Source organism: Haliotis cracherodii, unplaced genomic scaffold (genome assembly GCF_022045235.1).
Source record: "Haliotis cracherodii isolate W230 unplaced genomic scaffold, xgHalCrac1.p SCAF_14, whole genome shotgun sequence".
In the NCBI taxonomy this organism is placed as follows: Eukaryota; Metazoa; Mollusca; class Gastropoda; order Lepetellida; family Haliotidae; genus Haliotis; species Haliotis cracherodii.
The window spans coordinates 89,355-377,712 of record NW_027266269.1 but is presented as its reverse complement, the minus strand read 5'-3'; the positions used below and the strand labels follow the sequence as shown (position 1 = coordinate 377,712).

The window sequence follows — 288,358 nt, the reverse complement described above, 5'->3', positions numbered from 1 at the left end:
CGTTTCCGGGGCAGAATTCAAAAAACATTCAGTGTATTTGATCGAAACTTGGCAAAGCTATCAGGCACATACTGAAGTGATGCCTTTTGATATTTTGGGATTTTTCTAATTTTTATTTTTTTAAATTTTTATGGAATGAAGTTGGACATAGATTCAATTGGGGATGAGGTTCGTTTCTGGGGCAGAATTCGAAAACCATTCAATGTATTTGATCGAAACTTGGCATTCATATGGATGCGACCATGGTGGATCTTTTGTGGATAAACAATGTATGCTTCTTAAAGAACTTTAAACTGTTGACTCATTACATACAGAATTGCACATTTACTAGTGGTTACTTTACAGACAGCTGCCGGGGGGTTATGTCATCTTTCTGATGACTCTTGTTCTCTAATGTGCCTTTTCCTGCAGAAGTCTAAATAACTCTTATACATATAGTTGTATATCATTGTCATATGTTTGTCAATGTTATACTGAATGAAGCAATTTACAATTGTTTTTGAAATAGTCGCAACTGATATTGAAGGTCAAATTAGCTTTCAATGTCTTTCAGTAAAAATGTTCACAGTAACTGAGGAACAGCTCTCTGTAGTGTGATGAAATCTGGTACATGTCACCCTCAGAGTGAGGCATATTGTGTTTCAAAACTTAAATGAAGCTGGTATGCTCGTAACAAGTACTTGTACCTTTACAAATAATCATATTATCATCTCACTAGGACCAAAGGCCAAAGTGAGCACACAGTCGATGAGTTTATACTTTCACTCAGAACAATCTGGAAGTCTGAACATGAAATTTAAGGGTATCATCATACATGTATTAGAACTGATGTTTGTTCATTAAACAGCTTAACATCTAAAAAGATTGAAAAAATTGTCTTCTCCAAAAGTACATGCCCATAGATCTCAACTTTAAGGGGATATTTACAACTAAAATGACACAGAATGTTACTACAGCTATCTGATATGCCCAGGCTAACATCATTTACCAGGATTAAGACATCTCGAAAAATTGCATCCGGATACCTGCCGGATACCTGCCGGATTCCTTCAGCAATGTTCAATTTTCATGGTTAGTTTCCAATATATATTTAGGTGTTTCACACTTAATTGAACAAAATGCACCCCCAAATTGTGACATGTTTTTGGAAACTCAGAATGAGGTATCCGGTGCCGGATCCTTGGTATCCGGTGCCGGATCCTTGGACACCCAGATTGAGGTATCCGGTGAGATATCCGGTGCCGGATACCCGGATTCCAGGTGGCATACTTTCAGGTGAGGTGTCCATGCCGGATACCACGGATCTGGTATCCGGCCTGGTATCTGCCACCGGATACCCGGACGCGTTTTGGGTAAGTGTCCGGTGGTATCCGGCAGGTATCCGGATACCGGAAACTGCATTTTTTTTGCTGTGATCTACATTTCACATGTCATATGTCACACGCAACATTGCAAATATCAAGCACCACAGGCCGCATTTCACATGTCATCTGATACATGCAACATTTCAAATGTCAAGCATCACAGGCCGCATTTCACATGTCATATGTTACACGCAACATTTCAAATGTCAAGCATCACATTCCGCATTTCACATGTCATATGTCACACAAACCTTTTCAAATGTCAAGCACCACAGGCCGCATTTCACATGTCATATGTCACAAGCAACATTTCAAATGTCAAGCAACACAGGCTGGATTTCACATGTCATATGTCACAAGCAACATTTCAAATGTCAAGCACCAGAGGCCGCATTTAATATGTCAAATGTTACATGCAACACTTCAAATGTCAAGCACCACAGGCCGCATTTCACATGCCATATGTCACATAAACCATTTCAAATGTCAAGCACCAGAGGCCGCATTTCACATGTCATATGTCACATGCAACATTTCAAATGTCAAGCACTACTGGCTGCATTTCACATGTCATATGTCACATGCAACATTTCAAATGTCAAGAACCAGAGGCCGCATTTCACATGTCATATGTCACATGCAACATTTCAAATGTCAAGCAACACAGGCTATATTTCACATGTCATATGTTACATGCAACATTTCAAATGTCAAGCACCACAGGCCGCATTTCACATGTCATATGTCACATGCAACATTTCAAATGTCAAGCAACACAGGCCGCATTTCACATGTCATATGTCACATGCAACATTTCAAATGTCAAGAACCACAGGCCGCATTTCACATGTCATATCTTACATGCAACATTTCAAATGTCAAGCACCACAGGCCACATTTCACATGTCATATGTCACATGCAACATTTCAAATGTCAAGAACCACAGGCCGCATTTCACATGTCATATCTTACATGCAACATTTCAAATGTCAAGCACCACAGGCCGCATTTCACATGTCATATGTCACAAGCAACATTTCAAATGTCAAGCACCACATGCCGCATTTCACATGTCATATGTCACAAGCAACATTTCAAATGTCAAGCACTACAGGCTGCATTTCACATGTCATATGTCAGAAGCAACATTTCAAATGTCAAGCACCACAGGCCGCATTTCACATGTCATATGTCACATGCAACATTTCAAATGTCAAGCACCACAGGCCGCAATTCACATGTCACATGTCACATGCAACATTTCAAATGTCAAGCACCACAGGCCGCATTTCACATGTCATACGTCATAAGCAACATTTCAAATGTCAAGCACCACATGTCGCATTTCACATGTCATTTGTCACAAGCAACATTTCAAATGTCAAGCAACACAGGCCGCATTTCACATGTCATATGTCACATGCAACATTTCAAATGTCAAGAACCACAGGCCGCATTTCACATGTCATTTGTCACAAGCAACACTTCAAATGTCAAGCAACACAGGCCGCATTTCACATGTCATATGTTACATGCAACATTTCAAATGTTAAGCACTACAGGCTGCATTTCACATGTCATATGTCACATGCAACATTTCAAATGTCAAGAACCACAGGCCGCATTTCACATGTCATATGTTACATGCAACACCTCAAATGTCAAGCATGACAGGCCGCATTTCACATGTCATATGTCACATGCAACATTTCAAATGTCAAGCATCACAGGCCACATTTCACATGTCATATGTCACATAAACCTTTTCAAATGTCAAGCACCACAGGCCGCATTTCACATGTCATATGTCACATGCAACATTTCAAATGTCAAGCACCACATGCCGCATTTCACATGTCATATGTCATAAGCAACATTTCAAATGTCAAGCACCACAGGCTGCATTTCACATGTCATATGTCACAAGCAACATTTCAAATGTCAAGCACCACAGGCCGCATTTCACATGTCATATGTTACATGCAACATTTCAAATGTCAAGCACCACAGGCCGCAATTCACATGTCACATGTCACATTCAACATTTCAAATGTCAAGCACCACAGGCCGCATTTCACATGTCATACGTCAGAAGCAACATTTCAAATGTCAAGCACCACATGCCGCATTTCACATGTCATATGTCACATGCAACATTTCAAATGTCAAGAACCAGAGGCCGCATTTCACATGTCATTTGTCACAAGCAACACTTCAAATGTCAAGCAACACAGGCCGCATTTCACATGTCATATGTTACATGCAACATTTCAAATGTTAAGCATCACAGGCCGCATTTCACATGTCATATGTCACATGCAACACTTCAAATGTCAAGCAACACAGGCTATATTTCACATGTCATATGTTACATGCAACATTTCAAATGTCAAGCACCACAGGCCTCATTTCACATGTCATATGTCACATGCAACATTTCAAATGTCAAGCACCACAGGCCGCATTTCATATGTCATATGTCACATGCAACATTTCAAATGTCAAGCATCACAGGCCACATTTCACATGTCAAATGTCACATAAACCTTTTCAAATGTCAAGCACCACAGGCCGCATTTCACATGTCATATGTTACATAAACCATTTCAAATGTCAAGTACCACAGGCCGCATTTCACATGTCATATGTTACATGCAACATTTCAAATGTCAATCATCACAGGCTACATTTCACATGTCATATGTCACATGCAACATTTCAAATATCAAGCACCACAGGCCGCATTTCACATGTCATATGTTACATGCAACATTTCATATGTCAAGCATCACAGGCCGCATTTCACATGTCATATGTTACACGCAGCATTTCAAATGTCAAGCATCACATGCCGCATTTCACATGTCATATGTCACACAAACCTTTTCAAATGTCAAGCACCACAGGCTGCATTTCACATGTCATATGTCAGAAGCAACATTTCAAATGTCAAGCACCACAGGCCGGATTTCACATGTCATATGTCACAAGCAACACTTCAAATGTCAAGCACCATAGGCCGCATTTAATATGTCAAATGTTACATGCAACACTTCAAATGTCAAGCACCACAGGCCGCATTTCACATGCCATATGTCACATAAACCATTTCAAATGTCAAGCACCAGAGGCCGCATTTCACATGTCATATGTCACATGCAACATTTCAAATGTCAAGCACTACTGGCTGCATTTCACATGTCATATGTCACATGCAACACTTCAAATGTCAAGCAACACAGGCCGCATTTCACATGTCATATGTTACATGCAACATTTCAAATGTCAAGCACCACAGGCCGCATTTCACATGTCATATGTCACATGCAACATTTCAAATGTCAAGCAACACAGGCCGCATTTCACATGTCATATGTCACATGCAACATTTCAAATGTCAAGAACCACAGGCCGCATTTCACATGTCATATGTTACATGCAACATTTCAAATGTCAAGCATGACAGGCCACATTTCACATGTCATATGTCACAAGCAACATTTCAAATGTCAAGCATCACAGGCCACATTTCACGTGTCATATGTCACATAAACCTTTTCAAATGTCAAGCACCACAGGCCGCATTTCACATGTCATATGTCACAAGCAACATTTCAAATGTCAAGCACCACATGCCGCATTTCACATGTCATATGTCACAAGCAACATTTCAAATGTCAAGCACCACAGGCCGCATTTCACAGTCATACGTCAGAAGCAACATTTCAAATGTCAAGCACCACATGCCGCATTTCACATGTCATATGTCACATGCAACATTTCAAATGTCAAGAACCACAGGCCGCATTTCACATGTCATATGTTACAAGCAACACTTCAAATGTCAAGCAACACAGGCTGCATTTCACATGTCATATGTTACATGCAACATTTCAAATGTTAAGCATCACAGGCCGCATTTCGCATATCATATGTCACATGCAACATTTCAAATGTCAAGCACCACAGCCCGCATTTCACATGTCATATGTCACAAGCAACATTTCAAATGTCAAGAACCACAGTCCGCATTTCACATGTCATATGTTACATAAACCATTTCAAATGTCAAGTACCACAGCCCGCATTTCACATGTCATATGTTACATACAACATTTCAAATGTCAAGCATCACAGGCTACATTTCACATGTCATATGTCACATGCAACATTTCAAATGTCAAGCACCACAGGCAGCATTTCACATGTCATATGTCAAAAGCAACACTTCAAATGTCAAGCACCACAGGCTGCATTTAACATGTCAAATGTTACATGCAACACTTCAAATGTCAAGCACCACAGGCCGCATTTCACATGCCATATGTCACATAAACCATTTCAAATGTCAAGCACCACAGGCCGCATTTCACATGTCATATGTCACATGCAACATTTCAAATGTCAAGCACTACTGGCTGCATTTTACATGTCATATGTCACATGCAACATTTCAAATGTCAAGAACCACAGTCCGCATTTCACATGTCATATGTCACATGCAACACTTCAAATGTCAAGCAACACAGGCTATATTTCACATGTCATATGTTACATGCAACATTTCAAATGTCAAGCACCACAGGCCGCATTTCATATGTCATATGTCACATGCAACATTTCAAATGTCAAGTATCACAGGCCACATTTCACATGTCATATGTCACATAAACCTTTTCAAATGTCAAGCACCACAGGCCGCATTTCACATGTCATATGTCAAAAGTAACATTTCAAATGTCAAGCACCACATGCCGAATTTCACATGTCATATGTCACAAGCAACATTTCAAATGTCAAGCACCACAGGCTGCATTTCACATGTCATATGTCACAAGCAACATTTCAAATGTCAAGCAACACAGGCTGCATTTCACATGTCATATGTTACACGCAACATTTCAAATGTCAAGCACCACAGCCGCATTTCACATGTCATATGTCAAATAAACCTTTTCAAATGTCAAGCACCACAGGCCGCATTTCACATGTCATATGTCACATGCAACATTTCAAATGTCAAGCACCACAGGCCACATTTTACATGTCATATGTCACAAGCAACACTTCAAATGTCAAGCACCACAGGCCGCATTTAACATGTCAAATGTTACATGCAACACTTCAAATGTCAAGCACCACTGGCCGCATTTCACATGCCATATGTCACATAAACCATTTCAAATGTCAAGCACCACAGGCTGCATTTCACATGTCATATGTCACATGCAACATTTCAAATGTCAAGCACTACTGGCTGTATTTCACATGTCATATGTCACATGCAACATTTCAAATGTCAAGAACCACAGGCCGCATTTCACATGTCATATGTCACATGCAACACTTCAAATGTCAAGCAACACAGGCTATATTTCACATGTCATATGTCACATGCAACATTTCAAATGTCAAGCATCACAGGCCGCATTTCACATGTCATATGTCACATGCAACATTTCAAATGTCAAGCATCACAGGCCGCATTTCACATGTCATATGTTACATGCAACATTTCAAATGTCAAGCATCACAGGCCGCAATTCACATGTCATATGTTACATGCAACATTTCAAATGTCAAGCATCACAGGCCCCAGTTCACATGTCATATGTCACATGCAACATTTCAAATGTGAAGCATCACAGGCCACATTTCACATGTCATATGTTACATGCAACATTTCAAATGTCAAGCATCACAGGCCGCATTTCACATGTCATATGTCACATGCAACATTTCAAATGTCAAGCATCACAGGCCACATTTCACATGTCATATGTCACATAAACCTTTTCAAATGTCAAGCACCACAGGCCGCATTTCACATGTCATATGTCAAAAGTAACATTTCAAATGTCAAGCACCACATGCCGCATTTCACATGTCATATGTCACAAGCAACATTTCAAATGTCAAGCACCACAGGCTGCATTTCACATGTCATATGTCACAAGCAACATTTCAAATGTCAAGCAACACAGGCCGCATTTCACATGTCATATGTTACAAGCAACATTTCAAATGTCAAGCACCACAGGCTGCATTTCACATGTCATATGTCAAATAAACCTTTTCAAATGTCAAGCACCACAGGCCGCATTTCACATGTCATATGTCACAAGCAACATTTCAAATGTCAAGCACCACAGGCCACATTTTACATGTCATATGTCACAAGCAACACTTCAAATGTCAAGCACCACAGGCCGCATTTAACATGTCAAATGTTACATGCAACACTTCAAATGTCAAGCACCACTGGCCGCATTTCACATGCCATATGTCACATAAACCATTTCAAATGTCAAGCACCACAGGCTGCATTTCACATGTCGTATGTCACATGCAACATTTCAAATGTCAAGCACTACTGGCTGCATTTCACATGTCATATGTCACATGCAACATTTCAAATGTCAAGAACCACAGGCTGCATTTCACATGTCATATGTCACATGCAACACTTCAAATGTCAAGCAACACAGGCTATATTTCACATGTCATATGTCACATGCAACATTTCAAATGTCAAGGATCACAGGCCACATTTCACATGTCATATGTCACATGCAACATTTCAAATGTCAAGCACCACAGTCCGCATTTCACATGTCATATGTTACATGCAACATTTCAAATGTCAAGCACCACAGGCAGCATTTCACATGTCATATGTTACATGCAACATTTCAAATGTCAAGCACCACAGGCCGCTTTCACATGTCATATGTTACATGCAACATTTCAAATGTCAAGCATTACAGGCCGCATTTCACATGTCATATGTTACATGCAACATTTCAAATGTCAAGCACCACAGGCCGCATTTCACATGTCATATGTTACAAGCAACATTTCAAATGTCAAGCACCACAGGCTGGATTTCACATGTCATATGTTACATGCAACATTTCAAATGTCAAGCATCACAGGCCGCATTTCACATGTCATATGTCACATGCAACATTTCAAATGTCAAGCACCACAGACTACATTTCACATACCACATGACAAATGTCACATTTGACATTTTACCTTTCACATGTGGCATGCAACAGTTCACATTCTACATGTACATACCACATTCCACATTTTAAATACTATATAGCACATGCCATATTTCACACATCACATATCACATGCCACATCTTAAATACCAGATACCACATGCCACATCTCAAATACCAGATACCACATGCCGTATTTCACATATCACATAATACATGCCACATTTCACATATCACATATCACATGCCACACCTCAAATACCAGATACCACATGCTGTATTTCACATATCACATATCACATGTCACATCTCAAATACCAGATACCACATGCCATATTTCACATATCACATATCACATGCTACATTTCACATATCACATATCACATGCCACATCTCAAATACCAGATACCACATGTCATATTTCTTATATCACATAATACATGCCACATTTCACATATCACATATCACATGCCACATCTCAAATACCAGATACCACATACCGTATTTCACATATCACATATAACAAGCCACATCTCAAATACCAGATATCACATGCCGTATGTCACATATCACACATCACATATCACCTGCCACATTTCACATACCACATATCACATATCACATGCCGTATTTCACATATCAAATATCACATGCCATATGTGCCAATTTACACATCACATATCATATGACACATGGCACATATCACATATGACGCATGTCATACCACATGCTGCATGACATAGATCACATGCCACATACAATCACACAACACAGAGGTCACATTGAGGCTGTCAACGTGTCAGTCTGGATCGTGTGATAAAACTCGCTGACCTTGGTCCTTACGTATCATCGTTTCCCAATGTCATGGATTGATGTGCATGGTGTAATCACAGGATTGCCTGGTTCAGACTCGACTATGTGCAGATCACTGTCATGTAGGTGCAATATTGACGAGTGTGACGTTAAACAGTCAACACATGATATACTTCATTTTATATTTTAACCCTGCACTACCATTGCCCCGTAATGACGAATCTGAGTGGTAACTTTATCTTTAAATACAAACACGGACATGTCGATCGCATGGGTTTATTCAAATGCAGTTGATTTTTCGACAAAAGCGTGTAGTAAGATTTCCTTGTAAATAAGGAATAAAAAAGTGAATCCCACTAATTCGTTCACAAGTTTCATAAATAAGCTCGGGCAACGAACAAACTATGCTGTCTGTTTTCTTCCACCCAAGGGCAATCCGGGATTTCAAGTAAGTAGCATTACATGCAGCTGTGTCATATTTACATTGTGTGGCATGAAAATGTGTGTTATCTTTGCCAACAACATGAATTTAATAAAACATGTTTATTGTATATATTCATGATCACATCTATTTCCTCAGAACAAGTATGACCGAGTCAATTATGCTGTTCTTGATGTCGACTCTTGTTTCCGCACAAGGTGAGAATGACGGAGGACAGTTCACCTAAATAAACCTGCAGTAGGCCTCAATGTAATGCTAGTAGGATGTATCAGGTAAGTGAGTGAGTGAGTTGGGTGTAACGCCGTTTTTAACAGTATTCCAGTTATATCACGGCGTGTTAGTTTAATGTGGGAGGAAAACCCGAAGTGATGCAGGTCTCAGACGTTTACCACTTCGGTGAAACCAACGAGCACGGGGATGGTGCTGACAAACCTAGAACCGGGATTCGAACCCACAATTATAGGTCTCTGACGTGCCCAAGCGACGCAACGCTGCACAGGGAATCGCAGCGCCTTAGTCGACTGGGCCACCTGTGTCCCCTCAGTAGGATGGACCAACCATGGATAGTGACAGAGCCAGTCGTTTCCGTTTTAGTTTTTCTGAGTGTCTTTATTAAAACAAGACAAGTTTGACGTTTGTTGTTTTTCAGATTAATTTTCATGTCGACAGGCAGACTTATCTTATTCATTATGTAATATACTTGAATGCACCGTGCATACTAACTCAAGTGTTTAAATTCAATTCCCAGCGATGAATACAAGATCCGTATCTCCAGCCCCACCATGCAAGGACATCAAACGTTGTTCACAGTGTGACAGCACGACGGGATACTGCCTCCAGTGTACCATTGGGTATTATGGTACGAGATGCAGTTCTGTTTGCAGTAATAATTGTTTGAAAAGGAAATGCGTACTTTCAAGCAATGGCAATGGCAACTGCACTGACGGTTGCGTATCGGGATATCAGGGTACAGCCTGCAACATACCATGTGACAACCCAGGAGGTGGCTGTACAGCATGTCCAGGTGGGTGTGGTGGAGGATATTGTCAGCTGGGCTCCTCCTGTGTGTCTGGATGTGTAGACTCCTACTATGGGACTGGCTGTAAGACGTGTTCAAGTAGGTGCAAGTCCTGCAACAGGACGGCAGGAGAATGTACTGAGTGTCACGCTCCATATGTTGGTCCGAAGTGTGAATGTCCACCCTGCAATGGAACTGATGAAGATTGTGAAATGGTCGGCTGTAAACACGCATCGTGTGAGTATGTCTGTAACCAATACTGTGAGCTTAGCTTTGATATAAATGTATGTAAATGTCCATAATAACCCTTCACATATAACCTACCCTTGAACAGTGTTCATTTCATCCAATATGTTCCTGGGGGCACGGGTGGCGAAAGTCGTCTAAGGCGACGCGGTGCACTGTGCAGGGTTGCGTCGCTTGGGTATTCCAGAAAACTATGATTGTGGGTTCGAATCCCGGTTCGCCCCGATTATGTTTCAAGGTTTGTCAGCACCATCCCCGTGTTCGTTGGTTTCACCGAACTGGCAAACATCTGAAACCTTCATCACTTCGGGCTTTCCTCCCGCATTAAGTTGACACACTGTGTTATAACTGAAATACAGTTAAAAGTGGCGTAAAACCCAACTCTCTCACTCACACTCCAAGATGTTCCTCCTTATGCATCTCTAAACATGTGAGACACGTGATTTCCCAGGATTGTATGAATGGTCGTATACCTGGATGTTCCTCCTTATGTATCTCTAAACATGTAAGACACGTGGCTTCCCGGGATTGTATTCATGGTTGTATACCTGGATGTTCCTCCTTATGTATCTCTAAACATGTAAAACACGTGGCTACCCGGGATTGTATGCATTGTTGTATACCTGGATGTTCCTCCTTATGTATCTCTAAACATGTAAAACACGTGGCTACCCGGGATTGTATGCATGGTTGTATACCTGGATGTTCCTCCTTATGTATCTCTAAACATGTAAGACACGTGGCTACCCGGGATGGTATGCATTGTTGTATACCTGGATGTTCCTCATTATGTATCTGTAAACATGTAAGACACGAGGCTACCCGGGACTGTATGCATGGTTGTATACCTGGATGTTCCTCCTTATGTATCTCTAAACATGTAAGACACGAGGCTACCCGGGATTGTATGCATGGTTGTATACCTGGATGTTCCTCCTTATGTATCTGTAAACATGTAAGACACGTGGCTACCCGGGATTGTATGCATTGTTGTATACCTGGATGTTCCTCCTTATGTATCTCTAAACATGTAAGACACGTGGCTCCCCGGGACTGTATGCATGGTCGTATACCTGGATGTTCCTCCTTATGTATCTCTAAACATGTAAAACACGTGGCTACCCGGGATTGTATGCATTGTTGTATACCTGGATGTTCCTCCTTATGTATCTGTAAACATGTAAGACACGTGGCTACCCGGGACTGTATGCATGGTTGTATACCTGGATGTTCCTCCTTATGTATCTCTAAACATGTAAGACACGTGGCTACCCGGGATTGTATGCATTGTTGTATACCTGGATGTTCCTCCTTATGTATCTCTAAACATGTAAGACACGTGGCTCCCCGGGACTGTATGCATGGTTGCATACCTGGATGTTCCTCCTTATGTATCTCTAAACATGTAAGACACGAGGCTACCCGGGATTGTATGCATGGTTGTATACCTGGATGTTCCTCCTTATGTATCTGTAAACATGTAAGACACGTGGCTACCCGGGATTGTATGCATTGTTGTATACCTGGATGTTCCTCCTTATGTATCTCTAAACATGTAAGACACGTGGCTCCCCGGGACTGTATGCATGGTCGTATACCTGGATGTTCCTCCTTATGTATCTCTAAACATGTAAAACACGTGGCTACCCGGGATTGTATGCATTGTTGTATACCTGGATGTTCCTCCTTATGTATCTGTAAACATGTAAGACACGTGGCTACCCGGGACTGTATGCATGGTTGTATACCTGGATGTTCCTCCTTATGTATCTCTAAACATGTAAGACACGTGGCTACCCGGGATTGTATGCATTGTTGTATACCTGGATGTTCCTCCTTATGTATCTCTAAACATGTAAGACACGTGGCTCCCCGGGACTGTATGCATGGTTGTATACCTGGATGTTCCTCCTTATGTATCTCTAAACATGTAAGACATGTGGCTACCCGGGATTGTATGCATGGTTGTATACCTGGATGTTCCTCCTTATGTATCTCTAAACATGTAAGACACGTGGCTACCCGGGATTGTATGCATGGTTGTATACCTGGATGTTCCTCCTTATGTATCTCTAAACATGTAAGACACGTGGCTACCCGGGATTTTATGCATGGTTGTATACCTGGATGTTCCTCCTTATGTATCTCTAAACATGTAAGACACGTGGCTACCCGGGACTGTATGCATGGTTGTATACCTGGATGTTCCTCCTTATGTATCTCTAAACATGTAAGACACGTGATTTCCCGGGATTGTATGCATGGTTGTATATGTGGATGTTCCTCCTTATGTATCTCTAAACATGTAAGACACGTGGCTACCTGGGATTGTATGCACGGTTGTATACCTGGATGTTCCTCCTTATGTATCTCTAAACATGTAAGACACGTGGCTACCTGGGACTGTATGCATGGTCGCATACCTGGATGTTCCTCCTTATATATCTCTAAACATGTAAGACACGTGGGTACCCGGGATTGTATGCATGGTCGTATACCTGGATGTTCCTCCTTATGTATCTGTAAACATGTAAGACACGTGGCTCCCCGGGACTGTGTGCATGGTCGCATACCTGGATGTTCCTCCTTATGTATCTCTAAACATGTAAGTCACGTGGCTACCCGGTATTTTATGCATGGTTGTATACCTGGATGTTCCTCCTTATTTATCTCTAAACATGTAAGACACGTGGCTACCCAGGGTTGTATGCATGGTTGTAAACCTGATGTTAGGACAAAACTACAAACATACAAGTGTAGTATGTATGGATGTTCTTGTTTGTCTGATCAGATGACAAGGACGTGTACCACGACACTACGTAGGTGTACATTCCCCTTATACAGACACCTGCTGGATAGATGACTGTATAAATGAATTTGTTCAAAAGGCTAAATCCTCAGTTTCTAATGTCACACTTGTAAAACTGCTTAACCCAATTACTTCCTCAATACAGTACATCAACATTCATGTGTCCCCAGCAACGTATGCTGGAAGTAAAGACGCCTGGATGGATAGGGTGGGCAGGGTCAGAAGCCAGTCTTTCATGGTACATAGAAAAGTGCACATAATACATCACTGGGTTGCTTAGCCCAGACTCGATTGCGTACAGGCCGTCGTTTAACAACGGGAGCATTGCTTAGTGCGACGTTAAACAAACACACCACACAGACACATTATCAACATGCATGCCACGCACATGTGTAATGTACCTTACTATTATAAAATGTACACTTGTTCCTGAAGCTTTATGACCATGCTCGTTCCAAACATGAACCTGATGTATTCGCTATTTATTTGCTCATGGACATGGAACAAGAGTTACACAAATGACTAGTTCATTAAACATGTTTAAATATTTAGTCGCTCGTCTCTTTGTCAGATGGAAATGACGATCAGAAGACAGGCAGTGTGCTGACTTGGCTGTTGGCATCACTGCTACTCCCTGTGTCGGGCATCTTGCTGACTTTCTGTCTCTGTTACTGCATGCGTTTCCCCAAACAAAGGTGGGTGTGTTGGCATCACTGCTACTTCCTGTGTCGGGCATCTTGCTGACACTCTGTCTCTGTTACTGCAAGCGTTTCCCTAAACAGAGATGGGTGTGTTGCCATCACTGCTACTCCCTGTGTCGGGCATCTTGCTGACACTCTGCCTCTGCTACTGCAAGCGTTTCCCCAAACAAAGGTAGGTGTGTTGCCGTGTTATGGTAACCTTCACTGTTCTATTGTTTGTAGTATGTTGTATGTACAATCATACATACCATTGATACCACAATGAATGTTTCTATGTGATGAAATGATTTCCACACATAGCAACATACACACATAAAAAATATACGCACACAGACAAATTTGCAGACACAACAGTATACCTAAGAATTGAACGTCAGTTTGGATAGGTTCATTGAAGTGTGAACGATTAAAAGCGCTGGTAAAACTGTGTGAACCCCGAGCCTGCGAGTGTAACCAGCACTTTTTTAATCTTTCACACTTCAATGAGGTGAGGTGAAATGGGGTTTAATGTCGCGTCCAAGATGATTGCACTTATATAGCGACGTGCATGCACGTGTATGTATGTGTGTGGCTGCTTGTACTAGTCCAGACTGATGCCGATTTATAGTGCTAGCTCACTGATATACCATGCTGCAGTTTAACATGGATAACCCGCTCAGACACAGTATACTGACTCCTAGCCCACCAGTCCTTGTTTCTGCCCCTTATCGCCGAGCGCCAGACATGGTAACAACAAGTACCATATGTTAACGTCTTTTGGTATGACGCAGATCGTGTGGACTTTTGAGATCATGTGACTACCTCTTCAGCCAATCATCATGAATGAAACAATGTAAACTTTAAAGTATGACATTATACACAAATATACTCATTAACACAAACACACATATCGACATATAGACAACACAAACAAACGCACTTATTAACACAAACACACACACACACGCAACATACTCCCCCAACACACACACACACACACACACACACACACACACACACACACACACACACACACACACACACACACACACACACACACACACACACACACACACACACACACACACACACACTAACATACACAATACAAACACATATGCAAATGCAAACACATACAACATATACCAAACACAAAAACACACATACACGCACACAACAAGATACATCCCAACACACCCCAACGCAAACAAATATACACACACACACACACGACAACAACATACACCCTCATTAACACTCGCAAACATAACCACACGCGCACATACACACACATCGACAACACACACACCCACGCACTGATTAACACAAACACACACGCACGCAACGCACCCCCCACAAAGACACTACCCGACACACTCGCAAACACAACCACACGCACACATACACAAACAACAACACCACACACACACGCTAACAACAAGCACACTCAAACACACTCGCAAACTCAACCACACGCACTCATACACAAACAACAACACCATACACACACGCTAACAACAAGCACACTCGCAAACACACTCGCAAACTCAACCACACGCACACATACACTCACATTAATGACATACTGTGTCAGTACAATCAAGAAGGCGTGAGTATTCAGACCAAGCATTCAACTTGTAGGTCCCAGGAATACATCACACCTACCCAGGACATGCATGTGTCACCAGAGGCCATTGGTGCTCCAGTATATGATGTCGTTGATGAAGCAAAGATGTATGATGCACTCACTGATGAGGGACGGCAGGCCTCAGGAGCCGGCTATGTGGAGCTCAGGTCAGATATAGCCATACTGTCTGAGTTTTGTGTAAAAGCATATCCTTACTGATATTAACTATCTTTCATCGTATCCCAATTGCGTAGATAGATGCTTATGATATCAAACACTGGTTTGTCTGGTAGAGACTCGAATTTTACACACCATCATCATGTAGCTGGAATATTGCTGAGTGCAGCGTTAAACAAACAAACAAACAAATAAACATTCATATTTTTAGTATTCACCTTAAGATAATTTATCTAAATAGTTCATCCATCAGTGTACTTACTAGAACAACAATAGTTACAATTGTTAGGAAATCATGTCATTATTTTCAAGAATACATGGGTAGTCAGACCAAGCATTGAACTTGCAGGTCCCAGGAGTACATCACGCCTACCCAGGACATACATGTGTCACAAGATGCCATTGGTGCTCTGGAATATGATGTGGTTGATGAAGCAAAGATGTATGATGCACTCACTGATGAGGGACGGCAGGCCTCTGGAGCCGGCTATGTGGAGCTGAGGTCAGATGCACGTGTCTAGGATATGATGTGGTTGATGAAACAAAGATGCACTTTGAACTCACTGGGGAGGGACAACTGTCCTGGTCAGTACATCATTCAAACATATCATGTGACCTGGTACTTGCAGAGGCAGTTGAACTGGGAACCACATCAATGAATTGTGAGCGTGAAAGTGTGACGACGAGTGTTTAGGTGCATAACGTAATATTAATGTATCAGATGTATCAGCCGAGCTGGGACAAATTAATCAAATAGCATCGGGATCATTCGTAAGTGTCTGTAGACTAAAGTCACGAGATACCATGCCTACCCGGAACCTTCGTAAGTGTCCGTCACCTATTCGACCCTTTTCGTTCAGTTCCGTAACGTCATAGGAATGACTAGGTAAATTTGCACTAAATTAAACATTGTGGACGTAGCTCAGTCGGTTAGCTGTCAGGCTAATAATCCGAAGGTCGCAGGTTCGCGTCCGACGGATTCTCACTAAAACTGGTTGCTTGTCTTGAGACATGTGACCTACGGCAGCGATCGTCCTCACGAGAAGTTGTAGTACTGTATTCTAAAGGTGATCCGTTAATTGTCAAGCACTCCACACAGCCATGTGGTGTATATCAGAAGCAGGGTTATCAGATTCCGTTATTCTGAAAAAAATAGCTTCTGTGCTAGAATCAAATATTAATACCAAGCCGTGAAAAGTGTAATGTGTAATCGTGTACTGACTTTGTATATAAGATTTGATTTCTATACATGTTTTGGCAATGACAATATCATGTCAATGTTGTCATAAATCACTCTGCTTCTCCTGGGGTTTAGATTGCCTCACATGGTAACTGACCCTGTTTCTGTGCATAAAAAGGACAGCTTTCTTGCAATTAATTGACAGTTTAAGATTTGCAGGTTTTATTACGTTCTATTTTATTTCTAGATTGCTTTATCATCAGTTTCCCTCCTTGGTGGTGGTGCTCTTTTTTTAATCTAAATGATTCAAAATATTATCGACTTTCCACATTTAGATTTGGTCATAGATAAATGACGACTCAATCTCGTCCCATTTGTTCATTGTTTTAAGTTTGTTGAACATATTACAGGAAATGGTATTATTTATCAACTCCAATGTCTTTAACAAAATCAAACACAAATACTAGAAAGCTGCTCTGTTTCGTATATAAGCATTCAACATCGAGCAAGGAGTCGGGTGTTACAAACACATTATCTTTACCATATTGTGTTACGGTATTTTAGGTATTCTTTGTAATTAAATCATGTTCTTATCTTACTATGTTAGATAAGTGTGCAGGGTAACTAACTCTAGCGCAAACCAAGGCGACATGCATTTACTTACTAAATACTTTGCTATGTTTGAGATTTGTACAGTTTATCATATTTAATAAGTAGGGAAATGCAGAGACCAGTCTTTATTTATTTCATGTGATTTTGCCACAGCCTGTATATATTGCAATGTTATTGAACTGCTACCAGATGCTATCTGAAAATTGCATTCATTATTTCATTGTATATTTTATTGTATTGCGTCCCCAAACACACTTAATGATACGATTAATTGAATAATTAGCTTTGCAGTGTAAATAACCTAGATTTAGTTCCTTTTTTTGACACAGATTATTCGTTACAATTAATTGCCCGTCATTCTACACACTTGATGTATCCAATTATCAAAGCACTTTCCTCTGAAGTATATATTCTGTCCTTGAATTCAGTATTCATACCGTTACTGATTTTCATAGAAAACTCATTACAGGTATTTTTATCGGATCCATTTTGTTGTTGTGAATAGCATGTTTTAATGACTTAGTTCTACAGCTTTCAAGACTTCATATCATATGCATTTTATATACATATATAAAGTATGTGGAATACATTATCTCATTTTAACCGTGAACTGTTTGTATTTGTTGTATTGTTGGTGTAGCTTGTGTTTAAAACAGAATGGAGAATCAGCATGTTTACCGACTTCTCCTGTTGAGATTTGATGATGAAACATAGCTACTCAACCTCGTCCCTTTTGTATGTAAAAAAAAAAAAAGAAAAAAAGAAAATGTTATTAACTGAACCAGAACATGCAAATAAAACCCATTTTTCCTGATAAACAACAATAGTAATAAGTAGAGCGTATTTATTTATTTTATGTGATTTTGTTACAAACTGTATATACTGTGATGTTATTGAACTGTCACCAGATGCTATTTTGGAAATTGTGTTAAATATTTCATAATACGTTCTTCTAATGCCTCCGACAGCATATTAAATTATACTTGTAATTGGATAGTAAGCTATGAGGAGTAAATAACCTTGATTTAGTTCCTTTGTGATACATGAGGTTTTTTTACAATTACTTGTACATCACTCTACCCATTTGATGTATCCCAGATAAATGCCTTATGTTTCTAGGTTTGTCAGCACCGTACACGTGCCCGTGGATTTCACGTAGAAGACCTGCATCACTTCGGGCTTTCCTCCCACATTAAGCTGACACGTCGTGATATAACGGGAATATTGTTAAACACGGCGTTAAACCCAACTCACTCACTCACTGTACTTAATTTATACTATAGTTTATACTTACTTTGTTAAATGCTGTATATGCTACAACGTTTTTTTATTTGTTACCACTGTACATATGTATTTATCCTTTCACTATGTGTGCTACTCATGCTTACCAACTTAGAACTAGTGACACTTTTAATTGTATAGTTAGCTATGCAGTGTAAACCACCTTTATGTGATGACTTTGTGACATGAAGGAGTATTACATTTCTAACATCATGTATAATCGTGTATTCAATCTGAACCTTACATTTGATTTATTTATAGTTTGAAAGAGTTTTACCAAAAAAATGCTATAACAAGTCTTTTGATTTGAATTGAGTGGTTGAATTTCTTAGACCTACTGTTTTGAAGACTCACAAGCATGTATATTTCTTTCCTTGTTCATAATATGTTGAATACTGTCATTTGCACATGTGAAACTGTTTCTGTTTGTTGTGTTGATGGTGTATCCCAGAAGCAAATATATCAGAACACTTCCTTCTGAGAAGTACTGTCTGTGCTTGAATCAAGTAGTCCTAATTTGAATGATTGGCACAAAAAATGCCATAACAAAACTCTTTTTTGGATACATTTGATGTGAATTGCATGGTTTAATGTTTTAGACCTACTGTTTTGAAGACTCACTGGCATATAATTTTAGTTCCCTGTTCAAAATGTATTGGATACTGTCATTTGAAAATGTGAAACTGTTTGCATTTGTATTTAAGGTGTAGCCGGTGAAAGGAGTGTCAACATATTTCCCGACTTTCACTGTTTATAGTTGACCATGGAACATAAACACTCAACATGGAATTGTATTAGTGATTAACCTCAATAACAGTATCTGAGCCAGCACATACACATTTCTTAAATCCATTCTTCTAGATCTATGAGGAGTCAGCATCGAGCAAGGATCGGTTGTTTTCTAACATTAACTTTACCTTACTGTGTTACAATTTTGCATTTATATTTGTAATAAATTCAATACTTCCTCTAGGGTGTGAGATAACTGTTGAGGGTAACTAACCCTGATTGTGTGCATAACAAGGTAACAGAGCCAACGCTAAACAGTTTGCCATATGCCACATACTTTCACAGCAGATGTTGTAAAGTCCATATTTCATTACAGTTTTGCCACATGCTGTATGTTATGGATTACAATATGCCAGAGCAGGGACCAGAATGTTATCATCTTGTTTATGTCTTGGTTACAACAGTTTGTGTATACTTTACAATCAGCAATAAATAATTGGAAACTTGAATACATTTCCTCTTGCGCTTCACGTCATCATAGTTGGATCTACGTCTATGCCGTCCACTCGTCACTCGGGGCGGTCAAGTAGCCGAGTGCTTAAAGCGTTTTCTCGTCGCGCAGAAGACACGGGTTCGATTCCCAAACATGGGTACAATGTGTGAAGCGGTGAGAGGTGTTAGATGACCAGAGTCGCATTGCTCTTTGAACAAGTTTGATCTTCTTGTTAAATGTATCCGCATACCCAAGAGGGTACTGTTTTGTTCCTAGTAAATCGTTCATGTTAAACATAGAGTATTATGTTTAGTTCCCTGGTTAAATAAAAGGTAAGTGATTTGTTTTAATGTCATGTTTGACCAACTCTGCATTATGATATACCCAGGGCGCACACGGCAGCAATAACATGATAATGTTTGTATAGTTAGTTTGCTAAGACCTTTTTTCTGTAGCATATAAAAAACAATATCTAATTAGCAATGTTGATGGCAATGTCGATGAGTTATAATGAGGGTTATGTTAATTACGACTAACGCGTCAGTCCTTAGCATTGTGTCTCAATGGTCTAGCACTACAGTCTTCTTCAGGTATCACAGACAAACACGCCATCCATACCCCGAGACGTAGCGTACAATACGCCATCACTAGAGTTGGATACTGGCTTCTGTAAATATTACAGACAAACACACCATCCATATCCCGAGACGTAGCGTACAATACACCATCACTAGAGTAGGATACTGGCTTCTGCAGGTATCATAGACATACACGCCATCCATACCCTGAGACGCAGTTTACAATACACCATAAAGCAGAGTAGGATACCGGCTCCTGTAGATATCACAGACAAAAAAAAACACGCCATCCATACCCTGATACGTAGTTTACAATACATCATGAAACAGAGTAGGACTTTGGCTTATGTAAACGGCTTGGATATCAGTGCGAGGTGAGGAGAAGAATAGTGAAAGGGTTCTACAAAGAGTGGTCATTAACTCAATGGGCAAGCTTGTTCAAACAAGCATCATATAATCGTTAAGAGTGACTTAAAGGCCCTTAACTAATATGGAAATAGTAGATATGCTGAATCACATGGACGTGTGTGCCCCTGCTGATTATTTTGATTCATACCGTTAGATGTAATCTTCAACCACCATAGATCCTATGTGGGGAATTCAACAAATCCTACTTTCCTGGGTAAAACGACAAATGTGATTTCATCTATATTTTCAGTGTTACCATACAGCCATGCACAGTCAACCTGAAGAACAGCATTGACTAGTGGGTCGTGGTAGAACTATATCCTGGTGAGCTCATGGACGTGTATTTCCACTGGGAATTTCCGCTTGTATTAACATATACCTTTAAGGTTCGCCTGGTGAAAGAATTGCAATTGCTTACATGAATATAATTTTTAATTGGAGGTCTGGACGAGCTGAAACGAAGGCAAGTGTTTTGTGTTTCCTCATTCGGCCGACCCTGAAATGTCAATAGACTCATGACTACGTCGTCTTACAGGGAGCAAGACATGGACTCCTGGAGATATCATAGACAAACACGCCATGCATACACCGAGATGTAGTGTACAATACACCATGATACAGGAACCAGGACATAGACTCCAGGAGATATCACAGACAAACACGCCATGCATACAACGAGACGTAGTGTACAATACACCATGATACAGGAAGCAGGACATGGACTCCAGGAGATATCACAGACAAACACGCCATGCATACAACGAGACGTAGTGTACAATACACCATGATACAGGAAGCAGGACATGGACTCCAGGAGATATCACAGACAAACACGCCATGCATACAACGAGACGTAGTGTACAATACACCATGATACAGGGAGCAGGACATGGACTCCAGGAGATATCACAGACAAACACGCCATGCATACACCGAGACGTAGTGTACAATACACCATGATACAGGGAGCAGGACATGGACTCCAGGAGATATCACAGACAAACACTATATGCATACACCGAGACGTAGTGTACAATACACTATGATACAGGGAGGAGGACATGGACTCCAGGAGATATCACAGACAAACACTATATGCATACACCAAGACGTAGTGTACAATACACCATGATACAGGGAGGAGGACATGGACTCCAGGAGATATCACAGACAAACACTATATGCATACACCAAGACGTAGTGTACAATACACCATGATACAGGGAGGAGGACATTGACTCCAGGAGATATCACAGACAAACACGTCACGCATAAACCGAGATGTAGTGTACAATACACCATGATACAGGGAGCAGGACATGGACCCCAGGAGATTTCACAGACAAACACGTCATGCATACACCAAGACGTAGTGTCCAATACACCATGAAACAGAGTAGGATATACTACATCATCTTACAGGGAGCAGGACATGGACTCCTGAAAATATCACGGACAAACACGCCATCCATACCCCGAGTCGAAGGTAACAATACATGAATGAGTTGTACACAAGCCAGGGTCACAGTCGATGGGATGTTTGTGGTTTCAGAAGGAAAACATTTCCTTGTGATCAGTCTCAATGCGTTATACAATGATTATGTTCAGTTTAACGAGCTGAAAAAAATATGTTTCGCTTTCGAAATGAGCCATAATATGTTTGTCATATCGGTTGGTAAGATGAAATGGCAAATCATGTTGTTGATAACAGCCTTTTTTTATCGTGATATAATAGATACGTGTTCTATTCCTGTAATTCATTTTATAGTTATCAACAACAATAGTTACTAAAATAAGTTTCTTTTGTTTTATTTTTTTTTTAAATAACGACTTATAACCGGCTATTTTGCAACAAGAACAACCCACACAGTATTTTGATGTAAGCAGCCACTACGCGTACAGTGCCGACAAACAGTAAACATAACAAGGCTTAAATTTGTGTGTGTGTGTGTGTGTGTGGCTGCTTGTACTAGTCCAGCCTACTGCTGGTTTGAAAGAGCTTGTCCATTGGCGCAGTTCAACATGAATATACTACCTGGACACACCGTACTAACTCTGAGATGACTAGACTTTGTTTTATCACTTTAATGTCCAGCGTCAGGTATAGTATATGTGATGATATGTATGTATGTTTGCATCAGTTGTAAGCTAAAATCTATAACACGTGGGAGTCTATGTTTACTTTAATTATTGCATGTCCCATACAGCCAACGTTGTATTTGTGTCTACATTCAAATGATACTACATAATGACACATCGATTTTAATTTCCGTGTTTTCTGCGTGAAACTATTCGTATTTACTATGGCACAACGGGTCCAAATGCAAGGACAATTTTTGCCTGACCAATACAGTACACTGTCGATCCGTCAAGCAGGGCTGTGCTTCTAAAACACTGTTACCTGGAGAGAAACTGTGCTATGTCATATACTGACACCGAACTATAAGTGCATAGTAACCTCACCAAAATGCTTGACTGTAAACGAACTCGTATTTTGCAAGGGCGAACATTTACAAAAGAGAACTGTTGAACATTATGTTACATTACAAACACAATGTTACACGGGATTTGTGTGGCTACATATATGTTCACGACCAACGATTGGCTTTGAATCTACGTTTAAAACCTCTGGTCCATAAAAGGTAATCTCCTCTCATTGACCAAGCAAGTGGTTTGAAACACAATGTCGCCTGTTGTGGAAAAAATAATTTCCTCCACAAACCCATATAGCTTGTGTGTTTTCAATGAAGGAAGTTATAACATCCTCACTTCCAAGCTTCACAGACGCAAGACACAACCAGACGTTGTACACTGAGATCCTGGGGAGGTGGAGCTCGGCCACTAACATCAAGTATACTGCTATACTCATTGCACCAACGTGTGTTTCTAACCAAGTGATCATTTTGTGTTGTTTTTGTTATAAAAATAATGGTAATGGAACAAGCTTAGATATATATCAACATTCTGTGATTTGTGGCAGAACTGTCACACGCACGTCTCACCAAACATCTATATGTATCTTATATTTATTGTATACGTTTTGTTTTAGGTGATATGGCACCGATGACAATTCTGAGCGTAGCGTGCATAATGGTGTACACCCGTGGTGAAGACATTATGCATATTTCCAATATGATAGATTATATTATTTCAAGTTTCTCGATTTCTGACATGTAATTCATTTATATCTGTAACATGCGCTGTTCTATAGATAACATCACTCCTCCTTGTATCATGATCGGCTGTCGTAATAAAACTGAGGAAGTCATATCGCCAATCGCAAGGGCCAGTTTTAATTATTTAACATATTAAATCCACACATTGTATGCTTATAGTTTGGGCTTTTTGCAGAAAAACGTTTTAGTAATATACATTTTTACCATCATTTTCAGCTGCCAAATGTAAAGGTCACCAACACTGTTCAGACTGTGACAGCACCACAGGGCATTGCATCTCTAAGTGTGATCCTGGATATTATGATCAGAAGTGTAGTTCTATTTGCAACGAAAATTGTCGAAACGAGAAATGCACACTTTCAATAAATGGCACTGATAATTGCACTGAGGGTTGTGTCCCGAGATACCAAGGCCCGGGGTGTAGCAGCCCATGTTACAACCCAGGAGGTGTTTGTACAGAATGTCCAGGTGGTTGTGATGGAGGATATTGTCAGCTGGGGTCCTCCTGTATGTCTGGATGTGTGGACTCCTACTATGGGTCTGGCTGCAAGACATGTCACAGAGGGTGTAAGACATGCAACAGAATAACAGGAACATGCACGGAGTGTCATCCTTCACTTCCTGGTCCGAACTGTGAACAGGAGACGAACACTACCAGAGGTTGTGAAGGTGGTTGTGTACCTGGACATATAGACAGAGACTGCAAACATTGTTCTGACAAATGTCTCAATAAGACCTGGCACCCTAAGAACGAACCCTTTGATAAACGATGTAATCCAGGATTCTATGGTGAACACTGCAACAGGACATGTGGTGTGTGTATTGATGGAGACTGTGATCAGATGACAGGGATGTGCTTCAGAGGTTGTAACAGGACCAAACTTGGATGTGAACCTTCCTGTAGAGCCAACTGTACTTTAGCTGAATGTGACATTGACACATGGTTACAAGGTGAATATATTCTCTTTATATTAATATATATAGAGGGGAGATCCCGCATAACCAATGGATTATCCACATGCCAAACTTAGTTGTAGGCGCAAGGCTTCTGCTGTCCATTCCCTGTTCTGTGTTGATATATGCACGGACTGGAATCACCCATCTATGTTGTACTTGAACAGGTTAGACTTGAACGTATGAACCACTGATAACGTCTCCCCCCTAACGTAACACTTTCAGCAGCTGTAGTTGATGTTTTGTGTGTATGTATGTAGATGAAGAGAAGAGTGGTGAGTGGGATCTCCATCAGTCCATCAACATGGGGCTGTTGACAGTGTTGTGTCTCTTTATGTTCTGCATCCTGATCAAAGTTTGCGTCTGCTATTGCCGAATTATGACCTCACAGCGGTAAAGTTTCATTCATTCATTCATTCATTCATTCATTCATTCATTCATTCATTCATTCATTCAACTTGACTAAGTGTAATCATTCAATAATATAGGAAGTTATTTAAACTGTTCATCCATATAAGTGTACATAGTATCAACTTGTCATTAGACAACAATATATGTGGCGTTTGGGGTAATTTGTAGAGAGAGTCCAGGCGAGGAGGCAGTTGAATACTGAGATGAACCGACCAGAGAGAGGCTAGCATCGATGTTTATAAGATCACAGCATACATACTGTGACGTAGACGAGAGTGACATGGGGCCAGTGATCGTCTTCCTGTAGATGTTGACAGGGACACAGAGTAGAGACTGTGGTGTAGAGAATGACATGGAGCCAGTGATTGTCTTCCTGTAGATGTTGACAGGGACACAGAGTATACACTGTGGCGTAGAGAGTGACATGTGGCAGTGATCGTCTTCCTGTAGATGTTGACAGGGACACAGAGTAGACACTGTTGCGAAAAGAATGACATGGATCCAGTGATGGTCTTCCTGTAGATCTTTACAGGGACACAGCTTAGACATTGTGATGTAGACAAGAGTGACATGGGGCCAGTGATCGTCTTCCTGTAGACGTTGACAGGGACACAGAGCAGACACTGTAGTTTAGACGAGAGTGACATGGGGCCAGTGATCGTCTTTCTGTAAATGTTGATAGGGACACAGAGTAGACACTGTGATGTAGACGAAAGTGACATGGGAGCAATGATAGCCTTCATGTCAACGTGAGGTGTGGTGAGATGGAAACGGGTTTGACAACGCGTTCAAGGTTATTGCAGTTATTTCGCGATGGGAAAGCAAATTTGTGAGTGTCCTTGCTTGACGATGTTTGTAATAGACCATACCGAAGTAGTCTTTGTCGTAGCCCCTGCATGCCCAGCGTTGGCAAAGGAAACTGCAAGTGCCATCTTTTCCAACGTATTTTGGTATGACGTCGGCGGTCAATCTCCGGGCAGACGCTATAACCACCAGACCATAAGAACGGCTCTCCCTGTACAGGTGGATGAGGACACAGAACAAGGACTATAGTGTAGACTACAGTGTACACAAGACACGTTACATGGAGCCACGTGACAGTCTTCCTGTAGAAGGACACAGCAGAAGCAATATGGGGACGACACTGACATGGGGCCAGTGACAGTCTTCCAGTAGAAGTTAATAAGGACACAGCAGAAGCAATACGGGGACGACACGTGACATGGGGCCAGTGACAGTCTTCCAGTAGAAGTTAATAAGGACACAGCAGAAGCAGTATGGGGAAGACACGTGACATGGAGCCAGTGACAGTTCTCTAGCACATGCGCCTCGAATTTGGGAGAATGATATTTGTCACTGCCAGTCTTACTTCAGATATTTTAAACGGTTTTGTCCCCTTTAATATCACTATCAACTCAACCGTCATTATATCATATTATTTTCTTTTCATGACTCTACTTTTGCTTCTAGAAATAAAACACAATTCACAAAACAGTCTTGTTTTCGTTTCCATGACAACAGAAATGCATGTCAACACATATCACATGAATCTGTCGCCGACAAATGTTTTCACCGTCTCTGTCAATCTATGAACTCATTACAGTTGAATAGCATTGCTCTCCTTTCACTGCAATTATTAGGAATGAAAAACCGTGACAGAAACTACGGTGCCGAGTGTTTCGGTTGTCCGGGTCATATTTGAGAGTACGTTTGGTAATGTTATAAATAGAGTGAACAAATCTATGACTGTTGTCACTGCAACAATCAGGGATAACAACCAATGATAGACAATACATTTGCTGCACGTTGAGTTGACAGTTTACAAGGTTGCATTATAAATAGATGTGCAGTGTCATATGTATATGTAAAGTAAAGTTTTCTGTCTATCATAAAACAAACGCCAGATATAAATACAACACATGCATATAACAGTCTGGACACAAAAACTAAATAGTCATCAACCAATTCTCAAATGTAATATTGTGTTTGATGGGTGCAATCGGAATATTTATATAGCATGTCATGTTTGCATATAAAGGTACACTGTTTGGAATGTGTTGAATGTCCATCTTGTATGTTAAGCTCTCAGACACCAATCTATATGTAGTGAGAGACATGAGGCATGATATATTATGTAGTTGTGCATCGGGAATAGTGTTACATACACCAATCTGTATGTAGTGAGAGACATGAGGCATGCTATATTATGTAGTTGTGCATTCGGGATTAATGTTACATACACTAATCTATATGTAGTGAGAGACATGAGCCATGGTATATTATGTAGCTATGCAACGGGAATAATGTTACATACACTAATCTATATGTAGTGAGAGACATGAGGCATGATATATTATGTAGTTGTGCATTTGGGAATAATGTTACATACACTAATCTATATGTAGTGAGAGACATGAGGCATGATATATTATGTAGTTGTGCATTCGGGAATAATGTTACATACACTAATCTATATGTAGTGAGAGACATGAGCCATGGTATATTATGTAGCTATGCAACGGGAATAATGTTACATACACTAATCTATATGTAGTGAGAGACATGAGCCATGGTATATTATGTAGCTATGCAACGGGAATAATGTTACATACACTAATCTATATGTAGTGAGAGACATGAGCCATGGTATATTATGTAGCTATGCATCGGGAATAGTGTTACATACACTAATCTATATGTAGTGAGAGACATTAGCCATGGTATATTATGTAGCTATGCATCGGGAATAGTGTTACATACACTAATCTATATGTAGTGCGAGACATGTTACATACAGTCCTGGTTACATCAGCCAGTTTGTGAGTGTAACTGTTCTACAAATGCTTCTGCATAATGCATAGCAGCTTAATTATAAAGCACAGACAGGACACAACCGTATGTACTAACAGCTGAGGAGTAGTTATAAACTATTTTCAGAAACATTTTTATTCACTGTGAGAGGTAGTCGTGCAGAAAACCGTCTCTCTCCAAAAGAGAATTGTCACTTTATTAATTAAATATAATAAGTAGTGAGTTAAAGTTTAACGTCACATCGTCAAAAATCCAGCCATATCGTGACAATATAAAGTTGAACATTGACAACAAATATATTTAAACTGTATAACAACCTGTCGCTGAAAGACAGTAAACTACAGCACTATCACATATTTTAGTTATATTTGGGGACCTGTAAAATAATAAACTATCATTCAACAGCACAATGTAAAAACGGGCTATAAGACCGTCAGGAACAACAGTTAGGCCACCTTACCAGGGACTTGGTGACTTACGACACTTCTTCTGCCTTCACGGTTCCCCAGCAGGGTTTTCACCATCCCTTCAGCTGCTGGCGATTATGCGCATTTTTAGCGAACAATTAAAATTTACAAATATAGTGCAATGAAAAACTATGGTACGAATACCCTGCTTTGCGGGTCTTACCCCCTCAGGGGCACAACAATTTAACAGCACAACCCCTGTCAAGGGAAAGGCTATAAACAATCTCAGTTAATAATTTTGTACTATCAATTTATCAAAAAAACTATAAACATCAACATCTATCAGTACATTCTATCTATTTAAAATATAAACGATAAACAAATGAGAACTCATATTGTTAAAAATATTCTTTAGCGTAGAAAAAATCAACAAGGGCAAGCAGACCTGCCTGACCGTAAATATTATGAGTAAAACTCTCGATGAGTCGCTATGTCAGTGCGTCTGTATCAAGGAAGTAACATTTGATGCAATTGTGCGTTTTATCAGTTTGAGTTGTGATTGACTGCTACTTAGTTCATGACATTTATCAACAGGCAGGAATAAATAGTGTATTTTGTAATATGTGATTGCTTAGATGAATGTTAAGACATACTTTCCTTCATTACGTTTTGTCTAATTAACATAAGATGCCATCACACACACCAATGTATGCTGACGTGTGAAACAAAACAGGAACTTGAAATTTCACAACTCGGTAGCCCGCGTCTTTCCCGGGAGAAGGTAGACGACATTGCAGGTGATGCGGGTTGTATTCGTTTCCATAGCAACTATAGCGTCATTAGCAACACACTCGCTCTACAGTCGTCAACATCTATCACTCATCTTGTAATCCTCTGCCATGGATACTTTCTCCAATGTATTGGAGGTGGTAGTTGTGTTATTTATGCAACAAACACATGCATGATGTAGAAACTTAGTCATTCATGTCGTTTTATCTGCGTGATATGGGAGCAAAGCCTTTAGTTAGTGTATGTGTTTGTTGTTTAACGCATTTAGTAGTATTTCAATACTCAAGTTTAAACATACGATTATGGGTTAAGATACTCCTTACAATCAGTTCCAACTCTCTGACTATTGTTGTAACATTGTTTTACACACACAGGAACATATAATGTAGCTACGGTTGTGTTTAGTGGCTTGATCTTGTGGTCAGGCATTCACACACAGAAGTGTTCCGTCACAGCAGGAATCTGATGTCACTAGATTTGTGAGTCACCAAGTTTCTTCTTCCCAACCCGACGACAGATCACACATACTACGTGAAAGAGGACATCCTTACCATATGCAAATAGGGGTTTTAGCGTGTATTTGAACTGATCATGAGCACGTGAACTGATTTCGTTTGATATATTCTGTCCCGGATCTTTTCCGAAGGTCTAAATGACCAGGAAAAAGACACGACATGACAGTATATGTTGCTGATTCATCTCAGAGGTGTAAATATCAATCATGACGCCAGAGATTATCCAGTTTTGATAATCTGCCGATACATATTCCATTGGGTGTAAAAGACAAAATGGTAATGACTCTCACTTGAGTGGATCACAGAAAATCAGGAATGGCACCATGTTGCTTGTTGCATGTATATTTGAAGAAAACGCACTGAACAAGTTTGACTCAAATAAAACGTTTAACAACTTAGAATTAAATGTTTAACTAAACTGAACATAAGGAATAACTTTTTTTAATATGAGGAAAACACATGTCACATGCCACATGCCACTAGAAGCATGAGACATATCGCGTTCCACATATCAAGCAGCAATGTCAGATATCACACAACACTTATATGCCACATGATATATCACACATATAACAGCTATGCCAGAACACATTGCACAGATAACAGTTTAAAATACCATATTTCAAATAACAGATATCACAGTTGACATATTACACATCACATGCCACCTTTCATATGCCACAATTTCATATATTACATAGCACCTGCCACAATTTCATATATCACATATCATATGCCACATTTTTACATACCACATAGCACATGCCACATGGCAAATATCACATTTTACATTTGACATGCCACATTTCACATTTCACATGCCACATATCACATGCAACATTTCACATGTACATATCACTTTCCACATTTCAAATACCAGATACCACATGCCATATTTCACACATCACATATCATATTCCACATTTCAAATACCAGATATTATGTGCCATGTTTTACACATCACATATCACATTCCATAATTCAAATACCAGATATCACATGCCATTTTTCACACATCACATATCATATACCACATTTCAAATACCAGATATTGCATGCCATATTTTACACATCACATGTCACATTCCATATTTCAAATACCAGATATCACATGTCATGTTTTACACATCACGTATCACATTCCATATTTCAAATACCAGATATCACATGTCAAATTTTACACATCACATATCACATTCCACATTTAAATTCCAGATATCACGTGCCATGTTTTACACATCACATATCACATGCCACATTTCAAATACCAGATATCACATGCCATTTTTCACACATCACATATCATATACCACATTTCAAATACCAGATATCACGTGCCATGTGTTACACATCACATATCACATTCCACATTTCAAATACCATAATTCACATGCCATATTTCGCACATCACATATCACATTCCACATTTCAAATACAATAGTTCACATGCCACATTTCACATATCACATATCACATGTCACGTTTCAAATACCAGATATCACATTCAAGCATCTCATCCGCATGACACAGGACAAACATCACAAACCACATGGTGCATATCACACACCTCATATCACAAATCACATGACACATGTACACACCACATATCAAATAGAACACATCTCATCATGAATGACGCATTATTCATATCACATGAGAAATAAGAAATTTCTCATATCACACATATCAAATGGCATATGTCTCATACCAAGTGAGAATATCCCACCTAACATGACACTTGCCATACATATCCTATACCGCATATTATATACCACATGTCAATTGCCACATACCATGTCAGATAATACTTGGGGCACGTCAACGGACGCATGTTATATGCCACGTGACACATACCACATGAAACAAGACACATGATACAAACGACATGCACGATATCACGTTCCACATATCACGTAATAATGTCAGATGTGACACGACACATGACACCTACTAAATAGCACATGTCACACGGCACTTAAATATCGCACACAAAAACAGATTTGTCATAACTCATGACACAGATAACATTTCAAATACCATATTTCATATACCAGATATCACATACCAAATTTTAAATACCAGATATAACATGCCGCATATCACATACCACATATCACATGCCACATTTCATATATCACATGGCAAATTTCAAATACCAAATATAGCATGCCACAATTTAAACATCACATACCATATGACACATGGCACATATCACATTTCACGCATCTCATACCACATGCCGCATGACATAGATCACATGCCCCATATACAATCACACAACACAGATGTCACATTGAGGCTGTCAACATGTCAGTCTGGATCGTGTGATTAAACTCGCTGACCTGGTTCCTTACATATCATCGTTTCCCAACTTCATGGATTGATGTGCATGATGTAATCATAGGATTGCCTGGTGCAGACTTTGTACAGATCAACGTCTTGTATGTGCAATATTGACTCGTGTGACGTTTAACAGACAACAAGTAATATGCTTCATTTCATATTTTAACCAGGCACTGACATTGTTCCTTAATGACGAATCTGTGTGGTTAGTATACCTTTAAATACAAACACGGACCTGTCAATCGCATGGGTTTATATAAATACAGTTGATTTTTTGAACAAAAGCGTACAGTATGATGTCCTTGTAAATAGGGAATGAAAAAGTGAATCCAACTAATTCGATGAAATTTCAAGTTTCACAAATAAGCAACAAACACACTACCCTGTCTGTTTTCTCCCATCCAAGTGCTATCCGGAATCAAGTGAGTAGCAATGCATGCAGCTGTGTCTTATTTAAATTTTGTGGCATAAAAAATGTTTGTTATCTTAGCTAGCAGCATGAATGTAATGAAACATGTTTATTGTATATATGCATGATCACATCTATTTCTTCAGAACAAGTATGACCGAGTTAATTATGCTGTTCTTGATGTCGACTCTTGTTTCTTGCCAAGGTGAGAATGACGGAGGACAGTTCACCTGAATAAACCTGCAGTAGGCCTCAATGTAATGTTAGTAGGATGTATCAGGTGAGTGAGTGAAGGGTGTAACGCCGCTTTTAACATTATTCCAGTTATATCACGGCGTGTCAGTTTAATGTGGGAGGAAAGCCCGAAGTTATGCAGGTCTCAGACGTTTACCACTTTGGTGAAACCCATGAGCACGGGTATGGTGCTGACATAATCGGGGCGAACTTGGATTCGAACACACAATCATGGGTTTCTGGTGTGCCCAAGCGACGCAACGCTGCACAGTGAATCGCAGCGCCTTAGACGACTGGGCCACCCGTGCCCCCTCAGTAGGATGGATCAACTATGGACAGTGACAGAGCCAGTCGTTTCCGCTTTACTTTTTCTGAGTGTCTCTATTAAAACAAAACAAGTTGATGTTTTTCAGATTAATTTTCATGTCGACAGGTAGACTTATCTTATTCATTATGTAATATACTTGAATGTATCGTGCATACTAACTCAAGTGTTTAAATTCAATTCCCAGCGATGAATACAAGTTCTGTTTCTCCTGCCCCACCATGCAAGGACAACCAACGTTGTTCACAGTGTGACAGCACGACGGGATATTGCCTCGAGTGTACCATTGGGTATTTTGATGCGAGATGCGGTTCTGTTTGCAATAAGTATTGTTTGAAAAGGAAATGCGAACTTTCAAGCAATGGCAATGGCAACTGCACTGACGGTTGCGTATCTGGATACCAAGGTACAGCCTGCGAAATGCCATGCTACAACCCAGGAGGTACCTGTACAGCATGTCCAGGTGGTTGTGATGGAGGATATTGTCAGCTGGGCTCCTCCTGTGTGTCTGGATGTGTAGACTCCTACTATGGGACTGACTGTAAGACTTGTTCAAGTAGGTGCAAGTCCTGCAACAGGACGGCAGGGGAATGTGCTGAGTGTCACGCTCCATACGTTGGTCCGAAGTGTGAATGTCCACCCTGCAATGGAACTGATGAAGATTGCAGCTGTAAACACGCATCATGTGAGTATGTCTGTGGTCAACAATGTAAGCATAGCCTTGATACAAATGTAGGTAAATGTCCATAATAAACCTTCACATATGAATTACCCTTGAACAGTGTTCATTTCATCCAATACGTTCCTGGGGGCACGGGTGGCCAAGTTTTCTAAGGCGTCGCGATGCACTGTGCAGAGTTGCGTCCCTTGGGTATGCCAGAAACCTATGATTGTGGGTTCGAATTCCGGTTCACCTCGATTATGTTTCAAGGTTTGTCAGCACCATCCCCGTGCTCGTTGGTTTCACCAAAGTGGTAAACGTCTGAGATCTGCATCACTTCGGGCTTTCCTCCCACATTAAGCTGACACGCCGTGATATAACTGAACTACTGTTAAAAAGTGGTGTTAAACCCAACTCACTCACTCACACTCCAAGTTGTCCCTCCTTATGTATCTCTAAACATGTAAGACATGTGGCTACCCGGGATTGTATGCATGGTTGTATACCGGGATGTTCCTCCTTATGTATCTCTAAACATGTAAGGCACGTGGCTACCCGGGATTGTATGCGTGGTCGTATATCTGGATGATCCTCCTTATGTATCTCTAAACATGTAAGACACGTGGCTACCCGGGGTTGTATGCATGGTTGTTTACCTGGATGTTCCTCCTTATGTATCTCTAAACATGTAAGACACGTGGCTACCCGGGATTGTATGCATGGTTGTATACCTGGATGTTCCTCCTTATGTATCTCTAAACATGTAAGACACGTGGCTACCCGGGATTGTATGCATGGTCGTATACCTGGATGTTCCTCCTTATGTATCTCTAAACATGTAAGACACGTGGCTACCCGGGATTGTATGCATGGTTGTATACCTGGATGATCCTCCTTATGTATCTCTAAACATGTAAGACACGTGACTACCTGGGATTGTATGCATGGTTGTATACCTGGATGTCCCTCCTTATGTATCTCTAAACATGTAAGACACGTGGCTTCCCGAGACTGTATGCATGGTCGTATACCTGGATGCTCGACAAAACTACACCCATACATGTGTAGTATGTCTGGATGTTCTTGTTTTTCTGATCAGATGACAAGGACGTGTACCACGACACTACGAAGGTGTACATTCCCCTTATGCAGACACCTGCTGGATAGATGAATGTATAAATGAATTTGTTCAAAATGCTAAATCCTCAGTTTCTAATGTCACACTTGTAAAACTGCTCAACTCAGTTACTTCCTCAATACAGTACATCACTATGCATGTGCTCCCAGCAACTTATGCTGGAAGTAAGGACACCTAAATGGATCAGGATGTCAGGCTCGAAAGCAAGTATGTCATGGTACACAGAGAGTTGCACATCACAAATCACTGGACTCGATTGCGTGCAGGCCGTCGTTTTACAACGGGAGCATTCATATCGCTTAGTGCGATGTTAAAAAATACACCACACAGGCACCTTATCTACACGTGTGACACGCACATGTGTAATGTACCTTAATATTTTAAAATGTAAACTTGTTCCTTGCGCTGTATGACCATGCTCTTCATCAAGGCGAACGTAATATATTCGCTATTTGTTTGCTCAAGGACATGGAACAAGAGCTGATCTAGTGTGCATGACACTAATGACTAGTTCATTAAACATTTTAAAATATTTAGTCGCTCGTCTTTTTGCCAGATGGGAATGACGATCAGAAGACAGGCAGTGTGCTGACTTGGCTGTTGGCATCAATGCTACTTTTTGTGTCGGGCATCTTGCTGACACTCTGTCTCTGTTACTGCAAGCGTTTCCCCAAACAAAGGTGAGTTCGTCGCAGTGTTATGGTAACAGTCACTACACGACCCCTGTAGTGTGTTGTATGTTTATTTTACTTGACTCATGCTTCAAACCATACTTACTATTCACACCACTATGACTTATTTTGGGTTTTTGTCAGGATATGCTAGTAATTCATACACGTCAAATCTTCATTTCCCCACTGATCAAATCAACGTAATTTAGTTAAACTGTTCAATGGAGGAAATTGTTATCACACCTAAGAGAAGACAGTTAACTCCCTGACTGGGTTATTATTGCGCAATATTCACTTATGGTTAATGTGTGTTTGTTTGTTTGTTGTTTAATGCCGAAGTCAGAAATATTCCAGCTATATGACGGCGGTCTATAAATAACCGAGTTTGGACCAGAAAATCCGGTGATTGACATCATGAGCATGGGTCCACGCAATTGGGATACGATGACATGCATCAACCAAGTCAGAGAGCCTGACCACCCGATCCCGTTAGTCGCGTCTTACGACAGGCATAGTCAAGCATGGGTAGCTGGAAGATCTATTGAATTGATAATGATTATGTACATTTTAATAAGCATCAAGTTCGTTAGTGTCAGTAGTTTCTGATATGATTACGAGAAGAGATTAGGAACCAACATGCATCATAATATACCACAAGGTGGGGGAAAGGTCGATCCTTTTCTGAGAGAAGCAGGATCGGTTGGTAGCTTCAATGATTCCCAACACTTTAATCACTGATGTTCTTGAATGTGTAAAGCAACACTGGAATATCTGTCTAACGTATATGATTGCAGATTTAGTGTACGTTTCGACGCATTCTAACAGATCAGAAATGTAAGATTATGCTTCTGGTGACGATTGGTTGGTTTGGTTGTTGTTTCATATTCCAGTTATATGACAGCGGTCTGTAAAAAACTTAGTCTGGACCAGAGAATCCAGTGATTAATATCATGAGCATCGATCCAAGCAATTGGGATACGATGACATGCATCAGAGAGCATGACCACCCGATCCCATTAGTCGCCTCTTACGACAAGCATAGTCGCCTTTTATTGCAAAATGGGTTGCTAAAAACCTATTTTACCCGGGTCTTCGCGGGTTTCTGGTGACGAAACGATAATAGCTCATGTACGCATGTGAAAATGTAGTTTATGCACAAATATCCTAAATATATGCATATCTCCATGTTGCAGGGAACAGGAGGAGCACCAGGATCAGATGCAGCAAGAGGAGTTGGTGTATCTGCAGTACTTACCTACAGTACAGGGAGATACACTTAATACTAACCGTCATTCGAATCATGCCTATTATGACGTTATCGATGGCGAGAAGGGTCCCGCCATTGTGTTCCTGTGACCGCTGATTATATGTAACCTATTTTATGTCGTATGTGTTCCTGTGACCGCTGATTATATGTAACCTATTTTATGTCGTATGTGTTCCTGTGACCGCTGGTTATATGTAACATATTTTATGTTGTATGTGTTCCTGTGACCGCTGATTACATGTAACCTATTTTATGTTGTATGTGTTCCTGTGACCGCTGATTACATGTAACCTATTTTATGTCGTATGTGTTCCTGTGACCGCTGATTATATGTAACCTATTTTATGTCGTATGTGTTCCTGTGACCGCTGATTATATGTAACCTATTTTATGTCGTATGTGTTCCTGTGACCGCTGGTTATATGTAACATATTTTATGTTGTATGTGTTCCTGTGACCGCTGATTACATGTAACCTATTTTATGTTGTATGTGTTCCTGTGACCGCTGATTGTATGTAACCTATTTTATGTTGTATGTGTTCCTGTGACCGCTGGTTATATGTAACATATTTTATGTTGTATGTGTTCCTGTGACCGCTGATTGTATGTAACCTATTTTATGTTGTATGTGTTCCTGTGACCGCTGATTACATGTAACCTATTTTATGTTGTATGTGTTCCTGTGACCGCTGATTACATGTAACCTATTTTATGTCGTATGTGTTCCTGTGACCGCTGATTATATGTAACCTATTTTATGTCGTATGTGTTCCTGTGACCGCTGATTATATGTAACCTATTTTATGTCGTATGTGTTCCTGTGACCGCTGGTTATATGTAACATATTTTATGTTGTATGTGTTCCTGTGACCGCTGATTACATGTAACCTATTTTATGTTGTATGTGTTCCTGTGACCGCTGATTACATGTAACCTATTTTATGTCGTATGTGTTCCTGTGACCGCTGATTATATGTAACCTATTTTATGTCGTATGTGTTCCTGTGACCGCTGATTATATGTAACCTATTTTATGTCGTATGTGTTCCTGTGACCGCTGGTTATATGTAACATATTTTATGTTGTATGTGTTCCTGTGACCGCTGATTACATGTAACCTATTTTATGTTGTATGTGTTCCTGTGACCGCTGATTACATGTAACCTATTTAATGTTGTATGACTTATCTATACACAACTGTTCACTGTCTATTGAGCTATCAATTCTACTTTTTTCAAGCGCCAGGCCCGCTAGTTGTTGATGTCGTTGTTTTGCCAGCACACCCCCGTCGGTTTTATCAGTGGTGATCCTCTGTTTGTTATTCCGCCCTCATTAAGCTGACCCTGTTCCCAAAGTACATAGCACTATACAACAACAGCAACGTTAAAAACATGTGACGTATATATGGTGACAATGATGATGATGTCATGAACGTTGATGCCTCTACCCTACACAGTATACATCGTTACTACCAGTTGACAATACATGGGTCTATCAGCAATGAAACCAAAGTTGTTGTTATCATTTAACGTGTATAGAATACACGAAAGACGAGAAGCATCATGGCTGAAGCACCTTGATGAAAAGGGACTTGTGTCGCTTTGACTCAGTGGGGTATGTGTTTGTACTAATGTGCCTTAAATTTGCAAGTAGTGTACACTAATTCTTAATTTTCTTAAAAGGTTGAAAAAGATCGGGTGTGATATATTTGTACATTATAGTAATAAACTTTCGACACTGCACACATGCTGATGTTTGTTATCATTTCTCTATAAACTTTGATGAAAAACATGTGTGTATCCATTAAACCAACACAACTTATGTAATTGCTGTGTGGTACGTCTATTTACTTGCTTTGAAGGGTGATGTGACAAAGTAACTTAAGAATAGATACACTCCAATGTATTCTAGCCCTATACGGGTAGGAAGTTCATTCTGGAAACAAAAGTGAGAACCATTGGCACAGTCTTCAACGATGTTCCTGATAGTGTAATACATTGCACATGGTGTACAGACATTGACACAACAGTGTCTGGATGCCGGTCTGCTCTCGTGTATGTTCATGTATAATGTGATAATGAAGGTTGATGCGAGTCTGCAACAGAATATCCAGTGGTTGACATCATGAACATCGGTATATCGGTAACGATGACATGCATCCACCAAGTCACGGAGCATGATAATTAGATCCCGTTAGTCACCTCCTCCGATAAGCATGGGTTCCTGAGACACATTCGAACACTTATGTTCACGATTGGCTTTAACGATGAGCAATTAGATTGAGTTTATTTCTTTGCTAGTTGATTAACCCAGCACTAAGCAATATACCTGCTATATGGCGACGGTCTGTAAATAATCGAGCCTGGAGCAGACAATCCAGTAATTGACAACATGAGAATCGCTCTACGCAATTGGGATACGATGACATGCGCGCCTGACCACCGATCCCGTTTCGACTTCGTACGACAAGCATGGGTTGCTGAAGACCTATTCCTACCCGGATCATCACGGGTGCAACCAAATTTGCCTCACTTGTCTTTCATTATAGAAATGTATATCCTATATTTCCATCGTCCATCAAGGCAAAAAACTTAACAATATCAAATGCGTTAACGTGCACAAGGGAGGCTCAACGAACATATTTGTAGATTTGAAACCATAACACAATAGGTTGTATTTCCGGGTAGAACAATGCCTGTTTCGTTCTACTGTGAGTTTAATTTAATCATTTGTTGAAGGAACACAACACACAGTTCATCCGGTACAAACGCACAATAGTGTCATTAATCATCAACCCAACAACACCATACATTTAAATGGCCCGGGTTATAATTTATCGAACCAAGCGTCTAGTTTTCATAACCCCTTAATATTTCACCTGGTAAAACAGTGGACACGTAAATCCTAACCCGCTCACTCAGAAACATATATATTTAGTCACAAGAATGCCTCTGTTAATAACAAGTGATGTCACTAGAACTGTTCCTGTCCGAGTTGCATTGTTGCCGAAGGTTGGCGTCACCGACCACGGCGAGTTTAAAACAATAGAATAATGGAAAGCTCGTATCTCAACGTGGCGAGACTTAACAGATAAACTCTGCTTGACCTTCCGCCTTGTGTACAATAGATACAGGCAGTGACACAGCAGGTCACCTGGAGCTGTCCTAACAAGCGGAATGTTGACAACGAAGCTGCATACGGAGATCGCCTGCAACACGTGGTACTTGCGTTATTGTCGTTGTGGTAAATGCATACAACAGCTACTGCTTCAGACATACCCTAATAACACACGCGCATACTATACCTGGTCCCATAGAGTGAGTGTGTGAGTATGGTTTTACGCCGCTTTTAGCAACATTCCAGCAATATCACGGCGGGGGACACCAGAAATGGGCTTCACACATTGTACCCATGTCGGAAATCGAACCCGGGTCTTCGGCGTGACGAGCGAACGCTTTAACCACAAGGCTACCCGACCTCTCCTTGAGTACATGGATTAAGAACAAGTTTATAAAGAGATCTTAAAGCAACTGTTGTTTTATTGTTTCGCAGGGATGAATTAAAGTTGATCAGCAATATTCTTTTTGTCTGGATCCCTATCATAAAATTAATGTCACGTGACAGTTAATACAATACAAATATTATGAAGTTATCACATATAAATTGGAAAAAAATACATTATTTAATAAGAATGCTTGAAAATAACCCATGCTTGTCTAAAAGCCGAATAAAATGTGGTACCTTTACAAAACGTCCCCATACCCCTTATTATACTGTGTCAAGAGTGGCCCTGTCGTCAAAGGCGCCACAATTCGCTGTGTGGGGTTGCCTCCCTTGGGAACACCAGGAACCTACTATTGTGGATACCAAATCCCGATGTGCAACGTGGATGATTCTAGGTTTCCCAGCACCAAACGTGTGCTCGTTGGCTTTATCGCAGTGATCTAACTTGAATGCCCTTCAAAGTTGCGTTAAACCCACCAACCTTATTCATCACATCGCATATGCACAGAGTCATTCGTGATCGTTGATCTTCCTCCATATTTCCCACGCATGAGTTCAGTTTTGATATACAGTAAGCGACGTGCACCGAATCCAACAACTAGCATTAGCTGGTGTCCATGACATGTCCCAGACAACCGGGATATGTATTCTTTAGCATATAGCAAGAACAACAACCAGAAGTACACAAAGGCACACATCGGAGATATTGGTCCTTCCAACACATTTCCCTGAAATATATTATCAACACTGACTGACTGAGTATGGTTTTACGCCGCTTTTAGCAATATTCTAGCAATATCATGGCGGGGAACACCAGAAATGGGCTTCACACAGTGTACCCATGTCGGGAATCGATCCCGGGTCTTCGGCGCGACGAGCGAACGCTTAAACCACAAGGCTACCAGGCCGCTCGTATATTATCAACAAATACACATATAGACATATATAGATAATAACGGGATCGGGTGGTCGCATCTGATCCTGGTGCTCACACACACATATATATTTAGAATTTTTGGTTCGTATGCTACATTTTCTCATGCGTACATTACCTATTATCGTTTCGCCACCAGAGACTCGTGAAGATTCGGGGTAAAATATGTCTTCAGCAACCCATGCTTGCCGCAAAACGAGACTATGCTTGTTGCAACAGGAGACTAACGGGATCGAGTGGTCAGGCTCGTTGGTTGGGTACATGTGATCGATCCCAATTGCGTGGATCGATGCTCACTGTCTGGTCCGGACTCGATTACCCACTGACCGCCGTCATATAGCTGGAATACTTCTGAGTGTGGACGAGAAAGTAGACACAATACATAACAACTTCTTTCTTTACTTTAAGGCGATATGGTTAACATTATAAACCAACTTTCTTCCCTCGCGTTTGAAAATAATAAAGCGGTTACTAAGCATGATGACATATGGACCCGGCATGCTACATTCTCGTCTATTCAAAAAGTGTCACTCAGGCCTTTAACCCTTTAGACATCTGACCCAAATGAAACTCCCGGTGTAAACACGCCGGCTGTACTAAACAATTACTAACTAAACAAAACGACACTGTTAAGAGACCGCCTCCATGGTCTAGTGGTAGAGCGTCTGCCCAGAGAGTGGAAGGTCCGGGGTACGATCCCCAGCCGCGTCATACCAAAAGACGTTAACAGATGGTACTTGTTGTTACCCTGTCTGGCGTTCGGCATTAAGGGGCACAAAAAAAGAACTGGTCGGCTCGGAGTCAGTATACTGTGTCTGATTGGGATATTTATGTTAAACTGCGGCATGGTATCTCAGTGAGCAAGCACTACAAATCAGCATCAGTCCGGACTACTACAAACCGCCACACAAACACACAAACGCACATGCACGTTGCTTTATAAGTGCAATAATCTTGGACGCGACGTTAAACCCCATTCCACCTTACCTCACCTCACTGTTAAGAAGAAAGGGAAATCACCGTCCCAATACGTCTGAATATATTCAGACTAAAAGTACATCTGAGCAGATAATTCGAACCACCAGCATATGTTGCGAAAAAGGTTTCAACGAAACCTAAAGCTAAGGCAGTTATTCTGGGACCGACAGTGAGGCTACTGTGACGTGCATGCCAGATTTTACATAATGCTGGGCACGCTGCAACATGGCCCTAGGCCCCACTGCATAGAGCTGAGAGGTGAATGAATGGGCGGGACACCATGGCTAATTGAGCAAAAATAATAACCACGGAAACTATGGATAGGCGAAGTTCCATGATCAGGTATGAACGACCATTACTATCCAAAACCTTACAAAACCTTAATATCTTACAATGATAATCACAATCCTGAACACCAGTAGTGAGTGTGAGTATTCCAGTTATATCACGGCGTGTCAGCTTAATTTGGGAGGAAAGCCCCAAGTGATGCAGCTCTCAGACGTTTACCACTTCGGTGAAACCCACAAACACGGGTATGGCGCTGACAAACCTAGAAACACAATCGGGCGAACCGGGATTCGAACCTACAATCATAGGTTTCTGGCGTGCCCAATGGACGCAACTCTGCAAAGGGAATCGCGGTGCCTTAGACGACTGGGCCACCCGAACCCCCACAAACCACAGATGTATACATGTACCCACTATGCTATATTGCTATCTGGGGCAAGTGGTTTCAAAGAACGCACTCAGTCATGTCACCTGACGTGACATTATAAGTAGACTGTCGTACACGGTTGTATCGCTGGCCAGACCAAGTCGCTCCTCAGGAAGGAGTAGAATCGCCCAGAGGGGTGAAAGGTAGTCAGACATTGACGATTGTGTTAAAAGAAAGCAACACTTTAATCCTACAGATGTGTTTATCAATATCCATTATATATATTATTAGCGTGGAATATCCATACTGATATGTGTGACAGTAACTGATATTGTTCCCTGTTCCCTGATTGAAGCTAGCCGGGCCCCCTACATACAGTAGATATCTGTGTTAATATTCTGTGGAAGGGTAACTCGGTAGCTCAAAACACGAATGTGTGGGGAGTCCCCTTGAGAAGGCTGCAGTTAGATAAGAGTGGGACAAACACACGACAGCGTGGACAGTATCTGGGTGCTGAGGTGCGCTTTGCGGGGTGGAGGTAAGGATGTGTGGTGAGAGGGGTGCGGGGTTGAGTTAGGTCAGTGCCGTTTGAGGAAGTATGAAAATGTGGAAGTGCAGGGTGAGGCAGGCAGGTGCGGGGTTAAGGTTGGAAGTGCGGGGTTGAAGTTGGAAGGTGCTGTTTGACTAGGTATGCGCATGTGGAAGTTCAAGGTTAAGGGAAGGGGTGCGGGGTTGAGGCAGGGGGAAAGGGTTTGAGGCAGGGGGTGCAAAGTTGGGGTAGGTGGTGCGGGTTAGGGGTGGGGAGGTGCATGGTTGAGGCAGGGGTGCGGGGTAGAGGTGGGGTAGCGGGGTTGAGGTGGGGGTGCGAGGTTGAAGTAGGGGGTGCGGGGTTGAGGTGGGGGTGCAGGGTAGAGGTGGGGGTGCGGGGTTGAAGTAGGGGTGCGGGATTGAGTTGGGGAGGTGCTGGATTGAGGTAGGGGTGCGGGATTGAGGTGGGCAGATGCTGGGTTGAGGGAGGGGGTGCGGAGTTGAGATGGGAAGGTGCGGGGTTGAGGCAGGGGGGTGAGGGGTTGAGGTGGGGAGGTGCAGGGTTGAGATGGGCAGGTGCGGGGTTGAGGCAGGGGTGCGGGGTTGAGGTAGGGGTGCGGGGTTGAGGTAGGTGGTGTGGTGTTGAGGTGGGGAGGTGCAGGGTTGAGGCAGGGGGTGAAGGGTTGAGGTGGGGGTTGCGGGGTTGAGGTAGGGGGTGCGGGGATGAGGTAGGGAGGTGCGGGGTTGAGGCTGGGGGTTCGGGGTTGAGGTTGGGTTGGCAGGGTAGAGGTGGGGAGGTGCAGGGTTGAGATGGGCAGGTGCGGGGTTGAGGCAGGGGTGCGGGGTTGAGGTAGGTGGTGTGGTGTTGAGGTGGGGAGGTGCAGGGTTGAGGCAGGGGGTGAAGGGTTGAGGTGGGGGTTGCGGGGTTGAGGTAGGGGCTGCGGTGATGAGGTAGGGAGGTGCGGGATGCGGGGTTGAGGTAGGGGTTGGGCAAGCGTGGAGTAGGGAGAAAGCAGGGTGAAAGCAGGGTAGGGAAGAAAAGAGAAGTTTGGGATTGAAGCACTTATCACAAAGGCCTTTCTTCTTTTTTCGACATGGGGGCAATGTGTGAAGCCCATTTCTTCACTTCCGTGTTGATTATGCTGGAAGTGTGATAAAAGCAGCATCAAGCTTAACACTCACTCATTTTACAACCAAGCCAATGGAGCCAATGTGTTCACGGGTATATTGCTTTTGTGTGCTGTTTGAGCATCTGTGACGTTATCCTATAGTTTGAACGTGGCATGATATTTTTACAAATGAAATAAATGTTTGTTATCAATAATTCACTATCATGAACGAATATCGAAAAGACGGACGTATTAGTTTTATTTGACACTCAAGTTAATGTTTTGTCGGAAAACACATGATTTGCCAAAGTCTACAACGACACACAATAGTATGGTGCGATATATATTTATATTGTATATATATTGTTATATATTGTTGTATTTCATTTATTAACAATGTTTGTAACGTTGTAATATTTTTACAATTGAGATTCGGTAGATAGATAGATAGATAGATAGATAGATAGATAGATAGATAGATAGATAGCATGTTGCCGGAATATAGGCGAGTGTGTGTTAACAAACACACAAAGCATAAAAAACTTGTTTGAGCGTTCGGGCTAGTCTTGTCACGCATACGGGTTACACTGATGCGATGGGCAGGTTGAAATAGGTTGTACTTAAAACAGCAGAGTGTCTGACCTGGATCCGGCATGTTGCCGTGGAAGAAGCACTACATTCGTTGTTATATCAGTAAGGAAACTACACATCGTATCATACATAGCGCGAACATTTACAGTTGCCTGTTTGAACATGTAGATGCAGTGTCAATGTGAGAGCATTCAACTTGATATTCCTAGCGAGAGTGGAGGCTTTGTATGGGACGGCAACTCGTTGTTGGTGTGATGTGGACTACAGCATTGTTATACCTGCAGAGGAACGATATCAAGGTCGCGGTGCCCTGTGACGGAGAATGTGTTACTGCCCCTATTGCTCACAATCATACTGGCACAGTGCGAGACACCTCACTGAATATGACAACGCCGTGCAGAGTTGCGTCGCTTTGGCACGCCAGAAACCTATGATCGAGAGTTCGAATCACCTTCCTAGTTTTGTGAGCACCATACCCGTGCGCGTGGGTTTCACCGAAGTGAACCTTGAGACACCTTCACTTCTGTAGCCTGAACCATGTACATGTCATGTGTATACTATTACGTTTTGATTCGGGGGCACGGGTGGCCCAGTCGTTTAAGGCGCCGAGATTCGCGGTGCAGAGTTGCGTCCATTGGGAACGCCAGAAACCTATGATTGTTGGTTCGAATCCCGGTTCACCCCGATTATGTTTCTAGGTTTGTCAGTACCATACCCGTGCTCGTGGGTTTCACTGAAGTGGTAAACGTCTGAGACCTGCATCACTTCGGGCTTTCCTCCCACATTAAGCTGACACGCCGTGATATAACTGGAATACTGTTAAAAGCGGCGTTAAACCAAACTCACACACACACGTTTTGATTCGATGCGTGAGTTCCGGGATAAGATAAATTCTCAGCAGCCCCAAAAAGGGAACTGCTTGTCGTAAGAGGCGACTAATGGGGCTGGGTGATCAGGCTCGCTGAATTGGAATGCGAATGCGTAGATCGATGCTCATGATGTCAATCACTGGGTTTTCTGTCCAGACTTGATTATTTGCATGCCACAATCATTTGTTGCTGAGTGAGGTTTTAAAGGACTAAAGTATAAAGACAGCTTTGATCTAGTGATCGTTAAACAGGCTGGGGAAGGACGGCTTATCAACGCTCAACCAAGAGAGGAAAGGTCGTGTCGACATGGATGCACCATGCGTTATCGGTGGCCAGGCAATTCAAGGTTCACGTAATAGCTTTTGATAAGGGAATACCGCTGCGTTTGACTGGTGTTGTGATAAATGAGCTATAATGAGCCAAGCGACTTGGCAATGTAAGGATGTCCTTTGTTCAGGATAATTTGTGAGTATATCTAAACAGGCGCATCTACACATGTTAGCAGCACTGATACTAACTAGCAGTTCTAATATTAAACTGACCTCATTGAAATACTCAGAGGTTATCAAATCTAGACACTGTCAGGTATAAAATACCACGACATCGGTCTACATAGATTAACAGACAGCTTCTGCATGCCCAGCTAGACGCACCCATATGTACTGAAGTTAGGGAATTCTACCAGAGTTATCTTGGGTTAAGATTAATTATATGTGAGGCATCACAGCGCGGATGTGTGTTAGTGTGTGTGTGTTAGTGTTAGTGTTAGTGTGTGTGTGTGTTAGTGTGTGTGTGTTAGTGTTAGTGTTAGTGTTAGTGTTAGTGTTAGTGTGTGTGTGTGTGTGTGTGTGTGTGTGTGTGTGTGTGTGTGTGTGTGTGTGTGTGTGTGTGTGTGTGTGTGTGTGTGTGTGTGTGATACCGTATTCGACGTAATAAGCGTCCCGCTCTAATAAGCGCCCACGGCGATATTTTCTAATATATGGGCTAGCGAAGAATCCCAATTAGCACACCTTCCGGTTGATCAATGTACACAGGACTTATTTATTCGTGTATAATACGTATGTTATATGCATTCATAATGATGGGAAATTAAATTCTGGAAAAAAATATATCTGTCGTATATAAACATTTCAGGCTGTCAGCATAAACCACGAAATTTACGATCTTTTAACTCTGTTGTTTTTCACCAATATAATATTCTAATAAGAGCCCCCTATTTCTAACTTTGAGAGCGCCCTGGACGCTTATTGTCTCGAATACGGTATATAATTGAACATGGGAGTTTTATATCACGAATGTTATTTTCACTGATCCTGCACATGGCAAGGGGCTGTGGAAAAAAAAAAAAACAACATGTATTCTCTGTGAGAGTAGTATTCCAATGATGTTGCCGAACAAGTGAGATGCATGACATTTAACACATTACTACATGTATCTATTTTCCATAATTTCTGCATTTGTCTTGATGACCACCTAGTTAACCAATGTCTGTCATCCGTGTCAAATGACATGGAGCAAACATTTGGTAAACGTTTAAGCACAATATGTGTTTCAAACAAAAAACGTATGAAACAGCATAAATGCTCACAACTAAAATCAGCTTGATGTATACCGGTGTTTGTATCACAAAACCATATATTTCCTTTGCAGAGGCTCCAACTCCTCGTCCACCAGAGCCATGCAGCTACTCTACCCCATTCTGATGATAGTCAGTGAGTAATGAGAACACGTTTTTTTTCGGCTGTCACATATTTGAACATATCTCCCAACTCAATACATTCTTTTCACACGGTAGAGTACAGTACTTGAAATTCTACTGTTCTTTGTCATTACCCTGTACCAAAACATTGATCAGTTGAGGTGAAATAATACTGTCCGGTTTCCTTCCTTTCGTTATCCTCACTGCGTATTTTTCAACCTTTCAGTATTGGAAACACATGGCCAGACTCAGTGTGAATGGGGGAAGTATGGTGAAAACTGCAGCAAAAATTGTTCTTCGACTTGTATCCCTGACCCAGTGCGAAACCTCAAACACTGCCACAAGGAGACAGGGAAGTGCTCTGAGGGGTGTGTGCCGGGGTGGTTTGAGGATCTCTGTGATCAACACTGCAGCAAGAACTGCTTGAGAAACACCTGTAATCGCCAAAATGGCATCTGCACCTTTGGTTGTGATGGAGACTACACAGGGGACTTTTGCAACAGTATTAGAGGTTTGAAAACAAGTTTTTTCAAATGTGTGATAGATGGTGCTCATCTGCACTAACAACAGTCTGCTGTGGGATATAGTTCTCACATATAAAACGGTTTAATGATATTGTCTTGCTTCCAAATCAGGCAATTTTATACTCAACAAAAACAGGTAAGGACCACTAATATTTTCTCTCACACAAAAACAGGGTTAGTTATGTAATGATAGCCCAACAAGATATACATAGTTTGATGGTTTGGCCCTTCAAAAAGCTTATGAAACGTCACGTGATGCACGTGCATTATGTGAGAGGGCATGCCCAGCATGATATTCATGGTGTACTTTTGTGTGGACGTTTCTGCCTTTAACGGGTGTGGTGTAACAACGGTGTTAGAATGAGTGAGTGAGTATGGTTTTACGCCGCTTTTAGCAATATTCCAGCAATATCACGGCGGGGGACACCAGAAATGGGCTTCACACCTTGTATCCATGTCGGGAAGCGAACCCGGGTCTTCGGCGTGACGAGCGGACGCTTTAACCACTAGGCTACCCGACCGCCCCTGGCGTTAGACTTCTCTGAAGTTTACGCAACTGATAGAAGCAAAATGCCAGGTCGGCACATCTCTCTATTACAGAAGCAGGTAGAGCAAGTTAATTCAAATTAGTGATAGTTGATGCTGATCTGCTGTGGGAGATATATCTAAAATGGTTTTGTATTGTTTTGCTATTGTAATGCTCAACAAAATCAGTTAGGGACCACTAATATTTTCTGACACAAAAAACAGTGTTAGTTAAATGGCGATATCCATAGTTTGGGCCCTTCAGATGAATGGCAACGAATTCCTCAAGCTGCTTTCAGTAACCTCTTTCAAATCTTCACTTGTGTCAGGCCGTGATTAGAGCTTGTGGAGGCTACATTCGATACTGACATTGCTGTGAACATTCATGACATCGGAATCGAGGTTTTACATTGATAGTCTGTTTATGATGTGATTCTGACTGACTGTGGGTGGTTCACCAAATGGAGACTGACTTTTAGACTGTTTTATGCTGCCAAGGGTGGTAACTCGGCGTGATTGAACTTGCTCTGAATCAATAAAACACTTTGTTATTCATTGTTTGGTCTTTCTGAAGGTATGGTAGTTATATTTCGGTTTTAAGGATGTTTCTTAACTTTTTAGTGAATATGCAAACCTACTGATTGCTTAGCTCTTAAACCCATAAGGATTTGAAAAAAAAAGATCTTCAGCAACCTGTGTTGTTCAAGACAACAAACCGCTTGCAAACTTGGTTGATGCATGTTATCGTAACCCAAGTGCGTGGATCATCGTCAAACACTGGTGTGTCTGGTCCAGACTCGATTATATACAGAACACTGTCATGTACCTGGAATATTGCTGATTGTGGCTAAAGTTTGGATTATATCTCAAGAGTAAACAAAAGATAAACAAAAGGAGTGTGGATTTTAGCCTTACTCGTGTACGGGTTTTCTGGTACATTTGCCACTGGTGGGGCAGGATACGCCCACCTTTTTGCGGCCACCTGGCTTCATCAGTATTTGATAGTGATGCATAAACACATGCTCCTGATATAGTAAGAACTGTACAACCGACTCTGCTTGTAGCAGATATTTCTACTGAATATGGAAAGGGTCTTGTCGTTTCCATTTCAATCAGGCAAATATAACAGGGCTGTACACTCATAAACACTGTTATGCAATGTTTTACTGTATTTTATCTGTGTCTGCAGTTGGATATAAATATGATGTGATATAAGATACAAGTATATTCATGTACTGATTTTCTAAAACAATCAAGCTAGAACATGAGTGTATCAAGATGGACTAGTCATACTTTACTGTAGTAGTGTTTGGAATACATGACGACGTTGTCTGTATTTATGTCTGTACAGAGACGACGGCGTCACCTCCCGGGGAATCCAGTACATGTAAGTACAAATACAACCTAAGACTCATATATGTTAAGAAAATGTGCAAATATTAATGCTTTATATTACGTGACGGTATTTTGTCACAGACACATCGTCGACAACACCGAGTGAATCCAACGCAGAGAAAACACCGGACCCGGCTGCGATACTTGTCCCTGTGTTCGTCATCCTGGTTGTCATCGCTGTGGTGGTGTTCATACTGTAAGTGTGTACCTAACCCTCGCTGTGGTGGTGATCATACTGTAAGTGTGTACCTAACCTTCGCTGTGGTGGTGTTCATACTGTAAGTGTGTACCTAACCCAAGGAGATGGAGTCCAGATTATTGCTAAATGTGTGTATTACAAATTAAAACAGTATTGTGAACTTATTGGTGAAGTCTGAATCTGTACAACATGGGCTGGTGGCGGAGCATCCTTCCAGACAGCAGAAGGAACGGGCTTTGATCCCCGGTCGCGTAATACCAAAATATGTTGAGGTTCTTGTTATACCCTGCCAGGCGCTTGACATTAAGGGGCTAAACAAGGACTTGATGGCTCGGAGTGTGTCTGGGTTGGGCATTCATGTTAAACTGCGGCATGTTGTCTTCGTAGTCTAGCACTATTAAATCGGCATGCACACGTGCATGCACGTCGCTATATAAGTGCAGTAATATTGAACGTGATGTTAAACTCCATTTCACCTCACCTCAGCAAACTCAATACTATTTTGTTTGCATTGTGAGATAAAGTGTTAGGTTAGTTTTAAGGAGGTTAGGAGGACTGATATATTGGGCTGCAACATGACAGCGTTTACATATTACAGTTCATATATTTCTCAATAACTGACCATATTTTCAGATTTCTTTACAAACAAAAACGGAAAAGAGGAGAAACCACAGGGATTTTCGATGCAGTGACAGGGATACTTCCATGCTGGAGAACAACTGCCAGGTAATACAGAAATATAACCTGAGGCAGGACGTCTTCTTCATCACCATCACTTACGTCTATGTGCAGTAAATTATATATCTAAATACAACGAAGTACACATATGAAGTGGCAATCCCCTGATTTCTAAAACTATCAATTCGGACATGCTGATTTATACATTTGTCATAATCTCGATTTTGTTTATTTCAGGTACAGAGCTGGTGAAGATGGTGAGTATACATCTCGTAACTCATTAATTCTACTTAAGGTGACACTGTATTATCATTGGGTTTGTATAAACGAGATATTTTTTGACATACATTAAAAATAATTGTGATAGAAGAAACTAAATCATAATTATGTTTGTTGGGCTGATTTATCTTCATCTCAGACAGGGAATATAAATATTCAGCATTTCCAGATAAATTGTCTGCTACCACAAGCATTGATTGAAAGAAACAGCAGATTGTAAATCCTGAGAAACATCAACTGTTTCCTAGTTATGGGCTTACGACACTATAGACTTGGAAAGAGACATTGTCGTGTGTCTTATGTGTGTATTGGTATGTGATCTACGCAGCTTAGTTACATCAATAACATTAGCAATACAAGCTCGGTATATTGAACATGGTGTTTAGCGTGTTTGTATTGGTTCTATTACTTGTTGTACTTTAGATATCGAAATGGAGATTACACAATCCAGAGGGGGATAAACATGCTTCATCTAACCATCACATCTAATATGTTTCAGAACCTTTCATGGCAGAGGAAGGTGAAGCCAGTAAGTATGGGATACATATAAAATAAAGTATGTATCTATGAATGAATGTTGTCATGTGAGCTAATACAAAGTGAATGTCAATTGTTTAATTTGTTTTCCGTGTAAACTTTACATTATCTCATGGTAAATATAATGCTGGTTAAAGGTCTTGTGTATTAATAATTAATATGTTCACTGGTGATGTAATTACCCTAACCTTTTGAGTGGAATATGTGCAGAACACATGTTTCAGAATATATGACTGTAAGCCGAATACCCTGAACAACAATAACAACGATATGTTAACAAATTAATATTATCTTCGCATATAAGTCTTTGCAACATATGCATTTCAGTTGTGGAAGCATATTCATATACTTTTATTTCCTGACCAGCTTTGGAGAGAGGTGCTGATTCACCCTGCAGTTTTGTGCTCTTGCCGTCTGGTAAGAACTGAATACCTTTATCAACATTAGTAATGAGAAGTATTGGTCTGGTATGTCCTTCATGCATGATTACATGCACGCGTACGTACCACAAAGGTAACCTGAGGTCTTTTGTTTAGATAATAATAAATATACTATTTGATGCAGAGATGACACTCTTATACTATAACTAAACAATTTATCTTTATCAAACTATGAAATTAGAGTCAAACGAGTTGAACTGGTGATGCTGAATTTCACACTTCGTTTTGATTTGTTTACAACTATTTATGAACGTTTACAGGTTCACTGGAACAGAAGATTAAGGATGTCCAAAGTGTGTTTGTTAAAACTGAGAGCTTTAAGAAGGCTAAAGAAAAGTTGGAGACGTTTGGCCATGTTACGATAAGCGGTGTTCCAGGAGAAGGTAAAACATCCATGGCCCTGATGCTGGGAGCTGAATACAGGAAGCAGGGGTATGAGCTGGTGCTGGTTGAAGATGCTTATAAAGTCCAGTTGTCTGATTATCTAGAAAAAGGCAAAGACGTGTGTGTCATATTTGATGACATGTGTAAGACAGTCAGATCATATATGGATCTGACCGGTCTTGAGCGCTTTTTGTACGACCTCCACGTGCACCTGGAACAGTGCGAGTCCAGATCAGAAAGAAGATACCAGCGTCTGCAGCAAGAACAAAGAGAGGAACAAAGAAAGCTGAATCAACCAAACATCTGTGTTATATTCACTGCAGAAACTAACACTCTTGAGAGTGCAATGTCAACTCTAGGAGGTCAACATATTTTCAAAAGTTCATCAGATGTCAAACTGACTTATACCATGGAGGAGAAGAAAGCATTGTGGCAGACATACAAACTTCGCTATAAGTGTAAAATGGATGTGAAGAATGTTTTTGCTTATGAGGAAACGACTGTCGGTTTTCCTCTAGAATGCAAACTTTTCTCCAGTTGTTGTGGCTTTCAAATGCACCATGAGAGTTTTTTCGAGAAACCTATGTTTTACATCACAAATCAACTTCGAAAGATTATTAGCTCATTGGATGACAAGTCAGCTGCCCTCATTCTGATCGTACTGTGTGAAGGTCAGATAAACATCAATCAACTGGAAACTGAAGATATCCGCCCAGCGAATCAACTGGATACGGAATGTGCCTGCCCAATCAGTCAACTCAAGACAAAAGGTGCCAGTACAGACAATCAACTTGAATCTGAAGATGCCCGCCAAGACCTAGAGGCTCACCTCTTGGCAGTTACAACTCTTGTGAAGACATCAACCAGACAGGGTGTCGCTACAGCTGTCCGGAGCTTCTCTCGAACATTTTTGACAGAAGGAAACACAACAGCATATTCCCATTCAATCATGTATGATGTCTGTGCTTTGGTCTTATTCAATATTAAACCAGTGTTTGTTATTAAACATTGCGGTATAAAGTTCCTCCTTGAGCACGTACAGGATCAGCAAGACGATGGTATTCCTGTTAATGAACACCAGCTCATGATTCCTTTCTCAGAGGCCTACAGTGGAATAATTGCTGACAGAATGGCAGATGCTATTGTCAGTGGTGCTTTCAGTATGTACATCTGGCATCACATATGGAAACGAAGTGAAATATCTGACACATTAAATCATATGTTCACAGATCCAACTTCCTTGTCTGATGATATCAAGCATAACATTCTCCAGTATGCCTGTTTCATTGGGAACAAGAATATCCTTGAGCGACTTCTTCCTCACTGTGACATCAATAGGCCTGGGTTGAACGGCTGGACACCAGTGATGTATGCAGTTGTCTCTGGACAGGAGGAATGTTTTGACATCCTTTTGAAAAACAAAGCAGACATCACTTTATGTGACATCAACAACTACAATTTACTGCATTTGGCATGCCAACATGGACATAAGTCCACCGTAAAACATGTAAAAAAAGCGCTCAAGAAACATCTTTCTCCGGATTTGTATCTGAATCAGTATATTAATGGACGAGGAGTAAATGGCTGGTCACCAGTTTTGTGTGTAGTGGCATTTGGGAAGGAGGATATCTTAGATTATCTTACCAAAAAAGGGAAGCCATTTGAAAGGATAAAACAAAACAAAATTGATTTCAAATTATCAGATGCCCACAAAAACACTGTGCTTCATCTTGCATGTTGGTATGGAAACAAGACCATGGTAGAATGTCTGCTCCCCCACACAGATATCAATACACGAGGCAACAATGGACAGACACCGGTTATGTGTGCACTATTGTCTGGGAGGAAGGACATTTTCGACCTTCTCATGTCAAAAAAGGCTGATATCACATTGACCGATGATGACAACAACAGTCTCCTTCATGTGGCTTCTCGCGTTAGTGATGCATCTCTGTTACTACAACTAGTGCCAAAGTTTGAATGTAATAGTCGGGGAAAACATGGCTGGACACCATTGATGAAGGCAGCTGTACATGGACATATGGATGTATTTCCGCTTTTCCTACACACAGTGGACTTCACGCTGAAAGATGACAACAACAACAACCTCCTCCATCTTGCATGTCATGGAGGAAATCTCTCCATTGTGGAACTGTTACTGCCAAAGTTCGACATCAACATTCGGGGAAACTACGGGTGGACGTCAGTGATGTTTGCAGTTGACAAAGGAATGGAGAGCGTCTTCAAGTTACTTGTGTCAAAGGGGGCTGATATTAGATTAAGGGATGACAAGAACAATTCTGTATTACATTTAGCATGTTTTGGTGGAAATATTTTCATTGTGAAAGATTTGTTGGCACGCCGAGGCACTGATATCAACTGTATGGGAAGCCACGGGAGAACAGCAATAATGATCACAGCCTTGATTGCAGAACCAGCCCTGTTTAAACTACTTTTGTCAAAGAAGGCCAATATCAGACTGACTGATGATGATAATAACACTGTCTTACACCATGCCTGTCAGGGTGGGAACTATTCCATTGTGAACATTCTGATATCAAAGATTGACATCAATACTTCTGGAAAACACGGCTGGACACCAGTCATGTTTGCGGCATGGGCGGGAAGGAAGGTCGTGTTCGATTTGCTTGTGAAGCAGAATGCTGACCTCACTTTGACTGATGACTACAATGACAATGTTCTACATTCAGCATGTCAGGGTGGGAGCACAGCTATTGTCGAATGTCTTGTGAAACTCCGTGACGTAAATCGTCGGGGAAAGAACAACTCGCCAAAATCAATGCATGCAGCGAGATCAGTGTTCAGTGGACAAAACGATCCTCTGGATGGTAATGCACCGAAGGATGTCATACAATCATCGACTTCATTGGAGAATGATAATGCTACCTTTGTAGTCGGTCAAAGTGGGAAGGGAGCCATTGTGAAACAAGAGAGTGGCTACTTTGACATCGACGTCAGAGGCAGGGATGATCAGACTCCACTAATGAGGGCAGTGTGTGGTGGCCATATGGACGTGTATATTTTCTTGGTGTCCTGTGGTGCCGACCAAACTCTGGTGGACAAGAATAGACAGACTCTTCTACATCTTGCTACTAAGCATGGTCAGCTTGATATGGTGAAATGCATCATAGACTCGGTTGATATCAACGCCATAAACAATGTTGGTTTGACACCTGTCATGACATCAGTGTTGCATGAGAGAGTTGATGTTTTTGAATTTCTCAGAAAACAAGGAGCAGATTTGAGAGTAGCGAACAATGCAGGGGAGGATGTGGCGACTCTTGCGCATAAAATAGGATGCAGCAAAATCATAGAACATTTACCACCATCCAAACCTATGAAACGATCATCTGGACAGAGGCTTTCAGGTTTTTTTAAATCCAAGAAGAATCGCACAACTGAATGAGCTCAAACGTCACTGTTGAGAGAACCTGTGCAATCTGAAAACATACAACAACTGTCGTCCTGACTTGTACCCCAGAGATGAGTCTGGATACACAGCATTACATTTGGCTCATAATGTATGCATTGTCTGCTCCCATCAATGGCCGAGATCAGACGCTGGTGAATGATGTTGCGTTTAGAATAGTTTTATTGTTTTTATACCATTGGTACTGATATACCATATACTCTCTCAGACCACCTGCCTATCCGTCTATGTATTACAAATGATTGACCCAAATTGTGTATATAAGCTCAATTGGAAGAAATCATGTGTTACTGATTTTATGAGGTATCACTATGAAACTGAAAACTACTTTTGTAAAGATGTATGCAATTTATCCTAAATCGCATCCTCTCGTGAATATATTGAAAAATATTTGATGGATGTGTGTGTGTGTGTGTATGTGTGTGTGTGTGTGTGTGTGTGTGTGTGTGTGTGTGTGTGTGTGTACAGGACATCCATTTATCTTTAGTGTATGAATCTTATATTTTGCAGATAGGATTCAATGTTTCACTTGTACAGCATAACTACTGTCACTGTTACTTACACATAACACTGAATCTGTTGAACATATGTTGTATTTGTTTTAGATGAGTTCAAATATAATATGATACAATTGACATAGTTTTTCAAGGACATTGTGACACATGTGTTTCTAATCTATCACTCCCAAAGGACACGACTTAGCATGTCTTATCCCCCAGGAGTGCCAGTAAGTGTGCAGTACTACGCACTCTGAAAAGGGACAACAACTAATGATGCCCCTGTTTAACATTAATAAGCAGGTCTTACACTGTGTAAAATAACAAAGCACGTGGTTATGTCCTACAGGGCCTAGGTATATATTGTTTCACAAATACAATATGTAAAACTCCCCAAACCCCTGGGTTTATTCAATGATATTGCGTGTGGAGATGACAGTTCACTGATGGGAGATTATGCACACTCGATGACTCTGGCACCCCTGTTGATAGGATGACGTCATATGGCATTGTTTTCCCGGTGTATATTCGAACAAAATTCCATACATCGTCGGGTGAATGTAAACTTTGTGGTACAGGGCCCCGTTCCAAAAAATAACCGTATCGCAACGACAGCCGTAAGCCTGTGTATTGGGTTAATACGCATCAACTCTTACTGTATTTGAAATATTATTCTGTTTAACATTTTGATTTTGCTATAAGATCGCGACAGTAAAAACATTTTAAAAAAAAGTCTTTAATGGCAAATAATAAATAAAACTCTGAACTTACGTCATGTAATATCGATTTGCACAAACTCTTGAATAGTTCTAGTGACAGACTCGCTCTCCTTCGTCAGACATCAGAAATATTCAATATGTTTTGTTCTATAAACTTGGTATAATATGGAAGGTCGTTTAGTATTCTGTATGTCTTGGTTAAATTCACGCCACCCGTTTGAACGACTAATAGTTTCATTTTAACAAATTATCATCTCGCTCAAACGACGTCTGTAATAGCTTAAACAACATCGTATCAAGTTTGGCCAACCTACTATGAAATGTGGTGAAGGATTAGTAATGAACGATGAGTAATCAAACCTGGACATTCTGCAAAACGAACCAACGATTTCATGTTTAAGTTACCCTATCATCTCAAAACGACCTCTATGCCAGATCTAGAAATATTATCCATATCAACAGCGTATCCACTCATGCAGTTGAAGTAGTTTGGTGATATTCCTTCTTTCACCTGATGAAGGGAAAATAGCATGCCTCGACTCGTTGGTTTCCGTCCCGCGAAATAGATGATTACATCTGTAAAACATGATACTCAGTCGTATCTAAGTCAATTGAAGGAGACAGTGAGGGGGCTTCAATGAAATTAATCAGAAGCTAGTATTTTGATGTAAGTTAAGGTAAATCTCGTTACACCCAACTTTCCTCTGACCAAAACAACACATCTGATATGTAAAAATAACTAATTAAGTGACCACGTTTTTTTAACCATTGTATCTCCATGCATCTCTGATGCCAACGGGAATCTGATGTGTTCCTACTCCCCTTACTGAACACACGTGTTTTATGTAATGCTATGTTATTGTAGTTAACTTGCGTAAGGTAACTGGTTGGTTGACAAAACTTAATTATAATGAGCTTATGTTCGTGTACCATTTCAAAGCAACAGTTCTGCCGTACGCTAAGGGCCGAAGGCAATCTGACAATCTAGTGTTCCTAGATACGCCATTCACATGTGACTTTATACAATAACATCGACATGTATTGTTACTGGTGTACCCATCCGTCCAATAACCTTAAATGTAAAGAGTGTGTGCACCTGTCAGGAGTAGTACTTCCGGAGTTTCTTCGGGCTTTTAATGTTTGTCAGGCGAGGGAGATAACTCCAGTTTGTTTTATGTCATACGCCATGTGCTCCGAGAAAAAAAACTAAAGATCACACAGTTCAGGTTGAGGCATGTTTATTTCCACGTGTGCAATACCCCGCGCCGACGCTCGACACAAAGAGCGTCACAGTATGTACTTACACCGACGCTATGTTCCTATATGTGTAACAAAACCTACTTGTGTCTGGAGGAAACACCATCCATGTTTACCTGGATACGACATCCCAAAGGAAATGAATCTAGATGCAGCTTCCATGTGCACAAGAAACCGTATTATGAATCTACAGACAACAACAAGCATGTGTACCTCGGTACATCTCGATGTACCTTTATACAATAACTTCCATATTCATCTAGATACAAGAACATGTATGTGCACATAGGCACAGCGACATGAATATTGATGTGAATATAGACACAACGACATCCATGTATACCAAGATTCAACGACATTCATGTGTACCTAGATACGACATCCCGATATACAATACATCCATATGAATCTAGATATAACATGCATGCGTACCTCGGTACAACAGCATTGATTTGAAGCATCAGTGTAAGTTATGGACATTTCACGAGTTTCATAAAAAAAGGTCCAGCAATATTAATTTGTACCTAAATACAACAACATCCACGTGTACCTAGATACAACAACGTTCATGTGTACCTAGATACAACAACATTCATGTGTACCTAGAATCAACAACGTTCATGTGTACCTAGATACAACAACATTCATGTGTACCTAGATACAACAACATTCATGTGTACCTAGATACAACAACAGTCATGTGTACCTAGATACAACAACATTCATGTGTACCTAGATACAACAACAGTCATGTGTACCTAGATACAACAACATTCATGTGTACCTAGATACAACAACATTCATGTGTACCTAGATGCAACAACATTCATGTGTACCTAGATATGACAACATTCATGTGTACCTAGACACGACAACAGTCATGTGTACCTAGATACATCAACATTCATGTGTACCTAGATACAACAACAATCATGTGTACCTAGATACAACAACATTCATGTGTACCTAGATACAACAACGTTCATGTGTACCTAGATACAACAACATTCATGTGTACCTAGATAGAACAACATTCATGTGTACCTAGATACAACAACAGTCATGTGTACCTAGATACAACAACATTCATGTGTACCTAGATACAACAACAGTCATGTGTACCTAGATACAACAACAGTCATGTGTACCTAGATACAACAACAGTCATGTGTACCTAGATACAACAACAGTCATGTGTACCTAGATACAACAACAGTCATGTGTACCTAGATACAACAACATTCATGTGTACCTAGATACAACAACAGTCATGTGTACCTAGATACAACAACATTCATGTGTACCTAGATATGACAACATTCATGTGTACCTAGACACGACAACAGTCATGTGTACCTAGATACATCAACATTCATGTGTACCTAGATACAACAACATTCATGTGTACCTAGATACAACAACATGCATGTGTAACTAGATACAACAACATTCATGTATACCTAGATACGACAACATTCATGTGTACCTAGATACAACGTCCCGATGTACTTTTCTACAACTTCCCTATGAGCCTGGACACAGCAATCATGTGTACACGAACCTTATGGATCGACATGCAATTGCAGCAATGTATAACTAGGTACAACATAAATATCGAGAGTAAAATGGAGGTCTTTGAAAAAAAGACTGACATTTTGACAGAGGGATGAGGCCAGTTATAGGCATTTTTTCCGCCAGTTAGCCTAGCTCAGAATTGCGCACCTTTTCGCTAACATCTTCCTTGTAGCAGCAACGAACAAGTGTTGTGTGACATAACGTGAGCGCATCCCGACTGGCGAGGTCCTGAACAACCTGAGTATGGTCACCCTCTGTTTCTAAATTAATGATTGAAGCAGATCCCCACAACTCATTACTGCATCGACCTGCTGGCGTGAGAGGCCCATACGTTTACAGGCCGACATTACAACCCCCAAAGCTGGATCAAACAGTATTTTACAGTATCGACAATTGTGAACGTCAGAAGTGACGGAAGTCTTACATAATTACCACGAGGCACGGGGGTGGTGCTAACAATCCTAGAAACATCATCCGGGAGAATCTGCTTTTCAAACCTAAGATTACAGGTTTCTGGCATACCTGAGGCACGCAATTCTGCTTTAGACGCCTTGGTAACCCGTGACCCTTCTTGTGACCCTGAGCACAGAGAAACTATCAAATGTTAATGTATATTGATATCCTCGGACACGTTTACATATATTTTTAGAAGTCAAATATTTGTTTTATTAATCAAATTGTCAAAACTATTCAAGTATTAGCTGAAAAACGTCACCTGAATATTCAGAATATATCTCTTACTTTGTTCATTTTGAAACAAATATGACTGTTTCTCCTCTACGTTCATACCTGTGAAGATCCGAGGTAGAATAGGTCTTCAGCAACCCATGCCATGCCATAAAAGACGACTATGCTTGTCGTAAGAGGCGACTAACGGGATCAGGTGGTCAGGCTCGCTGACTTGGTTGAAGCATGTCATCGTTTCCCAATTCCGTGGATCGATGCTCATAATGTCAATCACTGGATTGTCTGGCCCAGAATCGATTATTTACAGACCACCGTCATATAGCTGGACTATTGCTGAGTGCGGCGTTAAACAACAAACCGAACAAAAACCTTTATAATCATAACTGGTGTTGTCTTAACGTCCTCGATGTTTGCATTAAAATATAACAATCACACTTCTGAAATAGCTGTTTTGTGCAAAGTTATTTTGAAGCAGCTCATTAACTTCAGACTGGACACCTTTATTTTTTAATTATAATGTGAATCACCAATGGATGTTAATATTATATGTGTCAGTCTTCATTTTCGTCTTCCTTGTAACAAAAGGGGATGAGAGTGGGGTGGATGTAGGGGGGTTGGGTCTAGGGGGGGGATGGTGCGTGTGGGGGTAGGCAATACTATCAACAGGAAGCGGAATGTGAGTATGAAAGAAGACTGCTGGTCGTGTGACAACACATGGATCACAACCCCCTGTGACACATGTATGATACAGATGGTTCATGGTTTACACACAAATCATCGGAAAACATCAAGTCCTAACGTAGCGTAAGTATCTGCTGCTGATAATAATATTGATCATATAAATATGTTGAAGTTATTTAGGTTTTAAAATGGTCTGGATTCCACAATGAACTGTGTGCAATCCCTCTTTTTAGCATTATCAGCAGTGTGGGGAGTATAGCATGCACGCCTTTCTGACGGCCAAAGTCCACAACTCTTTGATTTCTGAATTCCTACTGGATCCCTCCAGGCGTTGCATCAGACAATTGTTGTTTCATTGTGTATAGTAATGAGTAATGTTTGTCACTTAAGTCCATAGAGGAAGCAAAAGTAATGCAAGTCCCCGTGGTTTTAGGAAGGTGATGTACCTTCAGTTGCTGGCGATCTACAACCCTTTCTTATCATTGTGAAATATAGTGATACATTTGTATATGCTAGTTTTAATTAACAATTTGTGATATGCTTGTTATTTAACTGGCCCATGTTGATAGGCTTTTATAGTTTAAATGCATTTGTTATTTATAACATTGATAGTTATGAAATGGCTGAAATACTGCCTCACATTATCACTTAATATTGTTTCACTTTCATATCTGTTTCAGTCAGCACAATGGTTTCCTTGGTGATGATATGGATAGCATACTTGGTAGTTGCCACTGGAGGTAAATCAAAGAGCTCTCGATAGGGATAAGTTTTATTCCACACTGACAGGACGCAGGCTCATAAAACATGATTTTCGGGAGTAGTTGCAAATATGTCTAACAGATCATATTCTAATGTCGCCGCATGACAAATGCATATTGACAATGTTTCTTGTAGGAGTACAATCATCAGTGTTTGACATGATTTATGGTTTATGTTGAGTGGGGTGTACATACAAAGTCAGTTCTATATATGTAGTTCGTACTCGCAGTTAGGACCAACTAACAGGAAATGAAACTCATCTCCTCTCACATTTAAATTACATTGCTCTCATATTCTCAATTATCTAGCTATATTTATATGTCTTCCTACTTCAATTTTTAGTCTATGAGTGCTACGTCAATACGTTAGAATACCGTTTAGATATTGTATTGATGAATATGGTGTTGTGAGGTGAAAGGGGGTTGTCATTGTATTGTAAATATTGCTGATCTAGTGAGTATACTGGACGTATGATTAATAGATATTACATGCATAATTTCATACTTTATCCCATCTGCATCAAGGTCCTATGTTAATCTTACATACAGGGCGGTCGGGTGGCCTAGTGGTTAAAGCGTTCGCACGTCACGCCGAAGACCCGGGTTCGAATCCCGACATGTGAACAATGTGTGAAGCCCATTTCTGGTGTCCCCCGCCGTGATATTGCTGGAATATTGCTAAAAAGCGGCGTAAAACCAAACTCACTCGCTCAATCACTTACATACAACCATCACATTTATCATTTATTTGTTTAGGTCATATCAACTGTCTTGTGTATCAAAGCCAAATAAGTCAGTACAACGTTGTTTAGGTAGTATAAGTGTTCGCTATTTTTTAGCGTCTCATCCTTTTGTATTTAGCTGTTCAGGTTTAATCAGTTATATTCCATATACATGCAGGTGCTTAACGTTCTGTTGATCTTTCCTTGGAAGAACCCCCAGAATATACATGCAGGTGCTTAACGTTCTATTGATCTTTCCTTGGAAGAACCCCCAGAATATACATGTAGGTGCTTAACGTTCTCTTGATGTTTCCTTGGAAGAACCCCCAGAATATACATGTAGGTGCATAACGCTCGGTTGATCTTTCATAGGAAGAACCCCCAGAATATACATGTAGGTACTTAACGTTCTGTTGATGTTTCCTTGGAAGAACCCCCAGAATATACATGTAGGTGCATAACGTTCGGTTGATCTTTCATAGGAAGAACCCCCAGAATATACATGTAGGTGCTTAACGTTCTGTTGATCTTTCCTTGGAAGAACCCCCAGAATATACATGTAGGTGCTTAACATTCTGTTGATGTTTCCTTGGAAGAACCCCCAGAATATACATGTAGGTGCATAACGTTCTGTTGATCTTTCATAGGAAGAACCCCCAGAATATACATGTAGGTGCTTAACGTTCTGTTGATGTTTCCTTGGAAGAATCCCCAGAATATACATGTAGGTGCATAACGTTCTGTTGATCTTTCATAGGAAGAACCCCCCGAATATACATGTAGGTGCATAACGTTCTGTTGATCTTTCATAGGAAGAACCCCCAGAATATACATGTAGGTGCTTAACGTTCTGTTGATCTTTCATAGAGAGAATCCCCAGAATATACATGTAGGTGCATAACGTTCTGTTGATCTTTCCTTGGAAGAACCCCCAGAATATACATGTAGGTGCTTAACGTTCTCTTGATGTTTCATAGGAAGAATCCCCAGAATATACTTGTAGGTGCTTAACGTTCTGTTGATCTTTCCTTGGAAGAACCCCCAGAATATACATGTAGGTGCTCAGGAATACATAATCATGTCACTTAGGTATCTCCTAGTTTTGCTAAACAGGGAACTTATTTTCCAATGCGTGAAACCATCAAATAACGACTGTGATATAACTTTCAGCCAGTTCGTGCAAGGAAACCTATCACTGTCCAGACTGTAACAGAGAGTCCGGGGATTGCCTCACTGACTGTTACACTGGGTATTACGGACGTAAATGCAAGTCTACCTGCAGCAAGAACTGTAGGAAAAACACATGTGTGATCTCAAGCATTGGTAGTGCTAACTGCACTGACGGGTGTGTGCAAGGATACCACGGCATTGGCTGCAACATACCATGTGACAGTCCAGGAGGTAACTGTACTGCATGTCCAGGTGGTTGTGATGGAGGATATTGTCAGCTGGGCTCCTCCTGTGTGTCTGGATGTGTAGACTCCTACTACGGGTCTGACTGTGGTGAGAAATCGGATATTTTCGTACGTCTGGCTGTAATATCATGACTTTCCTAAGGGATGCTTTAGGCGTTTAGGTATATATCCAAACATGGCCATTTTGTTAACATTAACATAGCTTGACGCGATGATATGTATTTAACATCATGAGAGAAGGTGTCCCTTTAAAGAAACCTATTCAAAGGACATCACCAGTGAAGAACATATTGACAACAATGGTCAATGTCATCAGTCACGAACGTGTATTCATATTACTTTATACCTCATCCATAGTATAATTATATTGACATGTTTAGCACATGCGTCTTATCCCTGCAGTAAAAGTAATAATATACAAGTTCAGAATATCACATGATCAGTTATCAGTGGCTGGCTGTTCTTCACGCACTTGATGTAAGGAAATGAATCAAACTTTCACATCAACATTGTTCTTTGTCAGGTGGTAAAGTGGGACTATATGTAAGGCTTGCCACAGCAGCTTTCGGTTTCATGACAGTCATCTTCCTGGTTGTGTGCTGCAAGTACCGTCACCGCTTGAGAAAGGACAGGTGAGTGAGTGAGTGCATGAGTGTGTGAGTGAGTGAGTGAGTAGGTGGGTGGGTGCATGCATGCTTGCGTGACCGGACGGTCAATATGTTTTCTACCCTTCTGTGTACACAATATGTTTTCTACCCTTCTGTGTACATAACCTGTTTATATATATATATATATATATATATATATATATATATATATATATACTTGTCATCTGTACTCTGTAGTTGAACCTACACCGAAACGCCGCTCCTAATTGTAATAAAGAAGTTGTTCATCCATATATCTTTACTTAGCATTCCAACTTCTAAATATCCGTGGTTACTGTGACATGGGGTGCCTGACAAGCATGTTTGATGGACGCTAAAAAGTCCTTGGCTGTATTTTCCTAATTAAAAATATGAGCCTAAATATTACAACAACAAAAACCCAGCAACAATGTATGTTTTGTGGCAGAAAATTCCCGAAAAAAATCAAGTCGTTTTACAGCTAATAACCCCTACAATTAAATCAGTCATGTATCAAATATAGTTCACCATTATTAGTATTATTATCTAAACATGTATAACTTTGCAAATATGGACGCATGGCTGATATGAGTAAAGGTGGGCCTACTGTTAATGTCATCAAAGTACATTGTTTTTACTTTTACAGTGTTACCAAGACAGAGGATGTTGTGTGCGACACTGTTGACGAGAAGGGCGATGCCTCTGTTGTGGAGCTGGAATGGTATTCTGAGATACCACTGAAAGACATGGCCAAGCATTGTGGGTCATCTAATGGAAGAGGAAGTACAGCTGGTGGTGGAGCGGATGATGTTTATGACGTTGCAGATGAAGGCAATCGGGAATTTGCTGGTGTCGTTGGCAATATTTACTCAAAATTGTCACATGCTTAGTATCTATTTTGCTTTGCAAAGGTCTTTCGGTAACTAATGACACTGTCTATTCAGTATGACAATTCTTTCATTGATCTTTCCCCTCGGTGATAAAGTGGATAGAGTATCTGCCCCGATTGTGGAATGTTGGTGGTTCGACACAAGCATTCAGCATTACGAGGAAAAGTACTGGGATTCAGTATATTGTCTCTGAGGCTGCAATGCCAGTGCTTAACTGCGGCATGGCATCTTAATGAATTCGCGCTATAAAACTGGAATAGCTCGGGACATATGCGTGCACATCGCGATATAAGTGCAAATATCTTGAAAGTAAAACCATTTTTTACCTCAGCTTAGTTTGAAAAGATATTGCCTATTGTAGAATATAGTATGATGTGTGTAATTATTATTTACATAACTATAAATATGGAACCATATCCAGCCTTTTGTTTGTTCGTGTGTTTCGATATGGAATGATGTTATTTACATGAACAGTGAAGTTGTGTTCAATAAAGTTACCTTCCACTACGTCGTTCTGTATTCAGAATTGGTCACAGTGATGCCTTGCATGCCAACAAGATGGAGATGAGATGTTCACGCTCTGTGATTAATTGTTGATTGTCATTTTGAATCAAAGGCCACGGCCGTTGCTCGTGATTTCAATAAACGGTGTGACGGTTCAGTGAGTGAGTGAGTGAGTTAGTTGGGTTTAACGCCGCTTTTAACAGTATTCCAGTTATAACACGGCGTTCAGCTTAATGTGGGAGGAAAGCCCGAAGTGATGAGGGTCTCAGACGTTTACCAGTTCGGTGAAACCCACGAGCACGGGTATGGTGCTGGCAAACATAGACTCATAATCGGGGGAAACCGGGATTCGAACCAACAATCATAGGTTTCTGCGTGCCCTGACGGTTTAGTACCAGAGTCGCTGGAATAGCTGCAACGTTAAACAGTCCCTCAAGTTAATATGGGGTGTACAATTGGAGCGGCCAGCCAGTCTTCTAGAAACTGATGCTTCCCCAAATATCTCGAATGATCAAGTCTGTGATGTTTGCAGACAGCAGCTAGTGGTGCACAACTCTAAACGCTCTCTGCCACCGACAGCACTCGACATTTGACTTCAATTATTTGCTGCCAATGAAATACTCATGGTTTAACTAGATGCATTGGCTACAGTAATCGAAATAAAGAGATAACTATACAACAGTTAGCATGTTACTATTTGCTTGTACATTATTAATAACTGTTGTCCTTGAAAAACATTCCTTGGAACAATGTTGGAGACGTAATTCTTCTCGTGTAGGTGATCACAGCCCTAAGAGTAGCTATGGTAGTTAGTATCAAATGAGCACTCCCCGCATATCACCTTGTACGTTTCTACCTCATTAGGTCCTTGTAAACATCTAAACCCGACATCACCTTGTATGTTTCTACCTCATTCGGTCCTTGTAAACATCTAAACCCGACATCACCTTGTACGTTCCTACCTCATTAGGTCCTTGTAAACATCTAAACCCGACATCACCTTGTACGTTCCTACCTCATTAGGTCCTTGTTAGCATCTAAACCCGACATCACCTTGTACGTTCCAACCTCATTAGGTCCTTGTAAACATCTAAACCCGACATCACCTTGTACGTTCCTACCTCATTAGGTCCTTGTTAGCATCTAAACCCGACATCACCTTGTACGTTCCTACCTCATTAGATCCTTGTAAACATCTAAACCCGACATCACCTTGTACGTTCCTACCTCATTAGGTCCTTGTAAACATCTAAACCCGACATCACCTTGTACGTTCCTACCTCATTAGGTCCTTGTAAACATCTAAACCCGACATCACCTTGTACGTTCCTACCTCATTAGGTCCTTGTAAACATCTAAACCCGACATCACCTTGTACGTTCCTACCTCATTAGGTCCTTGTAAACATCTAAACCCGACATCACCTTGTACGTTCCTACCTCATTAGGTCCTTGTTAGCATCTAAACCCGACATCACCTTGTACGTTCCTACCTCATTAGGTCCTTGTAAACATCTAAACCCGACATCACCTTGTACGTTCCTACCTCATTAGGTCCTTGTTAGCATCTAAACCCGACATCACCTTGTACGTTCCTACCTCATTAGATCCTTGTAAACATCTTAACCCGACATCACCTTGTACGTTCCTACCTCATTAGGTCCTTGTAAACATCTAAACCCGACATCACCTTGTATGTTCCTACCTCATTAGGTCCTTGTAAACATCTAAACCCGACATCACCTTGTACGTTCCTACCTCATTCAGTCCTTGTAAACATCTAAACCCGACATCACCTTGTACGTTTCTACCTCATTCAGTCCTTGTAAACATCTAAACCCGACATCACCTTGTACGTTCCTACTTCATTCAGTCCTTGTAAACATCTAAACCCGACATCACCTTGTATGTTTCTTCCTTATTAGGTTTTTGTTAGCATCTAAACCCGACATCACCTTGTACGTTCCTACCTCATTAGGTACTTGTAAACATCTAAACCTGACATCACTTTGTACGTTTCTACCTCATTAGGTCCTTGTAAACATCTAAACCCGACATCACCTTGTACGTTCCTACTTCATTCAGTCCTTGTAAACATCTAAACCCGACATCACCTTGTACGTTTCTACCTCATTAGGTCCTTGTTAGCATCTAAACCCGACATCACCTTGTACGTTTCTTCCTCATTAGGTTTTTGTTAGCATCTAAACAGACACCACCTTGTACGTTTCTACCTCATTCAGTCCTTGTTAGCATCTAAACCCGACATCACCTTGTACGTTTCTTCCTCATTAGGTTTTTGTTAGCATCTAAAGTCGACATCACCTTATACGTTTCTACCTCATTCGGTCCTTGTTAGCATCTAAACCCGACATCACCTTGTACGTTTCTACCTCATTCAGTCCTTGTAAACATCTAAACCTGACATCACCTTGTACGTTTCTACCTCATTAAGTCCTTGTAAACATCTAAACCCGACATCACCTTGTACGTTTCTACCTCATTCAGTCCTTGTAAACATCTAAACCCGACATCACCTTGTACGTTTCTACCTCACTCGGTCCTTGTTAGCATCTAAACCCGACATCACCTTGTACGTTTCTACCTCATTCAGTCCTTGTAAACATCTAAACCCGACATCACCTTGTACGTTCCTACCTCATTCAGTCCTTGTTAGCATCTAAACCCGACATCACCTTGTACCTTTCTACCTCATTCGGTCCTTGTTAGCATCTAAACCCGACATCACCTTGCACGTTTCTACCTCATTCAGTCCTTGTAAACATCTAAACCCGACATCACCTTGTACGTTTCTACCTCATTCAGTCCTTGTAAACATCTAAACCCGACATCACCTTGTACGTTTCTACCTCATTCAGTCCTTGTTAGCATCTAAACCCGACATCACCTTGTACGTTTCTACCTCATTCAGTCCTTGTAAGCATCTAAACCCGACATCACCTTGTACGTTTCTACCTCATTCAGTCCTTGTTAGCATCTAAACCCGACATCGCCTTGTACGTTTCTACCTCATTCAGTCCTTGTTAGCATCTAAACCCGACATCACCTTGTGCGTTTCTACCTCATTCAGTCCTTGTTAGCATCTAAACCCGACATCACCTTGTACGTTTCTACGTCATTCAGTCCTTGTTAGCATCTAAACCCGACATCACCTTGTACGTTTCTACATGTACCTCATTCAGTCCTTGTAAACATCTAAACCCGACATCACCTTGTACGTTTCTACCTCATTCAGTTCTTGTAAACATCTAAACCCGACATCACCTTGTACGTTTCTACCTCATTCGGTCCTTGTTAGCATCTAAACCCGACATCACCTTGTACGTTTCTACCTCATTCAGTCCTTGTGAACATTAGGTCTTCCGGGATCGGGTGGTCAGGCTCGCTGACTTGGTTGATGCATGTAATTGCGCAGATTGATGTAAACAACAAACAATCAAACAAACATTATGTTCCTGTAAACCGATATCTCCTCGTACGTTTCTACCCAATTAAGTACTTGTTTACATCAAAGACCAACATAAACTTTCACGTTCGTCCTATATTAGTTCATTATTTACATCTAACACCAACATCCCCTTCAAAGTTCGACCCACATTAGTTCCCTCTTAACGTCAAAGGCTGGCATCACCTCCCACATTCGTCTCTCGTTTGTTCCTAGTTAACATCAAAGACGGACATCACCTCCCACGTTCGTCCCTCATTTGTTCCTTGTTAACGTCAAAGACGGACATCACCTCCCACGGTCGTCCCTTATTTGTTCCTTGTTAACATCAAAGACGGACATCACCTCCCACGTTCGTCCCTCATTTGTTCCTTGTTAACGTCAAAGACGGACATCACCTCCCACGTTTGTCCCTTATTTGTTCCGTGTTAATGTCAAAGACGGACATCACCTCCCACGTTCGTCCCTCATTTGTTCCTTGTTAACGTCAAAGACGGACATCACCTCCCACGTTCGTCCCTCATTTGTTCCTTGTTAACGTCAAAGACGGGCATCACCTCCCTGGTTTGTCCCTTATTTGTTCCTTGTTAATGTTAAAGACGGACATCACCTCCCACGTTTGTCCCGCATTTGTTCCTTGTTAACGTCAAAGACCGACATCACATGGGGCATCCCGCCAGGTTGTTGTAAACACAACTAAATTCGACATCACCTTGGGATTACACCCCCTCATCGCATTAGTTCCTTGTTAACATCTAAGACCGGCATCACCATCACCATGGCCATTCCTCCCCCATTAGTTCCCTGTTAACATCTAAGACCGTCATCACCATCACCATGGGCTTTCCTCCACCATTAGTTCCCTGTTAACATCTAAGACCGGCGTCACCATCAACATGGACTTTCCTCCCCCATTAGTTCCTTGTTAACATCTAAGACCGGCATCACCATCACCATGGGCTTTCCTCCCCCATTAGTTCCCTGTTAACATCTAAGACCGGCATCACCATCAACATGGACTTTCCTCCCCCATTAGTTCCTTGTTAACATCTAAGACCGGCATCACCATCACCATGGGCTTTCCTCCCCCATTAGTTCCTTGTTAACATCTAAGACCGGCATCACCATCACCATGGGCTTTCCTCCCCCATTAGTGCCTTGTTAACATCTAAGACCGGCATCACCATCACCATGGGCTTTCCTCCCCCATTAGTGCCTTGTTAACATCTAAGACCGGCATCACCATCACCATGGGCTTTCCTCCCCCATTAGTTCCCTGTTAACATCTAAGACTGGCATCACCATCACCATCACCATGGGCTTTCCTCCCCCGTTAGTTCCCTGTTAACATCTAAGACAGGCATCACCATCACCATGGGCTTTCCTCCCCAATTAGTTCCTTGTTAGCCTTGAAGGCCGGCATCACCAACACCATGGGCATCCCTCCCCCATTAGTTCCTTGTTAACATCTAAGACCGGCATCACCATGGGCTTTCCTCCTTCATTAGTTCCCTGTTAACATCTAAGACCGGCATCACCATCACCATGGACTTTCCTCCTCCATTAGTTAATTGTTAACATCTAAGACCGGCATCACCATCACCATGGACTTTCCTCCTCCATTAGTTAATTGTTAACATCTAAGACCGGCATCACCATGGGCTTTCCTCCCCCATTAGTTTCTTGTTAACATCTAAGACCAGCATCACCATCACCATGGGCTTTCATCCCCCATTAGTTCACTGTTAACATCTAAGACCGGCATCACCATCACCATGGGCTTTCCTCCCCCATTAGTTCCCTGTTAACATCTAAGACCGGCGTCCCTATCACCAGGGGCTTTCCTCCCCCATTAGTTCCCTGTTTACATCTAAGACCGGCATCACCATCACCAAGGCTTTCCTCCCCCATTAGTTCCCTGTTAACATCTAAGACCGGCATCACCATCACCATGGGCTTTCCTCCCCCATTAGTTCCCTGTTAACATCTAAGACCAGCATCACCATCACCATTACCTTCCTCCCCCCATAGTGCCTTGCTAACATCTAAGACCGGCATCACCATCACCATGGGCTTTCCTCCACCATTAGTGCCCTGTTAACATCTAAGACCGGCGTCACCATCACCATGGGCTTTCCTCCCCCATTAGTTCCTTGTAACATCGAAGACCGGCATCACCATCACCAAGGGCTTTCCTCCACCATTAGTTCCTTGTTAACATCAAAGACGGGCATCACCATCACCATGGGCTTTCATCCCCCATTAGTTCCCTGTTAACATCTAAGACCGGCATCACCATCACCATGAGCTTTCCTCCCCCATTAGTTCCCTGTTAACATCTGAGACCGGCATCACCATCACCAGGGCTTTCCTCCCCCATTAGTTCCTTGTTAACATCTAAGACCGGCATCACCATCACCAGGGCTTTCCTCCCCCATTAGTTCCCTGTTAACATCTAAGACCGGCATCACCATCACCATGGGCTTTCCTCCCCTAGTAGTTCCTTGTAAATACTGATACACGACTCAAAGCAGTGTAACACAACTCACTTACTAGATCAGTCATCATCAGGGAGAATGAGAGAGCATCCTGAAAGTCCAATGATCACGATAGTTTCAGAAAGTACACACAAGTGCAAGTGGCATGTGGAAGATCGCCAACATGTTTCCACATCACACATCGAGGCATTCTATTTCTTAACTGCATCGACATGGTGACATTAGAGAATCACATGTTTACAGCCTCCCTGGTCTAGTGGTAGACCGTCCGCCCGGAGAGCGGAATGTTCGGGGTTTGATCCCCGGCCGCGTCATACCAAAAGACGTTAAAATATGGTACTTGTTGTTACTCTGTCTGGCGTTCGGCATTAAGGGGCTACAACAGGGACTGGTCGGCTCGGAGTCAATATACTGTGTCTGAGTGGGGTATTCATGTTAAACTGCAGCATGGTATCTCAGAGAGTTAGCACTATAAATCGGCATCAGTCCGGACTAGTACAAGCAGCCACACAAACAAATACGCGTACATGCGCGTCGCTATATAAGTGTAATAATCTTGGAATTTCACCTCACCTCACCTCACATGTTTACAGACCGACACTGCAACGCCAAAGTCAGGTACGCCAGTGAGTGGCGTTATGGTTCAATGTCGGAATAAACAATATTTCAGTGAAAACCTGGTTTGTGTGAATTAATGCAGGTCCTGATGGGTTTTTAACTAGCACTGACATTGTGCTGACAACCATTGAACCACAATTCGGAAAAACTGGGATTCGATCACACGAAAATAGTTTTCTGGCATGCTTCCCTTCTTGTAATCATGAATGTATGAACTTTCGATATGATGTATTATACAGAAGGATTTGAACCAGGCCCAAACACTGAAAACATTCGCGCGAATGATATTCTTTTAGACATCCGCATGTGGCGCGCATACAGCATGGATGTGCCAAGGCGTGCGGCGGTCACCCGTCACTTTTCAGTCATACTTTCATGGAGGGCAAGCACGCTGTCGTTGGTTACCCCGAGCTTTGTCGACTTTGATGGAGCAAATAAAGTTTGCTTTGATTGTCGAATGAGGAAGAAAACGTAGTCAAATAAAGACATATTGTTGTAAATAGTGATTTTAGAAATTGTTTCTGAAATCGTGGGTTAATATAAATATGGTTTAAATTTTAATTTCAATTAATAAACAAGCATGATTTTGTTGTTGTTGATGTTTTAAGACTTGCATTGTGTAACATGCATACTGAAACATTTTGGCACCACTTTAGCAATGTTAGAGAGTTGTTGAACTTTAAACATTATTCAAACGAAAGTAAAAACAACATGAACATAATCAAATTCAGAATATATACAGTTAATTTCAAAGGAACTTTCTTAATTCACATAAGTATTTGCATTAAAATTTTACTTGAAAACATGAACATAGAATTTGCTGAAACGATGAGTGTAATAAACAGTTGACTGACATAATGTTCAACCTAATAATTATTACGTCGTTGGTTGGTAATATTTCCTTCTACTCCTGTAACACTGTTGATTTTCATCTTCCTGATGAGGCAGAAAGTGAGATAATCAACAGATAGCCAGACGTGATTATGACCATAAAACTTTAACGCCAGAGAATAACTAGTCTCAATTTATCAACGAAACATATTCTAGCGAGGTTAAAATGCAAGATTGCATGAAAAGTATCAGACCGGATCACTATGTAGGACCCCGACCTTCTGTAAGTATTGGCTGGAATTGAACATGTTGATGATAGTGTACTTTGTGTGGTTTCATTTCAATAGATTGAGCCTTCATAGATTGAGGGCTAAACTGTATGGGCGTTGACACTTGCTACAAACGGTAAGGCTGTATATTATGTATATTATGTAAAGTTTGCATTTTAAAGTACACACTGTTGATAAAATGATATAAGAGTATTAATACCGAGCAAGATTCAATACAATGTGACAATTTCAATCTCCATCTTTTTTTTGGTACTTTCAACTTCCTGGGGAGTATGCACATGTATGCCACTCCTGATCCGTGTAACACTCTGTATTCTTAATAAATATTGCACATTCATGTTCTGAGTCGTCTTTGCATCCAACAATTGTTGTTTTCTTGTGTATGGTATGCCATTTGTAACTTTCTTATCAGTTTCAGTAAACGGTATGGCCACCTCTGTGAAGATATGGGTGACATTCTTGGTAATTGCTACTGAAGGTAAAGCAATGTGATGTTATAATTTCTGATCTAGAGTTTACAGATGGTTAAATGATTTGTATTTACATCGTGGCATTTTTGCACCGTAGTATCAGTGAAGACAGGTTTCTACTTCCTCATTATGTCAGTGCGATGCATCTCTAGCTGGGGAAGTGTCATGCTACCTGCTCTACAAATCAACACTGCAACAATAATATGAGTAAAAATAGGGCAATTATCACAACATGTCATAGGTAGAAGAAGGCTTTATTTTATGTCAACGTGATACACATCACTACATAGCTGCTTATCTTTTAAAAACTTTCTTCACACATTTTCAGTCATGTTCATCTTCATGGGAAGTGCCATCAGCATGTACATGTAGGTGGTCATAGATAAACAGTTCTGAACACATTTACCACAGTTGTGCATGTTCTATTCTTGTTAAATAACACACTTTTTTCTATTCTCAACACAATTAAATAATACCTGTACTATAACTTGCAGCCATTCCATGCAATGACACCTATCACTGTTCAGACTGCGACGGAGTGTCTGGGGATTGCTTCTCTGAGTGTGACACGGGGTATTACGGACGAAAATGCAACTCTACCTGCAGCAAGAACTGTATGAATAACACATGTGTGATCTCAAGCTATGGTAGTGATAAGTGCAATGACGGGTGTGTCCAAGGATACCAAGGCATCGGCTGCAACATACCATGTGACAGTCCAGGAGGTAACTGTACAGCATGTCCAGGTGGTTGTGATGGAGGATATTGTCAGCTGGGCTCCTTCTGTGTGTCTGGATGTGTAAAATCCTACTACGGGACTGGCTGTAATGAGAAGTCAGGTAGGCATGATCTGTCTGGTTGTGATATCAAAACTTTGCTGTAGTGTGTGTATCGATGTGTATTGGATTATACTCGATTCCGATTATATCATAAGCATGTATTTATGAAGAAGTATCAAATAATTATGGCATGAGGTGTTCGCTCTGTGGTGAGCGTGTCCTGATCCGACACCTCCATTGGTTCATTTTGTTGGACCGACCACAGCCACTACAACTAACAGTACATCACTGACCCATGTCCTTTTTTGTCCCTGCCCTGTAAGTCCACCTGTGTCGAAGTCGTTCTTGCCTGCAGCATTTTACCACTACGGATAACATTGTGGTTAAATATATTGGTAGACTGCTGGCTAAGTAAAGGAGTGGACACACTGGGGCACTGTAAATAGTCAAGCTTCATAACTTTGGTAAATGATAACAGGAATGGGGTTATTGCCTTGAACAAACTATTTTTTATGGATATGTCGTTGATTACTGGTTATGCATGTGTCATTTGTTGACAACATATCATATTATAGCATACATTACAATATGGGTGAACAACTGCCGATTGATTTTACTTTTAGCTCATATATTTTTTATATCTACCACTACCTACACGACTGCCTTCCACTACCTGTCTTCCTCTCCTTATCTCTTGCACCTCCTGCTGTCCTTTACATCTCCTGCTCCCTGTGTCATAGACAGATCACTTCCCCATGTCATAGACAGATCACTACCCCATGTCATAGACAGATCACTACCCCATGTCATAGACGGATCACTTCCCCATGTCATAGACGGATCACTACCCCATGTCTTAAACACACGACTACACCCATGTCTTCCACTACCTGTCTTCCTCTCCTTATCTCTTGCACCTCCTACTGTCCTTTACATCTCCTGCTTTCCGTGTCGTAGACAGATCACTTCCCCATGTCATAAAAAGATCACTACCCCAGGTCTTAAAACCAACACACACCATCTGCTACACCTACCGCTCTCACCTTTCTATGCTCATCGTTCATACCTGCACCTACCCGTCAGCACTTACCACTACACTCCTTCCAACCAGACCCTGACCCTCCTACACCTACCCGTCAGCACTTACCACTACACTCCTTCCAACCAGACCCTGACCCTCCTACACCTACCCGTCAGCACTTACCACTACACTCCTTCCAACCAGACCCTGACCCTCCTACACCTTCCCGTCAGCACTTACCACTACACTCCTTCCAACCAGACCCTGACCCTCCTACACCTTCCCGTCAGCACTTACCACTACACTACTTCCAACCAGACCCTGACCCTCCTACACCTACCCGTCAGCACTTACCACTACACTCCTTCCAACCAGACCCTGACCCTCCTACACCTTCCCGTCAGCACTTACCACTACACTCCTTTCAACCAGACCCTGACTCTCCTACACCTACCCGTCAGTACTTACCACTACACTCCTTCCAACCAGACCCTGACCCTCCTACACCTTCCCGTCAGCACTTACCACTACACTACTTCCAACCAGACCCTGACCCTCCTACACCTACCCGTCAGCACTTACCACTACACTCCTTCCAACCAGACCCTGACCCTCCTACACCTTCCCGTCAGCACTTACCACTACACTCCTTCCAACCAGACCCTGACTTTCCTACACCTACCCGTCAGCACTTACCACTACACTCCTTCCAACCAGACCCTGACCCTCCTACACCTACCCGTCAGCACTTACCACTACACTCCTTCCAACCAGACCCCGACCCTCCTACACCTACCCGTCAGCACTTACCACTACACTCCTTCCAACCAGACCCTGACCCTCCTACACCTTCCCGTCAGCACTTACCACTACACTCCTTCCAACCAGACCCTGACCCTCCTACACCTTCCCGTCAGCACTTACCACTACACTACTTCCAACCAGACCCTGACCCTCCTACACCTTCCCGTCAGCACTTACCACTACACTCCTTCCAACCAGACCCTGACCCTCCTGCACCTTCCCGTCAGCACTTACCACTACACTCCTTCCAACCAGACCCTGACCCTCCTACACCTTCCCGTCAGCACTTACCACTACACTACTTCCAACCAGACCCTGACCCTCCTACACCTTCCCGTCAGCACTTACCACTACACTCCTTCCAACCAGACCCTGACCCTCCTGCACCTTCCCGTCAGCACTTACCACTACACTCCTTCCAACCAGACCCCGACCCTCCTACACCTACCCGTCAGCACTTACCACTACACTCCTTCCAACCAGACCCTGACCCTCCTACACCTTCCCGTCAGCACTTACCACTACACTACTTCCAACCAGACCCTGACCCTCCTACACCTACCCGTCAGCACTTACCACTACACTCCTTCCAACCAGACCCCGACCCTCCTACACCTACCCGTCAGCACTTACCACTACACTCCTTCCAACCAGACCCTGACCCTCCTACACCTACCCGTCAGCACTTACCACTACACTCCTTCCAACCAGACCCCGACCCTCCTACACCTACCCGTCAGCACTTACCACTACACTCCTTCCAACCAGACCCTGACCCTCCTACACCTTCCCTTCAGCACTTACCACTACACTCCTTCCAACCAGACCCTGACCCTCCTACACCTTCCCGTCAGCACTTACCACTACACTACTTCCAACCAGACCCTGACCCTCCTACACCTTCCCGTCAGCACTTACCACTACACTCCTTCCAACCAGACCCCGACCCTCCTGCACCTTCCCGTCAGCACTTACCACTACACTCCTTCCAACCAGACCCCGACCCTCCTACACCTACCCGTCAGCACTTACCACTACACTCCTTCCAACCAGACCCTGACCCTTCTACACCTTCCCGTCAGCACTTACCACTACACTCCTTCCAACCAGACCCTGACTTTCCTACACCTACCCGTCAGCACTTACCACTACACTCCTTCCAACCAGACCCTGACCCTCCTACACCTACCCGTCAGCACTTACCACTACACTACTTCCAACCAGACCCTGACCCTCCTACACCTACCCGTCAGCACTTACCACTACACTACTTCCAACCAGACCCTGACCCTCCTACACCTACCCGTCAGCACTTACCACTACACTCCTTCCAACCAGACCCCGACCCTCCTACACCTACCCGTCAGCACTTACCACTACACTCCTTCCAACCAGACCCTGACCCTTCTACACCTTCCCGTCAGCACTTACCACTACACTCCTTCCAACCAGACCCTGACTTTCCTACACCTACCCGTCAGCACTTACCACTACACTCCTTCCAACCAGACCCTGACCCTCCTACACCTACCCGTCAGCACTTACCACTACACTACTTCCAACCAGACCCTGACCCTCCTACACCTACCCGTCAGCACTTACCACTACACTACTTCCAACCAGACCCCGACCCTCCTACACCTACCCGTCAGCACTTACCACTACACTCCTTCCAACCAGACCCCGACCCTCCTACACCTACCCGTCAGCACTTACCACTACACTCCTTCCAACCAGACCCTGACCCTCCTATACCTACCCGTCAGCACTTACCACTACACTCCTTCCAACCAGACCCTGACCCTCCTACACCTACCCGTCAGCACTTACCACTACACTCCTTCCAACCAGACCCTGACCCTCCTACACCTTCCCGTCAGCACTTACCACTACACTCCTTCCAACCAGACCCTGACCCTCCTACACCTACCCGTCAGCACTTACCACTACACTACTTCCAACCAGACCCTGACCCTCCTACACCTTCCCGTCAGCACTTACCACTACACTCCTTCCAACCAGACCCTGACCCTCCTGCACCTTCCCGTCAGCACTTACCACTACACTCCTTCCAACCAGACCCCGACCCTCCTACACCTACCCGTCAGCACTTACCACTACACTCCTTCCAACCAGACCCTGACCCTTCTACACCTTCCCGTCAGCACTTACCACTACACTCCTTCCAACCAGACCCTGACTTTCCTACACCTACCCGTCAGCACTTACCACTACACTCCTTCCAACCAGACCCTGACCCTCCTACACCTACCCGTCAGCACTTACCACTACACTACTTCCAACCAGACCCTGACCCTCCTACACCTACCCGTCAGCACTTACCACTACACTACTTCCAACCAGACCCTGACCCTCCTACACCTACCCGTCAGCACTTACCACTACACTCCTTCCAACCAGACCCCGACCCTCCTACACCTACCCGTCAGCACTTACCACTACACTCCTTCCAACCAGACCCTGACCCTCCTACACCTACCCGTCAGCACTTACCACTACACTACTTCCAACCAGACCTTGTCTCTCCTACACCTTCCACTGAGCCCTGCCCCTGTCCTCACCTCTGTCAAAAACACACCTGGCCAAGACCTTTATTCCTACTGCGTTTGCATATGGAAACTATTCATGCACTAGTCACACACTTACGTATATACATAAGGGATAAGGGACAAAGGAGAGATTTAGTGCTGTCTAGATTTGAGATATACATTTGGCAAGAGAAGGCTATATCCGTGTATTTTTGGATAAGGGAGCGAGAAGAAAGCTAGTGCTGTCTAGATGTGAGATATATGTCGGGTAAGATAAGGCTATATCCCTGTAGTTGTGGGATAAGGGACTATGGAGAAAGCTAGTATTGTCTAGATGTGAGATATATGTCGGGTAAGATAAGGCTATATCCCTGTAGTTGTGGGATAAGGGACCAAGGAGAAAGCTAGTATTGTCTAGATGTGAGATATATGTCGGGCAAGAGAAGGCTATATCCCTGTAGTTGTGGGATAAGGGACTAAGGAGAAAACTAGTGTTGTGTGGATGTGAGATATATGTCGGGCAAGAGAAGGCTATGTCCCTGTAGTTGTGGGATAAGGGACCAAGGAGAAAGCTAGTATTGTCTAGATGTGAGATATATGTCGGGCAAGAGAAGGCTATATCCCTGTAGTTGTGGGATAAGGGACTAAGGAGAAAACTAGTATTGTCCAAATGTGAGATATATATCAGGTAAGATAAGGTTATATATTAATATGGCTGTCTTGTTTGACGAGATGTCACATGTGGACGACCAGCCTGACTGTTGCCCTGCTGTAGATAACGTCTCCAAAGTGATGCGCGTTGATAATGTAGACGGCGATTCTCAGCCAGTGGTGGCATTGTGTAAATATTGTGTACGGTTAAAGAAGAGCACCTTATGAGCACCTGATAGTTAGACATCATTCTGTGATGTTCACACTAAATAACACGTATGCGAGTATAATGCTCCCAACAAACAAATTATGAAAAGTGGCTGAGCATGCACATGTAAATTGTGTATCACGACCATGAATATGTATTGAAAGGTGCATTATTTGCATTTCAGAATAAATATCTTAGTTTTATTGAACTTTATATGAAGCACTGTTGCTTTCTTACAAATACATCTTGACAACTGTTCATCGTGTGTCTGGAGCACTGCAATGCCTAATCGTAGATCAAAAGCCACCTTCGTAGAGATGATTCAGGCGTGTCGAAGAAATATATGAGCTCATAACGACAGCTTTCTTATCGCTGTGATAACAAACTACTGTCAGCTGACCCATGCACCCATAGTTGGTAGCACTGCGAGATATGTTTAAAAGGAAACAGATCAATATGCCGCCTTACACTCACAGCTCATAATTCTTTTTAAAACTATTAGGCAAATTTTTTTTCTGAAATATGCCTTACAACAAGTTGGCAATTTATTTTATATCTAGCAATATAACACATACACCCCACCTACTCCACCCACACCCTCCCCTAAAGACCCGTGAAGATTCCGGGGTAGAATAGGTCTTCAGCAACCCATGCTTGTCGTAAAAGGCGACGAACAGGATCGGGATCGGGTCAGGCTCGCTGACTTGGTTGATGCATGACATCGATCCCAATTGTGTGGATCGATGCTCATGATATTAATATCATTTGATTTTCGGTCCAGACTCGATTATTTACAGACCGCCGTCTTATAGCTGGAATATTGCTGAGTGCGGCGTTAAACAACAAACCAACCAACCAACCAACCCTCCCCCAAAATAATGAATGGCAGGCCGCAAAGACAGGTAGTGGTGACATTGGACGGCGTGTAGAGCAGTACAGTTATGACGACGACAGAGCCAGCAGAATTGTACGGCAAGATTCCCAGTATAACTTCATATCAACAGCGTGAATGATGTAACAGGTACCCACTAACAACGGCTATGCCATGTGATAATTATACTGCCCATATTTGACCCAGCGAGTGAGGAGTATCTACGCTGCTTCGACCACTATTTAGAACAAATATGGGGGGTTTAACACATTCAAATGTTGCGAATAGTATTTGATGTGACGCGCAATCCTCTGCGAAACAGACAATCTGCACAACCAGCATGTATGTAAGTGTTATACAATGTAAAATGTAAAGCACGTCTACACATGGGCACAGTGCTACTTGTGGTCAGATAGTCTACGACTTTCACGGCAACAGCCCCAAAGATTTAACAAATAATACGTCTGTTACCTTTAATCAGCTTAAACAGAACCGCCTTATTACGGCTCGGATACAGTTGGGTAAAGGTCACTGAAAATGTATGCTACTCGAGTGAACAATATTCAGTAATAAGCACCAACCTTGCAGGTGTGGGCTTATTAAAACAGAACAAAAAAATGTAATAAACTATTTAATTCTACATAGTTCACACACATGAAAGCCACAAAATCGTTTACACTTTCATAAGAAATTATCGTTATGCTATTCCGACTATAACATAAGTATATTTATGAATAGCTCATGAAATGGTGATGATACCCGAGCGTGTCCGGCCGGCGGGGGCACCAGTCATACAGGTGGGCGTATCCGGCCGACGGGGGCACCCGTCATACAGGTGGGCGTGTCCGGCCGGCGGGGGCACCCGTCATACAGGTGAGCGTGTCCGGCCGGCGGGGGCACCCGTCATACAGGTGAGCGTGTCCGGCCGGCGGGGTGATATCAACAGTCGTGGAAGCATACAATGTGAGACTTATATTAGATGTACCTAATACTGAGTGGCAGACAAGGGGGTAGTTCTGTGTACCATTGCAAGCCATTGTGCAAAGGTATCTCTGCTGATGTTAGCTTGTTTTGATTTATGTACTGAAACTTCTAAACAATCCATGATGTTTCATCTATCACCCAGAGATAGTTTTGATTTCAGAATAATGTTTGATAAGCTTCATTGTATGATATTATTATAGTGTATATATTATATTACTTTTTATATGTTTGCAATATCTAAACGTGTAATGTTACATTGTAATGTGTATGCTGTAATATATGTAATATAAGCCATCGCTTGATTAACTATTCACTGCATGTACTGTAACCAGACAGGTGCCATCCTGCTAACATATGTGAAGTTATGTATAACATGTCAACAACGTGTAGCCTGATCAATACCATTGTAATATATTATTTGTGCCTTTGGCAATAAAATTCATGTATTCAAAATAGCTTGTTTCGAGATGTTTTATACATGAGGCGGGCACAAGAGAGATAGCTGGATCTGAGCGTGGAGGCAGACTTCCTCGTGAGAGGGAAAGGGGAAATACATTTCACAACAAAACATGACCATAAATAACTATCACATTGAAACTATGTCAAGGGAGCACACATAGTGTGATTGCAATCACAATATTTCTATAGGAGACAACAATATAAATCAGCGTATGTGGTGCCGACTAACTACATTATCTGAATATACGTTTCAGTTACTCGGTTGAAATATTAGATTTGTAATCAAGGATTTGCTGAGGATTAATTTTAGCTGACATTTCTATTGACATTTTTGCAGTTACACAACTTTGGAGAGTGGGTGATTGTTTGATCAAGTCAGGGAGGATTTATCCAACACTTAGCACTAAAAACACAGGTTTAAAACATCACCCATCTTCACCTGAGCCAAGTTTCTCTGCTTTGAGCAATCCCCAGCATCGAGTGAGTGAGTGAGTATGGTTTTACGCCGGTTTTCAGCAATTATAGCTGCAGGGGATACCAGAAATGGCTTTCACACATTGTACCCATTTCGGGATTCGAGCCCGGGTCTTCGGCGTTGCGATCGAACGCCTTAACCACTAGACTAACCGACCGCCCCTGCAGTAACATGATATATTGTGGGCAGTTTACTTTAAAAATCCACTTATCATTTTCGTTCTATTACAATGTGTTTAATATCATAATGCGTGTACAGTTATCTGTTCGAGGATGTATTTCATATACTTTTTAGGCTTGTTTACATTAAATATGACACGCACCATCATATTAATGAGTATCATAAGGCATAGCTTATGAATTTGTTCAAATATCATATTTAGAGGCTTGCATTTTCCTTAAGATTAGCTTTACTATCAAGGATGAAGAAAGTTAGAACGAAACTAATGGTGTTAAATTATCCACACCTACCTTGCATAAATGAGGAGTGATTGTTCTTACCTTAAGATGAATCAGGAAATTGCGACTAGATGTGTTGAATATGACGATTTCTAGCATATGTTTTCTTTTTCTTTTGAAATCTCCACTCTCTCAAACGAAATCATTCGTTGTGGTTCAAATATAGTCAAAAGGCAAGTGTGGTATATTTTGAATGAACAAAGATTAAGACAAAAATGACACAACCAGTATGACAGTATTTCAACATATGACATCAGTGGCTGGTAATACTTAAACAATTCAAACAGCATTATTGCTATCTCTTCACAAAACGTGGTGGTCGGGTAGCCTAGTGGTTAAAGCATTCGCTCGTCACGCAAAAGATCCGGGTTCGATTATCGACATGGGTACAATGTGTGGAGCCCATTTCAGATGTCGCCCACCGTGATATTGCTGGAATATCGCTTAAAGCGGCGTAGCACCATACGCAAACACTCACTCGTCACAAAACAAATGCCATTCACTTGGGTCAGGAAATTACTAAGAAACAAACGTATAAGGAAGTGAATGTCTTATTTTCAGATTTCCAACATTACATTTTGAAATCGCCAAGTGAACATGTCAAAGTTATTTGAGCAAGTCATGAAGTTCAATAATTGTCTTCTTTTAATCACGATACACGTCCTTTTACCACATTTTACTTTTTTGAGTAATTTTTAGTGCTGTTTCCCACCAGTTTAAGTATTGTTGTAGTGTTGTTGTATATTCCCCCGACATGACACGGGTGTTGAGACTCTATGTTTGTATATGTTACTGTGAAAGTTTTGGGAGGACAAAAGAAGTGAAACTATTTAATTAATATCAATGTTTCCCTGTGGTAATGTACTACAGGAACATGAAAGCTGATCACTTGGGACCTCCATACACAACTTTACCCTGTACCGCGATACGATGGTATACTTCTCCCATATCAACCTGAGCGCTAGGCCCGGCCTTTACTCGGTGGTACTAAAATAAATGAACTTTTATCTGTAAGATATGCATATTTAGATAAAATAAATGACATCTGATATAGAGAACACGAATAATTATAAATGTTATGGGGAAAATTTGGTTCCTTTTAGCGAACATAACAAGTACCGCAATACCCCGAGGTTGCAGGCTACAACGCACATGGCTATGGACATGGTGTATACAAGGTCAACTAGGTTACTATATTAATTATCTCCTATGAACCTTGGTTGTATTTACAAAAATATGTTTGCTATATTTGAACCCTGAATACGCTACTGAAATATTTTTGCCCCGAGAAAACATTTCCTTCTGTATCAAAATCATATTGATCCAATATCATCTTCCCTATATTATAATGCAGCTATGTTCGTCATCAAAATGTTTAAGTTTTAGTTTCAGACTGGTTATGAGTGTGTTCATTTATCTAATCGGATTTTACAAGATGGCCATCATCCTAACAACAGTAAGTATACACATTGCTCTGTATATTTTTAGCGGTGATTTGGGATACCTGCGCTTTCGGTTTAAATAGATAATTTGAAGGAAAAGAAATATATAATAAAAATCATGTACACTCGTTATTTATGTGTCTTGTCTGATAACTCTCTTAAAGAATCAATCGATCAATCGTAGCCATGCAAATCCTAAGATCATATCAGCATTCATGGATGTATCACATCAGTCAAAATCATAATTTTGGTGTAGGGCTTGTTTGTTTTAATATATTGTTTCAGGCGACTGACCTCTTTTCACTTGCATAAAGTGTATATGTACCATGAAACTGTTGTTTATTCTATTATTCAGAACACTATGGGCTTGTTGACGATGCTCTGCGTTGGCTGCTTGACCATTTATTCTGCTTGTAATGTTGTTAAAGGTATGTATTATGCTGTCAGATGGACTTTCAATTTCGAGTCATGTTACATTATTTGCTGCTTAGAATGTTAATTCCAGGTTACATAGGGATATGAGTGGGGTGGGCCTGTGCTGTCAGGTTTTCAAAGGTTTTAATTTCGTAGAATTGCATTCCTCATTGGCGCCAGAACTGCGATTCCATGATTGGAATGACTGGTCCGCTCTGATAGTGGTCTTTGGCTCATCAACATCACGCCATTGCTCGATGTAGCTCTACAGCAGGTGCTTGCTATAAAGGACATTGTAAACGTGACTTGTCCTAGGACTCAGTGTAGTCTCAGTGTAACGTCTTTCAAATATAGGTTTGGTTCACATGTGAAATGCTTACTGCTATTGCTTTTGCATGTGACATATGTCCCAAGTATTAGTAAATTGTATCAATATTTCAGCAACCCAGTGCCAGGGCAACCAACACTGTTCAGGCTGTGACAGCACAACAGGACACTGCATCACTGATTGTGACCCTGGATACTATGATAAAAAATGCATGTCTGTGTGCAGCGATAACTGCAGAAATAACAAGTGTATAATGTCCAACACTGGCAATGATTATTGCACTGAGGGATGCATCCCAGGGTATCAAGGTCTGGAGTGTGGCAAACTATGTTACAACCCTGGAGATAACTGTACTGCATGTCCAGGTGGTTGTGATGGAGGATATTGTCAGTTGGATTCCTCCTGTGTGTCTGGATGTGTAGACTCCTTCTACGGGACTGATTGTCAGAACTGTTCAAGTGGATGTACGACTTGCAACAGGACGACAGGAACATGTGATGAAAAACCGGGTAGATATGAACTTATGCATGGTTGTAATAAGGTGTGCACGTGTCAGTCAGATTATGCGCTTAATAAGATAGCTTCATATGGTGTTGGGCCTTAAAATATTATATGAAAAGCTGCCTCACAAAGGAAGTATTGTCATAGTACTTAACTTAGAAATACGAGTGACAGAAATTACGTCCATAATCTGCTAACTGTTCTTTAATATGTTCATCTAACACCACAACGACCACCCCCGACCCCCTCCCAATATGCAATATGTTTCGGTAGCCACAACTGCTAGCTCTCATGCCAGGCACTTCACCAATTCTTGACAACTATTTGTCCTCCTTCAATATGCTTCTTTCACATCTGGGGCCATGGGTGGCCTAGTCGCCTAGTCGCCTAGTCGCCAAAGGCGCGGCGATTTACTTTGCAGAGTAGCGTCCCTTGGGCAAGCCAGAAACCTATGATTGTGGGTTCGAATTCCCGTTCGCCCTGATGTAATTAGGTTTATCAGCACCATACCCGTGCTCGCGGGTTTCAACGAAGTGGTAAACGTCTGAGAACTGCATCACTTTCCTCCCACATTAAGCCGACACGCTGCGGTATAACTGGAATACTGTGAAAAGCAGCGCTAAACCCAACTCACTTACTCACACTTCTACATCAACTACTTCCACTTTCTCTGATGCCGACGGCTTCAAGAAATTATTCCTTACCTCTACCAGTGTTTCGGTTTGTCTGTTCATGTATTAGATCTCCCACGACCCAATGTGTTAGATATCTTACTATATCTTAGATCTACTATCTACTATCGGGTAGTGGGGTAGTCTACTGGTCAAAAGGTTCACTCGTCACGCCGAAGACCCAGTTTAGATACCCCACATGGCTACATGAAGTCCATGTCTGGTGTTCCCCACATTGATATTGCTGAAATTGCTCCCTCATTCTCTCATTTACTCTCTCTTAGATCTACCCTTGATCCAAGTTCTGTGACCTACAACTCCCCCTATCTCGTAGAACTACTACTCCCTTCTTAGATCTACCACTCTCCCTATATGTAAGACCTACTAACCGCCCACCCTGTACCTTAGATCCGCAACTCCCTAATTTCACAAACCAGAAACTATCCCATCGCTTAGTCCTGCCACTCCCTCTTACTCATGCAACTACATCGGGTCACCAGCTTACAGTTCCCCTATTTCTTAGATATACGACTCCCCCATCTGACTATCATGTCACAATCCCATTGCTAAGACCTACCATTGTCAGTATCTCATAGACCTACAATTACCCTATCTCTTAGATCTACCACTCGCCTAATATCTTAGCCCTTCCACTTTCCCATCTCTCTGGCCGACCCCTCCCCTTTCTCTTAGACCCACCTCTACCCCTATGTCATAGACATACAACTCCTCAATTACTTAGATATGCAACTCATCTATTTCTCAAACATGGAATTATACTAAGTCTCAAATTTATTGCTCCCCCAATATCTTGAGCATGCCACTTATCCCTCAGTTGTCTAAACCTACCTCTTGACCTATCTCTTAAACCTACAATCCTGCACATATCCTATACCTACCACTCCAAAGCAACCATTCCCCTATTTCTTAGAACCACCCCCCAGGTTACATACATGTGGGATTGGCCCATGCTGTCAAATTGTTCAAGGGTTGTTCCTAAAATTGCATTCCTCACTTACGCCAGAACTGCTAATTGATGATTTGAATGATTGGTCCTCCCTGATAGTGATCACTGGCTCATCAACATCAATGTAACTCTGCAGCAGCAGTTTGGTATGGAGAACATTGTAAACGTGACTTGTCCTTGGACTCAGTGTATTCCCCGGGTAACCTCTTTCATACATGTTCGCTATACATATGGAATACTAACTGCAAAAAGTGGCACCTGTTCCAAGTAATAATAAATTGCATCTATATTTCAGCAACTAAATGCCACGACAACCAACACTGTTCAGACTGTAACAGTACAACGGGACACTGCATCACAGACTGTGAGCCTGGATACTACGATAAGAAATGCATGTCTGTGTGCAGCAATAACTGCAGAAATAACAAGTGTATAATGTCCAACACTGGCAATGATTATTGCACTGAGGGATGTGTCCTAGGGTATCAAGGTCCGGGGTGTGGCAAGCCATGTTACAGTCTAGGAGGTACCTGTACATCATGTCAAGGTGGTTGTGATGAAGGATATTGTCAGCTAGGCTCCTCCTGTGTGTCTGGATGTGTAGACTCCTTCTACGGGGCTGATTGTAAGAACTGTTCACGTGGATGTACGACCTGCAACAGGACGACAGGAACATGTGATAAAAAAACGGGTAGGTATAATTTAATGCCTGGTTGTAATAAGGTGTGAACGTGTCAGTCAGATTATGCGCTCAACAAGATAGCTTTATGTGGTTGGTGTGCATTACTAGTTATGCGAGAAGGTGCCTCACAAAGGAAATATTTTCATAGTACTTAACATCAGAAGTTAAAGTGACAAAAATTACGTCCATAATCATAAAGACAGAAATCTGCTAACCCCTCCTTGAATATGTTCATTTTACACCAACCACGACCACAAGTTTCAAAACTCCTACCAATCACTACTCCTTCAAAATCTGATACTTTGACCACTCTGTATCCATATAAGATCTCCCACGACCCAATGTGCTAGATTTCCTACTATCTGTTAGATCTATTTGCTGATGTCGGGGCAGTGGGGCCTACTAGCAAAACATTTGCTGTTCATGCGGAAGACCAGGTTTCGATTCCCCACATAGGTACACTACTGCCTAGAAGTTCATTCCCCTTACACGCATGGGCAACGCGTTACGCAACCAGTGTGCATCGGGTTGGTCACGCGTGTGATACCCGTGTGCAACGCGTTGCACACGGGTGTGCACCCCGTCCGCCACTCGTGTGCAACGCGTGACACACTCATTAGAGGGGGAACAAACTTTTGACCAAAGGAGGACCCGTCTTAAGCTGAACCTGGAGGTGGTAACAAGGAGAGAAAATTTTGTTATCCTGACGAAAAAATGATAATTCACATGTATTTCCTAATGTCTCCTTTCTTTATGTGATTTTGTGGGAATAACATGAATACTGTTGTGATCAAATAGATGTGTGTTGTTTTGTACGACCATTGCTTCTAAATCCGATGGTGTTAAGAGAATACATGGTCCTGGAACATGTTATTGCAATTGAAATGCTTTTATTGTGATTTGACATTAACCGTCTGTAGTACGACTTTCAGTGATAATATGTATGAGGTTTGGCGGCGCATTGTTTTTATTGGACCCTAATTACTTTATGATGACTTGGACTCTTTATCACAGCTCCATAGCCGTGAGGCTGGAAAAGAGCAGCATGTAATTAATGAGGGTGGGTTATATCATTGAAGATACACTTGAGGGAGAGAATACTAATCACCGTACTACAGGAAGAGACCTGTAGACGTAAGCGCTGGGTTGTGTTTTAGCTGGCCGTTCGATAATGGCCGCCAGGAGAAGTGAGCTTTGACTGCGTCATCTAAAATAAATAATAAGATACAGCAGTGTTATTTTCACGGTCTGTTGAATAAACCCCCAGTGCAACGGTCAATGTATCTTCTACTTGATCCTTGATACATCATTTTGGCATTCACAATATATAGTATTTCAACGTACAAAAGAGCGCTGATCTAAAGCAATTCCGCGGGAGTAGTTGTTACCTGTGCATTACTGTATTTTCTCAGTGAGTACCCGGATGATATAGCAGAAATCTAGACTTGTTCGCGACCTGTGCTCGCCATTCGTAAGCGCATTTTTATTGAAAGTAGAAGGACATATGGTCACACTGATCAACAAAAATGAAATACAGTTTTTGAAATGTAGGTATATTTGTGGGGAGCATCGGTAATGGTGATGCAGTTTTGATAAGTCACTTGCTTGGTAATTGTGCGATCTTCGTGTACACTATTTTGACTTGCAACACAAAGTAAATATTTCATCTGCACATTGCTTATTTTACCGTGTGTATATGTTTACATTCAAAATGTAAACAGATTTCACTAAGGAAATGTATTAAACGCCTAAATATTCAGTTTATTTTACAAATTAACTGAAAAATATGTCCATCTTTATTAATATGATATCGAATTCCAAATATTTGTTTATGTTTAATATCATCACCAAGTACAGTTCTGTATTGTTTGGCTTCTTTTCTTAGCATAATTAATATATTGTGATGTGTTTAAGCTCTTTTGGTCGTCTTTATCATTTTTAGTCAGTCGGTTAAATAAATGAATGGATTATTCAGCCAATTTGTAAAATGACTGAAATATTTAGATATTTAATAAATTGCCTGAGTGAATCATGTTTTACACATTGACTGTAACATATACACGCTTACAAAAGAAAATACTTGTGAAAACAACGTCTATCGCGCATTGAAAAACTTCCCAACCAAACGGAAAGGAACAAGAATGATTCTGTTCAAAGCTGCAGCGAATGAATGAAAACAAAATGCAAATATCATTATTACAACCTACCAAAGTTATAATGTATCCGGGAATATCAACATAAAGGAACAATATCCATTGCGTCTGCAGCTGTACAAAAATACTTATTCGATGTCAAATGTCTATGTGAGAATCAAATACTTTAATAATAATTATTTGGAAACAATATTTGGAATATATATGAAATATATTAAAATATTTAAATATATCGTTTTTAAACGTTATTTAAATGTATCGAATATTATAACCCGTGTCTGTTTCTTAACTGATCACTTAGTTTGTTTCAATTGTTTCACATAGGTGCCAAGTTAGCTGAGACAGCCCACGTGACAACTATTTTTATAATGTCCACGGTTCTTAAAAACATACATTGAGTTAGATAACAATGAACAACCAGTCAGTGTATTATCGGTTACCCTTTGAACAAAGTATGTTGTTTTTACATCTGTACTTCACGCCATGATATGAGTGTATTCCCTAGGTTTAGTAACCCTACCTTCACATGTAAACACTTACTTTTGACATATCCACTGTGCAAGATAACAGTAATTAATCAATCAACGTATTTCCTGTTGATCCTTTGATGTCTGGGAATGATCAGTTGATTTACAAAAAAAGTAAATCAACTGATCATACATCTCTTGCTGGGCTGCCACGTGCATAATTCACATTCCACCTCACTTCAAACCTGGATTTAGATTAAATAATTACCCCAGGTACAAGAAAGACCAAATTTGAACCTTTATCCGGTAATCTGAGTGGTGCTACAACTGAGTATACATAATATAAATTCATTAACTGAGCAGCATGTGAATTACGACAAATACAGAAGTGTAGGGTTATACCAGAAAATGTGGATGACAACAAGGGAGTAGTAATTGTATCATCCACGCAATCCGAAATCCGCAAATGCTTTCACTCAGGGATACTTTTTTTATTATCAAACTGTAACAATCAGGGGTATTTCCAAATAACGACATCCGATGAGCTTTCGCCGTTATTTGTCTGTTTGTTAAGGCTGAAGAAATTAATTACCATGCGCCCTTTGTTGAAATCTTCATAGATCACGGGTAACCAATCAGTTTTCAAAAATGCGTTAGTTTATTTAGCTGTCCTTGCAGACTGGTAGCCCAGTCTCTTGTCACGCTCGGTTGCGTTAACGAGCAAATTGACTCACGGCAGCTAGTAAGCCCAAGCGGAAATCCAAAGGTCGTATTACCTGAAGAATCAACCTTCATTTGCGAAATATCTACTGCTCTTAAAATCAATATTTCTCCCAATACTAAAATTCAGAACTTTCTAACCAAGGATTACCAGTTGAAACTGGTCGATGGCTGAACATTCCCAGGGAAGACAGCCAGTGTCCACTCTGTGATTCTATCGCTGTGGGAGATGAATTGCATTATTCATTCCGATGTGAAGCTTTACACCAACGGCGATGTGAACTCTTAAATAAGCAATATCTTAAGTTTCCAAACATTTAAGAAAATTATGACCACTAACAGTGTAAGAAATCTAAAAGGCCTATCTAAATTCCTTAACAATGTGTACAATACAATTGGTAAATTGTATTAGTATCCACGTATCCTATTTTTATTATTTTTGTTAAATTGTACATAATAAAAATTGTAGATAATTGTATGTCATGTTATTCTAAGAATACATGAGTTTGAGTTTGAGTTCGACACCCGAGAAGAAGCCAGAGATTAGTGCTCCTTTTTGAATAGTTTACAATCATGTGTTTTAGGGTTAGCTGTGTTGGCTTAAACGTATTTTTATTTCAAAAGAAATCTGGATCGGTAAACAAGCAAAACTTGCTTATGTAATACCTCTCCAGGTAACAACTTAACAACAGCTGGATATATATATATATAAGAGAGTGATGAACATAAACATACAAAATGCACAAATGAAATACACGAAGCCAGTACACTGAAGCAAGTGGTGTCTGTGAAATAAGGTAATGCAGTTTTCCTTTACTACGTGCATAAAATTAAGCTACTCAAACCTTTTGCTTTTGACAATGATGTCATGAACTGATTTAAGAAGAGTCATGTTTGTAGAACTGCTTAACTACTGCCATGTAATATCATGTTTAGACCATACCCATGTGTGTAGAAATACACAGTGTTTCTGATATTATCGTATTTTTTAACAGTTATAGAAAAAGTGAATTGCATCTTCAAGGTGATATCCACAAGTGCAGTCTGGTATGTCTGATACATGTCGTCTAAACTTATCAGCGTTTAAGTCACTGCAGCCGAGCCTAAGGCGACAGTGGACAATTTGGCATGATCTATGAAAATATTTGAAGTCAAAATTATTAATAATTGCATCAGAACGATTAATTAAGGATTTGATTTCTTTTAATGAGCGAGCATTAGTTACTTCATCGGATAGAGGGTTCCGCAGGTTGATCATATCCAGAAGAAATGATAATAAGCATAGGTCTGTGTTCTACATTTGATTGTTTGTATGTTGAATCTTTTTCTAAGGTTATATTTGCTGTTATCAGAGAATTGAATATACACTTTTCAAATATTTTGGCTAAGCAACTTGTGAGTGCTACAGGTCTATGATTCGGGCATTCATGTTCATCGCTGACACTGACACCGCATCAGCCCGGCAGTGGACTTGACACAGTTATTTGCGCACTGATTATATAACTCCTACAGACAGGTGGGGTGGTTGTTCAAAGCGAAACGGACGACCCCGTCTGTTATCTAATAAATGCTGTGCGGCGCCTTTGATCTTGCCTCCAACCATACACCTTATAGTAGTAAACGACGATCAGGATGGCCTGGAAATAAACACAATTCTGTCTGCCCAGTGTATCCACAATTAACTAGAATGCTTCATATCTACAAATATATATATAGAAAATTGCATCAGTGTGGTTTATCATGTACAATGCTTTCTTACGCTTGGTGAGGCAGACTGAAATTGAACATTAGGATAACGTCAGCAGGGATAAAAGAGGTCATACCAAAGAACTTTATTTATTAGTGGAAAAGTCAGACATTCCGATCAACCACTACAAGCCCCGGCCGGATCTCAAGGTTGACCAGATCAACACCCCAAAGGAATATCTCTACGCCAAACAAGGAGTCCCTTTCGTCATGGTGCACAAGAAGGGGGGACAGGACATCGAGTAAGACATCACAAACTACACAGACTTGTACCACTTCTTCCAGAGTAGTGGCGTACCGACCTCAAACCACTTCGTCGCCATTACCGCCGCCCTCCTTGCCAAGAGTCTCTACCAGAATCCCGACCCCAAGGATGAGAAGCTGACCAAGAGACTACTACAAGGACTAAACTTAATTTTTTTTAATTTTTTTTTTTTTTTTTTTTTTTTTTTTGGGGGGGGGGGGGTGTTTGCACTTCTTTATTTAATCATTACGCTTTTTTACCCTAATAGTATAAGTGCTTCCCCGTGTGCGAGATAGGCTAAAGTCGGAAAGCGCACGTTAAATCTCCGAGGTACCTATCTACCAGAACTTTATTTGCTGTTCTGGTCATACATAAATATATGTAAGTTACGTACATGGGGAGGCTAGATTATTTACAGCTTACAGCAATATAGTGCAAATATTATGTTCAATAAAAGAAAACGTTGATAGATCTATAACACACTTTTTGTACTTTTAAACAAACTGTGGACTTTTAAGACATTTTCGCTTATTGTAATAACATCTAGCTAACCAATCATGTCTATCTATGAAATCTACAAGCATAGTTGCTGTCAAACCTAAAAAACATATACAGGGAGGTAAGTTTTGACTTGCCAAGCACCTTAAGGTGAGTTTACTTTTAAACTGTCAAAAGCTATTGTCCCTTCAATACTAGTATAAGTCTGGAAGCTGTCTCTCGGACTGTTATGAGTTATGATGTATTTTATGATATAACTGGGGAATGTTCAAATTAGTTACTGTCATTTAATCCAACGTTCTAACTGTCAACTGTCTCAACAGGATCATAGGTTTGGTTATATATCTCCTCCCTGTCTCTATGTCTTAAGTTGGTAATCGGTAACTGCGGTCCAAATGTATCAACTTATTCATCTATTGTTGCAAACTTGACTGATTTAAACATATCTTATTGATCATGAACTACTCAGTCAGTCAAACACCTGTATCAGAAATGTAAAACCAGCCATGTTTCATGTAGTCCCAATATCACTGAAAAATGCCGATGTAACGTGACATATAAATTTACTCACAGACAATACATTTTTCGTGAGAGTGAAGCACAATTTTATTAAAGTTTTATTAACAATTTCATAAACTATAATAATATTAATATTAAAATTCATCATCACTTGCCAAGTTTATGAAAATGTCCCCATTTGGGAGATGTCACATATAAACAAGGATTCGAACTAAATTTGATCGTCTTTGACACTGAGGTTTATCCCCACTTTGCCAGCAAACTGCAGAAGATTAACAGTGAGTGAGTGAGCATCGTTTCTATGTTTATACAAGAAAAGATGTCATGCCAAAAACGCTCACAGTAGTTAGTGAGTAAACTCACGACCTGTCATGACCTGGTTGAGTGACTTCCTCCAATCAACATGAAAGGATTACCCACAGAGAAAGAAAGGATTAAAGTCACCCATAAATCTTCTCCTAACGTAGTACTCCAACTTCTAAATGCCTCTCAAAGAAGGATTAAAATCCTAAAGATATCCTATCTACGTGGTATAGGTACTCACAACCTCTAATAATAAACTGTTACGTTTGGTATCCCCAGCAATACTCACCATGGTCATTGGGCAAATGTAAAAATCACAAACCCTAACGAGATTCTGTCAACATGGTCACACCCGGTGATTGTGAAGATCTCAAATTCTATCAACTGTCAGACAGCATGGCTGTTCATATTCATTTACAACATCCTCTTATAATTAGTATAAAAGTGTCCCACACAAAACCTTCTTTTATTTATTCTTTCAAAATACAACACAGAAAGTGGGGTGTGGGGAAATGGGACATATTCCTACGTGAAATAATGAGACATTAGTAGTGGTGACGGCTATATCATAATTGTACTGTCTAAAGCATAAATTTGGTGAACGAAAAACGTTATATTTGCAATCAAATGGAATGACTCGTGTGGGCAAATGAATATGTTCGCAATCCACAAACAATCATTTTATTAATGGCGAACATTTACCAACCCGCGACAATCGTGTCAACACGGGGGTTCCCCTAGCAATAAACTCGCATCTAAATTCACTACTGTTCTACTGTCGGCTAGCCACAATGGCTAGACTGGACCCTAGTGGAATGGTTCATGCCATAAAAGTCTAGCAACCGAACACTAATTAAGATGGGCCGACCTTGTATTTACGGTCTGGTGAGCACAGCTCAATGGCCGCTCATTAACTCAAATTTCACATCTCACTGTTTTGTTTTATCTCACTATTCATTTGATAAATTTGTCAACTTCAACTGGAACCCGGTCCCGTGTTACACGCGTGGCACACGCGTGTGCAACGGGTTGCACACGCGACGCACACCCGTTGCACACCCGTGTCCAACGGGTGCTCACCCCGTGTGCAACCCGTTGAGCACCCGTGTCACATGCGTGTTACACGCGTTCTCAACGCGTGTTAGGGGAATGAACTTTTAGGCAGTAGTGTAAGCATGTCATCGTATCCCGAATGCGTAGATGTTCATGGTATCAATCACTAGATTGTCTGGTCCAGACTCGACTATTTGACATACAGCTTCCCACTCACAGCAAAAAAAGTGTAGGTTTCCGTCTTCCGGAAACCTTCTGGAAACCTTCCGGATACCTTCCCATTTTGGATCCGGCCCGGATACCTTCCGGAAACCTTCCGGAAACCTTCAAAAAAAAATGTCAAAATTTGGGGGGTGCATTTTGTTCACTTAAGTGTGAAACACATAAAAAAAATTAACTTGAAAATACCAAGCAATTTGAAGGTTGTTGAAGGCATCTGGAAGGTTTCTGTAACAGTACAACGGCTAACCCTAACCCTGACCTTACACATCCAAGTCTTAGACCTAACAGCTCCATGTCTTAGATATAACTGCTCCATGTCTTAGACCTAACAGCTCCATGTCTCAGAAATAACTGCTTCATGTCTTAGACCTAACTGCTTCATGTCTTACACCTAACTGCTCCATATCTTAGACATAACTGCACCATGTCTTAGACATAACTGCTCCATGTCTTAGACCTAAGAGCTCCATGTCTTAGAGCTAACTGCTCAATGTCTTAGACCTAACAGCTCCATGTATTAGACATAACTGTTCCATGGCTTAGACCTAACAGCTCTATGTCTTAGACCTAACAGATCCATGTCTTAGACATAACTGTTCAATCTCTTACACCTAACAGCTTCATGTCTTAGACACAAACTGCTCCATGTCTTAGACCTAACAGCTCCATGTCTTAGAGCTAACTGCTCCATGTCTTAGACCTTACAGCTCCATGTCTTAGAGCTTACTGCTCCATGTATTAAACCTAAAAGCTTCTTGTCTTAGATCTAACAGCACCATGTCTTAGACCTAACAGATGCATGTATTAGACCTAACAGCTCCATGTCTTAGACATAACTCTTCCATGTCGTAGACCTAACTGCTCCATGTCTTAGAAATAACAGCTCCATGTCTTAGACCTAACTGCTCCATGTCTTAGACCTAACAACTCCCTGTCTTAGAGATAACTGTTCCATGTCTTAGACCTAATGTTCAGCTCCATGTATTAGACATAACTGCTCCATGCCTTAGACATAGATGCTTTATGTCTTAGACCTAAAAGCTCCATGTCTTAGACATAACTTCTCTATGTCTTAGACCTAACAGCTCCATGTCTTAAACATTACTGCTCCATGTCTTAGACCTAACAGCTCCATGTCTTAGACATAACAGATTCATGTCTTAGACATAACTCTTCCATGTCTTAGACCTAACTGCTCCATGTCTTAGAAATAACAGCTCCATGTCTTAGACCTAACAGCTCAATGTCTTAGACATAACTCTTCCATGTCTTAGACCTAACTGTTCCATGTCTTAGAAATAACAGCTCCATGTCTTAGACCTAACAGCTCCATGTCTTAGACATAACTGCTCCATGTCTTAGACCTAACAGCTCCATGTCTAAGACATAACTGCTCCATGTATTAGATATAACTGTTCCATGTCTTAGACCTAACTGTTCCATGTCTTAGACATAACTGGTCCATGTCTTAGACCTAACAGATCCATGTCTAAGAGCTAAGAGCTCAATGTCTTAGACCTAAAAGCTCCATATTTTGGACCTTACTGCCCCATATCTTAGACCTAACAGCTTCATTGCTTAGACCTAATAGATCCATGTCTTAGACCTAACTGATCCATGCCCTAGACATAACAGCTTCATGTCTTAGACATACATACTCCATGTCTTAGACCTAATGGCTTCATGCTTTAGACCTAACAGATGCAAATCTTAGACCTAACTGCTCCATGTCTTAGATCTTATTGCGCCATGTCTTAGACCTAACACCTCCATGTCTTATACCTTACACATCCATGTCTTAGACCTAACAGCTCCATGTCTAAGACATAACTGTTCCATGTCTTAGACGTAACCGCTCCATCTCTTAAAAATAACAGCTCCATGTCTTAGACCTTACAGCTTCATGTCTTAGACCTAACAGATCCATGTATTAGACCTAACAGCTCCATGTCTTAGACATAACTCTTCCATGTCTTAGACCTAACTGCTCCATGTCTTAGAAATAACAGATGCATGTCTTAAACCTAACAGCTCCATCTCTTAGACATAACTGTTCCATGTCTTAGACCTAACCGCTCCATGTCTTAGACCTAACTGCTCTTTGTCTTAGACCTAACACCTCTATGTATTAGACATAACTGCTCCATACCTTAGACATAACAGATTGATGTCTTAGACCTAACAGCTCCATGTCTTAGACATAACTTTTCCATGCCTGAGACCTAACAGTTTTATGTCTTAGATCTAACAGCTACATGTATTAGACATGCCTGCTCCATGCCTTAGACATAACTGCTTCATGTCTTATACCTAACAGCTTCATGTCTTAGACACAAACTGCTCCATGTCTTAGACCTAACAGCTCCATGTCTTAGAGCTAACTGCTCCATGTCTTAGAGCCAAGAGCTCCATGTCTTAGACCTAACAGCTCCATGCCTTAGACACAACTGCTTCATGTCTTAGACCTAACAGCTCCATGTATTAGACCTAACAGCTCCATGTCTTAGACATAACTGTTCTATGTCTTACACCTAACTGCTCCATGTCTTACACCTAACAGCTATATGTCTTAGACATAACAGCTCCAGGTCTTAGACCTAACTGCTCCATCTCTTAGACCTAACAGTTCCATGTCTTAGAGCTCACTGCTCCATGTCTTAGACCTTAAAACTCTATGTCTTAGACCTAACTGCTCCATCTCTTAGAACTAACTGCTTCATGTCTTAGAAATAACTGCTCCATGTCTTAGACCTAACAGTTCCCTGTCTTAGACATAACTGTTCCATGTCTTAGACCTAACCGCTCTATGTCTTAGACCTAACGGGCGGTCGGGTAGCCTAGTGGTTAAAGCGTTCGCTCGTCACGCCAAAGACCCGGGTTCGATTCCCGACATGGGTACAATGTGTGAAGTCCATTTCTGGTGTCCCCGCCGTGACATTGCTGGAATATTCCTAAAAGCGGCGTAAAACCATACTCACTCACTCACTTAGACCTAACTGTTCCATGTCTTCGACCTAACAACTCCATGTCTTAGAGCTAACTGCTCCATGTCTTAGACATAGCCTTTCAATCTCTTAGACCTAACAGCTTCATGTCTTAGACACAAACTGCTCCATGTCTTAGACCTAACAGCTCCATGTCTTAGAGCTAACTGCTCCATGTCTTACACCTTACAGCTCCATGTCTTAGAGCTTACTGCTTCATGTATTAAACCTAAAAGCTTCTTGTCTTAGATCTAACAGCACCATGTCTTAGACATAACTGTTCAATCTCTTAGACCTAAAAGCTCCATGTGTTACACATAACTGATCCATGTCTTAGACCTAACAACTCCATGTCTTAGACCTAACTGATACATGTCTTAGACCTAACAGATCAATGTCTTAGACCTAACAGTTCCATGTCTTAGACCTAACAGGACCATGTCTTAGACATAACAGCTCCATGTCTTAGACCTAACAGCTCCATGTCTTCGAGATAACAGCTCAATGTCTTAGAGCTTACTGCTCCATGTCTTAGACCTAACAGCTCCGTGTATTAGAGCTAACAACTCAATGTCTTAGACATAACTTTTCCATGTCTTAGACCTTACAGCTCCATGTCTTAGACCTAACTGCTTAATGTCTTAGACCTAACAGCTCCATGTCTCAAAAGTAACTGGTCCATGTCTTAGACCTAACAGCTCCATGTCCTAGACCTAACTTTAACATGTCTATGACATAACAACTTCATGTCTTAGATCTAACTGTTCCATGCCTTAGACCTAACAGCTCCATGTCTTAGACATAACAGCTCCATGTCTTAGACCTAACAGCTCCATCTCTCAGAAATAAATGCTCCACGTCTTAGACCTCACTGTTCCATGTCTTAGACATAACTGCTCCATGTCTTTACATAACTGTTCCATGTCTTAGACCTAATAGCTCCATGTCTTAGACATAACTGCTTCATGTCTTAGACCTAACAGCTCCATGTCTCAGAGCTTACTGCTCCGTGTCTTAGACCTAACAGCTCCATGTTTTAAAGCTAACAGCTCCATGTCTTAGACCTAACAGCTCCATGTTTCAAAAGTAACTGGTCCATGACTTAGACCTAACAGCTCCATGTCTTAGAGCTTACTGCTCCATGTCTTAGAACTAACAGCTCCATGTATAAGACATAACTGTTCCATGTCTTAGACCTTACATATCCATGTTTTAGACCTAACAGCTTTATGTCTTAGAACTAACTTTTCCATGTCTTAGACATAACAGCTCCATGTCTTAGACATTACTGTTCCATGTCTTATACCTAACAGCTCCATGTCTTAGACCTTGCAGTTCCATGTCTTAGAGCTCACTGCTCCATGTCTTCGACCTAACAACTCCATGTCTTAGAGATAACTGCTCCATGTCTTAGACCTAACAGCTCCATGTCTAAGAGGTAACAGCTCAATGTCTGAGACATAACTTTTCCATGTCTTTGACCTAACCGATCCATGTCGTAGACCTAACAGATCAGTGTCTTGGACCTAACAGCTCAATGTCTTAGACCTAACTGCTCCATGTCTTAGACCTAAGAACTCCATGTCCTAGACCTAACTTTACCATGTCTAAGACATAACCACTTCATGTCTTAGATCTAACTGTTCCATGCCTTAGACCTAACAGCTCCATGTCTTAGACATAACAGCTCCATGTCTTAGACCTAACAGCTCCATGTCTCAGAAATAAATGCTCCACGTCTTAGACCTGACTGTTCCATGTCTTAGACATAACTACTCCATGTCTTTACATAACTGTTCCATGTCTTAGACCTAATAGCTCCATGTCTTAGACATAATTGCTTCATGTCTTAGACCTAACAGCTCCATGTCTCAGAGCTTACTGCTCCGTGTCTTAGACCTAACAGCTCCATGTTTTAAAGCTAACAGCTCCATGTCTTAGAGCTAACAGCTCCATGTCTTAGACCTAACCGCTCTATGTCTTAGACCTAACGGGCGGTCGGGTAGCCTAGTGGTTAAAGCGTTCGCTCGTCACGCCAAAGACCCGGGTTCGATTCCCGACATGGGTACAAAGTGTGAAGCCCATTTCTGGTGCCCCGCCATGATATTGCTGGAATATTGGTAAAAGCGGCGTAAAACCATGCTCACTCACTCACTTAGACCTAACTGTTCCATGTCTTCGACCTAACAACTCCATGTCTTAGAGCTAACTGCTCCATATCTTAGACCTAACAGCTCATTGTATTAGACATAACTGTTCCATGTCTTAGACATTACACATCCAAGTCTTAGACCTAACAGCTCCATGTCTTAGACTAAACTTTTCCATGTCTTAGACCTAATAGCTCAATGTCTTAGACCTAAATTTACCACGTCTAAGATGCAACAACTTCATGTCTTATATCTAACTGTTCCATGTCTTATACGTAACAGCTTTGTGTCTTAGAACTAACTGCTCTATGTCTTAGACCTAACAGCTCCATGTCTCAGAAATAACTGCTTCATGTCTTAGACCTAACTGCTTCATGTCTTAGACCTAACTGCTCCATGTCTTAGACATAACTGCTCCATGTCTTAGATGTAACTCCTCCAGGTCTTAGACCTAAGAGCTCCATGTCTTAGAGCTAACTGCTCAATGTCTTAGACCTAACAGATCCATGTATTAGACATAACTGTTCCATGGCTTAGACCTAACAGCTCCATGTCTTAGACACAAACTGCTCCATGTCTAAGACCTAACAGCTCCATGTCTTAGAGCTAACTGCTCCATGTCTTAGACCTTACAACTCCATGTCTTAGAGCTTACTGCTCCATGTCAATGAGCTAACAGCTCAATGTCTTAGACATAACTTTTCCATGTCTTAAACATAACTGCTCCATGTCTTAGACCTAACAGACCCATGTCTTACACCTAAAAGATCAATGTCTTAGACCTAACAGCTCAATGTCTTAGACCTAACTGCTCCATGTCTTAGACCTAACAACTCCATGTCTTAGACATAACTGTTCCATGTCTTAGACCTAACAGCTCCATGTCTTAGATATAACTGCACCATGTCTTATACCTAACAGCTCCATATTTTGGATCTTACTGCTCCATGTCTTAGACCTAACAGCTTCATGTCTGAGACAAAATAGCTGCATGTCTTAGACCTAAATGTTCCATGTCTTAGACCTAATAGATCCATGTCTTAGACCTAACTGATCCGTGCCCTAGACATAACAGCTTCATGTCTTAGACATAAATACTCCATGTCTTAGACATAACTGCTCCATGTCTTAAACCTAATAGATTTATGTCGTAGACCTAACTGCTCCATATTTTGGACCTTACTGCTCCATGTCTTAGACCTAACAGCTCCATGTCTTAGAGCTAACTGTTCCATGTCTTAGACATAACTTTTCCATGTCTTAGACCTAACAGCTTCATGTGTTTGAGATAATAGCTCCATGTCTTAGAGCTATCTGCTTCATGTCTTAGACCTAACAGTTCCATGTCTTAGACATAACTGCTCCATGTCTTAGACATAACGGCTTCATACCTTAGACCTAACTGCTCCATATCATAGACCTAACTTCTCAATGTCTTAGACCTAACTGCGTCATGTCTTAGACCTAACAGCTCCATGTCTTAGACCTTACACTTCAATGTCTTAGACCTAACTGCTTCATGTCTTAGACCTAACAGCGCCATGTCTTAGAGCTTACAGCTCCATATCTTAGACCTAACTGTTCCGTGTCTTAGACCTAACAGCTTCATGTCTTAGACCTAACAACTCCATGTCTTAGACCTAACATCTCAATGTCTCAGACATAACTGCTCCATGTCTTAGACCTATTAGCTCCATGTCTTAGACATAACTGTTCCATGTCTTAGACCTAACAGCTCCATGTCTTAGACCTAACTCCTCTTTGTCTTAGACCTAACACCTCTATGTAGTAGACATAACTGCTCCATACCTTAGACATAACAGATTGATGTCTTAGACCTAACAGCTCCATGTCTTAGATATAACTTTTCCATGTCTTAGACCTAACAGCTCCATGTCTTAACCATAACTGCTCCATGTCTTAGACCTAACGGCTTCATGCTCTAGACCTAACAGATACAAATCTTAGACCTAACTGCTCCATGCCTTAGATCTTACTGCGCCATGTCTTAGACCTAACAGCTCCATGTCTTAGACCTTACACATCCATGTCTTAGACCTAACAGCTCCATGTCTAAGACATAACTGTTCCATGTCTTAGACGTAACTGCTCTATGTCTTAAAAATAACAGCTCCATGTCTTAGACCTTACAGCTCCATGTCTTAGACCTAACAGATCCATGTATTAGACCTAACAGCTCCATGTCTCAGACATAACTCTTCCATGTCTTAGACCTAATTGCTCCATGTCTTAGAAATAACAGCTCCATGTCTCATACCTAACAGCTCCATGTCTTAGACATAACTTTTCCATGCCTGAGACCTAACAGTTCTATTTCTTAGAGCTAACTGCTGCATGTCTTAGATCTAACAGCTACGTGTATTAGATATACCTGCTCCATGCCTTAGACATAACTGCTTTATGTCTTATACCTAACAGCTCCATGTCTTAGACATAACTGAACCATGTCTCAGACCTAACAGCACCATGTCTTAGACCTAACAGCTCCATGTCTTAGACATAACTCTTCCATGTCTTAGAGCTAACTGCTCCATCTCTTAGAGCCAAGAGCTCCATGTCTTAGATATAACAGATCCATGCCTTAGACACAACTGCTTCATGTCTTAGACCTAACAGCTCCATGTATTAGACCTAACAGCTCCATGTCTTAGACATAACTGTTCTATGTCTTAGACCTAACTGCTCCATGTCTTACACCTGACAGCTATATGTCTTAGACATAACAGCTCCAGGTCTTAGACCTAACTGCTCCATCTCTTAGACCTAACAGTTCCATGTCTTAGAGCTCACTGCTCCATGTCTTAGACCTTCGAACTCCATGTCTTAGACCTAACTGCTCCATCTCTTAGAACTAACTGCTTCATGTCTCAGAAATAACTGCTCCATGTCTTAGACCTAACAGTTCCATGTCTTAGACATAACTGTTCCATGTCTTAGACCTAATTTTCCATGTCTGAGACCTAACAGCTCCATGTCTTAGACATAACCTTTCCATGTCTTAGACCCAACAGCGCCATGTCTTAGACATAACAGCTCCATGTCTTAGATCTAACAGCTCCATGTCTTAGAGGTAACAGCTCCATGTCTTAGAGCTTACTGCTCTATGTCTTAGACCTAACAGCTCCGTGTATTAGAGCTAACAACTCAATGTCTTAGACATAACTGCTTAATGTCTTAGACCTAACAGCTCCATGTCTCAAAAGTAACTGGTCCATGTCTTAGACCTAACAGCTCCATGTCTTAGAGCTTACTGCTCCATGTCTTAGAACTAACAGCTCCATGTATAAGACATAACTGTTCCATGTCTTAGACCTTACATATCCATGTCTTAGACCTAACAGCTTTATGTCTTAGAACTAACTTTTCCATGTCTTAGACATAACAGCTCCATGTCTTAGACATTACTGTTCCATGTCTTAGACCTAACAGCTCAATGTCTTAGACCTTGCAGTTCCATGTCTTAGAGCTTACTGTTCCATGTCTTCGACCTAACAACTCCATGTCTTAGAGATAACTGCTCCATGTCTTAGACCTAACAGCTCCATGTCTAAGAGCTAACAGCTCAATGTCTGAGACATAACTTTTCCATGTCTTTGACCTAACCGATCCATGTCGTAGAACTAACAGATCAGTGTCTTGGACCTAACAGCTCAATGTCTTAGAGCTAACTGCTCCATGTCTTAGACCTAAGAACTCCCTGTCCTAGACCTAACTTTACCATGTCTAAGACATAACAACTTCATGTCTTAGATCTAACTGTTCCATGTCTTAGACATAACAGCTCCATGTCTTAGACCTAACAGCTCCATATCTCAGAAATAAATGCTCCACGTCTTAGACCTGACTGTTCCATGTCTTAGACATAACTGTTCCATGTATTAGACCTAACTGCTCCATGTCTTTACATAACTGTTCCATGTCTTAGACCTAATAGCTGCATGTCTTAGAGATAATCTGCTTCATGTCTTAGACCTAACAGCTCCATGTCTCAGAGCTTACTGCTCCGTGTCTTAGACCTAACAGCTCAATGTTTTAAAGCTAACAGCTCCATGTCTTAGAGCTAACAGCTCCATGTCTTAGACCTAACCGCTCTATGTCTTAGACCTAACGGGCGGTCGGGTAGCCTAGTAGTTAAAGCGTTCGCTCGTCACGCCAAAGACCCGGGTTCGATTCCCGACATGGGTACAATGTGTGAAGCCCATTTCTGGTGTCCCCGCCATGATATTGCTGGAATATTGCTAAAACCGGCGTCAAACCATACTCACTCACTCACTTAGACCTAACTGTTCCATGTCTTCGACCTAACAACTCCATGTCTTAGAGCTAACTGCTCCATATCTTAGACCTAACAGCTCATTGTATTAGACATAACTGTTCAATGTCTTAGACATTACACATCCAAGTCTTAGACCTAACAGCCCCATGTCTTAGACCTAACAGCCCCATGTCTTAGAACTAATAGCTCAATGTCTTAGACCTAAATTTACCATGTCTAAGACGCAACAACTTCATGTCTTAGACATAACTGCTCCATGTCTTAGACATAACGGCTTCATACCTTAGACCTAACTGCACCATATCATAGACCTAACTTCTCAATGTCTTAGACCTAACTGCGCCATGTCTTAGACCTAACAGCTCCATATCTTAGACCAAACTTTTCCATGTCTTAGACCTAATAGCTCAATGTCTTAGACCTAACTTTATTACGTCTAAGACGCAACAACTGCATGTCTTAGATCTAACTGTTCCATGTCTTATACGTAACAGCTTTGTGTCTTAGACCTAACTGCTCTATGTCTTAGACCTAACAGCTCCATGTCTCAGAAATAACTGCTTCATGTCTTAGACCTAACTGCTTCATGTCTTAGACCTAACTGCTCCATGTCTTAGACATAACTGCTCCATGTCTTAGACGTAACTCCTCCATGTCTTAGACCTAAGAGCTTCATGTCTTAGAGCTAACTGCTCAATCTCTTAGACGTAACAGATCCATGTATTAGACATAACTGTTCCATGGCTTAGACCTAACAGCTCCATGTCTTAGACCTAACTGCTCCATGTCTTAGACATAACTCTTCCATGTCTTAGACCTAACAGCTCCATGTCTTAGAGCTTAATGCTCCATGTCTTAGAGCTTAATGCTCCATGTCTTAGACCTAACAGCTCCATGTCTTAGACATAACTGTTCAATCTCTTAGACCTAACAGCTTCATTTCTTAGACACAAACTGCTCCATGTCTAAGACCTAACAGCTCCATGTCTTAGAGCTAACTGCTCCATGTCTTAGACCTTACAACTCCATGTCTTAGAGCTTACTGCTCCATGTCAATGAGCTAACAGCTCAATGTCTTAGACATAACTTTTCCATGTCTTAGACGTAACTGCTCCACTTCTTAGACCTAACAGCTCCATGTGTTAGACATAACAGCTCCATGTCTTAGACCTAACGGCTTCAAGCTTTAGACCTAAAAGATACAAATCTTAGACCTAACTGCTCAATGTCTTAGATCTTACTGCGCCATGTCTTAGACCTAACAGCTTCATGTCTTAGACCTAACAGCTCCATGTCTTAGACATAACTGTTCCATGTCTGAGAACTAACAGCTCCATGTCTTAGACCTAACTTCTCCATGTATTAGACCTAACAGTTATATGTCTTAGAGGTAACTGCTCCATGTCTTAGATATAACAGCTACATGTATTAGACACACCTGCTCCATGCCTTAGACATAACTGCTTCATGTCTTATACCTAACAGCTCCATGTCTTAGACATAACTGCTCCATGTCTTAGACCTAACAGCTCCCTGTCTTAGAGGTAACTGCTTCATTTATTAGATATAACTGTTCCATGTCTTAGACCTAACTGTTCAATGTCTTAGATATAACTGCTCCATGTTTTAGACCTAACAGCTCCATGTCTAAGAGCTAACAGCTCAAAGTCCTAGACCTAACAGCTCCATATGTTGGACCTTACTGCCCCATGTCTTAGACCTAACAGCTTCATGTCTTAGGCAAAATAGCTCCATGTCTTAGACCTAAATGCTCCATGTCTTAGACATAACAGCTTCATGTCTTAGACATAAATACTCCATGTATTGGACATAACCTCTCCATGTCTTAAACCTAATAGATATATGTCTTAGACATAACTGCTCCATGCCTTAGACATAACAGCTTCATGTCTTAGACCTAACAGCTCCATGTCTTAGACATAACTGTTCCATGTCTGAGAACTAACAGCTCCATGTCTTAGACCTAACTGCTCCATGTATTAGACCTAACAGTTATATGTCTTAGAGGTAACTGCTCCATGTCTTAGATCTAACAGCTACATGTATTAGACATACCTGCTCCATGCCTTAGACATAACTGCTTCATGTCTTAGACCTAACAGCTCCATGTCTTAAGCATAACTGCTCCATGTCTTAGACCTAACGGATCAATGTCTTAGACCTAAAAGATCCATGTCTTACACCTAACAGATCAATGTCTTGGACCTATCTGTTCCATGTCTTAGACCTAACAGCTCCATATCTTAGACATAACGGCTTCATGATTTAGACCTAACAGATACAAGTCTTAGACCTAAAAGCTCCTTGTCTTAGACATAACTGCTCAATGTCTTAGATATAACTGCTCCATGTCTTAGACCTAACAGCTCCATGTCTAAGAGCTAACAGCTCAAAGTCCTAGACCTAACAGCTCCATATTTTGGACCTTACTGCCCCATGTCTTAGACCTAACAGCTTCGTGTCTTAGACAAAATAGCTCCATGTCTTAGACCTAAATGCTCCATGTCTTAGACCTAATAGATCCATGTCTTAGACCTAACTGATCCATGCCCTAGACATAACAGCTTCATGTCTGAGACATAGATACTCCATGTCTTAGACATAACTGCTCCATGTCTTAAACCTAATAGATGTATGCCTTATAACATAACTGCTCCATGCCTTAGACATAACAGCTTCATCTCTTAGACCTAACAGCTCCATGTCTTAGACATAACTGTTCAATGTCTGAGACCTAACACCTCCGTGTCTTAGACCTATCTGTTCCATGTCTTAGAGATAATAGCTCCATGTCTTAGACCTAACTACTCCATGTCTTAGAAATAACAGCTCCATGTCTTAGACCTAACTGCTCCATGTCTTAGACCTAACAGCTCCCTGTCTTAGAGATAACTGTTCCATGTCTTAGACATAACAGCTCCATGTCTTAGACCTAACTGCTCCATATCTTAGATCTAACAGCTACATGTTTTAGACATACCTCCTCCATGTCTTAGACCTAACTGCTCCATATCTTAGATCTAACAGCTACATGTATTAGACATACCTGCTCCATGTCTTAGACCTAAAAGCTCCATGTCTTAGACATAACAGATCTATGTCTTACACCTAACAGCTCCATCTCTTAGACATAACTGCTCAATGTCTTAGATATAACTGCTCCATGTCTTAGACCTAACAGCTCCATGTCTAAGAGCTAACAGCTCAAAGTCTTAGACCTAACAGCTCCATATTTTGGACCTTACTGCCCCATGTCTTAGACCTAACAGCTTCATATTTTAGACAAAATAGCTCCATGTCTTAGACCTAAATGCTCCATGTCTTCGACCTAATAGATCCATGTTTTAGACCTAACTGATCCATCCCCTAGACATAACAGCTTCATGTCTGAGACATAGATACTCCATGTCTTAGACATAACTGCTCCATGTCTTAAACCTAATAGATGTATGCCTTAGACATAACTGCTCCATGCCTTAGACATAACAGCTTCATCTCTTAGACCTAACAGCTCCATGTCTTAGACATAACTGTTCCATGTCTGAGACCTAACAGCTCCGTGTCTTAGACCTATCTGTTCCATGTCTTAGAGATAATAGCTCCATGTCTTAGACCTAACTGCTCCATGTCTTAGAAATAACAGCTCCGTGTCTTAGACCTAACTGCTCCATGTCTTAGACCTAACAGCTCCCTGTCTTAGAGATAACTGTTCCATGTCTTAGACCTAACTGCTACATGTCTTAGATCTAACAGCTACATGTATTAGACATACCTCATCCATGTCTTAGACCTAACTGCTCAATATCTTAGATCTAACAGCTACATGTATTAGACATACCTGCTCGATGTCTTAGACCTAAAAGCTCCATGTCTTAGACATAACAGATCTATGTCTTACACCTAACAGCTCCATGTCTTAGACATAACTGCTCAATGGCTTAGATATAACTGCTCCATTTCTTAGACCTAACAGCTCCATGTCTAAGAGCTAACAGCTCAAAGTCTTAGACCTAACAGCTCCATATTTTGGACCTTACTGCCCCATGTCTTAGACCTAACAGCTTCATGTCTTAGACAAAATAGCTCCATGTCTTAGACCTAAATGCTCCATGTCTTAGACCTAATAGATCCATGTCTTAGACCTAACTGAGCCATGCCCTAGACATAACAGCTTCATGTCTTAGACATAAATACTCCATGTCTTGGACATAACTGCTCAATGTATTAAACCTAATAGATATATGTCTTAGACATAACTGTTCCATGCCTTAGACATAACAGCTTCATGTCTTAGACCTAACAGCTCCATGTCTTAGACATAACTGTTCCATGTCTGAGAACTAACAGCTCCATGTCTTAGACCTAACTGCTCCATGTATTAGACCTAACAGTTATATGTCTTAGAGGTAACTGCTCCATGTCTTAGATCTAACAGCTACATGTATTAGACATACCTGCTCCATGCCTTAGACATAACTGCTTCATGTCTTAGACCTAACAGCTCCATATCTTAAGCATAACTGCTCCATGTCTTAGACCTAACAGATCAATGTCTTAGACCTAACAGATCTATGTCTTACACCTAACAGATCAATGTCTTAGACCTAACAGATCCATCTCTTACACCTAACAGATCAATGTCTTAGACCTTTCTGTTCCATGTCTTAGACATAAATACTCCATGTCTTAGACGTAACGGCTTCATGCTTTAGACCTAACAGATAAAAATCTTAGACCTAACTGCTCCATGTCTTAGATCTTACTGCGCCATGTCTTAGACCTAACAGCTCCATGTCTTAGACCTTACACATCAATGTCTCAATCCTAACTGCTCCATGTCTAAGACATAACTGTTCCATGTCTTAGACGTAACTGATCCATGTCTTAGAAATAACAGCTCCATGTCTTAGACCTAACAGCTCCATGTCTTAGACCTAACAGATTCATGTCTTAGACCTAACAGCTCCATGTCTTAAACATAACAGATCTATGTCTTACACCTAACAGATCAATGTCTTAGACCTAACAGCTCAATGTCTTAGACATAACTCTTCCATGTCTTAGACCTAACTGCTCCATGTCTTAGACCTAACAGCTCCCTGTCTTAGAGATAACTGTTCCATGTCTTAGACCTAACAGCTCCATGCCTTAGACATAAATGCTTCATGTCTAAGACCTAAAAAGCTCCATCTCTTACACATAACAGCTTCATGTCTTAGACCTAACAGCTCCATGTCTAAGAGCTAACAGCTCCATGTCTTAGACATAATTTTTCCATGTCTTAGACCTAACAGCTCCATGTCTTAAACATAACTGCTCCATGTCTTAGACCTAACAGATCAATGTCTTAGACCTAACAGATCCATGTCTTACACCTAACAGATCAATGTCTTGGACCTTTCTGTTCCATGTCTTAGACCTAACAGCTCCATGTCTTAGACATAACGGCTTCATGCTTTAGACCTAACAGATACAAGTCTTAGACCTAACAGCTTCATGTCTTAGAGATAATAGCTCCATGTCTTAGACCTAACAGCTCCATGTCTTAGACATAACTTCTCAATGTCTTAGATATAACTGTTCCATGTCTGAGAACTAACAGCTCCATGTCTTAGACCTAACTGCTCCATGTATTAGACCTAACAGTTATATGTCTTAGAGGTAACTGCTCCATGTCTTAGATCTAACAGCTACATGTATTAGACATACCTGCTCCATGCCTTAGACATAACTGCTTCATGTCTTAGACCTAACAGCTCCATGTCTTAAGCATAACTGCTCCATGTCTAAGACATAACTGTTCCATGTCATAGACGTAACTGCTCCATGTCTTAGAAATAACAGCTCCATGTCTTAGACCTAACAGCTCCATGTCTTAGACCTAACAGATTAATGTCTTAGACCTAACAGCTCCATGTCTTAAACATAACAGATCTATGTCTTACACCTAACAGATCAATGTCTTAGACCTAACAGCTCAATGTCTTAGACATAACTCTTTCATGTCTTAGACCTAACTGCTCCATGTCTTAGACCTAACAGCTCCCTGTCTTAGAGATAACTGTTCCATGTCTTAGACCTAACAGCTCCATGTATTAGACATAACTGCTCCATGCCTTAGACATAAATGCTTCATGTCTTAGACCTAAAAAGCTCCATGTCTTAGACCTAACTGATCCATGCCCTAGACATAACAGCTTCATGTCTTAGACATAAATACTCCGTGTCTTAGACCTAACAGCTCCATGTCTTAGACATAACGGCTTCATGCTTTAGACCTAACAGATACAAGTTTTAGACCTAACAGCTTCATGTCTTAGAGATAATAGCTCCATGTCTTAGACCTAACAGCTCCATGTCTTAGACATAACTGCTCAATGTCTTAGATATAACTGCTCCATGTCTTAGACCTAACAGCTCCATGTCTAAGAGCAAACCGCTCAAAGTCTTAGACCTAACAGCTCCATATTTTTTTACCTTACTGCCCCATGTCTTAGACCTAACAGCTTCATGTCTTAGACAAAATAGCTCCATATCTTAGACTTAAATGCTCCATGTCTTAGACCTAATAGATCCATGTCTGAGACCTAACTGATCCATGCCCTAGACATAACAGCTTCATGTCTTAGACATAAATACTCCATGCCTTAGACCCAACGGCTTCATGCTTTAGACCTAACAGATACAAATCTTAGACCTAACTGCTCCATGTCTTACATCTTACTGTTACATGTCTTAGACCTAACAGCTCCATGTCTTAGACCTTACACATCCATGTCTTAGACCTAACAGCTCCATGTCTAAGACATAACTGTTCCATGTCTTAGACGTAACTGCTCCATGTCTTAGAAATAACAGCTCCATGTCTTAGACCTAACAGCTCCATGTCTTAGACCTAACAGATCCATGTCTTAGACCTAACAGCTCCATGTCTTAAACATAACAGATCTATGTCTTACACCTAACAGATCGATATCTTAGACCTAACAGCTCAATGTCTTAGACATAACTCTTTCATGTCTTAGACCTAACTGCTCCATGTCTTAGACCTAACAGCTCCCTGTCTTAGAGATAACTGTTCCATGTCTTAGACCTAACAGCTCCATGTATTAAACATAACTGCTCCATGCCTTAGACATAAATGCTTCATGTCTTAGACCTAAAAAGCTCCATGTCTTAGACCTAACTGATCCATGCCCTAGACATAACAGCTTCATGTCTTAGACATAAATACTCCATGTCTTAGAACTAACGGCTTCATGCTTTAGACCTAACAGATACAAATCTTAGACCTAACTGCTCCATGTCTTAGATCTTACCGCGCCATGTCTTATACATAACTGCTCAATGTCTTAGATATAACTGCTCCATGTCTTAGACCTAACAGCTCCATGTCTAAGAGCTAACAGCTCAAAGTCTTAGACCTAACAGCTCCATATGTTGGACCTTACTGCCCCATGTCTTAGACCTAACAGCTTCATGTCTTAGACAAAATAGCTCCATGTCTTAGACCTAACAGCTCCATGTCTTAGACCTAATAGATCAATGTCTTAGACCTAACTGATCCATGCCATAGACATAACAGCTTCATGTCTTAGACATAAATACTCCATGTCTTAGACATAACTGCTCCATGTCTTAAACCTAATAGATCTATGTCTTAGACATAACTGCTCCATGCCTCAGACATAACAGCTTCATGTCTTAGACCTAACAGCTCCATGTCTTAGACATAACTGTTCTATGTCTTAGAACTAACAGCTCCATGTCTTAGACCTAACTGCTCCATGTATTAGACCTAACAGTTATATGTCTTAGAGGTAACTGCTCCATGTCTTAGATCTAACAGCTACTTGTATTAGACACACCTGCTCCATGCCTTAGACATAACTGCTTCATGTCTTAGACCTAACAGCTCCATGTCTTAGACATAACTGCTCCATGTCTTAGACCTAACAGCTCCCTGTCTTAGAGCTAACTGCTCCATTTATTAGACATAACTGTTCCATGTCTTAGACCTAACTGTTCAATGTCTTAGATATAACTGCTCCATGTTTTAGACCTAACAGCTCCATGTCTAAGAGCTAACAGTTCAAAGTCCTAGACCTAACAGCTCCATATTTTGGACCTTACTGCCCCATGTCTTAGACCTAACAGCTTCATGTCTTAGACAAAATAGCTCCATGTCTTAGACCTAAATGCTCCATGTCTTAGACCTAATAGATCCATGTCTTAGACCTAACTGGTCCATCCCCTAGACATAACAGCTTCATGTCTTAGACATAAATACTCCATGTCTTAGACATAACTGCTCCATGTCTTAAACCTAATAGATATATGTCTTAGACATAACTGCTCCATGCCTTAGACATAACAGCTTCATGTCTTAGACCTAACAGCTCCATGTCTTAGACATAAGTGTTCCATGTCTGAGAACTAACAGCTCCATGTCTCAGACCTAACTGCTCCATGTATTAGACCTAACAGTTATATGTCTTAGAGGTAACTGCTCCATGTCTTAGATCTAACAGCTACATGTATTAGACATACCTGCTCCATGCCTTAGACATAACTGCTTCATTTCTTAGACCTAACAGCTCCATGTCTTAAGCATAACTGCTCCATGTCTAAGACATAACTGTTCCATGTCTTAGACGTAACTGCTCCATGTCTTAGAAATAACAGCTCCATGTCTTAGACCTAACAGCTCCATGTCTTAGACCTAACAGATCCATGTCTTAGACCTAACAGCTCCATGTCTTAAACATAACAGATCTATGTCTTACACCTAACAGATCAATGTCTTAGACCTAACAGCTCAATGTCTTAGACATAACTCTTTCATGTCTTAGACCTAACTGCTCCATGTCTTAGACCTAACAGCTCCCTGTCTTAGAGATAACTGTTCCATGTCTTAGACCTAACAGATCCATGTATTAGACATAACTGCTCCATGCCTTAGACATAAATGCTTCATGTTTTAGACCTAAAAAGCTCCATGTCTTAGACCTAACTGATCCATGCCCTAGACATAACAGCTTCATGTCTTAGACATAAATACTCCATGTCTTAGGACTAACGGCTTCATGCTTTAGACCTAACAGATACAAATCTTAGACCTAACTGCTCCATGTCTTAGATCTTACTGCGCCATGTCTTAGACATAACTGCTCAATGTCTTAGATATAACTGCTCCATGTCTTAGACCTAACAGCTCCATGTCTAAGAGCTAACAGCTCAAAGTCTTAGACCTAACAGCTCCATATGTTGGACCTTACTGCCCCATGTCTTAGACCTAACAGCTTCATGTCTTACACAAAATAGCTCCATGTCTTAGACCTAACAGCTCCATGTCTTAGACCTAATAGATCCATGTCTTAGACCTAACTGATCCATGCCCTAGACATAAGAGCTTCATGTCTTAGACATAAATACTCCATGTCTTAGACATAACTGTTCCATGTCTTAAACCTAATAGATCTATGTCTTAGACATAACTGCTCCATGCCTTAGACATAACAGCTTCATGTCTTAGACCTAACAGCTCCATGTCTTAGACATAACTGTTCCATGTCTGAGAACTAACAGCTCCATGTCTTAGACCTAACTGCTCCATGTATTAGACCTAACAGTTATATGTCTTAGAGGTAACTGCTCCATGTCTTAGATCTAACAGCTACATGTATTAGACACACCTGCTCCATGCCTTAGACGTAAATGCTTCATGTCTTATACCTAACAGCTCCATGTCTTAAGCATAACTGCTCCATGTCTTAGACCTAACAGCTCCCTGTCTTAGAGCTAACTGCTCCATTTATTAGACATAACTGTTCCATGTCTTAGACCTAACTGTTCAATGTCTTAGATATAACTGCTCCATGTATTAGACCTAACAGTTATATGTCTTAGAGGTAACTGCTCCATGTCTTAGATCTAACAGCTACATGTATTAGACATACCTGCTCCATGCCGTAGACATAACTGCTTCATGTCTTAGACCTAACAGCTCCATGTCTTAAGCATAACTGCTCCATGTCTTAGACCTAACAGATCAATGTCTTAGACCTAACAGATCCATGTCTTACACCTAACAGATCAATGTCTTGGACCTATCTGTTCCATGTCTTAGACCTAACAGCCCCATATCTTAGACATAACGGCTTCATGCTTTAGACCTAACAGATACAAGTCTTAGACCTAACAGCTCCATGTCTTAGAGATAACTGCTCAATGTCTTAGATATAACTGCTCCATGTCTTAGACCTAACAGCTCCATGTCTAAGAGCTAACAGCTTAAAGTCTTAGACCTAACAGCTCCATATTTTGGACCTTACTGCCCCATGTCTTAGACCTAACAGCTTCATGTCTTAGACAAAATAGCTCCATGTCTTAGACCTAAATGCTCCATGTCTTAGACCTAATAGATCCATGTCTTAGACCTAACTGATCCATGCCCTAGACATAACAGCTTCATGTCTTAGACATAAATACTCCATGTCTTAGACCTAACGGCTTCATGCTTTAGACCTAACAGATACAAATCTTAGACCTAACTGTTCCATGTCTTAGATCTTACTGCGCCATGTCTTAGACCTAACAGCTCCATGTCTTAGAAGTTACACATACATGTCTTAGACGTAACAGCTCCATGTCTAAGACATAACTGTTCCATGTCTTAGACTTAACTGCTCCATGTCTTAGAAATAACAGCTCCATGTCTTAGACCTAACAGCTCCATGTCTTAGACCTAACAGATCCATGTCTTAGACCTAACAGCTCCTTGTCTCAAACATAACTTCTCAATGTCTTAGACCTAACAGCTCCATGTCTTAGACAAAACAGATCCATGTCATACACCTAACAGATCAATGTCTTAGACCTAACAGCTCAATGTCTTAGATACAACTCTTCCATGTCTTAGACCTAACTGCTCCATTTTCTAGAAATAACAGCTCCATGTCTTAAACCTAACAGCTCCCTGTCTTAGACCTAACAGCTCCCTGTCTTAGAGATAACTGTTCCATGTCTTAGATATAACAGCTCCATGTCTAACAGCTAACAGCTCCATGTCTCAGACATAACTTTTCCATATCTTAGACCTAACAGCTCCATGTCTTAAACATAACTGCTCCATGTCTTAGATCTAACAGCTACATGTATTAGACATACCTGCTCCATGTCTTAGACCTAACTGCTCCATATCTTAGATCTAACAGCTACATGTATTAGACATACCTGCTCCATGTCTTAGACCTAAAAGCTCCATGTCTTAGACATGACAGATCTATGTCTTACACCTAACAGCTCCATGTCTTAGACATAACTGCTCAATGTCTTAGATATAACAGCTCCATGTCTAAGAGCTAACAGCTCAAAGTCTTAACAGATACAAATCTTAGACCTAACTGTTCCATGTCTTAGATCTTACTGCGCCATGTCTTAGACCTAACAGCTCCATGTCTTAGAAGTTACACATACATGTCTTAGACGTAACAGCTCCATGTCTAAGACATAACTGTTCCATGTCTTAGACTTAACTGCTCCATGTCTTAGAAATAACAGCTCCATGTCTTAGACCTAACAGCTCCATGTCTTAGACCTAACAGATCCATGTCATACACCTAACAGATCAATGTCTTAGACCTAACAGCTCAATGTCTTAGATACAACTCTTCCATGTCTTAGACCTAACTGCTCCATGTCTTAGAAATAACAGCTCCATGTCTTAAACCTAACAGCTCCCTGTCTTAGACCTAACAGCTCCCTGTCTTAGAGATAACTGTTCCATGTCTTAGATATAACAGCTCCATGTCTAACAGGTAACAGCTCCATGTCTCAGACATAACTTTTCCATATCTTAGACCTAACAGCTCCATGTCTTAAACATAACTGCTCCATGTCTTAGATCTAACAGCTACATGTATTAGACATACCTGCTCCATGTCTTAGACCTAACTGCTCCATATCTTAGATCTAACAGCTACATGTATTAGACATACCTGCTCCATGTCTTAGACCTAAAAGCTCCATGTCTTAGACATGACAGATCCATGTCTTAGACATAACTGCTCAATGTCTTAGATATAACAGCTCCATGTCTAAGAGCTAACAGCTCAAAGTCTTAGACCTAACAGCTCCATATTGTGGACCTTTCTGCCCCATGTCTTAGACCTAACAGCTTCATGTCTTAGACAAAATAGCTCCATGTCTTAGACCTAAATGCTCCATGCCCTAGACATAACAGCTTCATGTCTTAGGCATAAATACTCCATGTCTTGGACATAACTGCTCAATGTATCAAACCTAATAGATATATGTCTTAGACCTAACAGCTTCATGTCTTAGACAAAATAGCTCCATGTCTTAGACCTAAATGCTCCATGTCTTAGACCTAATAGATCCATGTCTTAGACCTAACTGATCCATGCCCTAGACATAACAGCTTCATGTCTTAGGCATAAATACTCCATGTCTTGGACATAACTGCTCAATGTATCAAACCTAATAGATATATGTCTTAGACCTAACAGCTCCATGTATTAGACAAAACTGCTCCATGCCTTAGATATAAATGCTTCATGTCTTAGACCTAAAAAGCTCCATGTCTTAGACCTAACTGATCCATGCCCTACACATAACAGCTTCATGTCTTAGACATAAATACTCCGTGTCTTAGACCTAACAGCTCCATGTCTTAGACATAACGGCTTCATGCTTTAGACCTAACAGATACAAGTCTTAGACCTAACAGCTTCATGTCTTAGAGATAATAGCTCCATGTCTTAGACCTAACAGCTCCATGTCTTAGACATAACTGCTCAATGTCTTAGATATAACTGCTCCATGTCTTAGACCTAACAGCTCCATGTCTAAGAGCAAACCGCTCAAAGTCTTAGACCTAACAGCTCCATATTTTTTTACCTTACTGCCCCATGTCTTAGACCTAACAGCTTCATGTCTTAGACAAAATAGCTCCATATCTTAGACTTAAATGCTCCATGTCTTAGACCTAATAGATCCATGTCTTAGACCTAACTGATCCATGCCCTAGACATAACAGCTTCATGTCTTAGACATAAATACTCCATGCCTTAGACCCAACAGCTTCATGCTTTAGACCTAACAGATACAAATCTTAGACCTAACTGCTCCATGTCTTACATCTTACTGTTACATGTCTTAGACCTAACAGCTCCATGTCTTAGACCTTACACATCCATGTCTTAGACCTAACAGCTCCATGTCTAAGACATAACTGTTCCATGTCTTAGACGTAACTGCTCCATGTCTTAGAAATAACAGCTCCATGTCTTAGACCTAACAGCTCAATGTCTTAGACATAACTCTTTCATGTCTTAGACCTAACTGCTCCATGTCTTAGACCTAACAGCTCCCTGTCTTAGAGATAACTGTTCCATGTCTTAGACCTAACAGCTCCATGTATTAAACATAACTGCTCCATGCCTTAGACATAAATGCTTCATGTCTTAGACCTAAAAAGCTCCATGTCTTAGACCTAACTGATCCATGCCCTAGACATAACAGCTTCATGTCTTAGACATAAATACTCCATGTCTTAGAACTAACGGCTTCATGCTTTAGACCTAACAGATACAAATCTTAGACCTAACTGCTCCATGTCTTAGATCTTACCGCGCCATGTCTTAGACATAACTGCTCAATGTCTTAGATATAACTGCTCCATGTCTTAGACCTAACAGCTCCATGTCTAAGAGCTAACAGCTCAAAGTCTTAGACCTAACAGCTCCATATGTTGGACCTTACTGCCCCATGTCTTAGACCTAACAGCTTCATGTCTTAGACAAAATAGCTCCATGTCTTAGACCTAACAGCTCCATGTCTTAGACCTAATAGATCAATGTCTTAGACCTAACTGATCCATGCCATAGACATAACAGCTTCATGTCTTAGACATAAATACTCCATGTCTTAGACATAACTGCTCCATGTCTTAGACATAACTGTTCTATGTCTTAGAACTAACAGCTCCATGTCTTAGACCTAACTGCTCCATGTATTAGACCTAACAGTTATATGTCTTAGAGGTAACTGCTCCATTTATTAGACATAACTGTTCCATGTCTTAGACCTAACTGTTCAATGTCTTAGATATAACTGCTCCATGTTTTAGACCTAACAGCTCCATGTCTAAGAGCTAACAGCTCAAAGTCCTAGACCTAACAGCTCCATATTTTGGACCTTACTGCCCCATGTCTTAGACCTAACAGCTTCATGTCTTAGACAAAATAGCTCCATGTCTTAGACCTAAATGCTCCATGTCTTAGACCTAATAGATCCATGTCTTAGACCTAACTGGTCCATCCCCTAGACATAACAGCTTCATGTCTTAGACATAAATACTCCATGTCTTAGACATAACTGCTCCATGTCTTAAACCTAATAGATATATGTCTTAGACATAACTGCTCCATGCCTTAGACATAACAGCTTCATGTCTTAGACCTAACAGCTCCATGTCTTAGACATAAGTGTTCCATGTCTGAGAACTAACAGCTCCATGTCTCAGACCTAACTGCTCGATGTATTAGACCTAACAGTTATATGTCTTAGAGGTAACTGCTCCATGTCTTAGATCTAACAGCTACATGTATTAGACATACCTGCTCCATGCCTTAGACATAACTGCTTCATTTCTTAGACCTAACAGCTCCATGTCTTAAGCATAACTGCTCCATGTTTAAGACATAACTGTTCCATGTCTTAGACGTAACTGCTCCATGTCTTAGAAATAACAGCTCCATGTCTTAGACCTAACAGATCCATGTCTTAGACCTAACAGCTCCATGTCTTAAACATAACAGATCTATGTCTTACACCTAACAGATCAATGTCTTAGACCTAACAACTCAATGTCTTAGACATAACTCTTTCATGTCTTAGACCTAACTGCTCCATGTCTTAGACCTAACAGCTCCCTGTCTTAGAGATAACTGTTCCATGTCTTAGACCTAACAGATCCATGTATTAGACATAACTGCTCCATGCCTTAGACATAAATGCTTCATGTTTTAGACCTAAAAAGCTCCATGTCTTAGACCTAACTGATCCATGCCCTAGACATAACAGCTTCATGTCTTAGACATAAATACTCCATGTCTTAGGACTAACGGCTTCATGCTTTAGACCTAACAGATACAAATCTTAGACCTAACTGCTCCATGTCTTAGATCTTACTGCGCCATGTCTTAGACATAACTGCTCAATGTCTTAGATATAACTGCTCCATGTCTTAGACCTAACAGCTCCATGTCTAAGAGCTAACAGCTCAAAGTCTTAGACCTAACAGCTCCATATGTTGGACCTTACTGCCCCATGTCTTAGACCTAACAGCTTCATGTCTTACACAAAATAGCTCCATGTCTTAGACCTAACAGCTCCATGTCTTAGACCTAATAGATCCATGTCTTAGACCTAACTGATCCATGCCCTAGACATAAGAGCTTCATGTCTTAGACATAAATACTCCATGTCTTAGACATAACTGTTCCATGTCTTAAACCTAATAGATCTATGTCTTAGACATAACTGCTCCATGCCTTAGACATAACAGCTTCATGTCTTAGACCTAACAGCTCCATGTCTTAGACATAACTGTTCCATGTCTGAGAACTAACAGCTCCATGTCTTAGACCTAACTGCTCCATGTATTAGACCTAACAGTTATATGTCTTAGAGGTAACTGCTCCATGTCTTAGATCTAACAGCTACATGTATTAGACACACCTGCTCCATGCCTTAGACGTAAATGCTTCATGTCTTATACCTAACAGCTCCATGTCTTAAGCATAACTGCTCCATGTCTTAGACCTAACAGCTCCCTGTCTTAGAGCTAACTGCTCCATTTATTAGACATAACTGTTCCATGTCTTAGACCTAACTGTTCAATGTCTTAGATATAACTGCTCCATGTATTAGACCTAACAGTTATATGTCTTAGAGGTAACTGCTCCATGTCTTAGATCTAACAGCTACATGTATTAGACATACCTGCTCCATGCCGTAGACATAACTGCTTCATGTCTTAGACCTAACAGCTCCATGTCTTAAGCATAACTGCTCCATGTCTTAGACCTAACAGATCAATATCTTAGACCTAACAGATCCATGTCTTACACCTAACAGATCAATGTCTTGGACCTATCTGTTCCATGTCTTAGACCTAACAGCCCCATATCTTAGACATAACGGCTTCATGCTTTAGACCTAACAGATACAAGTCTTAGACCTAACAGCTCCATGTCTTAGAGATAACTGCTCAATGTCTTAGATATAACTGCTCCATGTCTTAGACCTAACAGCTCCATGTCTAAGAGCTAACAGCTTAAAGTCTTAGACCTAACAGCTCCATATTTTGGACCTTACTGCCCCATGTCTTAGACCTAACAGCTTCATGTCTTAGACAAAATAGCTCCATGTCTTAGACCTAAATGCTCCATGTCTTAGACCTAATAGATCCATGTCTTAGACCTAACTGATCCATGCCCTAGACATAACAGCTTCATGTCTTAGACATAAATACTCCATGTCTTAGACCTAACGGCTTCATGCTTTAGACCTAACAGATACAAATCTTAGACCTAACTGTTCCATGTCTTAGATCTTACTGCGCCATGTCTTAGACCTAACAGCTCCATGTCTTAGAAGTTACACATACATGTCTTAGACGTAACAGCTCCATGTCTAAGACATAACTGTTCCATGTCTTAGACTTAACTGCTCCATGTCTTAGAAATAACAGCTCCATGTCTTAGACCTAACAGCTCCATGTCTTAGACCTAACAGATCCATGTCTTAGACCTAACAGCTCCTTGTCTCAAACATAACTTCTCAATGTCTTAGACCTAACAGCTCCATGTCTTAGACAAAACAGATCCATGTCATACACCTAACAGATCAATGTCTTAGACCTAACAGCTCAATGTCTTAGATACAACTCTTCCATGTCTTAGACCTAACTGCTCCATGTCTTAGAAATAACAGCTCCATGTCTTAAACCTAACAGCTCCCTGTCTTAGACCTAACAGCTCCCTGTCTTAGAGATAACTGTTCCATGTCTTAGAGATAACAGCTCCATGTCTAACAGCTAACAGCTCCATGTCTCAGACATAACTTTTCCATATCTTAGACCTAACAGCTCCATGTCTTAAACATAACTGCTCCATGTCTTAGATCTAACAGCTACATGTATTAGACATACCTGCTCCATGTCTTAGACCTAACTGCTCCATATCTTAGATCTAACAGCTACATGTATTAGACATACCTGCTCCATGTCTTAGACCTAAAAGCTCCATGTCTTAGACATGACAGATCTATGTCTTACACCTAACAGCTCCATGTCTTACACATAACTGCTCAATGTCTTAGATATAACAGCTCCATGTCTAAGAGCTAACAGCTCAAAGTCTTAGACCTAACAGCTCCATATTTTGGACCTTTCTGCCCCATGTCTTAGACCTAACAGCTTCATGTCTTAGACAATATAGCTCCATGTCTTAGACCTAAATACTCCATGTCTTAGACCTAATAGATCCATGTCTTAGACCTAACTGATCCATGCCCTAGACATAACAGCTTCATGTCTTAGGCATAAATACTCCATGTCTTGGACATAACTGCTCAATGTATCAAACCTAATAGATATATGTCTTAGACCTAACAGCTCCATGTATTAGACATAACTGCTCCATGCCTTAGATATAAATGCTTCATGTCTTAGACCTAAAAAGCTCCATGTCTTAGACCTAACTGATCCATGCCCTAGACATAACTGCTTCATGTCTTAGACATAAATACTCCGTGTCTTAGACCTAACAGCTCCATGTCTTAGACATAACGGCTTCATGCTTTAGACCTAACAGATACAAGTCTTAGACCTAACAGCTTCATGTCTTAGAGATAATAGCTCCATGTCTTAGACCTAACAGCTCCATGTCTTAGACATAACTGCTCAATGTCTTAGATATAACTGCTCCATGTCTCAGACCTAACAGCTCCATGTCTAAGAGCAAACCGCTCAAAGTCTTAGACCTAACAGCTCCATATTTTTTTACCTTACTGCCCCATGTCTTAGACCTAACAGCTTCATGTCTTAGACAAAATAGCTCCATATCTTAGACTTAAATGCTCCATGTCTTAGACCTAATAGATCCATGTCTTAGACCTAACTGATCCATGCCCTAGACATAACAGCTTCATGTCTTAGACATAAATACTCCATGCCTTAGACCCAACGGCTTCATGCTTTAGACCTAACAGATAGAAATCTTAGACCTAACTGCTCCATGTCTTACATCTTACTGTTACATGTCTTAGACCTAACAGCTCCATGTCTTAGACCTTACACATCCATGTCTTAGACCTAACAGCTCCATGTCTAAGACATAACTGTTCCATGTCTTAGACGTAACTGCTCCATGTCTTAGAAATAACAGCTCCATGTCTTAGACCTAACAGCTCCATGTCTTAGACCTAACAGATCCATGTCTTAGACCTAACAGCTCCATGTCTTAAACATAACAGATCTATGTCTTACACCTAACAGATCGATATCTTAGACCTAACAGCTCAATGTCTTAGACATAACTCTTTCATGTCTTAGACCTAACTGCTCCATGTCTTAGACGTAACAGCTCCCTGTCTTAGAGATAACTGTTCCATGTCTTAGACCTAACAGCTCCATGTATTAAACATAACTGCTCCATGCCTTAGACATAAATGCTTCATGTCTTAGACCTAAAAAGCTCCATGTCTTAGACCTAACTGATCCATGCCCTAGACATAACAGCTTTATGTCTTAGACATAAATACTCCATGTCTTAGAACTAACGGCTTCATGCTTTAGACCTAACAGATACAAATCTTAGACCTAACTGCTCCATGTCTTAGATCTTACCGCGCCATGTCTTAGACATAACTGCTCAATGTCTTAGATATAACTGCTCCATGTCTTAGACCTAACAGCTCCATGTCTAAGAGCTAAGAGCTCAAAGTCTTAGACCTAACAGCTCCATATGTTGGACCTTACTGCCCCATGTCTTAGACCTAACAGCTTCATGTCTTAGACAAAATAGCTCCATGTCTTAGACCTAACAGCTCCATGTCTTAGACCTAATAGATCAATGTCTTAGACCTAACTGATCCATGCCCTAGACATAACAGCTTCATGTCTTAGACATAAATACTCCATGTCTTAGACATAACTGCTCCATGTCTTAAACCTAATAGATCTATGTCTTAGACATAACAGCTCCATGCCTCAGACATAACAGCTTCATGTCTTAGACCTAACAGCTCCATGTCTTAGACATAACTGTTCTATGTCTTAGAACTAACAGCTCCATGTCTTAGACCTAACTGCTCCATGTATTAGACCTAACAGTTATATGTCTTAGAGGTAACTGCTCCATGTCTTAGATCTAACAGCTACTTGTATTAGACACACCTGCTCCATGCCTTAGACATAACTGCTTCATGTCTTAGACCTAACAGCTCCATGTCTTAGACATAACTGCTCTATGTCTTAGACCTAACAGCTCCCTGTCTTAGAGCTAACTGCTCCATTTATTAGACATAACTGTTCCATGTCTTAGACCTAACTGTTCCATGTCTTAGACCTAACTGTTCAATGTCTTAGATATAACTGCTCCATGTTTTAGACCTAACAGCTCCATGTCTAAGAGCTAACAGCTCAAAGTCCTAGACCTAACAGCTCCATATTTTGGACCTTACTGCCCCATGTCTTAGACCTAACAGCTTCATGTCTTAGACAAAATAGCTCCATGTCTTAGACCTAAATGCTCCATGTCTTAGACCTAATAGATCCATGTCTTAGACCTAACTTATCCATCCCCTAGACATAACAGCTTCATGTCTTAGACATAAATACTCCATGTCTTAGACATAACTGCTCCATGTCTTAAACCTAATAGATATATGTCTTAGACATAACTGCTCCATGCCTTAGACATAACAGCTTCATGTCTTAGACCTAACAGCTCCATGTCTTAGACATAAGTGTTCCATGTCTGAGAACTAACAGCTCCATGTCTCAGACCTAACTGCTCCATGTATTAGACCTAACAGTTATATGTCTTAGAGGTAACTGCTCCATGTCTTAGATCTAACAGCTACATGTATTAGACATACCTGCTCCATGCCTTAGACATAACTGCTTCATTTCTTAGACCTAACAGCTCCATGTCTTAAGCATAACTGCTCCATGTCTAAGACATAACTGTTCCATGTCTTAGACGTAACTGCTCCATGTCTTAGAAATAACAGCTCCATGTCTTAGACCTAACAGCTCCATGTCTTAGACCTAACAGATCCATGTCTTAGACCTAACAGCTCCATGTCTTAAACATAACAGATCTATGTCTTACACCTAACAGATCAATGTCTTAGACCTAACAGCTCAATGTCTTAGACATAACTCTTTCATGTCTTAGACCTAACTGCTCCATGTCTTAGACCTAACAGCTCCCTGTCTTAGAGATAACTGTTCCATGTCTTAGACCTAACAGATCCATGTATTAGACATAACTGCTCCATGCCTTAGACATAAATGCTTCATGTTTTAGACCTAAAAAGCTCCATGTCTTAGACCTAACTGATCCATGCCCTAGACATAACAGCTTCATGTCTTAGACATAAATACTCCATGTCTTAGGACTAACGGCTTCATGCTTTAGACCTAACAGATACAAATCTTAGACCTAACTGCTCCATGTCTTAGATCTTACTGCGCCATGTCTTAGACATAACTGCTCAATGTCTTAGATATAACTGCTCCATGTCTTAGACCTAACAGCTCCATGTCTAAGAGCTAACAGCTCAAAGTCTTAGACCTAACAGCTCCATATGTTGGACCTTACTGCCCCATGTCTTAGACCTAACAGCTTCATGTCTTACACAAAATTGCTCCATGTCTTAGACCTAACAGCTCCATGTCTTAGACCTAATAGATCCATGTCTTAGACCTAACTGATCCATGCCCTAGACATAAGAGCTTCATGTCTTAGACATAAATACTCCATGTCTTAGACATAACTGTTCCATGTCTTAAACCTAATAGATCTATGTCTTAGACATAACTGCTCCATGCCTTAGATATAACAGCTTCATGTCTTAGACCTAACAGCTCCATGTCTTAGACATAACTGTTCCATGTCTGAGAACTAACAGCTCCATGTCTTAGACCTAACTGCTCCATGTATTAGACCTAACAGTTATATGTCTTAGAGGTAACTGCTCCATGTCTTAGATCTAACAGCTACATGTATTAGACACACCTGCTCCATGCCTTAGACGTAAATGCTTCATGTCTTATACCTAACAGCTCCATGTCTTAAGCATAACTGCTCCATGTCTTAGACCTAACAGCTCCCTGTCTTAGAGCTAACTGCTCCATTTATTAGACATACCTGTTCCATGTCTTAGACCTAACTGTTCAATGTCTTAGATATAACTGCTCCATGTATTAGACCTAACAGTTATATGTCTTAGAGGTAACTGCTCCATGTCTTAGATCTAACGGCTACATGTATTAGACATACCTGCTCCATGCCTTAGACATAACTGCTTCATGTCTTAGACCTAAAGGTCCATGTCTTAAGCATAACTGCTCCATGTCTTAGACCTAACAGATCAATGTCTTAGACCTAACAGATCCATGTCTTACACCTAACAGATCAATGTCTTGGACCTATCTGTTCCATGTCTTAGACCTAACAGCCCCATATCTTAGACATAACGGCTTCATGCTTTAGACCTAACAGATACAAGTCTTAGACCTAACAGCTCCATGTCTTAGAGATAACTGCTCAATGTCTTAGATATAACTGCTCCATGTCTTAGACCTAACAGCTCCATGTCTAAGAGCTAACAGCTTAAAGTCTTAGACCTAACAGCTCCATATTTTGGACCTTACTGCCCCATGTCTTAGACCTAACAGCTTCATGTCTTAGACAAAATAGCTCCATGTCTTAGACCTAAATGCTCCATGTCTTAGACCTAATAGATCCATGTCTTAGACCTAACTGATCCATGCCCTAGACATAACAGCTTCATGTCTTAGACATAAATACTCCATGTCTTAGACCTAACGGCTTCATGCTTTAGACCTAACAGATACAAATCTTAGACCTAACTGTTCCATGTCTTAGATCTTACTGCGCCATGTCTTAGACCTAACAGCTCCATGTCTTAGAAATTACACATACATGTCTTAGACGTAACAGCTCCATGTCTAAGACATAATTGTTCCATGTCTTAGACTTAACTGCTCCATGTCTTAGAAATAACAGCTCCATGTCTTAGACCTAACAGCTCCATGTCTTAGACCTAACAGATCCATGTCTTAGACCTAACAGCTCCTTGTCTCAAACATAACTTCTCAATGTCTTAGACCTAACAGCTCCATGTCTTAGACAAAACAGATCCATGTCATACACCTAACAGATCAATGTCTTAGACCTAACAGCTCAATGTCTTAAATACAACTCTTCCATGTCTTAGACCTAACTGCTCCATGTCTTAGAAATAACAGCTCCATGTCTTAAACCTAACAGCTCCCTGTCTTAGACCTAACAGCTCCCTGTCTTAGAGATAACTGTTCCATGTCTTAGACATAACAGCTCCATGTCTAACAGCTAACAGCTCCATGTCTTAGACATAACTTTTCCATATCTTAGACCTAACAGCTCCATGTCTTAAACATAAGTGCTCCATGTCTTAGATCTAACAGCTACATGTATTAGACATACCTGCTCCATGTCTTAGACCTAACTGCTCCATATCTTAGATCTAACAGCTACATGTATTAGACATACCTGCTCCATGTCTTAGACCTAACAGCTCCATGTCTTAAGCATAACTGCTCCATGTCTAAGACATAACTGTTCCATGTCTTAGACGTAACTGCTCCATGTCTTAGAAATAACAGCTCCATGTCTTAGACCTAACAGCTCCATGTCTTAGACCTAACAGATCCATATCTTAGACCTAACAGCTCCATGTCTTAAACATAACAGATCTATGTCTTACACCTAACAGATCAATGTCTTAGACCTAACAGCTCAATGTCTTAGACATAACTCTTTCATGTCTTAGACCTAACTGCTCCATGTCTTAGACCTAACAGCTCCCTGTCTTAGAGATAACTGTTCCATGTCTTAGACCTAACAGATCCATGTCTTAGACATAACTGTTCCATGCCTTAGACATAAATGCTTCATGTTTTAGACCTAAAAAGCTCCATGTCTTAGACCTAACTGATCCATGCCCTAGACATAACAGCTTCATGTCTTAGACATAAATACTCCATGTCTTAGGACTAACGGCTTCATGCTTTAGACCTAACAGATACAAATCTTAGACCTAACTGCTCCATGTCTTAGATCTTACTGCGCCATGTCTTAGACATAACTGCTCAATGTCTTAGATATAACTGCTCCATGTCTTAGACCTAACAGCTCCATGTCTAAGAGCTAACAGCTCAAAGTCTTAGACCTAACAGCTCCATATGTTGGACCTTACTGCCCCATGTCTTAGACCTAACAGCTTCATGTCTTACACAAAATAGCTCCATGTCTTAGACCTAACAGCTCCATGTCTTAGACCTAATAGATCCATGTCTTAGACCTAACTGATCCATGCCCTAGACATAAGAGCTTCATGTCTTAGACATAAATACTCCATGTCTTAGACATAACTGTTCCATGTCTTAAACCTAATAGATCTATGTCTTAGACATAACTGCTCCATGCCTTAGACATAACAGCTTCATGTCTTAGACCTAACAGCTCCATGTCTTAGACATAACTGTTCCATGTCTGAGAACTAACAGCTCCATGTCTTAGACCTAACTGCTCCATGTATTAGACCTAACAGTTATATGTCTTAGAGGTAACTGCTCCATGTCTTAGATCTAACAGCTACATGTATTAGACACACCTGCTCCATGCCTTAGACGTAAATGCTTCATGTCTTATACCTAACAGCTCCATGTCTTAAGCATAACTGCTCCATGTCTTAGACCTAACAGCTCCCTGTCTTAGAGCTAACTGCTCCATTTATTAGACATAACTGTTCCATGTCTTAGACCTAACTGTTCAATGTCTTAGATATAACTGCTCCATGTATTAGACCTAACAGTTATATGTCTTAGAGGTAACTGCTCCATGTCTTAGATCTAACGACTACATGTATTAGACATACCTGCTCCATGCCTTAGACATAACTGCTTCATGTCTTAGACCTAACAGCTCCATGTCTTAAGCATAACTGCTCCATGTCTTAGACCTAACAGATCAATGTCTTAGACCTAACAGATCCATGTCTTACACCTAACAGATCAATGTCTTGGACCTATCTGTTCCATGTCTTAGACCTAACAGCCCCATATCTTAGACATAACGGCTTCATGCTTTAGACCTAACAGATACAAGTCTTAGACCTAACAGCTCCATGTCTTAGAGATAACTGCTCAATGTCTTAGATATAACTGCTCCATGTCTTAGACCTAACAGCTCCATGTCTAAGAGCTAACAGCTTAAAGTCTTAGACCTAACAGCTCCATATTTTGGACCTTACTGCCCCATGTCTTAGACCTAACAGCTTCATGTCTTAGAGAAAATAGCTCCATGTCTTAGACCTAAATGCTCCATGTCTTAGACCTAATAGATCCATGTCTTAGACCTAACTGATCCATGCCCTAGACATAACAGCTTCATGTCTTAGACATAAATACTCCATGTCTTAGACCTAACGGCTTCATGCTTTAGACCTAACAGATACAAATCTTAGACCTAACTGTTCCATGTCTTAGATCTTACTGCGCCATGTCTTAGACCTAACAGCTCCATGTCTTAGAAGTTACACATACATGTCTTAGACGTAACAGCTCCATGTCTAAGACATAATTGTTCCATGTCTTAGACTTAACTGCTCCATGTCTTAGAAATAACAGCTCCATGTCTTAGACCTAACAGCTCCATGTCTTAGACCTAACAGCTCCTTGTCTCAAACATAACTTCTCAATGTCTTAGACCTAACAGCTCCATGTCTTAGACAAAACAGATCCATGTCATACACCTAACAGATCAATGTCTTAGACCTAACAGCTCAATGTCTTAGATACAACTCTTCCATGTCTTAGACCTAACTGCTCCATGTCTTAGAAATAACAGCTCCATGTCTTAAACCTAACAGCTCCCTGTCTTAGACCTAACAGCTCCCTGTCTTAGAGATAACTGTTCCATGTCTTAGACATAACAGCTCCATGTCTAACAGCTAACAGCTCCATGTCTTAGACATAACTTTTCCATATCTTAGACCTAACAGCTCCATGTCTTAAACATAACTGCTCCATGTCTTAGATCTAACAGCTACATGTATTAGACATACCTGCTCCATGTCTTAGACCTAACTGCTCCATATCTTAGATCTAACAGCTACATGTATTAGACATACCTGCTCCATGTCTTAGACCTAAAAGCTCCATGTCTTAGACATGACAGATCTATGTCTTACACCTAACAGCTCCATGTCTTAGACATAACTGCTCAATGTCTTAGATATGACTGCTCCATGTCTAAGAGCTAACAGCTCCATGTCTTAGACCTTACACATCCATGTCTTAGACCTAACAGCTCCATGTCTAAGACATAACTGTTCCATGTCTTAGACGTAACTGCTCCATGTCTTAGAAATAACAGCTCCATGTCTTAGACCTAACAGCTCCATGTCTTAGACCTAACAGCTCCATGTCTTAGACCTAACAGATCCATGTCTTAGACCTAACAGCTCCATGTCTTAAACATAACAGATCTATGTCTTACACCTAACAGATCAATATCTTAGACCTAACAGCTCAATGTCTTAGACATAACTCTTTCATGTCTTAGACCTAACTGCTCCATGTCTTAGACCTAACAGCTCCCTGTCTTAGAGATAACTGTTCCATGTCTTAGACCTAACAGCTCCATGTATTAAACATAACTGCTCCATGCCTTAGACATAAATGCTTCATGTCTTAGACCTAAAAAGCTCCATGTCTTAGACCTAACTGATCCATGCCCTAGACATAACAGCTTCATGTCTTAGACATAAATACTCCATGTCTTAGAACTAACGGCTCCATGCTTTAGACCTAACAGATACAAATCTTAGACCTAACTGCTCCATGTCTTAGATTTTGCCGCGCCATGTCTTAGACATAACTGCTCAATGTCTTAGATATAACTGCTCCATGTCTTAGACCTAACAGCTCCATGTCTAAGAGCTAAGAGCTCAAAGTCTTAGACCTAACAGCTCCATATGTTGGACCTTACTGCCCCATGTCTTAGACGTAACAGCTTCATGTCTTAGACAAAATAGCTCCATGTCTTAGACCTAACAGCGCCATGTCTTAGACCTAATAGATCAATGTCTTAGACCTAACTGATCCATGCCCTAGACATAACAGCTTCATGTCTTAGACATAAATACTCCATGTCTTAGACATAACTGCTCCATGTCTTAAACCTAATAGATCTATGTCATAGACATAACTGCTCCATGCCTTAGACATAACAGCTTCATGTCTTAGACCTAACAGTTCCATGTCTTAGACATAACTGTTCTATGTCTTAGAACTAACAGCTTCATGTCTTAGACCTAACTGCTCCATGTATTAGACCTAACAGTTATATGTCTTAGAGGTAACTGCTCCATGTCTTAGATCTAACAGCTACTTGTATTAGACACACCTGCTCCATGCCTTAGACATAACTGCTTCATGTCTTAGACCTAACAGCTCCATGTCTTAGACATAACTGCTCCATGTCTTAGACCTAACAGCTCCCTGTCTTAGAGCTAACTGCTCCATTTATTAGACATAACTGTTCCATGTCTTAGACCTAACTGTTCAATGTCTTAGATATAACTGCTCAATGTTTTAGACCTAACAGCTCCATGTCTAAGAGCTAACAGCTCAAAGTCCTAGACCTAACAGCTCCATATTTTGGACCTTACTGCCCCATGTCTTAGACCTAACAGCTTCATGTCTTAGACAAAATAGCTCCATGTCTTAGACCTAAATGCTCCATGTCTTAGACCTAATAGATCCATGTCTTAGACCTAACTGATCCATGCCCTAGACATAACAGCTTCATGTCTTAGACATAAATACTCCATGTCTTAGACATAACTGCTCCATGTCTTAAACCTAATAGATATATGTCTTAGACATAACTGCTCCATGCCTTAGACATAACAGCTTCATGTCTTAGACCTAACAGCTCCATGTCTTAGACATAAGTGTTCCATGTCTGAGAACTAACAGCTCCATGTCTCAGACCTAACTGCTCCATGTATTAGACCTAACAGTTATATGTCTTAGAGGTAACTGCTCCATGTCTTAGATCTAACAGCTACATGTATTAGACATACCTGCTCCATGCCTTAGACATAACTGCTTCATGTCTTAGACCTAACAGCTCCATGTCTTAAGCATAACTGCTCCATGTCTAAGACATAACTGTTCCATGTCTTAGACGTAACTGCTCCATGTCTTAGAAATAACAGCTCCATGTCTTAGACCTAACAGCTCCATGTCTTAGACCTAACAGATCCATGTCTTAGACCTAACAGCTCCATGTCTTAAACATAACAGATCTATGTCTTACACCTAACAGATCAATGTCTTAGACCTAACAGCTCAATGTCTTAGACATAACTCTTTCATGTCTTAGACCTAACTGCTCCATGTCTTAGACCTAACAGCTCCCTGTCTTAGAGATAACTGTTCCATGTCTTAGACCTAACAGATCCATGTATTAGACATAACTGCTCCATGCCTTAGACATAAATGCTTCATGTTTTAGACCTAAAAAGCTCCATGTCTTAGACCTAACTGATCCATGCCCTAGACATAACAGCTTCATGTCTTAGACATAAATACTCCATGTCTTAGGACTAACGGCTTCATGCTTTAGACCTAACAGATACAAATCTTAGACCTAACTGCTCCATGTCTTAGATCTTACTGCGCCATGTCTTAGACATAACTGCTCAATGTCTTAGATATAACTGCTCCATGTCTTAGACCTAACAGCTCCATGTCTAAGAGCTAACAGCTCAAAGTCTTAGACCTAACAGCTCCATATGTTGGACCTTACTGCCCCATGTCTTAGACCTAACAGCTTCATGTCTTACACAAAATAGCTCCATGTCTTAGACCTAACAGCTCCATGTCTTAGACCTAATAGATCCATGTCTTAGACCTAACTGATCCATGCCCTAGACATAAGAGCTTCATGTCTTAGACATAAATACTCCATGTCTTAGACATAACTGTTCCATGTCTTAAACCTAATAGATCTATGTCTTAGACATAACTGCTCCATGCCTTAGACATAACAGCTTCATGTCTTAGACCTAACAGCTCCATGTCTTAGACATAACTGTTCCATGTCTGAGAACTAACAGCTCCATGTCTTAGACCTAACTGCTCCATGTATTAGACCTAACAGTTATATGTCTTAGAGGTAACTGCTCCATGTCTTAGATCTAACAGCTACATGTATTAGACACACCTGCTCCATGCCTTAGACGTAAATGCTTCATGTCTTATACCTAACAGCTCCATGTCTTAAGCATAACTGCTCCATGTCTTAGACCTAACTGTTCAATGTCTTAGATATAACTGCTCCATGTATTAGACCTAACAGTTATATGTCTTAGAGGTAACTGCTCCATGTCTTAGATCTAACGACTACATGTATTAGACATACCTGCTCCATGCCTTAGACATAACTGCTTCATGTCTTAGACCTAACAGCTCCATGTCTTAAGCATAACTGCTCCATGTCTTAGACCTAACAGATCAATGTCTTAGACCTAACAGATCCATGTCTTACACCTAACAAATCAATGTCTTGGACCTATCTGTTCCATGTCTTAGACCTAACAGCCCCATATCTTAGACATAACGGCTTCATGCTTTAGACCTAACAGATACAAGTCTTAGACCTAACAGCTCCATGTCTTAGAGATAACTGCTCAATGTCTTAGATATAACTGCTCCATGTCTTAGACCTAACAGCTCCATGTCTAAGAGCTAACAGCTTAAAGTCTTAGACCTAACAGCTCCATATTTTGGACCTTACTGCCCCATGTCTTAGACCTAACAGCTTCATGTCTTAGACAAAATAGCTCCATGTCTTAGACCTAAATGCTCCATGTCTTAGACCTAATAGATCCATGTCTTAGACCTAACTGATCCATGCCCTAGACATAACAGCTTCATGTCTTAGACATAAATACTCCATGTCTTAGACCTAACGGCTTCATGCTTTAGACCTAACAGATACAAATCTTAGACCTAACTGTTCCATGTCTTAGATCTTACTGCGCCATGTCTTAGACCTAACAGCTCCATGTCTTAGAAGTTACACATACATGTCTTAGACGTAACAGCTCCATGTCTAAGACATAATTGTTCCATGTCTTAGACTTAACTGCTCCATGTCTTAGAAATAACAGCTCCATGTCTTAGACCTAACAGCTCCATGTCTTAGACCTAACAGCTCCTTGTCTCAAACATAACTTCTCAATGTCTTAGACCTAACAGCTCCATGTCTTAGACAAAACAGATCCATGTCATACACCTAACAGATCAATGTCTTAGACCTAACAGCTCAATGTCTTAGATACAACTCTTCCATGTCTTAGACCTAACTGCTCCATGTCTTAGAAATAACAGCTCCATGTCTTAAACCTAACAGCTCCCTGTCTTAGACCTAACAGCTCCCTGTCTTAGAGATAACTGTTCCATGTCTTAGACATAACAGCTCCATGTCTAACAGCTAACAGCTCCATGTCTTAGACATAACTTTTCCATATCTTAGACCTAACAGCTCCATGTCTTAAACATAACTGCTCCATGTCTTAGATCTAACAGCTACATGTATTAGACATACCTGCTCCATGTCTTAGACCTAACTGCTCCATATCTTAGATCTAACAGCTACATGTATTAGACATACCTGCTCCATGTCTTAGACCTAAAAGCTCCATGTCTTAGACATGACAGATCTATGTCTTACACCTAACAGCTCCATGTCTTAGACATAACTGCTCAATGTCTTAGATATGACTGCTCCATGTCTAAGAGCTAACAGCTCCATGTCTTAGACCTTACACATCCATGTCTTAGACCTAACAGCTCCATGTCTAAGACATAACTGTTCCATGTCTTAGACGTAACTGCTCCATGTCTTAGAAATAACAGCTCCATGTCTTAGACCTAACAGCTCCATGTCTTAGACCTAACAGCTCCATGTCTTAGACCTAACAGATCCATGTCTTAGACCTAACAGCTCCATGTCTTAAACATAACAGATCTATGTCTTACACCTAACAGATCAATATCTTAGACCTAACAGCTCAATGTCTTAGACATAACTCTTTCATGTCTTAGACCTAACTGCTCCATGTCTTAGACCTAACAGCTCCCTGTCTTAGAGATAACTGTTCCATGTCTTAGACCTAACAGCTCCATGTATTAAACATAACTGCTCCATGCCTTAGACATAAATGCTTCATGTCTTAGACCTAAAAAGCTCCATGTCTTAGACCTAACTGATCCATGCCCTAGACATAACAGTTTCATGTCTTAGACATAAATACTCCATGTCTTAGAACTAACGGCTCCATGCTTTAGACCTAACAGATACAAATCTTAGACCTAACTACTCCATGTCTTAGATTTTGCCGCGCCATGTCTTAGACATAACTGCTCAATGTCTTAGATATAACTGCTCCATGTCTTAGACCTAACAGCTCCATGTCTAAGAGCTAAGAGCTCAAAGTCTTAGACCTAACAGCTCCATATGTTGGACCTTACTGCCCCATGTCTTAGACCTAACAGCTTCATGTCTTAGACAAAATAGCTCCATGTCTTAGACCTAACAGCTCCATGTCTTAGACCTAATAGATCAATGTCTTAGACCTAACTGATCCATGCCCTAGACATAACAGCTTCATGTCTTAGACATAAATACTCCATGTCTTAGACATAACTGCTCCATGTCTTAAACCTAATAGATCTATGTCATAGACATAACTGCTCCATGCCTCAGACATAACAGCTTCATGTCTTAGACCTAACAGTTCCATGTCTTAGACATAACTGTTCTATGTCTTAGAACTAACAGCTTCATGTCTTAGACCTAACTGCTCCATGTATTAGACCTAACAGTTATATGTCTTAGAGGTAACTGCTCCATGTCTTAGATCTAACAGCTACTTGTATTAGACACACCTGCTCCATGCCTTAGACATAACTGCTTCATGTCTTAGACCTAACAGCTCCATGTCTTAGACATAACTGCTCCATGTCTTAGACCTAACAGCTCCCTGTCTTAGAGCTAACTGCTCCATTTATTAGACATAACTGTTCCATGTCTTAGACCTAACTGTTCAATGTCTTAGATATAACTGCTCAATGTTTTAGACCTAACAGCTCCATGTCTAAGAGCTAACAGCTCAAAGTCCTAGACCTAACAGCTCCATATTTTGGACCTTACTGCCCCATGTCTTAGACCTAACAGCTTCATGTCTTAGACAAAATAGCTCCATGTCTTAGACCTAAATGCTCCATGTCTTAGACCTAATAGATCCATGTCTTAGACCTAACTGATCCATGCCCTAGACATAACAGCTTCATGTCTTAGACATAAATACTCCATGTCTTAGACATAACTGCTCCATGTCTTAAACCTAATAGATATATGTCTTAGACATAACTGCTCCATGCCTTAGACATAACAGCTTCATGTCTTAGACCTAACAGCTCCATGTCTTAGACATAAGTGTTCCATGTCTGAGAACTAACAGCTCCATGTCTCAGACCTAACTGCTCCATGTATTAGACCTAACAGTTATATGTCTTAGAGGTAACTGCTCCATGTCTTAGATCTAACAGCTACATGTATTAGACATACCTGCTCCATGCCTTAGACATAACTGCTTCATGTCTTAGACCTAACAGCTCCATGTCTTAAGCATAACTGCTCCATGTCTAAGACATAACTGTTCCATGTCTTAGACGTAACTGCTCCATGTCTTAGAAATAACAGCTCCATGTCTTAGACCTAACAGCTCCATGTCTTAGACCTAACAGATCCATGTCTTAGACCTAACAGCTCCATGTCTTAAACATAACAGATCTATGTCTTACACCTAACAGATCAATGTCTTAGACCTAACAGCTCAATGTCTTAGACATAACTCTTTCATGTCTTAGACCTAACTGCTCCATGTCTTAGACCTAACAGCTCCCTGTCTTAGAGATAACTGTTCCATGTCTTAGACCTAACAGCTCCATGTATTAGACATAACTGCTCCATGCCTTAGACATAAATGCTTCATGTTTTAGACCTAAAAAGCTCCATGTCTTAGACCTAACTGATCCATGCCTTAGACATAACAGCTTCATGTCTTAGACATAAATACTCCATGTCTTAGAACTAACGGCTTCATGCTTTAGACCTAACAGATACAAATCTTAGACCTAGCTGCTCCATGTCTTAGATCTTACTGCGCCATGTCTTAGACATAACTGCTCCATGTCTTAGATATAACTGCTCCATGTCTTAGACCTAACAGCTCCATGTCTAAGAGCTAACAGCTCAAAGTCTTAGACCTAACAGCTCCATATGTTGGACCTTACTGCCCAATGTCTTAGACCTAACAGCTTCATGTCTTACACAAAATAGCTCCATGTCTTAGACCTAACAGCTCCATGTCTTAGACCTAATAGATCCATGTCTTAGACCTAACTGATCCATGCCCTAGACATAAGAGCTTCATGTCTTAGACATAAATACTCCATGTCTTAGACATAACTGTTCCATGTCTTAAACCTAATAGATCTATGTCTTAGACATAACTGCTCCATGCCTTAGACATAACAGCTTCATGTCTTAGACCTAACAGCTCCATGTCTTAGACATAACTGTTCCATGTCTGAGAACTAACAGCTCCATGTCTTAGACCTAACTGCTCCATGTATTAGACCTAACAGTTATATGTCTTAGAGGTAACTGCTCCATGTCTTAGATCTAACAGCTACATGTATTAAACACACCTGATCCATGCCTTAGACGTAAATGCTTCATGTCTTATACCTAACAGCTCCATATCTTAGACCTAACTGCTCCATGTCTTAGACCTAACAGCTCCCTGTCTTAGAGCTAACTGCTCCATTTATTAGACATAACTGTTCCATGTCTTAGACCTAACTGTTCTATGTCTTAGATATAACTGCTCCATGTATTATACCTAACAGTTATATGTCTTAGAGGTAACTGCTCCATGTCTTAGATCTAACAGCTACATGTATTAGACATACCTGCTCCATGCCTTAGACATAACTGCTTCATGTCTTAGACCTAACAGCTCCATGTCTTAAGCATAACTGCTCCATGTCTTAGACCTAACAGATCAATGTCTGAGACCTAACAGATCCATGTCTTACACCTAACAGATCAATGTCTTGGACCTATCTGCTCCATGTCTTAGACCTAACAGCCCCATATCTTAGACATAACGGCTTCATGCTTTAGACCTAACAGATACAAGTCTTAGACCTAACAGCTCCATGTCTTAGACATAACTGCTCAATGTCTTAGATATAAATGCTCCATGTCTTAGACCTAACAGCTCCATGTCTAAGAGCTAACAGCTTTAAGTCTTAGATCTAACAGCTCCATATTTTGGACCTTACTGCCCCATGTCTTAGACCTAACAGCTTCATGTCTTAGACAAAATAGCTCCATGTCTTAGACCTAAATGCTCCATGTCTTAGACCTAATAGATCCATGTCTTAGACCTAACTGATCCATGCCCTAGACATAACAGCTTCATGTCTTAGACATAAATACTCCATGTCTTAGACCTGACGGCTTCATGCTTTAGACCTAACAGATACAAATCTTAGACCTAACTGTTCCATGTCTTAGATCTTACTGCGCCATGTCTTAGACCTAACAGCTCCATGTCTTAGAAGTTACACATACATGTCTTAGACATAACAGCTCCATGTCTAAGACATAACTGTTCCATGTCTTAGACGTAACTGCTCCATGTCTTAGAAATAACAGCTCCATGTCTTAGACCTAACAGCTCCATGTCTTAGACCTAACAGATCCATGTCTTAGACCTAACAGCTCCTTGTCTTAAACATAACTTCTCAATGTCTTAGACCTAACAGCTCCATGTCTTAGACAAAACAGATCCATGTCATACACCTAACAGATCAATGTCTTAGACCTAACAGCTCAATGTCTTAGACACAACTCTTCCATGTCTTAGACCTAACTACTCCATGTCTTAGAAATAACAGCTCCATGTCTTAAACCTAACAGCTCCCTGTCTTAGACCTAACAGCTCCCTGTCTTAGAGATAACTGTTCCATGTCTTAGACATAACAGCTCCATGTCTAACAGCTAACAGCTCCATGTCTTAGACATAACTTTTCCATATCTTAGACCTAACAGCTCCATGTCTTAAACATAACTGCTCCATGTCTTAGATCTAACAGCTACATGTATTAGACATACCTGCTCCATGTCTTAGACCTAACTGCTCCATATCTTAGATCTAACAGCTACATGTATTAGACATACCTGCTCCATGTCTTAGACCTAAAAGCTCCATGTCTTAGACATGACAGATCTATGTCTTACACCTAACAGCTCCATGTCTTAGACATAACTGCTCAGTGTCTTAGATATAACAGCTCCATGTCTAAGAGCTAACAGCTCAAAGTCTTAGACCTAACAACTCCATATTTTGGACCTTTCTGCACCATGTCTTAGACCTAACAGCTTCATGTCTTAGACAAAATAGCTCCATGTCTTAGACCTAAATGTTCCATGTCTTAGACCTAACAGCTCCATGTCTTAGACATAACTTTTCCATGTCTTAGACCTAACAGCTCCATCTCTTAAACATAAAAGCTCCATGTCTTGGACATAACTGCTCAATGTCTTAAACCTAACAGATCAATGTCTTGGACCTATCTGTTCCATGTCTTAGACCTAAGAGCTCCATGTCTTAGACATAACGGCTTCATGCTTTAGACCTAACAGATACAAGTCTTAGACCTAACAGCTTCATGTCTTAGACCTAACAGCTCCCTGTCTTAGAGATAACTATTCCATGTCTTAGACCTAAAAAGTTCCATGTCTTAGACATAACTGCTCCATGTCTTAGATCTTACTGCGCCATGTTATAGACCTAACAGCTCCATGTCTTAGACCTTACACATCCATGTCTTAGACCTAACAGCTCCATGTCTAAGACATAACTGTTCCATGTCGTAGACGTAACAGCTCCATGTCTTAGAAATAACAGCTCCATGTCTTAGACCTAACAGCTCCATCTCTTAGACCTAACAGATCCATGTCTTAGACCTAACAGCTCCATGTCTTAAACATAACTTCTCCATGTCTTAGACCTAACAGCTCCATGTCTTAGACATAACAGATCTATGTCTTACACCTAACAGATCAATGTCTTAGACCTAACAGCTCAATTTCTTAGACATAACTCTTCCATGTCTTAGACCTAACTGCTCCATGTCTTAGAAATAACAGCTCCATGTCTTAGACCTAACAGCTCCCTGTGTTAGAGATAACTGTTCCTTGTCTTAGACCTAACAGCTCCATGTATTAGACATAACTGCTCCATGCCTTAGACATAAATGCTTCATGTCTTAGACCTAAAAAGCTCCATGTCTTAGACATAACTGCTCAACGTCTTAGACCTAACAGATCCATGTCTAAGAGCTAACAGCTCCCTGTCTTAGACATAACTTTTCCATGTCTTAGACCTAACAGCTCCATGTCTTAGACATAACGGCTTCATGCTTTAGACCTAACAGATACAAGTCTTAGACCTAACTGCTTCATGTCTTAGACCAAACAGCTCCCTGTCTTAGAGATAACTGTTCCATGTCTTAGACCTAACAGCTCCATGTATTAGACATAAATGCTTCATGTCTTAGACCTAAAAAGTTCCATGTCTTAGACCTAACTGCTCCATGTCTTAGATCTTACTGTGCCATGTCTTAGAACTAACAGCTCCATGTCTTAGACCTTACACATCCATGTCTTAGACCTAACAGCTCAATGTCTAAGACATAACTGTTCCATGTCTTAGACGTAACTGCTCCATGTCTTAGAAATAACAACTCCATGTCTTAGACCTAACAGATCCATGTCTAAGACCTAACAGCTCCATGTCTTAAACATAACTTCTCCATGTCTTAGACCTAACAGTTCCATGTCTTAGACATAACAGATCCATGTCTTACGCGTAACAGATCAATGTCTTAGACCTAACAGCTCAATGTCTTAGACATAACTCTTCCATGTCTTAGACCTAACTGCTCCATGTCTTAGAAATAACAGCTCCATGTCTTAGACATAACAGCTCCCTGTCTTAGAGATAACTGTTCCCTGTCTTACACCTTACAGCTCCATGTATTAGACATAACTGCTCCATGCCTTAGACATAAATGCTCCATGTCTTAGACCTAAAAAGCTCCATGTCTTAGACGTAACAGCTCCATGTCTAAACGCTAACAGCTCCATGTCTTAGACATAACTTTTCCATGTCTTAGACCTAACAGCTCCATGTCTTAGACATAACAGCTTCATGCTTTAGACCTAACAAATACAAGTCTTAGACCTAACAGCTTCATATCTTAGAGATAATAGCTCCATGTCTTAGACCTAACAGCTCCATGTCTTAGACATAACTGCTCCATGTCTTAGACCTAACAGCTCCATGTCTTAGAGCTAACTGCTCCGTGTATTAGACATAACTGTTCCATGTCTTAGACCTTACTGTTCCATGTCTTAGATATAACTGCTCCATGTCTTAGACATAACAGCTCCCTGTCTTAGAGATAACTGTTCCCTGTCTTAGACCTTACAGCTCCATGTATTAGACATAACTGTTCCATGCCTTAGACATAAATGCTCCATGTCTTAGACCTAAACAGCTCCATGTCTTAGACATAACAGCTCCATGTCTAAGAGCTAACAGCTCCATGTCTTAGACATAACTTTTCCATGTCTTAGACCTAACAGCTCCATGTCTTAGACATAACAGCTTCATGCTTTAGACCTAACAAATACAAGTCTTAGACCTAACAGCTTCATATCTTAGAGATAATAGCTCCATGTCTTAGACCTAACAGCTCCATGTCTTAGACATAACTGCTCCATGTCTTAGACCTAACAGCTCCATGTCTTAGAGCTAACTGCTCCGTGTATTAGACATAACTGTTCCATGTCTTAGAGCTTACTGTTCCATGTCTTAGATATAACTGCTCCATGTCTTAGACCTAACAGCTCCATGTCTAAGAGCTAACAGCTTAAAGTGTTAGACCTAACAGCTCCATATTTTGGACCCCACTGCCCCATGCCTTAGACCTAACAGCTTCATGTCTTAGACAAAATAGCTCCATGTCTTAGACCTAAATGCTCAATGTCTTAGACCTAATAGATCCATGTCTTAGACCTAACTGATCCATGCACTAGACATAACAGCATCATATCTTAGACATAACTACTCCATGTCTTAGACCTAACGGCTTCATGCTTTAGACCTAAGACATACAAATCTTAGACCTAACTGCTCCATGTCTTAGATCTTACTGCGCCATGTCTTAGACCTAACAGCTCCATGTCTTAGACCTTACACATCCATGTCTCAATCCTAACTGCTCCATGTCTAAGACATAACTGTTCCATGTCTGAGACGTAACTGCTCCATGTCTTAGAAATAACAGCTCCATGTCTTGGACCTAACAGCTCCATGTCTTAGACCTAACAGATCCATGTCTTAGACCTAACAGATCCATGTCTTAGACATAACAGATCTATGTCTTACACCTAACAGATCAATGTCTTAGACCTAACAGCTCAATGTCTTAGACATAACTCTTCCATGTCTTAGACCTAACTGTTCCATGTCTTAGAAATAACAGCTCCATGTCTTAGACCTAACAGCTCCCTGTCTTAGAGATAACTGTTCCATGTCTTAGACCTAACAGCTCCATGTATTAAGCATAACTGCTCCATGGCTTAGACATAAATGCTTCATGTCTTAGACCTAAAAAGCTCCATGTCTTAGACATAACAGCTTCATGTCTTAGACCTAACAGCTCCATGTCTAAGATTTAACAGCTCCATATCTTAGACATAACTTTTCCATGTCTTAGACCTAACAGCTCCATGTCTTAAACATAACTGCTCCATGTCTTAGACCTAACAGATCAATGTCTTAGACCTAACAGATCCATGTCTTACACCTAACAGATCAATGTCTTGGACCTATCTGTTCCATGTCTTAGACCTAACAGCTCCATGTCTTAGACATAACGGCTTCATGCTTTAGACCTAACAGATACAAGTCTTAGACCTAACAGCTTCATGTCTTAGACCTAACAGCTCCCTGTCTTAGAGATAACTGTTCCATGTCTTAGACCTAACAGCTCCATGTATTAGACATAACTTCTTCATGTCTTATACCAAAAAAGCTCCATGTCTTAGACATAACTGCTGCATGTCTTAGACCTAAAAAGCTCCATGTCTTAGACATAACAGCTTCATGTCTTAGACCTAACAGCTCCATGTCTAAGATCTAACAGCGCCCTGTCTTAGACATAACTTTTCCATGTCTTAGACCTAACAGCTCCATGTCTTAAACATAACTGCTCCATGTCTTAGACCTAACAGATCAATGTCTTAGACCTAACAGATCCATGTCTTACACCTAACAGATCGATGTCTTGGACCGATCTGTTCCATGTCTTAGACCTAACAGCTCCATGTCTTAGACATAACGGCTTCATGCTTTAGACCTAACAGATACAAGTCTTAGACCTAACAGCTTCATGTCTTAGACCTAACAGCTCCCTGTCTTAGAGATAACTGTTCCATGTCTTATACCCAACAGCTCCATGTCTTCGAGCTAACTGCTCCATGTATTAGACATAACTGTTCCATGTCTTAGACCTAACTGTTCCATGTCTTAGATATAACTGCTCCATGTCTTAGACCTAACAGCTCCATGTCTAAGAGCTAACAGCTTAAAGTCTTAGACCTAACAGCTCCTTATTTTGGACCCCATTGCCCCATGTCTTAGACCTAACAGCTTTATGTCTTAGACAAAATAGCTCCATGTCTTAGACCTAGATGCTCCATGCCCTAGACATAACAGCTTCATGTATTAGACATAAATACTCCATGTCTTAGACCTAACAGCTCCATGTCTAAGAGCTAACAGCTCCATGTCTTAGACATAACTTTTCCATGTCTTAGACCTAACAGCTCCATGTCTTAGACATAACTGCTTCATGCTTTAGACCTAACAGATACAAGTCTTATACCTAAGAGCTCCATGTCTAAGAGCTAACAGCTCCATGTCTTAGAAATAACAGCTCCATGTCTTAGACCTAACAGCTCCCTGTCTTAGAGATAACTGTTCCATGTCTTAGACCTAACAGCTCCATGTATTAGGCATAACTGCTCCATGCCTTAGACATAAATGCTTCATGTCTTAGACCTAAAAAGCTCCATGTCTTAGACATAACAGCTTCATGTCTTAGACCTAACAGCTCCATGTCTAAGAGCTAAGAGCTCCATGTCTTAGACATAACAGCTCCATTTCTAAGAGCTAACAGCTCCATGTCTTAGACATAACTTTTCCATGTCTTAGACCTAACAGCTCCATGTCTTAGACATAACTGGTTCATGCTTTAGACCTAACAGATACAACACTTATACCTAACAGCTTCATATCTTAGAGATAATAGCTCCATGTCTTAGACCTAACAGCTCCATGTCTTAGACATAACTGCTCCATGTCTTAGACCCAACAGCTCCATGTCTTAGAGCTAACTGCTCCATATATTAGACATAACTGTTCCATGTCTTAGACCTAACTGTTCCATGTCTTAGATATAACTGCTCCATGTCTTAGACCTAACAGCTCCATGTCTAAGAGCTAACAGCTTAAAGTCTTAGACCTAACAGCTCCTTATTTTGGACCCCATTGCCCCATGTCTTAGACCTAACATCTTTATGTCTTAGACAAAGTAGCTCCATGTCTTAGACCTAAATGCTCCATGCCCTAGACATAACAGCTTCATGTCTTAGACATAAATACTCCATGTCTTAGACCTAACGGCTTCATGCTTTAGACCTAACAGATAAAAATCTTAGACCTAACTGGGCCGTGTCTTAGACCTAACAGCTCCATGTCTTAGACCTTGCACATCCATGTCTTAGGCCTACCTGCTCCATGTCTAAGACATAACTGTTCAATGTCTTAGACCTAACCTACCATGTCTTAGAAATAACAGCTCCATGTCTTAGACCTAACAGCTCCATGTCTTAGACCTAACAGATCCATGTCTTAGACCTAACAGCTCCATGTCTTAGACATAACAGATCTATGTCTTACACCTAACAGATCAATGTCTTAGACCTAACAGCTCAATGTCTTAGAAATAACTCTTCCATGTCTTAGACCTAACTGCTCTATGTCTTAGAAATAACAGCTCCATGTCTTAGACCTAACAGCTCCCTGTCTTAGAGATAACTGTTCCATGTCTTAGACCTAACAGCTCCATGTATTAGGCATAACTGCTCCATGCCTTAGACATAAATGCTTCATGTCTTAGACCTAAAAAGCTCCATGTCTTAGACATAACAGCTTCATGTCTTAGACCTAACAGCTCCATGTCTAAGAGCTAACAGCTCCATGTCTTAGACCTAACAGATCCATGTCTTACACCTAACAGATCAATGTCTTGGACCTATCTGTTCCATGTCTTAGACCTAAGAGCTCCATGTCTTAGACATAACGGCTTCATACTTTAGACCTAACAGATACAAGTCTTAGACCTAACAGCTTCATGTCTTAGACATAAATGCTTCATGTCTTAGACCTAAAAAGCTCCATGTCTTAGACATAACAGCTTCATGTCTTAGACCTAACAGCTCCATGTCTAAGAGCTAACAGCTCCATGTCTTAGACATAACTTTTCCATGTCTTAGACCTAACAGCTCCATCTCTTAAACATAAAAGCTCCATGTCTTAGACCTAACAGATCAATGTCTTACACCTAACAGATCAATGTCTTGGACCTATCTGTTCCATGTCTTAGACCTAAGAGCTCCATGTCTTAGACATAACGGCTTCATGCTTTAGACCTAACAAATACAAGTCTTAGACCTAACAGCTTCATGTCTTAGGCCTAACAGCTCCCTGTCTTAGAGATAACTATTCCATGTCTTAGACCTAAAAAGTTCCATGTCTTAGACATAACTGCTCCATGTCTTAGATCTTACTGCGCCATGTTATAGACCTAACAGCTCCATGTCTTAGACCTTACACATCCATGTCTTAGACCTAACAGCTCCATGTCTAAGACATAACTGTTCCATGTCGTAGACGTAACTGCTCCATGTCTTAGAAATAACAGCTCCATGTCTTAGACCTAACAGCTCCATCTCTTAGACCTAACAGATCCATGTCTTAGACCTAAAAGCTCCATGTCTTAAACATAACTTCTCCATGTCTTAGACCTAACAGCTCCATGTCTTAGACATAACAGATCTATGTCTTACACCTAACAGATCAATGTCTTAGACCTAACAGCTCAATTTCTTAGACATAACTCTTCCATGTTTTAGACCTAACTGCTCCATGTCTTAGAAATAACAGCTCCATGTCTTAGACCTAACAGCTCCCTGTCTTAGAGATAACTGTTCCTTGTCTTAGACCTAACAGCTCCATGTATTAGACATAACTGCTCCATGCCTTAGACATAAATGCTTCATGTCTTAGACCTAAAAAGCTCCATGTCTTAGACATAACTGCTCAACGTCTTAGACCTAACAGATCCATGTCTAAGAGCTAACAGCTCCCTGTCTTAGACATAACTTTTCCATGTCTTAGACCTAACAGCTCCATGTCTTAGACATAACGGCTTCATGCTTTAGACCTATCAGATACAAGTCTTAGACCTAACTGCTTCATGTCTTAGACCAAACAGCTCCCTGTCTTAGAGATAACTGTTCCATGTCTTAGACCTAACAGCTCCATGTATTAGACATAAATGCTTCATGTCTTAGACCTAAAAAGTTCCATGTCTTAGACCTAACTGCTCCATGTCTTAGATCTTACTGCGCCATGTCTTAGAACTAACAGCTCCATGTCTTAGACCTTACACATCCATGTCTTAGACCTAACAGCTCCATGTCTAAGACATAACTGTTCCATGTCTTAGACGTAACTGCTCCATGTCTTAGAAATAACAACTCCATGTCTTAGACCTAACAGATCCATGTCTAAGACCTAACAGCTCCATGTCTTAAACATAACTTCTCCATGTCTTAGACCTAACAGTTCCATGTCTTAGACATAACAGATCCATGTCTTACGCGTAACAGATCAATGTCTTAGACCTAACAGCTCAATGTCTTAGACATAACTCTTCCATGTCTTAGACCTAACTGCTCCATGTCTTAGAAATAACAGCTCCATGTCTTAGACATAACAGCTCCCTGTCTTAGAGATAACTGTTCCCTGTCTTACACCTTACAGCTCCATGTATTAGACATAACTGCTCCATGCCTTAGACATAAATGCTCCATGTCTTAGACCTAAAAAGCTCCATGTCTTAGACGTAACAGCTCCATGTCTAAACGCTAACAGCTCCATGTCTTAGACATAACTTTTCCATGTCTTAGACCTAACAGCTCCATGTCTTAGACATAACAGCTTCATGCTTTAGACCTAACAAATACAAGTCTTAGACCTAACAGCTTCATATCTTAGAGATAATAGCTCCATGTCTTAGACCTAACAGCTCCATGTCTTAGACATAACTGCTCCATGTCTTAGACCTAACAGCTCCATGTCTTAGAGCTAACTGCTCCGTGTATTAGACATAACTGTTCCATGTCTTAGACCTTACTGTTCCATGTCTTAGATATAACTGCTCCATGTCTTAGACATAACAGCTCCCTGTCTTAGAGATAACTGTTCCCTGTCTTCGACCTTACAGCTTCATGTATTAGACATAACTGTTCCATGCCTTAGACATAAATGCTCCATGTCTTAGAGCTAAACAGCTCCATGTCTTAGACATAACAGCTCCATGTCTAAGAGCTAACAGCTCCATGTCTTAGACATAACTTTTCCATGTCTTAGACCTAACAGCTCCATGTCTTAGACCTAACAGCTCCATGTCTTAGAGCTAACTGCTCCGTGTATTAGACATAACTGTTCCATGTCTTAGACCTAACTGTTCCATGTCTTAGATATAATTGCTCCATGTCTTAGACCTAACAGCTCCATGTTTAAGAGTTAACAGCTTAAAGTCTGAGACCTAACAGCTCCATATTTTGGACCCCACTGCCCCATGTCTTAGACCTAACAGCTTCATGTCTTAGAGAAAATAGCTCCATGTCTTAGACCTAACAGCTCCATGTCTTAGACCTAATAGATCCATGTCTTAGACCTAACTGATCCATGCCCTAGAGATAACAGCTTCATGTCTTAGACATAAATACTCCATGTCTTAGACCTAACGGCTTCATGCTTTAGACCTAACAGATAAAAATCTTAGACCTAACTGCTCCATGTCTTAGATCTTACTGCGCCATGTCTTAGACCTAACAGCTCCATGTCTTAGACCTTACACATCCATGTCTTAGGCCTAACTGCTCCATGTCTAAGACATAACTGTTCCATGTCTTAGACCTAACTGCTCCATGTCTTAGAAATAACAGCTCCATGTCTTAGACCTAACAGATCCATGTCTTAGACCTAAGAGATCCATGTCTTAGACCTAACAGCTCCATGTCTTAGACATAACAGATCTATGTCTTAAACCTAACAGATCAATGTCTTAGACCTAACAGCTCAATGTCTTAGACATAACTCTTCAATGTCTTAGACCTAACTGCTCCATGTCTTAGAAATAACAGCTCCATGTCTTAGACCTAACAGCTCCCTGTCTTAGAGATAACTGTTCCATGTCTTAGACCTAACAGCTCCATGTATTAGGCATAACTGCTCCATGCCTCAGACAAATGCTTCATGTCTTAGACCTAAAAAGCTCCATGTCTTAGACATAACAGCTCCATGTCTAAGAGCTAACAGCTCCCTGTCTTAGACAAAACTTTTCCATGTCTTAGACCTAACAGCTCCATGTCTTAAAAATAACTGCTCCATGTCTTAGACCTAACAGATCAATGTCTTAGACCTAACAGATCCATGTCTTACACCTAAGAGATCAATGTCTTGGACCTATCTGTTCCATGCCTTAGACCTAAGAGCTCCATGTCTTAGACATAACGGCTTCATGCTTTAGACCTAACAGATACAAGTCTTAGACGTAACAGCTTCATGTCTTAGACCTAACAGCTCCCTGTCTTAGAGATAACTGTTCCATGTCTTAGACCTAACAGCTCCATGTCTTAGACATAACTGCTTCATGTCTTAGACCTAAAAAGCTCCATGTCTTAGACATAACTGCTCCATGTCTTAGACCTAAAAAGCTCCATGTCTTAGACATAACAGCTTCATGTCTTAGACCTAACAGCTCCATTTCTAAGAGGTAACAGCTCGATGTCTTAGACATAACTTTTCCATATCTTAGACCTCACAGCTCCATGTCTTAAACATAACTGCTCCATGTCTTAGACCTAACAGATCAATGTCTTAGACCTAACAGATGCATGTCTTACACCTAACAGATCGATGTCTTGGACCTATCTGTTCCATGTCTTAGACCTAACAGCTCCATGTCTTAGACATAACGGCTTCATGCTTTAGACCGAACAAATACAAGTCTTAGACCTAACAGCTTCATATCTTAGAGATAATAGCTCCATGTCTTAGATCTAACACCTCCATGTCTTAGACATAACTGCTCCATGTCTTAGACCTAACAGCTCCATGTCTTAGAGCTAACTGCTCCGTGTATTAGACATAACTGTTCCATGTCTTAGACCTAACTGCTCCATGTCTTAGATATAACTGCTCCATGTCTTAGACCTAACAGCTCCATATTTTGGACCCCACTGCCCCACGTCTTAGACCTAACAGCTCCATGTCTTAGACCTTACACATCCATGTCTTAGGCCTAACTGCTCCATGTCTAAGACATAACTGTTCCATGTCTTAGACCTAACTGCTCCATGTCTTAGAAATAACAGCTCCATGTCTTAGACCTAACAGATCCATGTCTTAGACCTAACAGATCCATGTCTGAGACCTAACAGCTCCATGTCTTAGACATTACAGATCTATGTCTTACACCTAACAGATCAATGTCTTAGACCTAACAGCTCAATGTCTTAGACATAACTCTTCCATGTCTTAGACCTAACTGCTCCATGTCTTAGAAATAACAGCTCCATGTCTTAGACCTAACAGCTCCCTGTCTTAGAGATAACTGTTCCATGTCTTAGACCTAACAGCTCCATGTATTAGGCATAACTGCTCCATGCCTTAGACAAAAATGCTTCATGTCTTAGACCTAAAAAGCTCAATGTCTTAGAAATAGCAGCTTCATGTCTTAGACCTAACAGCTCCATCTCTAAGAGCTAACAGCTCCATGTCTTAGACATAACTTTTCCATGTATTAGACCTAACAGCTCCATGTCTTAGACATAACTGCTACATGTCTTAGACCTAAAAAGCTCCATGTCTTAGACATAACTGCTCCATGTCTTAGACCTAAAAAGCTCCATGTCTTAGACATAACAGCTTCATGTCTTAGACCTAACAGCTCCATGTCTAAGAGCTAACAGCTCGATGTCTTAGACATAACTTTTCCATGTCTTAGACCTAACAGCTCCATGTCTTAAACATAACTGCTCCATGTCTTAGACCTAACAGATCAATGTCTTAGACCTAACAGATCCATGTCTTACACCTAACAGATCAATGTCTTGGACCTATCTGTTCCATGTCTTAGACCTAACAGCTCCATGTCTTAGACATAACGGCTTCATGCTTTAGACCTAACAGATACAAGTCTTAGACCTAACAGCTTCATGTCTTAGAGATAATAGGTCCATGTCTTAGACGTAACAGCTCCAAGTCTAAGACATAACTGCTCAATGTCTTAGATATAACTGCTCCATGTCTTAGACCTAATTGCTCCATGTCTAAGAGCTAACAGCTCAAAGTCTTAGACCTAACAGCTCCATATTTTGGACATTACTGCACCATGTCTTAGACCTAACAGCTTCATGTGTTAGACAAAATAGCTCCATGTCTTATACCTAAATGCTCCATGTCTTAGACCTAATAGATCCATGTCTTAGATCTAACTGATCCATGCCCTAGACATAACAGCTTTATGTCTTAGACATAAATACTCCATATCTTAGACCTAACGGCTTCATCCTTTAGACCGAGCAGATACAAATCTTAGACCTAACTGCTCCATGTCTTAGAAATAACAGGTCCATGTCTTAGATCTAACAGCTCCATGTCTTAAACATAACTTCTCCATGTCTTAGACCTAACAGCTCCATGTTTTAGACATAACAGATCCATGTCTTACACCTAACAGATCAATGTCTTAGACTTAACAGCTCAATGTCTTAGAAATAACAGCTCCATGTCTTAGACCTAACAGATCCATGTCTTACACCTAACAGATCAATGTCTTGGACCTAACTGTTCCATGTCTTAGACCTAAGAGCTCCATGTCTTAGACATAACGGCTTCATGCTTTAGACCTAACAGATACAAGTCTTAGACCTAACAGCTTCATGTCTTAGACCTTACAGCTCCCTGTCTTAGAGATAACTGTTCCATGTCTTAGACCTAACAGCTTCATGTCTTAGACATAAATACTCCATGTCTTAGACCTAACGGCTTCATCCTTTAGACCTGACAGATACAAATCTTAGACCTAACTGCTCCATGTCTTAGAAATAACAGGTCCATGTCTTAGAGCTAACAGCTCCATGTCTTAAACATAACTTCTCCATGTCTTAGACCTAACAGCGCCATGTTTTAGACATAACAGATCCATGTCTTACACCTAACAGATCAATGTCTTAGATATAACACATCAATGTCTTAGAAATAACTGCTCCATATCTTAGACCTAACAGCTCCATGTCTTAAACATAACTGCTCCATGTCTTAGACCTAACAGATCAATGTCTTAGACCTAACAGATCCATGTCTTACACCTAACAGATCAATGTCTTGGACCTAACTGTTCCATGTCTTAGACCTAAGAGCTCCATGTCTTAGACATAACGGCTTCATGCTTTAGACCTAACAGATACAAGTCTTAGACCTAACAGCTTCATGTCTTAGACCTTACAGCTCCCTGTCTTAGAGATAACTGTTCCATGTCTTAGACCTAACAGCTCCATGTCTTAGACATAACTGCTTCATGTCTTAGACCTAAAAAAGCTCCATGTCTTAGACATTACTGCTCCATGTCTTAGACCTAAAAAGCTCCATGTCTTAGACATAACAGCTTCATGTCTTAGACCTAACAGCTCCATGTCTAAGAGCTAACAGCTCGATGTCTTAGACATAACTTTTCCATGTCTTAGACCTCACAGCTCCATGTCTTAAACATAACTGCTCCATGTCTTAGACCTAACAGATCAATGTCTTAGACCTAACAGATCCATGTCTTACACCTAACAGATCAATGTCTTGGACCTATCTGTTCCATGTCTTAGACCTGACAGCTCCATGTCTTAGACATAACGGCTTCATGCTTTAGACCTAACAGATACAAGTCTTAGACCTACCAGCTTCATGTCTTCGAGATAATAGCTCCATGTCTTAGACGAAACAGCTCCAAGTCTTAGACATAACTGCTCAATGTCTTAGATATAACTGCTCCATGTCTTAGACCTAATAGCTCCATGTCTAAGAGCTAACAGCTCAAAGTCTTAGACCTAACAGCTCCATATTTTGGACATTACTGCACCATGTCTTAGACCTAACAGCTTCATGTCTTAGACAAAATAGCTCCATGTCTTATACCTAAATGCTCCGTGTCTTAGACCTAATAGATCCATGTCTTAGATCTAACTGATCCATGCCCTAGACATAACAGCTTCATGTCTTAGACATAAATACTCCATGTCTTAGACATAACGGCTTCATGCTTTAGACCTAACAGATACAAATCTTAGACGTAACTGCTCCATGTCTTAGAAATAACAGCTCCATGTCTTGGACCTAACAGCTCCATGTCTTAGACCTAACAGATCCATGTCTTAGACCTAACAGCTCCATGTCTTAGACATAACAGATCTATGTCTTACATCTAACAGATCAATGTCTTAGACCTAACAGCTCAATGTCTTAGACATAACTCTTCCATGTCTTAGACCTAACTGTTCCATGTCTTAGAAATAACAGCTCCATGTTTAAGAGTTAACAGCTTAAAGTCTTAGACCTAACAACTCGATATTTTGGACCCCACTGCCCCATGTCTTAGACCTAACAGCTCCATGTCTTAGACATAACGGCTTCATGCTTTAGACCTAACAGATACAAGTCTTAGACCTAACAGCTTCATGTCTTAGATATAACTCTTCCATGTCTTAGACCTAACTGTTCCATGTCTTAGAAATAACAGCTCCATGTCTTAGACCTAACAGCTCCCTGTCTTAGAGATAACTGTTCCATTTCTTAGACCTAACAGCTCCATGTATTAAGCATAACTGCTCCATGCCTTAAAGATAAATGCATCATGTCTTAGACCTAAAAAGCTCCATGTCTTAGACATAACAGCTTCATGTCTTAGACCTAACAGCTCCATGTCTAAGAGCTAACAGCTCCATGTCTTAGACATAACTTTTCCATGTCTTAGACCTTACAGCACCATGTCTTAAACATAACTGCTCCATGTCTTAGACCTAACAGATCAATGTCTTAGACCTAACAGATCCATATCTTACACCTAACAGATCAATGTCTTGGACCTATCTGTTCCATGTCTTAGAGCTAACAGATCCATGTCTTAGACATAACGGCTTCATGCTTTAGACCTAACAGATACAAGTCTTAGACCTAACAGCTTCATGTCTTAGACCTAACAGCTCCCTGTCTTAGAGATAACTGTTCCATGTTTTAGACCTAACAGCTCCATGTATTAGACATAACTGCTTCATGTCTTATACCTAAAAAGCTCCATGTCTTAGACATAACTGCTCCATGTCTTAGACCTAAAAAGCTCCATGTCTTAGATATAACAGCTTCATGCCTTAGACCTAACAGCTCCATGTCTAATATCTAACAGCTCGATGTCTTAGACATAACTTTTCCATGTCTTAGACCTAACAGCTCCATGTCTTAAACATAACTGCTCCATGTCTTAGACCTAACAGATCAATGTCTTAGACCTAACAGATCCATGTTTTACACCTAACAGATCGATGTCTTGGACCTATCTGTTCCATGTCTTAGACCTAACAGCTCCATGTCTTAGACATAACGGCTTCATGCTTTAGACCTAACAAATACAAGTCTTAAACCTAACAGCTTCATATCTTAGAGATAATAGCTCCATGTCTTAGACCTAACTGTTCCATGTCTTAGATATAACTGCTCCATGTCTTAGACCTAACAGCTCCATGTTTAAGAGTTAACAGCTTAAAGTCTTAGACCTAACAGCTCCATATTTTGGACCCCACTGCCCCATGTCTTAGACCTAACAGCTTCATGTCTTAGAGAAAATAGCTCCATGTCTTAGACCTAACAGCTCCATGTCTTAGACCTAATAGATCCATGTCTTAGACCTAACTGATCCATGCCCTAGAGATAACAGCTTCATGTCTTAGACATAAATACTCCATGTCTTAGACCTAACGGCTTCATGCTTTAGACCTAAGAGATAAAAATCTTAGACCTAACTGCTCCATGTCTTAGATCTTACTGCGTCATGTCTTAGACCTAACAGCTCCATGTCTTAGACCTTACACATCCATGTCTTAGGCCTAACTGCTCCATGTCTAAGACATAACTGTTCCATGTCTTAGACCTAACTGCTCCGTGTCTTAGAAATAACAGCTCCATGTCTTAGACCTAACAGATCCATGTCTTAGACCTAAGAGATCCATGTCTTAGACCTAACAGCTCCATGTCTTAGACATAACATATCTATGTCTTACACCTAACAGATCAATGTCTTAGACCTAACAGCTCAATGTCTTAGACATAACTCTTCCATGTCTTAGACCTAACTGCTCCATGTCTTAGAAATAACAGCTCCATGTCTTAGACCTAACAGCTCCCTGTCTTAGAGATAACTGTTCCATGTCTTAGACCTAACAGCTCCATGTATTAGGCATAACTGCTCCATGCCTTAGACATAAATGCTTTATGTCTTAGACCTAAAAAGCTCAATGTCTTAGACATAACAGCTTCATGTCTTAGACCTAACAGCTCCATGTCTAAGAGCTAACAGCTCCATGTCTTAGACATAACTTTTCCATGTCTTAGACCTAACAGATCAATGTCTTAGACCTAACAGATCCATGTCTTACACCTAACAGATCAATGTCTTGGACCTATCTGTTCCATGTCTTAGACCTAACAGCTCCATGTCTTAGACATAACGGCTTCATGCTTTAGACCTAACAGATACAAGTCTTAGACCTAACAGCTTCATGTCTTAGAGATAATAGGTCCATGTCTTAGACGTAACAGCTCCACGTCTAAGACATAACTGCTCAATGTCTTAGATATAACTGCTCCATGTCTTAGACCTAATTGCTCCATGTCTAAGAGCTAACAGCTCAAAGTCTTAGACCTAACAGCTCCATATTTTGGACATTACTGCACCATGTCTTAGACCTAACAGCTTCATGTGTTAGACAAAATAGCTCCATGTCTTATACCTAAATGCTCCATGTCTTAGACCTAATAGATCCATGTCTTAGATCTAACTGATCCATACCCTAGACATAACAGCTTTATGTCTTAGACATAAATACTCCATATCTTAGACCTAACGGCTTCATCCTTTAGACCGAGCAGATACAAATCTTAGACCTAACTGCTCCATGTCTTAGAAATAACAGATCCATGTCTTAGATCTAACAGCTCCATGTCTTAAACATAACTTCTCCATGTCTTAGACCTAACAGCTCCATGTTTTAGACATAACAGATCCATGTCTTACACCTAACAGATCAATGTCTTAGACCTAACAGCTCAATGTCTTAGAAATAACAGCTCCATGTCTTAGACCTAACAGATCCATGTCTTACACCTAACAGATCAATGTCTTGGACCTAACTGTTCCATGTCTTAGACCTAAGAGCTCCATGTCTTAGACATAACGGCTTCATGCTTTAGACCTAACAGATACAAATCTTAGACCTAACAGCTTCATGTCTTAGACCTTACAGCTCCCTGTCTTAGAGATAACTGTTCCATGTCTTAGACCTAACAGCTTCATGTCTTAGACATAAATACTCCATGTCTTAGACCTAACGGCTTCATCCTTTAGACCTGACAGATACAAATCTTAGACCTAACTGCTCCATGTCTTAGAAATAACAGGTCCATGTCTTAGAGCTAACAGCTCCATGTCTTAAACATAACTTCTCCATGTCTTAGACCTAACAGCGCCATGTTTTAGACATAACAGATCCATGTCTTACACCTAACAGATCAATGTCTTAGATATAACACATCAATGTCTTAGAAATAACTGCTCCATATCTTAGACATAACAGCTCCATGTCTTAAACATAACTGCTCCATGTCTTAGACCTAACAGATCAATGTCTTAGACCTAACAGATCCATGTCTTACACCTAACAGATCAATGTCTTGGACCTAACTGTTCCATGTCTTAGACCTAAGAGCTCCATGTCTTAGACATAACGGCTTCATGCTTTAGACCTAACAGATACAAGTCTTAGACCTAACAGCTTCATGTCTTAGACCTTACAGCTCCCTGTCTTAGAGATAACTGTTCCATGTCTTAGACCTAACAGCTCCATGTCTTAGACATAACTGCTTCATGTCTTAGACCTAAAAAGCTCCATGTCTTAGACATTACTGCTCCATGTCTTAGACCTAAAAAGCTCCATGTCTTAGACATAACAGCTTCATGTCTTAGACCTAACAGCTCCATGTCTAAGAGCTAACAGCTCGATGTCTTAGACATAACTTTTCCATGTCTTAGACCTCACAGCTCCATGTCTTAAACATAACTGCTCCATGTCTTAGACCTAACAGATCAATGTCTTAGACCTAACAGATCCATGTCTTACACCTAACAGATCAATGTCTTGGACCTATCTGTTCCATGTCTTAGACCTGACAGCTCCATGTCTTAGACATAACGGCTTCATGCTTTAGACCTAACAGATACAAGTCTTAGACCTACCAGCTTCATGTCTTCGAGATAATAGCTCCATGTCTTAGACGAAACAGCTCCAAGTCTTAGACATAACTGCTCAATGTCTTAGATATAACTGCTCCATGTCTTAGACCTAATAGCTCCATGTCTAAGAGCTAACAGCTCAAAGTCTTAGACCTAACAGCTCCATATTTTGGACATTACTGCACCATGTCTTAGACCTAACAGCTTCATGTCTTAGACAAAATAGCTCCATGTCTTATACCTAAATGCTCCGTGTCTTAGACCTAATAGATCCATGTCTTAGATCTAACTGATCCATGCCCTAGACATAACAGCTTCATGTCTTAGACATAAATACTCCATGTCTTAGACATAACGGCTTCATGCTTTAGACCTAACAGATACAAATCTTAGACGTAACTGCTCCATGTCTTAGAAATAACAGCTCCATGTCTTGGACCTAACAGCTCCATGTCTTAGACCTAACAGATCCATGTCTTAGACCTAACAGCTCCATGTCTTAGACATAACAGATCTATGTCTTACATCTAACAGATCAATGTCTTAGACCTAACAGCTCAATGTCTTAGACATAACTCTTCCATGTCTTAGACCTAACTGTTCCATGTCTTAGAAATAACAGCTCCATGTTTAAGAGTTAACAGCTTAAAGTCTTAGACCTAACAACTCGATATTTTGGACCCCACTGCCCCATGTCTTAGACCTAACAGCTCCATGTCTTAGACATAACGGCTTCATGCTTTAGACCTAACAGATACAAGTCTTAGACCTAACAGCTTCATGTCTTAGATATAACTCTTCCATGTCTTAGACCTAACTGTTCCATGTCTTAGAAATAACAGCTCCATGTCTTAGACCTAACAGCTCCCTGTCTTAGAGATAACTGTTCCATTTCTTAGACCTAACAGCTCCATGTATTAAGCATAACTGCTCCATGCCTTAAAGATAAATGCATCATGTCTTAGACCTAAAAAGCTCCATGTCTTAGACATAACAGCTTCATGTCTTAGACCTAACAGCTCCATGTCTAAGAGCTAACAGCTCCATGTCTTAGACATAACTTTTCCATGTCTTAGACCTTACAGCTCCATGTCTTAAACATAACTGCTCCATGTCTTAGACCTAACAGATCAATGTCTTAGACCTAACAGATCCATATCTTACACCTAACAGATCAATGTCTTGGACCTATCTGTTCCATGTCTTAGAGCTAACAGCTCCATGTCTTAGACATAACGGCTTCATGCTTTAGACCTAACAGATACAAGTCTTAGACCTAACAGCTTCATGTCTTAGACCTAACAGCTCCCTGTCTTAGAGATAACTGTTCCATGTTTTAGACCTAACAGCTCTATGTATTAGACATAACTGCTTCATGTCTTATACCTAAAAAGCTCCATGTCTTAGACATAACTGCTCCATGTCTTAGACCTAAAAAGCTCCATGTCTTAGATATAACAGCTTCATGCCTTAGACCTAACAGCTCCATGTCTAATATCTAACAGCTCGATGTCTTAGACATAACTTTTCCATGTCTTAGACCTAACAGCTCCATGTCTTAAACATAACTGCTCCATGTCTTAGACCTAACAGATCAATGTCTTAGACCTAACAGATCCATGTTTTACACCTAACAGATCGATGTCTTGGACCTATCTGTTCCATGTCTTAGACCTAACAGCTCCATGTCTTAGACATAACGGCTTCATGCTTTAGACCTAACAAATACAAGTCTTAAACCTAACAGCTTCATATCTTAGAGATAATAGCTCCATGTCTTAGACCTAACTGTTCCATGTCTTAGATATAACTGCTCCATGTCTTAGACCTAACAGCTCCATGTTTAAGAGTTAACAGCTTAAAGTCTTAGACCTAACAGCTCCATATTTTGGACCCCACTGCCCCATGTCTTAGACCTAACAGCTTCATGTCTTAGAGAAAATAGCTCCATGTCTTAGACCTAACAGCTCCATGTCTTAGACCTAATAGATCCATGTCTTAGACCTAACTGATCCATGCCCTAGAGATAACAGCTTCATGTCTTAGACATAAATACTCCATGTCTTAGACCTAACGGCTTCATGCTTTAGACCTAAGAGATAAAAATCTTAGACCTAACTGCTCCATGTCTTAGATCTTACTGCGTCATGTCTTAGACCTAACAGCTCCATGTCTTAGACCTTACACATCCATGTCTTAGGCCTAACTGCTCCATGTCTAAGACATAACTGTTCCATGTCTTAGACCTAACTGCTCCGTGTCTTAGAAATAACAGCTCCATGTCTTAGACCTAACAGATCCATGTCTTAGACCTAAGAGATCCATGTCTTAGACCTAACAGCTCCATGTCTTAGACATAACATATCTATGTCTTACACCTAACAGATCAATGTCTTAGACCTAACAGCTCAATGTCTTAGACATAACTCTTCCATGTCTTAGACCTAACTGCTCCATGTCTTAGAAATAACAGCTCCATGTCTTAGACCTAACAGCTCCCTGTCTTAGAGATAACTGTTCCATGTCTTAGACCTAACAGCTCCATGTATTAGGCATAACTGCTCCATGCCTTAGACATAAATGCTTTATGTCTTAGACCTAAAAAGCTCAATGTCTTAGACATAACAGCTTCATGTCTTAGACCTAACAGCTCCATGTCTAAGAGCTAACAGCTCCATGTCTTAGACATAACTTTTCCATGTCTTAGACCTAACAGATCAATGTCTTAGACCTAACAGATCCATGTCTTACACCTAACAGATCAATGTCTTGGACCTATCTGTTCCATGTCTTAGACCTAACAGCTCCATGTCTTAGACATAACGGCTTCATGCTTTAGACCTAACAGATACAAGTCTTAGACCTAACAGCTTCATGTCTTAGAGATAATAGGTCCATGTCTTAGACGTAACAGCTCCAAGTCTAAGACATAACTGCTCAATGTCTTAGATATAACTGCTCCATGTCTTAGACCTAATTGCTCCATGTCTAAGAGCTAACAGCTCAAAGTCTTAGACCTAACAGCTCCATATTTTGGACATTACTGCACCATGTCTTAGACCTAACAGCTTCATGTGTTAGACAAAATAGCTCCATGTCTTATACCTAAATGCTCCATGTCTTAGACCTAATAGATCCATGTCTTAGATCTAACTGATCCATGCCCTAGACATAACAGCTTTATGTCTTAGACATAAATACTCCATATCTTAGACCTAACGGCTTCATCCTTTAGACCGAGCAGATACAAATCTTAGACCTAACTGCTCCATGTCTTAGAAATAACAGATCCATGTCTTAGATCTAACAGCTCCATGTCTTAAACATAACTTCTCCATGTCTTAGACCTAACAGCTCCATGTTTTAGACATAACAGATCCATGTCTTACACCTAACAGATCAATGTCTTAGACCTAACAGCTCAATGTCTTAGAAATAACAGCTCCATGTCTTAGACCTAACAGATCCATGTCTTACACCTAACAGATCAATGTCTTGGACCTAACTGTTCCATGTCTTAGACCTAAGAGCTCCATGTCTTAGACATAACGGCTTCATGCTTTAGACCTAACAGATACAAATCTTAGACCTAACAGCTTCATGTCTTAGACCTTACAGCTCCCTGTCTTAGAGATAACTGTTCCATGTCTTAGACCTAACAGCTTCATGTCTTAGACATAAATACTCCATGTCTTAGACCTAACGGCTTCATCCTTTAGACCTGACAGATACAAATCTTAGACCTAACTGCTCCATGTCTTAGAAATAACAGGTCCATGTCTTAGAGCTAACAGCTCCATGTCTTAAACATAACTTCTCCATGTCTTAGACCTAACAGCGCCATGTTTTAGACATAACAGATCCATGTCTTACACCTAACAGATCAATGTCTTAGATATAACACATCAATGTCTTAGAAATAACTGCTCCATATCTTAGACCTAACAGCTCCATGTCTTAAACATAACTGCTCCATGTCTTAGACCTAACAGATCAATGTCTTAGACCTAACAGATCCATGTCTTACACCTAACAGATCAATGTCTTGGACCTAACTGTTCCATGTCTTAGACCTAAGAGCTCCATGTCTTAGACATAACGGCTTCATGCTTTAGACCTAACAGATACAAGTCTTAGACCTTACAGCTCCCTGTCTTAGAGATAACTGTTCCATGTCTTAGACCTAACAGCTCCATGTCTTAGACATAACTGCTTCATGTCTTAGACCTAAAAAGCTCCATGTCTTAGACATTACTGCTCCATGTCTTAGACCTAAAAAGCTCCATGTCTTAGACATAACAGCTTCATGTCTTAGACCTAACAGCTCCATGTCTAAGAGCTAACAGCTCGATGTCTTAGACATAACTTTTCCATGTCTTAGACCTCACAGCTCCATGTCTTAAACATAACTGCTCCATGTCTTAGACCTAACAGATCAATGTCTTAGACCTAACAGATCCATGTCTTACACCTAACAGATCAATGTCTTGGACCTATCTGTTCCATGTCTTAGACCTGACAGCTCCATGTCTTAGACATAACGGCTTCATGCTTTAGACCTAACAGATACAAGTCTTAGACCTAACAGCTTCATGTCTTCGAGATAATAGCTCCATGTCTTAGACGAAACAGCTCCAAGTCTTAGACATAACTGCTCAATGTCTTAGATATAACTGCTCCATGTCTTAGACCTAATAGCTCCATGTCTAAGAGCTAACAGCTCAAAGTCTTAGACCTAACAGCTCCATATTTTGGACATTACTGCACCATGTCTTAGACCTAACAGCTTCATGTCTTAGACAAAATAGCTCCATGTCTTATACCTAAATGCTCCGTGTCTTAGACCTAATAGATCCATGTCTTAGATCTAACTGATCCATGCCCTAGACATAACAGCTTCATGTCTTAGACATAAATACTCCATGTCTTAGACATAACGGCTTCATGCTTTAGACCTAACAGATACAAATCTTAGACGTAACTGCTCCATGTCTTAGAAATAACAGCTCCATGTCTTGGACCTAACAGCTCCATGTCTTAGACCTAACAGATCCATGTCTTAGACCTAACAGCTCCATGTCTTAGACATAACAGATCTATGTCTTACATCTAACAGATCAATGTCTTAGACCTAACAGCTCAATGTCTTAGACATAACTCTTCCATGTCTTAGACCTAACTGTTCCATGTCTTAGAAATAACAGCTCCATGTTTAAGAGTTAACAGCTTAAAGTCTTAGACCTAACAACTCGATATTTTGGACCCCACTGCCCCATGTCTTAGACCTAACAGCTCTATGTCTTAGACATAACGGCTTCATGCTTTAGACCTAACAGATACAAGTCTTAGACCTAACAGCTTCATGTCTTAGATATAACTCTTCCATGTCTTAGACCTAACTGTTCCATGTCTTAGAAATAACAGCTCCATGTCTTAGACCTAACAGCTCCCTGTCTTAGAGATAACTGTTCCATTTCTTAGACCTAACAGCTCCATGTATTAAGCATAACTGCTCCATGCCTTAAAGATAAATGCATCATGTCTTAGACCTAAAAAGCTCCATGTCTTAGACATAACAGCTTCATGTCTTAGACCTAATAGCTCCATGTCTAAGAGCTAACAGCTCCATGTCTTAGACATAACTTTTCCATGTCTTAGACCTAACAGCTCCATGTCTTAAACATAACTGCTCCATGTCTTAGACCTAACAGATCAATGTCTTAGACCTAACAGATCCATATCTTACACCTAACAGATCAATGTCTTGGACCTATCTGTTCCATGTCTTAGAGCTAACAGCTCCATGTCTTAGACATAACGGCTTCATGCTTTAGACCTAACAGATACAAGTCTTAGACCTAACAGCTTCATGTCTTAGACCTAACAGCTCCCTGTCTTAGAGATAACTGTTCCATGTTTTAGACCTAACAGCTCCATGTATTAGACATAACTGCTTCATGTCTTATACCTAAAAAGCTCCATGTCTTAGACATAACTGCTCCATGTCTTAGACCTAAAAAGTTCCATGTCTTAGATATAACAGCTTCATGCCTTAGACCTAACAGCTCCATGTCTAATATCTAACAGCTCGATGTCTTAGACATAACTTTTCCATGTCTTAGACCTAACAGCTCCATGTCTTAAACATAACTGCTCCATGTCTTAGACCTAACAGATCAATGTCTTAGACCTAACAGATCCATGTTTTACACCTAACAGATCGATGTCTTGGACCTATCTGTTCCATGTCTTAGACCTAACAGCTCCATGTCTTAGACATAACGGCTTCATGCTTTAGACCTAACAAATACAAGTCTTAAACCTAACAGCTTCATATCTTAGAGATAATAGCTCCATGTCTTAGACCTAACTGTTCCATGTCTTAGATATAACTGCTCCATGTCTTAGACCTAACAGCTCCATGTTTAAGAGTTAACAGCTTAAAGTCTTAGACCTAACAGCTCCATATTTTGGACCCCACTGCCCCATGTCTTAGACCTAACAGCTTCATGTCTTAGAGAAAATAGCTCCATGTCTTAGACCTAACAGCTCCATGTCTTAGACCTAATAGATCCATGTCTTAGACCTAACTGATCCATGCCCTAGAGATAACAGCTTCATGTCTTAGACATAAATACTCCATGTCTTAGACCTAACGGCTTCATGCTTTAGACCTAAGAGATAAAAATCTTAGACCTAACTGCTCCATGTCTTAGATCTTACTGCGCCATGTCTTAGACCTAACAGCTCCATGTCTTAGACCTTACACATCCATGTCTTAGGCCTAACTGCTCCATGTCTAAGACATAACTGTTCCATGTCTTAGACCTAACTGCTCCGTGTCTTAGAAATAACAGCTCCATGTCTTAGACCTAACAGATCCATGTCTTAGACCTAAGAGATCCATGTCTTAGACCTAACAGCTCCATGTCTTAGACATAACAGATCTATGTCTTACACCTAACAGATCAATGTCTTAGACCTAACAGCTCAATGTCTTAGACATAACTCTTCCATGTCTTAGACCTAACTGCTCCATGTCTTAGAAATAACAGCTCCATGTCTTAGACCTAACAGCTCCCTGTCTTAGAGATAACTGTTCCATGTCTTAGACCTAACAGCTCCATGTATTAGGCATAACTGCTCCATGCCTTAGACATAAATGCTTTATGTCTTAGACCTAAAAAGCTCAATGTGTTAGACATAACAGCTTCATGTCTTAGACCTAACAGCTCCATGTCTAAGAGCTAACAGCTCCTTGTCTTAGACATAACTTTTCCATGTCTTAGACCTAACAGCTCCATGTCTTAGACCTAACAGCTCCCTGTCTTAGAGATAACTGCTCCATGTCTTAGACCTAACAGCTCCATGTCTAAGAGCTAACTGCTCGATGTCTTAGACATAACTTTTCCATGTCTTAGACCTAACAGCTCCATATCTTAAACATAACTGCTCCATGTCTTAGACCTAACAGATCAATGTCTTAGACCTAACAGATCCATGTCTTACACCTAACAGATCAATGTCTTGGACCTATCTGTTCCATGTCTTAGACCTAACAGCTCCATGTCTTAGACATAACGGCTTCATGCTTTAGACCTAAGAGATACAAGTCATAGACCTAACAGCTTCATGTCTTAGAGAAAATAGGTCAATGTCTTAGACGTAATAGCTCCAAGTCTAAGACATAACTGCTCAATGTCTTAGATATAACTGCTCCATGTCTTAGACCTAATTGCTCCATGTCTAAGAGCTAACAGCTCAAAGTCTTAGACCTAACAGCTCCATATTTTGGACATTACTGCACCATGTCTTAGACCTAACAGCTTCATGTCTTAGACAAAATAGCTCCATGTCTTATACCTAAATGCTCCATGTCTTAGACCTAATAGATCCATGTCTTAGATCTAACTGATCCATGCCCTAGACATAACAGCTTCATGTCTTAGACATAAACACTCCATGTCTTAGACCTAACGGCTTCATGCTTTAGACCTAACAGATACAAATCTTAGACCTAACTGCTCCATGTCTTAGAAATAACAGGTCCATGTCTTAGACCTAACAGCTCCATGTCTTAAACATAACTTCTCCATGTCTTAGACCTAACAGCTCCATGTTTTAGACATAACAGATCCATGTCTTACACTTAACAGATCAATGTCTTAGACCTAACAGCTCAATGTCTTAGAAATAACAGCTCCATGTCTTAGACCTAACAGCTCCCTGTCTTAGAGATAACTTTTCCATGTCTTAGACCTAACAGCTCCATGTCTTAAAAATAACTGCTCCATATCTTAGACCTAACAGCTCCATGTCTTAAACATAACTGCTCCATGGCTTAGACCTAACAGATCAATGTCTTAGACCTAACAGATCCATGTCTTACACCTAACAGATCAATGTCTTGGACCTAACTGTTCCATGTCTTAGACCTAAGAGCTCCATGTCTTAGACATAACGGCTTCATGCTTTAGACCTAACAGATACAAGTCTTAGACCTAACAGCTTCATGTCTTAGATCTTACAGCTCCATGTCTTAGAGATAACTGTTCAATGTCTTAGATATAACAGCTCCATGTCTAAGAGCTAACAGCTCAAAGTCTTAGACCTAACAGCTCCATATTTTGGACATTACTGCACCATGTCTTAGACCTAACAGCTTCATGTCTTAGACAAAATAGCTCCATGTCTTATACCTAAATGCTCCGTGTCTTAGACCTAATAGATCCATGTCTTAGATCTAACTGATCCATGCCCTAGACATAACAGCTTCATGTCTTAGACATAAATACTCCATGTCTTAGACCTAACGGCTTCATGCTTTAGACCTAACAGATACAAATCTTAGACGTAACTGCTCCAGTTAGGTCTAAGACATGGATCTATTAGGTCTAAGACATGGAGCTGTTAGGTCTAAGACATGGAGCTATTTTCTCTAAGACATGAAGCTGTTAGGTCTAAGACATGGGGCAGTGGGGTCCAAAATATGTCTTAGACCAAACAGATCAATGTCCTAGACCTAACAGATCCATGTCTTACACGTAACAGATCAATGTCTTGGACATAACAGATCTATGTCTTACATCTAACAGATCAATGTCTTAGACCTAACAGCTCAATGTCTTAGACATAACTCTTCCATGTCTTAGACCTAACTGTTCCATGTCTTAGAAATAACAGCTCCATGTTTAAGAGTTAACAGCTTAAAGTCTTAGACCTAACAACTCCATATTTTGGACCCCACTGCCCCATGTCTTAGACCTAACAGCTCCCTGTCTTAGAGATAACTGTTCCATGTCTTAGACCTAACAGCTCCATGTATTAGGCATAACTGCTCCATGCCTTAGACATAAATGCTTCATGTCTTAGACCTAAAAAGCTCCATGTCTTAGACATAACAGCTTCATGTCTTAGACCTAACAGCTCCATCTCTAAGAGCTAACAGCTCCATGTCTTAGACATAACTTTTCCATGTCTTAGACCTAACAGCTCCATGTCTTAAACATAACTGCTCCATGTCTTAGACCTAACAGATCAATGTCTTAGACCTAACAGATCCATGTCTTACACCTAAGAGATCAATGTCTTGGACCTATCTGTTCCATGTCTTAGACTTAAGATCTCCATGTCTTAGACATAACGGCTTCATGCTTTAGACCTAACAGATACAAGTCTTAGATCTAACAGCTTCATGTCTTAGACCTAACAGCTCCCTGTCTTAGAGATAACTGTTCCATGTCTTAGACCTAACAGCTCCATGTCTTAGACATAACTGCTTCATGTCTTAGACCTAAAAAGCTCCATGTCTTAGACATAACTGCTCCATGTCTTAGACCGAAAAAGCTCCATGTCTTAGACATAACAGCTTCATGTCTTAGACCTAACAGCTCCATGTCTAAGAGCTAACTGCTCGATGTCTTAGACATAACTTTTCCATGTCTTAGACCTAACAGCTCCATGTCTTAATCATAACTGCTCCATGTCTTAGACCTAACGGATCAATGTCTTAGACCTAACAGATCCATGTCTTACACCTAACAGATCAATGTCTTGGACCTAAAAAGCTCCATGTCTTAGACATAACAGCTTCATGTCTTAGACCTAACAGCTCCATGTCTAAGAGCTAACTGCTCGATGTCTTAGACATAACTTTTCCATGTCTTAGACCTAACAGCTCCATGTCTTAATCATAACTGCTCCATGTCTTAGACCTAACAGATCAATGTCTTAGACCTAACAGATCCATGTCTTACACCTAACAGATCAATGTCTTGGACCTATCTGTTCCATGTCTTAGACCTAACAGCTCCATGTCTTAGACATAACGGCTTCATGCTTTAGACCTAACAGATACAAGTCTTAGACCTAACAGCTTCATGTCTTAGAGATAATAGGTCAATGTCTTAGACGTAACAGCTCCAAGTCTAAGACATAACTGCTCAATGTCTTAGATATAACTGCTCCATGTCTTAGACCTAATTGCTCCATGTCTAAGAGCTAACAGCTCAAAGTCTTAGACCTAACAGCTCCATATTTTGGACATTACTGCACCATGTCTTAGACCTAACAGCTTCATGTCTTAGACAAAATAGCTCCATGTCTTAGACCTAAATGCTCCATGTCTTAGACCTAATAGATCCATGTCTTAGATCTAACTGATCCATGCCCTAGACATAACAGCTTCATGTCTTAGACATAAATACTCCATGTCTTAGACCTAACGGCTTCATCCTTTAGACCTAACAGATACAAATCTTAGACCTAACTGCTCCATGTCTTAGAAATAACAGGTCCATGTCTTAGACCTAACAGCTCCATGTCTTAAACATAACTTCTCCATGTCTTAGACCTAACAGCTCAATGTTTTAGACATAACAGATCCATGTCTTACGCCTAACAGATCAATGTCTTAGACCTAACAGATCAATGTCTTAGAAATAACAACTCCATGTCTTAGAGCTAACAGCTCCCTGTCTTAGAGATAACTGTTCCATATCTTAGACTTAACAGCTCCATGTATTAGACATAACTGCTTCATGTCTTAGACCTAAAAAGCTCCATGTCTTAGACCTAAAAAGCTCCATGTCTTAGACATAACAGCTCCATGTCTTAGACCTAACAGCTCCATGTCTAAGAGCTAACAGCTCGATGTCTTAGACATAACTTTTCCATATCTTAGATCTAACAGCTCCATGTCTTAAACATAACTGCTCCATGTCTTAGACCTAACAGATCAATGTCTTAGACCTAACAGATCCATGTCTTACACCTAAGAGATCAATGTCTTGGACCTATCTGTTCCATATCTTAGACTTAAGAGCTCCATGTCTTAGACATAACGGCTTCATGCTTTAGACCTAACAGATACAAATCTTAGACCTAACAGCTTCATGTCTTAGACCTAACAGCTCCCTGTCTTAGAGATAACTGTTCCATGTCTTAGACCTAACAGCTCCATGTCTTAGACATAACTGCTTCATGTCTTCGACCTAAAAAGCTCCATGTCTTAGACATAACTGCTCCATGTCTTAGACCTAAAAAGCTCCATGTCTTAGACATAACAGCTTCATGTCTTAGACCTAACAGCTCCATGTCTAAGAGCTAACTGCTCGATGTCTTAGACATAACTTTTCCATGTCTTAGACCTAACAGCTCCATGTCTTAAACATAACTGCTCCATGTCTTAGACCTAACAGATGAATGTCTTAGACCTAACAGATCCATGTCTTACACCTAACAGATCAATGTCTTGGACCTATCTGTTCCATGTCTTAGACCTAACAGCTCCATGTCTTAGACATAACGGCTTCATGCTTTAGACCTAACAGATACAAGTCTTAGACCTAACAGCTTCATGTCTTAGAGATAATAGGTCAATGTCTTAGACGTAACAGCTCCAAGTCTAAGACATAACTGCTCAATGTCTTAGATATAACTGCTCCATGTCTTAGACCTAATTGCTCCATGTCTAAGAGCTAACAGCTCAAAGTCTTAGACCTAAGAGCTCCATATTTTGGACATTACTGCACCATGTCTTAGACCTAACAGCTTCATGTCTTAGACAAAATAGCTCCATGTCTTATACCTAAATGCTCCATGTCTTAGACCTAATAGATCCATGTCTTAGATCTAACTGATCCATGCCCTAGACATAACAGCTTCATGTCTTAGACATAAATACTCCATGTCTTAGACCTAACGGCTTCATCCTTTAGTCCTAACAGATAAAAATCTTAGACCTAACTGCTCCATGTCTTAGAAATAACAGGCCCATGTCTTAGACCTAACAGCTCCATGTCTTAAACATAACTTCTCCATGTCTTAGACCTAACAGCTCAATGTTTTAGACATAACAGATCCATGTCTTACGCCTAACAGATCAATGTCTTAGACCTAACAGATCAATGTCTTAGAAATAACAGCTCCATGTCTTAGAGCTAACAGCTCCCTGTCTTAGAGATAACTGTTCCATATCTTAGACTTAACAGCTCCATGTATTAGACATAACTGCTTCATGTCTTAGACCTAAAAAGCTCCATGTCTTAGACCTAAAAAGCTCCATGTCTTAGACATAACTGCTCCATGTCTTAGACCTAACAGCTCCATGTCTAAGAGCTAACAGCTCGATGTCTTAGACATAACTTTTCCATATCTTAGACCTAACAGCTCCATGTCTTAAACATAACTGCTCCATGTCTTAGACCTCACAGATCAATGTCTTAGACCTAACAGATGCATGTCTTACACCTAACAGATCTATGTCTTGGACCTATCTGTTCCATGTCTTAGACCTAACAGCTCCATGTCTTAGACATAACTGCTTCATGCTTTAGACCTAACAAATACAAGTCTTAGACCTAACTGCTTCATATCATAGAGATAATAGCTCCATGTCTTAGACCTAACAGCTCCATGTCTTAGACATAACTGCTCCATGTCTTAGACCTAACAGCTCCATGTCTTAGACCTAACAGCTCCATGTCTTAGAGCTAACTGCTCCGTGTATTAGACATAACTGTTCCATGTCATAGACCTAACTGTTCCATCTCTTAGATATAACTGCTCCATGTCTTACACCTAACAGATCAATGTCTTGGACCTAAAAAGCTCCATGTCTTAGACATAACAGCTTCATGTCTTAGACCTAACAGCTCCATGTCTAAGAGCTAACTGCTCGATGTCTTAGACATAACTTTTCCATGTCTTAGACCTAACAGCTCCATGTCTTAATCATAACTGCTCCATGTCTTAGACCTAACAGATCCATGTCTTAGATATAACTGCTCCATGTCTTACACCTAACAGATCAATGTCTTGGACCTAAAAAGCTCCATGTCTTAGACCTAAAAAGCTCCATGTCTTAGACATAACTGCTTCATGTCTTAGACCTAAAAAGCTCCATGTCTTAGACCTAAAAAGCTCCATGTCTTAGACATAACTGCTCCATGTCTTAGACCTAACAGCTCCATGTCTAAGAGCTGACAGCTCCATGTCTTAGACATAACTTTTCCATATCTTAGACCTAACAGCTCCATGTCTTAAACATAACTGCTCCATGTCTTAGACCTAACAGATCAATGTCTTAGACCTAACAGATCCATGTCTTACACCTAAGAGATCAATGTCTTGGACCTATCTGTTCCATGTCTTAGACTTAAGAGCTCCATGTCTTAGACATAACGGCTTCATGCTTTAGACCTAACAGATACAAGTCTTAGACCTAACAGCTTCATGTCTTAGACCTAACAGCTCCCTGTCTTAGAGATAACTGTTCCATGTCTTAGACCTAACAGCTCCATGTCTTAGACATAACTGCTTCATGTCTTAGACCTAAAAAGCTCCATGTCTTAGACATAACTGCTCCATGTCTTAGACCTAAAAAGCTCCATGTCTTAGACATAACAGCTTCATGTCTTAGACCTAACAGCTCCATGTCTAAGAGCTAACTGCTCGATGTCTTAGACATAACTTTTCCATGTCTTAGACCTAACAGCTCCATGTCTTAAACATAACTGCTCCATGTCTTAGACCTAACAGATCAATGTCTTAGACCTAACAGATCCATGTCTTACACCTAAAAGATCAATGTCTTAGACCTAACAGATCAATGTCTTAGACCTAACAGATCCATGTCTTACACCTAACAGATCAATGTCTTGGACCTATCTGTTCCATGTCTTAGACCTAACAGCTCCATGTCTTAGACATAACGGCTTCATGTCTTAGAGATAATAGGTCAATGTCTTAGACGTAACAGCTCCAAGTCTAAGACATAACTGCTCAATGTCTTAGATATAACTGCTCCATGTCTTAGACCTAATTGCTCCATGTCTAAGAGCTAACAGCTCAAAGTCTTAGACCTAACAGCTCCATATTTTGGACATTACTGCACCATGTCTTAGACCTAACAGCTTCATGTCTTAGACAAAATAGCTCCATGTCTTATACCTAAATGCTCCGTGTCTTAGACCTAATAGATCCATGTCTTAGATCTAACTGATCCATGCCCTAGACATAACAGCTTCATGTCTTAGACATAAATACTCCATGTCTTAGACCTAACGGCTTCATCCTTTAGACCTAACAGATAAAAATCTTAGACCTAACTGCTCCATGTCTTAGAAATTACAGGTCCATGTCTTAGACCTAACAGCTCCATGTCTTAAACATAACTTCTCCATGTCTTAGACCTAACAGCTCAATGTTTTAGACATAACAGATCCATGTCTTACGCCTAACAGATCAATGTCTTAGACCTAACAGATCAATGTCTTAGAAATAACAGCTCCATGTCTTAGAGCTAACAGCTCCCTGTCTTAGAGATAACTGTTCCATATCTTAGACTTAACAGCTCCATGTATTAGACATAACTGCTTCATGTCTTAGACCTAAAAAGCTCCATGTCTTAGACCTAAAAAGCTCCATGTCTTAGACATAACTGCTCCATGTCTTAGAACTAACAGCTCCATGTCTAAGAGCTAACAGCTCCATGTCTTAGACATAACTTTTCCATATCTTAGACCTAACAGCTCCATGTCTTAAACATAACTGCTCCATGTCTTAGACCTATCAGATCAATGTCTTAGACCTAACAGATCCATGTCTTACACCTAACAGATCAATGTCTTGGACCTAACTGTTCCATGTCTTAGACCTAAGAGCTCCATGTCTTAGACATAACGGCTTCATGCTTTAGACCTAACAGATACAAGTCTTAGACCTAACAGCTTCATGTCTTAGACCTTACAGCTCCCTGTCTTAGAGATAACTGTTCCATGTCTTAGACCTAACAGCTCCATGTCTTAGACATAACTGCTTCATGTCTTAGACCTAAAAAGCTCCATGTCTTAGACATAACTGCTCCATGTCTTAGACCTAAAAAGCTGAATCTCTTAGACATAACAGCTTCATGTCTTAGACCTAACAGCTCCATGTCTAAGAGCTAACAGCTCGATGTCTTAGACATAACTTTTCCATGTCTTAGACCTAACAGCTCCATGTCTTAAACATAACTGCTCCATGTCTTAGACCTAACAGATCAATGTCTTAGACCTAACAGATCCATGTCTTACACCTAACAGATCAATGTCTTGGACCTATCTATTCCATGTCTTAGACCTAACAGCTCCATGTCTTAGACATAACGGTTTCATGCTTTAGACCTAACAGATACAAGTCTTAGACCTAACAGCTTCATGTCTTAGACCTAACAGCTCCCTTTCTTAGAGATACCTGTTCCATGTCTTAGACCTAACAGCTCCATGTATTAGACATAACTGCTTCATGTCTTAGACCTAAAAAGCTCCATGTCTTAGACATAACTGCTCCATGTCTTAGACCTAAAAAGCTCCATGTCTTAGACATAACAGCTTCATGTCTTAGACATAATAGGTCCATGTCTTAGACGTAACAGCTCCAAGTCTAAGACATAACTGCTCAATGTCTTAGATATAACTGCTCCATGTCTTAGACCTAATTGCTCCATGTCTAAGAGCTAACAGCTCAAAGTCTTAGACCTAACAGCTCCATATTTTGGACATTACTGCACCATGTCTTGGACCTAACAGCTTCATGTCTTAGACAAAATAGCTCCATGTCTTATACCTAAATGCTCCATGTCTTAGACCTAATAGATTCATGTCTTAGATCTAACTGATCCATGCCCTAGACATAACAGCTTCATGTCTTAGACATAAATACTCCATGTCTTAGACCTAACGGCTTCGTCCTTTAGACCTAACAGATACAAATCTTAGACCTAACTGCTCCATGTCTTAGAAATAACAGGTCCATGTCTTAGACCTAACAGCTCCATGTCTTAAACATAACTTTTCCATGTCTTAGACCTAACAGCTCCATGTTTTAGACATAACAGATCCATGTCTTACACCTAACAGATCAATGTCTTAGACCTAACAGCTCAATGTCTTAGAAATAACAGCTCCATGTCTTAGACCTAACAGCTCCCTGTCTTAGAGATAACTGTTCCATATCTTAGACCTAACAGCTCCATGTATTAGACATAACTGCTTCATGTCTTAGACCTAAAAAGCTCCATGTCTTAGACATAACTGCTCGATGTCTTAGACCTAACAGCTCCATGTCTAAGAGCTAACAGCTCCATGTCTTAGACAAAACTTTTCCATATCTTAGACCTAACAGCTCCATGTCTTAGACCTAACAGATCAATGTCTTAGACCTAACAGATCCATGTCTTACACCTAACAGATCAATGTCTTGGACCTAACTGTTCCATGTCTTAGACCTAAGAGCTCCATGTCTTAGACATAACTGCTCCATGTCTTAGACCTAAAAAGCTCCATGTCTTAGACATAACAGCTTCATGTCTTAGAGATAATAGGTCCATGTCTTAGACGTAACAGCTCCAAGTCTAAGACATAACTGCTCAATGTCTTAGATATAACTGCTCCATGTCTTAGACCTAATTGCTCCATGTCTAAGAGCTAACAGCTCAAAGTCTTAGACCTAACAGCTCCATATTTTGGACATTACTGCACCATGTCTTGGACCTAACAGCTTCATGTCTTAGACAAAATAGCTCCATGTCTTATACCTAAATGCTCCATGTCTTAGACCTAATAGATTCATGTCTTAGATCTAACTGATCCATGCCCTAGACATAACAGCTTCATGTCTTAGACATAAATACTCCATGTCTTAGACCTAACGGCTTCGTCCTTTAGACCTAACAGATACAAATCTTAGACCTAACTGCTCCATGTCTTAGAAATAACAGGTCCATGTCTTAGACCTAACAGCTCCATGTCTTAAACATAACTTCTCCATGTCTTAGACCTAAAGGCTCCATGTTTTAGACATAACAGATCCATGTCTTACACTTAACAGATCAATGTCTTAGACCTAACAGCTAAATGTCTTAGAAATAACAGCTCCATGTCTTAGACCTAACAGCTCCCTGTCTTAGAGATAACTGTTTCATATCTTAGACCTAACAGCTCCATGTATTAGACAAAACTGCTTCATGTCTTAGACCTAAAAAGCTCCATGTCTTAGACATAACTGCTCGATGTCTTAGACCTAACAGCTCCATGTCTAAGAGCTAACAGCTCCATGTCTTAGACATAACTTTTCCATATCTTAGACCTAACAGCTCCATGTCTTAAACATAACTGCTCCATGTCTTAGACCTAACAGATGAATGTCTTAGACCTAACAGATCCATGTCTTACACCTAACAGATCAATGTCTTGGACCTAACTGTTCCATGTCTTAGACCTAAGAGCTCCATGTCTTAGACATAACGGCTTCATGCTTTAGACCTAACAGATACAAGTCTTAGACCTAACAGCTTCATGTCTTAGACCTTACAGCTCCCTGTCTTAGAGATAACTGTTCCATGTCTTAGACCTAACAGCTCCATGTCTTAGACATAACTGCTTCATGTCTTAGACCTAAAAAGCTCCATGTCTCAGACATAACTGCTTCATGTCTTAGACCTAAAAAGCTCCATGTCTTAGACATAACAGCTTCATGTCTTAGACCTAACAGCTCCATGTCTAAGAGCTAACAGCTCGATGTCTTAGACATAACTTTTCCATGTCTTAGACCTAACAGCTCCATGTCTTAAACATAACTGCTCCATGTCTTAGACCTAACAGATCAATGTCTTAGACCTAACAGATCCATGTCTTACACCTAACAGATCAATGTCTTGGACCTATATGTTCCATGTCTTAGACCTAACAGCTCCATGTCTTAGACATAACGGCTTCATGCTTTAGACCTAACAGATACAAGTCTTAGACCTAACAACTTCATGTCTTAGAGATAATAGCTCCATGTCTTAGACGAAACAGCTTCAAGTCTTAGACATAACTGCTCAATGTCTTAGATATAACTGCTCCATGCCTTAGACCTAATAGCTCCATGTCTAAGAGCTAACAGCTCAAAGTCTGAGACCTAACAGCTCGATATTTTGGACATTACTGCACCATGTCTTAGACCTAACAGCTTCATGTCTTAGACAAAATAGCTCCATGTCTTATACCTAAATGCTCCGTGTCTTAGACCTAATAGATCCATGTCTTAGATCTAACTGATCCATGCCCTAGACATAACAGCTTCATGTCTTAGACATAAATACTCCATGTCTTAGACCTAACGGCTTCATGCTTTAGACCTAACAGATACAAATCTTAGACCTAACTGCTCCATGTCTTAGAAATAACAGCTCCATGTCTTAGACCTAACAGCTCCCTGTCTTAGAGATAACTGTTCCATGTCTTAGACATAACAGCTCCATGTATTAAGCATAACTGCTCCATGCCTTAGGCATAAATGCTTCATGTCTTAGACCTAAAAAGCCCCATGTCTTAGACATAACAGCTTCAAGTCTTAGACCTAACAGCTCCATGTCTAAGAGCTAACAGCTGCATGTCTTAGACATAACTTTTCCATGTCTTAGACCTAACAGCTCCATGTCTTAAACATAACTGCTCCATGTCTTAGACCTAACAGATCAATGTCTTAGACCTAGCAGATCCATGTCTTACACCAAAGAGATCAATGTCTTGGACCTATCTATTCCATGTCTTAGACCTAACAGCTCCATGTCTTAGACATAACGGCTTCATGCTTTAGACCTAACAGATACAAGTCTTAGACCTAACAGCTTCATGTCTTAGACCTAACAGCTCCCTGTCTTAGAGATAACTGTTCCATGTCTTAGACCTAACAGCTCCATGTATTAGACATAACTGCTTCATGTCTTAGACCTAAAAAGCTCCATGTCTTAGACATAACTGCTCCATGTCTTAGACCTAAAAAGATCCATGCCCTAGACATAACAGCTTCATGTCTTAGACATAAATACTCCATGTCTTAGACCTAACGCCTTCATGCTTTAGACCTAACAGATAAAAATCTTAGACCTAACTGTTCCATGTCTTAGATCTTACTGCGTCATGTCTTAGACCTAACAGCTCCATGTCTTAGACCTTACACATCCATGTCTTAGGCCTAACTGCTCCATGTCTAAGACATAACTGTTCCATGTCTTAGACCTAACTGCTCCATGTCTTAGAAATAACAGCTCCATGTCTTAGACCTAACAGATCCATGTCTTAGACCTAACAGATCCATGTCTTAGACCTAACAGCTCCATGTCTTAGACATAACAGATCTATGTCTTACACCTAACAGATCAATGTCTTAGACCTAACAGCTCAATGTCTTAGACCTAAAAAGCTCCATGTCTTAGACATAACAGCTTCATGTCTTAGACCTAACAGCTCCATGTTTAAGAGTTAACAGCTTAATGTCTTAGACCTAACAGCTCCATATTTTGGACCCCACTGCCCCATGTCTTAGACCTAACACCTTCATGTCTTAGACATATTGGCTTCATGCTTTAGACGTAACAGATATAAGTCTTAGACCTAACAGCTTCCTCTCTTAGAGATAATAGCTCCATGTCTTAGACCTAACAGCTCCATGTCTTAGACATAACTGCTCCATGTCTTAGGCCTAACAGCTCCATGCCTTAGAGCTAACTGCTCCATGTATTAGACATAACTGTTCCATGTCTTAGACCTAACTGTTCCATGTCTTAGACATAACTGTTCCATGTCTGAGACCTAACAGCTCCATGTCTTAGACCTAACTGCTCCATGTATTAGACCTAACAGTTATATGTCTTAGAGGTAACTGCTCCATATCTTAGATCTAACAGCTGCATGTATTAGACATACCTGCTCCATGCCTTAGACATAACTGCTTCATGTCTTATACCTAACACCTCCATGTCTTAGACATAACTGCTCCATGTCTTAGACCTAACTGCTCCATGTCTTACAGCTAACTGCCCAATGTCTTAGACCTTACAGCTTCATGTCTTACACCTAACAGCTCCATGTCTTAGAGCTAACTGCTCCATGTCTTAGACCTAACAGTTCCATGTCTTAGACATAACAGCTCCATGTCTTAGACCTAACGGATTCATACTTTAGACCTAACAGATACAAATCTTAGACCTAACTGCTCCATGTCTTACAGCTAACTGCCCAATGTCTTAGACCTTACAGCTTCATGTCTTACACCTAACAGCTCCATGTCTTAGATCTTACTGCGCCATGTCTTAGACATAACAGATCCATGTCTTACACCTAACAGATCAATGTCTTAGACCTAACAGCTCAATGTCTTAGACATAACTCTTCCATGTCTTAGATCTAACTGCTCCATGTCTTAGAAATAACAGCTCCATGTCTTAGACCTAACAGCTCCCTGTCTTAGAGATAACTGTTCCATATCTTAGACCTAACAGCTCCATGTATTAGACATAACTGCTTGATGTCTTAGACCTAAAAAGCTCCATGTCTTAGACATAACTGCTCCATGTCTTAGACCTAACAGCTCCATGTCTAAGAGCTAACAGCTCCATGTCTTAGACATAACTTTTCCATATCTTAGACCTAACAGCTCCATGTCTTAAACATAACTGCTCCATGTCTTATACCTAACAGATCAATGTCTTAGACCTAACAGATCCATGTCTTACACCTAACAGATCAATGTCTTGGACCTAACTGTTCCATGTCTTAAACCTAACAGTTCCATGTCTTAGACATATTGGCTCCATGTCTTAGACCTAACAGATAGAAGTCTTAGACCTAACAGCTTCTTGTCTTAGAGATAATAGCTCCATGTCTTAGACCTAACAGCTCCATGTCTTAGACATAACTGCTCCATGTCTTAGACCTAACAGCTCCATGCCTTAGAGCTAACTGCTCCATGTATTAGACATAACTGTTCCATGTCTTAGACCTAACTGTTCCATGTCTTAGACATAACTGTTCCATGTCTGAGACCTAACAGCTCCATGTCTTAGAACTAACTGCTCCGTGTATTAGACCTAACAGTTATATGTCTTAGAGGTAACTGCTCCATATCTTAGATCTAACAGCTACATGTATTAGACATACCTGCTCCATGCCTTAGAGCTAACTGCTTCATGTTTTATACCTAACACCTCCATGTCTTAGACATAACTGCTCCATGTCTTAGACCTAACTGCTCCATGTCTTACAGCTAACTGCCCAATGTCTTAGACCTTACATTTTCATGTCTTACACCTAACAGCTCCATGTCTTAGAGCTAACTGCTCCATGTCTTAGACCTAACAGTTCCATGTCTTAGACATAACAGCTCAATGTCTTAGACCTAACGGCTTCATACTTTAGACCTAACAGATACAAATCTTAGACCTAACTGCTCCATGTCTTACAGCTAACTGCCCAATGTCTTAGACCTTACAGCTTCATGTCTTACACCTAACAGCTCCATGTCTTAGATCTTACTGCACCATGTCTTAGACCTAACAGCTCCATGTCTTAGACCTTACACATCCATGTCTTAGACCTAACAGCTCCATGTCTAAGACATAACTGTTCCATGTCTTAGACGTAACTGCTCCATGTCTTAGAAATAACAGCTCCATGTCTTAGAACTAACAGCTCCATGTCTTAGACCTAACAGCTCCATGTCTTAGACCTAACAGATCCATGTATTAGACCTAACAGATCCAAGTCTTAGACATAACTCTTCCATGTCCTAGACCTAACTGCTCCATGTCTTAGAAATAACAGTTCCATGTCTTATACATAACTGCTCCATGTCTTAGACCTAACAGCTCCCTGTCTTAGGTATAACTGTTCCATGTCTAAGACGGAACAGCTACATGTATTAGACATAAGTGCTCCATGCCTTAGACATAAATGCTTCATGTCTTAGACCTAAAAGCTCCATGTCTAAGAGCTAACAGCTCAATGTCTTAGACTTAACTTTTCCACGTCTTAGACCTAACAGCTCCATGTCTTAGACATAAGAGATCCATGTCTTACACCAAACAGACCAATGTCTTAGACCTAACAGCTCAATGTCTTAGACATAACTCTTCCATGTCTTAGACCTAACAGCTCCATGTCTTAGACCTAACAGCTCCATGTCTCAGACATAACTGCTCCATGTCTTAGACCTACCAGCTCAATGTCTTAGAGCTAACTGATCCATGTATTAGACATAACTGTTCCATGTCTTAGACCTAACTGTTCCATGTCTTAGATATAACAGCTTCATGTCTTAGACCTAACAGCTCCATGTCTTAGACCTAACATATCAATGTCTTAGACATAACTTCTCCATGCCTTAGACCTAATAGCTCCATGTCTTAGACATAACTGTTCCATGTCTTAGACCTAACTGCTCTTTGTCTTAGACCTAACAGCTCCATGTATTAGACATAACTTCTCCATGCCATAGACCTAATAGCTCCATGTCTTAGACATAACTGTTCCATGTCTGAGACCTAACAGCTCCATGTTTTAGACCTAACTGCTGCATGTATTAGACCTAACAGTTCTATGTCTTAAAGCTAACTACTCCATGTCTTAGATCTAACAGCTACATGTATTAGACATACCTCCTCCATGCCTTAGACATAACTGCTTCATGTCTTAGACCTAACAGCTCCATGTCTTAGAGTTAACTGCCCCATGTCTTAGACCAAAAAGCTTCATATCTTACACCAAACAGCTCCATGTCTTAGAGGTAACTGCTCCATGTCTTAGACCTAAAAGCTCCATGTATTAGACCTAACAGCTCCATGTCTTAGACATAACTGCTCCATGTCTTAGACCAACTGCTCCATGTCTAAGAGCTAACAGCTCAATGTCTTAGATATAACTTTTCCATGTCTTAGACCTAACTGCTCAATGTCTTAAACATAACTGCTCCATGTCTTAGACCTAACAGCTCCATGTCTTAGAGATAACAGATCCATGTCTTACATCTAACAGATCAATGTCTTAGACCTAACAGCCCAATGTCTTAGACCTAACTGCTCCATGTCTTAGTCCTAACAAATCCATGTCTTAGACATAACTGTTCCATGTCTTAGACCTAACAGCTGCATGTCTTAGACCTAACAGCTCCATGTCTTAGATCTAGCTGCTTCTTGTCTGAGACCTAACAGCTCCATGTCTTCGACATAACTGCTCCATGTCTTAGACATAAATGCTCCATGTCTTAGACATAACTGATCCATCTCTTAGACATAACAGCTCCATGTCTTAGACCTAACAGCTCCATGTCTTAGAGCTTACAGCTCCTTTTCTTGGAAATATCTGCTCCATGTCTTAGACATAACTTTTCCATGTCTTAGACCTAACAGCTCCATGTCTTAAATCTAGCTGCTTCATGTCTTAGACCTAACAGCTCCATGTCTTAGACATAACTGCTCCATGTCTTAGACATAACTGCTCCATGTCGTAGACCTAACTGTTCCATGTCTTAGACATAACTGTTCCATGTCTGAGACCTAACAGCTCCATGTCTTAGACCTAACTGCTCCATGGATTAGACCTAACAGTTATATGTCTTAGAGGTAACTGCTCCATATCTTAGATCTAACAGCTACATGTATTAGACATACCTGCTCCATGCCTTAGACATAACTGCTTCATGTCTTATACCTAACACCTCCATGTCTTAGACATAACTGCTCCATGTCTTAGACCTAACTGCTCCATGTCTTACAGCTAACTGCCCAATGTCTTAGACCTTACAGCTTCATGTCTTACACCTAACAGCTCCATGTCTTAGAGCTAACTGCTCCATGTCTTAGTCCTAACAAATCCATGTCTTAGACATAACTGTTCCATGTCTTAGACCTAACAGCTGCATGTCTTAGACCTAACAGCTCCATGTCTTAGATCTAGCTGCTTCTTGTCTGAGACCTAACAGCTCCATGTCTTCGACATAACTGCTCCATGTCTTAGACATAAATGCTCCATGTCTTAGACATAACTGATCCATCTCTTAGACATAACATCTCCATGTCTTAGACCTAACAGCTCCATGTCTTAGAGCTTACAGCTCCTTTTCTTGGAAATATCTGCTCCATGTCTTAGACATAACTTTTCCATGTCTTAGACCTAACAGCTCCATGTCTTAAATCTAGCTGCTTCATGTCTTAGACCTAACAGCTCCATGTCTTAGACATAACTGCTCCATGTCTTAGACATAACTGCTCCATGTCGTAGACCTAACTGTTCCATGTCTTAGACATAACTGTTCCATGTCTGAGACCTAACAGCTCCATGTCTTAGACCTAACTGCTCCATGGATTAGACCTAACAGTTATATGTCTTAGAGGTAACTGCTCCATATCTTAGATCTAACAGCTACATGTATTAGACATACCTGCTCCATGCCTTAGACATAACTGCTTCATGTCTTATACCTAACACCTCCATGTCTTAGACATAACTGCTCCATGTCTTAGACCTAACTGCTCCATGTCTTACAGCTAACTGCCCAATGTCTTAGACCTTACAGCTTCATGTCTTACACCTAACAGCTCCATGTCTTAGAGCTAACTGCTCCATGTCTTAGACCTAACAGTTCCATGTCTTAGACATAACAGCTCCATGTCTTAGACCTAACGGCTTCATACTTTAGACCTAACAGATACAAATCTTAGACCTAACTGCTCCATGTCTCACAGCTAACTGCCCAAGGCTTAGACCTTACAGCTTCATGTCTTACACCTAACAGCTCCATGTCTTAGAGCTAACTGCTCCATGTCTTAGACCTAACAGTTCCATGTCTTAGACATAACAGCTCCATGTCTTAGATCTAACGGCTTCATACTTTAGACCTAACAGATACAAATCTTAGACCTAACTGCTCCATGTCTCACAGCTAACTGCCCAATGTCTTAGACCTTACAGCTTCATGTCTTACACCTAACAGCTCCATGTCTTAGATCTTACTGCGCCATGTCTTAGACATAACAGATCCATGTCTTACACCTAACAGATCAATGTCTTAGACCTAACAGCTCAATGTCTTAGATATAACTCTTCCATGTCTTAGACCTAACTGCTCCATGTCTTAGAAATAACAGCTCCATGTCTTAGACCTAACAGCTCCCTGTCTTAGAGATAACAGTTCCATATCTTAGACCTAACAGCTCCATGTATTAGACATAACTGCTTCATGTCTTAGACCTAAAAAGCTCCATGTCTTAGACCTAACTGTTCCATGTCTTAGACATAACTGTTCCATGTCTGAGACCTAACAGCTCCATGTCTTAGACCTAAAAGCTCCATGTATTAGACCTAACAGCTCCATGTCTTAGACATAACTGCTCCATGTCTTAGACCAACTGCTCCATGTCTAAGAGCTAACAGCTCAATGTCTTAGATATAACTTTTCCATGTCTTAGACCTAACTGCTCAATGTCTTAAACATAACTGCTCCATGTATTAGACCTAACAGTTATATGTCTTAGAGGTAACTGCTCCATATCTTAGATCTAACAGCTACATGTATTAGACATACCTGCTCCATGCCTTAGACATAACTGCTTCATGTCTTATACCTAACACCTCCATGTCTTAGACATAACTGCTCCATGTCTTAGACCTAACTGCTCCATGTCTTACAGCTAACTGCCCAATGTCTTAGACCTTACAGCTTCATCTCTTACACCTAACAGCTCCATGTCTTAGAGCTAACTGCTCCATGTCTTAGACCTAACAGTTCCATGTCTTAGACATAACAGCTCCATGTCTTAGACCTAACGGCTTCATACTTTAGACCTAACAGATACAAATCTTAGACCTAACTGCTCCATGTCTTAGAAATAACAGCTCCATGTCTTAGACCTAACAGCTCCCTGTCTTAGAGTTAACAGTTCCATATCTTAGACCTAACAGCTCCATGTATAAGACATAACTGCTTCATGTCTTAGACCTAAAAAGCTCCATGTCTTAGACATAACTGCTCCATGTCTTAGACCTAACAGCTCCATGTCTAAGAGCTAACAGCTCCATGTCTTAGAAATAACTTTTCCATATCTTAGACCTAACAGCTCCATGTCTTAAACATAACTGCTCCATGTCTTATACCTAACAGATCAATGTCTTAGACCTAACAGATCCATGTCTTACACCTAACAGATCAATGTCTTGGACCTAACTGTTCCATGTCTTAAACCTAACAGTTCCATGTCTTAGACATATTGGCTTCATGCTTTAGACCTAACAGATAGAAGTCTTAGACCTAACAGCTTCTTGTCTTAGAGATAATAGCTCCATGTCTTAGACCTAACAGCTCCATGTCTTAGACATAACTGCTCCATGTCTTAGACATAACTGCTCCATGTCTTAGACCTAACAGCTCCATGCCTTAGAGCTAACTGCTCCATGTATTAGACATAACTGTTCCATGTCTTAGACCTAACTGCTCCATGTCTTAGACATAACTGTTCCATGTCTGAGACCTAACAGCTCCATGTCTTAGAACTAACTGCTCCATGTATTAGACCTAACAGTTATATGTCTTAGAGGTAACTGCTCAATATCTTAGATCTAACAGCTACATGTATTAGACATACCTGCTCCATGCCTTAGACATAACTGCTTCATGTTTTATACCTAACACCTCCATGTCTTAGACATAACTGCTCCATGTCTTAGACCTAACTGCTCCATGTCTTACAGCTAACTGCCCAATGTCTTAGACCTTACAGCTTCATGTCTTACACCTAACAGCTCCATGTCTTAGAGCTAACTGCTCCATGTCTTGACCTAACAGTTCCATGTCTTAGACATAACAGCTCCATGTCTTAGACCTAACGGCTTCATACTTTAGACCTAACAGTTCCATGTCTTAGACATAACAGCTCCATGTCTTAGACCTAACGGCTTCATACTTTAGACGTAACAGATACAAATCTTAGACCTAAGTGCTCCATGTCTTACAGCTAACTGCCCAATGTCTTAGACCTTACAGCTTCATGTCTTACACATAACAGCTCCATGTCTTAGATCTTACTGCGCCATGTCTTAGACATAACAGATCCATGTCTTACACCTAACAGATCAATGTCTTAGACCTAACAGCTCAATGTCTTAGACATAACTCTTCCATGTCTTAGACCTAACTGCTCCATGTCTTAGAAATAACAGCTCCATGTCTTAGACCTAACAGCTCCCTGTCTTAGAGATAACAGTTCCATATCTTAGACCTAACAGCTCCATGTATTAGACATAACTGCTTCATGTTTTATACCTAACACCTCCATGTCTTAGACATAACTGCTCCATGTCTTAGACCTTACAGCTTCATGTCTTACACCTAACTGCTCCATGTCTTAGACCTAACAGTTCCATGTCTTAGACATAACAGCTAAATGACTTAGACCTAACGGCTTCATACTTTAGACCTAACAGATACAAATCTTAGACCTAACTGCTCCATGTCTTACAGCTAACTGCCCAATGTCTTAGACCTTACAGCTTCATGTCTTACACCTAACAGCTCCATGTCTTAGATCTTACTGCGCCATGTCTTAGACCTAACAGCTCCATGTCTTAGACCTTACACATCCATGTCTTAGACCTAACAGCTCTATGTCTAAGACATAACTGTTCCATGTCTTAGACGTAACTGCTCCATGTCTTAGAAATAACAGCTCCATGTCGTAGACCTAACAGCTCCATGTCTTAGACCTAACAGCTCCATGTCTTAGACCTAACAGATCCATGTATTAGACCTAACAGATCCAAGTCTTAGACATAACTCTTCCATGTCTTAGACCTAACTGCTCCATGTCTTAGAAATAACAGTTCCATGTCTTATACATCACTGCTCCATGTCTTAGACCTAACAGCTCCCTGTCTTAGAGAAATAACTGTTCCATGTCTAAGACCTAACAGCTACATGTATTAGACATAAGTGCTCCATGCCTTAGACATAAATGCTTCATGTCTTAGACCTAAAAGCTCCATGTCTAAGAGCTAACAGCTCAATGTCTTAGACTTAACTTTTCCATGTCTTAGACCTAACAGCTCCATGTCTTAGACATAAGAGATCCATGTCTTACACCAAACAGACCAATGTCTTAGACCTAACAGCTCAATGTCTTAGACATAACTCTTCCATGTCTTAGACCTAACAGCTCCATGTCTTAGACCTAACAGCTCCATGTCTCAGACATAACTGCTCCATGTCTTAGACCTACCAGCTCCATGTCTTAGAGCTAACTGATCCATGTATTAGACATAACTGTTCCATGTCTTAGACCTAACTGTTCCATGTCTTAGATATAACAGCTTCATGTCTTAGACCTAACAGCTCCATGTCTTAGACCTAACATATCAATGTCTTAGACATAACTTCTCCATGCCTTAGACCTAATAGCTCCATGTCTTAGACATAACTGTTCCATGTCTTAGACCTAACTGCTCTTTGTCTTAGACCTAACAGCTCCATGTATTAGACATAACTTCTCCATGCCATAGACCTAATAGCTCCATGTCTTAGACATAACTGTTCCATGTCTGAGACCTAACAGCTCCATGTTTTAGACCTAACTGCTGCATGTCTTAGACCTAACAGCCCCATGTCTTAGAGCTTACAGCTCCATTTCTTGGAAATATCTGCTCCATGTCTTAGACATAACTTTTCCATGTCTTAGACCTAACAGCTCCATGTCTTAAATCTAGCTGCTTCATGTCTTAGACCTAACAGCTCCATGTCTTAGACATAACTGCTCCATGTCTTAGAAATAACTGCTCCATGTCTTAGACCTAACTGTTCCATGTCTTAGACATAACTGTTCCATGTCTGAGACCTAACAGCTCCATGTCTTAGACCTAACTGCTCCATGTATTAGACCTAATAGTTATATGTCTTAGAGGTAACTGCTCCATATCTTAGATCTAACAGCTACATGTATTAGACATACCTGCTCCATGCCTTACACATAACTGCTTCATGTCTTATACCTAACAGCTCCATGTCTTAGAGTTAACTGCCCCATGTCTTAGACCTAAAAGCTTCATATCTTACACCTAACAGCTCCATGTCTTAGAGGTAACTGCTCCATGTCTTAGACCTAAAAGCTCCATGTCTTATACATAACAATTCCATGTCTTAGAAATAACAGCTCCATGTCTTAGACCTAAAAGCTCCATGTATTAGACCTAACAGCTCCATGTCTTAGACATAACTGCTCCATCTCTTAGACCAACTGCTCCATGTCTAAGAGCTAACAGCTCAATGTCTTAGACATAACTGCTCCATGTCTTAGACCAACTGCTCCATGTCTAAGAGCTAACAGCTCAATGTCTTAGATATAACTTTTCCATGTCTTAGACCTAACTGCTCAATGTCTTAAACATAACTGCTCCATGTCTTAGACCTAACAGCTCCATGTCTTAGAGATAACAGATCCATGTCTTACATCTAACAGATCAATGTCTTAGACCTAACAGCCCAATGTCTTAGACCTAACTGCTCCATGTCTTAGTCCTAACAAATCCATGTCTTAGACATAACTGTTCCATGTCTTAAACCTAACAGCTCCATGTCTTAGACCTAACAGCTCCATGTCTTAGATCTAGCTCCTTCATGTCTGAGACCTAACAGCTCCATGTCTTCGACATAACTGCTCCATGTCTTAGACATAAATGCTCCATGTCTTAGACATAACTGTTCCATCTCTTAGACATAACAGCTCCATGTCTTAGACCTAACAGCCCCATGTCTTAGAGCTTTAAGCTCCATTTCTTGGAAATATCTGCTCCATGTCTTAGACATAACTTTTCCATGTCTTAGACCTAACAGCTCCATGTCTTAAATCTAGCTGCTTCATGTCTTAGACCTAACAGCTCCATGTCTTAGACATAACTGCTCCATGTCTTAGAAATAACTGCTCCATGTCTTAGACCTAACTGTTCCATGTCTTAGACATAACTGTTCCATGTCTGAGACCTAACAGCTCCATGTCTTTGACCTAACTGCTCCATGTATTAGACCTAATAGTTATATGTCTTAGAGGTAACTGCTCCATATCTTAGATCTAACAGCTACATGTATTAGACATACCTGCTCCATGCCTTAGACATAACTGCTTCATGTCTTATACCTAACAGCTCCATGTCTTAGAGTTAACTGCCCCATGTCTTAGACCTAAAAGCTTCATATCTTACACCTAACAGCTCCATGTCTTAGAGGTAACTGCTCCATGTCTTAGACCTAAAAGCTCCATGTCTTATACATAACAATTCCATGTCTTAGAAATAACAGCTCCATGTCTTAGAACTAAAAGCTCCATGTATTAGACCTAACAGCTCCATGTCTTAGACACAACTGCTCCATCTCTTAGACCAACTGCTCCATGTCTAAGAGCTAACAGCTCAATGTCTTAGACATAACTTTTCCATGTCTTAGACCTAACTGCCCAATGTCTTAAACATAACTGCTCCATGTCTTAGACCTAACAGCACCATGTCTTAGAGATAACAGATCCATGTCTTACATCTAACAGATCAATGTCTTAGACCTAACAGCCCAATGTCTTAGACCTAACTGCTCCATGTCTTAGTCCTAACAAATCCATGTCTTAGACATAACTGTTCCATGTCTTAAACCTAACAGCTGCATGTCTTAGACCTAACAGCTCCATGTCTTAGATCTAGCTGCTTCTTGTCTGAGACCTAACAGCTCCATGTCTTCGACATAACTGCTCCATGTCTTAGACATAAATGCTCCATGTCTTAGACATAACTGATCCATCTCTTAGACATAACAGCTCCATGTCTTAGACCTAACAGCTCCATGTCTTAGAGCTTACAGCTCCTTTTCTTGGAAATATCTGCTCCATGTCTTAGACATAACTTTTCCATGTCTTAGACCTAACAGCTCCATGTCTTAAATCTAGCTGCTTCATGTCTTAGACCTAACAGCTCCATGTCTTAGACATAACTGCTCCATGTCTTAGACATAACTGCTCCATGTCTTAGACCTAACTGTTCCATGTCTTAGACATAACTGTTCCATGTCTGAGACCTAACAGCTCCATGTCTTAGACCTAACTGCTCCATGGATTAGACCTAACAGTTATATGTCTTAGAGGTAACTGCTCCATATCTTAGATCTAACAGCTACATGTATTAGACATACCTGCTCCATGCCTTAGACATAACTGCTTCATGTCTTATACCTAACACCTCCATGTCTTAGACATAACTGCTCCATGTCTTAGACCTAACTGCTCCATGTCTTACAGCTAACTGCCCAATGTCTTAGACCTTACAGCTTCATGTCTTACACCTAACAGCTCCATGTCTTAGAGCTAACTGCTCCATGTCTTAGACCTAACAGTTCCATGTCTTAGACATAACAGCTCCATGTCTTAGACTTAACGGCTTCATACTTTAGACCTAACAGATACAAATCTTAGACCTAACTGCTCCATGTCTCACAGCTAACTGCCCAAGGCTTAGACCTTACAGCTTCATGTCTTACACCTAACAGCTCCATGTCTTAGAGCTAACTGCTCCATGTCTTAGACCTAACAGTTCCATGTCTTAGACATAACAGCTCCATGTCTTAGACCTAACGGCTTCATACTTTAGACCTAACAGATACAAATCTTAGACCTAACTGCTCCATGTCTCACAGCTAACTGCCCAATGTCTTAGACCTTACAGCTTCATGTCTTACACCTAACAGCTCCATGTCTTAGATCTTACTGCGCCATGTCTTAGACATAACAGATCCATGTCTTACACCTAACAGATCAATGTCTTAGACCTAACAGCTCAATGTCTTAGATATAACTCTTCCATGTCTTAGACCTAACTGCTCCATGTCTTAGAAATAACAGCTCCATGTCTTAGACCTAACAGCTCCCTGTCATAGAGATAACAGTTCCATATCTTAGACCTAACAGCTCCATGTATTAGACATAACTGCTTCATGTCTTAGACCTAAAAAGCTCCATGTCTTAGACCTAACTGTTCCATGTCTTAGACATAACTGTTCCATGTCTGAGACCTAACAGCTCCATGTCTTTGACCTAACTGCTCCATGTATTAGACCTAATAGTTATATGTCTTAGAGGTAACTGCTCCATATCTTAGATCTAACAGCTACATGTATTAGACATACCTGCTCCATGCCTTAGACATAACTGCTTCATGTCTTATACCTAACAGCTCCATGTCTTAGAGTTAACTGCCCCATGTCTTAGACCTAAAAGCTTCATATCTTACACCTAACAGCTCCATGTCTTAGAGGTAACTGCTCCATGTCTTAGACCTAAAAGCTCCATGTCTTATACATAACAATTCCATGTCTTAGAAATAACAGCTCCATGTCTTAGAACTAAAAGCTCCATGTATTAGACCTAACAGCTCCATGTCTTAGACACAACTGCTCCATCTCTTAGACCAACTGCTCCATGTCTAAGAGCTAACAGCTCAATGTCTTAGACATAACTTTTCCATGTCTTAGACCTAACTGCCCAATGTCTTAAACATAACTGCTCCATGTCTTAGACCTAACAGCACCATGTCTTAGAGATAACAGATCCATGTCTTACATCTAACAGATCAATGTCTTAGACCTAACAGCCCAATGTCTTAGACCTAACTGCTCCATGTCTTAGTCCTAACAAATCCATGTCTTAGACATAACTGTTCCATGTCTTAAACCTAACAGCTGCATGTCTTAGACCTAACAGCTCCATGTCTTAGATCTAGCTGCTTCTTGTCTGAGACCTAACAGCTCCATGTCTTCGACATAACTGCTCCATGTCTTAGACATAAATGCTCCATGTCTTAGACATAACTGATCCATCTCTTAGACATAACAGCTCCATGTCTTAGACCTAACAGCTCCATGTCTTAGAGCTTACAGCTCCTTTTCTTGGAAATATCTGCTCCATGTCTTAGACATAACTTTTCCATGTCTTAGACCTAACAGCTCCATGTCTTAAATCTAGCTGCTTCATGTCTTAGACCTAACAGCTCCATGTCTTAGACATAACTGCTCCATGTCTTAGACATAACTGCTCCATGTCTTAGACCTAACTGTTCCATGTCTTAGACATAACTGTTCCATGTCTGAGACCTAACAGCTCCATGTCTTAGACCTAACTGCTCCATGGATTAGACCTAACAGTTATATGTCTTAGAGGTAACTGCTCCATATCTTAGATCTAACAGCTACATGTATTAGACATACCTGCTCCATGCCTTAGACATAACTGCTTCATGTCTTATACCTAACACCTCCATGTCTTAGACATAACTGCTCCATGTCTTAGACCTAACTGCTCCATGTCTTACAGCTAACTGCCCAATGTCTTAGACCTTACAGCTTCATGTCTTACACCTAACAGCTCCATGTCTTAGAGCTAACTGCTCCATGTCTTAGACCTAACAGTTCCATGTCTTAGACATAACAGCTCCATGTCTTAGACTTAACGGCTTCATACTTTAGACCTAACAGATACAAATCTTAGACCTAACTGCTCCATGTCTCACAGCTAACTGCCCAAGGCTTAGACCTTACAGCTTCATGTCTTACACCTAACAGCTCCATGTCTTAGAGCTAACTGCTCCATGTCTTAGACCTAACAGTTCCATGTCTTAGACATAACAGCTCCATGTCTTAGACCTAACGGCTTCATACTTTAGACCTAACAGATACAAATCTTAGACCTAACTGCTCCATGTCTCACAGCTAACTGCCCAATGTCTTAGACCTTACAGCTTCATGTCTTACACCTAACAGCTCCATGTCTTAGATCTTACTGCGCCATGTCTTAGACATAACAGATCCATGTCTTACACCTAACAGATCAATGTCTTAGACCTAACAGCTCAATGTCTTAGATATAACTCTTCCATGTCTTAGACCTAACTGCTCCATGTCTTAGAAATAACAGCTCCATGTCTTAGACCTAACAGCTCCCTGTCATAGAGATAACAGTTCCATATCTTAGACCTAACAGCTCCATGTATTAGACATAACTGCTTCATGTCTTAGACCTAAAAAGCTCCATGTCTTAGACCTAACTGTTCCATGTCTTAGACATAACTGTTCCATGTCTGAGACCTAACAGCTCCATGTCTTAGACCTAAAAGCTCCATGTATTAGACCTAACAGCTCCATGTCTTAGACATAACTGCTCCATGTCTTAGACCAACTGCTCCATGTCTAAGAGCAAACAGCTCAATGTCTTAGATATAACTTTTCCATGTCTTAGACCTAACTGCTCAATGTCTTAAACATAACTGCTCCATGTATTAGACCTAACAGTTATATGTCTTAGAGGTAACTGCTCCATATCTTAGATCTAACAGCTACATGTATTAGACATACCTGCTCCATGCCTTAGACATAACTGCTTCATGTCTTATACCTAACACCTCCATGTCTTAGACATAACTGCTCCATGTCTTAGACCTAACTGCTCCATGTCTTACAGCTAACTGCCCAATGTCTTAGACCTTACAGCTTCATGTCTTACACCTAACAGCTCCATGTCTTAGAGCTAACTGCTCCATGTCTTAGACCTAACAGTTCCATGTCTTAGACATAACAGCTCCATGTCTTAGACCTAACGGCTTCATACTTTAGACCTAACAGATACAAATCTTAGACCTAACTGCTCCATGTCTTAGAAATAACAGCTCCATGTCTTAGACCTAACAGCTCCCTGTCTTAGAGTTAACAGTTCCATATCTTAGACCTAACAGCTCCATGTATAAGACATAACTGCTTCATGTCTTAGACCTAAAAAGCTCCATGTCTTAGACATAACTGCTCCATGTCTTAGACCTAACAGCTCCATGTCTAAGAGCTAACAGCTCCATGTCTTAGAAATAACTTTTCCATATCTTAGACCTAACAGCTCCATGTCTTATACATAACTGCTCCATGTCTTATACCTAACAGATCAATGTCTTAGACCTAACAGATCCATGTCTTACACGTAACAGATCAATGTCTTGGACCTAACTGTTCCATGTCTTAAACCTAACAGTTCCATGTCTTAGACATATTGGCTTCATGCTTTAGACCTAACAGATAGAAGTCTTAGACCTAACAGCTTCTTGTCTTAGAGATAATAGCTCCATGTCTTAGACCTAACAGCTCCATGTCTTAGACATAACTGCTCCATGTCTTAGACATAACTGCTCCATGTCTTAGACCTAACAGCTCCATGCCTTAGAGCTAACTGCTCCATGTATTAGACATAACTGTTCCATGTCTTAGACCTAACTGCTCCATGTCTTAGACATAACTGTTCCATGTCTGAGACCTAACAGCTCCATGTCTTAGAACTAACTGCTCCATGTATTAGACCTAACAGTTATATGTCTTAGAGGTAACTGCTCAATATCTTAGATCTAACAGCTACATGTATTAGACATACCTGCTCCATGCCTTAGACATAACTGCTTCATGTTTTATACCTAACACCTCCATGTCTTAGACATAACTGCTCCATGTCTTAGACCTAACTGCTCCATGTCTTACAGCTAACTGCCCAATGTCTTAGACCTTACAGCTTCATGTCTTACACCTAACAGCTCCATGTCTTAGAGCTAACTGCTCCATGTCTTGACCTAACAGTTCCATGTCTTAGACATAACAGCTCCATGTCTTAGACCTCACGGCTTCATACTTTAGACGTAACAGATACAAATCTTAGACCTAAGTGCTCCATGTCTTACAGCTAACTGCCCAATGTCTTAGACCTTACAGCTTCATGTCTTACACCTACCAGCTCCATGTCTTAGATCTTACTCCGCCATGTCTTAGACATAACAGATCCATGTCTTACACCTAACAGATCAATGTCTTAGACCTAACAGCTCAATGTCTTAGACATAACTCTTCCATGTCTTAGACCTAACTGCTCCATGTCTTAGAAATAACAGCTCCATGTCTTAGACCTAACAGCTCCCTGTCTTAGAGATAACAGTTCCATATCTTAGACCTAACAGCTCCATGTATTAGACATAACTGCTTCATGTTTTATACCTAACACCTCCATGTCTTAGACATAACTGCTCCATGTCTTAGACCTTACAGCTTCATGTCTTACACCTAACTGCTCCATGTCTTAGACCTAACAGTTCTATGTCTTAGACATAACAGCTCAATGACTTAGACCTAACGGCTTCATACTTTAGACCTAACAGATACAAATCTTAGACCTAACTGCTCCATGTCTTACAGCTAACTGCCCAATGTCTTAGACCTTACAGCTTCATGTCTTACACCTAACAGCTCCATGTCTTAGATCTTACTGCGCCATGTCTTAGACCTAACAGCTCCATGTCTTAGACCTTACACATCCATGTCTTAGACCTAACAGCTCCATGTCTAAGACATAACTGTTCCATGTCTTAGACGTAACTGCTCCATGTCTTAGAAATAACAGCTCCATGTCGTAGACCTAACAGCTCCATGTCTTAGACCCAACAGCTCCATGTCTTAGACCTAACAGATCCATGTATTAGACCTAACAGATCCAAGTCTTAGACATAACTCTTCCATGTCTTAGACCTAACTGCTCCATGTCTTAGAAATAACAGTTCCATGTCTTATACATCACTGCTCCATGTCTTAGACCTAACAGCTCCCTGTCTTAGAGAAATAACTGTTCCATGTCTAAGACCTAACAGCTACATGTATTAGACATAAGTGCTCCATGCCTTAGACATAAATGCTTCATGTCTTAGACCTAAAAGCTCCATGTCTAAGAGCTAACAGCTCAATGTCTTAGACTTAACTTTTCCATGTCTTAGACCTAACAGCTCCATGTCTTAGACATAAGAGATCCATGTCTTACACCTAACAGATCAATGTCTTAGACCTAACAGCTCAATGTCTTAGACATCACTCTTCCATGTCTTAGACCTAACAGCTCCATGTCTTAGACCTAACAGCTCCATGTCTCAGACATAACTGCTCCATGTCTTTGACCTAACAGCTCCATGTCTTAGAGCTAACTGATCCATGTATTAGACATAACTGTTCCATGTCTTAGACCTAACTGTTCCATGTCTTAGATATAACAGCTTCATGTCTTAGACCTAACAGCTTCATGTCTTAGACCTAACATATCAATGTCTTAGACAAAACTTCTCCATGCCTTAGACCTAATAGCTCCATGTCTAAGACATAACTGTTCCATGTCTTAGACCTAACTGCTCTTTGTCTTAGACCTAACAGCTCCATGTATTAGACATAACTTCTCCATGCCATAGACCTAATAGCTCCATGTCTTAGACATAACTGTTCCATGTCTGAGACCTAACAGCTCCATGTTTTAGACCTAACTGCTGCATGTATTAGACCTAACAGTTCTATGTCTTAAAGCTAACTACTCCATGTCTTAGATCTAACAGCTACATGTATTAGACATACCTGCTCCATGCCTTAGACATAACTGCTTCATGTCTTAGACCTAACAGCTCCATGTCTTAGAGTTAACTGCCCCATGTCTTAGACCTAAAAGCTTCATATCTTACACCTAACAGCTCCATGTCTTAGAGGTAACTGCTCCATGTCTTAGACCTAAAAGCTCCATGTCTTAGACATAACAATTCCATGTCTTAGAAATAACAGCTCCATGTCTTAGACCTAAAAGCTCCATGTATTAGACCTAACAGCTCCATGTCTTAGACATAACTGCTCCATGTCTTAGACCAACTGCTCCATGTCTAAGAGCTAACAGCTCAATTTCTTAGACATAACTTTTCCATGTCTTAGACCTAACTCCTCAATGTCTTAAACATAACTGCTCCATGTCTTAGACCTAACAGCTCCATGTCTTAGAGATAACAGATCCATGTCTTACATCTAACAGATCAATGTCTTAGACCTAACAGCCCAATGTCTTAGACCTAACTGCTCCATGTCTTAGTCCTAACAAATCCATGTCTTAGACATAACTGTTCCATGTCTTAGACCTAACAGCTCCATGTCTTAGACCTGACAGCTCCATGTCTTAGATCTAGCTGCTTCATGTCTGAGACCTAACAGCTCCATGTCTTCGACATAACTGCTCCATGTCTTAGACATAAATGCTCCATGTCTTAGACATAACTGTTCCATCTCTTAGACATAACAGCTCCATGTCTTAGACCTAACAGCTCCATGTCTTAGAGCTTACAGCTCCATTTCTTGGAAATATCTGCTCCATGTCTTAGACATAACTTTTCCATGTCTTAGACCTAACAGCTCCATGTCTTAAATCTAGCTGCTTCATGTCTTAGACCTAACAGCTCCATGTCTTAGACATAACTGCTCCATGTCTTAGACATAACTGCTCCATGTCTTAGACATAACTGTTCCATGTCTTAAACCTAACAGATCCATGTCTTAGACCTAACTTCTCAATGTCTTAGACCTAACTGCGCCATGTCTTAGACCTAAAAGCTCCATGTCTTAGACCTAACAGCTCAATGTTTTCGACCTAACTGCTTCATGTCTGAGACCTAACAGCTCCCTGCATTAGAGCTTACTGCTCCATGTCTGAGACTTAACAGCTCCATATCTTAGACATAACTGTTCCATGTCTTAGACATAACTTTTCCATGTCTTAGACCTAACTGCTTCATGTCTTAGACCTAACAGCTCCATGTCTTAGACCTAACAGCTCCATGTATTAGACAAAACTGTTCCATGACTTAGACATAACTGCTTCATGTCTTAGACCTAACAGCTCCATGTCTTAGACCTAACTGCTCTATGTATTAGACCTAACAGTTCTATGTCTTAGAGCTAACTGCTCCATATCTTAGATCTAACAGCAACATGTATTAGACATACCTGCTCCATGCATTAGACATAACTGCTTCATGTCTTAAACCTAAGAGCTCCATGTCTTAGAGCTAACTGCTCCATGTCTTAGACCTAACAGCTCCATGTCTTAGATCTAACTGCTCCATGTCTCAGACATACCTGCTCCATGTCTTAGACATAACAGCTCCATGTCTTAGACATAACGGCTTCATGCTCTAGACCTAACAGATCCATGTCTTAGACATAACAGCTCCATGTCTTAGACCTTACACATCCATGTCTTAGACCTAACAGCTCCATGTCTTAGACCTAACAGCTCCATGTCTTAGATATAACTGTTCCATGTCTTAGACCCAACTGCTCCATGCCTTAGACATCAGTGCTTCATGTCTAAGAGCTAACAGCTCAATGTTTTAGACCTAACTGCTCCATGTCTTAGACATAACTGCTGCATGTCTTAGACCTAACAGCTCCATGTGTTAGAGCTAACTGCTCCATGTCTTAGACATAACTGCTGCATGTCTTAGACCTAACAGATCCATGTCTTAGACATAACAGCTCCATGTCTTAGACCTTACACATCCATGTCTTAGACCTATGAGCTCCATGTCTTAGACATAACAGCTCTATGTCTTAGACATAACTGTTCCATGTCTTAGACCTAACTGCTCCTTGCCTTAGACATAAATGCTTCATGTTTAAGAGCTAACAGCTCAATGTTTTAGACCTAACTGCTCCATGTCTTAGACCTAACAGCTCCATGTCTTAGACATAACTGCTGCATGTCTTAGACCTAACAGCTCCATGTCTTAGAGCTAACTGCTCCATGTCTTAGACATAACTGTTCCATGTCTTAGACCTAACAGCTTCATGTCTTAGACCTAACATATCCATGTCTTACACATAACATATCAATGTCTTAGACCTAACAGCTCAATGTCTTAGACCTAACTGCTCCATGTCTTAGACCTAACAGCTTTATGTCTTAGATATAACTGCTCCATGTCTTAGACCTAACAGCTCCATGTCTTAGAGCTAACTGCTCCATGTATCAGACATAACTGCTCCATGCCTTAGACATGCATCTTTCATGTCTAAGAGCTAACAGCTCAATGTCTTAGACCTAACTGCTCCAAATTTTGGACCTAACTGCTCCATGTCTTAGACATAACTGTTCCATGTCTTAGAAATAACAGCTCCATGTCTTAGACCTAACAGCTCTATGTCTTAGACCTAACAGCTCCATGTCTTAGACATAACTGCTCCATGTCTTAGACATAACTGCTCCATGCCTTAGACGTAAATGCTTCATGCCTTAGACCTTAAAGCCCCATGTCCTAGACATATATGCTCAATGTCTTAGACCTAACAGCTCTTTATGTAAGAGCTAACAGCTCAATGTCTTAGACATAACTTTTCCATGTCTTAGACGTAACAGCTCCATGTCTTAGACATAACTGCTCCATGCCTTAGACATAAATGCTTCATGTCTTAGACCTAAAAGCTCCATGTCTAAGAGCTAACAGCTCAATGTCTTAGACTTAACTTTTCCATGTCTTAGACCTAACAGCTCCATGTCTTAGACATAAGAGATCCATGTCTTACACCTAACAGATCAATGTCTTAGAACTAACAGCTCAATGTCTTAGACATAACTCTTCCATGTCTTAGACCTAACAGCTCCATGTCTTAGACATAACTGTTCCATGTCTTAGACCTAACAGCTCTTTATGTAAGAGCTAACAGCTCAATGTCTTAGACATAACTTCTCCATGTCTTAGACCTAACTCCTCAATGTCTTAAACATAACTGCTCCATGTCTTAGACCTAACAGCTCCATGTCTTAGAGATAACAGATCCATGTCTTACATCTAACAGATCAATGTCTTAGACCTAACAGCCCAATGTCTTAGACCTAACTGCTCCATGTCTTAGTCCTAACAAATCCATGTCTTAGACATAACTGTTCCATGTCTTAGACCTAACAGCTCCATGTCTTAGACCTAACAGCTCCATGTCTTAGATCTAGCTCCTTCATGTCTGAGACCTAACAGCTCCATGTCTTCGACTTAACTGCTCCATGTCTTAGACATAAATGCTCCATGTCTTAGACATAACTGTTCCATCTCTTAGACATAACAGCTCCATGTCTTAGACCTAACAGCTCCATGTCTTAGAGCTTACAGCTCCATTTCTTGGAAATATCTGCTCCATGTCTTAGACATAACTTTTCCATGTCTTAGACCTAACAGCTCCATGTCTTAAATCAAGCTGCTTCATGTCTTATACCTAACAGCTCCATGTCTTAGACATAACTGCTCCATGTCTTAGACATAACTGCTCCATTTCTTTGACATAAATGTTCCATCTCTTAAACCTAACAGATCCATGTCTTAGACCTAACTTCTCAATGTCTTAGACCTAACTGCGCCATGTCTTAGACCTAAAAGCTCCATGTCTTAGACCTAACAGCTCAATGTTTTCGACCTAACTGCTCCATGTCTGAGACCTAGCAGCTCCCTGCATTAGAGCCTACTGCTCCATGTCTTAGACTTAACAGCTCCATATCTTAGACATAACTGCTCCATGTCTTAGACATAACTTTTCCATGTCTTAGACCTAACAGCTTCATGTCTTAGACCTAACAGCTCCATGTCTTAGACCTCACAGCTCCATGTATTAGACAAAACTGCTCTATGTATTAGACCTAACAGTTCTATGTCTTAGAGCTAACTGCTCCATATCTTAGATCTAACAGCAACATGTATTAAACATACCTGCTCCATGCATTAGACATAACTGCTTCATGTCTTAAACCTAAGAGCTCCATGTCTTAGAGCTAACTGCTCCATGTCTTAGACCTAACAGCTCCATGTCTTAGATCTAACTGCTCCATGTCTCAGACATACCTGCTCCATGTCTTAGACATAACAGCTCCATGTCTTAGACATAACGGCTTCATGCTCTAGACCTAACAGATCCATGTCTTAGACATAACAGCTCCATGTCTTAGACCTTACACATCCATGTCTTAGACCTAACAGCTCCATGTCTTAGACCTAACAGCTCCATGTCTTAGATATAACTGTTCGATGTCTTAGACCCTACTGCTCCATGCCTTAGACATAAATGCTTCATGTCTAAGAGCTAACTGTTTAATGTTTTAGACCTAACTGCTCCATGTCTTAGACATAACTGCTGCATGTCTTAGACCTAACAGCTCCATGTGTTAGAGCTAACTTCTCCATGTCTTAGACATAACTGCTGCATGTCTTAGACCTAACAGATCCATGTCTTAGACATAACAGCTCCATGTCTTAGACCTTACACATCCATGTCTTAGACCTATGAGCTCCATGTCTTAGACCTAACAGCTCTATGTCTTAGACATAACTGTTCCATGTCTTAGACATAAATGCTTCATGTCTAAGAGCTAACAGCTCAATGTTTTAGACCTAACTGCTCCATGTCTTAGACCTAACAGCTCCATGTCTTAGACATAACTGCTGCATGTCTTAGACCTAACAGCTCCATGTCTTAGACCTAACTGCTCCATGTCTTAGACATAACTGCTGCATGTCTTAGACCTAACAGCTTCATGTCTTAGACCTAACATATCCATGTCTTACACATAACATATCAATGTCTTAGACCTAACAGCTTTATGTCTTAGATATAACTGCTCCATGTCTTAGACCTAACAGCTCCATGTCTTAGAGCTAACTGCTCCATGTATCAGACATAACTGCTCCATGCCTTAGACATGCATCTTTCATGTCTAAGAGCTAACAGCTCAATGTCTTAGACCTAACTGCTCCAAATTTTGGACCTAACTGCTCCATGTCTTAGACATAACTGTTCCATGTCTTAGAAATAACAGCTCCATGTCTTAGACCTAACAGCTCCATGTCTTAGACCTAACAGCTCCATGTCTTAGACATAACTGCTCCATGTCTTGGACATAACTGCTCCATGCCTTAGACATAAATGCTTCATGCCTTAGACCTTAAAGCCCCATGTCCTAGACATATATGCTCAATGTCTTAGACCTAACAGCTCTTTGTGTAAGAGCTAACAGCTCAATGTCTTAGACATAACTTTTCCATGTCTTAGACGTAACAGCTCCATGTCTTAGACATAACTGCTCCATGTCTTAGATCTAACAGCTTCATGTCTTAGACCTAACAGATCCATGTCTTACACCTAACAGATCAATGTCTTAGACCTAACTGCTCCATATCTTAGACCTAACAGCTCCATGTCTTAGAGATAACTGCTGCATGTCTTAGATCTAACAGCTACATGTATTAGACATACCTGCTCCATGCCTTAGACATAACTGCTTCATGTCTTATACCTAACACCTCCATGTCTTAGACATAACTGCTCCATGTCTTAGACCTAACTGCTCCATGTCTTACAGCTAACTGCCCAATGTCTTAGACGTTACAGCTTCATGTCTTACACCTAACAGCTCCATGTCTTAGAGCTAACTGCTCCATGTCTTAGACCTAACAGTTCCATGTCTTAGACCTAACAGATACAAATCTTAGATCTAACTGCTCCATGTCTTAGAAATAACAGCTTCATGTCTTAGACCTAACAGCTCCCTGTCTTAGAGATAACAGTTCCATATCTTAGACCTAACAGCTCCATGTATTAGACATAACTGCTTCATGTCTTAGACCTAAAAAGCTCCATGTCTTAGACATAACTGCTCCATGTCTTAGACCTAACAGCTCCATGTCTAAGAGCTAACAGCTCCATGTCTTGGACATAACTTTTCCATATCTTAGACCTAACAGCTCCATGTCTTAAACATAACTGCTCCATGTCTTATACCTAACAGATCAATGTCTTAGACCTAACAGATCCATGTCTTACACCTAACAGATCAATGTCTTGGACCTAACTGTTCCATGTCTTAAACCTAACAGTTCCATGTCTTAGACATATTGGCTTCATGCTTTAGACCTAACAGATAGAAGTCTTAGACCTAACAGCTTCTTGTCTTAGAGATAATAGCTCCATGTCTTAGACCTAACAGCTCCATGTCTTAGACATAACTGCTCCATGTCTTAGACCTAACAGCTCCATGCCTTAGAGCTAACTGCTCCATGTATTAGACATAACTGTTCCATGTCTTAGACCTAACTCTTCCATGTCTTAGACATAACTGTTCCATGTCTGAGACCTAACAGCTCCATGTCTTAGAACTAACTGCTCCATGTATTAGACCTAACAGTTATATGTCTTAGAGGTAACTGCTCCATATCTTAGATCTAACAGCTACATGTATTAGACATACCTGCTCCATGCCTTAGACATAACTGCTTCATGTTTTATACCTAACACCTCCATGTCTTAGACATAACTGCTCCATGTCTTAGACCTAACTGCTCCATGTCTTACAGCTAACTGCCCAATGTCTTAGACCTTACAGCTTCATGTCTTACACCTAACAGCTCCATGTCTTAGAGCTAACTGCTCCATGTCTTAGACCTAACAGTTCCATGTCTTAGACATAACAGCTCCATGTCTTAGACCTAACGGCTTCATACTTTAGACCTAACAGATACAAATCTTAGACCTAACTGCTCCATGTCTTACAGCTAACTGCCCAATGTCTTAGACCTTACAGCTTCATGTCTTACACCTAACAGCTCCATGTCTTAGATCTTACTGCGCCATGTCTTAGACATAACAGATCCATGTCTTACACCTAACACATCAATGTCTTAGACCTAACAGCTCAATGTCTTAGACATAACTCTTCCATGTCTTAGACCTAACTGCTCCATGTCTTAGAAATAACAGCTCCATGTCTTAGACCTAACAGCTCCCTGTCTTAGAGATAACAGTTCCATATCTTAGACCTAAAAGCTCCATGTATTAGACATAACTGCATCATGTTTTATACCTAACACCTCCATGTCTTAGACATAACTGCTCCATGTCTTAGACCTTACAGCTTCATGTCTTACACCTAACAGCTCCATGTCTTAGAGCTAACTGTTCCATGTCTTAGACCTAACAGTTCCATGTCTTAGACATAACAGCTCAATGACTTAGACCTAACGGCTTCATACTTTAGACCTAACAGATACAAATCTTAGACCTAACTGCTCCATGTCTTACAGCTAACTGCCGAATGTCTTAGACCTTACAGCTTCATGTCTTACACCTAACAGCTCCATGTCTTAGATCTTACTGCGCCATGTCTTAGATCTAACAGCTCCATGTCTTTGCGCCATGTCTTAGATCTAACAGCTCCATGTCTTAGACCTTACACATCCATGTCTTAGACCTAACAGCTCCATGTCTAAGACATAACTGTTCCATGTCTTAGACGTAACTGCTCCATGTCTTAGAAATAACAGCTCCATGTCTTAGACGTAACAGCTCCATGTCTTAGACCTAACAGCTCCATGTCTTAGACCTAACAGCTCCATGTATTAGACCTAACAGATCCAAGTCTTAGACATAACTCTTCCATGTCTTAGACCTAACTGCTCCATGTCTTAGAAATAACAGTTCCATGTCTTATACATCACTGCTCCATGTCTTAGACGTAACAGCTCCCTGTCTTAGAGATAACTGTTCCATGTCTAAGACCTAACAGCTACATGTATTAGACATAAGTGCTCCATGCCTTAGACATAAATGCTTCATGTCTTAGACCTAAAAGCTCCATGTCTAAGAGCTAACAGCTCAATGTCTTAGAGTTAACTTTTCCATGTCTTAGACCTAACAGCTCCATGTCTTAGACATAAGAGATCCATGTCTTACACCTAACAGATCAATGTCTTAGACCTAACAGCTCAATGTCTTAGACATAACTCTTCCATGTCTTAGACCTAACAGCTCCATGTCTTAGACCTAACAGCTCCATGTCTCAGACATAACTGCTCCATGTCTTAGACCTAACAGCTCCATGTCTTAGAGCTAACTGATCCATGTATTAGACATAACTGTTCCATGTCTTAGACCTAACTGTTCCATGTCTTAGATATAACAGCTTCATGTCTTAGACCTAACAGCTCCATGTCTTAGACCTAACATATCAATGTCTTAGACATAACTTCTCCATGCCTTAGACCTAATAGCTCCATGTCTAAGACATAACTGTTCCATGTCTTAGACCTAACTGCTCTTTGTCTTAGACCTAACAGCTCCATGTATTAGACATAACTTCTCCATGCCATAGACCTAATAGCTCCATGTCTTAGACATAACTGTTCCATGTCTGAGACCTAACAGCTCCATGCCTTAGACCTAACTGATCCATGCCCTAGACATAACAGCTTCATGTCTTAGACATTAATACTCCATGTCTTAGACATTACTGCTCCATGTCTTAGACCTAACAGCTCCATGTCTTAGACTTAACTGCTACATGTCTTAGACATAACTGTTCCATGTCTTAGACCTAATAGATCCATGTATTAGACCTAACTGCTCCATGTCTTAGAGCTAACTGCTCCATGTCTTAGACCTAACTGCTCCATGTCTTAGACCTAATAGATCCATGTCTCAGACATAACAGCGTCATGTCTTAGACTTAACTGATCTCTTTATCTATCAGATCTATTACCCCCCCCCCCCCCCCCCCCTCCCCCCCTCCCCTAATGCCTTTCACCTACCAGTCTCCTATCACTCTTATCACCCCCTCTCCACCAACCGCTGCCCCCTCTATAAGAAGTTACTACTCTCCCAAGTTCCTAGATCTGTAACTCCCCCTGTCTTTTTGGCCTACCACTCCCATGTACTCTCTCATTTCACAAACATTTTAAAAATCCCACATCTCTTAGACCTACCGCTACCCCTATCTTTAGACATATCACTCGCCTTATCACACAGACTTCCGACACATATACTTCACAAACCTGCAACCATCCCATATCTTAGACCTACTGTTTCACCTATCGCTTGGCCTACTCATCCCTCACTATCTTAGACCTGCAACCCCCCAACTAAAAAACCTGTAACTATCCCATCTCTTTAACCTACCACTTCCACGATATATTAGACCTAACGCTAATCTCTTAAGCCTACCACTTTCCTTGTTTCTTAGAACTCCCCTCTTCTCTTGGACAAACATTCCGATTAATGTTCACATGGAAATTATTTGGAGGGTTAACATCTAAAATTTGTACAGAAAATATGTGTTGTCAGATTTTGAATGATGATGTGACAATATCGACCTCGCCCATGGCAAAACGTGATGGAATGATGTGAAATGATTTAAGCTATTGAACCTTAATCGCGGGGAAAGTTGCATTGGTCTATGTGTTTTGATAAAAATGTTGGAAAGTTGCATAAAACATCATAATACGTGTATCAAAACAAACCATCAGCTCTTGTTGTTTTCAGATGAGAACGCGAGGTATGTCCGCGTTGTATTAGTGGGTTCATCGTTGTTTACAGTATTTTGCGTCTTGGTGACAAGTTTTACAGCTTTCATCATGTGTTTGAATAAAAAACGGTGAGTATGTAATATTTCATTTTGCTAATGATATCTACAAATGGCAGTGTGTCTAATCAATTTAAAATCAAAATCATCATTTGAAACTCACCAGGAACACAGTTTGCGCTCTTCACTTGGTCGTAATTCTGTTTTTTTTTGTCAACATGGATTGCACCTGCTACTTCCAAACCACAGATCATGGATTCTGGTCTCGTAACATTAATTTCGATGTAAATCTTTACAATAATGACTATCTCATAGAATAGTGTTGGTTCTGTGACATAATTTCTTACATGTTTGTCTTACTAGATTGTATTAAAAATACGATGACTATGACATACAAAATAAATTTATTTTAAGAAAGCAAATAAATAATTGGAGAACTATAGCTATAGCCATCATGCATATATAAAACAAATACGAGAGAAGATCACAACAAAAAAATGCGTATTAGAAAGACAATACAAAAAAAAAATTGCAGGTCCCAGGAGTACATAACGCCTACCCAGGACATGCATGTGCCACCAGGGGCCGTTGGTGCTCCAGTATATGATGAGGTTGATGAAGCAAAGATGTATGATGCACTCTCTGATGAGGGACATCAGGCCCCCGGAGCCGGCTATGTGGAGCTGAGGTCAGATGCACATGTCTAGAATATGATGTGGTTGATGAAGCAAAGATGTATGATGCACTCGCTGAAGAGGGACAGGCCGGTGCCAGTTGCTCTGGACATGATGAGATAGATATATCTCAACTATCCAGATGACCTGGCTACCAGGAAGTGAAATTATTACGGGGGCAAAACACAAAATGATGAACTGAAGCGTGGTATAAATACGAGATGACGGTATAAAATAATAGCAATATATACATGTTTACTTATGTGTTTGTGCATACCAAGCATAGATGTCGATTACAGAATTGCAACTCTGCACAGTTGTGAACTATACATAATGTTTGTGTGTATGCATCTTGTCTCTCTGATTTGCTGCACATAAAAAAACCTGGATAAAAATGCTTCACTCCGTTCGTGAATTGCTCATTCAATGTCTGCAAGCTTCATTCATGAACGTTCTTTACTCCTTGTGTAGTGTAAATATTTCCCAGTATGCCCTTGTAACAAATATGTAGAGCACTTGGTAAAATTAAGTTATATCTTCTTTTGTTGGAAAGATAATTCATTCAAAGAAAACTGTGAGGCCACTGGCCCATTGTATGCAGCATTTCTGGAGTTTGTTAAATGTATTGCTGACCAACATAGCATGATAAATAGACATCAACACATTTCGTATAACATCAGTGTTAACCAAAGACATTTTTTCGGATTTTTGGATTAACATAATTTATATTTTTAAATATATAATTCTTCGATGCATAGTAACTGCAGATGATCTTCACTATAAATGCATTATCGATGTACATAGGTGTGTGTATTTTTCGATGCCTTTTTTTGTTGAAAGTCTCTTTGTCGTAGACAAATAAATTGATTTGAAACTTTCCTAGCTATACTGTTTTTAATCAAATATGTACATAATGACGCATTTTAATCTGTATCCCATAGGAAAAACTTAAGGCAAAGCCTTCATCCCTTTATCTATGGGACATCTGTCACTAAAGCGGTCACCACAGATATAGTTTCATCTCTTTTTTCAAAGTTTGAGGGAAATCTGTCAAAATGAAACAACGGTCGTCAAGTTCAGAGAAAAAACAACATATGAACTTATGGATAGCCTTAATTTATAGTACCATGTGAACGTCCCGATATATTCATATAGATGTATAACCAATTTAATAAATATTATTGCAATTGTTAATTTGACTCTGAAGATCGATTGAATAGCCAATACAATAACACAACCAAGTAACGAATAATGACTGAAGATAATTTTAAGCAAGTTAGAAATTTTACTGACTGACACCTTACTAGTTTACATGGCTGGTTTACTCCAGTAACTAATGACTACATTACTTAGTGATCATGAGTGAGTGATATGGGGTAAAGCTGTTTTGGGGAGTAGTTCATTTATACCCTGGTATTTCAACGTGATGTTGAGGATATCCTGAAGTGGTGTAGCCCTCAGACGTTTACCTCTTCATTGTAACCTGCATATGGCGCAGACAAATCTGGAAAAAAAATCTGACTGGGCAGGATTCGAACCAATGATTAGGTTTCTGTCACACCTACATGATGTGATTAACTTAATCCGTGCACATATTTTGCAGGGATGACCGTTATCTTAAACTAAGGTTAAACTGTGTATTTGTTTCGGTTTGTTAAGGTATGAATCGAATATCTGATGAACTGTATCAATCCGCGTTATATTCTTAGTTTAGTAAGACATTTGGAAATACAGTAAACAACGTTTAGAACGAACATGCTTATAACAAACTGAACGATTAAACAAACTGTCTTTTGGGGTCACATCAATTTTGTGTGGAGACATTGTCCACATGCTTGTTATGAGCTACGGTTATAACGAACTAGAATTAAGGTCCCTTTGAGTTCGTTATAGCCGTAGTTTACTGTATACTTCTTACTCTTGTGGCAAGCAGCCTAAGTCAAGATTTCATGGATATATGTTCAAATGATATGAATTAAGAGTCAGACGGAAGCAAAATTGAAATGGTTAAATTAATTTACATTTCTCCTGTCAGGCTTCACACAAAGGAATATGAAACGTGTGTCAGTCTGAAAAGAAACAGCTGACAAACAGAGTCGAAACTTAATACGTGATGTAGTAATCTGCTGTCTTAATACAATAGGAAGGAAACTGGAACTTGTGCGGAGTTCCGCCGAGTGTATAATGACTCCTGTCACATAATTTAATACTAAACAGCAAAGTAAACGCATGTTTTATTGGAATCACTTTGAAGCTTAAAAATATAAAAACAATCCATTCGTTTTTAATTAATCATCCAACAGGTCAAGTAGTTGTTAACAACTTTGAAGACATGTGTAAATGCTAACTAAAATTAATGCGTTTTGAAGCCCCATTAACGTGTATGGCCTTCCCGAGAAGCCTCATTTAGTTGTGGGCGGTCGTATAGCCTGGTGATTAAAGTGTTCTATCGTCACGCCAAAGACTCGGGTTCGATCCCCGACATGGGTAAAATTGTGAAGCCCATTTCTGGTGTACCCCGCCCTGATATTGCTGGAATATTGCTAAAACGGCGTAAAACCACACTCACTCACTCACTCACTAATTTAGTTCATGAGTGTGTAGTAGAAAGCCCGAGGAGCCTGTTGCCACTACTGTACCCGAACAGCATCAAGTTGATGTCCAATGTCATCCTGGACATGTTTTAATGATGTCATATCAGGTGACGGAGAAGGCCATGTCGTGACAATGATGGTGTTCTGTCTCAGAGATTTCATGCAAACCCTAGCTGTGTGGGGACAGGCGTTATCCTTGCAGAACATTGCAGTCATATGTTGATGGGTGACGTGTAGCCTAGGCTGTGTGATGAAAACTAAATCCACCCACTCCATGACACTCCCTGTTCCTCCTCCTAATTTGTCTTGCAGAACACACCAGTCAGAATAACGCTAGTTTCGACGTTTCCACACACGCATGTTTCCACCTACGTTTGACAGGTAAAATCTCGATTCATCTGAGACGATTTGACGTCACTGGGTACGTCGCCAAAGTTAATGTAGTTAGTACGACTCAAGACATTGCTGGCGGTGCTAAATATTATGTATTGGCCAACATAAGCGCACCGAAACTGGACTCCAGCTGCATTCATACGAATTGTGTCGGATGATCCTTAACCTTGTACAGTGGCAGTTTTCCGTAACGCACAACAATTACACGTGATTTACATTTGTGTAACTTTACACGTGCAAAATTTGAAAAAGGAGATGACACTGCTGCATTTCTGCAATATGTTCACATTGCAATGTTTTATCTACCATAACCTACACTTGCGTTTCTTCTGCTGTTCAGTATGCAGTAGACTTCGTTTGAGAGAAATAGAAAGAGAGAGAGAGAGAGAGACACAGAGAGAGAGAGACAGAGAGAGAGAGAGAGAGAGAGAGAGAGAGAGAAAAATATAAAAAAGACTAACATCATCATATATATTACACTACAAATGATGATTCTAACTCTGCAGTTAACTGGATGCAACATTTAATAGCTGAACGATACTTCCCCCTCAACTGTACTAAACTACCTGCCATACCGAAAGTATGTCTCACAGCGTTACATCTAATTTCAATAGCATTGTAAAAATGCGCACAGTATATTTTTGGGGAAATTGTGAGCCACGAGTGTCGAGTCAGTTTGAAACTAGTGTTATTCATATATGTTAATACATATCATATGGTATTTCCCTTCCCCTTTCCTGCTGTATAATGCATGATGTGTGCAGTTGTGATACCAATTATCAACATCGGAGAAATGACTTTATTATGATGAATATTAGTAATTGCCTGATTGAACATTTTTGATGCAGGTCCCACAACAGATCCTGACAGATGGAAGAGTATAGTTATATCGTTTTCTCATTACCATGACTATTTATTATATGATATAGCTTTTGCATGAAATCCAACAAAAGAGATTTTTGTTTTGAAAAACACACACACGAAATAAAGCCCTGTCGACATCCTCAATTTTGTGATAAAAAATGTGCCCTAAGAAACAGTTAGTTTGTTTAGGCAGCCTCAACGCGATTGACATCAAGTCCCACAAGGGAATTCTGCTCTTGTGTTGACACTGTTCGAGGTCTCTGTTAACTGTGATTCTATCTTAGCCATGACAATTATCTTCCGTTGTATTGTAGTCTGATGACATCTGATTTTATCTCTTCGACTTAAATAATGCTGTGAGGTCAAGGTTCAAATCGACAACTGCTCTGATATAGGTAAAGCTGTAACACAACCGAAACATGTACAGGTCAGCTGTGCTGAGACGTCTCACACACAACATAGCAAATACAGTTGGTCCTACTTCAAGGGTCCTACTTTCACTCTGTGAAAATACAAATGCTGAGAGCTCCAACACCTGCCTAGGACGCCCACATTGTATTCTCGGGGAAATAAGATCAGCACACGTTGAGGTGACTTGTCGCAATTGTGAGACACATTTAACATATACAGTAATTTCACTCCTGCACGAAGCAGGCAGTATGTGTGTGGGGGTTAGGAGGTGCGGGTGTAGAGAAAGGTGCTGATGTATTGGTGGGGATGTACCTAAGAAGAGATGGGGAGATGCGTTTTTGAAATGGAAAGGAACGGATGTGGACATAGGCAATAGAGACGTGGAGAATGTGTGTGTGTGTGTGTGTGTGTGTGTGTGTGTGTGTGTGTGTGTGTGTGTGTGTGTGTGTGTGTGTGTGTGTGTGTGTGTGTGTGTGTGTGTGTGTGTGTGTGTGTATAATTTGGAGGGGGGAGGGGGTAGCGGTGGTGCGGATTAAGTGATGAGGAGACATAGGGGTAGACACTGGCGGGTGCAGATGAGCAGATAGAGAGGTGAAAATGGGTGAGGGGGGTTTATGGGTGTACATACATGATTGTGCAGGTGGGCAAAATGGAGTGTGCGGTACGGAACTAGGGCTGTGCAGATAGATTAATGAGGAAGTGAAGGGGATAGGAAAAAAGTTGGATATATCTGATTCATTTTTTGACAAGAATGACACATATAGTGAGTTCAATGACATTGACATGGGTTCATACATAGATGGTGAATATCTATCAACATTTGGCATGTATAACATATCATCTGAGGGTCACGAGGAAACGGAAATTGGTTGCAATATCTCGCCTTCACCAGGCCTCACTTGTATATCTGCCCGAACTGTGTTACAAGGACATTGGTTGAAGTTGTTTGTAATGTGTGTGTATGAAATGCCATGACCCAACGTAGCTGAATAATTTTAGACATCACTTTCAATAGAACTTACTTCGGACTGTTACGGTAACACGAAAACGTGATTCACCTAGTAAAAGCATATTACCATATGAATTAAAATATGTACGCACAAAACATGAAGTAATTAAAGTATTTTCACTGCGTTTCATGTGATATGATTCACATGGTATGAACACGCATATTATCTGTTTTGTAAGTATTGTGACAAGTCTCTTGAAACAAGTTACATTCATCCCCATTGATGAATGTCATGTACTGTTTCCCTATTATTTTCCTGCTCTGATATGCATGAATAATTATGCGACAGCTATGAAAAGATTTCTGTGTTAACGTTTGCATTTCACATTGGAAATCACCTCATACAAAATGAGCACTTGGCTTTTACCGCGTTTAGTGACTGAAATACTGCAGTGTTGAACCAAAGTCGCTCACCAAGCCAAACATTCACACAGTAAAACCATAAACATTTAAATCAAAATGTGCAACGTTTCGTCTTGATAAACCATTTATCGTTTTTCGTTAGGCATGAAGAACACATGCATTGTGAAAAACATGACATCCAAAAAAATACATTTCTTTACATACACAACTTGTATATTCTAATCATTGAATGCATTTTTTATGTTACATTACACACGTTTTATAAAACAACACTATATGTATACTGTGTCATTATTATTACATACATAGTCATATTCACGCCCCAGCTGTGGTAAAACGACCTGTTTGTTTGACCTCCTTGTGTACACGCCGTGTGTTGCCAGTCACTGACTGCGGGTAGACGGCATGCACGAAGTCAACAACACACAACATAGGCTGAACAAGGAAATATTTGTCAAGTTTGTGTTACCTTACATTCATTGTTTACAAACTATTCATTGACAAAATGTTCTGCGTCATATGAAGAAAACTCTTTTATTCAACAAATACAATTCATGACAACAATGCTTCTTTCTACTGTATGCTCGCATTGCTTGGGCGAACAGATGTACGTTCTGTGTGTTATACTGACAAACACGTACATACATCGAATGTGGAGTCATTCATATAAGACAAACATTTCAAGTGAAATTGAAAAGAAATGACCGTCAGCCATAAGCCGCATTTCAAAAGTTAAACTGCTACCTCCTGAAAAGCAGGTATTGTCAGCTGATACCTTTTGATACTAGCGGATTCTAAAGCCTCTAGATGACACCAATACTATGTGCTTTGCCAAGTGGCAACAACTTTCAGTGAATTGAATTGAAAACAAGCTATTTACGTTCGATATCTAGCATTCACTGTTTGAATGTGCTGTGACAACGATTAAGCTTTTGTATGTGTACGAACTTGAATTGATAATTCCCAGCAAGACCAACACGACCTGTAACAACACATCATACATCTCATTAGACCTCGGATTATGTAGATATGTGCGTGCTGGTACTTGTGTGATCGCGAAATGATATCCTAGTTTAACTATTTAATCAAGTGTGACCATTCGTCTTTATTTGATTCGACCTTACTTTTGTACATTCGAATAGGCAGAGCTTAAAAGAACGTAGTCATTTGAATCTTGCCCTTACATTTATTGGAACATTTTCTAAACAACATTTATTCATACACATTTCACACGCTCAGTTTACAACCTGCGTATTCAGTTTTTACAAAACATAGAATATTTAATTGCATGATTTGTTATGATACAAGAAAGAAAATGTCACTTGTAGAAAGGCTAGTCTGTTCAACTCACTGTTTACTGGTGTTATTGTGAAGCAAAGACTTGAGGTATAAGATTTGCAGGAGCTTCTAAAGCCCGCCAGCCCACTACTGAAATGTATATTTATGTTGACTGTACATCGACATACAGGGGGCGGTCGGGGAGCCTGGTGGTTAAAGCGTTCGCTCGTCACGCCGAAGACCCGGATTCGATTCCCGACATGGGTACAATGTGTGAAGCCCATTTTTGGTGTCCCCCGCAGTGATACTGCTGGAATATTGCTTAAAGCGGCGTAAAATGAAACTCACTCACTCACTCGACATACAGACCAAGGAGCCTGAAAAATGCAATATTGATGTTTGTGTATGTCCACGACACTTCTATTATTCACATGATCATGTAACTATCTTGATGATGTTGATGGGCTCTCTCACATCTAATGTAGCCATGGAAGGTTTTAAGGCATGATTTCAGTTACTATTTAAGTGTAACATATTTTATTTATGTCGCCTAATATTAATAATATATCTGCATAAAAAATTACAAGCGTGCATAATATAATCATCACACACAATCCAAGGTATAAGTTATTACGAATGATCTTGTCACCAATAAATTTGATTTGTTGTGGCACATACACATTTGACCAGAATATTCAACATTTACTGAATCAATTTTAAGGTTGATTTTACTGCTTTTACTGTATTTTGTTTATATGTATGGGTTAGTGCAAACGCAATTCGACAATCTTTTAGTTTGTGTAATATTAACAAGTCGAAACGAAATCAAATATAATATTATTGCTTAAGAATGGTCTAACATAATTTTCAAACTGTTTTAATTTAAACTAAATGATCTTTGTTATTTTCGATTCGTTACAAGATTGGTAGATCGCATATAGTCATATAGTGACAGGTGCAACAGTCGTCACAATAAATAGTACTAGTTATAGTTGCTAAACGGTTTGTCAACTCACACCTGTATTTATCACACTGTGTGGCCTGTGCACATTATAATACATACGTTATGATGTGAATCTCCCTAGGGCTGCATTAGAATTTGAGGAGTCATACATCATACATCACTGTGATAACAAAAACATCACTTTGTGTATATCAGATATTTGAAATGTTCGCATTTTTGTCAGTTTCCCTCAAATATATGTTGATGCAATGCCCAGTGCATGATGCAGTAACATGGCGATCCTTGGTCAATCTCAGCAGGAGCCATTCCCATCACTCAGTCTTCGTTTATGTTTCACAACCCCATATTTCCAACCTAACCAGCTCTGATGGAAAAGGGTGTCACTCGCTTTGTGTTTATTTCAATGTACATCACATATACCGAGAAGCATAATACCATCAAAGAGCTTTATATATGTCAATTAAAACACTGTAGCCGTGCATTTTCAGACTGCACTTTCTGAATTGTTCACTAGTTATCTAGTAAGTTTTGATATATCTCCACTGGTCTGTATTCAAACTTTTTTCCATCAACATGATACACATGAAATATTCTAACTTTAGTTGACAGCTCCAATACATATGAGAAAGGAAGGTATTTACCTATATTGATTGTCTTTGACTTAAGGATGTATTAATATTAAGCAACGTTCATTTCCTCTGAATGAATTTGATTGAAAAAAAAATTCACGGGATAAAAAGTCGTATTTTATACAAACACATATACAGTAGGGAATGCATCGGAAGACGGATCCTTCTGACGGACTGATGTTTCCAAAATGGTGAAAGAGGCAAGTCAAATGTTACCTGAAACACCACGGGAAGATATGATTTTGCAAATCAAAATAGGCAATAACATTGAGCATCATTCCATTAGCTGCTTCTGTGATAGTTCACAGATTAATCAATGTTTACTTCTAAATTGAGTGAGTGAGTGAGTATGGCTTTACGCCGCCTTCAGCAATATTCCAGAAATAACACGATGGGGGACACCAGAAATTGGCTTCACACATTGTACCCATGTCTGGAATCGAACCGGGGTCTTCGGCGTGACGAGCGAACGCTACCCGACCGCCCCTTTTTACTTCTAAAATACCCCTAACCCCTCCACGCACGTACACAAGCAGGAAAGGAACAGGAAACGAAACACACCTTCACACACATACACACTCACGCACGCGCACGTATACACAGATACACACACACACGCACGCATGAACGCAAGCACGCACGCACACACACACACACACACACGCGCGCGCGCAATATAACAAAATAACAAATAAGATGAGGGTATTTAAATCAGTATAACAACTGTTGTCTCGTGTTGGAGAAAATCTTAAGGAAATGTATGATCCCGCAAACCAATGTACCATAAATACAGGATCTTGGCAAATCTAAGGCCCCAATTCCATGGCTAATTTGGATCGTACTATACAACGAAAGAAGCGCGTTTCTTCCATTTATCATGCTATTTAAAAAGCCCGCAAACTGATTTTTCACTAATCCCTCACTTGTACTTGGTGAACAGCTCAATCCGGATTAAGTGGGGTCCCCAAAGAGCAAACTAGTCAGGATTCATGAAATTATATGTGTTATTACATTGTCTACAGGAGCAAATACATTGATGTACATTTTGTTGTATTACAACATATAAACTGCCAATGTGTATAGACCCGTGACGATTCGGTGTAGATTTGATCTTCAGCAACCCATACTTGCTGTAAAAGGTGATTATGCTTGTCGTATAAGGCAACTAACGGGATCGGGTGGTCAGGCTCGCTGACTTGGTTGATGTATGTCGTCAAACAACAAACAAATTAACCTTACAAGTGAAACATTTTCCTCATCAGTGTAATGTCAACTGAAGATACTTACTGAAAATCAAAGTAGATTATAAAATTATAAAATAGTATGTACATTGTGAGTTGTGAGGTGAGGTGAGGTAAAATGGGGTTTAACGGCGCGTCCAAGAATATTGCGCTTATATAGCGACGTCCATGCACGTGTGTGTGTGTGTGTGTGTTCGTGCGTGCGTGCTTGTGTTCGTGTGCGTGTGTGTGTGTGTGTGTGTGGCTGCTTGTACTAGTCCGGACTTATGCCGCTTTATACCATGCCACAGTTTAACATGAACACCCTGTATGAATACACAGTATACTGACTCCGATCCGACCAGTCCTTGTTTTAGCCCCTTAATGCCGAGCGCCGGACAGGGTAACAACAAGTTCAATCACTTAACGTCTTTTAGCATGACGCGGCCGAGGAACTGTGAGTTATGAAGCCGAGCTCTCTATGTACACACACACTTACATAGCTGTGGGCTGGTTGTGCACACACGTAAACTACATTATATCCAACTGATGACTAGCTGCACAGACATGTCAACTGTAAAGAAACATACTTATACCCCGCCGAGAGCTAGATTAACAGCTATGTCCACAACATATCGACACAGTCAGACTATGTCCATTGATGCCCAGCTGGGTCTAAGATGTACACTCGTGTAATTGAGAGACAACATCACATTTCTACGCAGCTGGCCTTGTAGTCAACAATTTGATAATGTTTGATGTTTTATTCAAATCCACTTAATGTGAAAGTGAATCGGGGAAATATGTTTTAGCCTGCGCATATTGTACTATAAACGACAATATGCATATAAGTGAGTGTTGAATATCGATCCAAATGAATACGTCACAGTCGTACAGCAGTTTTTAGTTCCTTTGAAGAAGGAAAATGTATACTGTTTGAATGAAATATTGATGATAGACGGTGGCAAAGTATCAGTGGTTAACACCAGCTAGGTCTGCATCCCTCACTTATCGGCCACGGGTGGATTCCAACACGTAACGTGTATTTCACTTTTACGTTTTATATTTATAAGTCATTTTTTTAATTTGTTAATTAGATAGTTATTGACAATATCAATAACCTTGTAACAGATGCACTACATATGTACTACATATTTTCCCGTTGTCTTCATTGTAAGGTTATTATAGACAATTTGTTAATTAACGTGTTTAAATGTGATGAGGCTAACAAATACGTGAACGATGCCCGCATCCCCATCCCCTTCTAGAACGGACAAGAAGGTATTTGAATCACTAAAACAAAAACAAACAAAATAGCACACAGAGGAGGTGCAAGCAAACTGATGTTGATTATCCGAAAGATTAATGTAGGGACGTAAGGATAATAACGTTTATTATTTACATTTTGTAAAGATTATAAAGCTTTTCACATCAAACTCCATTGTATATGACATAACTGTTTTGTTTCAGACAATATGACAGCGGTGACGATTATGTGCATAACATGTGCATTGATGTGTACACAAGGTAAACAAAGGAATATTATTCCCTGAATGATTAGTGATTGCATGAGTTGTGTTTAACGCCGCTTTTAACAGTATTCCAGTTATATCACGGCGTGTCAGCTTAATGTGGGAGGAAAGCCCGAAGTGATACCGAACGTCTTTGCGTTAATGCCAGTGAATGTACTGCTAATATATCTGATTATGTTTCAAAATTGAAGTATAAAATGAGGGTGTAAAGACATAAGTAAAGAAAGAAAGAGAAGTTAGATGTTCGAGTATACATGTGTGTGTGCGCGTGCGTGCGTGCGTGCGTGCGTGCGTGCGTGCGTGCGTGCGTGCGTGCGTGCGTGTGTGTGTGTGTGTGAGTGTTTCATTTTCTTCTTGTTCAGCGGCTAAATCATGCTTCAGTAAAAAATGCATTTTTATCATCTTTTTTCAGCTAGCAAATGCAACGATAGTCAACATTGTTTGGACTGTGACAACACGACAGGACGTTGTGTATCTGAATGTGAGTCTGGATATTATGACCAGAGATGCAGTTCTGATTGAAACAAGCTTTGTCTAAACAAGAAGTGCATTCTTTCAAGCAATGGCAATGATAACTGCACAGATGGTTGTGTCCTGGGTTATCAAGGCAGCAGCTGCAACACACCGTGTGACAATCCAGGGGGTAACTGTACAGCATGTCCAGGTGGTTGTGAAGGAGGATATTGTCAGCTGGGCTCATACTGCGTGTCTGGATGTGTGGACTCACACTTTGGGTCTGGTTGCAAGACATGTTCTAGTGGATGTAAGTCATGCAACATTTCATTGATTCAATTTCCCTGTCTCTTACACGTTACAATACCCAGTTTCTTAGATCTAGCGTTCCATCGATCTCTTTGAAATACCAATCCCCCCTCAATGCTAGACCTATTAAGTACAATATATCAAAAATCTACCATCCCCCATGTCTCCTTCACCTCCTTCTCTCCTTTCTATTACAGCTTCCACACCCCAAAACCAACCAATTATCACCACCCCCTTGTATTAGACCTTTCACTCGTCCTTTCGTTTATACCTGCCCAATCCCTTTACCATAGACTGCCCCTTCCAATACATCTATTCCTACAGTTTGTTGCATGCGAATTATTCATACACAAATATTCCTGTGTACGTTCAGATAGCTTCTCTTTGGTCGAGGGGCGGTGGGGTAGCCGTGTTGTAAAAGCGTTCGCTTGTCATGTCAAAGACGCGGGTTCTATACATTACATGGGTACAACATCGTCAAGATCCTTACATGATCATGTGAATAAATATGCGTTGGGGACATGCACAAACATTTTTGGGCGGTCGGGTAGCCCGGTGGTTAAAGCGTTCGCTTGTCACGCTGAAGACCCGGGTTTGATTACCGACATTGGTAAAAATGTGAGAAGCCCTGTTCTGGTGTCCTCTGCCGTGATATTGCTGGAATATTGCTAAAAGCGGCGTAAAACCATGCTCTCTCTCTGTTTGGTTGAGTAAAAGATCAAGAATCAATGTTGTTGTTTTTTCTCAACATTACATTTACATCTACTTACAAGTACATATTGTTTTTTTGTAAGGTTATAAAGTGGGACTGGCTACAGCACTATCCATAGGACTACCGACAGCGTCTTTCGATTTCATCGTAACGATGTTCCCAGTTCTCTTCTGCAAGTATCGTCAACGCGTGAAACGCAAAAGTTGTGTGAGTTAGCCACAAACAGCAATATTCCAAGATCTGGGGTAACAATTGTTCCCTGTGACATGCTTATTATAATTGCTGTCTATTATTATGGGTATCATTGGGGCGGTCAGTCACGTCAGCATGACGGACTGTGTCACATCATACATATATGGCGTAGAATGTTGATCATGATATCAACATCTGGTTCACTTGGCCTAGATTTGAACTCTTACAGTCCACTTTGATGTCAGTGGACTATTGCTCACTGATGTATACAAACACAAAACGTTAACATCATTTATCAGTTATACATAACAGACTAGTCTAACTGTGTACAGCCATTATGCTTGACAACTTATCTTGATGTAATGTTAATAATATAACACATATATATGTGGAATGAAAGGTAACAAACGTTCAAATGATAATGACATGATGAAGTTTCATGTACATAAATCATTATCTCGAGTGTGTATGCGAGTGGTAACCGACGGTATGTTAAGGGTATGATAATAACAGTAACCTCACACTAGTAACCATCAGGGGTAAACAATAAACGTTACCCTAACATAAACAGAGTTTGGTCTGTAACAACGGTTATGAATTCTATTTCCCAATATAAACCAAAAGGTGACTGTAAATAATGTAAGTTTTCAAAACAAGACTTAAGACAAGGAACAATGCACATCCTCAACATGTATGCAAGATTAATTTTCCCAATGACCTTGTGACAACTGAATCATCTAACACCGCAGTAAAGGATCTATAGCACAGCTGAATGTGGACGCAGCTCCTTGCACATAACATTGTATAGTTATAGACCTGAAATAAAAAAACCATATGCAATAAGCAGTTTTAAAGTGCGCCTCTCTAGCATGACATATGCAGTATGGTAAGACCCGTACGACTTTAAGACTTTTAACAACACATTGATTCATAATTGATGAATATATTTTTTTTTTTTAAATGGCATGCATTCCATCACCGTTATCGGTTATAAATGTACAAAACAGTAGATTTAGGCCTGTTGTAAAAGGATGAAATTGAAACCGCTGAATCATGTTACTTCAAAAAAAGTATGGTGCAATGGGTGCTTTGCACTATGCAATCGTTGCCTACCTGGTAGTGACTGTAAGTGAGGTCTATGTTGTGGAGAACTTGACTGACACTTTGAGAAATCCCAATTTCTGACAAAAGTGATATGCGGAAATTCTGGCGTAAACAGACCGTGTTTGTTATTATTTATTCTGTTGAGGAGTGTGCTGCTGACCTGGATAAAACTGGGGCTAAAATCAATTTCGTAGTGGTTGCCACGGTCGAATTGGGATGCCAAGTGAGCACGCAACAGTTAGAAAAACGCATTCGTATCGTGATTGTAAAAATACCAAGAAATGGCAGCCGTTCTAAATGTTTCATTTGTTATTTGTTTGGGGAATGTGTTTTTAACTTATTTCACTCGTAAGCATACACCAGCCATGGGCCGATTTACCTAGGTTACATAGGTTTGCCCCCTTCCATCCCCCCACCCCCCACCCCAGCCCCACATCTCCGCCTCCCCCCCCCCCCCCCCCCCCCCCCCCGCACACACACACACTGACACACAAGCACACACAAAGGCACACTTACACAGGTGCACGCAACACGCCTCACACACGCCTCACACATATCTCACACCCCTGCTAGGTAGACCTAACATACTTTTCACTCAGTTTCTTGTGTAATCAGTGGCAATGGAAATGCATTGCAGTGTTGAAACATAAATATGTATTTATCATTATGATAATTCATCATATCATCCATATAGCAATTTGCTAGGAAAGCACAATGTGATTAAATTCAAGATGCCATGTGTGTTCTAACCAAACGATCAACTTGCAGGTTTCAGCAGTCCGTCACGTTTACCCAAGGCGGACATGCGTCACCGGAAGTCATTTTTGATCCACAATCTGATGTCATTGATGAAGCAAATATTGAGCACACTGGTGAAGGACAACAAGCCTATGGCAGTTGTCTCCGCTATGTGGAGTGGAGTTAGGCTGATCATTCGAACATATCGCCTGACCTGGAACATGCAGACACAGCTAAACCAGGAACCACATCGATATGCTTGAAAGACCTGCAAGAGTTTAGGTTCATTTATATCCAAGGAAGTATGAAGTTACACCAATTATGATGTCATGTGACTTCCATGCTGACATCATGCAACTGTGACGTAAAATACTGTCGTTTTATAGTTTTATTTGTTCGTTTGAAGACATATTTGAAAAGGGTAACAAGTGCAAATTTGATTTTCTTTTCTATTTGTAACGAGATGTGGACTTAAAGGTATGCAACGTACGTTTAGGTATTGCATTTGTTCCTTGTGCACTCGAATTCGAGCTCGCAAATATCCAGTTAGTCCAATACAGTGTTCTTTGTACGCCAGGCAGGTAATTAGATATATGACCCTTCTGGCGGAACAATTTAGATCAAAATACGGCTGTTTCTTAATGTTACTGAACTGCCCTCAATCATATGTTGACAGGCCCCACAGTCACTCCACCTTGTAACCTAGGTCCACTCGTATTGAGAACTTGAATCATAAAGGGGCTTCGTTAATATGTTCTCGAGATTTATAAAATGACGTTTTGTTGTTCACAATGTTAACAGAGTTCAAACTTGTTTTCCTTGTTTTGTTCTGTTCTAAAATACTGATATTTGCCTGGATTGTGTGGAATATGTTTGGGCTTCGCTGGTTAGTGGACACATATGCAATTGATGTAATGTCTTTATTGTTTATTGTTATTCTGAATCACTGCATATCAGAGAAAGTATTCAGCGTAATGTTTTGTTTTGAAGATTAATTATACATTATAAATGATATATATTTTAAGCTGTTAGTCGAGAGAAGAACAGTAAATTTACAATAAATAACTTTACATTAGGGGCTTAACTATACATAGTGATGGTGATGTTGCCAATTTGTTCAAAACAGCTGCAAAGAACTTGCATTTCGTAAACGAGTAATTAAGTATACCCGGTCGTTTCATTTACTCAAATTTCCACGACTGTCTCCTCATTTGGCAATCTTGTAACACGACATGTACTGTATATATTTGATTAAAATGACGATAGTCGTCAACTTAGGCATATTCTAAAACGTTTCAATGAAATATTATCCGCGTGCATTCCAACAATAGTATGTCTGAAGCAGCCGACTTTCTCCCTCTGGCAGAAACTCACAGTGGCGATTGCCCAGGTAAGGTAATAAAAAAGGTTGGGCTAAATCTATTTGTTCAAGTGGCATAGTATGTCTAAAATTGCTTGACGAATATTTTAAAAATATATAAACAGAATTGTATTCCTCCCAATGTTTTAAAAATGGTTCTACAAGGGAAAGGTAAATATGTAGCTTTCGTGCATTATTCTCCACTGCGATTTGCTCCTATTTTCTTTTGACTACTTTGTTGTAAACGAGATGTGGCTAACCATGTACATAGAAGACAGTTCATATTGTTACATATGTTTTTCTTTGTTAAGTTTTTCGTTTTAAAAATGTTTCCTTTTTCCTGAAACAAAAAGATGACTTATATTGTGTTGTACAATTTATTTATGTTCACATATTCATATATACTGAGTCAAATTAAAAATTTCACATTTTAAAAAGTAATCCCATATATGATAAACAACGGACAAATGTATGAGAGAAGGTAACTTTTAATCATCAATGTACAAGGAAGGATTTTATTTAACGTTGGTAACCATAATTTGTTCCAAGCACCTACAGTATTCGGTAATAACATCAACAGTTTAAATCATCAGTCCCAAGCACGAGAATCTGATGGCACACAAGTTCAGTAGCGTGTATGGCCACCATGTGCGTTGACAACTGCCACACAACGCCTCCGCATGGACCTTGTGATGCTTGTGAACACATGATTAGGAAGACAACGCCATTGTTGCTGCAAAATGGTGCCAATATCTTGCAAATTCTATGGTTGGTTGTGGAGAGTGCGCAGTCTGCCAAGAGCATCCCGGACGTGTTCGATAGGGTTGAGGTCGGGACATTCCTTGTCAAAACTGCTGTGTGGGGTCTGGCATTGTTGTGTTGGAAGATCAAACCGGGTCCATGTGCTGTCATAAAAGGCAGCAATTCTGGTGCCAGTACCTGGTCGCGGTAAGCAGCAGCGTTGAGGTTGCCACGGATGACAAGAAGCCTGGAACGTGCATTGCCACAGAAAGCACCCCTCACAATGACACTTCCGCCTCGAAATCTGTCAACTTCCTGTACACAACACTGAGCGTGACGGCGCCTCCACAGCCTCGACCTACCATCAGCAAGTCGAAGATTAAATCGAGATTCATCACTGAAGACGACTTGATTCCAATTCCTCTGAGTCCATCGTAAGTGTCGCTGTACCTACAATTGACGTTGACGTCTGTGTAATTGAGTCAGAATGGGCCCGTAGTATCGCCGTCGTGCTTGAAGGTGAGCGGTTCTCAGACAGTTTTGAACAATTTGTGCACTCAGTCTACCCCTAAACAGTTTATTTCTGGTTGATATAGCCGTCAAAAATCGGTTACGGAGGTGACGTAAGACAATCTGAAGATCCTCTGCATGTGACGTTACACGTGGTCGATCTGGCCGAGGGCGATCAGTGGTGGTACCCGTTTGCTGTAGACGCGTCTGTAAATCATAAACAGTCCCTCGACTACAACCCGTCGTCCTTGCGACTTCAGCTACGGACGTTCCCGTCTGCAACATGCCGATGGCACGTTCACGTTGCACATTTGAAAGGCATGGCATGACAAATGGCCAAGACAACAAACATAAGGAAAAACTGCATTCATTGATCCATGGGGCATTTGTCAACACATGTGATGACCAAAGATATAGTTTAATCTCTACATTCAAAGGCGTAGGAACAGTTGAAAAACATGAAAAGAAATATGTCATCTGATGTTTGGTGAAAACAAATGATGAATTGTCTCATAGACAAAACCCATAAGTTAGGGACATGACACTTAGTCAAGACATAGGTATCACTATGGTATCAGTTGACCTTCCCTGTTTTGGCAAATACAGTGTATGTTTGTATATGCATCTGGAGCAGAATTGATGGTGAAATTAAAAGAAAGGGATTTGAGCATCAAGATAATCTGGTGTCACTAAATAATGACCAAAAGCCAATTTCTTTCTACTAATTTACCGTCCTGAGCTAGAAACCAGTGAAACAATTCCTCTGCTTCCCAGGCTGATCATTATCTTTCTAAGGCTATTTCAAATAGTGCCATGCAACTCTGCCCCAAACGTTGTTTCATCAGGGTTACAACGTTCACAGACAGAGTAAGGTGTCCACAAATTTAACTGTCTATATGTGGAGGACATTTTAAAAATAGATGCACCTGTCACAAAGTGACAACATGCATGCTTGTAATATGTTCGAGCAGGGTTTTTTTCTTTGAGACTCTGAGACCTACATCTACCCCAATACCTTTGACCACCAGATAACACAAACTGTCTTGTAGATCTACTCTTACCCCTACCACTTTGACCTATCCCCGCACCTATTCACCTATTCACCTTTGACATACTTTTCTGCTACATCTTTTGACACAACTAATTCTAGCCCTTAGACCAGAACTATTCCATCTTTTAAACCTACAGTTACTCATATTTCTAAGACGAATACATACCCTGATACCGATAACTGCTTGTATATCTCAGGCTCAAATCTGCAACTTCTCCCAATCTATAGACCTATACATGGCTCATTATCAAAATGTGTACCCCTTTTATGTCAGTAATCTCTTTCTTTCTGAAAGTTTGAGATAACCCTTAACTTCCAGCCCTAATGTTTCAGTGGGGAACCAAATCAAAATATATCATCGAACATTTGCCTTGTCAGTGCTTTAATTTCTAGTGATGGAGTGGTATATAGTCTCAAATTGTTGAAATATCACAATCAATAGACACCGAATGCACTTTTCAGACTTAATGTCATATACATCAGTTTTTATGTTGTTATTTTGCTAATGGGATTAGAATCTTTAAAAGAGACATTTGTGAAGAAAACTATTTCATTTACCTGCAACTACTCCGACCCCTTAGACCTGCAACTACTCCAACCCTTTAGACCTGCAACTACTCCGACCCTTTAGACCTACAACTACTCCGACCCTTTAGAACTGCAGCTTCTAGGACCCTTTAGACCTGCAACTACTCCGACCCTTTAGACCTGCAACTACTCTGACCCTTTAGACCTACAACTACTCCGACCCTTTAGAACTGCAGCTTCTAGGACCCTTTAGACCTACAACTACTCCGACCCTTTAGAACTGCAGCTTCTAGGACCCTTTAGACCTATAACTACTCCGACCCTTTAGAACTGCAGCTTCTAGGACCCTTTAGACCTGCAACTACTCCGACCCTTTAGACCTACAACTACTCCGACCCTTTATACCTGCAATTTATCCGACCCTTTAGACCTGCAACTACTCCGACCCCTAAGACCTGCAACTAATCTGGCCCTTTATATTCCTAACACCTACCTAAGTCCTACACTTAAGACCTACATGCATGCATACATACATATCCTACCAACTATATGTAAACTGGCTCCTATCTCCTAGATCTGCCGCTCCTCATATCATTAAGACACACCCCTACTGCTGTCACGTATAACAACGTCTGCTCATATGCCTTTCACGCACATCTTTGACATAACGTCATGTTACCCCTTTGACCTACAGCTACTCCTTCATTTTGACCTACAAATACTACTACTACTACTACTCCTAAGCGTTAGACCTAAACTACTTCCACCTTTTACACATACAACAACCCCGACCTTTTACAACTACAACTACTTCTAGCCCTTAGTAACACGCCTACCATCAGCAATTGATAACCCTTACACCTAGCAAATACGCACATCCTTTAGGCCTACAACAGTTACTACTCCTTAGAAAAATAACTCTTGCCCATACATCTACTTCTACTCTTTAGTCCTACAACAGTCAAACGTAATAGAGATACACCTACGTTTTTCACTCAGGCCTATATATCTCAAACCTACAATCACCCCTTCCCCTTAGACCTACAACATTCTTCGACCCCTTAGACCTACAACTACTCCGAGCCCTTAGACCTACAACTACCCTTACTACTTAAACTTACACTTACTCCTACCTCTTAGACCTACAACTACCCCTACCCCTTAGACCTGCAACTACCCCGACATCTTAGACCTACTACTACCCTTACTACTTAGACCCACACTAACTCCTACCCCTTAGACCAACAACTACCCCTATCCCTGAGACCTACAGCCAACCCTATAACGTATACCGACCACTCCTACCGTTCGACCTACAGCCCCCCCTACCCTTAGACCTACAACTATCCTTACTTCTTAAACCTACAGCCACTCCAAACCCCTTAAACATACAACCACTCCTACCGGTAGACCTACAATCACTCCTACCCCTTAGATCTACAACTCCTACCCTTAGGCCTACTGCACTCCTACCCCTTCGACCAACAACGAAGCCTATCCTTTTGACCTACAGCTATTCATATCACCTAGATATACCAGTAATCATTCCCCTTGACACATTCAACTTCCCCATATATAAGAAATAAAACTATTCCCAATTCTTGTACCCACAACAACCCCAACTATTTAAAGTACAACTATGTCTATCCCTCACACACAGCTAACTATTCTTTTACATACTACGATTTCTTCACTTACTCTTATCTCTTAGATCCAAAACTGCACCAGGACCTTAAATATACATTATCCTATATCTTCAACCTACAACTAGTCCTCCTCTATATCCTACCCCTTGGACCTACACCCCTACCCTTTAGAACTTCTAAACTAGTCTTCCATTTAAGACTAGCTTCTCCTACACTTTCACATTCACATATCGCCAACCTTTTGACAAACACCTATTACTATCCCTTGACTTACAACTTCCCTAAGAACGTACCTACACATACCACTACCCCTAGATTATATCCTTAGCCCTTAGACATGTAACCACTCCCTGCAACTGCTCGGACCTATACCTACCCCTGACACCTACTACTACCAATACCCTGTCCTGCCTCTTACATGTAACTTACACATACCCCCTTAAAAAGCACAATCATTCATACCCCTTGACATTCACCTACACCCTCTCAAACATAGATTTCCCACTACCCTATTAAACGTACAACTAACTGAAAGTCTCACACATACCCCTAACCCTGCTTATTAGACCTTTTCCAACTCCCATGCCTTGGACCTACAACTACTGTTACACATTTGACCGACACTTACTGCTATCACTACGAGCTACAACTACTTCTAGCCGTTTGTAATCCATTCTCACAACTTGGGTTTATCATAAGGACATTTAAAGACGAAACAGGTTAATAATGTTGTTTGTTTTTTGTTTTCAGAAATGTATAAAATGTTTTATTCATAACTTCACTCTCAAGTATTATATTATTGATTTATTGACTGTGTGTAATTGCTAATAAGTTGTTAATTTTACCGGTGATCCATTGAACAATCAATATAAATATTAATAGGACCGAGTTAAATATGATGACTGAATGCAAGCTTAAATGAGTTACGCTTGATACAGGATACTTGGTACTTTCGAACAACTTTTGAGTGAAGGGATGAGGCAGTCTGTTAGTCAGTTGGGTTTAACGCCATTTTTGAGCAGTAATTTAGGTACATCCAGGCATGTCAGTGTGATATATGGGAGCTCAAAGCGATGTTGACTTGGGACATTTACCACTTTAAGGAAATATTTGTATGGGGAAGACAAACATGAAAACAACATAAGGCTGAAACAGGATTCGAACACCCGATCATGGTTTTCTGGCACACCTACAGGACAACGCATTAAATTACCGGCGTTCAGTTGTTCTATTTGGTACGGCGAGAGCATCAGTGCAGACAACGAGGCAGCATATCATTGAAAATGAGTTTATAGGGAAGATTAAGCTGTTGTCTGTGCAGAACATTACCTGACATACCGCTGTGGCAGTATCAATAACATACTTTCAAACAGCATTTACATAGTGAGTTTTTGTAAATTATATGAAAGTATAAGACGGATGCAAAAGTGAAACGGCTGAATTGAATAATATTTATTCTAACATTCACCAAATAAGGGAATATGAAACTTTTGTTCTGAAAAAAAAATAATCTCACACCAAAAGACAGCATATTTGACGCAAAACACGATGTTTAAAAACTGCCCCTGTTTTTTAAAGCCGAAGGAAACTGGAACTAATGCGAAGTGAATAGCAAAAGCCCGGTCACATCATATAATTACACATTGCGCACGCGCAAGGACTCAAGGCTCGGTTTTGGCCATGCCAATCCAACGCTCTAATCAAATTTATTCCTACTGGGAACTTCCGAGTTTTATAAACATATCCTCTTTAAGCGCACCTGGTGAACACGTACGCAATGCCTCAAGTTATTAGGCTGATGAGAAGGACATTTGTTTTACATTTTCACATTCACCCAGGAAACGTTTTTAGCGTGCACTTGTGGTATTTTAATAGCTTAAACTGAAATCAAGGGCATTTTTCCCCGACACTAAACTGTCAATAATCACATCTCTACACTATGAGACAGAGAGTGCCATAGTTGTTATGGTTTCGGAAAAAAGCCTTTCCTCATATTCAGAAAATCAGTATATTACAAATGCTACATTTTATAAGTGTGATGCCCCTGGATGGATGTGCAAAGTAGAAATGTAGAACTTAATTCTGAAAGAACCTAAATATGTCCGTGTCGATTTTTTTATAACAGACGATTTGACGGCCGCATCACCTTGGGCGCTAATAACTATAGAAAATTACATCTTCCTCAATCATTGTCGGTAGAAATTTAAAAACAATACGTACCATGCAGGATTACGGTTGCCACACTATACAGATTATGTATGGAAACACGAGAAGAGTCGACTAAGTACATGTGTATTTCCAATTTAAGGGACCCGAGTGCGCATGGCATTTTCAGCTTTCCTCCATACGATTGTGACGCCAAATTTGCCGTGTCACAATAAGCGGTGTGTCGTCACAATAGTGACGTGCGATGTATAATTAAACTTTGCAAGGCTTGCACAATTTGACTTACGTTGACTTAAGAAGTTACAATGCTACACACTTTCAATCCAAGTTTAATGTGTGAGTATAGTATTAACAATAAGGGAACCAACAAAAGTGTTTGAGCCAGTGGTTGTTTCCTTGATTCCGATTCCAATAGACAATCCCCTGACCCCATGTGCCGCTTCTTTAATTATATTAGCTGACACAAAGAAGTGTTTAATGGTGTCATGGTTGCAATAGGTGTTTGTCAGGAAACCAAACTTTTAATTGAAAACACAGGATGTGTATCTCCTAATCGTGAATTTAGATCTGCCTGTTTTGGTTCGATGAAATGGGTATAGTATTGTGTGTACTTTATTAACTCAGTAATTATTTTTTTTTTTTTATCAAATTGCAGACATATTAGTTATTTAGGTTCTTAAACTAAAGCAAGAACACTACAGGCATGGTCTTAAATGGGAACTGTTTCAATTTGTGTCTCAATGATGTGTGAAGACCTATGCCTTTCTGCTCTACACCACAGTATTGGTGTGTATGTTGACAAGGACACGCAATAGACGATGTGGTGTAGAGGAGAGAGGCATAGGTCTAGGCTTGGTATGCACGTATTTTTGTATGTAGTTGGTAGATTCTGTACGCGTGTACCCGAAGCCAAGTCATGTCTAAATATTGTTTATGCACATGATGAGCATAACTGTACAACTTGCGATTATGAGGAATGGTAAACCATGACATAAGTTATTATTAATGTAAACAGATGTTTCCAGTTGTCCGGGTCATACTTGAGAGTTGTGTTTTAAATGTAGTTTGTTTTCCCCAAAAAAATAGGTGTCAAAGAAATATAACATTCTGGGCAACGGAATCTAGATATTGATCAACTTTCTCATGATGCGTGGCCTAAAAAGTCTCCTGGATGCGCGTAGACCCTTGCACTATCATCAGAATTGTCCAGAAGAAACCTGGACTCATTCATGAACAATATACTGTCCCAGCCTTGTCTTCTGAGCTTCAGATGCTGTTAACACCAAGCTAGGTGTTCCTGACGGTGACGTGGAAACAAACGTGGGCGTTTCGCTGGAAGGTCGGGGTCGGATGTTGCTAATGGCTGTGCCACTTATTGGTCTTAACCCAGGAAATGTTAATGTCCCCGTTTTGTATCAATTCCTTAAATACACCAACCGAATATGGTTGTCTTGTTCACATGACATCACACATGGGCGACCGGTTACCAGCACGGTAACTTTTTACCGTTATTATGTGTATTACCAGCTAATCGGGTGTGCAGTCATGTAAACACACACATTTCGTGACCTTACACATAGGCGACCAGTTACCAGCACAGTAACTTTTTTGCCAACATTGACAGTAGCGGGTGACCTCGCCTAGGTGAACACGACCAAGCTGAGTGTCGCTCATTTCCCGATGAAAGTCAGTATGCCACCTGATTAGGTTGTCACGTGGAGACATACATAACTACTTTAGGGGAATTCCTTAATGTCTAAAAATACATAAACAAAAATATTTAGGGAGAACTAAGGGCGACATGATTTAGGCTATGAATGATGCAAGAGTTGAAGTCAGACAGATCATGTATATGACGGGTCACCGAAATAAAGCGTCTATGTTCAGCTATAACAGAGAATGCTCGACTTACCAAAAGAAATCACCGAGCTCCACACCATCGGGCCTCAGTAAATCCTCAAGTTGTAATCCCCGTCATCAGCAGCCGTAGTATGACTCAAACACACACCAAAAGTTCACAGAACGTTAACACGTATCCATCTTCAGCATGAGCCGGGTCTGGATTTCTTTCCAATTCCAAGGCTAACTTTACTGGATGCGACGTGTATTTCACGCGATATGGCATTTCGGTAGCCGCCATTTTCATGTGTAATGGATCATTTTGTTATGATGTATGCATCTGTCAATATCAGGATTGAACTTGGTTTTTTTCACGTTCATCAGCTGATAAACGCATTTCTACACAGCTGAAGGCTAGTAGTCAAATTAAGGATGTTGTATTCAAATAAGTTTATTGTGAAAGTGAATCTGGGAAATGTGTTTTTGCCTGCATATAAATATATACAGTTTAAGTTAATTTTGATCTAAACGACCTTATTATCTTGTGTAGTTTCACAGTAATGTCCAGTCATATATTCCCATCTTCCTCCTAAGAAGGAACAAGTTAACTAAGTGAAGTAGATATTCAGTATAGTATGTGCAGCCCACGTACTAGAAGTCAACAACAGCTGGGTCGGCATCCTGCAGGTAACGTGTTTTGTACGTATGCTATTGATTTACCATTTGTTTATATGCCGGTGTAGGTTGAACTCCTGCCGTCAGGTATAAACACAAATGTCCCATGGGCTCGTAAGAGGCGACCAAATGAATCAATGTTACCTCAACACACGATGCGTTACGATCATGGTGATATGTGTGCGTTATGAAATTAAACGTTTGTACTCCATGATGTGTCGTTTTTATGGGATAAGGCTTCGTCTAGGCGTCTTTATAGCATAACATATCCTCATTAAAACATCATGCAATGTTACTTCACGATATGACGTTTGTAATGATTGTTGACAATTATCATAAGATTTATTTAGTCCTTAGTCAGCCGCTTGCATGAGATGATGCAGGTATATATAGGACGTATTTTTTTTTTATTCGATATGTTTGTACTGTATGATGGCATGCTGTGCTATAGGATGGCATGCCTGTAACATAGGAGGATGCAGATGAGAAGTGTTTACTGTAGGATGAGACGATTGTAAGATATAATTTGAATTTTTAAACATCTGTGCATGTTAATATTTCCTTATTTTCTGACAGTGTTGATTTCCATCTTCCTGGTAAGTGGCACAACATAATATCGAAAGGAAACGTGAATCACTGTGTTAATGTCATAAGGATGATAAGCGTGTAACAACATTTGGATCGCCCGACCCCTCAGACCCATGTATAGATACCGATGTCTTGGTTCAGTTGTTCTGCATTATCTACCGTATATCAGTACGTATATAACCCAAGTATTTGCTGGTGTTGTACAGTTTGCTTATATAAACATGAGGATTAAAAAATGCTTCGGATTTCTCTGTTTTGCTCAGCTTCTAGGATCTGCATTGTTTATTTATTGTTTGTTTATTAGTGTTTTAGTTTGAGTTTTAATAAGTAATGCATTTCATAACAAACTTGTTCTTTCACATTGATTTCAGTCAGCAGAATGGCCGCCTCGATCTTGATGATGTGCATAGCCTCCTTAATTATTGTTATTGAAGGTAAACGATTGTATTGTTTAAACCGTTGTCTGGTGTGTTCATTTTATTCGTGTGTGTTTGCGTGTGCTGTGTGTGTGTGTGTGAGGATGGAGGGTATGTGTCTGCGTGTGTGTGTGTGTGTGCGTGCGTGCGTGCGTGCGTGCGTGCGTGCCTCACTGAATGTGACACTGGGTATTTTGGTCGGACGTGCAGCTCAGTTTGCAGTGATAAATGTATGAATAAGAGCTGCATACTAGTACACAATGGCATCGGTAACTGCACTGAGGGTTGTGTGCCAGGATACCAAGGCATCAACTGCAACATACCATGTGACAATCCAGGAGGTAACTGTACAGCATGTCCAGGTGGGTGTGATGGAGGATATTGTCAACTGGGCTCCTCCTGTGTGTCTGGATGTGTAGACTCCCACTACGGAACCGGCTGTGATGAGAAATCTGGTAGGCATAGTTTTAGAACAAGTTTTAATAGCATTGCTGTTCATACTCTTGGTAAAGTTGCTTAATGTGTCGGTATTCCCACTGAAACCAACTGACTTCCACAACGGGACCGACTGTGAATCTGGCAGGTGGTTGACATATAACAAGGTGAATGTTCAAGTGGATGTACGCCATGCAACAGGGTGACAGGAAAATGTGATGAAGGAATTCTGAATGCACCATTGTAATATGATAACTACCCAAAAGGCTACATTCTCAGGTGTACATGTGTTGATCGGAACTTAAATATTATACTCTAAGTAAACTAGCTTTGTATAACGGCGCTCATTAAACATAATGAGAGAAGGAATTATTTTCAGAGTGTATCGTTTTATGAATGAATGAATCCATTAAGTTACAAAGTGTCTACCAAAAGCAGTCCACGACGTCTAGGTTGTACTTCTAAAAAAGCAACACCCATATCTGCAACTATCCACATCCCATTCCACAGAGCTCTTAGATCTCCTCGACCCACCACTCTCCCATCTTCAAATACCAACGACTCTCTCCTATCTCTTAGAACTTCTACTTCCGCTGTATGTGAGACCTACCACTCCCTCTATTTGTTAGACCTACTGTTCCCCAAGTCCCTTAGCGCAACCACTACCCCTACATGTATAATAAACATCCCCCACCCCATTTCTTACATCTTTCACTACTGCTATGTCTAACACCCACCACAACCCTATATCTCACTTCTGCCCCCATCTCTTACAGCCAACACTATCTCATGTCAGATCTACCACTACCCCATGTCTTCGATCTGCCACTTCCCCATGTCTTCGATCTGCCACTACCCCATGTCTTTAATCTACCACTACCCTATGTCTTAGATCTACCACTACCCCATGTCTTCGATCTACCACTACCCCATGTCTTCGATTTACCACTACCCTATGTCTTAGATCTGCCACTTCCCCATGTCTTCGATCTACCACTACCCCATGTCTTCGATCTACCACTACCCCATGTATTCGATCTACCACTACCCCATGTCTTTGATCTACCACTACCCCATGTCCTTGATCTACCACTACCCCATGTAATCGATCTACCACTACCCCATGTCTTCGATCAACCACTACCCCATGTCTTTGATCTACCACTACCCCATGCCTTAGATCTGCCACTACCCCATGTCTTCGATCTACCACTACCCCATGTCTTCGATCTACCACTACCCCATGTCTTCGATCTACCACTACCCCATGTCTTTGATCTGCCACTACCCCATGTCTCCGATCTGCCACTACCCCATGTCTTCGATCTACCACTACCCCATGTCTTTGATCTACCACTACCCCATGTAATCGATCTACCACTTCCCCATGTCTTCGATCTACCACTACCCCATGTCTTTGATCTACCACTACCCCATGCCTTTGATCTACCACTACCCCATGTAATCGATTTACCACTGCCCCATGTCTTCGATCTACCACTACCCCATGTCTTTAATCTACCACTACCCTATGTCTTAGATCTACCACTACCCCATGTCTTTGATCTACCACTACCCCATGTCTTTGATCTACCACTACCCCATGTAATCGATTTACCACTGCCCCATGTCTTCGATCTACCACTACCCCATGTCTTTAATCTACCACTACCCTATGTCTTCGATCTACCACTACCACATGTCTTCGATCTACCACTACCCCATGTCTTCGATTTACCACTACCCCATGTCTTCGATCTACCACTACCCCATGTCTTCGATCCACCACTACCCCATGTCTTCGATCTACCACTACCCCATGTCTTTGATCTACCACTACCCCATGTAATCGATCTACCACTACCCCATGTCTTCGATCAACCACTACCCCATGTCTTTGATCTACCACTACCCCATGCCTTAGATCTACCACTACCCCATGCCTTAGATCTGCCACTACCCCATGCCTTAGATCTACCACTACCCCATGTCTTTGATCTACCACTACCCCATGCCTTAGATCTGCCACTACCCCATGTCTTAGATCTGCCACTGCCCCATGTGTCAGATTTCCAACTATCCCATGTCCTAGATCTGCCACTACCTCATGTCTTCGATCTGCCACTACCCCATGTCTTCGATCTACCACTACCCCATGTCTTTGATCTACCACTACCCCAAGTCTTTGATCTACCACTACCCCATGTATTCGATCTGCCACTACCCCATGTGTCAGATCTACCACTACCCCATGTAATCGATCTGCCACTACCTCATGTGTCAGATTTCCCACTATACCATGTCCTAGATCTGCCACTACCCCATGTCTTCGATCTACCACTACCCCATGTCTTCGATTTACCACTACCCCATGTCTTCGATCTACCACTACCCCATGTCTTCGATCTACCACTACCCCATGTCTTTGATCTACCACTACCCCATGTAATCGATCTACCACTACCCCATGTCTTCGATCAACCACTACCCCATGTCTTTGATCTACCACTACCCCATGCCTTAGATCTGCCACTACCCCATGTCTTTGATCTACCACTACCCCATGCCTTAGATCTGCCACTACCCCATGCCTTAGATCTACCACTACCCCATGTCTTTGATCTACCACTACCCCATGCCTTAGATCTGCCACTACCCCATGTCTTAGAACTGCCACTACCCCATGTCTTCGATCTACCACTGCCCCATGTCTGAGGTCTACCACTACCCCATGTCTTCGATCTACCACTACCCCATGTCTTAGATCTACCACTACCCCATGTCTTCGATCTACCACTACCCCATGTCTTAGATCTGCCACTACCCCATGTCTTCGATCTACCACTACCCCATGTCTTCGATCTACCACTACCCCATGTCTTAGATCTACCACTACCCCATGTCTTCGATTTACCACTACCCCATGTCTTTGATCTACCACTACCCCATGCCTTAGATCTGCCACTACCCTATGTCTTCGATCTACCACTACCCCATGTCTTCGATCTACCACTACCCCATGTCTTCGATCTACCACTACCCCATGTCTTCGATCTACCACTACCCCATGTCTTTGATCTACCACTACCCCATGTAATCGATCTGCTACTACCCCATGTGTCAGATTTCCAACTATCCCATGTCCTAGATCTGCCACTACCCCATGTCTTCGATCTGCCACTACCCCATGTCTTCGATCTACCACTACCCCATGTCTTTGATCTACCACTACCCCAAGTCTTTGATCTACCACTACCCCATGTATTCGATCTGCCACTACCCCATGTGTCAGATCTACCACTACCCCATGTAATCGATCTGCCACTACCTCATGTGTCAGATTTCCCACTATACCATGTCCTAGATCTGCCACTACCCCATGTCTTCGATCTACCACTACCCCATGTCTTCGATTTACCACTACCCCATGTCTTCGATCTACCACTACCCCATGTCTTCGATCTACCACTACCCCATGTCTTCGACCTTCCACTACCCCATGTCTTAGATCTACCACTACCCCATGTGTTTGATCTGCCACTACACCATGTCTTCGATCTGCCACTATCCCACGTCTTCGACATTCCACTACCCCATGTGTCAGAACTACCACTACCCAATGTGTCAGATTTGCCACTACCCCATGTCTTCGATCTTCCACTACCCTATGTCTTCGATCTGCCACTAGCCCATTTCTGAGATCTACCACTACCCCATGTCTTCGATCTGCCAATACCCCATGTGTCAGATCTGCCACTACCCCATGTCCCCGATCAACCACTACCCCATGTCTTCGATCTGCCACTACCCCATGTCTTCGATCTTTCACTACCCTATGTCTTCGATCTGCCACTAGCCCATTTCTGAGATCTACCACTACCCCATGTCTTCGATCTGCCAATACCCCATGTGTCAGATCTGCCACTACCCCATGTCCCCGATCAACCACTACCCCATGTCTTCGATCTGCCAATACCCCATGTCTTTGATCTACCACTACCCCATGTATTCGATCTGCCACTACCCCATGTCTTCGATCTACCACTACCCCATGTCTTCGATCTGCCACTACCCCATGTCTTCGGTCTGCCACTACCCCATGTCTTCGATCTACCACTACCCCATGTCTTCGATCTGCCACTACCCCATGTCTTCGATCTACCACTACCCCATGTGTCAGATCTGCCACTACCCCATGTCTTAGATCTACCGCTACCCCATATCTTAGATCTACCACTACACCATGTCTTAAATCTACCACTACCCCATGTCTTTGATCTACCACTACCCCATGTCTTCGATCTGCCACTATCCCATGTCTTCGACCTTCCACTACCCCATGTGTCAGATCTACCACTACCCCATGTTTTTGATCTGCCACTACCTCATGTCTTCGATCTTCCACTACCCCATGTGTCAGATTTGCCACTACCCCATGTCTTCGATCTTCCACTACCCCATGTCTGCGATCTGCCACTAGCCCATTTCTGAGATCTACCACTGCCCCATGTCTTCGATCTGCCAATACCCCATGTGTCAGATCTGCCACTGCCCCATGTCCCCGATCAACCACTACCCCATGTCTTCGATCTACCACTACCCCATGTCTTTGATCTACCACTACCCCATGTCTGAGGTCTACCACTACCCCCTGTCTTTGATCTACCACTACCCCATGTCTTCGATATACCACTACCCCATGTCTGAGATCTACCACTACCCCATGTCTTAGATCTGCCACTACCCCATGTCTTCGATCTACCACTACCCCATGTCTTTGATCTACCACTACCCCATGTCTTCGATCTGCCACTACCCCATGTCTTTGATATCTTCCACGACAACATTTGACCATTTTCTTAATGATATTTTGTGTTAATAGCTTTCGGCTGAAAGCTATGAGCACACAAGACCATTTAGAAAATGGTCAAATGCCAATGGGAGCCGTGCCAATTTACACTTATCAGAGGGGTACACAAAGTACTTGAACTAGACTAACAGTTGTCGGACTTTCATTTTTGTTAGTTCGCTGACTTTGTGTGCTGTAGACTAGGTGCCTCATTCTGGCATTGTGTGTTCGAATCCAGGAAGGGACTCAACCCCCAAAAAGTACTACAATCTGTTCTTTACTAAGAAAGTGTTATCCGAAATTGACATTTGTTACATTTGACCACTTTCTAAATGACATTGTGTATTCATACTTTTATTGTATTTCTCAAAGACGTTTTGATAAGTTTCAACTTTCTCTGCCACAGCTTGAAACAACTGGAAACAATATAGCAACCGTCATGCTGACACACATGCTGCTCATCTCAGTACTTTTTTGGAACTCCTTACAGTCAAATTGCATTGCGTAATTAACATTGATTTTTGTATGTACGTGATGCACAGAGGCTAAACAAAAAATATAAATTCTAGTCGAGAAATAAGCTGGAAATGTGGGAAGGAACAAACGTTTCGAGTCTAATTCGTTTTTTTTTGAAAATGTGATAAATGACAATATTGGGGTTTGCTATGGAAGACGACGACAGAAAATGAAACTTGCAATACAAGTGGCTGGTCAGGTATGGTCTTGTAACTCATTTCCATTCGTTGGTCATCCTCTATTTGTACCAGCCACTAGACTCAGTATCCATTTACCTTTCAGCAGTTCCATGCCCAGAGAATCAGCACTGTTTGGACTGCGACAACACCACAGGACATTGCCTCACTGAGTGTGACACTGGGTATTTTGGTCGGATGTGCAGCTCAGTTTGCAGTGATAACTGTATGAATAAGAGCTGCATACTAGTACCACATGGCATCGGTGACTGCACTGAGGGCTGTGTGCCAGGGTTTCAAGGCAGGGGTTGCAACATACCATGTGACAGTCCAGGAGGTAACTGTACAGCATGTCCAGGTGGTTGTGATGGAAGATATTGTCAGCTGGGCTCCTCCTGTGTGTCTGGATGTGAGGACTCCTACTACGGGACAGATTGTAAGAACTGTTCAAGTGGATGTAAGACATGCAACAGGATGACAGGAACATGTGATGAGGAATCGGGTAGGTTATTTTTTTTGCTAATAACTTTAATATTATTACTATGCTGAAGAATTAGATGCAGGTGTTTCAGCTGGGTACCTTTTTGTGTGTCTGGGTGTGAAGATCTTTTCACAGGATATCGCTTTGTTAATGAAAAATTCCATTCCAGCATAAATACAGATTTGAATACACTTTCCTTATATCATTTTGCAACTCTGAGTTTCACGCACCCATGGTATTGCGTACGGTCATCAGGCATAATGAAACATGGTTTTTAGTTTGACCCTTTCTTTTTAGCACGGCTTGGGTGTTTACCATGGCGACACCTGTTGAAAGCGCTAGCCAATAAAGACTGTTCAATGGTTCAACCTCCCTTTCCACCCACCTCCTCGACTTTCCATTCCACACACATTACATCAAGCTTTCCACTCACACACTAGACTTCCCTCTCAACATCCCCCCCCCCACCCCCTCTCCGAGCAACATTTCCTTTCCACCCATCCCATAGACCAACCTTTCCACCCACACACGAGACATCCTTCTCAACCCTCACACTAGACCAACATTTTCACCGACACATTAAACCTCCTTTTCAATACTCACACTAGAACAACCTTTTCATCCAACACATTAGACCATCCTTTCCACCCACACACTAGACCTCCCTCTCAACACCCCCCCCCCCTCCCCCCCACCCCCTCTCCGAGCAACATTTCCTTTCCACCCATCCCATAGACCAACCTTTCCACCCACACACTAGGCCTTCCTTTCCACCCCCCCCCCCCCCCCCCCCCCCACCGACCTCTCTTTCTACAACCACTAGACCAACCTTTCCAACCACACACTAGACCAACCTTTCCACCCACTCACTAGACCTCCCTTTCCACCCACCCCCTAGACCAACCTTTCCAGCCACACAGTAGACCAACCTTTCCACCCACACACGAGACATCCTTCTCAACCCTCACACTAGACCAACATTTTCACCGACACATTAAACCTCCTTTTCAATACTCACACTAGAACAACCTTTTCATCCAACACATTAGACCATCCTTTCCACCCACACACTAGACCTCCCTTTCCAACAGCCCCCACCCCCAGACCAGCCGTTTCATCCACACACTAGAACAACCTTTCCACCCTTCCACCCACACACGATACCTTGCTACCAACCCCGTCGACCTCACTTTCCAAGCATCGCTTAGGCCAACCTTTCCTCCGACACACTAGACCTCCCTCTCCACCCACACTCTAGGCCTCCCTTTCCACCCACCCCCAGACCAACCTTTCGAACCACACACTCGACCCACCTTTCAACCCTCCACCTCGACCTCCCTTTCAACCCACCCCTTCGACCTCCCTTTCAACACACACTAGACCAATCTTTTAACCCACACACTAGACCCCACCCACATACACATTAGACCTCCCTTTCCACACACTGTAGACCAACCTTTCCACCAAACCCTAGGCCACACTTTTCAACCGACACATCATACCAACCTTTACAGCCACACACTAGATCTGCCCTTCAACCGACACACTAGACCAACCTTTTCCACCCATCCGCCAGACCAACATTTCCATTCATGCTCTAGACCAAACATTACACCAACTCCCTAGACCAACCTCTCCACCCACGCAGTAGACCTCCCTTTCAACCCACACACTAGACCAGAATTTCCACACATACACTAGACCGAGATTTCCACCCACACTAGACCAACTTTTCTACCAAAGCATGATACCTCCCTTTCCACCAAACCCTAGACCAACCTTTCCACTCACCCCCTAGTCCAACCTTTTCAACCCACACACTAGACAAACCTTTCCACCCACGCAAGGGACCTCCTGTTCAACCCTCACACTAGACCAACCTTTCCACCCACTCGCTAGGACTCCATTTCCACCCACCCCCTCGACCTCCCTTACCACATACACTAGACCAACCTTTTCACCCATGCACTAGACCAACCTCTCCACCCACGGACTAGACCTCCCTTTCCACCCACCCCATAGACCAACCTTTTCAACCCACATACTAGACAAACCTTTCCATCCACGCAAGGGACCCCTGTTCAACCCTCACACTAGACCAACCTTTCCACCCACACACTAGGCCTCCCTTTCCACCCACCCCCTCGACCTCCCTTTCCACACACACCAGACCAACCTTCCACCCACACGCTAGACGAATCTTTCCACCCACCACTTCCAACTCCCTTTTCCCCCAACGCCACTAAACCTCCCTTTCAATCCACACACCGGACCTCCCTTACCACCAGCCACCTATGCCAACCTTTCCACCCACACACTAGGCCTCCCTTTCCACCCACACGCAAGACCTCCCTTTCCACCCAACCCTAGGCCAACCTTTTCAACCGGCAAAAACCTTTACACCCACACACGAGACCTGCTTTTCAACCCCCATACTAGGCCTACATTTCCAACCCCCACACTAGACCAACCGTTCCACCCACCCACTAGACCAACCGTACCACTCACCCCCTAGACCTCCCTTTCCGTCCACCCCCTAGACCAACCTTTCCACTCACACCCTACACCAACCTACACACACACTTGACCAACCATGAAACCCACCCCCAAGACCAACCTTTCCACCCACGCACTAGACCTCCCTTTCCACACACACACTAGACCAACATTTCCACCCACACAGTAGACCAACCTTTCCGCCCACGCACTAGACCTCCCTTTCCACCTAACCCTAGACCAACATTTCCACCCACACACTAGATCTCCCTTTCCACCCACCCCCTAGACCTCCCTTTTCAACCCATCCCTCGACCTCCCTTTCAACACACACAAGACCAACCTTTCCACCCACTCATTATACCTCCATTTCCACCCACCCCCTAGACCTCCCATTCCACCCACTCACTAGACCAAACTTTCCACCCACACACTAGACCTCCCTTTCCGACCACCCCCTAGAACAGCCTTTCCAACCACACACTAGACCTCCCTTTCCACCCACCCCCTAGACCAACCTTTCCACCCACACACAAGGCCTCCATTTCCACCCAACCCCAGACCACCCACCCCCTAGACCAACCTTTCCACCCACACACTAGGCCTCCATTTCCACCCAACCTCAGACCACCCACCCCCTAGACCAACCTTTCCACCCACACACTAGGCCTCCATTTCCACCCAACCTCAGACCACCACCACACCCCCCATTCCCCCAAACCCCTCACCCCCCACCCCCAGATCACCCTTACCACCCACATACTAGACGAACCTTTCCACCATCACACGAGACCTCCCTTTCCACCCACCCGGAGAGAGAAAGAGAGAGAGAGGGAACTGAGCGTGTAATATATATATACACGTTCAGGTTGGCTTTGAAGTGGATGGGTAATGACCATTTTTCGTATCATATTTTGCTAGGAAGACCTTCTGCAGTATTTACCAATATCATTCTTCTTTGTTAGGTGTTAACGTGGTACTGTTTATGGGACTAGCTGCAGCAGGTTTCCTTTTCATCGTCACGATTTCCCTGGTTGTGCTCTGCAAGTATCGGCAAGGCCTGAAAAGAGAAACGTAAGTGAGTGTGTGAGCCACAGTCGGAAATAGTTCCAGGTTCAGGGTAACAGTTGGCCCACGTGCCACGCTTATTGTAACAGTAGACTAATAAAATGTTGATCAAAGCAGTGGTCAGCAACTGTGGCGTAGCTGACTGTCTTATCATATATTGATGGCGTGAAATGTTGATCATAATATATACCAGCGGTTTACCTAGCCCAGATTCGATTACTAACGCTTGTAAAGTTCAAAGACATGTTTCACAAGTGATCATGATGAGATTTCAATAATATCTACACTACACATGTTAAAGGAAAGAAGGGAACGTTCAAATGATTTTAATGTTTGGATAAAGTTAAAAGTACATCAATCGATTTGTACAGTTTCGCCTCTCTGCTGTGAATGAAAGAGAGTTCAGCATGTATTCCACCACCTACACCTACCTATACTTGTATTCCAAATCTAATTCTTCCTTAATGATAATGCTTACTGTTATTGAAAGCGTGTCATGAAATGTAATGTCATTCAATGACGTACTTATCTCCTGCAAGTCTGTGTTAAACCATTGGCAATCGCAGTGAATGCAGTATTGAAACATGTAAGATGCATATGTATATATATCAGAATTAATGCATAATTAGGACATTTAGCACAGAAAACATCGCCCCAAACAGTTTCTCAGTCAAAGGGCTAATTGGAAAGACAATATTTACAATTGCTTCAAATGTAAGGAAAAAACACAATGCGAATACATCAAAGTAGTCATGAATATTCTGACCGACCAATCAACTTGCAGGTTTCGGCAGTACATTACGCCTAGCCAGGACATACAACTGCCCCCTGAGGCCATTGAAGCTCGACTATATGATGTTGTCGATGAAGCAAAGATGTATGATGCGCTCACTCGTGAGGGACAACAAGCCTCTGAAGCCGGCTATGTGGAGCTGAGGTCGCCAGATAATGCAAACATATCACGTGATCAGGAACGCAGCTGAAGAAGAAACCACATCAATCAGCTGTCAGCGTAAATTCGAAAGTGTTACGTCGCGCGTTAAGGTTCTAGAAATACATGATTAAGTAATATATACATTGTGGTTTCTATCGCATGGTCTGGTTGATGCAGATGTAGCTCAACCCCATGAGACTGAGAAGGTTACCAAGAACGTCAGAGCATGCAACAAAAAGCAAAATGAAAAGACTACTTCGTGGATAAATAGTAGATGCAGGAAAGATAAGACCGTATTTGAATACTGTATGTGCAAAAAACAAAAAACAACCCGAGACTAAATATTACGTGTGAGTGAGTGAGTTAGTGAGTTCGGTTTAACGCCGCTTTTAACAGTTTTCAAGTTATATCACAGCTTGTCAGGTTAATGTGGGAAGAAAGCCTGAAGTGATGGATGTCTGAGACGTTTACCACTACGGTGAAACCCAGGAGCATGGGTATGGTGCTGTCAACCATAGAAACATAATCGGGGCGAACCGGGATTCGAATCCACAATCATTGGTTTCTGGCGTGCCCAAGGGACGCAACTCTGCCAAGCGAGTCGCGGCGCCTTAGACGACTGGGCCACCTTTGCCCAAAAATGTTACGTGTTGATCGATGTTATGCATATATGTATAATGAGGCCAGTCATACAATCAGCTCAACACTCCTTCAACTTGGCTTTATTAAGAGGACATTGGAAGCCGGAACAGGGAACTGGACTTACGTATTTTCAGAAATGTGGACTCAATAATGGACATTTCTTATACCTGCCTGGAAATGAGATTCAGGTGCAATATCTGCCTGCTGAATACATAAACAACCACGTGAATGCTTTGTTCGGAAGCCTCTTTTCAATTGGAAGCGGGCTATTAGTTTACTGTATGTTGTATTTAAATAAGCATTTGGAGCAATGGCCGCTTAAGTTGTGTTCTTTTGTTTCTTTTCAAAATGTAAAAAGCAAGTTAAGATTTTTCTTTATTCAAGTGCTGGTAAATGCATCATGTTGTCACCTATTATATTTCTAGCCTGGTATTTTAGATACAACCCGAAACGTTGTCAACCAAATGTGGGATGAAGTAATATTCCGTTGTGTTAAGCTTAGCTTCATGGAAAGCCCTGTGGCAAGGTGTCGTAGATGTCTACTGTATTGGTGATTCAACTCGCCATACAGGTTCAAAATTAAAGCTGAACCTGTTATAGCTGCAGGAACACACAGCTTTTTACCGCTAAATGCATCTCTCCAAACTACAAGACACCCCTTGCCCCACAATTCATAAGTTTAGACAGAAGCAGCATGGATCCAACTATTGTCGAAACATTGTCAATCATTATACATCACCTTTTCTATGCCTATACTTTGTTTCATCTTCATTTGTCAGTTTGATTTGATTTTCAACACACCCCAACAATATTCAGTTTATATGATGGTGGTCTAGACCAGACAATCTAGTGAATGGCATCATGAGCATCCATCTACGCCACTAAGATACGGTGGCATGCGTCAGTGAAGTCAGCGAGCCTGACCACCCCATCCCTTCTGTCGTCCTTAAAGTCAAGCATGATCATCAGAGACCAAGCGTTACTTCACTTTCACTTGCTGGAAAATCAATGGACAAGCTATATCCAATGATTATATCTACCCAATTGCAGACGGGTGCATCTACTGTTGCCATATATCATGCAATGAGAAATATTGTCTGTATTTCACACAACGATTCGCTTTGGAGAATGCATGATATATAGTTTGTGCGGAAACATAGACATGGTTCAGTTCATAGATCTGATTGTAATATAAGCTGAACAACATCCAGTAAGATATGTTGATTGCATTTATATTGACCTCAGCCAAATACTGAATATATCGTTCGCTAGACCTAACAAGGCCGTGTTTGCACGTTCACTCTGAATTGAGTAAACTGTGTTAATTGATCTTTGCCTACAAGCGTGAACATATATCCTCCAATATCTACTGATAACCGTCACAAATCAACATCTGTTTTATGAGCAGTTGTTAAACGTTTACGTTTTCAGATTCCTTCAGTGTCAATATAGTTAACAGTTGAACTAAACCGGGGTGTTGGAAGCAGCCAGTTCATCGTGTCAAGGCTAAAAATCTTCACACTGCAAACTTGTTACAAAACACACATCGCAGTGTCTCTTACGAACCCAAAGACCCTGATACAACAAATAATATTCAGTCATATTTATTGTCTAATCTAAAGGATTGTTTAAACTACTTTAACGCATCTGACCTGCACTTTCATATATCATAGTAAGTAATAACATCATGTTTAAACATGTGAAGCAATGAAAGGAGTTTGTAAAAAACAGCATACACAATATTTCTGTCTCTGACGCAATGATTTTACGTTATTGAATACAAAAGTAGTGTACCTTATCACATAACACATTTAACGTCATTGCTTTAGTCCCGATTGAATACGAGAATACCAAATGTGGACATTGTTAATTGATAAATTGACGTGAATTATGTATTTGCAAGCTGACATCTGATGATTGAAAAACAATGCACATGCGAGAGCTTACATATCGTCCATGATGTCCCTGTCTGGTTGATGCTCCGACATTACGCTCAATGTTGCATCCACGTCAACGCCAGGTGCTTAGTGAAGACAAGCCTGGGACTGTTAACTGTTCACAGATGAGTCCAGGTTTCAGGCTGACAACCCTGAAGGTCGTCAAAGGGTTTACAGGCGTCCCGGAAATAAAGTTTTAGCAACGCTAGGAATTCTAGATGTCGTCAGTTTAGGGATAGCGTCGACTTCATGCTCCGTGTCAATAGTATTATACCCGTTCGCACGTTCCACGTGTTGTAATGTACTTGTTTAAATGGAGTATAACGTTTGTATAACGTCATGGCTGACTGTTCCTCTATACCTTTCCCCCTAGAACATGTCTTTGATGAGATGGAACCCCGAAACGACCGGATCAGAACCAGCCGGTAACCATAGCTCAGTTGTAACATCATCCAGGCTGTTTTATTCAATTTGTGTTCTCAATGCGCCGCCGCTGACTCGCCTGTGGCGCTCTGTCTACTGTTACCAGGTATGGGTCTTGTCAATAAATGTGTTTAGATATACCAGTGATCAGATGGATGACCAAATACTTTGTTTTTATTGTTAATAAATTACATCTACACCAGTGTACGCGAAGCACAGTTAGTGTAAATCATGTTATGTGAATCACTGGGCTTCAGTTGTGGTGCATGCATGCACGAAGGACATTCTTGAAAAGTAATTATCACACTATTTGTGTTGTGGGCATAAGTGGTAGTATCTGCGAAATACAACTAGAAATGCTTCAATTGATCAAAAAGCATTTTTACTATTCATATATGGCGAAACAAAAGGAAATTGTGATGACATCAGTGCAATTGACCTAAGCCTAATAAACGGGCCTTTTTGAAAGTAGATTGTATCAGACTCAACGTAATTGTTACTAGAAATAGAACGAACTAGTACAAATCAGCAAGTCACGAAATGATTGTTAAAATGTACTAAGGCAATACAGATACCAGATAATTTAATTTCCATTTCATACAAACATGATATTCAAATTGATGCCCAAATGAAGACCTTAAAGATCAGCTGCACATTGACATTCGAATTGTTTAGAAACCTCACTTTGAAACACATACAAGACCATGCACAAGCACACAACAAATCGGTGTCATCAGTACATTCTTCAAAATAATCAAAAACAACTGACCAGCAGATTCAAAAGTAAGTAATAACGAAAACATTTCATTCGCACAAGTGAAAAATAAAGGAAAACTATATATACATATTTCTAATCTATGACTGAGGACCAAAAGCACTGTTTTGCAAGAGCAGCGTATATAGAGGTTATCACGCGAGTGTGTTTGGGGATGGTAAATATCCTGCATTAGGAATAAACATTGTATTTGTATATACAGTGGCGAAGCAACATAAACGCAACACAACAATTGTTTTTAATGGCCTTTTGCGGCAATCAATCGGTCTGTTAACTAGAGTAACTGCCCTTTGTCAAAGGGAAGCTACTCTAACCCTAGTCTCTGAGATGTCACGGCCAGTCAGACCTTGTTGACAGTCGGTCTGTCCTGTCATAACGTTAAGAAGTGTAGTCAGATGTACACACAGCGACAAAACGCAACAAGGTAACAATTCACATATATTTCGGCCAAATCCAACTATTTTAATTTGTGGAGAAGGTTTCAAGCCGCAGAGGTCTACAAGCACAGATATGGCTACTGATCCCGCTTGGCTAGGCCTCTTGCCCTCGCAAAATTGTTTCGAAATTTATATCTCCAAAGTTGCCAAAACTTCTAAAATGCCTTATCTACTTCACAGTTAGACACTGCTTTTCAGTGTATTAGACTGTTCTTTTGATAATGATAGCAATTATCCCTGTAGTTTATCAAGATTCCCGATGGTTAATTCTGACTCGATCGCCAAATGACGAGGGCGACGCCATGTTTGTTTATAAACAGTGAAAGTAGTCCCTACTTGACCTTTGATATTTGCATCTCTATCCGCATATGACCCCAACGGATATCGTTTTTATCCGTTGGCTTTATCCTGCCGAGAAACCTACCCATTATATGATAATGTATATCGGAATATGTTCACATGTCGAAAAGTGACTCTGAAAACAGCTACTAACACCATGCAGATGTATTGAAGGTAAACACGTGAGCCTTTGTTGTGATTAAATACTTTTAGCTGTGCTTAATATGGTGTGATTATCGGCTGACTACTACTCAATTATATATTGTGTTATTTGGTGAAGTGACCCTCTGTTGGTTAGTTACAACATAGCAACATGTGCATCACATGTTAGGTACACATTGATCTGATACTTCCTTCCCAATCCATCACGTCAGATGATAAACATTAGCAACGACCTGTATCTGAATGCACAACATGCACTTGATGTTAATCTCATTTCTCAGAAAACAGCACATGTTTTTTTTACTTACTGAACGTATTTATATACTTTACAAACGTCTTAAAATAGTCAAAAGCATTGAGCTTATCATTCTATTCTTATATAGACATTTTGTTATACATAGGGTAGACCTGTATTGACACGTCTACCACGTCTATGTGTCACGTGTTTGAGTTAAAATTGAATTTGATAAAATATATCTAAAAACAATGTAACTGTACACAATACATAGCTGTTTTGCATAATCAAAGTCCCCTTGACAATGAACAGTTACTCCAATTAGTACTATGAAGAGGACACGTAGTGTGAGCTAGATGTTATAAACATTTGAAAGAAAATTGATAGGAATAAAACAATTGACTTTGAAACACGTTTTGATACTGAACACGCTGATAAAGCAAACAATGTATATAGGATCTACAGTATAATCAATGTATACTTCAAAATAATCTAAAACAACTGTTCATCTCATACATAGGTAAGTAAAGCATTACACTCTTACAAGTGAACAGTTACAAAATGCAAGCATATGTCGCTGAATCTATAATGATAATAATAGCAAATGCATTTACATAGTTTCTTGAAGCAGGGAGTTCATTCTGCTTGGAACTTGCTGTGATAGCTTGCTGTCCATGTCCTTGTGTAACATGTCATATATCAGCCGCAAAACAAACACACTGTTTTGTTATAGCAGGCAAGTATCGTACAATGGAATACAGTCACATGTATTTGTAGCAACATGTTACAAATCGACTCGTGAGTCGAACAAATTATGAATCAGTTATTTCAAAGAATAGCAACTTGACAACGTATTGAAGATCCAGAAAAGAGCCTGGGTTGTGATAAATTACAAGTTGTTTGCCATATGGCATACCAAGATAAAACGGATTACTGGAATTATTTTCTGGAGTTCTTGCAAACTCATGCTTAATAGTAAATTTATGTATTGTGTGAATTGATTATGTGACTTTCTCTGGATTAAGTTTCATTTACTCCAGCAACATTTGTAACACATTTTAATCACAGATGGATCTGATATTTAAACAGTGGATCAACATTGCTGATTTCGACCAAAATCTGAGTGTTAGTTAACTACCAGTGCTGTCTTATACACAACTCCAACTTAATGTCCATCTCATTTCTCAGAACACACTTAACATGTCCACAATTTTTGGGACAACAATACCTGGAAGACATCTCCACACACACCTGCCATCATCACTGGTGTCATCATAGGACGGGAGCAGATTATCCACACACTGTCTGTTGCCTCATCTACAAGCCAGATGGCGCAACGTGTCTTTGAAGTTGTTATGCTCAGTTGAGGATCCACACAATTGTATGTTTCCAGAAGATGCATCTGTGCTCTCACCAGTGACCTCATAAGCTTATTCCACGGTGTGACTGTGAGAGTGCGAGGCACAATATCTGAATTACTTAGTTTAGACACTGGTCTGTTGGTCTGATCTATCATCATGCAAAGGTACTGGACATGAACAAGTGAGCCACACTTGCAATTTCACCCACGCTATGTAATAGGAAACACACTGTTGTTCCATATCTCAATATGAATCCATGAATATGTAGTGTTGTTAAGGTAGCTGGGATTTAATGTGCATGAATTTTTCTCATTTCTCCAAAATCACACTTTGTGTCTCACAGTGTGTGATAATGTCTTTGCTATTGCCCCGCTGAGCCAGAGTGAGGATATATTCGCCTGTGTCTGAGACCAGGGAGAGATCTGCCTTGTGAGACACCAGCAACTGGAAGACTTCACCATGTCCACACACAGCCGCCATCATCACCGGTGTCCAGTCATACCGACCTCGGACATTGATGTCATAAGATTGGAGCAGAAACTCCACACACTGTCTGTTTCCACCACGACAGGCCAGATGGAGCAATGTGTCTTTGAAGTGGTCACACTGCCTCAGTTCAGGATCCCCGAGGTTGTATGTTTCCAGAATATGCATTTTTGCTCTCACCAGTGACTTCATGAGCATATTCCATGGTGCGACTCTGATACTCTCCGGGAGAATGGGTAGGGCACTTCTTTTAGTCATGGGCTGGCTGTTCTGTTCAGAGTCTCCACCTGGTGTTACTTGTTCTATGATTTGTCTGCTTCCTACTTTGAGGGCAAGGGTATATGCATCATCACCAGTGTTGTCAGTCAGTGACATGTCTGCACCTTCACGTTTCAGATATTTCAACACAGCAGCTTGATCATATAAGACTGACGTCATAGCAGGTGTCAAACCAACCTTGTCTTTAGTGTTGATGTCAAAGTCATCGACAGAGCTTCTGATGTATTTCACCATATGGAGGTGACCATGCTGACTAGCAATATGTAGAAGAGTGTGTCCACCATTGTCCACCTGAGTTTGGTCAGCATTATGTGAAACCAGGAATTTGTACACATCAACGTGGCCCCCACAAACTGCCCTCATCAGAGGAGTGTAACGATTCCTTCCTCTTGAGTTGACACCAAAGTTGTCAATGACCTTCTTGACAATGGCTGTGTTACCACCATGGCAGGCTGCATGAAGAATATTGTCTTTCTCCGAAGTAGTCGATGACAGATTGGCCCCTTTTGATGCAAGCAGATTATAAGCATTTTTGTTTCCACTGAGAGCTGCCATCATTATTGGTGTCCACCCTTTTTTTCCAGGACTGTTGATATCAAAAAGTGGCAGGAGATATTCTATGATGCACTCGTTTCCACCCTGACATGCAAGATGCAGTAAATTGTTCCCAGAGTCATCAAGCCGTTTCAAGTCAACTTTTTGTGACACAAGTATGTTGAATACGTTCTTCTGTCCTGCCATAGCTGCATGCATCACCGGTGTGTGGCCATTTTGTCCTTTAACATTAACGTCAAACATACTCAGAAGTTGTTCCACAATAGCTGTGCTCCCTCCCTGACATGCAGCGTGCAGAACATTTTCGTTGTAGTCATCAGTTAATTTCAGATCAGCTTTGTGTGACACAAGCAGGTCGAACACATTCTTCTCTCCTGCCCTCGCTGCATACATTATTGGTGTCCAGCCATTCTGTCCCTGAAGATTGATGTCAAAAGTTGTCAACAGATACTCAACAATATCTGTATTCCCTCCTTGACATGTCAAATGCAGAACATTGTCTTTGTAGTCTTCAATCAAACTGAGATCAGCTTTCTGCTTTACAAACAAATCGAACACATCCTTCCTTCCCCTCCACGCTGCGACCATGATTGGTGTCCACCCATGTCTTCCAGGAATGTTGATTCCAAAATGTGGCATCAGTGATTTTACAATGGAACTGTTTCCACCCAGACATGCAAGGTGCCAGACTGTTTCATTATAATCATCAGCCAGTGTGATATCGACCTTCTTTGACAAAAGTAGTTTGGAAAGAGTTGGTTTTGCAAGCAGAGCTGCAATCATTATAGCTGTTCTCCCGTGGTTTCCCCGGCAATTGATATCAGTCCGAGGCAATAGATATTTCACAATGGAAATAGTTCCACCTATACATGCTAAATGTAATACAAAATTGTTGTAGTCATCCCTCAGTGTTGTATCAGCCCCCTGTGACACAAGCTGGTGGAAAACACTCTCTACCCCATGGACAGCAGCAAACATGACTGGCGTCCATCCGTTCTTTCCCCGACTGTTGATGTCAAACTTTGGTAGCAATAGTCTCACAATGAGGACATTCCCTCCGTGACATGCCAGATGAAGGAGATTGTTGTTGTTGTCATCGGTTAGTGTGAGGTCCGTTTTCAGTGTATTCAGGAGGTTAAATGCCTCCATATTTCCATTTACAGCTGCCTTCATCACTGGTGTCAAGCCGTGTTTTCCCCGATTGTTAATTTCAAACTTTGGCACCAGTTCCACTAAAAGAGAAGCATCATCAAAGTGGCAAGCCACATGAAGGAGGCTGTTGTTGTCATCATCAGTCAGTGTGATGTCGGCTTTGTTTGAAACAAGAAGGTCGAAAGTTTCCTTCTTCCCGGACAATACGGCCGACATTACAGGCGTCTGCCCATTGTTGCCAAGGGTGTTGATATCTGTGTGGGGGAGCAGACATTCTACAATGGAGTTGTTTCCAGACTGACATGCAAGATGAAGGACAGTGTTGTTGTTGCTATCTCTTAATTTTAAATCAACTTTATTATTGATAAGATAGTCTAAAACATCTTTCTTGCCAGGAAACACTGAACACATAACTGGTGTCCAGTCATGTCTTCCCCGACCATTGAGATACGAATCAGGATGGGTTTTCTTGAGCACATTCTTTACATGTCTTACAGTTGGCAAAGATCCATGCTGACATGCCAAATGCAGTAAATTGTTACTGTTGTTGTCACATAAAGTGACGTCAGCTTTATTTGTAACAAGGATGTCCAAAGAGTCCATCTGTCCAGAGACAACTGCATACATCACCGGTGTCCAGCCATTCAACCCACGCCTATTGATGTCACAGTGAGGAACAAGTCGCTCCAGGATATTCTTGTTCCCATTGAAACAAGCATAATGAAAAATGTTGTGCTTGGTATCATCAGACAGAGCAGCTGGATCTTTGATCATGAGAGATACTTTGTCAGCTATTTCTTTCCTCTTCCATATGGGATGCATGATGTAGGTACTGAAAACACCACTGACAAGAGAATCAGCCATTCTGTCAGTAATTATTCCACTGTAAGTTTCTGAGGAAGGAATGCTGAGCTTGTGTTCATTAACAGGGATATTGCCAACTTGCTGATCCTGTACATGCTCAAAGAGGAAGTTAATATTGCAATGTTTGAGGGTAAACTCTGGTTCAATACTGAATAAAACAGAAGCACAGACATCATAAATCACAGAATGGGAAAATGCTGTTATGTTTCCTTCTGTCAACAATTTACCACAGAAGCTCCGGACAGATTTAGCGACACCCAGTCTGGTTGATGTCTTCACAAGAGTTGCAACTGCCTTGAGGTGAGCCTCTAGGTCTGGGCTGGCACCTTCACTCTCCAGTTGACTGATGTTTAGCTGACCTTCACACAGTACCATCAGAATGAGGGCAGCTGACTTGTCATCCAGTAAGCTGATAATCGAATGAAGTTCATGTTGTATGTTAAATATAGGTTTGTCGAAAAAACGTTCATGATACCTTTGAAAGCCAACGAAACGCGAGAAAAGTTTGCATAAGAGAGGAAACCCGACAGCTGTGTATTTATATGCAATAATTTTGTTCACTTCAACTTCTGTTCTACAGTGATAAAGATGTTTGTACTTCAGCCACACACATTTCTTCTCCTCACACGTACATCCTAGTGTGACATCTGATGAACATTTGAAAATCCGTTGGCCTTCTAGCTTTGACATTGCACACTCAAGGGTTTTGGTTTCAGCAGTGAATATAACAGAGATGTTTGAAAGACAGGGTTTTTTCTGTTCCTCTTTTGGTTCTTGCAGCAAGCTCTGGTATTTTCTTTCTGATCTGGACTCACTCTGTTCCAGGTGGACATTGAGGTCGCACAAAAAGTGCAAAAGACCGAAGAGATCCATATGTGATCTAACTGTCTTCAATACGTCATCAAATATAACACACAGGTTTTTGCCTTTATCTAGAAAATCAGACAGCTGCACTTTATCAACATCCTCAACCAGTACCAGTTCATAGCCCTGCTTCCTGTATTCAGCTCCCAGCATCAGGGCCATGGATGTTTTACCTGCTACTGGAGCACCGCTTATTGTCACATGGCCAAACGTCTTCAGGTTCTCTTTCATCTTCTTAAAGCTCTCCGTTTCAATAAAGACCCTTTTGATATCCTTTACCTTCTGTTCTAGAATATCTGTGAAGGTGAAAAGGTATGTTAAAACTATTGAAGGTAAAATTAGAAGTTCATTAGCAACAGTTAGATATGCATATATTGTAAGCCAGAGAGCCGTCACTGTATTATCATTATTATTATTTTTATTATTATTATTATCATAATTTAATATGTTTTTGATAAAGGGATAATGTTCTTACCAGGCACCAGGTTAACTGCGTCAAATATCACAAAACTGAAGCAGGAATCATCGTCTCGTTTCGATACTGGGGAGGGAAAAGTAATCAATCGATTACGGAAATATGTCTCCACAGTTGAAACTCATTGAATTCAATATGCAGATTAACTGGTCGTAATTCACTGCAAACTTCATCGCGGGAACCTCATTAGTGCTATATTTGCCAAAAACATATTATTACTTCACTCAATGCAATAGCTAATATACCAATATAATGTTTTCTAACTGCTTAACGTATCAGAAATATATATATCTCTTTTTTAAATGTATTGGGTTTCAGTTACAAATTATGAAACATTAGATCAAAACATATGTCAGTCAAAGAGTAATTTGTTTAATTCACCAATAGCATATATTACTCATCATCAACATAAATAATATTCATACCAAGTATTTGAACACAGATGTGGCGACACACAGACTATACAAGAACATTTATGTCTGTAAAACATGACATTGAATAGACTGTAAGTGCCAGGCACGTTAGCGTCACACACGTGTGTAGGGTGTCATTCCTGATTTTGGAACTTTCAAAGAGGGTCGATTAATTTTTGCGGACCACTCTCTCTGTCCATCTTATTGATTTAAAAGATATGATCTACTTCATTCATGGATGAACTAGCAATGGGGCGCCTGCAACTCGCGGATCATCAAGAGCTATTGGCATGTTGAAAATTGGAAGGTCAGTGTGCAGTGCCCAGTACGTTCAATATTTCACAGTCTGTGATTAGCAGACTATGGAACAGGTACAGAAAAACACCAAATGTTGACGATTGACCCCCTTTGGGCGTCCCAGGTCAAAGACTAGACTTCAGTATCGGCATGATGCTAACAGAGGTCAATGATGCACACAAGGTCAAAATTCATTGCTGTTCGCGTGTCCTGTTTCCAGATGAGTCGCGATTTACTTTGCACTTCCCTAAAAGGCGTGGACGCGTCGTGTCGAAGTGAACGTGAATCCCAGACCTGATGACAGATTTGGCTGCGTCGGTTGTGGTTTGTGGTGGCATCACTTTAAGAGGAAGAGTCGCCAGACCTTTCCCCCCTTGAACGCGCGGGACTTGATGATTAGACGTGTGTGCGACCGTCATAGGCCGTAGACCACGTTAGGTTCAACTTATTTCCGATTCTCCCTTATTTCATTAAGAGTGTATATTTCATACTCACTAGCACGGCCTTCTTCACATCGGTGGTTGATGAAAGGTGCTAAAACATGTAAGATGTGATGATTAAATCAAGCATAATTAAACCTACTGAGATGCATTTAGTCGTCACTTTACAAGGTAGGGGATTATGTCAACATTAAAAAAAAAACATGCAGAGATATTGCTTTATAAAACTGACGGCAAGAAAGTTCAACACTCACTGAACCTTAGAAAAAAAAAATCCTTAGTATTTCATTGATACTGTTTTTCGTTTAGATATCATCATTGCAATAATCAATAAATAAGACATTAGAAAAAAAGTATCTTACCAACAAAAACAAGCAAATTGTAAAAACCAACACCATGAAGCTGCAAAACGTTGAATAACTGCTGTATGTGGAATAACACTGTCTTAGCAAGGTACAAATTATGCTTATGATAGCAGACTGGGGAAATGCTGAATATTTATATGTACTGTCTGAGATGAATATTAACCAGTCCAACAAACATCAAAATCAAAATCAAAAGTCCACCACAATTACTTTAATGTTTGTCAAAAAAATGTCGCCAATAAAACCAATAATAATATACTGTCACCTTTAGCAGAATGTATTAATAACAAAGGTGCAGTATACTCACCATCTTCACCAGCACTGTACCTGAAATACAAAAGCGAGACCATGACAAATGTATGAATCAGGGGATTATCATTTCATATTACTTTGCTGTGTTTTGGTATATAATTAACTGTACATAGACGTAAGTGATGGTGATGAAGAAGACGTTCTGCCACAGTTTATCTGTCTGTATTACCTGCCAGTTGTTCTCCAGCATGGAAGTAACCCTGTCACTGCATCGATAATCCCTATGGTGTCTCCCCTTTTCCGTTGTCGTCTGTAAAGGAATCTGAAAATAGGAACAACTATGGATGTTTAATGATAGAAATGTGAGCTGTAAAATGTAAACGTTGTCAGGTTGCAGCTAATGTCGATTTTAAAGTGCTAGCCCAATGAGACAACATGCCGCAGTTTAACATAAATACCCCTCTCGGACACACTACATTCTCAGGCTTACAACTAAACATCGATTGACGTATTTTGATATGATGGGACCAGGAAGTGAAGCCTTGACCTTCCGCTCTCCGGGCGAGCGCTCTAGCACCTCGATACAAGTGTACAGATTCCCACTTCTCAGTCAGTTCATAATAATGTTTTCATTAAACACATTTTTCATAAACACATATGACAATAATCCTAAACTCAACATCTGGAATCAGATACAAACTTACAATACGAACACCACCACAGCCAGAACCAGGATGAGGAACACAGGGACAAGTATTGCAGCCAGATCCGGTGTTTCACTCGGTGCTGTCGGTGATGCATCTGTGTAAAAAGTCAGTAACCCATGCTTTGAGTTCAAAATAGGTACAATGCATATTTATATTATTGTTTTTTATATACTGTATATTATATAAGTTATATATACAATTAAGGGGTATATTTAATGAAGTACTGTTATCGTGTATTCGATTGTGTTGATGTCAGATCTATCTCCTGTCCAACAAGAACAAGAAATATTATATAGTGCTTTCAAATTCGGATAATGATACACTCAAAACTTCATATTTATACACATGTCATTTACACACATGCCATTACCTTGTGATATAAAAAAAATGGTGAAGTTTGTTCTACAACCAGTGCTATGAATATTAAACTAGCGATTTCTTAATTTGGATGTTGCGCCAATTTAAATATGTTTCGGGAGATAATTGAGACCGATTATTTTCTGGCGGTGATGTTTTTTGTCTGTTTACAAATTATTAGAGTGCCTATGACAAGTTAAATATTGAAGGAGGTTTTTTTTGTGTTTGTATGTGGTAAGTATATACCAATACATCATAGGCATGTTTTATGTTTGAATGAACTTGCTTTCAAACCTTCAGTGATGTTACAAAAGTCTCCTTTGTAGTTTCCAGTACAAGCAAATGTGCAGATACCATTTTGGCGATTGCAGGTGTTTCTGAAGCAGTTCTTGCTACAGGCGTGGTTACAGAGATCCTCAAACCACCCCGACAAACACCCCTCAGAACACTTCCCTGTCTCCTTGTGGCAGTGTTTGAGGTTTGTTAAAAGATCAGTGATACAGTGCTCAGGACAATCTGTGTCACACTTTTTTCCATACTTCCCCCATTCACAATCGCCTTGGCCGTGTACTTCAGATACTGAAACAAAGTGATAGAAGCAAGCATCTAAATGTTGTAATTGAAACGGATTGTATGCTGACCTAATAGTATGTGTAAAACGATTTATCTTCAAAATTAGAGAGCTAGTGTTTTGAATTAGGTTTGAACATATTATTATTTGTGTAGAGTGATACGTTAAACTATGGTATGTCCGAAATAGGCCCTGTTCTTCCAATAATCACTGCCGGGGTGCTGGCTAGTTAGTTTTCTGAATAAGCTGTCGGAAATATTACCATATGAAAACGGAAATATGTTCAAAAGTGTAACGACAGGAACAGTTTTTTTTTTTTTAGGTACTCACTGACTACCAGGAGAATTGAGTATAATATCTGCATGGCTCTGGTTGACCTGGTGTTGGCCTGCAAAGGGAAACAAACACAATAGATGCACGTGACACATTGCCCCACATATAATTACAAGGTTATATTCATAAATATTAATATAATAAGAAAATCAAGTATGTGTATTTGGCACCATCTATATCTTGTCGTCTCACGCAACATCCTGGAAACAAAAGTGCCACAACCCTTTCCATAAGACTGAGAAAGCTGTATCACTTCAACCTTTACTCCCATTTGAAGCTGACACACCATTATATAACTTGAATATTGTTCAAACTCATTCATTCACTCACTCATACGGAAGAGCCCTCTTTAAAAGCTTGTTATATGATGATCATGTCATTATCATATGCAATTAGTGATGATAGTGATGTTCGCATATGGGTGAGCGTATCCTGTCCTGCATGGGGCACAAACATGTGACACAAACACATACAAAGACAAGTCAATTGTTCACCTTAAACACAAACATGTGACATACGTCACTAGCAAAACACGAAATTGATTCAGACTTCATTTTGGTGACTGATGCATCCGATTTTGAAGTGCCCTCCACATGTCTGCCATAAACACATTAAATATTTACTGAGGCCATGCGTGTGAGTGAGTGAGTTGGGTTTAACGCCGCTTTTAACAGTATTCCAGTTATATCGCGGCGTGTCAGCTTAATGTGGGAAGAAAGCCTGAAGTGACGCAGGTCTCAGACGTTTACCACTTCGGTGAAACCCACGAGCACGGGTATGGTGCTTACAAACCTTAAAAAATAATTGGGCCGAACCGGGATTCAAACCTACAATCATAGGTTTCTGGCGTGCACAAGGGACACACAACTCAACACAGCGAATCGCGTCACTTTAGACGACTGGGCCACCCGTGCCCCCACTTAAACTATGAATGTTGTTAGCCTCGTGCAACGTTCCTTGAATACAAAGCATGGCCCAGTTTTGCTCGACATAACGGGAACGTTGAGAACTGTAAAGTTTAAGTTATCCCTCATGTCATACAATCGTATAGAAACTAGTTCTTCACTTAGAAACGTTATGAATAAATTATGAATTTTAATATGATGTGTTCCAAGTACTCTCACACTTCATACATGTTGTTATTATTAGAGACATATATAGTGTGCAAGGATATTGGTGTCGATATATTTGCGTCGACTATAATCAAATTAAATGTTATACATAAAAGGTTTTCAACAAATAGGCCAGTTCATGAGGTGGCTAAGAATATGAGCCTAACTAACTATGGAAGCATAGCGGACGATACTATCCTGATGTCAAACAATGTCAATGATCTCCAAGGAGACCATGAGTATATTTAAGGATGACTGTAAAAAAGCAGCTCAGTGAAAACATATTTTTTTTTTATGTTCAGTGGCACAGAGAAAGATTACAATCATTTTATGATGTTGTTTTACAGAACGTAATTACTTACAAATAGCTCATGCGTTAATGAATCACTATCAGCCTGTGATGATATCAAGTTTAGGAATGCTACTGGTGGAGTACTTCACAAACGATCACACAGTTAATCAAATGTTATCGGCAACTGCGTGACAATATTAACGTTAACCTTGTGAAAATCTCACAGAAGGCACATTTTTCTGCCATAATTATACACCTGTGCTTATGTCTGCTGTCACCATGCATGGCTGTGGCTGGGGAGTCATTGAACATACTTCTTATTCACTACATGTTGCACTGTAAAACTTTCAACTTCTTCCCCAGCTTAAGGAGAAAGACTGACTCAACAGCAGGAGGAAACCTCCAACACAACTGGTATCCAGACAATTTGGCTTCGTTGGCAGAAGTGTGGGATCGTGGAGGAGATTACATTGAAAACTTATTGGCAACCAATTCCATAATACAGTCCATTCTTGTTGCACTTATTTCCCAGGCTGACAGACACTTTATCACCTGTGAACCCGAAAATCCGTTGTAGTTTGACATTGACAAGAAGACCGAATCACATCACAAGCAATAGGAGAATTCGGTGAAAGTCTGAGCGCTACTCGTGAAAGTAGAGCGTCTACCGTTTACAGCACATACTGTCTTTGAAGACAGTATGCCAGTGTAACTATCCATAATGGAAAGGTTATATTATCCTGCACGTCGTTAGGCGTAGTGTGTTATGCTGCACGTAAACACACTGACATGAATTGCCGTTTTATATTGACTGAGGAAGGCAATCCTACGCACTCTCTGTACATACCAACACAATTGTTCACACAATGACATCACATCCATAATAAAAAGAAAAGCGAATCTCAATGGTCATGTTATATTACCCAGTATTGTAGTATGATACGATGTCGAAGTGACTTACCGATAAAACAACGAATGTACAGCCACATACAAGAATTGCATACCGCGCCCAAGTCAGACACTCAGTCTATGTTAAGTTCACTCTACTCCCTTTACACTAGCGTCGCTGTTCATTGCAGTAACCCGTTTGGGTGTAGGATTAAGTCTTATCGTAACTAGGTCATGGATTGTGTGTGTGCTTTATGTTTATTCACTCTACCATACAACCAATGTGCATTTCGTAATATCAAATACGGCAAGGGTATGTCTCAGGCGTCGTGAAGCGAATGGGTCAGCCCCTCGCCCTACTTGTCCTACTGCGTCCTCCTCTGTTATAGCCCGACCTGCACTACTCCGTTATCTCCTGCTCTCCTGCACTACCTCTGCTCCCCTGCTAATCCTCTCCCCCGCTCTACCCGTCCCTTGCTCCTGACCCGCCCCTGCTCTAACCGTCTCCTGCTCATCCCCCTCTCCTGCTCTACCCGCCTCAGCTCTATCCGTCCACTGCTCTACCCGTCCACTGCTCTACCCGCTCCCTGCTCTACCCGCCTCAGCTCTATCCGTCCACTGCTCTACCTGTCCACTGCTCTACCCGCTCCCTGCTCTACCCGTCTCCTGCTCTACCCGTTTCATGTTCATCCCCCCTCCTGCTCTACCCGCCCCCAGCTCTACCCGTCCACTGCTCTACCCGCCCCTTTCGCTGCTATACTCGTCCCCTGCACCCCCCTTCTCTGCCCGTCCCGTGCACCTGTCCCTCCCCTGCTCTGCCCGTCCCCTGCCCCCCCTTCTCTACCCGTCCCCTGTTTATCACCCCCCCCCCCTCTCTACACGTCCCGTGCTCCTGTCCCTCCCCTGCTCTACCCGTCCCCTCCCCCCCCTTCTCTACCCGTCCCCTGTTTATCACCCCCCCCCCCCCCCCCCTTCTCTACCCGTCCCGTGCTCCTGTCCCTCCCCTGCTCTACCCGTCCCCTGGTCTATCCGCTGCCCCCTGGTCTACCGGTCCCCTGCTCATCCCCTAGTATAAAAAAATCTACAGCCAAATGTAAACCTAGAAATGGTGTAGACCAAGGATGACGCGGTAGGGTGTGTGGTAGAACAGGTAAGTATGTAATTGTTTTCACCCGCTTGGCATTGTGGGCATAAAACAAGGAGAGAGTGAGTGAGTATGGTTTTACGCCGCTTTTAGCAATATTCCAGCAATATCACGGCGGGGGACACTGGCAATAGGCTTCACACATTGTACCCATGTCGGGAATCGAACCAGGATCTTCGGCGTGACGAGTGAACGCTTTAACCACCAGGCTACCCGACCGCCCTCATAAACCAAGGACTGGTGTATATCGTGTCTGAGTTGGGTATCCATGCTAAACAGAGATATTGCAGATATATGGGCTGGCACTATAAAATCGGCATAAGTTAGGACAAACAACCTCAAACTAACACATGTGCATGCATGTCCCTAGGCTTGATGCAACTACCTTGAAACCGACTTTAACCCGAATGCACGTCAAGATAACTCCAGCCCAGCTATATCACAGCCTATATCCGCCAGTCACCAGCTTTACGCTCCGGTCCCCAGTTGTACCCTACACATTATCCACTCCCGTCCGCCTCTTTTATTGACACTGACTGCCTGCACCGCACCCCCTCTATATTTGCCTGTACAGGAACTACCTCACAGCTGTGACACACAACCGGGTCACTCAGATATGTAAAGCGTATTTCCCTGGGAATACAGCCTGAGTGCGCCGTCTATGCAAAAGAAAAACATTATTATTTAGTGAGGTATTAATATGCTTATTTATCAGAAATGGTTTAAAGAATTATGTCCAGAGCTAACTTAACACTTTTGAACATGGATAAAGAAAACGTGTATGAATTTGATATTGTTTTGGTTTATTTGGACATTGTTTACTGCCTTACATCCCTTCGCAAAATTATTCATATTTCCGAGAAACGACATAGCATGTGAAGCTCGACAACATGATTGCATTGACCGACTTCCATACCGTAACTTGATCGTGTAAGGTATGCATTGTCAGGCAACGGTGTCGTTTGTTGTGGCGTTTTAGTTCACAATACATGCCCCAGATTGCAAGTGCGTGCAGTAGCAGTATTGAATAGCTACCCAGCATAGCTCAGAGAATGCCAAGTAAGTGGATGAGTAGATTTGAACCCTCTGGATACCACGGGAAGACGTATAATGCCCCTCCTCTTCAAACATCACACGGATAACTTAATTAATGTGCACAACCATTGATATTTCTAGAATGTTTTGGAACATACACCTGAACACGGCTTCTGAACGTAGCATTATTGCCAGACGATTATTGCACACAACTGAGATAATTACATCTTTGAATTTCCCATACATTTCAGAAGCAAGTGACAAAATACCTTTGGTCACCGGTACAAACGGTTTTACATGGAAGCAAGGGAAAATAATTAGGCTTGAAATCGAAGCATTCCACTGAAACAAATTTTACTTTTTAAAAACATTTAAACGAATGTCCATACAAAACATATCAATGTGAGGAGGGCAGAAACGAACTCACGAAAACAAAATAAAATAATATTTGCACCATGTCTGTTTAACGTTTACAATTCCAGTACTCACAGTCACACACACATCGTTGTGACAAACAGTCACAATTCAAACAATGCCTATATTGTCTATTTGTGTATTTTGTGCGTGCGTGCTTGCGTGCGTGCGTGTGTGAGTGTGTGAGTGTGTGTGTGTGTGCGTGCGTGTGTGTATGTCTGCGTGTGTGTGTGTGTGTGTGTGTGTGTGTGTGTGTGTGTGTGTGCGTGTGCGTGTGCGCGTGCGTGTGTGTGTGCGCTTGTGTGTGTGCGAGTGCAAAAGTGTGTGTGTTTTGCGTGTGTGTGTGCGAGTCTGTTTGATTGTTCATATGTGGACAAACAAGTATACTGGAAGAACAGTTTAAGAATTCACTGTCATATTATATTATCAACATACCTCAAAAGGCTCCTTCTGACAGTAAGGTAATTGTTAAGGCCCGTCACACATATAACATGCTCTCCGGAGACTCTGTGCCTTACTTTCAAAAGAAGCCTTACCATTCCATTGATTGAAAGAAATGCATCCGCCAATATCCATCTATGCCATTTATTCATAGAGTTTGCTGCCTGTCTGTGATGTCTTCAGAATCACATGACATGCGCTTATTTTATCATCTTAAATATTCCTCGACACGGGAGCACTTATTTGTTATGGAATTTCAAACATCGGCTGCCGAGCGTCGGTGAATGTTTATATTCGTTAAGACAAGCATGACTAACAAGGACAGTTTGAAAAACTGTATTAAATGCATAACCAACTTCCCTGCACAAATGAGAGTTACATTAGTGACTGTTCTTTGTTATGGAAATGAGTAAAGAAATTGTGACTTCATATTATCCCACACAGAAATATTTTCAGATGAGGAAGTGTAATAGAAAGATTATATGCGATAGGTATTCCTTTAAAATATCCTAAACGCAACAGAGCGTTGTGGTTAAAGAATAGCCAAAGGATTACATTTGGAAGGAACCCATGACACATATTAATTTTCATCCAACCAGTGTTTTATTGCTCTGTGAGTCATCTATGCAAACTATTTTAACATATGGTTTCACTAGTACTGTCGATATTCTTTTCTGCAGTATGAATAATATAATGGTAAACTCTTCACAAGATATGTTGCCTTCACTTAGAACAGATGATCCAAAGATAGACGCACAATATAGTGAATGTCTTTCTTTCTGACCACCATCATCTTATTTTGAGGATTGACAACTGTATATGCTAAGATGACATTAAAGTCAATATAATTATTCGTTTTCTTAACCAGGAAACACGTCACTGTTACCATGTTGCCCGAAGTATACTTTGGCCCCTTACTTTCCTAAAGTTTCTGCACATTTTTTCTCCTGATGTTTTGTATGTGTATGTTGTGTTTCCGTGTTTGTATCATTTACTGTTCAAACATAATGTTTGTTCAACGGGTAATACAAATAGTATTTAAATCATATGAAAGTGTTTTGGGGAATTTTGTTAAGTTAATTTCCCTGTAAAATTGTATGAGAGAGAACTTGAAAGCCGATTGCTTTTTGGGAATAAGGAAACGATACACAACATGACTTTCAAAACACGAACCATAACGTGTGCAGATCACAAACTGGTTTGGCTGAGTTTACATTAAGTGAGTGAGTGGATTAGTTGAGATTAACGGCGCTTTGGTAGTGCTCATTTCTGTCACAGAGTGTCTGTTTCATGTTGGCTATATGTGTTGTTGTGACGGTATTCCTGGCTGTGTGCTGCAGTTATTGTCAACGCATCGGAAACAACAGGTGAGTGAGTGAGTGAGACACACTGAGCAATATTTCCAGGTTCAGTTTCGCAAGTGGTCCAAGGTGCCATGCTTGTCCTAGGAGCTGGTCATGTAAAAATGCTGATGTATGGGTGGCTGTATCTCATCAAATGGACCAGACACGATTACTTACAGGCCGCTGTGATGTAACCAAAACTCACACATTGGTAAACTACACTCATGTAATGGATTGTTTAAAACAAACATGTTTTACAACTGATGTTGAGCATCCAATACTATTTGATATTTATCTAAATATTGCGTGTTCAATGAAAGAGGAAAAACGTTCAAAGCATTTGAATTGTATGAAGCTGCAAGAATGTTAATAGCGATACTCCCTTACTATGTGTGATATGTCCATTCGGTTATTTCAAGTCATTTCAATAAGGAGTAGGTTGGAGTAAAACATATAGCAAAGAGCATCCCCCGAGTGCTGTTTTGACCATTTGTGGCATTGTGGTGCTTTAACTAATATTATTTACCTTGAACAAAGGGAGACATTGCGACATTATCAACATGTCTCATTGTCGCGTTATCGCTCATTCTAACGCCATGTTAACACATTTTAAATGGGGCGACAATGCAACCTTGCATTGTTGTATTGTTGCCATTTGGTTAAAGTAAATATTATCATTCAACAGTGAGACAAATGGTTAACATGCAGGCTTGTCACTTTGTCGCATCGTTGCGCTTTGGGTTAACTGTTGCCCCTATCGATTAATGGGGCGCATGTGTGGTTACCAAAGTGCCAATGGCAATGTGGGTTGCTGTTCACAAACATTATTTCAGACATCGTTATAGTCGTTGTTTATCTTGTTATATCTTCACAGCAATGCACTCTTTGCATTTCTAGTTAATTCATTCAGGTCTTAAAAAAACCTTTTCTAATTGATGTGGAGCCATGGCTTACCCAGTAAGAAGACGACAATCGCTATCGGTTAGCTGGACATGTACATGTTCGTTTGTTCGATTCACAGCACCTTGCACATGCGTCTCATAGGACGTTCCTCCCACACGAAACTGATAGGCGGCGAAAAAACTGAAATGTTGTTCTTGGCAGAGTTAAACCAAACTCACTCACTCGCTCAAATCGATGAATTCACTGTGCAGAGTGGCGCCCCCTAGGCATGCCAGAAATCTGTAATCGTGGGTTCGAATTCCCGATTCGACCTTATTTATTTGTTTGGACTTACATAACTTCCTGCTTCACTCCCACGTCAAGCTGACACTTTGTGACATACCTGAAATATGTTTCAGAGCAGTTGAGAACTCATAATATCGCTTTTGACGAAACAACTCCTCGGGGCTTGGTAAATTATAATCATATTAAGGAAACATGTATTTGTGATGTCAAAATTGGAATCCTTTTCACATAATACATCGAACTTTAAATCACAGACTTAGCTCTATTTTGACGGACGTATGTATGCGTTTTTTGAATTATTGCGATTGAATTCGATCCGTGGCCGCACACATTTAAAATCAAAGATCATGTCTTGTTTCATATTTGAAAATATAATCAGCTAACCTCGTCTTTGTCTTTTATTTACTCCATAAAGTTCAGTTTATGTAGATGGTGCAGAAAATGGACGCATGACTACGCACATTAGATGTAATGTATGGCAAATGGGGGTTTCCAGGTAAACTAGTCCTACCAGAACATGATGAATGACTCAAGGACCTTTTTTGGTCAGTCTGCGAAATTGCAAAAAAATAGAGCTTAAATAGCTATCTGAATCGGGATACTATATTCTCGGGAAGATAAAGATCAGCATATCCTGAAAAGAGATATTTGTCACAATTGTAATTTCACTGCTACACGAAAGAGGAATTGTGTGTGTTTAGGTAGGGAGGTGAGGGTATGGAGACACGGCGACCAGAAAGTCAGGTACACGAGTAGGTGGATGAGTTTTGGTTTAATGCCGGATTCAAGAATGACATCAGTATCATGGCGTGTCATCTTGAATGCCTACAGTGATGCATATTTTTAGACGTTTACCACGCCAATGAAACGTACGAGAGCCGGTCCTGACAAACCTAAAATAATAAACCAAGAGAATGTGGCTTTCGAAGATATGGTTATCGGTTCCTAAAGTACGCAACTCTGTTCAGCGAATTGTGGTGCTTTAGACGACAGCTTGACGACTGGTAAAGCACACCAATGATAACTTCCCCCTCATGTGAAACAAATGTTGATGTGTACTGACCCTATGCCACGAATAAGGACATCTGTAGAGGCTATACATATTTTTAATTGTGTATATTGGCATAGTGGCAAAATAACTTATTCAGTAGTGAAAATCATTACTTGCACTTGCACATTAAGAACTAATATATTACTAGGTTCACGCGAAACAAATCTTACTGTTCGTTGCTTCACATATTGTACGTGGGATTGCCTAAATTTCACCGATATTGGTATCACGGAAACATTTGAATTAACATATTAGAGAGAAGAATACATTTGTGAAATAGTTGAACAGATATGTACACCGTTATATGAAACAGATCATTAATATAATATTCAACATAGTCATTATGAAACATTGAAAAAAAAATCTAATCACGCTAATATTTCCTCCTCTTCACGTGACAGAGTATATTTCATTCTTCCTGGTAAGGGGGAATACTTCCATCATCATTATGCGATTGTGACAGAAGGCTGCTAGTCGTATAAAAACACATTCATCATCAGATGCGCTGTGATACAGCTGATTCTTGGTCCACATATAGCTGTTCAACAACATGGTCACATGTATGCAAGTCTGACCATATTGTAAGTAACATATAAACAAATGAGTATTGATAATACAATGAGCAATAATTAACTAACTCTCAGTGTCAAACCGCTGGAAATGCTTAGCTTCCTGTGAAGGATACAGTGATTCCTTACTACTGGCTCTCAAACTTTGTGTTCTCTTCATATTTGTTTTTTTTAATTTGCTTTGAGCGTTAATCATCCCCTTGACTAGTATATATGCCAGTCCGACCATTATTATGTAGTTCATATTGAACATAAAATGAGGATTAATAATCCTCCGGAAACAATTCATGCTCAGTGTCACATTTTGGGGAGTATACGTTTTTGAAGTTTTACTTTTCTGCTGTATCTGAGACTTTGTATTTTGTGAATTTTTGTGTTTGTTTACTTTGAGTTTTAGTAGGTTATCACTCACTCACACAATCACACGTGTTCTTTCTTGTTAGTTTCAGTCAACAGAATGACCGCCTCGGTGGTGTTGTGGATAGCGTACATAGTTGTTATTAAAGGTAACGTATTGTATCATTGATTTTGCCGTTCTTGTGTTGGCATTTGGTGTGTGTGTGTGTGTGTTCTTGCGTTCGTGCGTTCGTGTGTGTCTGTACGTGCGCGCGTATGTGTGTACGTGTGCGTCTGCGTGTGCGTGTGCGTGTGGTTTAACGCATGTGGTAGACTGACGAATTTGGGTCCCCAAATCGGAATCAAAGTATACACTAGAAAACGGTGGGTATAATAAAACTGATTTTTTAGATAAAAAAGTTTTATCTATACCTGGAACAATATTTTGTTAGACGGAAAAGACAGTGGGGTTCAAGTGGGGTATACCCCATTAATTAAGAAGTTATGAGCGTAGGTGCTTTCGTAGTAACGAGTCCATATAAGGAAAGTCACATGATCAGACACGTGACGCCTAACATCATTTATGTCCCGCCCATAAACAACACAAAGTTTACGACTTCACTTTTTATCATAAAACTCTCGGCCCCCATTGGGGGCAGAGCTTTAGTCCATACTTTCCACGTCCAGTTCATTTGTGGGGTCATATTTACTCAAAAATGCCTTCGAAAGGATTTCAGCACGCTAGTGTGCGCTCATATATCACAAAAGGTGCCTTCGAACATACGGAAGCAGCCGAAGGCAACAGTTTCCTGACATAAACCCCCTCAGTGGAGGCCCAAGAACTGCAGTTGATCCAACACCTGGATATTGCATGTTGACAGTTGTAAATATACAGGGAACCCATTGATTGATATAATGAGCAAGAAATCAAGAAAGCAAGATACGTTGACATGCTGTCAATAAGGTCACCAATATTGACCACCCGACCCAATACGTCGCCTGGCCTGTAATGTGGTCATCGATAGTCTTTTTGAGTGTCGTTTAGTCACAGTAGTATGGAAGAATACATCTTTGTATAGTTAAAATTATTTAATTTAGTAACGCAATGGCATATTTACGGAAACATTTACATTTACAGAGAAAACTTATTCACAAAAATATTGATGAATACCTGGTTTTTTGGTCTATTTCAGCTGGTCCATGTTTGAATAACCAGCATTGTTCAGACTGTGACATCACGACGGGACATTGTCTCACCGAGTGTGACACTGGGTATTTTGATCAGAAGTGCGCCTCCGTTTGCAGTAAGAACTGTAAGAATAAGACATGTATTCATATACTCAATGGCGATAGTGGCTGCACCAATGGCTGTGTCCTAGGATATCAAGGCATCAACTGCAACACACCATGTCACAACCCAGGAGATACATGAGTAACATGTCCAGGTGGTTGTGATGGAGGATATTGTCAGCTGGGTTTATCCTGTGTGTCTGGATGTGTAAACTCATCCTACGGGACTGGTTGTCCTGAACAATCTGGTATGTATCATCTTTTGTCTGGTTGTTAAAGCATAGCTTTCCTTGACGTTACGACCTCAGATGCGAACGTGTCGATCAGAACTTTAAGATTATAGTCTAAATAAAGTAGTTGTATATGTCGGTGCTCATGAAACATACTGCAAGGTGTCCCAGCTAAGAAGTACTTTTACAGGGTATGACTTCCCATTAACAAAACACAGTGTTCGATTCCAACAACATCATTAAATATGTTTCTGAATCGCAGTACAGCGGCAATTATACAAGGTTATTCATATCAACCACAATAGTCAGTATCCATGAAACATTCATAACTAAACTTTGACTAAATGCCTTTCAGCTGGCCCATGCAAGGAAAATCAACACTGTTCCATCTGTGACATCACGACCGGAAATTGCCTCACTGAGTGTGACACTGGGTATTTTGATCAGAAATGCAGCTCAGTTTGTAGTGGTAACTGTCAGAACAAGACATGTATAGTTTCAAACACTGGTACTGGTAACTGCACTGACGGGTGTGTCCCAGGATTTCAAGGCATCGACTGCAACATACCATGTGAGTCCAACTATTCTATGTCTGCTCCCCTTTTCTCTTAGACCTACGCTTCTCCCATCTCGAAAACATGCCAATCTCTTGGACCTACCACAGCCCCCTCTCCCCTATACTAAGAAATATTTTTACAGGGTATGACTTCCCCTTATTATAACACATTTCCGCCACAAACAAAACATGGTTTATGATTCCAACGACGTCATTAAATACGTTTATGAATCGCGGGCACACGGTAATTATACAGGGTTATTCATATCAACCATAGTAGTCAGTATCCATTAAACATACATAACTAAACTATGACTAAATACCTTTCAGCTGGCCCATGCAAGAATAATCAACACTGTTCCATCTGTGACAACACAACTGGAAATTGTCTCACTGCGTGTGACACTGGGTATTTTGATCAGAAATGCAGCTCAGTTTGTAGTGGTAACTGTAAGAACAAGACATGTATAGTTTCAAACACTGGCACTGGTAACTGCACTGACGGGTGTGTCCCAGGATATCAAGGCACCAGCTGCAACATACCATGTAAGTCCAAGAGGTAGCACTATCTAAAATCTAACTCCCTCATTTCACAAACATTTCAAACATCCCACATCTCTTACTACTCCTCCGTAGCCTTAACATTCAACTCACTTTTCTCTTATACCTACCACCCCCACTATCTCTTAAACCTAACAATATCTCCTCTTAGACCTAACCGTTCCATGTCTTAGACCAAAAGCTTCCCAGCTCTTAGACATACCTCTCCCCCAATAGCTGCGACTTAACTGCATCCATATTGCTTAGACCTAACTGCGCCATGTCTTAGACCAAAAGTTCCATGTCTTAGACCTAACTGCGCCATGTCTCAGACCTAACAGCTTCATGTCTTAGACTTAACTGTTCTCTCTATCTATCACATCTATTACCCCACCCCCCACCCCCTCTCCCCTAATGCCTTTCACCTACCAGTCCCCCATTTGTTAGAACTACCCCACTCCCTATCACTCTTATCACCTTTATGTCTTAGACCAATCGCTCCCCATCCATATGAAGCTACTACTCTCCCAAGTTCCTAGATCTGCAACTCTCCCTGCCTTTTGGCCTACCACTCCCATGTATCTAAGATATAACTCTCTCATTTCACAAACATTTAAACAAAAACACACCTCTCAGACTTACCGCTACCCCTATGTCTTATCACATATACCTCCAACTCAAATACTTCACGAACCTGCAAATATCCCATCACTTAGACCTATTGTTGCATCTACTGTTACTGTTACACCTATCTCTTTGGCCTACTCCTCCCCCTCCCCTATCTTAGACCTGCAACTCCCCAAACTCTCAAACCTGCAACTATCCCATCTCTTAGACCTACTGTTACACCTATCTCTTAGGCCTACTCCTCCCCCTCACCTATCTTAGACTTGCAACTCCCCAAGCTAACAAACCTGCAACTATCCCATCTCTTAGACCTACTGTTACACCTTTCTCTTTGGCCTACTCCTTCCCCCTCCCCTATCTTAGACCTGCAACGTCCCAAACTCTCAAACCTGCAACAATCCCATCTCTTTGACTTACCACTTCCCCGACATATTAGACCTAACGCTTCCTCTATCTCTTAAGCCTACCACTCCCCTTTTTTCTTAGAACTACCATTTTCGCTATCTCTTAGACACCACTCCCCATTCTCCTACATTCCGATTCATGTTCACATGGAAATTATTTGGAGGGTTAACATCTAAAGTTTGTACAGAAAATATGTGTTGTCAGATTTTGAATGAGGATGTGACAATAGTGACCTCGCCCATGGCAAAACATGATGGAATGATGTGAAATGATTTAAGCTATTAAACCATCTTAATCGCGGGGAAAGTTACATTGGTCTATGTGTTTTGTTAAAAGTTTTGAAAAGTTGCATAAAACATCATAATACATGTATCAAAACAAACCATCAGCTCTTGTTGTTTTCAGATGAAAACGCGAGGTATGTCCGCATTGTAATACTGGCGTCATCGTTGTTTACAGTATTTTGCATCTTGGTGACAAGTTTTACATCGTTCATCATGTGTTTGAATAAAAAACGGTGAGAATGTAATTTTTCATTTTGCTAATGATATCTACAAAAGGAAGTGTGTCTAATTAATTTAAAATCAAAACCATCATTTGAAACTCACCAGGAACACATTTTGCCCTATCCGTTTGGTCATGATTCTGTTTGTTTTTTGTCAACACGAATTGCACCTGCTACTTCCAAACCACATATCATGGATTCGGGTCTCGTAACATTAATTTCGATGTCAATCTTTACAATAATGAATATGTCATAGAATAGTGCTGGTTCTGCGACATAATTTCTTACATGTTTGTCTTACTAGAATGTATTCAGTATACAATGACTACAATAAACAAATTAAATTTATTCTAAGAAAGCAAATAAATAATTGGAGAACTATAACTATAGCCATCATGTATCAATAAAACAAATACGAGAGATGATCAGAACAAAGGAAATATGTATTAGAAAGACAATAACAAAAATCACTTTCAATAGCAACCAACTTGCAGGTCCCAGGAGTACGTCACGCCTACCCAGGACATGCATGTGTCACCAGAGGCCATTGGTGCCCCAGTATATGATGAGGTTGATGAAGCAAAGATGTATGATGCACTCACTGATGAGGGACGGCAGGCCTCTGGAGCCTATGTGGAGCTGAGGTCAGATGCACATGTCTAGAATATGATGTGGTTGATGAAGCAAAGATGTATGATGCACTCGCTGAAGAGGGACAAGCCGTTGCCAGTTGCTCTGGACATGATGAGATAGATATATCTCAACCATCCAGATGACCTGGCTACCAGGAAGTGAAATTACTATTACGGGGGCAAAACACAAAATGGTGAACTGAGGCATGGTATAAATACGAGATGACGGTATAAAATAATAGCAATATATACATGTTTACTTATGTGTTCGTGCATACCAAGCATAGATGTCGATTACAGAATTGAAACTGTGCACAGTTGTGAACTATACATAATGTTTGTGTGTATGCATCTTGTCTCTCTGATTTGCTGCACATAAACAAACCTGGATAAAAATGCTTCACTCCGTTCGTGAATTGCTCATTCAATGTCTGCAAGCTTCATTCATGAACGTTCTTTACTCCTTGTGTAGTGTAAATATTTCCCAGTATGCCCTTGTAACAAATATGTAGAGCACTTGGTAAAATTAAGTTATATCTTCTTTTGTTGGAAAGATAATTTATTCAAAGAAAACTGTGAGGCCACAGGCCCATTGTATGCAGCATTTCTGGAGTTTGTTAAATGTGTTGCTGACCAACATAGCATGATAAATAGACATCAACACATTTCGTATAACATCAGTGTTAACCAAAGACATTTTTTTCGGATTTTTGGATTAACATAATTTATATTTTTAAATATATAATTCTTCGTTGCTTACTAACTGCAGATGATCTTCAATATAAATACATTATCGATGTACATAGGTGTGTGTATTTTTCTATGCCTTTTTTTGTTGAAAGTCTCTTTGTCGTAGACAAATAAATTGATTTGAAACTTTCCTAGCTATACTGTTTTTAATCAAATCTGTACATAATGACGCATTTTAATCTGTATCCCATAGGAGAAACAAAGCCTTCATCCCTTTATCTATGGGACATCTGTCACTAAAGCTGTCACCACAGATATAGTTTCATCTCTTTCTTCAAAGTTTGAGGGAAATCTGTCAAAATGAAACAACGGTCGTCAAGTTTAGAGAAAAAACAACATATGAACTTATGGATAGCCTTAATTTATAGTACCATGTGAACGTCCCGATATATTCATATAGATGTATAACCAATTTAATAAATATTATTGCAATTGTTAATTTGACTCTGAAGATCGATTGAATAGCCAATACAATAACACAACCAAGTAACGAATAATGACTGAAGATAATTTTAAGCAAGTTAGAAATTTTACTGACTGACACCTTACTAGTTTACATGGCTGGTTTACTCCAGTAACTAATGACTACATTACTTAGTGATCATGAGTGAGTGATATGGGGTAAAGCTGTTTTGGGGAGTAGTTCATTTATACCCTGGTATTTCAACGTGATGTTGAGGATATCCTGAAGTGGTGTAGCCCTCAGACGTTTACCTCTTCATTGTAACCTGCATATGGCGCAGACAAATCTGGAAAAAAAATCTGACTGGGCAGGATTCGAACCAATGATTAGGTTTCTGTCACACCTACATGATGTGATTAACTTAATCCGTGCACATATTTTGCAGGGATGACCGTTATCTTAAACTAAGGTTAAACTGTGTATTTGTTTCGGTTTGTTAAGGTATGAATCGAATATCTGATGAACTGTATCAATCCGCGTTATATTCTTATTTTAGTAAGAAATTGTGAAATACAGTAAACAACGTTTAGAACGAACATGCTTATAACAAACTGAAGGATTAAACGAACTGTCTTTTGGGGTCACATCAATTTTGTGTGGAGACATTGTCCACATGCTTGTTATGAGCTACGGTTATAACGAACTAGAATTAAGGTCCCTTTGAGTTCGTTATAGCCGTAGTTTACTGTATACTTCTTACTCTTGTGGCAAGCAGCCTAAGTCAAGATTTCATGGATATATGTTCAAATGATATGAATTAAGAGTCAGACGGAAGCAAAATTGAAATGGTTAAATTAATTTACATTTCTCCTGTCAGGCTTCACACAAAGGAATATGAAACGTGTGTCAGTCTGAAAAGAAACAGCTGACAAACAGAGTCGAAACTTAATACGTGATGTAGTAATCTGCTGTCTTAATACAATAGGAAGGAAACTGGAACTTGTGCGGAGTTCCGCCGAGTGTATAATGACTCCTGTCACATAATTTAATACTAAACAGCAAAGTAAACGCATGTTTTATTGGAATCACTTTGAAGCTTAAAAATATAAAAACAATCCATTCGTTTTTAATTAATCATCCAACAGGTCAAGTAGTTGTTAACAACTTTGAAGACATGTGTAAATGCTAACTAAAATTAATGCGTTTTGAAGCCCCATTAACGTGTATGGCCTTCCCGAGAAGCCTCATTTAGTTGTGGGCGGTCGTATAGCCTGGTGATTAAAGTGTTCTATCGTCACGCCAAAGACTCGGGTTCGATCCCCGACATGGGTAAAATTGTGAAGCCCATTTCTGGTGTACCCCGCCCTGATATTGCTGGAATATTGCTAAAACGGCGTAAAACCACACTCACTCACTCACTCACTAATTTAGTTCATGAGTGTGTAGTAGAAAGCCCGAGGAGCCTGTTGCCACTACTGTACCCGAACAGCATCAAGTTGATGTCCAATGTCATCCTGGACATGTTTTAATGATGTCATATCAGGTGACGGAGAAGGCCATGTCGTGACAATGATGGTGTTCTGTCTCAGAGATTTCATGCAAACCCTAGCTGTGTGGGGACAGGCGTTATCCTTGCAGAACATTGCAGTCATATGTTGATGGATGACGTGTAGCCTAGGCTGTGTGATGAAAACTAAATCCACCCACTCCATGACACTCCCTGTTCCTCCTCCTAATTTGTCTTGCAGAACACACCAGTCAGAATAACGCTAGTTTCGACGTTTCCACACACGCATGTTTCCACCTACGTTTGACAGGTAAAATCTCGATTCATCTGAGACGATTTGACGTCACTGGGTACGTCGCCAAAGTTAATGTAGTTAGTACGACTCAAGACATTGCTGGCGGTGCTAAATATTATGTATTGGCCAACATAAGCGCACCGAAACTGGACTCCAGCTGCATTCATACGAATTGTGTCGGATGATCCTTAACCTTGTACAGTGGCAGTTTTCCGTAACGCACAACAATTACACGTGATTTACATTTGTGTAACTTTACACGTGCAAAATTTGAAAAAGGAGATGACACTGCTGCATTTCTGCAATATGTTCACATTGCAATGTTTTATCTACCATAACCTACACTTGCGTTTCTTCTGCTGTTCAGTATGCAGTAGACTTCGTTTGAGAGAAATAGAAAGAGAGAGAGAGAGAGAGACACAGAGAGAGAGAGACAGAGAGAGAGAGAGAGAGAGAAATATAAAAAAGACTAACATCATCATATATATTACACTACAAATGATGATTCTAACTCTGCAGTTAACTGGATGCAACATTTAATAGCTGAACGATACTTCCCCCTCAACTGTACTAAACTACCTGCCATACCGAAAGTATGTCTCACAGCGTTACATATAATTTCAATAGCATTGTAAAAATGCGCACAGTATATTTTTGGGGAAATTGTGAGCCACGAGTGTCGAGTCAGTTTGAAACTAGTGTTATTCATATATGTTAATACATATCATATGGTATTTCCCTTCCCCTTTCCTGCTGTATAATGCATGATGTGTGCAGTTGTGATACCAATTATCAACATCGGAGAAATGACTTTATTATGATGAATATTAGTAATTGCCTGATTGAACATTTTTGATGCAGGTCCCACAACAGATCCTGACAGATGGAAGAGTATAGTTATATCGTTTTCTCATTACCATGACTATTTATTATATGATATAGCTTTTGCATGAAATCCAACAAAAGAGATTTTTGTTTTGAAAAACACACACACGAAATAAAGCCCTGTCGACATCCTCAATTTTGTGATAAAAAATGTGCCCTAAGAAACAGTTAGTTTGTTTAGGCAGCCTCAACGCGATTGACATCAAGTCCCACAAGGGAATTCTGCTCTTGTGTTGACACTGTTCGAGGTCTCTGTTAACTGTGATTCTATCTTAGCCATGACAATTATCTTCCGTTGTATTGTAGTCTGATGACATCTGATTTTATCTCTTCGACTTAAATAATGCTGTGAGGTCAAGGTTCAAATCGACAACTGCTCTGATATAGGTAAAGCTGTAACACAACCGAAACATGTGCAGGTCAGCTGTGCTGAGACGTCTCACACACAACATAGCAAATACAGTTGGTCCTACTTCAAGGGTCCTACTTTCACTCTGTGAAAATACAAATGCTGAGAGCTCCAACACCTGCCTAGGACGCCCACATTGTATTCTCGGGGAAATAAGATCAGCACACGTTGAGGTGACTTGTCGCAATTGTGAGACACATTTAACATATACAGTAATTTCACTCCTGCACGAAGCAGGCAGTATGTGTGTGGGGGTTAGGAGGTGCGGCTGTAGAGAAAGGTGCTGATGTATTGGTGGGGATGTACCTAAGAAGAGATGGGGAGATGCGTTTTTGAAATGGAAAGGAACGGATGTGGACATAGGCAATAGAGACGTGGAGAATGTGTGTGTGTGTGTGTGTGTGTGTGTGTGTGTGTGTGTGTGTGTGTGTGTGTGTGTGTGTGTGTGTGTGTGTGTGTGTGTGTGTGTGTGTGTGTGTGTGTGTGTGTGTGTGTGTGTGTGTATAATTTGGAGGGGGGAGGGGGTAGCGGTGGTGCGGATTAAGTGATGAGGAGACATAGGGGTAGACACTGGCGGGTGCAGATGAGCAGATAGAGAGGTGAAAATGGGTGAGGGGGGTTTATGGGTGTACATACATGATTGTGCAGGTGGGCAAAATGGAGTGTGCGGTATGGAACTAGGGCTGTGCAGATAGATTAATGAGGAAGTGAAGGGGATAGGAAAAAAGTTGGATATATCTGATTCATTTTTTGACAAGAATGACACATATAGTGAGTTCAATGACATTGACATGGGTTCATACATAGATGGTGAATATCTATCAACATTTGGCATCTATAACATATCATCTGAGGGTCACGAGGAAACGGAAATTGGTTGCAATATCTCGCCTTCACCAGGCCTCACTTGTATATCTGCCCGAACTGTGTTACAAGGACATTGGTTGAAGTTGTTTGTAATGTGTGTGTATGAAATGCCATGACCCAACGTAGCTGAATAATTTTAGACATCACTTTCAATAGAACTTACTTCGGACTGTTACGGTAACACGAAAACGTGATTCACCTAGTAAAAGCATATTACCATATGAATTAAAATATGTACGCACAAAACATGAAGTAATTAAAGTATTTTCACTGTGTTTCATGTGATATGATTCACATGGTATGAACACGCATATTATCTGTTTTGTAAGTATTGTGACAAGTCTCTTGAAACAAGTTACATTCATCCCCATTGATGAATGTCATGTACTGTTTCCCTATTATTTTCCTGCTCTGATATGCATGAATAATTATGCGACAGCTATGAAAAGATTTCTGTGTTAACGTTTGCATTTCACATTGGAAATCACCTCGTACAAAATGAGCACTTGGCTTTCCCCGCGTTTAGTGACTGAAATACTGCAGTGTTGAACCAAAGTCGCTCACTAAGCCAAACATTCACACAGTATAACCATCCCCGCGTGTTGTGACTGAAATACTGCAGTGTTGAACCAAAGTCGCTCACTCAGCCAAACATTCACACAGTATAACCATCCTCGCGTGTTGTGACTGAAATACTGCAGTGTTGAACCAAAGTCGCTCACTCAGCCAAACATTCACACAGTAAAACCATCCCCGCGTGTAGTGACTGAAATACTGCAGTGTCAACCAAAGTCACTCACTCAGCCAAACATTCACACAGTATAACCATCCCCGCGTTTAGTGACTGAAATACTGCAGTGTCAACCAAAGTCGCTCACCAAGCCAAACATTCACACAGTAAAACCATAAACATTTAAATCAAAATGTGCAACGTTTCGTCTTGATAAACCATTTATCGTTTTTCGTTAGGTATGAAGAACACATGCATTGTGAAAAACATGACATCCAAAAAAATACATTTCTTTACATACACAACTTGTATATTCTAATCATTGAATGCATTTTTTATGTTACATTACACACGTTTAATAAAACAACACTATATGTATACTGTGTCATTATTATTACATACATAGTCATATTCACGTCCCAGCTGTGGTAAAACGACCTGTTTGTTTGACCTCCTTGTGTACACGCCGTGTGTTGCCAGTGACTGACTGCGGGTAGACGGCATGCACGAAGTCACCAACACACAACATAGGCTGAACAAGGAAATATTTGTCAAGTTTGTGTTACCTTACATTCATTGTTTACAAACTATTCATTGACAAAATGTTCTGCGTCATATGAAGAAAACTCTTTTATTCAACAAATACAATTCATGACAACAATGCTTCTTTCTACTGTATGCTCGCATTGCTTGGGCGAACGGATGTACGTTCTGTGTGTTATACTGACAAACACGTACATACATCGAATGTGGAGTCATTCATATAAGACAAACATTTCAAGTGAAATTGAAAAGAAATGACCGTCAGCCATAAGCCGCATTTCAAAAGTTAAACTGCTACCTCCTGAAAAGCAGGTATTGTCAGCTGATACCTTTTGATACTAGCGGATTCTAAAGCCTCTAGATGACACCAATACTATGTGCTTTGCCAAGTGGCAACAACTTTCAGTGAATTGAATTGAAAACAAGCTATTTACGTTCGATATCTAGCATTCACTGTTTGAATGTGCTGTGACAACGATTAAGCTTTTGTATGTGTACGAACTTGAATTGATAATTCCCAGCAAGACCAACACGACCTGTAACAACACATCATACATCTCATTAGACCTCGGATTATGTAGATATGTGCGTGCTGGTACTTGTGTGATCGCGAAATGATATCCTAGTTTAACTATTTAATCAAGTGTGACCATTCGTCTTTATTTGATTCGACCTTACTTTTGTACATTCGAATAGGCAGAGCTTAAAAGAACGTAGTCATTTGAATCTTGCCCTTACATTTATTGGAACATTTTCTAAACAACATTTATTCATACACATTTCACACGCTCAGTTTACAACCTGCGTATTCAGTTTTTACAAAACATAGAATATTTAATTGCATGATTTGTTATGATACAAGAAAGAAAATGTCACTTGTAGAAAGGCTAGTCTGTTCAACTCACTGTTTACTGGTGTTATTGTGAAGCAAAGACTTGAGGTATAAGATTTGCAGGAGCTTCTAAAGCCCGCCAGCCCACTACTGAAATGTATATTTATGTTGACTGTACATCGACATACAGGGGGCGGTCGGGGAGCCTGGTGGTTAAAGCGTTCGCTCGTCACGCCGAAGACCCGGATTCGATTCCCGACATGGGTACAATGTGTGAAGCCCATTTTTGGTGTCCCCCGCAGTGATACTGCTGGAATATTGCTAAAAGCGGCGTAAAATGAAACTCACTCACTCACTCGACATACAGACCAAGGAGCCTGAAAAATGCAATATTGATGTTTGTGTATGTCCACGACACTTCTATTATTCACATGATCATGTAACTATCTTGATGATGTTGATGGGCTCTCTCACATCTAATGTAGCCATGGAAGGTTTTAAGGCATGATTTCAGTTACTATTTAAGTGTAACATATTTTATTTATGTCGCCTAATATTAATAATATATCTGCATAAAAAATTACAAGCGTGCATAATATAATCATCACACACAATCCAAGGTATAAGTTATTACGAATGATCTTGTCACCAATAAATTTGATTTGTTGTGGCACATACACATTTGACCAGAATATTCAACATTTACTGAATCAATTTTAAGGTTGATTTTACTGCTTTTACTGTATTTTGTTTATATGTATGGGTTAGTGCAAACGCAATTCGACAATCTTTTAGTTTGTGTAATATTAACAAGTCGAAACGAAATCAAATATAATATTATTGCTTAAGAATGGTCTAACATAATTTTCAAACTGTTTTAATTTAAACTAAATGATCTTTGTTATTTTCGATTCGTTACAAGATTGGTAGATCGCATATAGTCATATAGTGACAGGTGCAACAGTCGTCACAATAAATAGTACTAGTTATAGTTGCTAAACGGTTTGTCAACTCACACCTGTATTTATCACACTGTGTGGCCTGTGCACATTATAATACATACGTTATGATGTGAATCTCCCTAGGGCTGCATTAGAATTTGAGGAGTCATACATCATACATCACTGTGATAACAAAAACATCACTTTGTGTATATCAGATATTTGAAATGTTCGCATTTTTGTCAGTTTCCCTCAAATATATGTTGATGCAATGCCCAGTGCATGATGCAGTAACATGGCGATCCTTGGTCAATCTCAGCAGGAGCCATTCCCATCACTCAGTCTTCGTTTATGTTTCACAACCCCATATTTCCAACCTAACCAGCTCTGATGGAAAAGGGTGTCACTCGCTTTGTGTTTATTTCAATGTACATCACATATACCGAGAAGCATAATACCATCAAAGAGCTTTATATATGTCAATTAAAACACTGTAGCCGTGCATGTTCAGACTGCACTTTCTGAATTGTTCACTAGTTATCTAGTAAGTTTTGATATATCTCCACTGGTCTGTATTCAAACTTTTTTCCATCAACATGATACACATGAAATATTCTAACTTGAGTTGACAGCTCCAATACATATGAGAAAGGAAGGTATTTACCTATATTGATTGTCTTTGACTTAAGGACGTATTAATATCAAGCTACGTTCATTTCCTCTGAATGAATTTGATTGAAAAAAAAATTCACGGGATAAAAAGTCGTATTTTATACAAACACATATACAGTAGGGAATGCATCGGAAGACGGATCCTTCTGACGGACTGATGTTTCCAAAATGGTGAAAGAGGCAAGTCAAATGTTACCTGAAACACCACGGGAAGATATGATTTTGCAAATCAAAATAGGCAATAACATTGAGCATCATTCCATTAGCTGCTTCTGTGAAAGTTCACAGATTAATCAATGTTTACTTCTAAATTGAGTGAGTGAGTGAGTATGGCTTTACGCCGCCTTCAGCAATATTCCAGAAATAACACGATGGGGGACACCAGAAATTGGCTTCACACATTGTACCCATGTCTGGAATCGAACCGGGGTCTTCGGCGTGACGAGCGAACGCTACCCGACCGCCCCTTTTTACTTCTAAAATACCCCTAACCCCTCCACGCACGTACACAAGCAGGAAAGGAACAGGAAACGAAACACACCTTCACACACATACACACTCACGCACGCGCACGTATACACAGATACACACACACACGCACGCATGAACGCAAGCACGCACGCACACACACACACACACACACGCGCGCGCGCAATATAACAAAATAACAAATAAGATGAGGGTATTTAAATCAGTATAACAACTGTTGTCTCGTGTTGGAGAAAATCTTAAGGAAATGTATGATCCCGCAAACCAATGTACCATAAATACAGGATCTTGGCAAATCTAAGGCCCCAATTCCATGGCTAATTTGGATCGTACTATACAACGAAAGAAGCGCGTTTCTTCCATTTATCATGCTATTTAAAAAGCCCGCAAACTGATTTTTCACTAATCCCTCACTTGTACTTGGTGAACAGCTCAATCCGGATTAAGTGGGGTCCCCAAAGAGCAAACTAGTCAGGATTCATGAAATTATATGTGTTATTACATTGTCTACAGGAGCAAATACATTGATGTACATTTTGTTGTATTACAACATATAAACTGCCAATGTGTATAGACCCGTGACGATTCGGTGTAGATTTGATCTTCAGCAACCCATACTTGCTGTAAAAGGTGATTATGCTTGTCGTATAAGGCGACTAACGGGATCGGGTGGTCAGGCTCGCTGACTTGGTTGATGTATGTCGTCAAACAACAAACAAATTAACCTTACAAGTGAAACATTTTCCTCATCAGTGTAATGTCAACTGAAGATACTTACTGAAAATCAAAGTAGATTATAAAATTATAAAATAGTATGTACATTGTGAGTTGTGAGGTGAGGTGAGGTAAAATGGGGTTTAACGGCGCGTCCAAGAATATTGCGCTTATATAGCGACGTCCATGCACGTGTGTGTGTGTGTGTGTGTGTTCGTGCGTGCGTGCTTGTGTTCGTGTGCGTGTGTGTGTGTGTGTGTGTGGCTGCTTGTACTAGTCCGGACTTATGCCGCTTTATACCATGCCACAGTTTAACATGAACACCCCGCATGAATACACAGTATACTGACTCCGATCCGACCAGTCCTTGTTTTAGCCCCTTAATGCCGAGCGCCGGACAGGGTAACAACAAGTTCAATCACTTAACGTCTTTTAGCATGACGCGGCCGAGGAACTGTGAGTTATGAAGCCGAGCTCTCTATGTACACACACACTTACATAGCTGTGGGCTGGTTGTGCAGACACGTAAACTACATTATATCCAACTGATGACTAGCTGCACAGACATGTCAACTGTAAAGAAACATACTTATACCCCGCCGAGAGCTAGATTAACAGTTATGTCCACAACATATCGACACAGTCAGACTATGTCCATTGATGCCCAGCTGGGTCTAAGATGTACACTCGTGTAATTGAGAGACAACATCACATTTCTACGCAGCTGGCCTTGTAGTCAACAATTTGATAATGTTTGATGTTTTATTCAAATCCACTTAATGTGAAAGTGAATCGGGGAAATATGTTTTTGCCTGCGCATATTGTACTATAAACGACAATATGCATATAAGTGAGTGTTGAATATCGATCCAAATGAATACGTCACAGTCGTACAGCAGTTTTTAGTTCCTTTGAAGAAGGAAAATGTATACTGTTTGAATGAAATATTGATGATAGACGGTGGCAAAGTATCAGTGGTTAACACCAGCTTGGTCTGCATCCCTCACTTATCGGCCACGGGTGGATTCCAACACGTAACGTGTATTTCACTTTTACGTTTTATATTTATAAGTCATTTTTTTAATTTGTTAATTAGATAGTTATTGACAATATCAATAACCTTGTAACAGATGCACTACATATGTACTACATATTTTCCCGTTGTCTTCATTGTAAGGTTATTATAGACAATTTGTTAATTAACGTGTTTAAATGTGATGAGGCTAACAAATACGTGAACGATGCCCGCATCCCCATCCCCTTCTAGAACGGACAAGAAGGTATTTGAATCACTAAAACAAAAACAAACAAAATAGCACACAGAGGAGGTGCAAGCAAACTGATGTTGATTATCCGAAAGATTAATGTGGGGACGTAAGGATAATAACGTTTATTATTTACATTTTGTAAAGATTATAAAGCTTTTCACATCAAACTCCATTGTATATGACATAACTGTTTTGTTTCAGACAATATGACAGCGATGACGATTATGTGCATAACATGTGCATTGATGTGTACACAAGATAAACAAAGGAATATTATTCCCTGAATGATTAGTGATTGCATGAGTTGTGTTTAACGCCGCTTTTAACAGTATTCCAGTTATATCACGGCGTGTCAGCTTAATGTGGGAGGAAAGCCCGAAGTGATACCGAACGTCTTTGCGTTAATGCCAGTGAATGTACTGCTAATATATCTGATTATGTTTCAAAATTGAAGTATAAAATGAGGGTGTAAAGACATAAGTAAAGAAAGAAAGAGAAGTTAGATGTTCGAGTAAACATGTGTGTGTGCGTGCGTGCGTGCGTGCGTGCGTGCGTGCGTGCGTGCGTGCGTGCGTGCGTGCGTGCGTGCGTGCGTGTGTGTGTGTGTGTGTGAGTGTTTCATTTTCTTCTTGTTCAGCGGCTAAATCATGCTTCAGAAAAAAATGCATTTTTATCATCTTTTTTCAGCTAGCAAATGCAACGATAGTCAACATTGTTTGGACTGTGACAACACGACAGGACGTTGTGTATCTGAATGTGAGTCTGGATATTATGACCAGAGATGCAGTTCTGATTGAAACAAGCATTGTCTAAACAAGAAGTGCATTCTTTCAAGCAATGGCAATGATAACTGCACAGATGGTTGTGTCCTGGGTTATCAAGGCAGCAGCTGCAACACACCGTGTGACAATCCAGGGGGTAACTGTACAGCATGTCCAGGTGGTTGTGAAGGAGGATATTGTCAGCTGGGCTCATACTGCGTATCTGGATGTGTGGACTCACACTTTGGGTCTGGTTGCAAGACATGTTCTAGTGGATGTAAGTCATGCAACATTTCATTGATTCAATTTCCCTGTCTCTTACACGTTACAATACCCAGTTTCTTAGATCTAGCGTTCCATCGATCTCTTTGAAATACCAATCCCCCCTCAATGCTAGACCTATTAAGTACAATATATCAAAAATCTACCATCCCCCATGTCTCCTTCACCTCCTTCTCTCCTTTCTATTACAGCTTCCACACCCCAAAACCAACCAGTTATCACCACCCCCTTGTATTAGACCTTTCACTCGTCCTTTCGTTTATACCTGCCCAATCCCTTTACCATAGACTGCCCCTTCCAATACATCTATTCCTACAGTTTGTTGCATGCGAATTATTCATACACAAATATTCCTGTGTACGTTCAGATAGCTTCTCTTTGGTCGAGGGGCGGTGGGGTAGCCGTGTTGTAAAAGCGTTCGCTTGTCATGTCAAAGACGCGGGTTCTATACATTACATGGGTACAACATCGTCAAGATCCTTACATGATCATGTGAATAAATATGCGTTGGGGACATGCACAAACATTTTTGGGCGGTCGGGTAGCCCGGTGGTTAAAGCGTTCGCTTGTCACGCTGAAGACCCGGGTTTGATTACCGACATTGGTAAAAATGTGAGAAGCCCTGTTCTGGTGTCCTCTGCCGTGATATTGCTGGAATATTGCTAAAAGCGGCGTAAAACCATGCTCTCTCTCTGTTTGGTTGAGTAAAAGATCAAGAATCAATGTTGTTGTTTTTTCTCAACATTACATTTACATATACTTACAAGTACATATTGTTTTTTTGTAAGGTTATAAAGTGGGACTGGCTACAGCACTATCCATAGGACTACCGACAGCGTCTTTCGATTTCATCGTAACGATGTTCCCAGTTCTCTTCTGCAAGTATCGTCAACGCGTGAAACGCAAAAGTTGTGTGAGTTAGCCACAAACAGCAATATTCCAAGATCTGGGGTAACAATTGTTCCCTGTGACATGCTTATTATAATTGCTGTCTATTATTATGGGTATCATTGGGGCGGTCAGTCACGTCAGCATGACGGACTGTGTCACATCATACATATATGGCGTAGAATGTTGATCATGATATCAACATCTGGTTCACTTGGCCTAGATTTGAACTCTTACAGTCCACTTTGATGTCAGTGGACTATTGCTCACTGATGTATACAAACACAAAACGTTAACATCATTTATCAGTTATACATAACAGACTAGTCTAACTGTGTACAGCCATTATGCTTGACAACTTATCTTGATGTAATGTTAATAATATAACACATATATATGTGGAATAAAAGGTAACAAACGTTCAAATGATAATGACATGATGAAGTTTCATGTACATAAATCATTATCTCGAGTGTGTATGCGAGTGGTAACCGACGGTATGTTAAGGGTATGATAATAACAGTAACCTCACACTAGTAACCATCAGGGGTAAACAATAAACGTTACCCTAACATAAACAGAGTTTGGTCTGTAACAACGGTTATGAATTCTATTTCCCAATATAAACCAAAAGGTGACTGTAAATAATGTAAGTTTTCAAAACAAGACTTAAGACAAGGAACAATGCACATCCTCAACATGTATGCAAGATTAATTTTCCCAATGACCTTGTGACAACTGAATCATCTAACACCGCAGTAAAGGATCTATAGCACAGCTGAATGT

General features: G+C 40.8%; 8 protein-coding genes and 2 pseudogenes across 8 annotated transcripts; 8 read left to right on the top strand and 2 right to left on the bottom strand.

The window, feature by feature from the left end:
- Positions 1 to 9,727: 9,727 nt before the first annotated feature.
- On the top strand, positions 9,728 to 16,708 carry LOC139461287 (cell death abnormality protein 1-like). Its single transcript, XM_071242916.1, has 5 exons — positions 9,728 to 9,827; positions 10,379 to 10,885; positions 14,275 to 14,398; positions 16,025 to 16,177; positions 16,537 to 16,708. The coding sequence occupies exons 1-5, from the start codon at positions 9,728 to 9,730 to the stop codon at positions 16,706 to 16,708; spliced, it is 1,056 nt and encodes a 351-aa protein (XP_071099017.1).
- A 7,504-nt stretch (positions 16,709 to 24,212) lies between these two features.
- Positions 24,213 to 26,211, top strand: LOC139460934 (scavenger receptor class F member 1-like). Its single transcript, XM_071242410.1, has 5 exons — positions 24,213 to 24,318; positions 24,518 to 24,574; positions 24,861 to 25,595; positions 25,859 to 25,991; positions 26,178 to 26,211. Exons 1-5 carry the CDS (start codon positions 24,213 to 24,215, stop codon positions 26,209 to 26,211), a joined length of 1,065 nt encoding a protein of 354 aa, XP_071098511.1.
- A 7,177-nt stretch (positions 26,212 to 33,388) lies between these two features.
- On the top strand, positions 33,389 to 37,669 carry LOC139460940 (scavenger receptor class F member 1-like). Its single transcript, XM_071242415.1, has 4 exons — positions 33,389 to 33,488; positions 34,030 to 34,527; positions 36,198 to 36,321; positions 37,506 to 37,669. Exons 1-4 carry the CDS (start codon positions 33,389 to 33,391, stop codon positions 37,666 to 37,668), a joined length of 885 nt encoding a protein of 294 aa, XP_071098516.1. The 3' UTR covers position 37,669.
- Positions 37,670 to 44,442: 6,773 nt separating this feature from the next.
- On the bottom strand, positions 44,443 to 45,297 carry LOC139461286 (uncharacterized). The gene has a single exon (XM_071242914.1). It carries the CDS (start codon positions 45,295 to 45,297, stop codon positions 44,443 to 44,445), a length of 855 nt encoding a protein of 284 aa, XP_071099015.1.
- A 3,105-nt stretch (positions 45,298 to 48,402) lies between these two features.
- On the top strand, positions 48,403 to 56,937 carry LOC139460908 (uncharacterized). The gene is made up of 8 exons (XM_071242388.1): positions 48,403 to 48,460; positions 48,674 to 48,958; positions 50,973 to 51,087; positions 51,724 to 51,816; positions 52,006 to 52,025; positions 52,547 to 52,576; positions 52,951 to 53,001; positions 53,285 to 56,937. Exons 1-8 carry the CDS (start codon positions 48,427 to 48,429, stop codon positions 56,833 to 56,835), a joined length of 4,179 nt encoding a protein of 1,392 aa, XP_071098489.1. The 5' UTR covers positions 48,403 to 48,426; the 3' UTR covers positions 56,836 to 56,937.
- A 5,882-nt stretch (positions 56,938 to 62,819) lies between these two features.
- Positions 62,820 to 66,776, top strand: LOC139460946 (multiple epidermal growth factor-like domains protein 11). Its single transcript, XM_071242421.1, has 4 exons — positions 62,820 to 63,015; positions 64,929 to 65,261; positions 65,697 to 65,805; positions 66,446 to 66,776. Exons 1-4 carry the CDS (start codon positions 62,964 to 62,966, stop codon positions 66,687 to 66,689), a joined length of 738 nt encoding a protein of 245 aa, XP_071098522.1. The 5' UTR covers positions 62,820 to 62,963; the 3' UTR covers positions 66,690 to 66,776.
- An 8,545-nt stretch (positions 66,777 to 75,321) lies between these two features.
- LOC139461285 (multiple epidermal growth factor-like domains protein 10) lies at positions 75,322 to 222,805 on the top strand (annotated as a pseudogene).
- Positions 222,806 to 223,874: 1,069 nt separating this feature from the next.
- On the top strand, positions 223,875 to 245,066 carry LOC139461284 (cell death abnormality protein 1-like). The gene is made up of 6 exons (XM_071242913.1): positions 223,875 to 223,932; positions 233,635 to 233,654; positions 234,166 to 234,517; positions 240,145 to 240,540; positions 243,981 to 244,089; positions 244,868 to 245,066. Exons 1-6 carry the CDS (start codon positions 223,875 to 223,877, stop codon positions 245,064 to 245,066), a joined length of 1,134 nt encoding a protein of 377 aa, XP_071099014.1.
- A 6,571-nt stretch (positions 245,067 to 251,637) lies between these two features.
- LOC139461282 (serine/threonine-protein phosphatase 6 regulatory ankyrin repeat subunit B-like) lies at positions 251,638 to 262,205 on the bottom strand. The gene is made up of 8 exons (XM_071242912.1): positions 262,104 to 262,205; positions 259,736 to 259,793; positions 259,096 to 259,413; positions 258,475 to 258,571; positions 258,000 to 258,092; positions 257,784 to 257,845; positions 256,004 to 256,069; positions 251,638 to 255,824 (listed from the first exon to the last, which is right to left on the bottom strand). Exons 2-8 carry the CDS (start codon positions 259,767 to 259,769, stop codon positions 251,638 to 251,640), a joined length of 4,857 nt encoding a protein of 1,618 aa, XP_071099013.1. The 5' UTR covers positions 259,770 to 259,793; positions 262,104 to 262,205.
- Positions 262,206 to 269,672: 7,467 nt separating this feature from the next.
- LOC139461281 (multiple epidermal growth factor-like domains protein 6) lies at positions 269,673 to 287,606 on the top strand (annotated as a pseudogene).
- The last annotated feature ends 752 nt before the right edge of the window (positions 287,607 to 288,358 follow it).

Coding starts and splice junctions, on each gene's coding strand:
- LOC139461287 (XM_071242916.1), top strand. CDS start 9,728: ATGTTTATTGTATATATTCATGATCACATCTATTTCCTCAGAACAAGT. Junction 9,828..10,378: donor GACTCTTGTTTCCGCACAAG/GTGAGAATGACG, acceptor TTCAATTCCCAG/CGATGAATACAAGATCCGTA. Junction 14,399..16,024: donor ATGCGTTTCCCCAAACAAAG/GTGGGTGTGTTG, acceptor TTCAACTTGTAG/GTCCCAGGAATACATCACAC.
- LOC139460934 (XM_071242410.1), top strand. CDS start 24,213: ATGAAGGAAGTTATAACATCCTCACTTCCAAGCTTCACAGACGCAAGA. Junction 24,575..24,860: donor CATAATGGTGTACACCCGTG/GTGAAGACATTA, acceptor CATCATTTTCAG/CTGCCAAATGTAAAGGTCAC. Junction 25,992..26,177: donor CGAATTATGACCTCACAGCG/GTAAAGTTTCAT, acceptor GGTAATTTGTAG/AGAGAGTCCAGGCGAGGAGG.
- LOC139460940 (XM_071242415.1), top strand. CDS start 33,389: ATGTTTATTGTATATATGCATGATCACATCTATTTCTTCAGAACAAGT. Junction 33,489..34,029: donor GACTCTTGTTTCTTGCCAAG/GTGAGAATGACG, acceptor TTCAATTCCCAG/CGATGAATACAAGTTCTGTT. Junction 34,528..36,197: donor CAGCTGTAAACACGCATCAT/GTGAGTATGTCT, acceptor TCTTTTTGCCAG/ATGGGAATGACGATCAGAAG.
- LOC139461286 (XM_071242914.1), bottom strand. CDS start 45,297: ATGGGCTTCACACATTGCCCCCATGTCGAAAAAAGAAGAAAGGCCTTT.
- LOC139460908 (XM_071242388.1), top strand. CDS start 48,427: ATGCAGCTACTCTACCCCATTCTGATGATAGTCA. Junction 52,026..52,546: donor GTACAGAGCTGGTGAAGATG/GTGAGTATACAT, acceptor AATATGTTTCAG/AACCTTTCATGGCAGAGGAA. Junction 52,577..52,950: donor GGCAGAGGAAGGTGAAGCCA/GTAAGTATGGGA, acceptor TTTCCTGACCAG/CTTTGGAGAGAGGTGCTGAT.
- LOC139460946 (XM_071242421.1), top strand. CDS start 62,964: ATGGTTTCCTTGGTGATGATATGGATAGCATACTTGGTAGTTGCCACT. Junction 63,016..64,928: donor CTTGGTAGTTGCCACTGGAG/GTAAATCAAAGA, acceptor TATAACTTTCAG/CCAGTTCGTGCAAGGAAACC. Junction 65,262..65,696: donor CTACTACGGGTCTGACTGTG/GTGAGAAATCGG, acceptor GTTCTTTGTCAG/GTGGTAAAGTGGGACTATAT.
- LOC139461284 (XM_071242913.1), top strand. CDS start 223,875: ATGTCTGAAGCAGCCGACTTTCTCCCTCTGGCAGAAACTCACAGTGGC. Junction 223,933..233,634: donor TCACAGTGGCGATTGCCCAG/GTAAGGTAATAA, acceptor ATTTTCTGACAG/TGTTGATTTCCATCTTCCTG. Junction 244,090..244,867: donor CAAGGCCTGAAAAGAGAAAC/GTAAGTGAGTGT, acceptor ATCAACTTGCAG/GTTTCGGCAGTACATTACGC.
- LOC139461282 (XM_071242912.1), bottom strand. CDS start 259,769: ATGCAGATATTATACTCAATTCTCCTGGTAGTCA. Junction 258,572..259,095: donor TTCATTCAAACATAAAACAT/GCCTATGATGTA, acceptor CTTTTTACACAG/ATGCATCACCGACAGCACCG. Junction 256,070..257,783: donor ATTAATACATTCTGCTAAAG/GTGACAGTATAT, acceptor TTCCCTCCCCAG/TATCGAAACGAGACGATGAT.